Genomic DNA, 288,358 nt, shown 5'->3' on the forward strand with positions numbered 1-288,358 from the left:
CTAAAAAATAAGAAAAACAAAAATGATCATCAATGGATGCATGGATAAATAAAATGTAGTGTATCTATAGTATGAAATTGTATTCATTTATTTATTTTTTAAATTCTCATCTGATCAGCCCCAAAGACAATTTTTTTTTTTCGTTTGCTTAAATTCTTTCATTGGTACATTTTAGGTATACAATACATTTACATTTATCATTGGGTGCTTGTACCTGTACATGATGTGTCTTGGTTCTTATTTTTTCCCCATTACCTGTGTGCCCTTCACCCCCTCCACCCTTCCCTATTTGCATAGACTTTGTTTCCATTTCCTTCTTTTCTCATAATTTTTCCTTTCCCTTCTTTCCTTTCCCTTTCCCCTCCCACTTCCCCTACTCCTTTGGACCTTTTCTTCCTATTTCAAATTGTCAATTATTCATTTTAATCCTTATTTACACTTTCAGTTTCTCATACTAGAGAAACTATTCCGTATTTACACATGTGTGTCCTATTTATTTCACTTAAAAGTATAGCCTCAATATGCATCCATTTAGCTATAAATGTTTCTAGTTTCTTGTTCTTTATGGCTGAGTAGTACTCCATTTTATAAAAAAAACCCCACATCTTCTTTATCCAGTTTCCAGTTGATGGGCACTTGGGCTGCTTCCGAGCTTTAGCTATTACAAACTGTGCCACTATAAACATGGGTGCACATATATCATTGTGGTATGATTCTTTTAATTCTTTTGGGAAGATGCCTAGCAGAAGAAAAGCTGGGTGAAATGGGACCTCTAGTCCTAGTTCTTTGAGGTATCTCCATACTGATTTCCACAGTGGTTGCACCAGTCTGCACTCCCACCAGCAACAGAAAAGGCTTCCTTTCTCCCCACACCCCTACCAGTATTTGTTATTGGTTGATTTCTTGATAGCAGCCTCATATTTATTTTTTAAAAAGAAGTTACACACTGATGCTACAACTTTGAAAACCTTATGCAAATGAAAAAAGCCATCAAAAAGGACAACATTCGGGCTTTATAAAATATCAAGAAGAGGCTAATTTATTGATAGAGAAAGTATTTTGGTGGTTGCCTAGGAAGGGGTTGTGGAGGGACTGTTGATGTACTAATAGGTATGGAGTTGGGGTGATAAAAAGATTCTAATGGTTGTTGTGTGATGGTTGCCCAACTCTGAGCATATACAAGAAATAAGGAATAATTCATTGTTGAATGAATTATACGGTATGTGAATTCAATCTCAATAAGGCTATTAAATTTTTAAAAGATGATGTGCTTAATATATTTAAAATAAAATCTTCCTTCCTTCCTTCCTTCCTTCTCTCCTCCCCTTTCTCCTTCAGTCTAATTTATAAGCCTAGGATAGAATATGTTTAGTACATGAATTAAGGTATAATTATATTGTCAGTTAGATATTAAGAAAAGATAGTAAGCCAAAAGTGGAAAATTCATTTAATTAGAGCAACTACAGACAAAGAAGGAGAATAACTGAAGTTAAGCAAGTCTTTCTAACAACAATTATTCTTTATTTCTTTCCACACACATTTATGGGACATTTATTAAACATTTAAGGCACTGTATTAGGTGCTCTTTTATGATTTCAAAGCAACATATAATTCCATAGTATATACCTGAGACCAAGTTTCAAATGTTTTATAACCAATCTGTCAAAGTCACCTTCTCCTTTTCTTCTAGCAAGTAGTTTACAGTAGCTGACTTTTGTCTATTAAAAATTGCTTAAAAAGATAAAATATTCAATCACACTTGAAAATCTCTTGATATTTATATAAATTCAAACACTGTATTACAAATTTCAAAACTAGCTGTGTGTCTTGAACAAATGTCTAAGTTTGATTGATAGCACCTTTGAGAATCTTAAAGCCACAAGGTATCGCCTGTGGATAAGCCATACTGGTCTTTCCTTGTTGCTCCATCCACCAGCGGGACTTACAGGTCTGCTTTAGCTTTGAAGGCTGGAAGCCTAGCCCAGTGGGGTCCACAGCCAATGTCAGCCCTGTGGCCCGTGGAGATGCTGACTGTTTAGAGTGCAGGGACTTAGGTTTCCCAAATCAAGTCAGAGCCCACCTCTCCTTAAAGCAAACCTAAAGCTTAGTTCAATGTGACTTAAAGGGGTTGTCTGAGGCCCTCCCACAGATCCTGTGAATCTGCAACTCTGGAGGCAGGTCTGACAATACTTAAAAGCCCAGAAAGTTTGCAATGTACTGTCTACAATTGAATTCAGGTCTGATATGGATTTCTAAGATCCTTTTAAAAGTAAAGAGAGCTTGGGTTTTAAAATGCAGGACACTTCTGGGTTAGAAAAAAGTCCTTAGCATGTTCTAGTTTACAGAATTTATTTGAATTAGATTCGGGAAATTAGGCTCCATGGGCAGGAAGAGTAGACTTCAATTCATCTTTAACTTAAGGATCATTCTTTCCATTTCTTATTATAAGTCCACCCAATTATCTTCCTCCTGGAATTAGCAGTGATGTTATAAAATAATACAGGAGAAAGGTACCTATATATATTCCTGGCAGATTTTACTGCTGTGGAACAAAACACATTTAGGCAACATGCAATTTTCCTAGGGAAATAATGCAACTGTAAAACAAAAATTAAAGGCAACAAACTTTAATCAATTAAGCCATTGAAATATATGCATTATTTTAGGCAAAAAGGGTTTTTTCCATTCAGAGACTGAATTTTTCTACCAGTATTCATGATTCTGTTGGAATCTTATTCTTATTTGCTTACTTAACACTGCTTACTGAAAAATTATACTTTGTCAGACAAATATCTGAAATTTTGTTATATAACTTGACCATATATGTGTTTATCCCCTCTTGATTTTGATGATCCACTTTTAATTTAATTGCTTAGCTATGTCTTAGAGATCCTTCCTTTATAAAGGAGGAAGTGGGCTCCACTTAATTCAACAAAACATGTCCTTTAAGGGGAAAGAAAACTTTGAACAATAGATGTCTGTTTCAAAAACCAGTGCCAATGTTCTGAAAGTACTAATTTGTTTTCAACCACACAACAAAGGCTGATTTGCCTCCTGTCCAATTGATTTGATGTTTATTAGAGCTTTAAAAACATATTACATAAATCCTTAGAAATCTTTTGTGAAGATAAATTCAATATTTTTTAAGCAATGATCCTTTGGTCTCATGATTCATGGCATGGAGATGGCTCCCAGCCTTTCTGAGTTAGGGTGAATGTTGATACTTACTTTTCAAGGAGAATACCATGTAAAGGCTTCCTAATCCTGCAGGGATCTCATGTGTTCTCTTTTCCTGACAAAGTGTTATTTACAGATGGGCCTCATTCCATGTAGGGTCATTTTGAATGCAATAATAAGATTTATATACAGATGCTCCATGACTTATGAGGGGGTTACATAAGCTCAATAAACCCCTTATAAGTTGAAAATATCATTAACTGGAAAATGCACTTAATATACCAAACCTATTAAACCTTATCACATAGCCACACAGGATACTGTATTAGTTGTCCCTCTGTGATTGTGTAGCTTTCTGGGGCACAGAGACAGTGACAAACTATGTATGTCTGGCCTGAGAAAAGATACAAGTTCAGAATTGAAAGGATTATTTCTACTGAATGGGCATTGCTTTTGCACCATCATGAAATCAAATCGTAAGTTAAACAATCATATGTCAGGGACTGTGTGTACATAGGTAAGACTCTAATCATTTAAAAACTTTGTTTTACAAGATCTCCTATAGAAAACTTAGGCAACTAAACTAGAACTGTATCAACTCAGGCTCAGTGACTCTTCTTGGAGGTCTGAGTGCCACACGGACCCCCACTTTGGGATTTGTTTCCTAGTCCAATGGTGAGTTGGGTTCTGTCAGTGGGATTTGGTTCTGTCACACTGTCTCCATTCCCTGCCTCCCCTCCTGCACCATTTTCTATGGAATTCTATGTCTTTCAAGGATTCCCTTCAGGGCTGTTAGGTAAGCACTGATTCATGACTGCTGATCCATAAAACTTATGTTTAATATGTTATCTGTCCAAGCAATGAACTAGTATTTCTGCATTATGTTCATATCCTCATTGCTAAGATATCCATATGTTCTCCAGCCTGTATTGACATGCCAGGTGTTACTGTGGTCTACACTCCAAATCTGGAGCCAGAGTGGCAATGTCTAAGGAAGCCTCCATATAGGCAGCCAGGTAGGCATTCTGACTATCATTTTATTAATAACGTTCAAGGCCTATTGTTTGTAGGCTTTGTACCATGATATGCTGTGTATAATAAGTCTCACAGAGACCCATATCCATTCTTAGCTTTTCTACTTTCAAGGCAAGGGAGACCAATGTCTTCTACTTTGTTCTATGAGTTCTCTTATCCTTAGTGATTTTTAGTTGGTTGATTGGTGATCCTTGGGACTTTGATAAGATGCAAAAACTCCACAAGCAGGGTAGAAGCAGACAGCAGCTATTGCTTTCCTGTATACCTCTCTTCCAGAATGAAAGTAACAGTACAAGATTGTGACCACCGACTGCTATGGATGGCTCTTGAGTGTGGACAGGGCAGATAAGGGCCTGGTCTGAGGGGCTACTTTGGGTAATGTTAGATAGAGAAGGATGACCATAGACTATCCCTGTGAAGTTTGGTTCCTGTACGGGCAGGCCACTGTTCAGACAGCTCATCTGGCACAGTTATATGAAAAGAAAGGAGAGCATTGCAGATAGTTGAATGAATGAAAAGCTAAGCTTTTCCTATTTTCAGGAAAAATAAAGTTTGGGTGGTTTTTTTTAAACAATTAGGGAGTTTTAGGTATAGAATCATCCAAGGATAATATATGTACAGATTATATGGCCTTGATTGTGTTAATGAAGCTATTATTCACATAGAAAATGAAAATCATTCCACTTTGGAAGAACATTTTGCTGACAATGTTTTGAGACAGGCAATACATATGATCGGTTATGCAAACATTAAGAGGAGAATCAAGGCCAGTGCATATCTGTACCTCTGAACAGAGGGAGCCAAGCTGGCCTGGCCCCTCAGCATGCATACCACCCGGGACCAGGACCCATTGTTGGGCAGTGGAATGATGCCTGCCACATTGCACATGACGTTGTAGACATCCACAGATCTAATTGGAGCTGCTCTGAAGTTGGATTTGAAATCTGAAAGGGAAAGCCAAACAAAACAAGCTGTCATGGCTGATCACCAGGTACAGAAGTGTTGAATAACAATGTGGAGGAATTACACTCAGTTCCAGGCAACTTTGCGATAACAAAAATCAGCTGTATCAATCAGCTCTTTCCATGGGCATGACTCATCTGGAGATGAGTCTCTTTATAAGCCAAGCCAGCAAATAAAATTTCCTTGTGCCCAACTGGACTCCTTTGTGACAACATAGCATTTCTGCTGGGACAGAAGGACAAGCTGAAGATGTTCCGTTTCTGCAGAGCATTGAAGAGCCAGTGTGGTCAGAGAAGACTGGCTGCCTTACTGGGCTCTCCTGAAGTGGCATGATCATCTAGATCATCTATCTAGCCAGGACTGATAGCCAGATGTTGATTTCTGCTGCAGAGGACCCATGGCAACTCCAGAATGTTTCTCCATTTTCCTGCCATACTGAGAGCACTCTCTATGGAGTGTGAAGCTGTGTAATGTCCTTGGTGCTGATCACTCACCAGCAATGATGGTTTTTGAAATACGTTTGGAAGATCAATTGAACACTTTTTAGGAGCCTTTCAGGGACAGATAAAATGACTTAACCAGGAGAAAAATGAGCAAACTGGTATTGGAGTAAGAGAAGGCTCCTTTAGATCTAAAGAAGAGCATTGTGCCTCTACTCCAAGCCTGCCTCAAACTCAAGCACTAACACAAAGGGTACAAGAAGTGTAAAGGGTACAGCTGGCCATGATAGCATAATCACCATGGGGCACTGAAGGTGACTCTTGAAGCCATTGGAAGTGTTCTAAACAAGTAAATCTCCTCCTCCAGAAGAGGAAATAAGATGCTGAATGCAAAGCACTTGTCCATTTAAAGACTGAATATAATAATAGAGAAGAATATATAAGCAACTTTGCTTTTAGGCACCAAACAAAAGTGTCCAACAAAATATGTAAGGGGTAGATTTGTGTCTATTAATAAAGATTTGTGTCTTTAAATACCTTTAAAGGAAATGGGTAGTTTGTAGTTGCAAAGCCAAGTTTTCTATCTTAGAAAATAATCTATATAATTGCTTTGCAAAAATAATCACACATACTTTATTTAAAAACCAAACAATAACAATAACATATTCCAAAAATAACAACATCAAATTCTACTTCTGGAATTAAAATATGCAAAAATGTTATATACAGAAAACTCTGTCACATAGCATTTTCCATTCAAGATAACTTCCCAAGCAGTGGGGTTTGCTCACTTTGGAAAATTAAAAGTTGTATTTAGTTGTAAAGAGGTGCATTGGCTCTACAGAAAATGGGCAATAGTAATGGTACCTAAGTCATAGTTCCAGACACACGTATTATGCTTAAGAAATGATCATCATTATTATTATTAACATATACAAAATAAATACCAGCTAGGAGAAACTTTGGATTGAAAAATTTCAGCTTATAAATTATTTAGGAAGTTCATCTTTCTTTTGGAGCAGGAATGATAAGGGTCAGACTCACTTCAAAGCAAAAACTAGTTTAAAAACTCTCAAATCTGCCTGGAGGGGAGAATCCAGGGGCTGCTTCAGTGTCAGCCCCTATTCCACATCAAAGCAAGTTATACAATTAGATGACGATGGTGGTTACACTTCCCCATCAGAAGAATCTGCTGCAGCATGAGAAATCAATGGAAAGTTTGTCTCAGTGATATGGGAGCAGCTCTTCTCTCTCTTCCTGAATTGTCATGTGACCTGGATGTGACAATCACACAGCCCATCACATGTGACCATGCCCTTTTCATGTCTGTGGGTGAGAGGGCATGTGAAATTTCTTACCCAGTTTTTCAAACAAGACAAAACAAAACATAACAGAATAAAGCAGAACAAAACAAAACAAAACACTGTATTGAACACTCCATAGGAAAAATTGAGATTGGGCTCTTTTGTCAAAAGCATTAGGAGAGATTCTCATTTTTTGCCTTGAAAGTACAAAATCAAATCTTATGCACATAAACAGGAAGGAGAATGATTTTTTTCACCCTCCAATCTAATTCATGATTTCTTATTCTCTCAGGATGGGACTTTGGCCCAACACAGAGATGATCCAGGTTGGAATGAAAGCTTCTAGACAATGCCTAGTTCAATTTAGGAGGACCCCATTAAGCTCTATAGCCCAAGAGAGCATTTTGAACCTAGACTAGGACTCCTTTTGGGATATTCTCATGGGTCTAATTGTTTTTTCCTTTGGTACCGGGGATTGAACTCTGGTTCTTGTGCTTTCAAGCCAGGTGGTGGAACCACTGAGCTAAATCCCTGGCCCGGATCTAAATTTTTTAGGATGTTAAACAGGTGTCTCCTAAACAGAGAAGTTCTTGCTGTTCCTAGCCACCTTGGGCTGCTGTCAGTGAGCCTTGCTTTCTGGAAACAGCTGAATGAATCACACTCCTGCTGTCTTATCTTGAATGTGGAATTCTCTGGGGCAAGATTAGGTTGTTCAAATTAGAAACTAGGATTAACCAGAGAGGCTGTCTTCAGAATTATTTCCCTTTCTCCTTGCCAGACCAGACTTACTGACTTCCAAGGCTGGTATCTGGGCAGCTGCAACGATGCCCAGTTTCCTCCCTAAGCAAGAACCACACAATTAATCAGGATGGCACAACTTTATCTCCAAGTGCAACGAGATAGCTACTAAAGGGCTTGCTCTTAAATTTTCTTCTGAGTAAACAGTCAGTGTGTAAAGCTGTTTAATCTTTCATGAGAATTGGAGGCAGGAACCTGATGGTTTGTGGGAGGCTCTCAAGGCTATATCTGCCCGGAAGCATTTTGCAATTAGCCCAGTCCATTTTCATCAGGGGTCGCCTTTCTGTCTTTAAAGGACTGAGAGCTTTTAGTGTTAAAGGAACATATGATGGAGCCCTCTGATAATGGAGAAAATGTCCCCACTGAATTGAACTCTAAGTTAATACAGCTTGGGTACTTTGCTCAGAAGTTTCAGTTTGGGGCTGGATTTGGATGTGCTATAAAATATGCCTGAGATTCCTGCTCCCATACACTCCTTCAATACAAAACCATGTTGCATTTATGACCTTACTTTTCTGGGGAAACAGGAGGTGATGCCTTTGACTGAAAGCTCTGCTTAGTGACATTCTCCCATTTCATGACTGTGGAATGGCTTCCACCTAATCTCTAGTTGACTTCAACATAGTCTTCAACACTCCATTCCTAATTTCTCTAGCTTTGGAGCACTGCATGCTGATTTGAGGCTTGGCTGACATGAAGCACATGACAACTTTCCTTTGGTCAATGGCAAAAAGATCAGACATCCTCTTAGGCCAATGCTAGGAACCCAGTTAGTGTCCCACAAATATTTGCCATAAATATGAGGACTTGGGAACTTGGATCACATGTAGTAAATGATTTGGACCAATGTGTCTTAGACTCACCGAAATATCTATGGAGGTTGCAGAAACTGATACCTCATGGTTCTTAATTGCTATTTTGTAGTAAGTAGAGTGAACCAAGGCAGAACAAACGAGATGAGTGAGTTGACATGTCTTTGGTCTTATTCCACTGAAAAGAAGAGCAGAGTCTATGGGTGGATCCCTAACCTATAATTTGAAAGGAAATCATGTACTTTCTTGGTACATTTTTATCAAGATCCGAAAGAAGGCATCTGGAATACAGGTATCAGGATAATTATATTTAATGAAAGAAGATGGGCAGCAGTAAGAATGAAGAGTGGCTCATGAACTAGTCAGCTGATGGTTTATGTCTATTGAACCCTCCTTTTTTGCAAAGAATGGGGGTATTCAGGTGATAATAGGATCTATAGAGTATTTAGTAAACTCTAGTATGAATTTTTAGTACTCTATCAATGAAATCAAATGATCAGATAGACTCTCTCCAGCTCACCTTTCTCCTAGCCCTTTGGCATATAATCTGATCAAGAAAGGCCATGCGAATTTGCTTTTATCCAAGATATCCCTGGTCATTCTGGCCCATTCTCAAAGTCAATCTCAAGGTCATTTCAGAGCCTACCCTTGAGCACATCCTAGCTTCTGGTTGGGCTCTAAACCAAATGAACCCCCCAGGATGGGTGCTCTAGACAGGGAGAAACTATACTAGAGTCAGATCCCTTGAAGCCATCATGTCAACTTTGAGACTCACAGATGTCAGCAACATGGTGTCTGATAAGCTTTCCTGGACATCAGATAGCTGTGAAATAATGCTTTGATGAATTAAGTAAGAAATGAATCACAAACATGTGGAATACATTTTCTTCACTGCACTCAGGATTTAAAATTTACAAGGAAAAGTATTTGGCCACAATTGCCAAACCCAAGAAGCATTTGAAAGGAAGCCAGCAAAAGATGTTTCATGGAGAGCAGCTGGGTTTTCTCAGCTTGGCTCATAAAGAGAATCCATAAAGAAATCACTCTGGCCTTTACTAGGGCGATTAGGCCCTATTAGAGATGCTTCCTTGGGAATGACTAAGGGCATTTGGTCATTTCCTTCCCTACCAGGTCCAAAGGCCAGGAAGATGCCCCTCATATCCATGAGCTCATTGTCATATCCGTGCCATCCACGCTGCCAGCCTTCTCTCTTGCCAGTAGTATTCATCCAAAATGGAAGCATCTCTCGACTCTGAAATCAAGGAAGACAGTGACATTACACTGTGTCTCCCTCCACCATGGTGATGTGAGAGTATTTGGTCCAAGCTGCCACCCAGTGTGGAGATTTCCTCTTCAGCATCCCTGACTGGGCTCATCCAGACTCAGCTGAATCACTTCCTAGTCCAGGTAGCTCAGCTCCTTGGTGGCAGCCTCTTAAAATACTGAAGAGCTCTGGTTAAGAAGGTATTTTCCTACACTGAGCTAAATTTTATCTCATAATTGGTTTTAGAAACACTAAATACAGCATGTTAGAGACATAAGGGATATTAAAGTGTGTCTGTGGTATAATAAAAATATATTTGGTCTTTGTCCCAGGTTTCTATCATAGAGCCTCTAAAACCCTTGGAATTTCCTGAGTGATAGGAATGTCTTTTGTTATTCACAATGAGCCTTTTTCTCCCTTAGGAGAATTTATGCTAAGGAGGTGGGGGACTACAGACACAGGATTGGGAGACTACATAGCTTCAGGGTGGGGCCTAATCATCCCTGAGCAAACCTCCTGATTAAAAGGTTAGAAGTGTCATCTTTGTCCCCCAGCCAGCAGGGAGGGTTAAGGTACTGGAGACTCAGTTCAGTCCCGTGACCAGTGATGTAATCACTGGTGCAGACAAAATGACACCCATATGAACTCCAGAGCAACATGGTTCAGGCAGCTTCCAGACAATGGAAATTCTGTGCGCTTCATCTTCCATACTTTGCTGTCAGCATCTCTGCTATTTGTCTGTTTTCAAGCTGCAACCTTTGTAATAAAACTATAATCACAAGCATAGGAGTTTCTTGAGTCCTGTGATGTATTCTGCTGTTATTGAACCTGAAGTGAAGTCATGAGTACCCTTGACTTTTGTGTCCAAATCAGACATACGTTGTGCTTGGTGTCTAAAGGAGCAGTCTCCCAGGCCTGTGCCCCCAACCTGCTCTTTTAGAGTTATTATTATTATTAGAGTTGGAGCTGAACTGACTTGGGACTCCCAGCTGATGTTGGAGAAGTCTTCTTCTACAACATGATATCTATCCAGTCACCTCATTTCACTAGCAGCCGAAGCCAGGAGGGGCCCCTCGCTACTGTCCCCATGCTCCCCCCACTTATTCAACCATGTGAAGATGACACCAGTGTGCTTATTTAGGCCCTGCAGATTTTCCTTTCCCTCAACCATTCTCCATTTGAGATGGTGTTGTGGCTTGTAGCTAGAAAAGCCTCATGCGGTCATAGCTGAGGCTTTTTCAAAGGTGGCTAGATGTAGAGTATGTGACACTGAGATTGATTCACAGTGCAATGTCAGGATTAAGGGCACAAAGATTAAGGGTGTGAGTGCTACCTGCCATAAGTACCCTGGATAAAACATAAGAGATACAAAGAGCTGTGAGCATCCTTGTTGTTTTGCTACCTTCTGCCTGCCATAAACTGTTTCTCCCCCGCGACGCCACCCTGCCTTGCAGCCAGCCGATTATGGACTGAAGCATCTATGAACTATGAGCTAAATAAACCTTTCCTCCTTTAACTTTAGGTGTGAGTATTTTGTCTCAGCAATGAGAAAAGTAAGACAGATGGGTTCCAGAACTGTCATTCCCTGTTACCTTTAAAAATAAATTTTCTTAGATTGGCTGGCCATGGTGGTACATACCTATAATCCCAGCACTCTGTTAGACTGAGGCAGGAGGATCACAAATTTGAGCCCAGCCTGGTTAATTTAGTAACTTTATGAGATGCTGTCTCAAAATAAAAAATAAAAAGGTCTGGGATGTAGCTCAATGTGAAGGCCCTCTCTGTTCAACTCTAATAGAGCAAAAATAAAATAATAAATTTCTTAGACTACAGATGCTTACTTGTTGGAAAACAAAGCTTTGAGAAGGTTTTGTAAATCCTGAGGAAGCTGTAGCCCGTTGAACACAACCCAACCATTTGTTGCAGTCCAGTGACTCATTCCTGATATTCCAATCATCTTCCTGCTAAGCCCAGTTTAATATGACACATACTCCAAATGTAGGCGGTAGAATTGGCTAGTCCTGATGGGTTAGTGGATTTAAAACAGTGAAACTACCAGCAGTTGCTAGGCTGGCTCACAAGACTAGTAGCAGTACCATGTATTTAGTGAGCAAGACAGTTCACCAGAGCCAAGTGTTGTGCTCATTTAGTTGTCACAAATCTCCATGTGGACAACACTATTTCCCTCTTTTTGTAATTGGCACAGAGAGGATAAGTGATCCTCTTCAAGTCACACAGGTGGGGAGAGTTGGTGAAGGAATTGGAACTCAGATCTGTCTCCTGGTCCTTGTGTCCTTACACCATCAAACAGTGAGAGGTCAATGCAGTGATTCTGTCAGAACTGGACAGTGAGCTGCTCGCCCCTCCCCTGTGTCTTTACCAGCAGAGTATGGCCAGGTGTAAAATACAGAGATGAGATTGGGAATTGATTTGACTGTGAGATTAAATTTCAATTTAAGGCTTTCTAACCCTATGATCCTGGCAAGCTACTTAACCTCTCTGAACTTCAGTTTCTTTGCTGGATAGAGGAATCACAGTACCCATCTCGCAAGGATTTTGGAGGATGACCTTAGTATGTGCTAAGTATGTGCCACACAGTAGTTGCTCAATAAACAGTTGCAGTCTGTTCACCAGATGCCAGGGGCGACAGGGTGAGTGAGGCACTTCGGCTTTGAGGGTTGAACTCTCACTTGCATATTTAGCTGTCATCTCACACTGTACAGCCATCCAGTCTCACCCTGTAAATCACTCCCTAGCATTTCTGCTTTCCAAATTGCCCTATTTCACTGACTCTCTGTTTCCTGAATTTCTATCATTCCTTGTCCCCTCTCCAGCTGGAGCTTGTATTTTTCCATAGGCAGGGCTTATGAACTTATTGCATTTCTAACTTTTCATACTTCTTGTGCTTTATCTGCCTTTGCTGAGAATCGCAACACATCCCAATTTAGCTTTGTCAGCTAATTTAATGTGTTGCTTCTTCCACTCATGGTCTACACAGCAGTGGTGCCTGGCGCAGTAAGTAGAACACTTGTTTTTAACGATCTTACTTACCATGATCCCTGTAGTATGTATGCATCCTATGGAGAGATGAAAGGGGTGAAGACTGACTGCCTTATTAAAAAATTCATCTAAAATTTTAGTCATTTATTTTACAAATAAACACATGCAACAATGAAAACTTCAGCCCTGAAGGAATAGGGGAATCCATCTGATCATAGGTAAACCACACATTTTTCTCAACATTATACATTGCTCCAGCAAAACACTCCTCTTACTTAGTTAAAAAATAATAAACTGGTTATGTTCCAAGGTATGTTTTGTCCAAGTGATCAGACGGGTTAGGTTACTTGCAGAGCCTTAATTTCAAAATGGTACACTGATGATTTTCTTCTTTTCCCTCTCCTGGTGGCTTTTGGCATCTCTGTGTCATATCCCACATTATCTTCCCAAGGCACACATGCAGGGCTGTGCTGGTGGAGAAGTATGTGTCACACAACTCTCAGGCTCCTCCTGGGCATCCCTAGTCTTCAGGCTACTGGCTGAGGAACGGGTCCCACTCAGGCCCTTGGATTGCCATCTAGTGCCACCTAGTGACGTCCTGAGGATCGGGCCAAGGTGAGAAACAAAGGTAGGAGGTGCGTGTGTGTGTGTGTGTGTGTGTGTGTGTGTGTGTGTAGGCAAGAAACACCCCTCCTTCAAAAGCATGTGCTGGAAGGGGGTAGTGGTCTATGAAAAAACAGTGGTGGAAGAGTTAGTGACTTAGAGGATGGTTTGTTCAATTATGCAGATGTGTACTGAACTCAGGGTCTATATTGGGTGCTCTGCTAGGCTTCTAGGGACATGGAGAGGGCAGAGCTCCTGACTCTGAAGAGCTTCTCACTCCTCAGGAAGGGGGCTTGCAGCTCCTGGGCCCCACCTGTAAGAAAGGTTCAAGGCCTAAAGAGGAGTCCCATGGGGAGAATCAGCCAGTGGGATGGGGCTGTGCTGGTGTGTGTGTGCATGTGAGTGTGTATGTTTGTGTGAGTGTGTACTTATGGATATGTGTGCACATATGTGTGTGTATTTATGTGTATGCTTCTAAGACTGTGTATGATTATAAGACTGAGTGTGTGTGTTGGGGTGGAGGGAGGGAGAGGAGGGACCACAACGAGGAGACCACACACAAGGCTCTAATCAAGAGGCTGGCGATGTCCTAAGAGACTTCTCTTAGCTGAAAGCCTGACTCCAAGAAGGCCCTGAGAAGTAAGGAGACCGTGTAGAGCCTCCTGTGGGAAAAGAAAACCAGGAGAAAGCAGCCATCAGAGTGAGGCTGCTGGAGGTCAGAGAGACTAGAATTTCTGCTCTCCTGACCATCTGGGGATATGTCAACCAGGAGACCAACTATCCCAGAGAGCTTCCAGGATGCCAGACCTTGAGTTTTAAAAGCAAGACAGTCCCAGGATAACTAGACAAGTTTTCCACTATGCATTCAACTCTAAGGAATTTAAAGAAAATCCTCACCCAAGGTGACCTGTTCAGTGCTTCCTCGCACCTCCCAGGAGCCTCTCATGCCTGGAGAAGCCAGTGCCTGGCCCTCTTTGATGTGCCACTCAGCCAGTTAGTCATTTCCAATGGGAAAGAACCAGAAATAGATCATTACACAGGGGGGTGCTGTGAGAAATAGCTGAATTGTTTTGCTTTGACTTGGGTTCCTTTATATTGGTTCCTTTATATTGGTTCCTTTATATTGGTGCCTTTATATTGGTGCTCCATTACTAGTGTGCCGTGATAATGCCTACCATGAGCTTGGGATGCCGGGAATGATTATGAGATAAAAGTTTCAAGTTTATCCATGAGTGATGGTGCACATCTGGAAACCTAGCATTCTAGGAGACTGAGGAAGGAGGACTGCACGTTTAAGGGCAACTTAGTGAAACCCTGTCTCAAAACAAAAATTAAAAAAGGACTGAGAATATAGCTCAGTTATAGGTTCTAGACTAGTCTTTGTTTCAATCACCCATAAAAAGTAACATTCACTCCCCCTCCCCAATTCAGAAGCCCAGTAAATCCATCTTTTTAAATACCCCATATTATGGTTCCTTTATGGTGCTAAGCTGGGATGTCTGGGTGAAATGTCAGAGCCTGGGTGGAAAGAGGGTGAAGGTGAAAGGAGGGATGGAAGGACAAGGAGAAGCAGGAAAACACCTGAACGGACTGTATTTGTTACTCTCGGTTTGCACAGGGGCAATATGCTTGCTCTGGCAAACTCTTCAGCATTTACGCTTTTTTTATCACTGTGTTTTTGGAATACATTAGCATGTATATTTCTCACCTGTACCTTCTGATTTCTATTCACTGTAGATCAGAAAATGGTTGTTAAGTGTCAGAGAAAAATACCTCTCAGGTAGCAGAGGATCAGCAGCTGTATGGGCGGCATCAGGCCCCCAGCTCCTGCCCTACATCCTCAAAAGACTTCTCTCCAGGTGGCCGAGGATGTTGAGATCTGTCCCATGTAGATTCCCTCTCTGGCCACAGGGACAGTTGTGGGGCCTTGCCTGGTTCCTCCTACTCAAGCTGGGTGTCTCTTCTCTGCTCTTTGACCCTTAGAGGCCACAATCATGGTTCTCGTCTCAAATCAGGACACTTAGTGCCTATAGGTTCCCAAGCCTAGTTGGGCACAGACTGTCCTGAGCTTGTCCTGGGCCCTAGTCATGCATGTGTCCAGTTTTTCAGTCAGGGTGAGACAGGGTATTTCTTCTTAATAATCTTTCCTTCTTTTTTTTTTGAGACAGGGTCTCACTATATGGTTCAGGCTGGCCTTGGACTCACTATGTAACCAGGCTGACCTTGAACTTGTGGCATTACTCCTTCCTCAGCCTCTTGAGTGCTGCGATTACAAGCATGCACCACCACACCTGGTTTGATAATCTCTTCTTAATAATCTTGTGAAGATAGAGTCCATCTTCAGCTATGGGGTCTTTCACCTGCCACCTACCATGTGTATGCCATGCTGAAGGAGCTTTTGTCCTATTGTGAGGACATGTCCTGTTTTGCTGATTATCATCCTGAGGTCAGAGATTTTATGTTCTGCTCCTTTGTGTGGTTTAGGTGCAGCATGGGGTGTCCCTCCCAGAAAGTCCACAAGGTCTCACTGACTTTAAAATCAGGCACCAAACTGGCTCTGACTCAATAGGCAGAGCTGGGGGAACCAGAGCCCTCTACCAGCTTGTTCCAATTGTGCTCCACTGTGGTTGTTAACCACCTTGGCTGTCTTCTCTCCTTTCAATCACTGCTACAGTATGGATCGAAAGTGCCCCCAAAAGAACATGTGTTAAAGGCTTCATCTCCATCCCATGGTGTTGTTGAGGGTGAAGGAAGCTTTAAAAGGTAGAGCCTTGTTAGGTCACTGGGGGTGAACCCTTGGAGAGGACATTGGGCCTCTGACCATTTCTGTCTCTCTCTTTGCTTCCTGGCCACCATGAGATGAGTAGCCTCCACCACCATGTGTTCCCACATGATGAACTTTGCTGCCACAGGGCCAAAACAACAGGACCAAACACTTATAGACCGAAATTTTGGAAACTGTGAGCTAGTCTTTTTAAAGTTGACTCTCTCAGGTATTTTGTCATAAAACACAAGGTAGCATAATCACTAAGAATATAGGTCTTCCAGAGTAAGGGGTCAGGGACCCAAGTTTTTTACCTTTCTCTCTTGACATTTTTCAACCGATCAGGATGGGGTGAACAAATTTGTAATCTTGTCAGATGGAAATAAAAAAACCATGAAAACCTGTCTAAGATGTGTTGGGGCCTAATACAAATTTAGTCTCCTATATTCTCCCAGGTTAAAACAGGAGTCTCTTACCCCCCAGAAAATAGAATAAACTGACATCATCCCAGACTGAAGAAGGCACCCAATAACGTCCAAGTCAAGGGGGCTTTGATGAAAACACTTGTAAAATGATGACAGTTTGCCTGGCTCAGATGGCTTTGCCATCAGGATTAAGTTGGGTTATGGCTTCTGTTACAAACCACAGATGCTTAGATTTTGCAGCACTGCTCTTTTAAACTGTCCTCCAGAGAAGCTTCCTGTTGGAGGAGCCTTAGAAGCCCCTGGAGAGCTTTATATATATGAACTTTATATATGTGTTGCCACATGCTCTACTCAGAGTTGTCCCTCTAACAGCTTCCCTGTCTCCATCTTCCTAAACCAGAGTTTAAATGCTCAGCCTCAGATCAATGGCCTGACCAATGGCCCCTTGGGATGTACAGCATTATCTTTGACACAGAAAATGGCAGACCCCAAAATCAGCCCAGGCCAATGGAAGGAGAAATGCAGCAAAGTGTCAGGGGGAAGCACTAAGTGTGGGGAAGGGTTTTTTCCTTTTTCTTCTTTCCCAGGATCCCACTTATTGAAGTGCGCCAGGGGAAGAGGGCAGGTATGTGCTCTTGGAGAGCTTACATGGGCAACCCTAATCACCACCGAGGCAAGACACTTTAGCGCTCAACATGGACTTCCTGAAGCTCAAGTAGCTGGGCCTGGACAATGCCACTCTAGCTGCCTCCAGCACTCAGAAGACATGCTTTCCAGATTGTCTTGATTTCCCCAAATATTTTGGGTCCAGGCCTAACTGCCATTCAACCACAGGTTTTAGAATTGATTCTGGCATTTCATGTCTTTGCCAGTTTTCAAAATAAAAAAATAAATCTCCAGAAGCTCAGGCCTGAACTTGCTGCATTTTTTTTTCAACTCAGACAGGAACCCAGAAGATCAACAATGAAACACCATGTTTACTGTCTTTTACCAAGATCTTGCCTCACCTTACTTTTCTGGGCTCAGTGGTGTGAGGTAGATGCTGTCTAGGAGAGGCCACAGGAATCATCCCTAGAAAGCCTTGTGGGAACTGGGGACCGCTGATATGTCCAGCTCGTGGGCTGTAGTGTTGGGCTAATGGGAAGCTAGGAGAATTGCCATTTGTGGTTTCAACATCTTTTTCCTGTTGAAATCTTTCCTAGAGCCACTAATAACTACCTAAAGTTGAAAGCTTGCCTTAATCTTTCTCCCTTGTTTACTTGGTAATTGATTTACAAATGAACCAAGTGAACAGCTGGTCAGTAAGTAACCAAGAATCAGCTGCCTCCATATTTATTTATCTATTCAATCTAACATATACTGACTCTGCCATATATGAGATTCCATGGGGAGAAGCCAAGGTCAAGATGCCCAAGACCATCTCACTAGGAACTTCTGCCACAGGAGGGGAGAGCTCAGGAGCTGACAACAATACAGGACCAGCTGAAGAGACGCTAGGTCTTATGAAAATTTTAAGATGGAGGCAATGAGGGACTCAACTGGGTGTTTCAAGGAAAAGATGGCATTTGATTTGGGTTTTGAAGGACAGGCAGGAGTTGGGAAGGAGAGAGCATCTAGGGATCCTATTACTTGTTAGGCTGACTGAAGTTACGTTGGGAGAACACAATAACCCTCCTAACCATTAAACTTTCCACACTTAAGTCCTGCACAGGGAAACAATATTTTCACAAACATGAACATTTGGGTGCTAGTATGTGCATGTCACTGGTGTTTAGTGATAGAAAAGGAGAGGCCTGGGGATAAGAACAGATAAAGAAGGGAAAGTGGGCCACTGAGTAATTCTAGAGTTTTCTGCAGTGTGTCATAAGCAGAAAAATAATAAAGGACTATGACAGAACTTCTGTTTCTGCTAGTGAAAGAGCTGAGATACCTCCAGATTCCATGGGGTACGGGGTGGGGGTTGTCCATTGACCATTTTGATGAAATTTTGGGGGATCTTCAGAGAACTAGACCAACTGCACTTAATGGTTATATTTGAATTCAAATCCTATCATTCCTAACTTTATAACCTCTAGTCAGGGGATCTAAAACTCTGAGCCTTCATTAACTAAGTAAGAATGAATTTACAGTACCTACAAATGCAGAGATGGTAACTAGGAGGTGTTTAATTCAGGATGGTGATTCTTGTCAATGGTGTTGACTAAAAATTTTTAAATTCCCCTTAATATATTTACTGTCTGTAAATGTAAACTGACTTGCTGCTTGTATATTACTGAAACCTCTCTGTGGCTGGCAAGAGGCAGCCCAGTTTCTAATGACCGGGACACCAAGGAAGAAGATGGAAGAACCTACCATTTCTGATCAAAGGGGTATGAGATAAGATCAGTAGTCCCTATTTAGAAGAAATACAAGAATTTTTGTGGAACTACCATGACTAAAGACCCCATTCTTTACCCCTGTTTTTGAGCTGTGTTTACATCCTGTCCCCAGGCTGGAGAGCACTTTGTCCCGCTGCCCAATCAATACTGACTCTGCAGACTTTGGTTGCAAGGTCACTTTTGTGGAGAAACCTTCTTTTTCCCTCACCTAAACTGAGTTTTTCCCCTTTCTGATGCTCTTTTCAATGGCACCCACTCTTCCTCTAGAGTGCTAAGACATTTTATAATGGCACATTTATTTACTTGTGGGGTTGCTTGCTTATTTGCTATCTGGCTCCTTCACTAGGCTATAAGCATCAGGTAGACAGGGACCATCAGTGGCTCCCCACTGTGGAATTAGAACTCTGTTGCACATTACACATAGTAGATACTCCACAAATATTTTCCAGTTTGATAGACCAATGACTGGGTAGGCACATATCCACCATGGATAAGGAGGGAAGAGTGCACTTGAGTTTGGTGGAAAAGACGTACAGTATCTATTTACTTTCCATTTTGCTATGTTCTCCCTGACTGTCTCATATGCCAAGAATATTAACATCATTGGACTTCTCCTTTAAGGTCCTTGGAGAGCCACAGACACTGTAACAATTCAGTGTGCTCTGCCCACTTCCAGGCACCTGCTGGAGGAGACAAGGCTGGCTGGAAACCCCCTGGAGCCTGAGTGAGGGGCATTGGAGTTGACTATGCAGGTCTCCTATGTTCCTGGGACTAGTGGGATGCTCATTTCCTAGCAGGAAAAAGCAATGAAGAAGCTTTCCAGAGGAAGTGACTGGGTCTTGGGGCATCAGTTAGGAACCCCATTTCCTATCTCTGCAGAAAAGAATTTGGCTGAGGCAGCTGGCTTGGGCTTGACTTCTGTCTGTAGCCTGGTTTTGGTTCCCTGTTGTTGGTAATTGTTGTTGTTTCCTGTTCATGGCTAATCCTCTTCAAACATAAACACCTTCAATTTCTTGCCTTTTCAGAGAGGGAGGCCAGAGGAAGGACTGACAGCTGTTGAAAATCCCACCTGCTTATTAAATTGTGCTGGGACAGAAGTAAACTGAAGTTGCTAGATGGGAAGCTTGCTTTCCTAGGGCAGTGCCTGCAGTCACACTGGATACTGGTGCACTTCCAGGTGACAAATTAAACCTGCTTCCCAGTCTTTATCCTTTTCAGTGACAGCTCTCTCAGTGGCCATAAGAAATGAACGTGGTTAAGTCTTCCTGTTAAAGCAGCTACCTCTGAATCTGCAAAACTTAAATTGGTGACAGCAAGTTGGCATTTATATGAGAATGACATTTTCACCAAAGAAGGAGAATCACACTCATTTATGGGATGGTAGCTGTGGGGAGAAAGGGTGAGGGAAGTAGAACTGGCTCCTACCCAGCATCAATTTGTCTTGACTCAGCTGTTTTCCTGATCATGTCCAAACCAGAATCAGACTCATCTGCCTTTCAAACCCAGACCCAGAGGGATTGCTCTTAGGGCTGAGAGCTTTGCCCTGCTGCAGATATGAAGTACGACCCAGCACAAGATCATCATCACAAGTACTGCGGATGGTATGTAGTTTAGAGAGCAAAACACAATGTTTTTTACGATTTGGGGAAGAATTTTGCAAATAAGAATGTGAGAGATTAATAGCCCTGGCACAGAGCAGGAACAAGGATATAGAATGCAGTTTTCAATTTATTATAGTCAAGAAAGTATGATAAACAATAGAACTGTGCAGAAAAAAATGTCTAAGCCAGTAAGGAAGAATGGGCACTTGCTTTTAGGATTTTTCAGAAAACAAAGAAATAAATCCCCAATGTTATATTAAAGTTGAATCAGAAATTATAAGTTTTACATATGCTGTTTTAAAAGTAAAAAGGCATAAATTCAAGAATAGAACTAAAGGTATAAATTCAAGATATTCAACCTAGGAAACTAAAGTACAAAAAGGAAAGATTAAAAAGGACTTGGGGACAATTATGATTGTCTAGAAAAATATTGTGTTCATATGTTATAGATACCATAAGTTAAATTAATAAAATTGATTGTGCTTTTTTCTCTGGGTTGGCTACTAGGAAGCTCTGAACCACATTTGTGTTCCATTTTATGTTGCGCTATGTTATTTTCCCAATTAACAATATTCACAGTGCAGAGTCATTGAGGAACTAGAACTACTAACCAGGAGGTACTTAATTCAAGATAGCTGTTATTATTCTTATTGTTATTACTGAACATAATTTAAAGAGAAAACACTTTTGATACATTTCTTATGTGCAAAATGTAAAATAACTCCATGTGCAAGTCATCAAAATGTTGAGGAAGGAGTCATTGTGAAATTTCTAATGCTTTGGGCTGGATCAGTGGAGCCTGGCTTTGCAGTACTCATCATTACTAACTCGGGCATGAGATGAGCTTCAGTATTGAGTGGCTTCTCTTATATGAAAAAACAAAAGTATAAATAATTGAAAGAAAAAAGTAAAAGATAGATGATAGGAAATAGGAAGATAGATCTTTTGCAAATAGGAGACCAGGAGATGGAGGGAGGGGTGAGAGAGAGAAGGGGAATTTAAAAAATGAAAGTGTGTTATGTACATGTACCAACTCTCTGCAATGAAGGTGACTATTATGTATTGCAAACATGTAGTCGTTTTTTTCAAATAGTAGAAAGTAAAGTGTATGAGATGCCATGGATAGTCTCTGATCAATGAGTGAATACTGATCTTTCAGAACTAATCTTACTTTGCGCATCTCAATTTCATGATGTCAGCTTCCCCTCCCCTCCCCTCCCCTCCTTTCTCCTTCCCTCTGCTTCTCTCCTCTCCTCTCCTTTTCTTTTTCTTTTGTGGTATTGGGGATGGAGCCCAGGGCCTTTGCACTGAACCACACCCCCAGCCCTTTATTTTTCTTTCTTATTTTTTTGTTTTGAGATAGGGTCTCTAAATTGCCTAGGATGGGCTCAAATTTGCAATCATCTTTCCTCTGGGATTACCACCATGCGAGGTTCTCCCTCTCTCCCTCCCTCCCTCCCTCCCTTCCTTCTTTATTCCCTCCCTTCTTTCCCCCCTTTCTTTCTTTCACTTTACGTTTCACATATCTTTGAAATTACTTCAAGGTTCCCTTTTGAAAATAATTAGATACTTTAAAAGCTGCTTTCCTGATTGTCAGGGGTTGGACAGCCTTCCTTTCTGTCCTGTGGGGTTGGCCCCTTCCTAAGCTATAGAATGAAATAAATATCAGTTCTCACTAACTGATTTACTATCCGTTTTGATTTACTCAGATGAACATATGGGTGCATGCATCACACACAAAAGTAATATAAAACCTGCTATGCACAATCGCCGTGTGGCTTCACCCACAGAAGACAGGAATCTGCCAGGTTCCTGCAGAAGAGGAATGGGAGGAAGGTGTGCAGCGGATGGGTGAGGCGGATTGGCGGGACAGCTGGAAACAGAGCTGAGGCAGAGGGTGCCCCAGCCCCAGCCTGGTCACTGGCCCTTCGGAGAGGCCATGGTGTCTGGATGTGACAGATGGGGCGGCTTTCCTTGCTCTCTCTCACCTCTTCTTTTTGGCCACTCTGTGTCCCAGGGGCCCTGTCTGCCTGACTCCCAGCCTCTGCACCTCTTCTGCCTGTGACTGCAGCTCCCTGGTCTGCCTTTCATTGCAGTTCCAGATCTTAGCACCAAAGCCTACCCACCTCAGAGGTTCCCTAGCTGCACTCTCCACTTTGTTGATGAGACCTAAGTGGAGCTTGCTCATGGGTAAGTTTCTGGGCAGAAGCAGATATGCAGTATGGTCAAGACATTGAAGCATCAGCATTTCTCAGGTCTGTGGGCTTCATCTAAGTCCCTAATTCTGCCTTCACAATTATTATTTCTTTCGTAAAGAGAAATCCTTCTTTATCCAAAGTTCATAATCTGAAGCGCGCCACAAAACATGCTTGTATTCCAAGGTATATAGCTTCTAACCTAAGGTACATATCTTGCTTCCAGATTAAAGTAGGAAACTTACGCAGATAAATGCAAACATTTCCTGCTTTGAGATGTTCTGAGGGGATGTAATGTTTGGAGCTGCAGCAGCCATTTTGTGACTTTAAAAGAACTGGCAAATGAATTGCTATACAGCTGACTCCGGGACTTGCTATCATTAAAACGCTCGATTAAGCTGCCCTGGAACTGCCTATCTCCAGACCACTAGTTAAGTGAGATAGTAGATCTTGAATATTTAAGCCATTGTTTGGTCTATGACTCATATTCAAGAGCATCTTAATCAATACCCCTAGGTCTCCTGTCACTGGTTTTGGTCACTCTGTGGAAAGCTGTTCGTCTCGCTGCACGTGCCACTGCTGAGGTGACTGCGGATGCTTCTAGAGCAGCTTCACCAGCACCTGGCCCACCCTCTTGGAGCAACCCAGGGCCTTTCCTACTGGAGTGGATAGGGCTCTTCACCAGTGGTCCAGCACCTTCATGAGTGGCCTCTGGCTCACCATCCCTTACCTAAGCCTGGTTCCCACCAAAATACCCCAAATCACACTGTATTTTATCATCTCCCTTCCTGCCAGGAATCAACTGTTGGTACAGTTGACTTTAGCTAAACCTGAGAAAGCAAACAACAGATGCACATAATCACACCAGACAGGAGTGGCAACTACCTGTGGTTTAATCCTCATAATCTAGTTACCTTTAAAGATTAAATGTAATTCCACTAGGATATTATGAAATGAACAAAATTCAAACAGCAAGCTTTCTGTTGGACTTGGAAGGCTGGCTTTAGGGAACCGAGTAGGAGAGGGATCTGCCCAGGTGGCCTGAGAGACTCCTGTGTGTTCAATGCGAGACCCTCAGGAAACCATGTTAAGCAGCACTGCAGGAGCCTGAATAATCTCACTCCAGGTGAGCTTTGAGCACAACAACCAAGTGAAGAGAAGCCTTTTGGTTCTAGGAGGTCTCACGGCAGAAGGAGGCACAGTTTGCTGCTGAAGGATTACTACTGGCTCTCTGTCTGGTGGGTTACTTACTAGTCTTAGGTCTTACACACGTTGGCCTCAACCAACTACTCTTATCTGCCACTCTTTTTATTTATTTACTTTTTTGCCCTGTAGTCAGATCTAAGAACAGCTCACCTTGAAACTCACATCTACAATAACCCATGGCCTCTTCAGGAATAGATTCTGGACCTGGCATGAGGACCAATTCCCCTGGAGGGGCCACCTTCTGTGTTGGCTCCAAGTCATAAGATTCAAGGGCCCAGTGAGCTCAGAGTCCAGGCAGACATAGAGGAGGCTGTGGAGTTATCCAGGCCTGAGGCAATTAGGGCTCAGGCCAGAAATGCAAGGTGATCTCCTCTGTAAAATCAAGCTGGCAAACTGAGGACTTGGATCTATGGAGTTCTGTTTGCCAAACATTTCTCTTAGAGGTGAAAGCAAAGTAGAGCCTCTCCTTGCTTTTCATTGCCCTAAAGCAAATACTTTGGTTCACAGTAATTGTTCCGCTTTCAATTGAGCAGGTTCCACTGTAAGTCTAGGTAAATGAGTTAAGGTCCATTTGTTGAAATACAGGGAGTCTGGAGCCATGAAGTCTAAACCGTGACTCTGGGTTTGTGTCTACAAAGCTACCTGATCAAGCCTTTTTGATTTCCTAAAGAAGGAAACAATGCAGTAAATGACACCTAGGTGAAAAATATCTCCTAGGTATAGAAGCTGAATAGTTATTATTTGTCTTTGGACTTTGGAGTTTGTAAAATGAACAAATTGTCAAAGATTTTAAAATTACCTCTGATATGAACCACCCCTCATCTGCCACTAAAGTCAAAGGAGAGACAAATTTCCCTTTCTTGTAATAGAATCTGCTCGGTATGGCTTCTTTCTCGTAGACAGTCATGTGTTCCACTCTGCTCAATTTGTTATAAATCTGCAAAGAAAACCAAGAATGACCAATTTTGCACTCTTTTTAAAAAATGCATATTGAATATTTGCAGGACTTGGGGATAGGGGAGTGTATAAGACTAAGGAATGAAATTACCAAACATCTGATAGATTTGACTATAAAAAAGTGACTTTTGCATAGCTTAGAAAACAAGTTGGCTTTATCCTAAGGCGGAAGATTCACATATCTTCTGACCTGAGAAGTGAACCTCTAGGAACCTCTCACACATATGCACCTGTAGACATACCGAACAGCCCAGATGCCCAGCATCAGTGGAAGGTGTAAAGAAATACTGGAGGGATTCTTCAGTGGAATGCTATACTACAGTGAAGATGAGTGGATCACAAGTATAAAGGCATATGGAAGATCTTAGAGATCTCTGGTGGAGGAAAAGTAAAGTAAATTACTGAAAAATTCAGACAGAACTATTACTATCATATAAAGTTCAAGTAAATACAAAACAAAACAATATATATGGTAAAACTTAAGGAGAATTAAGAAAATTAAAACTTAAAATTTAGGACAGTGTGTTTTTCAGAGATGGCAGAAAAGATTATGGGGTTCTCAAAGGACATGCAGAAGAGGTCACAGATTATGGCAATGTTGTACTTCTTCCCTTTTTAGTGAATATCAGGTGACTGTTACTACATTATCCTTCATACCTCACAAATGTTACAATAATTCTTATGTATATATTCAATAACTAATTAACATATTGCAGAAATGTATTTATGTCAAAGTTTATCTACTGAAATTAAAAATCAAATGAGAAATTGGCCTGCCTTATGTTCAATACCACAAAGGTCAAAGAAAAAGGGCATTCTTTAACTTGACTTAGAGACTATGCCCTACCTCCACGTGAGTCTTAAAAGTACTAGCAATTGTTTATTGACTATATCGTTAATTTTTTGACAAAGATGTAAACTTTGTACATACTTCTCACATTTAGCAGCCACTTAAACATTTACAGCTAAAATGAAAACCAACTGGTTGCAATTGACTTGCTGGCCTTTAGCCAAATCATAGTCTTAGGTAAAACTGAAAATGAAATTGAATTTGTTAAGTTGACTCTGAAAAATAATTTGTCTTTAGATTGTTCAGTAGGACATTTCTCATGAGCCCAATGAGTTAAGATTTCCCTCTTCAGAAAATCCAGAGTTCTTAAGGCAAGTAGGGTGCATTTGCAGGAAGATTTTGGATACACGAAAAGTCTGATGAAAACACAACAGGTCTCGCAAACTGTTGTGTCCTTCATGTGACAAACTGTCACCCAAACAGAGCCCCCTCTTTTGAATAATCTACCAATTGCTGTAGTCTGCCAGCGATGCTTGACTTAAACATCACATTGGAAGAAGCTCTTCCTAGCTTGTGGGCTGCAGGTGCCCAGGCATTCTGGAGATGGCACAACCCTCCGTGCCAAGTTGGAGACGAAGATGGTCTTCCTTGCCAGGAAAACAGAACTTCTCGTGAAGCTGCCAACATGTTCTGATTTCATTTTTAGTTGAGTCCAAGGGGATATTGTGTAAATATTTTCCGCACCTCCACTTTCTGACTATGGAGCCTGAGAAGAAAGAAGTGTCTCCCTGAGGACAGTGGCAAGAACATGGCTCTTATATGACAGCAGCCAGGGGTGGGGTATAGGTTTCTTCTTGGCCCAGAGATAGAACTCGGCCTCCACCAGGGGTCCATCGACAATGACAAGTGTCCATGAGGATGGACGGTGGCCTCTTCCTGGCTCCCCAGTGGTTGGCAACCTCCACCACCCGAAGATTATGCTCCGCTGAGAAAATAAAGTTGCTTCCTGGTCCAGATCTGGGAATGGGCGGAAGTTATAGAGCCTGTATTGGCAGGTGGCGAGGCAGCCTGAAAGCTCAGTAGTAAGGTGCCACTTGTCCCTCCCTACTTCCTTCAGGTGGTTTGTCACATCCTGCCAGTTAAAATCATTGTTTTGCAAGAATGGTAAGTAGAGGCCTAATTATTCCAGGGTGCTGAGTTCCTCCCATCCCACACTGTGAGAACTCAATCGCACCCTCCTGGGGACATTCTCCTTTGTTAGTGGTTGTCATAATAAGTGACACATGCATAGTCTGTGCAGTGGGCCCAGCTCTATTCTTTGTGTTCTACAGGAGCCTGGGGACAGCTGCAATTTGATCACTCCCCTCATATATGGGAAGAAGCAGAGGGGCAGGGGAGGTGTCTTTCCAGTTCCAGCTGATGACAGGGCTAGGATTTGAACACAAGGGCTAAGGCTCCTGAGATAAGTGTCTGGCCTACTGCACAGACGGCCTCAGCTCCCTGCATTCACTCATAACTCTCACATCTCCAGTGCATGCTCGACTTAAAACACCACATGGGAACAAATCAGACTGGCTGCTTCTTTGCAGAGAAAGAACATTCAGAGTCTGCCTCTGATGGTCTCCTTATTTGCCTAACCAGTACTATATTTTGGCTAATAAAATAGCTCTAAAAGGGCTCGATTCTACATGTTGGGCATGTGCTAAGCATTGGTCATCTTTTATCTCATTTGATTTTCATAAATTCAGTATGGTAGCTGAGTGTGGTGGCGCACACCTGTAATCCCAGCACTCTGGGAGGCTGAAGCGAGAGAACTACACAAGTGCATGTCCAGCCTGGGCAATATAGCAATCCTGTCTTAAAATACCAAAGGGCTTGGGAATGTAGCTCAGTGCAAAGGCCCTAAGTTTAATTCCTCGTACTGAAAAAAATTCAGTGGGCATAGATGCCACTACAGAGATGACCAGAGTCGGGGAAAATGAATATCTTGATGAGATCGCTGGATGAATAAATGAGTGGCAAACTAGATGACCTGCCTTTAGAGTCTAAGCTCCTACTATTGCTCTACACAACTACACAGACAGGATAACACAGGCAGTGGAGGCACAAGAGGTATATTTGGCCCCCAGCACCCCATCGAGACATTTCTTACCTCAGCATGTTTCCCGGGGGCTGGCCACAGGCTCACGACAGGCCCTCGGTCCTTTGCTTGCTGCAGGTCACTCAGACTGATGTACTTGTTCAGCTCAATCACTTTGTCCATCCAGAAAATGTCAGTCATTCCGTGATCTGAGAAAATGAGGACGTTCAAGTCATCCTGCAGGCCACGTTCCTATAGGGAAAACAAAGAGGGTCACTACAGCACCTACCAAGAGAGTCTGTCTTATATCAAGGTGTTTTTAAACTACAAATTTTAGAGGAAATCTTTTCTCAATTCTGAATTTAATCATCTACCATCTGCCTTGATGAGACAGTTCAAAATCATGGCAGAAGCCCTTTGGAGAGGGGAAACCTTCCATCCCAATATGAGCAGAAAAATAAGACCAGAACTTTACCTTGGCAAACTACACTCCCTGTTTTTATTTTCTTTTACTTTTTCAACCAACTTGTGTGGTCGTATGATAACTACTGTTTGTTCATATTATAGATGTAAAATATGAAATAGAGTAAAATGAAAACAAAATAACAAAGAAACACAAACTTGCATTTAGTCAGTCACTCAGCCAGTCCTCATGTCTGACTCCCATCTCCAAACAAGCTGGTTAGCAAAGTTGTTAGGATTCTGAAGAACTGGGTCAGCCTGCCAGCTCAGTCAGATAATAATGCCCATGTAGGTCATTTCAATCCCCCTGGCCAGGCTGTGGGACAAGGTGTCTCTTGGTGCCTCTGAGAGTGTTGCATGAACAAGAAACAGCCTTGCACTGGTCTAGTGAGAAGAAAGGTGATGAGGGGAGTAGCAGTCAAGGAGAAACACAAGCGTGACAGGAGAGAATGGCAGGCTAGTTGTCCTTGATTTAAGTCACCTGGATCCACTGTGTCATGTACTTCAGGACAGTGTCCACAGCTCTGAGGGCGTCTTTTCTCTGAGGTGAGGAAGGGCCATAGTGGTGGCCTTCCACATCGATGCGCTCATGGTATATGGCTGCAAGGTCAGCCTGGCCACTTCTGGAGGAAACAGAGTAAGAGAGGCATGGCTGAAGGAGACATGTGATGGATTAGTCCCTTGTGACCTACCAGCCCTCTGTGAAGGCACTGGTATTCCCCCCCAAGCCCTATCCTGTGGACCAGGCAAGACCCTTACCTCAAAATGAACCAGGTGGAAGAATACTGAACCAAGACTTGCTAGTTGTGAGCACCTTGGTGACAAAAGTTGGAGAATATGTCTATTGGTCTGCCCCTGTCCTAGCTATATGGAATTGCTTACCATGTCTCTAATAGTTGGAGGATGTGCTAACAGGCAGAGGACACTTTTTTATATATAAATTTTAATTCATTAAGCTTACTGGTACATTTTAGGTATATAATATGATGACATTCATCATTGGGAATTTCTACCTTTACATTATATATCTTGGTTCTTATTTTTTTCCCCATTCCCTTTCCCTCCTTTCCACCCCTCCACCCCTCCCTATTTATAAAGACTTTGTTTCCTTTTTTTCCTTTTCTTGTATTTATTCTTTTTCCTTCCCCTATCCCTCCCATTATATATAAAGAAATTTAAAACATCAGACCTCCCAAATATAAAGACACAATCCAAAAATGGGCATCTGAAATGAACAAACATTTCTCAGGCAAAGAAGTAGAAACAGCAAATGAACATATGAAAAAATGTTCAACATCACTGGTCATTTGAGAGATGGAGATGAAAACAACACTGAGATTCCACCTCACCCCAGAAAGAATGGCTGCTATCATGAAATCAACCAATAACAAAAGCTGGCAGGGGGTGGGGAGAAAGGAACCCTTCTTCATTATTGGTGGGAGTGCAGACTGGTGCAACCACTGTGGAATAATATGGAGATACTTCAAAAATCCTGGATTAGAGGTCCCATTTGACCCAGCTATTCCCCTGCTGGGTATCTTTCCAAAAGAATAAAAAGAATCAAACCACAGTGATATATGTGCACCCATGTTTATAGCAGCACAGTTTTAATAGCTAAAACTTGGAAACAGCCCAATTGCCCATCAACTGGTGATTGGATAAAGAAGATGTGTTGTTGTTGTTGTTTTTCATAAAATGGAGTACTACCAGCCATAAATAATGAGAAACTAGAAACATTTATAGCTAAATAGATGCACATTGAGGTGGTACTCAAGTGAAAATAAGTAGGACACACATGTATAAATACCAAATAGTTTCTTTGGTGTGAGAAACTGAAGGTGTAAATAAGGATCAAAATGTATGATAGATAATATGAAATAGGAAGACAGAGGACACTTTTTTATAGCTCCACTCTCACCATCTGCTTTCATTGATAGGTCCTAATACCTGGAAAGAGTCATTTAAATAATTACTGTGCAATTATTGCTGGACATTAAGGAAGTCTCTAGATAACACACTAGATTGTGGGTCTAATTGATTGGCAAGACAGGATGCAAATAGATTAATGTTTAGGGTCTGACATCAGCAGACACCCCGGGATGTTTGTTCTATGAGGGACACATGAAAGGTTGGCTCTAGTGTGGATATAGAGTGAATTCTAGTGGTAGCATTGATGGTAGAATCCAAGCTGTTTAACCCTCAGTGCTTGGCTAAGAATGAAAAGCTCATGATATAAATGGGAGGAGGAGGCTTAGGGAATGAGGATAGGGAGAGGAGCACCATATAATGTTCTCTCTGTCTTTCACAGAGAGTCACAATCCTTTCCACTGTGACTTCTCATCCCAAGCTCTGGCTTTGCCCACTCCTTGTTCCCTGATAAAGCACCTGATATAGATCACAATAATAATGATGAAGATGGTGACAATGATGATAATGATGGTAATAAGAACTAAGGAAAAGATGAAACCATGGAAAAGAAATTACAGGTAATTTCTCTGCTTGGACTTTATAAAGGGTAACAATTAACATCCTTGGCAGATTGAATTATTTCTCTTGGAAAAACTGTTTTAGACACACACACACACACACACACACACACACACACTCACAGCATGATTTCTCCTGATATGTTCTCCCCAACATTTGGGACATGAGGAATGAAAGAATGTCTTCAGAGTCTGTGGGGCCTTGAATCCTACCATCCACCAGCAGGAAAATAGCCTCAAAGAAGTTCAGACAGCTTTGTTTGCCAAGCCAGAATTATCCAGTGCCTGGTCCTGCTCTGTTCCAGAGACAATGCCAGCTCCTCCAGGAAGCTTCTGGTGTCCTGAGGTCAGGCTGGATGGCCTTTCTGTGTGTTCCCATGGCACTGTAGGCTCACTTCTGGGCTATGAATTTGCATAGTGTGCTGTAATTGTCCACTTATCTGTCCTCTCTCTGTCTAAACTGAGATTCTTTCACTCTAGAGACAATGACTTATTCTTCATTTAACACATAGTAGGAACCCTAAAACTGGCTGTGAACTATATAATAGCAAGTCCTAGGTACTGATCAAGCACTGATCAAGTGCCATGTGTGGTCTTTTATGTACATTGTCTTCTTCAACCTTCAAAACAATCTTAAAAGAATTCAGAGAGTTCAAGACAGTTGCCAGCATCACAAAGCTAATAATGGCCAGAGCCAGGGTTCAAACCTGGACCCCAGAACACAGCCACCAGTGCTCAGTATTTGACAGCCCACATCACTAGGGAAATGTTCTGCTTAGCCTAAGTGATCTTTTGGAAATGGTTCTTACTATCTGATATGACTCTGACCAACTCCCAGCGAGCTGGGTGTGAGACAGGGCAAAAGCAACTCAATGAAGCTTGGTCGCTTTCACTTCTAGACACATGATGCACTGCATCTATAGGTTGACTATGCCTCCAAAGTCTAGAGCTACAGTGAAAAGGATTTGTATAGGAGAGGATATGCACATTTTGTCCATGAAGAAATAGGCCTAAGAGGGCCTAGAAGTTACAGAAGACCTCATGGATCCCTTAGATGCAGCTAAAACAGGAAATGCAAATCTTCCACTCCAAAGTCAGAACACCTTTAACTCTACCAAACTGCCTTCTAGGGTCTACATCTACTCCCTCACCTAAACCAAGGACCAAACTCCAGAGAATGTTCTGCCTAGCACCTTCCTGCATTTATGGTCACACCTTCTTTAGTGAGGCTGTGAGTTTCTACTGGGCACTCAGAGGTGTATTTTATTAACAGATTTAAGGATGCACTGATTTCAAGTTAAGAGAAATGGTTACTCAAATGTTCTTTTTTCTTTTTAGAGAAAAACAAATTGAGCCCTCATTAATAAGCCCCATTACCACTCTGCTCCACAATGTGGATTAGGTAAAGTTATCATTTACGTGCTTCTCACAAATGATATCATCATTATTCATCCTCACTAATGTGCGAATGACTAATCCAAACTCCCTCTGCATCCATACCCAGTAGAGTACAAAAAGTCACTTTGGGGTCCTTGAAGTGTGTAGGTGCTAGGTAAAAAGTTTGTACGAGAGAATGACATTTTAATCCCTATGCTGAAATTTGTTTGAGGTCCATGTTCATTAGTGTGACAGGGCCAATGGCCCTTCCTCCATCACTGTGTTTGAACAGAATGGAAGCTTCCACAGTATCTGTCCTACAGGTAAGCCTCAGCATTTACTTGTTTTATGTACTTGCATCTTTAGCATTCCAGATGGGCTGACTCACACAGTAAATCATCTGTTTAGATGTCCACACTTTCAGTGAGGGATTATATATGAAGAAAATGCTATTTGATAGAGTGGTGAGCTTATTACAGTGAGGAGTTTTCACAAACAAGGTTTACTGTGGCATTAAAGCTCAATAGAATACTTGTAGTTCTCTTCATTTGCACACTTTGCCTTGATGCTGCAGTCACTGGATGAGTTTCCCCAAGGCTATTTACCATATTCACAAAACTCCATGTGATTGGACAGCTAGCAAGTATCACAATTTACCTGATGGCTTTGTGTCAGGAAGCTGTCAATCCCAGATGCCTGAACACTTGATTTGGGATGCTTGCAATTTTGGGGTTGTACAAATGAAGGTTTCTATGTTAGTTTCCTTGCTGCACTGGGGACCTAAGTCTCTGAGGGCCCTTGCCTGTTTGGAATTTAGCAGATAAATTCTTGTTAGCCAGCTGTTTTCCATATGGATCTGGTCTCCATCACAGGTCATTTGTAACTGATTGGCTTGTTTGTAGCCGATTGGGTGAGGAGAGATGGGAGGAGAGGTTTGCAGCCCTGTTGTTAGCCATTTATAGCTTTAAGGCCAGGAACCAGGCCAGAAAGACATGTGGCCAACATCTCGGTTCCTGAAAGCTGTGAGGGGCTCTTAGCCATGGAGATTTGGGGACATGCAAATCTCCCGTCATTTAAGGATTCTGTCCAGATTTCACTCCAATATAAAAAGTGATTCATAATGTCACATCGTTTACCTGACTAAAGTGGGTTAGAAAGAGAGAAGAATTAGGAAGAGAGAAATGGAGGCAATTTAAAGGAATGGTTAGTTATTGACAATTAAAGAAAACAGTCCAAAACTTAGAAATAAGGCCCCAAAGTGAGTACCCATCTCTTCAATAGTATATTAGAGCACTGTCCATTGAACTTGCTTGAAAATCAGATTTAACTACTGTAAACTCTGTAAACTTAGCTGCTAAGTGGTAGGGAAACTGATAAGATGAAAACTGTTTTTGTTAGAGAAAGCAGTCTCCCAAATTATAGTGTGATTACTCTGTATTATCAAGGATTTCTGCATCGCATACTATCATTGTCCTCCTTTTTCTTCAAGTGCGCACATGCATGTGTGTGTGTGTGTGTGTGTGTGTGTGTGTGTGTGTTTCCCAAGCTCTCCTTCTTTTTTTTTGGTACCGGGGATAGAACTCGGGACCTTGCGCTTGTGAGGCAGGTGGCAGAACCAAGCTCTCCTTCTAACCAGGCTTGTGACCCTCCTGACTCTTCAGTAGTAAATTAATTTAAACCTTGGCATAAATCTTATGCAAAGATATAGTGAGTACATGACTAAGTTTTAATTTTGAAAATTACCTTTTGATGGGGATATTGGAACTGCCCAAACTACAGAACTACATTCTGATTCTGGCTTCTCTTTTCACTAATTAGGTCTTAGATGAATAGCAAAAATATCTCCAAGCCTCAGTTTTCCTACCTGAAAAACCTACCCAATGTCTATACTCAATATTAAACTGTCTGATGTGTGTAAAGATTCTGACATACAACAAAAGAGAAAGAAGGGGAAAGAAATGTTTCTATTTCCCCTTTCCTTCTAGATGTCCCTACATATCACTTTTGTTGAGTGGTGTTCACAGCAAAGAGGAGAACTTGGTCTCTGTGAGCCTGGTCCTGTGTTCCTTTCTTTCTCAATCCCACAGGGAGGAGAGTCTCAGGCCAAGACACTTGAGCTGGCTTCCATGTGGCCTGTGGAGATAACCTCTCATCCATCTATTCATTTATTAATACTGGGAGTCATTGAGGTTCTTGGATCCTGAACCTCCTTTGGATCTGTGTTCAATAGTGTGGAGCTTGACCGGAGATGATAGTTGTGTCCGCCATTTCTGCAGCTCAGTGGTTTCTTGACCAACCCTTTGGTGAGCCTGTATGGTCCACTTAGAAGCCACTGCCTGGCTCCCACCATGTAGCCAGGACTCAGTGAGGTTGCCTCCCCTGCACTTCCTTTACCTACCCCTCAAAACTACTTATGTTATGGCTTATTTCAGCTTTAGTACCATGTACCATTTCTTGCCCACTGAACCATAACTATCCTGCAAGCAGAACCTCCAGGATGCTGGATTAAGTTATGCACATCACAAACTGCTTTCTTTTCTGACAGCAAGGTGGGAGTGTGAACAGGGGTACTTTCTGCTGAGTATTTTTGTGTAGTGGTGGATCATAGAAAGCACTAGTGACAAAGGCTCCATGCAGTGAATGCATAAAAACTTGAACAGACTGCAAAGGCCCCATCTACCTTGCCCCTGCAGGAGCCTCAGGTCCAGGATAGCCCCAAGGTGAACAGGGCCGTGGTTCTCAACTTCTCTCTGTGTCTGATCTTCCAGTGCATTTTAAAAGCCTAGTTGTGGACTGGCTTGAAGGAATTAAAGTTGTTTTTCAGTCACTTCACATGCAGGACAGGCCCCAGGGGTCAGGGTGCTAAACCTGCAAGGAAAGAGGTAGGTCCTGGCTACCCTGCCCACCAGCTTAAAAGAGTCAGGACAAGGTATTTAACCTTCAGAGTCAGGGGTCTGTTCTGTAAAATGGGAAGGACAACACCTAATATGGTGAAGAAGAGAACAGAATGGGTTAATGGAAATAAAGCCCTTTGACCAATGCTGGCAAACGAGTATTAAAAAAAAAAAGTCAATTCTTGTTCCTTCTCCTTTCCTCTATTCTAAATAAGCATCTAAGTTCTAAGATAGCATCTCACAAAATGTGACTGAAGACAATAAGGCTAAGCATAGAAAAGCAATGGCCAGATCAGGTGCAGGCAACAGGTTATCCCCCCCCTGCAGAGGCTGTGTAGCTTTGTGACCTGTGTGGACCTTCTGCTGAAATATCCCTGGGGAGGACTTGATGCTCAAGAGCTTAATGGCATGTGCTGCTTTCTGTCAAAGCCCATCTACCAGGTGTTTCTTGTGGACAAAAACAATTTAGGAGCTGTGCTGACTCAGAGAAACGTATGTGCATGTTCGAATACTTACATTTGAAAATTCAAAGTGTTCTTCAAATTACAACTAGGAATTTGGGATACAGCTGAACAAAAACCAAGAGGTATCCAGGCACGGTGGTGCATACCTGCAAACCCAGCACTCTGGAAGACTGAGGCAAGTTCTATGTCAGCCAGGGCAATTTAGCAATATAGTGAGACCCTATCTCAAAAAATTTTGTTTTGTTTTTTTTTTTGGTACTGGGGATCGAACTCAGGACCTTTTGCTTGCGAGGCAGGCAGCACAACCACTGAGCTAAATCCCCGGCCCTCAAAAAATTTTTAAAAAGAGCTGAGGATACAGCTCAGCTCAAAGGCCATGGGTTCAATCCCAGTAATACAAAACAAACAGAACCCCCCAAAACTCAAGGAGTGAGCCAATAGCCTTCTTGACATGCTTCTCCACTCAAGGCTATATTATACAAAGATATATGCAATTTTGTCTAAACAGCATACCATGAGAATTTTGACTCTTCTGAGCTACATTATTGCCTGCTCAAGCTGTTACTTGCAGAGGTGACTGGATTGTTCTAGACTATACTAGGGCATGGCTATACCATAAAATGATTGCTTTGGCTTGGTTTAGTTCTACTCAGGCCTTCATTGCCCAACGCAAGGGCATTATTCAGATGATGGACTATGTGAATGGCATTTCATGGAGTCAAGGCCAAGTACCTAAGCTACAATATGAATAGTGTTGAGTTGGGCAACTTAGTGCCAAGCCACACCTTGTGGAGGCTTTACCTGGGGCTATTTCTCTATACCTGCAGTTCTTTGTAGCCCTTTCTGTCTATAGGAGATCAATCCCTTTGCTACACACACACACACAAACACACACACCACCACCACCACCAGCAGCAGCACCAGTACCACCAGTACTACTTCCATCACCAAGAAAATCCTCCCTGTCTCCAAGGTAAAGATGATATAATTCCTCATCATTCTATAACTTTGCCATATTGCTTGAAAAAGAAAACAAAAACACAAGAGCAACACTTCTTCAAAGGAAAGAGAGCCCAGAACTTATCCCTCCAGCATTCTGATGTCCCTGAAGACAGGGAAATCTAAATTTCCAGCCAGCGCTGAACTGGGACATTCATGGCCATGCTCTGCTTGTCTACATGTGAATCGCTGGTAAGAGTCCATTCACCTGAAAAGGCAAGATGAATGAGAAAGAGATACACTGCTACACAGGCTGCTGGGTTATTTGATAATCAGAATTATCATATTTGACATGGCAAAGGCTGCAGAGATGGCTAGCACTTTGGTTTTGTTGGAACCAGAATTAGGTAGACATAGAACTATCCCGAAGTTTCAGCTCTGCTCAGCTGCTGTACATACTGTGCTCTTCTGCTTTGCTTCCACAAACTAGATTATAATACAAAATTCCAGATCATTATATGTATGGCTTTTGAGTCCTTGTGGGCAAGAAAAAGAAAGCAGAGTAGATAGGAGGCAGAAGCACAAAACATGTGATTTATAAGTCATGTGAAGAGCATTTATTTAAACGCTATTTCCCCTAGACTCTGCCCCTTCTCTCTCCACAAAAGTATAAAACCTTAAATTTGTTACTTGTCAATCTTTTAAGTATTTTATTTTATTTATTTATTTTTATTTTTTTGTTAAATTCTTTTATTGGTACATTTTAGGTATACAATACAATTACATTTCTCATTGGGAATTGTACCTTTACATAATGCATCTTGGTTCTTATTTTTTCCCCATTCCTAAGCCCTCCCTTCACCCCCTCCACCCTTCCCTATTTACAAACACTTTATTTCCACTTTTTCCATTTCTCAGCATTTTTCCTTTCCCTTCTTTCCTTTCCCCTGCCCCTCCCACTACCCCTACCCCTTTGGACCTTTTCTTCCTATTTTGCATTATTGATAATTCATTCTAATCAATGGTACATTTTAGGTATACAATATAATGACATTCATCATTGGAAATATGAACCTTTACATAATCTCTCTTGGTTCTTATTTTTCACCCTTACCCAGCCCTCCCTTCAACCCCTCCCTTCCTTCCTATTTACAAAGATTTTATTTCTATTTTTCCATTTTCTCATATTAATCCCATTCCCTTCTATCCTTTCCCCTACCCCTCCTACTTCCGCTATTCCTTTAGACATTTTCTTCCTATTTCACAATATCAATTATACATTTCAATTCTTATTTACACCTTTAGTTTTTCACACCAGAGAAACTATTCAGTATTTACACATGTGTGTCCTATTTATTTCACTTAAGAGTATTGCCTCAATGTGCATCCACTTATCTATAAATGTCTCTACTTTCTTATTTTTTATGGCTGAGTAGTACTTCATTTTATTTTTTAAAAACCACATTTTCTTTATCCAGTCTCCAGTTTATGGGCATTTGGGCTGTTTCCAAGTTTTAGCTATCAAAAACTGTGCTGCTATGAACATGGGTGCACATATATCACTGTGGTATGATTCTTTTAAATCTTTGGGGAAGATCCCCAGCAGTGGAATAGCAGGGTTAAATGGGACTTCCAGTCTTAGTACTTTTTTTTTTCTATTAAATTCTTTTATTGGTACATTGTAGGTATACAACACAATTACATTTCTCATTGGACTTGTACCTTTACATAGTACATCTTGGTTCTTATTTTTTCCGCATTCCTAGCCCTCCCTTCACCCCCTCCACCCTTCCCTATTTAAAAAGACTTTATTTCCATTTTTTCCATTTCTCATCATTTTTCCTTTCCCTTCTTTCCTTTCCGTGCCCCTCCCACTACCCCTACCCCTTTGGACCTTTTCTTCCTATTTTGCATTATCAATTATTCATTCTAAACAATGGTACATTTTAGGTATACAATATAATGACATTCATCACTGGAAATTTGCAACTTTACATAGTCTCTCTTGGTTCTTATTTTTCACCCTGGCCCAGCCCTCCCTACAATCCCTCCATTCCTCCCTATTTACAAAGATTTTGTTCCTATTTTTCCATTTTCTCATATGAATCCCATTCCCTTTTGTCCTTTCCCCTAGCCCTCCCACTTCCTTCCCCTTTGCCCCTTTTCTTCCTATTTCACATGACCTATTATACATTTAGTCCTTATTTACACTTTCAGTTTCTCACACCAGAGAAACTAGTTGGTATTTATACATGTGTGTCCTATTTATTTCACTTAAGAGTGTCGCCTCAATGTGCATCCACTTAGCTATAAATGTCTCTAATTTCTCAGTTTTTATGGTTGAGTAGTACTCCATTTTATTAAAAAAACACATTTTCTTTACCCAGTCTCCAGTTGCTGGGCATTTGGGCTGTTTCCAAGCTTTAGCTATTACAAACTGTGCAACTATGAACATGGGTGCACATATATCACTGTGGTATGATTCTTTTAATTCTTTGGGGAAGATCCCCAGCAGTGGAATAGCAGGGTCAAATGGGACTTCCAGTCCTAGTTCTTTGAGGTATCTTCATACTGATTTCCACAGTGCTTGCACCAGTCTACACTCCCACCAGCAGTGGAGCAGTATTCCTCTTTCCCCACAGCCCCATCAGCATTTGTTATTGGTTGATTTCATGATAGCAGCCATTCTTTCTGGAGTGAAGTGGAATCTCAGTGTTGTTTTCATTTGCATCTCTCAAATGAACAGTGATGTTGAATATTTTTTCATGTATTTCTTTGCTACTTCTACTTCTTTGTCTGAGAAATGTCCGTTCATTTCAGATGCCCATTTTTGGATTGGGTCTCTAAATTTGGGAGGTCTAATCTTTTTAAGTTCTTTATAGATTTGAGATAGTAGACCTTTGTCTGAGGAAGAGCAGGTGAAGACTTTTTCCCACATTGTGGGTTGTCTCTTCACCCTGCTGGTGGTTTCTCTTGCTGTGCAGAAGCCCTTTAATGAGAAGAGATCCCACTTGTTGATTGTTTGTGCTAGTTCACGGGCAACTGAGATTTTGTTCATAAAATCTTTTCCTACACCGATGTCTTCAAGGGTTCTACCTAACCTCTGTTACAACTGGTTCAGAGTTTCTATTTTAATATTTAGATCTTTAATCCATTTTGATTTTAGTTTAGTGCATGGTGAGAGATACAGGTCTAGTTTTAATCTTTGGCAAGTTGAAGCCCAATTTTTCCAGCACCATTTATTAAAGAGGCTATCTTTCCTCCAGTGAGGGGGTTTGGCTCCTTTATCGAAGATGAGATGGCTGATCGTGTCTGGAGTTGTTTCTGCGTCTTCTAATCTGTTCCACTGGTCCTCAGGTCTGTTTCTTTGCCAGTACCATGCTGTTTTTATCACAATAGCTTTGTAGTAGAGTTGCAGGTTGGGGATTGTGATACCCCCTCCCATGTCTCTGTTAACTAGAATTGCTTTTGGTATTCTGGGTCTCTTCTTGTTCCAAATGAATTTTTGGATTGTTTTCTTAAAGTCTATGAAGTATACTGCTGGGATCTCAATTGGAATTGCATTAAATCTGTATAGCAGTTTTGGAAGTATGGCCATTTTCACTATATTGATCTTTCCTACCCAGGAGCAGGGGATGTCTGTCCATTTTCTGATATCATCTTCAATCTCTCTTTTCAGAGTGTCAGAGTTTTCAGAGAAGAGGTCTTTGATTTCTTTTGTTAGGTTGATTCCTAGGTATTTCAGTTTTTTGGATGCTATTGTGAAAGGAATTATTTGCTCTATTTCTGTCTCAGTGAGTCTATCATTCGTGTAGAGGAAAGCTATTGATTTTTGTGTGATGACCTTGTAACCAGCTACTTGACTGACTTGGGTTATTAAGTCTAGAAGACTTTTCATGGAGTTCTTGGGGTCTTCTATATACAGTATCATGTCATCTGCAAATAATGACAATTTGACTTCTTCATTACCTATCTTTATTCCTTTTATTTCTTTCTCTTGTCTAACTGCTGTGGCTAATGTTTCCAGAACTATATTGAGCAAGAGTGGTGATAGTGGACATCCTTGTCTTGTTCCTGATTTTAGTGTGAAGGATTTCAGTTTTTGACCATTTAGTATGATATTGGCTGTTGGGTTTTCATAGATGGCTTCTATCAGTTTGAGGTAGAGACCATCTATTCCAATTTTTTGTAGGTTTTTTATCATAAATGCATGTTGGATTTTGTCAAATGCTTTTTCGGCATCTATGGAGATAATCATATGGTTTTTGTCCTTGGCTCTATTGATACAGTGTATTACATTGATTGATTTGCATATATTGAACCATCCCTGCATCCCTGGGATGAATCCCACTTGATCAGGGTATATGATCTTTTGATGATCTTCTGCATTCTGTTTGCCATTATCTTATTAAGGATTTTTGCATCTATGTTCATTAGTGAAATTGGCCTATAGTTCTCCTTTTCGGTTGGGTCTTTCTCTGCTTTGGGGATCAAGGTGATGCTTGCTTCCAGGAATGAATTTGGGAGTATTGCTTCCCTTTCAATTTCATTGAAGAGTTTAAACAGTAGTGGCAGCAGTTCCTCTCTAAATGTCTTGTAGAATTCAGCAGTGAAGCCATCAGGGCCCGGGATTTTCTTAGTTGATAAGTTTTTAATTACATTCTCAATTTCATTGGTTGATATTGGATTGTTCAGAATTTTTAGGTCTTCTGGGTTCAACTTTGGTAATTCATATGTATCTAGGAATCTGTCCATTTCTTCTGTGTTGTCCATCTTATTGGCATATAGGTTCTGGAAGTAGGTCTTGATGATCCTCTGGATTTCTTCTGGGTCTGTTGTAATTTCACCCTTTTCATTCCTAATTGCATGGATTTGGGCCTTTTTTTTCCTTTTTCTGACAAGGTTGGCTAAAGGTTTGTCAATTTTGTTGATTCTTTCGAAGAACCAACTCTTGGCTTCATTGACTTTTTTGGATTGTTCTCTTAGTCTCCATTGCATTGATTTATCGTTTGATCTTTATAATTTCCTCCCTTGTTTGAGCACTGGGGTTGTCCTGTTCTTCTTTTTCTAGAAGCTTGAGGTGCAGCATCAGGTTGTTTAATTGGGTTCATTCTGTTTTCCTAATGTGCGTATTCACTGCTATGAATTTCCCTCGTAAGACTGCTTTCATTGTGTCCCATAGATTCCAATATGTTGTATTGTCATTGTCATTTAATTGAGGGAACTGTCTGATTTCTTCTTTAATTTCCTCTGTGACCCATTGGTTATTCAGAAGTGTGTTGTTCAATTTCCACATGTTTATGAAATTTTTTGAGTTTCTTTTGCTATAGATCTCCAATTTCATCGTACTATGGTCTGACAATATACAGCGGATAACTTCAAATCCTTTGCACTTACTTAAACATGTTCTATGTGTGAGTATATGGTCTACTTTTGAGAATGACTCATGTGCAGCTGAGAAGAATGTGTGTTCTGATTTTGTGGGGTGGAAGACTCTGTAAACATCTGTTAAGTTCCTTTGTTCAAGAGTTCGATTGAGTTCTATTATTTCATTCCTTATTTTTAGTCTAGTTGATCTATCTATTTGTGACAGTGGGGTGTTGAGGTCCCCCACTACAATTGTATTAGTGCATATATGACTTTTCATGTCCATTAGTATTTGTTTTATATAGTTGGGTGCACTAGTGTTTGGTGCATAGATATTTATGATTGTCATCTCTTCCTCTTGGATTGTTCCCTTTACAAGGATGCAGTGTCCTTCTTTGTCTCTCTTAATCAGTGTTGGTTTGAAATCTACTTGATGTGCAAAGAGGATAGCTACTCCTGCTTTTTTTCGGGTTCCCATCACATGGAGAATTGTTTTCCACCCTTTAACTTTCAGTCTATGAGTTTCCTTTTGAATTAAGTGTGTTTCTTTGTATGCAGCATATTGTTGGATTTTGCTTCTTGACCCATTCTGCCAGTCTGTTTCTTTTGATTGGTAAATTGAGACCATTAATGTTCAGGGTTATACTGAAATGTACTGACTTGTCATTCCCTTGACTTTTTCTTTTTGTTGGGTTCTCCCCCTTTCCATTTAATTTCTTGTCATGCCAGATGGGTTCTTTCTGCTTTGCTTCCTGGGGTTGTGATCCTCAGTGTCTGTTCCTAGGATATTGTGTAAAATTTTTTGGAGTGCTGGTTTGGTATTCACGAAGTTCCTAAGGTGCTCTTTGTCATGAAAGTATCTTATTTCTCCATCAATTTTGAAAGATAGTTTTGCAGGGTACATCAATCTGGGTTGGAGGCTGTTTTCTTTTAGGGCTTGGAATATGTCACTCCAAGCTCTTCTTGCCTTGATGGTTTGTGTTGAGAAGTCTGCTGTGATTCTGATGGGCTTTGTGATTTGCTTTTTTTCTCTGTCTGCTTGGAGAACTTTGTTCTTCTGTTGAGTTTCTGGAATCTTAACAATTATATGCCTATGTGTAGATTTTTTTTGATCAAGGCTATTTGGAGTCCTATATGCCTCACTTATCTGTGTGTCAAGCTCTTTCCCCCTGCTTGGGAAGTTTTCTGTCATTATTTCTGTGAAGAGATTTTTTTATGTCATGTGCAGTCTCTCCTGTTTCTTCATTGCCTCCCATCAGTCTTATGTTATTCTTCTTTGCATCATCTAGCAGCTGCTGGATTGATTTCTCATGTTCCCTTATAATTTTGAAGCAATTTTTCTTTTCCTGGTCATTAATTGCAATCTTATCTTCTATATCTGAAATTCTGTCCTCACATTGGCTCATTCTGCTGTGTAGACTTTCAGTGGAGTTTTTCATGTCCTGGAAATCTCTTTGCATCTGTTTTATGGATTCCATTTGTTTCCTATATTGGGATTCCATCATGTTCCTTAGTTCCTCTCTAGATTTATTAATCATGTCTTGCACTAGGAGCACAATTTCTCCTGTTATCTGAGAAATTATTTCTGATTTCATTTTTTCCAGATCCCTTTTTGTTGCCAGTTGAGTGGGTCCAGGTGGTTGAGTATCAGAGTGTTCCATCTCATTTCCCTTTGGGGTTGCTGTAGGTGATCTGAAAGTCTGGTTTTGAGACTTACTTATGTGTTTTCTCATTCTGGGGTTGGTGGGGGTGGTGGCGGGGGGGGGTGCTGTTGGCGCCCGCAAGGATCACCTCCTCTGAGCTGGGAGAGGTGGGTCAGGGCCCAGGAGTGTGGGTAAGTATGGTGGCCCAGAACCCCCTTCCTGTGGGCCGGGAGTGGCAGGACAGAAGGTGGCCCAAAGGTCCTTTCCTCTGGGCTTGGAGCAGCAGGAGGGATGGTGGCCAGGAAGCCCCTTCCTCTGGACCAGGAGCAGTAGGACAGTGGCTTAGAAGCCCCTACCTCTGGGCCGGGAGCGGCGGTAGGGATGGTGGCCCGGAAGACCCTTCCTCTGGGCCAGGAGCAGTGGGAGGGGTTGTGGCCAGGAAGCGCCTTCCTCTCTTTTAAGTATTTTAAAACAAGTTTCTTTCCAACTTGTCAATTATAACATGAATACTTATGTCCCCTAAATGCCCCTCTTGATGGATTTCATGGAAGTAGAATATTTTAAGAATCAGTGAAGGCAGGGGTTTTTTCCTTTACTAGTTCTGCAGTGGTGACTTTAGCTCACCATGATGGTTCTGGACAGAAGGGGGTTGAAAGAATGAGATCCATAACTGGTCATCTCTGTATCTGAGGCAGTCTTAGTGTGGCCAGTTCATGTGTTCAGTGCTAGGGATCTGCACACCCGCTTAATATTCATTAACTCTCACAGAGCACCCTGCTGGAGAATGTGCTCCTTCTTTTGTGAGGATGCAGGTCCTGTCTTGGTCTCTACACTCTGATTACTCAGAATGTTCTGCATTAGAAACCAGTTTAGCAGTCAAGGTGATCTCTAGTCTAGCCCCGGACACTTGAGAGCCACCAGCACCCTTCGTCTTCTGGTTGCTAATTTCTAATGCAGACTTGCAGCTGATCTCCCATCTTGATGACTCCTTTAAGTGATTTCTCATACTGATTTGAGACTGTTCTGACCTGTCTTGTTGGTCAGTTTCACCGACAGACTCCTGTGCCATTTAGAACAGTACTGCGCTACTAATTTCTGCATTTTCAAACCATGCGTCATTGTTTGGCATGGGAGAAAAAAAACGGCTCCATGTTCTGATATACTAATGTGCTTTGTACATTTCCAAGAAGGTAGGAGAAGAAGCAAGATTTCCAACCTTATCTGATTATTGATCCTCCCTTTTTGCCAAATATTTATTGATATCTTTGAGATATAATTTGTTTGCTAAATTATGACTAGGAAAATGCTGGCATTTATATTACTTCTCCCTTATCCAACAACATATAAAAGGAGGTCCCAAACCCCTGGGGATTTTCTTGCTCTTTATTGAACATTCCAGAGTTCCTCACCCAAATTACTTATTCATAATCATTTCCTCCCAGCAGGTAGCAATTCCCATGTTATAGGCTCACCAACTCTTTGAGACATGATTTCACCTATATCAGGCCCTCTTGATTCATTATTGGCCCTGAAACAAGGAAGAACAGTGTGATGGCTAAGAATTTGGGACACTTACTTGAGTGAGTCAAGAGCATCGCTGACTGCATTGGCAAAATTGATATCCGTTGGGACATTTTTATATTCTAGGCAATAAGTAGGTCTGACACCAAGAATCTCAACTTCACAGCCTAAGAGGGAAAAACATGGCAAATAGTTACTCTCTTCAATACTTGATGGAGGGCTATAAGCCTGTTTGAAGAAGCAAACATCATTAGTCAAAATAAAGTTTTTGTACATTTCTTTGAACTAAATTAGCTTATTGCTGATAGGTGATGTTTTTAATTGTAATTTTGCTTAATTGGAGAAAAAGTTCTTAAATGTCATTCCTATGTAACACTGGCATCCCATAACAGAGACTGGTAAAAACTGGGTAGTAGAAATGAAACAAAAATTAATTATGCACAGAATTACCTCAATTAAAACTTTTTTCTTAGAAATTTTTCATAAAGTTTTCTAGTATACCCTTGTCTATTGCAGAAAAAATGTTGGATATATGATTGGTCAGAGAATTACAAAATAAATATTTCATTTTCTTCTGGTATTATAAGACTGTGTTTAGAGGCATTCCACTAGATTAATAAGGAAAAAAATCAGAGTTAATTTCAAGCAAGGATTTTGTTGAGGTTTTTTGTTTTGTTTTGTTTTGTTTTTTGGTACTGGGGATTGAACTCTGCTCCTTGCACGGATCGAACTAGGGTCCTTGAGCTTGCTCAGCAGGCGACAAAATGACTGAGCTCAATTTCCAGCCCTTAAGCAAGGATTTTGAGAGCCATGACCCTGGCTCTCCCAAAACACAGCGAAAGAATCAAAGGCAGTCAGATGGACTCTGCTCAGTTTTTCTTCCCCAGACTCTTGGACAAGCAGAAGTAGTCATCCCGAGGAAGAGACATGACCATATATCAGAACACGGAGCAGGAGAGGGGTGAGTCAGTCTCAGTTTACATTAGCTGAATAAATATTTATTTGGCACCTCCTATGAACTAGTCACTATATTCAGGCATAGTGGAAACAAAAATGAATCAGTCAGGGTCTCCTTCCTGGAACATCCAGAGTCAAGTCTGGTGGAAGAAGGGGGATGGATGCAGAAATGTGAGGGGCATCCCAAGCAAAAACAGCAGCACAAGCAAAAGTTCAGAGAGCTTTTAAACAATCGTGCTTGAGTGAAAAACTGCCAAATCCATGAAATACCAGACAAGGCATGTCAGGAGGTCAGATGTTGCTCTTTCTTGTAGCCCAGGGAAAATGACTTCCCAGTGGAAAGGAGTAAAAGTGGAACAAATCGGGTGTGTGGGAGGAAGAAGGGTCTTGTCAGAAAACACACTGATCTCACTCCTGGATACATCTGCCAGCTGGTTCCAGCTGGTTTAAAAGACAGTAGGGCACCAATCAGGAAAAGTCCCTCAACTGGCGTAGCTTCACAAAATTGGAGCGCTCTGTGGGAGATTCCCCGCCTTATCATGGCTTCATGGAGAACAAGGTCCATCTAGGACAACTGAAATAACTCGAAGGCAGGCAGCTCTCTTCTCAGTGGGGTAGGGCAAATGGGCTATCTGACTCACCAATAAATCTTGCTCATGGCTTCTGGGAAAATATTTATTATTGTAAGAAATGCCAGTGGAATCTTGACTGGTTGTATTATGCTAGGTACCTGTGTTTTATCTATCAAAGGCTAATAGTAAATTTTTATTATTCTTTTAAAACTATTTACTCTGTATCTACCCAGTGCCTAGTATCAGAAATCCAGAAAGATGTCATATCCTTTTTTTAAAATTTTAAGAACTCTGACACCTCTGATACATGGGTGTAGGAGTTTTCAAGTAATGGAATGTTGACCATGATTTTTCAGATTAAGAAATAGCACACCTTTTTGTATTTGCACATTAATACAGTATCAAATCATAAATTCTTTTGTATAATCAACAGGAAGTATGTTTATTAATATTAACAAACATATGTTCTTTCAATCCTTTTATTTGATTATAATGAATTTGAACTCAACACTGGAATAGTAATATAGCTCACCTAAGAAATTCATTCTTGCCTTAAAGTAGTATACAAACTCTTTAATTGATTGATAAGGTATAAAATTGTGTAGGAAAGGTAGAGACAATATGTTGCAAAGTACAGATATTATTACAGTGTAATGGAATATTTATTTTTAAAAAATTATGCAGACATACTTCAGAGACATAGCAGGTTTAGTTCCAGACCACTGCAACAAAGCAAATAGCACAATAAAGCAAGTCACATGAACTTTTTGGCCCCTGGTGCATATAAAAGTAATGTTTACACTCTTCCATAGTCTATTCAGTGTTCAGTGTAGCATAATGTTTAGAAAAGTGCAAACTTTAACTAAAAATATTTTATTGCTGCAAACTGCTACTAGCAATCACGTGAGCTGTTGGAAAGATGGTCCCAATAGACTCACTCAATGTGGGGCTGTCATGAGCTTTCAGTTTCAAAGGAGCACAGTATCTCTGAAGCACAATGAAATAAAGTAAAGCCTGCTTATAATTAATTTTAATTTAATCAAGGACCATGGCAGCATCCTACCAAAGGCTGAAGGCAGAATAGGAGAAACCAGAGAAATCTTTAAAGTGCACAAACTCTTCCCTAAGTGAAAGATAACATTTCATCAAAGATAAGGGAAAGAATATCACAATGGAGAGAAAGATGCCAACTTGTAGCAACTGGTAGATAATGCTGAAGAGAAAAAGAACTCTTTAGTCACCTCAGAAGTTGACAGCATAAATTCTCTCTGTAAAGTACCAAGGGTTCTCCATTGGGAAAATTCTATAACCTGCTATAATGATAATTCTTATCTTTCTTAAAATATAGAGCTAGTGTCAAAGTGAGCATCACTAAATGTTCCAAAAGGCCCAAACCTGGTTCAGATAAAACTGAGATTGATTTAGATGCCACCCCAGAGGACTGATATAGGAAAAGATATGGAATTTTCTAGGAAAAATATCTGATACTATACTCTATTGTTCTTTTTCACATAATGTCTAGCATATAATAAAAAATGATAAAACATCCTAAAAAACAGTGAAATGTGCCCCATAATTAAGAAAAAAATAGTCAACAGAATCTGACCCACAAATATGGGCCAGAAAAGGTAAACATAAAAGAAAAATTTTTAAAGGTTATTGAGTATTTAAAACAAAATTAATATCAATATATGATAGAATTTACAACACATATACAACTAAAATTTATGATAATAGGAAATAATGAAGATGCATGTGGACAAATGAGATGATAATAATTAAGAATTCTAATTGAGCATGGTGGCACACACCTGTAATCCCAGGCTGAGGAGGTAGGATAATGAGTTTGAACCCAACTTAGACAACTTACAGACTTATTTCAAGGTAGAAAATGAATAAATTAAGGATGCATATTGGAATATACAGAGTAACTATTAAGGAAAGAGGCTTCAAAATCTAAAATCAATTGGAGAGGGTAAAATACAAGTGCAGCAGTCAATTAATGGAAAAGAAGACAGAGGAAAAAAAGCAAGCCAAAAAATATGAAGATGATAGGCTTGAGTCCAACTGTATCAATAATTATAACAAAAATAAATTGACTGAAAGCTTTGTTTAAAAGGCATAGATTGTCAAACTGCATTATAAAGTTAAATATGCATCTGCCTTATGAGACATCAATTCCACCATTTAGCATTTACACAAGAGAAATGAAAACGTGTCTACAAAAAGACTTGTGCAAGAATGTTCATAGTAACTTTGGTCATAAGAGCTTCAAATTAGAAACAACCAATAGATCCATAAATAAGGGAATGAGAAAAATTTTGATGTATTCATGTCTGAAATACAATACAATAGTTAAAAATAAACCTTGATCCATGCTATAGGGTTGTATATTTTAAAAATATTACATTGAATAAGAGAAGGCAGACACAAAAGAGTGTATATGGTGGATTCCATTTACATGAAGCCTGAGAATGGACAAACCTAATCTATGACAGTATGAATCAGAAAGCATTTGCCTCTGTGGGTGAGAAGTAATCAATTGGAAGGAAGAATAATGAAGAATATACTTTTTTTGATTTGGGTGGTAGATCCATAGGTGCATGTAATTTTGAGAATGCATCAGACTGTACTCTTTTGACTTTATTATCTGTAAATTGTATCTAAAAATTTTAAAAATAACTTGACTGAATACCTATAATGTATTTAATATGGTATTAAAATGTAAATAATATTAAAATAGTGTTGTACAAAGATTAACAATAATCTGTTATTGATTGAGTACTGTGTACCTGGCACAATACTTGGTGCTTATATATAATCCTTATAAATCCTATAATGTAGCTCATACTACCTCTATTTTACATTTAAGAAACTGACTCAGAGTTGAAAAGATTTTATCGTTGTCATAGGGCAGGCATTGGGAAGAGCCAAGATCTGAATCTAATTAAAATCAAAATGGATCAAAGATCTAAATATTAAAACAAAAACACTAATCCAGCTGGAAGAGAGGTTAGGTAGAACTCTTGAAAACATTGGTGTAGGAAAAGATTTCATGAACAAAACCTCAGTCGCAAGTGAACCAGCACAAAGAATCAACAATTGGGATCTCATCTTGCTAAAAAGCTTCTGCATGGCAAGAGAAACCACCAACAGCATGAAGACACAACCCACAATGTGGGAAAAAATTTTTACCAGCTGTTCCTCCGAGTAAGTTCTACTATCTTGAATCTATAAAGAACTCAAAAATATCAGCCCTCCCAAATTTAAAGACCCAATCCAAAAATGGGCATCTGAAATGAATAGACATTTCTCAGACAAAGAAGTAGAAACAGCAAATAAACATATGAAAAAATGTTCAACATTACTGGTTATTTGAGAGATGCTGATGAAAACAACACTGAAATTCTACCTTCCTCCAGAAAGAATGGCTGCTATCAAGAAATCAACCAATAACAGATGCTGGGGTGGGGGTTGTGGGGAAAGAGGAACCCTGTTCCACTGCTGGTGGGAGTGTAGACTGGTGTAACTACTGTGGAAATCAGTATGGAGATATCTCAAAAATCTATGATTACAGGTCCCATTTGATTCAGCTATTCCTCTGATGAGTATCTTCCCAAAAGAGTTAAAAGAGTCATACCACAGCTATACATGTGCACCCATGTTTATAGCAGCACTGTTTGTAATAGCTAAAACTTGAAAACAGCCCAATTACCCATCAACTGGAGACTGGATAAACAAAATGTGGGGTTTTAAAAAATAAAAAGGAGTACTACTCAGCCATAAAGAGTGAGAAACTAGAGACATTTATAGCTAAATGGATGCATATTGAGGCCATACTCTCAAGTGAAACAAATAGGTATTTACACATGTGTAAATACCAAATAGTTTCTCTGGTGTGAAAAACTGAAAGTGTAAATAAAGATCAAAAGGTATAATAGCTAATGTGAAATAGGAAGAAAAAGTCCAAAGGGGAAAAGGAAAGGGGAGGGGAACGGAAAGAAGGGAATGGAATAGATATGAGAAAAGGCAAAAATGGGAACAAAATGTCTGTAAATTGGGACGGGTGGAGGGGTGGAAGGGAGGGCAGGGAGATGGGGAAAAAAAAAAGAACCAAGAGAGATTATGTAAAGGTACAAATTCCCAATGATGAACGGCATTATATTGTATACCTTAAACGTACCAATAAACTTAATGAATTAAAAAAATTAAAAGATAACAAAAGATTTGAATCTAGCTCTTTCTGACTCTAAAACTACAGGTATTATTTTATTTATTTATTTATTTGTTTGTTTGTTTGTTTTTGCGGAACCAGGGATCGAACTTGGGACCTTGTGCTTGCAAGGCAAGCGCGGTGCCACTGAGCTAAATCTTCAGCCCCTCCAGGTATTATTGTAAAACAACAACAGTTTTTGTTAACTTCAGACATACAAGGGCAGAATTTATGCTTTATATACTATTAATATTCACTCAAGCTTAATGAGAAGTAAGTGAAAATGAGGAACCCAAAATGATACAATGAAGTTTTAAGATAAACAGCAGTTAACAAAGAGTTGGTAAAACAAAGTTTAGCCCAAGTAAAAAAAAGTTGCAGTACTTATGTGAAAGTATTTTATTAAAACAAAAGATGCATACTTAATTTTTTTTTTTTTTTTTTTTTTTTTTTTTTTTGGTACCGGGGATCAAACTCGGGTCCTTGCGCTTGCGCAGCAGGCGGCGAAACCACTGAGCTAAATCCCCGGCCCCGAATACTTAATATTTTAAATTTAAAAATATGAATTCATAGTTCCAGATTATTTCAATATTTAGAGAGAACGCAGGGAAGGAAGGTTAGCATTTTCATTGTTGACAAAAAGAAGGAATGACCAATGTATAATGCTTCCTTCTAGACATCGATTTAAAGGATTTGTATACACAGAAGAAAAATTTTATGCATAGCTACTAAATCACTAACAGAAGAAAGACAAAGCATAAAAATTGATCAAAGGTCAAAGTACATAAGTGTAAAAAGCAAAATACCAAGAAAGTGCTAACACTTAAAACGTAAAAAAGGAGAAAACTAAATTAATTAGTTTCAAAATAAATGTGAATGGTTTCAACGGCTTGGAACACGTACAAATCCACATAACCAGTTACAAATGTGTCTGATTGTCCACACAAAGAAATCTTGAAAATATAAAGTGCAAGATCATAATCTTGGTGGAAGAGTAATAACAGTTAAAATGTGAAGAATAAATAGAGATATAGAGAATTTGAATGGTAGTATCAATAGGTTGTACTCAATAGATGCTGAAAATTTTATCTTATCACAGAATGCATATTTTTTCAAACATAAATATTTAAAAAACTAATCGTATTCCTGCCATAAATGTCAATAACTTCCAAAAATCAGAAATTTTACAGGCCACAATGCATATTATCTGACCACAGGTAATAAAAGTAGGAATTTAATCATAACAGTTAAATAAAAATAAATCCAGACACTTCTAAATTAAAAGGAAAACCTTCAAGTAAATTTTTAAAAATTAATTTTATTAGTACATTTTAAGTATACAATATAATGACATTCATCATTGGAAATTTGCACCTTTACATAATCTCTCCTTGTTCTTATTTTTTCCCCCTTCCCCTGCCCTCCCTTCAATCCCTCCACCCCTCCCTATTTACAAAGACTTTGTTTCCATTTTTTTCACTTTCTCATATTAATTACATTCCCTTCTTTCCTTTCCCTTACTCCTCCCACTTCCCCTTCCCCTTCGCCCCTTTTCCTATTTCACATTATCTATTATGCCTTTTAGTCCTTATTTACACTTTCAGTTTCTCACACTAGAGAAACTATCCAGTATTTACACATGTCCTATTTATTTCACTTAAGAGTATCGCCTCAATGTGCTACCACATGTAAATTGATGTAAAGAGGAAATGAAGACAGGCTAGTTATTAAGAACAGTGAAAATTCTATATTTTAAAACTTCAAGGGATCCATTTTCATTTAGGGGAGGAGAAAATCAGGAATGTTGCCCTCACCACTGTAATTTATTACTGTTACACAGTTTCTTATCAAATAAGAAATGAATTCTGGAAATCAGGAGGCATGCATGAGCGTTCCTCTATAAGAGCAATTGAAATGCTTTGTCTGTAACCATGACAAAATACTCACATTGCTCCTGACCACAGTACAGCAATACACACACAGTGGAAACAAATCTTCACCAAAGTATGAATATGATTTAATGCACTTTAAAACTTTTATTCTAGTCTTTTCCAGGTTTTTAAAATGCTGATTAACAATCCATAAATTTATTTCATGGTACATATGGATCAAGGACTGTGTTTGAAAAACGTCATGACAGCAGTATCCTCTTATCCGTTGGGGATATTCAAGACTCCCAGTGTGTGCCAGCAACATAAACAGTACAGAACAATTTATAAAAGTCATATGCCATTTGAGTCCACGATGCAGTGCATATGATGGTGATCCTGTAAGGTCATATCACCTAGTGGTGCTGCCGCCATGTTGATTTGTATATTACGCTATAATATTCACACGATGAGGAAATTGCCTAACAACACATTTCTCAGGACATATCTCTGTCATTAATCAATGAATGACTGTGTTGTCCTTTTCCATAAAAACAATGACTATAATAAAGTCTAACTTATAAATTATTCCCAGAAATACATTAACAATAACTAAAAATAAAATGAACAATTATAAGATAAACTATGGTGATTTCTGTGAATATAGTCTCTCAAAATATTTCTCTGTACTTTTCCTGTCTCCTTTAAAGGAAAAACTTTAAAGTTTCTCTTTGGCATATATGAATTACAAAGCTACTCTTGTGTTTGGAGGCCATTATTGAGTAAAATAAGAGTTACTTGACTGCAAGCAATGCGATATCACAACATTTGATTTGTTACCAAAATGGCTTCCAAGTGACTGACTCGTGAAAGTGTAGCCAGTGTGGATACACTAGACAAAGAGGTGATTCGTGTCTTGGATGAAACAGAACATGACCGTGCATGATTTTATCGTGCTGCTCAGAAGTGTATGCAATTGAAAACTAATGAATTTTCATTTCTAGAATTTTCCCTTTAATATTTTTAGATGGAAGTTGACTACAAGTAACTAAAATCATGGAAAGTAAACTGCAGGTAAGTGAGGACTACTGTATGCAGTGGATTCTTGGGTAAGTCTCATTCACTGAGACTAAGGTTGTTAGGCAACATTCATTTAATTTTTGTTGTACATATGCCTTGTCTAGCAAGCCACAGGGAGGAACATATCCTAATGAAACAAAGTTTGTAATGCAAAAGAAACAATTTAAACTTTGGTAAGAGAAGTATGGTTAAATTATGGTATGTTCACATAGTGAAATACCATGCAGGCCTTAAAATAATTATGCCATTTGTATTTATTGATATTATAAGTGAAAAAAGACTAAAATGATATGTAAAATAATATGTAATAATAACTTGTAAATATTTAAAGCATACTTAAATTTTTAAAAAGAGAGGAAGTAAATGCAACAAAATGTGAGAAAGGACAAAAACTGGTGGCTAGTTTGGTAGATTTGGAGGGGGGTCCAAACTGAAGTCTTGCTAAACTTCCCGTCTTCCTATCTTATGATTGAAAAAGGGAAAGATTTCTGACTTCCCCAAATTCCCTTGTGGCTAGGAATATCACCCACAATTGACATTGAAATCTGAGAAGCTTAGAGTGAGAATCTTTGCTTCTTCACAGAATATAAAACTGTACTACTACCACTGATTCTCCCTCTTTTTCATTTTGAATGCAGGAGTGAAGACATGATCTCTGGATCTGTGCAGCCACTCTGAGACTCTGAGGCAACAAGCATGAGGATTAAAAAGTCAATATGCTACATTGAAACAAAAGGATTTAAGGGTCTGGATTTTATTTTATTTTTATTGATTAAGGTGATAAATTTTATGTTATGTATTTTTGACCACAATAAAAATAGTAAAAAGTGCAGACAATATTATAACAAGCACCAATGTAGCTATCACCCATATATAATAAATATTAAAATGTTCTGTATGGGGAAAGGTAGGACAGGGCTAATCATTCATACAGCACCAGCCTGTTAAGATTCCAAAAGAAAAATGTCACACATTTCCCTAATATACATAATCTGAAACAGATAAAAAAGATGGTGTGACAGTAGAAAGGAGACCATTATTAGGGAATAAAGGGAATCAAGAGTGATATCTATGGGAGGGTAAAAGGAGTGATGCATATGATCAACATACATTACATTTAGTTATGAAAATGCCATAATGAAGCCCAGTATTTTATAATTTTAATTAATATGCACTAATTAAAAATAATAAACTCAGGTTAGGGTTATTTTTACATTTTCTAATAACTAATGAGGTTGACTCTCTTTACATATGTTACATCTGGATGACCAACTATATAAAACATTAGCTCCAATCTCTTCTATATTTTACTACTGAGTTGACTATTTTATTCATAAGAATTGTTCTGAATTCAAGTATGAACATTTTGTTTGCTGTATCTCTGCCCTCTTTGTGATTTTTTTGCCCTTTTTAATATATTTTCATGATGACAAGCTTCTAATTTTGTTATTTTATTTATCATTTTTCTGTATTATTAGTGGTATTTTTTTCTACTTATGAAATATTTTTTATTCAAAGTAATGAAGATGTTCATCTGTTTTCTTCCAGAAACTTTAGTTTTACATTTTTTCCTTAGATCTACAATAGACCAGGAATTTCATAGAATTAATTTTCATATATAATGTTAGGAGTCAGAATATATATATGTATATGTATATACATATATATGATCATATATTTGTGTGTGCTTCAAGAATCTCTAATGTTTACCTCTATTTTTTATTGTTACATAAATACCATTTTGTCTTAAGTTTTGTATTTTTAAAAGTGGTCCATGTCTAAAGGAGTCAGGCTTTCTATTTTGTTTATCTGACTCATGATAGTTTCTGTTATTCTTGAGCATTCATATTTCCATACATTGTAGAATCAGCCTGTTGGTACACACACACACACACACACGCACACACACACACACACACAATTGTTGGAATTTTGCTTGGGATCATATTAAATTTATGTCAATTTTAAGAAAATTGACATAAAGTATTAAGACTTCTAATTAATAAATGTAACAAATTCTTCCACTTATGTAGGTTGTTTTATATTTCTCTAAATACCATTCTATGTAAAGTTTTTGTATGATTTTTATTAGATTTATTTTTCTATCTTTCATGTTTTCAATTCTATTGTTAAACGTATTAGTTTTTAAATTTCACTTTCTAAATTTTTGTTGCCAGTATGAATAAATAAAAAATTTAAAAGTATTGACCTTGTGTCAAAATAGCTATTACTAATCCTGAAAATGAGTTCTTTGGAAGTTTGTGTAAACATTCATCTGTAAATAATGACAATAATTTTTTCCTTTTGTTTTACTTTTATCCCTGTCCTCATCTCTCCTTTGTCCCAAACTCAATTGGACAGGACCTCTAGGACAATATCGTATAGAAGCAGACATCTTTATCTCATTCCTGAACATGTTACCCCAAACTATGATGCTTGCTGTAAGGTTTTTAGTAATCTTTTTCAGATTAACAATGGAGTTTATTAGTTATCCAAATATATCCTAATAAATGTTTACTAAGAGTTTTCATTATAAGTGTTAAATTTTATCAAATGGTTTTTACGTAACTACTGAGATAATCACATGATTTTTATTCTATGATTTTATGAGTTACATTATAAACCTATATTCTATTCCTATATTCAAATATATTGGCATATATTCTTCTATTTTGAAGGAATCAATTTGCAATTATAGCCTACATTTATTTTATCCAAATTCATGAAAAAGTTTTCCTGTAAATTTACTTTCTTTTAAAGCACAAGCAGAAGGGCCAGGGATTTAGTTCAGTGGTTCCACCACCTGTCGTGCAAGCACAAGGTCCCAAGTTCCATCCCCGGTACCAAAACAAAACAAAACAAAAAAAAGTACAAGCAGAAAATAAGCACGAAAAAATGTTCAACATCACTGGTCATTCAAGAGATGCAGATGAAAACAACACTGAGATTCCACCTCACCCCAGAAAGAATGGCTGCTGTCAAGAAATCAGCCAATAAATGATGGAGGGGGTGTGGGGAGAAAGGAACCCTTCTCCATTGCTAGTGGGAGTGTAGACTGGTGCGACCACTGTGGAAATCAGTACGGAGATACCTCAAAAAACTAGGATTAGAAGTTTCATTTGATCCAGCAATTCCCCTGCTGGTATCTTCCCAAAAGAATTAAAAGAATCATACCACAGCGATATATGTGCACCCATGTTCATAGTGGCACAGTTTGTAATAGCTAAAACTTGGAATCAGCTCAATCGCCCATCAACTGGTGACTGGAAAAAGAAGATGTAGGGGTTTTTTTTATATATAAAATGGAGTACTACTCAGTCATCAAGAGTGAGAAACTAGAGTCATTTATAGCTAAATGGATGCACATTGAGGCCATACTCAAGTGAAACAAATTTACACATGTGTAAATATCAAATAGTTTTTCTGGTGTGAGAAACTGAAAGTGTAAGGATAAAAATGTATAATTGATAATGTGAAATAGGAAGAAAAGGTCTAAAGTGAAAGGGAAAGTGGAAGGGGTAGGGGAAATGAAAGAAGGGAAAGGAAAAATAAAAGAAAAGGAAAAAATGGTAACAGTGTTTGTAAATAGGAAGGGGTGGAGGAATTGAAGGGAAGGCAGGGGAATGGGGAAAAAAATAAAAATCAAGATATATCATGTAAAGGTACGAATTCCCAATGATGAATGTCATCGTATTGTCTACCTAAAATGTACCAATAAATTTAATAAATAAAAAAATTTTTTTAAATAAAAAATTTATTTTCTTTTAATATTTTTTCCATGTATTAGTTTCAAGATTACGGTGACCTCTCTATAGTACTGACTTATTTTTATAAATTCTCTGAAAAATTCATGAAAGATTGGTATTATATTATTTTTTCTTAAATGTTTGAAAACTTTACTTGTAGAAGCATTTAACACTGAGATATTTTTTAAGGGAACATTTTAAAAGATTTAATTTAAAATGAATATAGAAGCATTTCTTCTATTTATTTTTTCTTATTTAACTTTTGTTATTTTTCCCTATTTCACTTAAACTTTCAAATACATTGTTATAACATTTTTCAGTCTTTTTCTGGCTTTTTCATCTCTTGGAATTTATATTGTATCTGCTTTCCCATTTTATTATTAATTATTTTTGTCTACTCCATTTCTTGATGAGCTTTGTAAAGATTTCATCCATTTTATTTGTTTTTTTCAAGGAACAAATGTGGCACTGTCCACTCTTGTTTTTGTATGTTTATGTCTATTTTATTCATTCTGCTTATGTCATTATTATTTCCTTCTTTCTGTTTGAGGCCATTTAGTTTGCTTTGAGATGGAGGATAAGAGCACTCATTTTCAGCCTTTTTTCTTATTTAATATACATGTATATGGCTATTAATTCCCTGTTGAGCATGACTTCAATTTCATCCACTTAACTTACTACATCATGGAAAATATTTTCACTATCAGTCAGTTGAAAATATTTTCTAAATTTCCATAATTCTTCTTCAAACCATGAAGTATTTAAAAGTCTCTAGTTATTTTCAAGCTATATGAGGATTAAAAATAATTTTTAGCTAGGGAAGGTGGCACAAGCCTATAATCCTAGGATTTGTAAGGTTGAGACAGGAGGATTGCAGCAAGATGGCTGCCAGCTTGGGCCACATACTGATTTCATGGCCAGCGTGAATTACATACAGAGACTCTGTCTCAAAAAATTTTTTTAAAATTATTATTGATTATTTTAATTGTATTGTAATCACTGAACACAGTCTTCATGATTTCAAACTTTTAAAATTTATTGACAGACACATTATACTTAATATATGGTCATTTTTTATAAATACTTATGTACATTGGAAAATGTGTATTTATCTATAGTTGAGTGCAATTGCCTAGTGATATCAATTAAGTAAACCTGTAAATTATATTGTGAAAATTCTCTGTGTCCTACTAATATTTATTCTCTAATTCTATCAGTTAAAAGGTATATTAAAAGTCCTTATTATCACTGTAGATTTGCCTATATTTCTATTTAGCTCTGTCAGTTTTTTGCGTCATTTACTTTGACAGCGTATAATTAGAAGCAGTACAATTTAGGATTGTTATATCTTCCTGGAGATTGAACTTTATATCAACATGAAATGTCTTTAATTTAAAAGTATTTTAGATTTAGTGACTGCAGTGTCTGATACTAGTATAGCAGTACCAGCTCTCATTTGCTTAGTGTTTTTATGTTGTATGTTTTTAAAATGGTATTACTTTTAGTATTAAATCTTTATCTTTAATAAGCATCCTATGTCACTTTTTGTCTTTATGCAGTATAATGATAGCTATTTTCAACAAATTCTTTTAAAGTTTTACATAGACTTTAAAAAACTGAATAAATCCTAAGTTTACTGCTGCATAATTCTTTCACAGTAAACTCAGCTCTGTATCCAGTGCTCAGATAAAAAAACAGAACATAAGCTTCACACACAGTCACCTTCCCATGCTTCTCCCTAGTCACTACTCTCTCAAGTATAAACTTTTCTGACATTGCACGTTAGTTTTACTTGCCTTTGAACTTTACCTGAATGTAATCACTCAGATAAGCAGGAATAATTCATAACATATTATAAAAAATATTAGTAAATGTAAAAAATTTAATTTACTATATTAACTGATATTTTGATAAAGACACCATTTAATGTCTACATATTTGATAATTTTTCTCCTTTCTTGATTTCTACTGAATTAAGTAATTATTATTATTATAAATTATTACTATAATGCCATTTCCTTTCCCCTACTAGTTTACCATTTATACATTTGGGTTAGTTTCTTCATTGTAAAGTGCCCAAGAGATTATCAAAATTGAAATATTAGTGAATAATTTTAATATAACTTTTCACAACTATAACTTCCCACAACTATAACTTCCCAGACAATATAAAGATATTTAAATACTTTACTTTTTTTTTTTTTTTTTTGGTACTGGGGAAGGCAAGTATTCTACCACTGAGTTACATCCTCACCCCTTTTTAAAAATTTTGACACTAGGTCTTTCTAAGTTGCCCAGGCTGGCTTCAAACTCCCAATTCTTCTCCCTCAGCCTCCTGAGCAGCTGGGTTTATAAGTGTGCACCACCATGCCTGGCTCAACACTTTAATTTTTGAATGAATTGTACATTTCTCACATCTTCTGTGCTTCAGTTGTCCTGTGTTTTCATTCTCCATAGGTTTTTAATTTATAGGATTATAATTATTATAACTATGTATATCTACATATTTACACCTTGTCTGTTCTTTATTCCTTCATCCATCTCTTAAATTTCATCTGTGACCATTTTCCTTACACCTGAAGAATTTAATATTTCCTTGAGACCTGCTGGCAATGCATCCTCTCAGTATCCAATCATAGAAAAGGTCATGTGCCTTCACTTTTGAAGGATAGTTTTAATAGTTTGGATTTTTAGGTTGATAACTATTTCTTTTTATTACATTGAATATATTCCATTTTCTTCCTGGAGTCTGATATTTCTGTTGGAAAGTCAGCCATCAGTCTTATTATTGCCCCTCTGAACAACTTTCTCTGGCTAATTTTAAGATTTTTCTCACTGTTTCTGATTTTCAGCAGTTCTGAAATTCATACTATTCTTTCCCAGAGTACATAGCACTTTTTAAATCTGTGATTTGATATCACTTTGCTTTGGAAAATTCTTATTCATTATCTCCCAAATACTGTTTCTGTTTTCTTCTGTGGCTTTTTTCACTATGTCCCGTATACTGCTTACATTCTTTTCTGCTTTTTTCATGCTTTTTTTTCTTCTTATCTAAGCTGGCCATCCAGCTACTGACACTAGGCCCCATTTTGTCCTTTTGCTCTGTTTTTTATAGTTCTTTTTAAAGTGCACATCTGTTATATGAATCATCCTTGTGTTTGAGTCTATTTTCTGCTGCATTTCTCTTTACTTTCTTGGCCAGGCCTTGTTTTCTGATATTTTGGTTTTTTAAATTGAATGATATATATATACTGCCATGAAAAACTAGAAATTATTTGGTACTCCATATGTTGTTATCTTCTAGAAAGCATATGCTTTTGTTATCGTGAGTACTCAAGCTATGGACAGCCCACCTCCATCCAGAATGGATTTAATTAGGGATTAAAATGATTCAAAACTCAATTTGGTCTTTAAGAAGCATTCTCTCTTTGTCTATTTCTAGCTCATTTTTTTCCTCAGATGTTGTCCTTTATTGTCTGATTTGAAAGTGTGAGTTGTTTACTGGGTCTCTTCTCCTTGATGGCCCCTGAACTCCGATTTTTGTCCTTTCCTGATCCTATGATTCTGTCAAAAGTGAAGTTCAGTTACTCAGCTGCTCAACTGCTGCTTTTGAGATCAGAATTTGATTGGAGCAGAGAGAGGGTACTGATTTCCAAATACACCTCTTTCTCTAGGTCTTGGTATGCCTCTGATCTATCACACATCTGCATACTTACACACTGCCCAGCAGCCTTTCTAGGTCCCAGACAGAAAAATTATTTCAGAACAACTTTAGCCTGTCATTGTACGAAGTAGAACTCCAAATTTTAATGAGTAATTTTTAAATATAAAAAATTTACAACTTATTAGAAGTGAATTTACCAGCCCTCCCATTCTTTCAAGTCAAGTTCTTGCGATATTGTGAAGGCTGGTCTCCAACTGCTGTGGTCGAGTGATCCTCTTGTCTCAGCCTTCTGAGTAGCTGGGACTATAGGCAAGTGCCATTGTACCTGGTTTAGGAGTACATTTCTTAAGAAAAGGAATAGGGCAGCTTTTTAAAGTTAATTCATATATCCATGGGTAAATTTGACTGATCTCTAACATTAGATAAATTCAGACTCTATTTATTAAATATGTGTTCAGAAAGTTATTCATATAAATAAATAGATGAAAATAAAGTTTGTGCCAATGACATTTAATTCTTTGAATTGCTCCTCTGAATGCCCAAATTTACACAGTGATCTATCATAATTTAAAAATATTTCACTTGACAAGTTAATTAAATTTTTTCTTAAATAATTTCCAAACATTTACACCAATGTTTTGAGCTGTCCATATGTTTGTGCTTGAGGTTTTTGTACACTGTGGTAATGACAGCAGTAATACACCTTTGTGAGATTCTTCATGAATGAGAGCTATCATGTCTTAAATAAAATAAGAAAGGGGTACACTTTCAGTCAGGAAATTCTAGCAATAAATATGAGAGTTGGAGGTCATTAAACTATTCTCTTAAAACTATTCTTGTCCTTCAGTATCCTTAGGAACCCAATCTGAAAATGTCTAAACTAGGAAAGAGGGCAACAGTAGCTCGGTTCTATGTGATGTTCACAAAGCAGTGATGCATAAAGTAGTGCTAGGAGTTGGAGTGGAGAAATGAGACATGACTGACAGTAGTGTAATTTGCTCTCCTTGGATTCCTCTCACAACTGTAGTTCTGTAAGAAGAGAAGAGAGAGAAAGAATCTTCATAGCAGAGCCAATGCAGCTTTTTATTCAGATGATCAAAGAGCTAGACAATAGAGTGAAAGGATCTACCTCAATTCCATCAGAGATGCTCTGAATGCAAGTCCTGCAGATACCGTTAACTTGGATGGAAGCTATGGACTTTCACATGGCCCTGAGAAAGGGCAGAATGAGTATTCAGCTACACAAAGGCTGGGGCAAGTACATCCTGCTCTGACCAAATGTTGCCTTCCAGGTGAAATCTCAAAAGGAAAAACATTTCACCTTATTGCTAATGTAAAATCCAGAATGAATAAATGACTGAAGAAGGTAAGCTAGAAAGAAGTAAATGACAGTGGCAATGTAATATAATATGAAATAAATTGAATTGGTAGTTTTAAAGAGAGCAAAGTTAATTATTCCCAGGTGGGAAATAATTGTTTGGGGGCTTTGTTTTCTTTAGGCTTTATCTGACAGAGATTAGCAGACTGGAGGGAGTCCTATTGTGTGGGTCCCTGAGGTAGCTCTCTAATCAGGAGTCTGTGGGCCTTTTTCCTGGATCCATTAGAGCTGTCTGTGAACATGGGAAGGCATTGCTCAACCTATATGCTGCTGCCTCTGGGCACTTCCATGGCTTCAAAGAGCATGGAATTCGGTCCACTGAGATCATTAGTGGTGGCTCCAAATAAAACTGAGAAGAGCATAGTTTCTGAATCTGCCTCAGGGACCCATGATGAAGTAAACAACAAAGGCAAGCTCCTGGGAGCAAGATTTTGGGTTTGTGCTAACTTTGTGCATATGAATTTGCTTCATGCCATCTTGTTTCCTCATTATTTCCAATTTAGAAGGGAATTATTCTTAATTAGGGTTCATTCTTTAGGACCTGCTCTTATCTGTGTCTCCAGTAAACCATCCTCTGGATATTCTCACCTCATACTGTTTCCTACAACCTAATGACTCTATCCTAAGCAGAAAATACAGAGTTAGAGGAAACTAAAGGACAGCCAAGGGCCACCACTCTACCCATGCACCACTGTACAAAATACAAATTTTAAAGAAATTTCAAAACACTGAACTTCCATCCATCAGAAAATTATTTTAATACACTTATTTTTCATAGTTCACTGCCAAAAACCAAAACATTGACAAAACAAACATGCAAATCTATGATGTCTGTGACATAAAGCATGCCCCTGCAGATGCAGCATCCTTATGTAATTAACAGCTTTCACATCCATACTCAACAGGCTTAAACATCAAACCACATTGTTTCACAGCTGAGAAAACAAAGACCTCAGATGGGAAACATGAACGACCCAAGGTCTCCCTGCCTGCTAGCTCTGGTACTTTTTCACCATGCACACTGTTTTCCTGGCAACTCTCTTCAAAGACTACCAAGTTAAGCCCATAAAAATCACATTTCTGCAAACTCCCTAGAACACAGGTCTAGCCTTCCAAGTATATGATGTGAGACAGGTGTGCAACTGTTAAATACATGTCTCAAGAGAGCTTATTAAAACAGCTAAGCCAATTAACTCTCCTAGAAACACGTAACCTTTTCCAGGAAAATACATTGGAGGCACAGGAGCTTGTGGGAACATGTCCTTAGAGGGAGCATGGCCTTTGATCACAGAGATCCTTTCCCTAGGGTTAGAATGGCCTATGGGGCAAGGAGACCGATGGTGGTGGCCCTTCTCTGATGTAGGGAGGGAAGAAGTGGCCTAGCAGGAACACAGGATGCCCCTGAAGCTTGGCCTTGTGTATAGGAGTGAGAGTAAGCTGAGGAAGACAAATTACATGAGAAGTAGCTCATCCATTAAAGCTGATTCTGAAAACTCAACTGAAATGACCTATTGGGCATTAAAAAAATGACTAACAGGAATCCAAGATCAGAGGGAAATCATGCCTTTACTCATGCTGAGTCTCTGCTTAATGAGGCCAAAGATAAGGTTTTAATCTCAGTATTTGCTAGTGTTAGATCAGGAAAATCTCTGACCTACGGTCAGAAACTGCAGTCCTCCCTAGTGGGATCATGTGAGGAATGGATGACTACTACTGGAATTATGGCTCCTGGAGGCCCTGGACATAGCTAGAAATAGCATCTTCATATCTGAAGCACATGCTTCAAGATCTCAGTCTTGAGAACAATGACTGTGCTCCACACAAAGGGAACATCTTGATTTTCTGCACCACATGGTATTCCTAACCAAAGTCTTCTCTTCAGAGGTGGTTTCCTACTATTTGGATAACAGCAGACTGTGACTACCCAAGATACAAAATGCCCACAAACCTTTTTCTGCAGAGATCACAGGCTGCTGCAACTCTAGCCCCTATTGAGGGATTCCTTCCTATCCTCTCCCATTTGAACGAGTGATCTGCAAGACCTCACACACTACCCTTATCCCAATATCTGATAGGGTCTCCCAGGACTCTCAGGTGGCCCTGAGCTACTCCCAGGAATAGCAGGGCCAGGGAGTAAGTGCTGTGCCTGTGGCCTTGCAAAGGCATCTCTCTGCAGTCCTTGGGTAAGCAGCCAGGAAGCCAGCTCTGCTGGACTAGCCAGTCTAGTGGCCAAGTAGCTGGGGACAAGAAGTCCCACCTCTGCATCCATCTTGTGTACCGTTCACTTTGCCCATTGCCCCTGCCCCCTGATCCCCAAGGCATCAAATAGTCAGACTTGCTCTCCTCTCCTTCGTCACACACTGGCTCCATCTGTCCATCTTTTCCTTGGAAAGCCTATTTCCTGTCCCTTACTAGCCTTCCTGGTCCATGTTAGAATTCTCTTGCAATTTGAAACAGTACTTGGTTTTCACTCTTTAGTTGTGCTACATATGTGCATTTGTGTTCTTGGCATGACCTTGCAGCTTTAGTTTTGACTCAGGGTACCCTCGAGAGACACATTCAGATGGACACAGGATCTATTACTTTATTTAACATGCTCAACAAGCCTGAGAGGTATTCATCATCATTCCTGTTTGACAGGTGACGAAACGAGCATAAAGAGTTTAAGTGACTCTTTCTAGGGCTTACAGCTAGTAAGTGGCTGAAATGATGTAGAACCCAGGTTCTGACTCTTTTATTTAAATTTCTTTGTTTACAGTTCCCCAAGAGCTCCAGTGAAGTGCTGGAAGTGCAATAGTAGGGAGAACAGGAAGAGCAGGAAGGAAAGGGGACAGCTCTCTGCACATGAAGAGCTTGAACAGGACAAAGACTACCACTCTGTTGCATCACAGTGAAATCCCTGAGAAATGCTCAATTAGCAGAGGCTGGTGGTCCCCTACCCATGTACTGTTCTTGCCCCAGGAGGTGTTTGGCACCAACAAAGAATATAGAATAGGCCTAGCAAGAAGCCAGACATTACAGAATGGGTTTAGAGCTGTCCTCAGCCACCAGAAACCAAAGACTTGGGCACTCTCTTCTTTTGAGGACTAATGCAGAGGCATCATCTTTGCTGGAACCCTGCCCTTCTGAATCCATCACCTGTAGGGTGTGCTCTGGGGAGTTGGCCTCACAAACCTGGAAAGCTGATTGGACTTGCCCCAGCAGTACAAAGCCAGAATGGGCCAAACTCAGGTGCCAGCTCAGGGAAGCTTGCATGGGATTTGGAGTCAGGCAACCACAGATGGCCGTCCAGCTTCTTCCTTGCTTCCTGCTTGTGTATTCTCTGAACTTCATTTCCTGAGCTGGAGAGAGGGTGTAGGGAGCAGCCTTTTCCCTGGAGAGCTCTGAAGGACCCTACAGGAAGAGGAGCCTTACTGGAGCACCCTGGGAGCTTGAAGATCAGGCTCCAGTGCCTGTTCTCAGGATGAAGGCCAATGGAGGTGGCAGGGCTGCGTCTCTGAGCTTGGAAGCTCTCCACATCAGCATCTGCTTTGGGTCAGCTGGCCCTCTTGGTGGAAATGAACCTTGACTCCACACAAGCTCATTACCTGGAAAACCAACTGGAATGCCAAAATCAGCCCAAGAAGAGACCACCAGGATCCCTTGATGGTGCTTGACCTTGCAGCACAAAAATTTCTTCCTCACTCGGTTCTACCAAATGCTACAACAGCCTAGTTAGTTGCTCCTTTGGGTTAGTGAGACATTGAGGACTCTTGGAATGGGATATTGTATAGCCAGAGATATTGAGTCACTGGCCCTAGTTGAAATCTCTTGGTCATGTCAGAGGGTGCAGAGGGTGCTGGAGAAGTGAAGGAATGGTATAAATAATAGAACAGAAGAGGGCTCAGAGAGCTACAAGGCTGCATGAGGCCAGGAGGAGGGCCCAGGCCCTCACAAGCTGTGCCAATAAGAGCAGCCTGACAACAGTGGTCCCCTGTTCTGATTTTCTGTTGCCTAAAACCTGGCTTTTTAGACTGTGCACTTTCCTTCCTGCTTCTTTCTTCTTTATCTCCTCTACCTTTCTTTCCTTTGCCTTACTATTCTCTCCCTCCCTGCTTTCTTCCCTTCCTTTCTATCTTTTCCCATTTTTCCTTTTATTTTTTCCTTCAGCACTAAATCAAATGACATATTTTGTTTTCCATTTCTAAGAAGGCACTCTGTTGATTTTAGGATAGGGAATCACAGGAAAAGCTGCAAACAGATGCGCTAAAATCCCAAGGTTGGTCTTCATTGCGCATGTCACACTGGGACTTGATTGCTTTTTACACAGCTGGCCACAGTATTAGGCTCTAAGTTTCCTGGTGGCAGGGATATGGCACATTCAGTCAGTGTCCTGCTGTCTGGAACAAGGGCCACAGAAGAAAATGGTATGAATATATCAATGAGCAGCATAGCTAGATGATCTCAAAGTTTCTTTTTTGGAGAAACATTTTTACCCCTGCCTCTCCAACACCTGGGTCCAAGGCATGGACTGGGAAGCTGAGGCAGGTGAATGCAGTTGGAAATCCTCCTGGAGATGTTCTCTGATGCACACTAGGATATTCCTTATTGTTGACCCATTGAGGCGGCATGATTCACCCACAAATATGTAAAGCGATACACAATTGAGTTAAAATCAATCTGGAACAAAGAAATTTGGAGGAAAATAATTTTATTAATACACTAATTGAATTGAACCAGTCATTTTTTATACACAGTCATTCCTCCATATCTTCCCATTCCAGAACTCCCTAGGGTATGAAATTACATGCTTAAATCCCTTATTCAGGAGGGCTGTATACCTTAAATTATCTTCAGATTACTTATAATACTTCATACTACATAAATGTACATGTTTCAGAGGTTGACTAATATTGTTCAGAATGTTTAAACATTAGTTGAAACAAACTAAATTGCCTTTCTTGCTATAATCAATGCATCTAAGCTCCAAAAAAGTAAGAAAAATATAAACAAGCAAAAGATACACGAACCTTTATAATTCCTCCCAATGGCCAACTCAGAGCTAATGTTCCTCTGCTTCCAAATTGCTTCCCTTTCAGTTTCTCCAATTTCATTGAAAAGCCACCATCCACATACTTCAGTAAGCTAGAAACCAAATGTCATGCCTGTCATTGCCCTTAACCCCAGACCCCATCCATAACCAAGTCCTGCCAATTTTCATTCCTAAGTTTGTGTCCAATTTAGCCATTTCTCACTGCCTCTGTTGCCATCAATCATGCTCATCTCTTCCTGGGTTCACGCAATTTCTTCCTGCCTGGTCAGTCACCCCTTAATCACCCATTCTGATGCCACCATTCCATTCTCCACTTTGCAGACAGAGAGTAGTTTTTTGAGATGCATTATGATACTGTCATTTCCTCCTTGAAACCTTCCAATGACTTCTCATTCTTCTCAGGATAAGAAAATATTCTTCAGCTTAACTCAGAGTGCTTGTCCTTCTTCAGCCTCTCTGCCTCATCCAAATCACATCCATCCTCCCCCTAGAGATGTTTTGTGAAGAAATGGATTTGCCATGATTTGTGAAGATGGAAATTCATCCCTGGATTTCTCTTTCGGACTTTCTAATCAACATAATGGATGCTGCTGAAAAAAAAAAAAAGTAGGAGCTCTTTTGGCCAAGATACCATCTTGCAAAAGAAGAATGGATGTAGTTGGATAGCTATCTAAACTTTCAAAGCTGGAGGAATTGCTCCTGCCACCAGCAGTCTAGAGAGGTAACACCTCTCAATTTCTCTGCAGCAGAAATGGTTGCTGCCTAGAAATCCTGTAGGATGATTTTGAAGATCAATTTTTTTCAAGACAATCTCACACTTGAAAGGTGGATTTGTAATCTTTTCCTGCTGACTCAGGGAAACATCAGTGATGCAGAGCTCGCCAAACTTACTGACAAAGGAAATGATGTAATGTGATATCAACCCTACAGATATCAAATCTTACAGAATTTTGACCCAGGCCTACCTATGCCAGAAAATATTAATTAAAGGAGCTTAGGTTTAATTTTATACTTTAATGAGTTGTTAGCACCTTTACATAGTATAAAATAAAACCAATTAGATATCATAAGTATATATGTGTTACTACATGAAAAATTAACCTGGTAAACCTAATCTTGTACTCTCTTGTATTACATAAGCACAAACTGCAAGTGTAGTATGTGTGGGTGTATTTTTCTGGAAAGGAGATCTGTAAGATTTTTCTTTTTTTTTTTTTGCTTTTTGAGGTGCTAAAGATTGAACCGAGGGCCTCATGCATGTTACACAAGCACTCTGCCACTGAGCTACTTCCCTCAGCCCCCAAACCAAAATCTGTAATTGTAATCAGTTCTCTAGGGAGTTTCTTCATTTATAAGTGTTGAAACCAGCACATTATGTAATAAGGCCTCTTTCAGTTCTAAAATTACATAAATCTTAAAGTCTAATGCCAAATTGGTGATTTTTTTTGGAAAATTTAGTGACTATCCACATCCTTTTTATTTTCATTGTTAAATATCTGCCTGAAAAATATTCCAGTTTTTATCCAGATATTTGGTGTCCTGTGAACAGAGACAATGACTTAGGTATAACATTGACTCACATGATTGTGTGAGGCTCCTGATTTTCCCTGTGTCTGAGGTGTATACATCTAAGGTCAGCCTGAAGGAAGGGTGTCAAGGCCCCACCAAGGCAGGAAAGAGGAAGAATTCATAGATGATCCATAATTTTTAACCAATAGTCAACATCTGCCTCTCACCCAATTGAAATCTCCCTGATTGTAACAACCGAAATGCTAGGGCAGCTGAATTGGACACCTACCTGTTAACTCCCCATGCAGTCCAGTTCTGGAAAGTAAGGGAGGGAAAGTGGGTGGTAATGTGTGTTTCTCTACATAGAAGGTATCTTATTGATCTAAACACTTGCACAGGACAGGAAGAGGTCAGGAGAAAAGCCCAGACCCACACTCAGCACCATTCCAGGGGCATAGGAGTGGTTTGTACTTAAGACTTCCTATTTGGCTGTAGGCTGTAGTTACCACTGCAAAAATGAATGATAAAAGATTTAGAATTGGAATGCCAAGGAGTTTTAACCACAGATTATTAAAAGATGACCATTTTTTATTCTCTTTGGGGGGGGGGCATTTTATGAAACCACTGCCACTATGTAAGTTTGCACTATTGATCCAAGAAGTTTAAATGCTTTCTATACAATAACTTAGCATCCACACCAATTCCTGACTTCTTTGTCAAGAAATCCTTTGCTGCTTTGGTTTTTCTCCAATACGAAGTGAATATTGGAACTTCTTCTTTTGTACCTAATAAAATTCCTTTGACATCAAACTGGAGAGCTCAGGTAGAGGAATAACTTTAGTGAACAATGCACTTTTCGCTTATCCTTTGCAGAACAACACTGGGTCCCAGTCATGCAATTCCTGGCTGATTTAGGGTCTGAGATCATGTCCTGAGTCACATCTCTCCCTGCACTGTTCAGTGGTACCACTGGATGGGAATCTAAAGGGACTGTCGAAAATATTAAATATCACAGGGTTTGAATTGGGGTAGGTTGGACTCTTCACCACTGATCCGTTTTTCAGTCTGAGGCTTTATCTACCTGACAGGAAGATTTGAACTACTGCCATTTCTAAATTGTACTTCTAAATATTGACTTAATGGTGAGACTCAAAGTGTCATAACACAGCTCACTGGAGCAAGGAAAATTTTCCAGGCCTCATCAAGAGGTCTGTACAATGTCTCCGGGGGAGTAAGGATGGATGAGGAATATTGAAGAAGAAAAATAAAATCAAGTAATGTTTGGAAGAAGTGCCGCTGTGCTTCACTTAATGTTGCAGAGAAAAATGAGCACCATGGGGCTGTTGTCAGAGGCTGGAGGTGACGAAGTTGGAGAAAGAAAGAACAGCATTAAACCATTTATCTCTCAACCATTTACTAGGAGGAATGAGAGTTTCCAGGGGACCGCTGGCTGGGCTGGGAAGAAGTAACAACCAACTCTCAAAGACCTGTTACTTGGGTATCCAGATTTGAAGGACCAGACAGTGTCTAAAAAACAAGAAACTTTTCATAAAGACTTCAACACAGCCAGACCTTTACCTAATCTTCATTTAGGTCACTGTGGAAATTCTAGGAAGCTATCACTTTAGCTTTTCTCCTCGTGATTGTTAACACTGCAATTGGTCTTAAGGCATTTTTGTCACTTTACATTAGCTGCTGAACTGTGAATCAAAGGAAGTGATTGGCCCCTTCCTGCCCTTCAGGAGGTGTTTTGGAGGAGCAATGAGATATTTTAAATGCAAATTAGCTTTGAGATTCATTAGATTCTCGGTGATATATAAATTCATGTTCTCCAAGATGAGAGAAAGCATAATGCTCTGTGATACTGCAGAGAGAAGTTTACCACATGGCAACTTTCCCTCTTCAGGAGCCCCCCCCCCCCCCCGTCACAGCATTGGTATCCATGACTGTGCAAAACCACACAGATAACTGATTCTATGTGGATGAGGCATGTGAAGTATTGGGGGTTGTCTGTGGGGGAGGTGCTTTTCAGAGGATGAAGAACTTAAGTTATAAGATATAGCAAGTGAAACTAACCAAGATATTATGGAAGGTAACCCCTGTGGTATTGTGGCAATATTCATTCATCTTGGTAATCCTTTAAAGTGGTTTTGGTTGCTAAAGCAATATTCTTAATCTGTTCCCTCTCCTAAGTCCATACCTATGACCCCTTGTATTTGTTGACAATAATGCTTCTAAGAATGAACTCGAAGTGCAGCAAAATCTTTAGAGTTTAGAACTCATCACAATGGGCTCAATCATGAGTTTGGTTCATCTAGTTAAGTCTCATTAGATTGGTCCAGGCTCTGATTTGCATCCTTAGTCTGACTCTGTGGGAAATTAAGTCTCAATTTGAGATTAAACAGTCCTCCTAAACCTTTTCCTTTCTCAAATGCTTCTTGTATGAGCCTAGATAACTGCTATAGACAGAACTCCAATTGTCTTCAGAATTCCCAGTGTCCCTGCTCAAACTACCTCTGCTAGCAGAGCGAGTCTGTGTCTGTTTTTGTGCTGGGTTTTGACATTGCAGCCTGCTCTGGCCTTCCTGAGCTCACCTACGCATACCTATCACTGTCCTGTGTCCGTTTTCATGGCTCCCATCACAGCCTGGATGTGGGGTGCTTTCTGTGTCTATGCTTCTCTGAGAGCTAGCACACCCTTGGGTGCCCTGAGTAGCTCTCCATGTGGCCACCTATATACAGCCTCGTCCAGACTGCTGCTGAACCCCTCACCGTCCATGGGGACCATCTGTGCTTTAGACTTGCTTACTCATTCTTTTCCCCGTTCTTCCTATCCATGAAGGCCTCCCTTCCCCGTAACCCACCACATTTTCACAATTCCCTCGGCTGTCGCCACCCTCCAATGAAAGCCATTGAGATCCCTTCAGTGTCTTCTTTCCATATCCTACTCGGCCGCTGTTCAATTTATTTTCTCATTTCTTCTAGCTCTTCCCTGATATCTTTGTCCAAAATGGCAACCATCAGTTTTACAACATTAAGGATTAGGAGAAAAGTGCTTTTGACCATGTGCACGGAGAAATCAAATTGTCTACCACCTACTGAATGAGTGAATTCCACCATGGTAAATTGATAATTTTGTTAGCACTGAATCCTCTCATCCTTAATGAAAGATATTAATTACAAGGATGCAAGTATCCCAAGGAGTTCTCACAGTAACCAAAAAGTTTACATGACTATTTCCCTTATTGCAGTAAGTAAAATAATCTCTTTTCTTAATGATAGGATATATAAGAGGAGTCTTGGTACAAAAGGGTCTTCATTTAATGCACAACCAAAAACTTATGAAGTCTTTGAATTCTCTTTTCAATATTGTAGGGGAGTTCCAATATCTACATAAACAATACACCAAATTATTTTGTAAAAATCAACAAACATACTGTAATTGATGTCTGCTATTTATCTAAACTTTTCAAATGAAAAATGCATGATATATGGCAGCAATATTATCAAGTCGAAGCAAACAAAGAATGGCACTGTGCAAAACAAAAATTTAAGACATTTAAGACTTTTCTTAAATCAGGATCCACTTTTGAAATCATGGCATGGCCTTTAAACAAGAGCTCTGCATTGCTTTCCCATGAAGACTCCATAGTGTTTTACATATGGAAGACTGGAGGGTGCTGGAGGTCAACACACTCACCTGGCCAGTAATACATGTAGACCTTCCTTTTGGCCTTGGTCAGAGTGATCCACAGAGGCTCTGATCCATTCCACCAGAGAGGCAACAGGCTATCTCTGTTGACACCGATGTCAAATGACTTATTAGTGGTGGGATCCCACATGTAGTTGCCAATCATCTGATGGACTTCACAATGGCGGCCTGAATTAATGAGAATACAAAACTGTCAGATTATTGTGGGTTTTCTTGGGGTTTTTTTTCCTGAACATAAAAGCAACCCATACTTACTTTGGAAGTATAGAACATCATCAGGATTTTCTTTTGATTTTTCAAATTATAGATTTTTCTTCTTTCCTAGACTGTACTATAAAAACAAACAATCCGAAGAGATGTCCACTAATTGACTAAGGGTGGGGTCACATTCAGAGAAGCCAGCCTGGCAAATGTGAGCTGTTTTAAGTTATAATGAGGATGTTGTTGTGTGTGGAGTTTGGCTCTTTGTTCATGCCTTGACACCTAAATACCAATCAGTATAGAAATCATTGATTTCTGTGAGACTTTGGGTATGTTCTCACCCCAGAGCTCTCTGAACCTCTTCCAAACCCTCCTCCCACAAGCTGATCTTGTGTTTATTCTCTTCTTTCTAGAGTTAAAGGAGTTATTTCTTCAGTGCTGAACAATGATGCAATCTATGACATTTGGAATAGAATGGTGAACAAAATAGATTCAACTTTGAAAAACAAAGCCAGAAAACAACCCTCCTAATGGAGTGTTATATAGAAACAAGGGTTGGTTCTTTTGGGTACAGCTTAGTCCCAGAAGAGAAGCCAGAAATGAAAGATGCAAGTGCTTGGACTCTTTCGAAATATTAGGCTTAAATTATTTATTTTGGAGCAATCTGTTACATCTTTAAAGTAAAAATAACACAAACATTGGCAAGTGCCTCAAAATTTGCTGCAATTTTAGTGAGCGTCACTTGGCACCAGCATGAAACATGCTTCACCAAACTCCCTAACTATGCTTAATCAAAGTGGCTTTTTTTGTTTGTTTTCTGTTTTGTTTCTTTTTGTTTCCCCCTCACCAACACTTTATTTTTAAACAAATACAAAGAGAAAACATAAAATACAATTTAGAAAATTTGGACACCAAAAAGCATAAAAGAAAAACTTTTTATTTCATCACAGAAAGCAAGGCATTCCACAAACCATGCTTTGAGTTTAAAACCCAAAAATCTAAACACAATGGTTTTTACTCAAAACTGTAGGATCTTTTTGATCTTGACTAGAGCTTTATATGTGGACTAATAAAATTTTTTAAAAAACTAAAACATTGAGCAATTTCTCCAATGGTTAAGGAACTTTAATTCACATTTATTAAATGCTCATATATGTACAGTCATATGTACTATACACTGTAACAGGTAGAGAGATTGAAATAGGAATAAATGGTTGCCACCCTGAAGTGGTTTGTAATTTAATACTCAACTGAGTGTTTTATGCAAGAAACAGGTTTCCTAGGGTTAAGGCTCAGAAGGAACCAGGTTGCAGGTGTAACTGGAGAATCATGACCATCTTCACCTACTATGTTACTGGAGATAACTCCGAATATGCACTAACTCATTAAGAAAGGACATACTTCTTATTGGTTCAAATGTATTACCTTATTTTTTACACGAAACTTCAAGAGCCCTCTTATGAGTAAAACTTCTTAATTTTTCCTTTATTCAAAATAATTCCTCCTATATCAAAAACTTCTATCATCCTAATGATGCTTGTTTACCCTTTCACAGGAAAGATAATCATGACAACATCCATTGGGAAATGTCTCCCCTTCATTTTTCCCAGTAGATCGTCTCTATCACCCTCCCAAGTGTGGAGAGCTCATCTCACCTGGAGCTGATGAGCAGAAAAACTGAAAAGAATGCAAAATTGGAAATGAGTGTGAAAGGTATTACTGAAGCTAGGGACCAAAACAGAGCCCTGAAATTAATCTTCAGTAAAGGGCTAGAAAAGGTAGGGACATCAGACACAGGAATAATAGGAAAAGTTACCCAATAGGTAGGATCTCTGCCTTCAAATTTGAACTGTTTAGAACATTTTAGATAAATGAGTGAAACCCAAATATAAGCTGGGGCCTCATGTGATGTAGTTTTCAGAAAATGCTCCATTTAAAGAAGCAGGAAGCAAGCAAAAATAATTGCTAAAGTACTTACATATCTCCCAAACCATACAGTATCATTTGGTACATTTTTCCTCCTCTCTACTCATATTCAGCATTTGAACCCCAAAATGTCCAAACTCTTAACCTTCTTGACTCCCTGCTCTCAAAGTAAAAAATGATACACAGATAGAGACAGAGGCACAGTGAGAACATTTTCCTAGAGAATTTCTATATGGTGGAGCTCTCCCACAAGAAGGTCATCTCAGACCCCTATTCAGAAAGTTGGTTCTTTTGGTGGATTGGCCTTGATTTGAAACAGAAGGGTGTATTCTTCAAAGGCTGAATTGTAGATGTTGTCCCAGTCCCAAGGAGTGTGCCTTTGTTCTGGGAAGAGCTGCCTTTCTGGAAGTCAGCAGGAGGACATATGCTCCTCCTGTCTTCTGCCCTGAATCTTCTCCCTTGACCTTCCTTCCATGCAGATAGTAAGACTTCCAGACTGCATTAGCAGTCTAAGCCTGCTCTTATTCAAGCTGATTTCCTCACCTATCCTCTCTCTTTTGCTCTTTCATTTTTATTGCCTGGGTAAAACTGGTGGCTGAAAGAACAGAACGTAACAAAACAAAACACAATGTTCTCGGTTCTGTAGCCCACAACTGCTCATCTCCGTATTCCTGCCTGACCCATCTCTATTTTTATACATCTGCAAATCTTGACTTTTCTCTGGTTGGCACTTTCCAAAGAGCTTTTACTTCAGTTTGGTTATTTGAACTTTTGCTTGAGACTTTGGTAGAAACTTTCCTGACTTCTGCTCACAGCATAATCTCAGGTGGTATTCAGGGATGAGAAGCAAAGGACAGCTCTGTGGGCTTTAGCTTCTGTGCTTCACTGTGTCAGAGGGCTCATGAAATATCTCTCGATGTAGAACTACTATATGAATGAAACTGAATATGAATTTTCATTTTTTATTTCCTAGAGTCTTATTCAATTGTGTTCTGATGTAATTAATGACCATCTCTAGAATTTTCTTAGCAAGCATGAACAACTCTGAACCACATTATACATTTGCAATAATGGCTGGCCTTCATATCCTGTTTACTCCTTTACTTCATGTACTGTTTGTATAAAAATTCACTCAACATGCCTGCTGTGGTTTGGATAGGGGAAGACCCCCCAAATAGTTATGTGCTCAAAGCTTGGTCTCCAGTGTGGGGGTGTTGGGAGGTGGTGAAACCTTTAAGAAGTCAGGCTTAGTGGGAGGTGATTCAGCCAAGGACACTCCTTTCTTAAAAGGGAATAATGTCGTGTTCACAGAACTAGTTAGTTCTCAAGAAAGCAGGTTATTGTAAAGTATGGCCACCCCATGTTCTTGGTCTCTTTGGCATATGGCCCTTTTCCCTTCTGCTTCTCAGCTATGTTGCGATGTAGATGGGAGTGGTGGAGGCGGTGTTTCTAGGTTACTGATACCATATGTTTGGACCTTCCAGTCACCCAAATCATGAGCCAAATAAACCTCTATTTTATAGGTTATCCAGGCTCAGGTATTTTTTATTATAACACAAAAAGTGCTAATTCAGTACATTTTATCAAATAATGTGTACCTGCTAGGCATATAAAGATAACAAGATACAGTCTCCATCTTAGATTGGCTTGTGGCCTTGTATGGAAAACAATATGGCACCATGTTGAGACAGGTAGGTCTCAGTCAGACTGTACAAGTTCAAATACAAGCACTTCTATTTACTACATGCATATCTCGGACAAATAGCTTAGATCCTCTAAAGCCTCAACTTCCTTATGTGAGCAATTGTTATGATAATAGCTATTGTAAAATATATAAATATACAGTATTCCCTTTGCATGCAGTGTGAGACCATAAAAATGCCCATGCAATCTGAAACCATGTAAAACTATCTTAATAATCAGTGGGAAAAATGAACATTAAAAATGTGGTCAAGGGCCAGGGATTTAGCTCAGTGGTGCCGCTGCCTGCTTCGCAAGTGCAACTTCCCGAGTTCGATCCCCAGTACCAAAAAAATATATGGTCAAAGCTGGGTATGGTGGCACACACCTGTAATCCCAGCACTTGGGAGGCTGAGGCAGAAAGAAGGACTGCTGTGAGTTCAAGGCCAGCCTGGACTACATAGTGAGATCAAGGTGAGCCTCAACTACATAGTGAAAACCTGTCTCAAAAAAACATGGTCAAAATATTAAGAGTTTTCTTACTGTCAGTTACAACTAGTATATAGAGAAATGAAGACACATAATAAAACAATGAAGTACTAGTATATTGTAATTTCAAACAGAGAATTAGAGTTTTATTTCTTAGTCAAAAACTTAGCAAAAATGGCTTGAACAGTGTTTGCTTTCTTCTTCTATAGTATAACACAATACAAATGAACATTGTATGCTTTGGTGAATTGTCACACTCTAAGCTTAGATTAGCTTCCAAAATTTTATCCTTTGTGCAATCAGTGCCATGAAATAAATTCAAGAGTTCCTTTAAAGTGAAGTCTTTTGCTGGTATCACTTCCTCAGGGACATCTTCATCCTTTTTGTCACAACCACTTTTCTCTTCGTTATGTGCCCATGAGAGCTTCACATGCAGAAAGTGTGGTCCCAGTGTGCAGGCATGGAGGTGGCACAAACATTAAGAGATGGGGTCTAGTGGAAGTCAACAAGGTCATGGAGGCTCCATCTGATAAATGGATCAATGCTGCCTCATGGAAGAGGGTCAGGTCTCCTGAGACTGGATTGGTTCTCAAGATAGTACCTTGTTGTGAAGTGACAACACCCCTTGCCTTAGCCCCTTCTGCATGTGGTTATTTCCCTTTCCACTTCTATATCATGTTTTAAAAAAAATTTATCAGTACATATTTGCAGTACATGCATCTTACAATCATCTTAGGGAGTTGGCCCATGTACATAACACAGCATATTTCCTTTTTAATCCCATTCCTTCCCTCCTCCTCTAATTCCCTTATCCCTCTTTTCATTCTCATTGATATTATTAATCTTAGTTCATGTTTATACCATATAATGTCCTCATTCATTGAGGTTATTAGGATCCTGTACCTGGCATATCTTCACTCTACCTATTTCCTCATCCCTCCCTTCACCCCTTACCTTTGGTCCACCGGACCGCTTCCCATCTGAAAGAGATCGATTCCCTTGTCTTGTTCTATCCTTCCTTTATTTTTCTCTATTTAAACTTTGCCTTACTCTGATGAGAGATATCATATGGTATTCAAGTTTGTGTGTTTGGTTTATTTCACTCAACATTATATTTCCCAGGTGCTTCTATTTTCCTACAAATGTCTCCAATTTGTCTCTCTTTATAGCCAAGTAGTATTCCATTATATATAGATACTACATTTTCTTTATCCAATCATCTGTTGATGGGCATACAGCCTGCTTCCAGGATTTTGCTATTATAAACTATGCTGCTATAAACACTGGCTTGCATGTATCACTGTAGTATATCTTAAGCTCTTTAGGGAAGATACTTAGAAGAGGGATACTAGGTTGTAAGGAATTGCTAGTTTTAGTTCTTTGAGAAATCTCCATACTGATTTCCATAATTGTACTAGTTTACATTCCCACCAACAATGCAGAAGGGTTCCTTTTTCACCACAGCCAAGCCACCATTGTTATTTTTTGATTTCTTAATGCTTGCCATTCTTTCTGGGGTAAGATGGACTCTTAGGGTTGTTTCAATTTGCATTTCTCTAATGGCCAGAGATGTTGAACATTTTTTCATATATTTGTTGGCCATTTGTACTTCTTCCTCTATGAAGTATCTGTTCATTTCTCTTGCTTATTTCTTGACTGGATCTTTAATTTTAGGTGGTCTAATTTGTTTGAGTTCTTTATATATTCTAGATATTAGTTCTCTGTCTGAGGAGTAGCCAGAAGAATTTTTCCCCATTCTGTAGATTATCTCTTCACTCTACTAATTGATTCTTTTGGTGTACAGAAGCATTTTAGTCTGATATAATCCCATTTGTTGATTCTTGCTGTTGTTTCTTGTCCAATTGAGGTTCTTTTAGAAAATTCTTTCTTACACCTATGTCTTTCAGTGTTTTACCTATTTTGTCTTCCAGTAGGTTTAATATTTCTGTTTTAACATTTAAATCTTTGATATATTTTTTATCTTCATTTAGTACATGGTGAGAGATACATGGGTCTAGTTTCAATCTTCTGCAAACAGATAGCCAGTTTTCCCAGCACCACTTGTTGAATAGGCTGTCTTTCCTCCAACATATGCTTTTGGCCCCTTTGTCAAACATCAAATAGCTAGCTGGGTGTGTCTGGGAATATTTCTGTGTCCTCTGTTCCGTTCATTTGTCCATGTATATGCTTTTGTACCATGCTGTTTTATCATTATTGGGATGCAGAGAGCAAGGGAAGGGACATGAATTAATGAATATTTCAGGAAATGAATATTTCAACCTTTCACTCTTCTGTCAATAAAGATCTGCCTTCTGAGGTCCTTCACAAGCTGCAGAAGGTGGAGGAAGGCATATAGACAGAGAATAACCAGGACAATGGCTGAGGAAAATCATAAGACATGTTTTCTTTAAAAAAAAAATCTCTCTGGTTACTTGGGTAAGGGGCCTTAACTAAATATCAGAAAGCAGGTAGGCTGAATGTCCCCTGAACTTGGACTTGAGAGATCTTGTGGTACCACACTCATCTCAGAAATGGAGGAGATCTCGAGTGGCCTCCTAGTCTAATTTTTCACCTGTAATTTCAAAGGTTACAGGAGTAACTCTGCATTTTATGTATATGAGGTGTGAAAGGGTTGAATATTTGAGCCAGGCCACAACAGTCACATGTGATGAGTGGGGTGAAAAAGCAAAGAAGGTGAGCTCAACCTTGATTTCCTGTCTTATAATATAATGTACCTTAAGCTTCACTTTCATGATGATAATAGATTTAGTGGTTATGTTTGTACTCTGAAACATAAACATATGTTGATCTCAAGAAAGCTTTCAACATTTTTTCCATTTTATTTATGTCTCCAAACATATATGCAGGAAAAACAACTGCATAGTTGACTATATCACTAAACAATCAGATTTTACAGCCAATGAGGAATTTCTTGATAACAATCATGCATCAATTAATGACAGGAATATGTCTGAGAAATGCATTGCTAGAGGTTTCATCATTGTGTGAATATCAGAGTGTGGTTCAACAAATGAAGTCAGCTATGACATCTCCAGGTGATGTAATCTTATGGAACCAGGATCACTCATGCAATCCATCATTGACAGAAAAATCATTGTGCCATATAGGACTATGTACAGAAGTCTTTTTACCTCCTGGTGTATATTCACTTTCAGAGAGATATTACTCTTTTAAAACCATTCATTTTATTTTTCTGAGGTCTATAAGTGTTTCCATTAGATTACTATGCCTGTGTCTACCAGATATCAAAAACAGCTGGTCAGAAAGGCAAAAATGAGGTGATATTTTAGGCATATAAATTTAGTTAAAATGTGATGATGTAAGTACAGGTCATGAAATGCTAATAAGAATCTTGGGAATAATTCTTTTAAAACACAAACATTTTTGCCTAGAGGCAGCACTCAGGAGAATTCCTAGTCCAGAGTTAAAAGTCACCCTCTGAGTCCACCTGCTGGAAATCTGCCTTTTGAATCATGCATAACAGGCACAGGGAACCTGGCTGTGGACAGTCAGTCCATATCTAGGAGATGGTGGCTACACTGAGGAGGTAGAAGTTGTGCAGTCAGAGCAGTTTGGATAGGGGATTTCCACTCTAGCAACTGAGACAACCCTTAATTTCTCAAAGCCTCACTTTTTATGTCTCCAAAATAAGAATATTAATACTGCCTTGGTTAGATTGCAGTAAGTATTTAAAATAAGGCTGGAATACTAAAGATATCCCAAAGTATCTTTGCCTAGTCTGCATGAGGCCCTTAGTTAGATCCTAGTATTATAAGAAAGAGAAAGGAAGGAAGAAAGGAAGGAAGGGAGGGAGGGAGGGAGGAAGGAAGGAAAGAAGGAAGGGAGGAAGGAAGGTTATTGAAATGTAATGCTTACTGCATTCCAGGTTCTGTTTTAAGTACACCTAGTATGGGTCGAATTCAATACATATGTTCAACTCTTTAACCCAGCACCCCAGAATATGATATTATTTGAAAATTGAATTCTTACAAATGTCAAAAGGAGGTCATTAGAGTCATCTGCAATCTAATGAGTGGTGTTCATATACAAAGGGGATATTTGAACACAACAACAAAAACACAGGCCCGAAAGATGTGAAGAGACAGCAAGAGAAGATAGTCATCTGTAATCTAAGAATACCTGGGAAAACCAAGAGCTAGAAGGATCAAGGGGGATCATCTCTGGACCCTTCAAAGGGAGCATGGCTTTGGTGACATTTGGATTTCTAGATTTTGACCTCCAAAATGCCAAGAGAATAAATTTCTATTGTTCTAAGCCACTCACTTTGTAGTATTTTACTATAGCAGGTCCAGGAAACCAATACAGCATTTAATTCTTAGAATAACCTGGGAGGAAAGTACTATTGTTAGCCCTCCCCCTTTTATAAGTAATGTAACTGAGCCCCAGAGAAGGTAGCTTGCCTTAAGTCTCATACCAGTCCTGTAGTGGAGCCAGGATTCCAACTCAGGTGGCCTGAGGCCAGAGACCCTTCTCCTAACTACTATGTTCCACAGTATATGAGTTGCCACTCAATACAGTTATCTTCATTTATCCAAGGTTTCACTCTCCCCAATTTCAGTTACTCAATGATCAGCTGTAGTCTGACAATATTAAATGGAAAATTCCAGAAATAAACTATCCATATGTTTCAAGTTGCATGCCATTCTTTACACAAGCACTGTGACAACAAGACGGCTACTAAGTCTCAACAGGTGGGCAGTATACACAGCATGGACACACTAGATAGAGAATAATTTATGTTCCCTGACATGGAGCAGGAGAGCCTGAGACTTTGTCACACAACTCAAAGTGGCTTCCTGGAAGTGGATGAAGATTCTATATCACAGGGCCTGCACCATTTGCCTCCCTTCATCTCATCATGTAAAGCACTGTATCATTTCACATCATCACAAGTAGAATAGTGAGTAGAGTACAATAAGATATTTTGAGAGAGATCACATTCATGTAACTTTATTATAATGTTATAACTATTATATTTCATTATTAGTTATTATTGTTAATCTAACTATACCAAGTTTATAAGTTAAACTTTATCATAGGAATATATGGATGAAAAAACATAATATCCATATGTTTAATACCATCAATGGCTATAAGTATCCAATGGTGGTCTTGGAACATATTCCCAATTATGGCTTTTAAATAGATGTTCCTCCAAAGCCTCATGCACTCATAGGTGGTGTTTTAGGAGGTGGCTGGATCTAGGGTGTGTGAATATGCATTATGGGTTCACAAAATCTGGATTAGTCCACTGATTGGATTGGTGTGGCTCCAGGTGTGGCTGAATGGATTTACTAAAGAAAGAAGACCCACCTTGGATGTGAGTGGCACCAGCCAATAGTCTTGTAGCCTGAAAGGAGTAAAGAGGGAAAGGGAGGCTTGCTGCTGCTGCTTGTTGCCTCTTGTCTACCCTGCCATGGACTATTTCTCCTCTGCCATGCCCCTTTGCCATGCCGCCCTGACTATGGATTGAAACCTCTACAAACTCTGAGCTAACATAAACTTTTCCTCTTTAACTTGTAGGTGTCAGGTGTTTTGTCCCAGCAACAAGAAAGTAACTAAGATCTCCCACTTTGCTAATTCCCAGCACTGAATATGCCCTCAATAAAAGGGCAGATGCTATAGCTGCTGTGCTTACTATTCTGTAATCTATAAAGCCTTCACCTTCCCAGACAGGATGAATTCAGGGAAAACATCAGGCCAGGTGGTAAGATATCAGGGATAAGCCTACTCAGGAAACACTGTCCCTGGGCAATCTAGGCTTAAATTAGACTGGGGGGGGGGGGTGATTCATAGTCTTCATTGATACTCTTTAACATAACTCTAGGACAAAGACAATATTTTCTTCATTTTGCATGTGAGCAAACTAAGGCTCAAAATGGCCGAGTGGCTAGTGAGAAGGCAGAGCCCCAGTACAAATCTGGGTCTCTGATTCACCATTAATACCCTTGTGGGCACCATCACCTGTTCAGGTCACACAGTGTCTCCTCCATTCACAGACATTGGTCATTATAATACCAATGGCCTCATGTTTCAGGCCTGACTCTGAGACCCTCAGCAGTATGACCTAATGGAGGTTCCAAGATCTCTACAACAGCAGACATGCTCTTGTCTCTTGCAATCAACTATCACACACAACATTATTTTAAATATCTTCAAAGGAGAGAATACTGTCAGATCCACGATACTAATAAAGGAGATGATAATCCTAGGTTTTCTATCCCTTGGAAAGAATCCAACTGTGGAGAGGCTGCAAATATGCTGAAATCTAGGGTCTCAGGCTAATGATTGCATTTCAGATACTGAATGTATATACATTGCTTCAAACAACATGGTTACAAGGAGTATCTTTATATATCGGATTCAGAGCCAGGAAGCTTACAAATGTTAAATAACACAGACTACTAGACTCCTCTCACTATTTTTCCTTGAGGATTTGGAGAGTTTAAGGATTAGTTAGACACTCTTTAGATTAGTGAACTTTTGAATAACCACCCAAGAGACATGAAGGGATTAACAATCCATTGCTCAAACCATCTAATTTACAAATTGAAATTTGCTTTGCAGATCACCTCTGTTGAGAAATACATTTCATTTTCTTAACTTATTCAAAGACAGATTCAGGTAGGTTAAAGAAGTGGTTTCAAGTGAAATATGCAAGATTAGGTTAAAAGAAAAAGTTCACAATTTGCACATCTTTAAAAGCAACTACTGATGTATGTGCCAGACACAGTCATGATTAGAGTCTGAGTCACAAATATTGCAAGACAGAGATAACAGGCTTTGATTATAGTGTGAAGTGTAGCGACTGCAATGAAAATAGCCCCAAAATGTTAAAAGGGAGATATTTTTTATTAGAGACATCCACTCTCATAATTTTGAGGTCACTGGACTCAAAACATGCACTCTTTTATTTTATTTATTTTTTTATAGTGCCCACTAACTTGTTGCAAATCCATAACAACTAGGATATCGTGAAAGAAAAAAAGTATTTCCCTATGTGAGGACAAAAAATATGTTTTGAAGTTTTGATTTTAAATGCTTTTACTTTTAGAAAACTCTTTTTAATCAAAGCTCAAAGAAGTTTCCAGACAACTTACTCCATCCTCACCTCTGTGCAAAGTTGGAAAACATCTGAGCTAATTATTGCATGGAAAATAAGATTGTTTTTGGAGACATACCATTTTATTGAGTTATTTAGGGACTTTTCAAAGGATGGTAGATCCCTGAAGAAAGATATTTCTTATTTTGAGCACTCCTACTTCCATACATGAAATTCAATCAAAACCTCTCTCCTGAAGCACTCTATCCTCTTGCTATGGTAAAGTTTCCATCTTCCCATCTGCGGAGTTACCTCCTCTCCCCCAGGAACATGGGGTTGGCTGTGATCCTCACACTAATGGAGCTGGTGAAGGGCAGGAATCAGGTTCTATTCCCTACATACTGCCTGGCTGCAGGTGAAGGGGTCCCTCTTTCTCACATCAAAGGCAGAAGGATGTCTCAAGACTTGGACAGGGCAGTAGTGGGACCTCAGAGTTTAACTCAGTAAACAAAAGGTCCTGGATATAAGCCATATTCTCCAGTCAAGCTTTTCAACTTGTATACAATCAGGAATGGCCAATGGATAATATCTAACAAAAGAGTTTAGGCACCAAATTATTACTGTACTAACTATTAATACCAGGAGTTGATAGAGAATGATGAGACCAACTGCTTAAAGTAGGAACTAACAGTCAACTTCAATGGCCCAGTCTGGAGGGAACCAACCAATGAACCAAACTTCCTTTTTCAGTAAGAAGCAAGTAAAAAAACATTTTTCATTCCTTTGTTTTGGTTTATAAACCACAAACATTTAATACTCACAGTTAAGCTGGAGTCAAAACCAAAGGGCAGCAGATTCCCTGACTGGTGAAGGGCTGCTTCCTCAGGGGACAGGCTTCTCACTCAGCCCCAGCCATCAGAAGAGGCAAGAGGTCTGTTTTGAGGAAGGAATCCTATTCATGAGCCCTTCATCCACCCTCATGACCCAATCCCAAAGGTGCTACCTCCTAATACCATCACCTTGGAGGCAAAGACTTGCATGGGGGAGAGGGGCATAAACATTCAGACCATAGCATTTGTCAATTTTTAATGTTGTTGATATTTTTTCTTTATCTTTTTTATTAGTACATGATTGGAGCACATAACATTACATTCCTTGGTACATGTACATAATATATCTTAATTTCTTTTCTTGAAATCCCCCTTTTCTTTCCCTCCCTCCTCCCTCCATACATCTCTTGATCCCTTTTCTTTTTTTTCTTTTATGCTTTTGCAGTACCTAATGTTTACATTCCTTGTATGGAGCTGGTACATGTACATAACACATCTTAATTGCTATTCAAATCCCCTTTCCCTTCCCTCCCTCCCCCCTCTCTCTATCTCTTGATCCCCTTCCCCTTTGAGAAAGATCTAGCTCTCATACTTCCTATTATCTATCTTTTATTTTGGTCTGTATTTATAATTTGGGTTTCTCAAAGAAGAGAAACCATGCAATATTTAATCTTGTACATCTCATTCATTTCACATAACATTATGGTCTTATACCACAAATGATTCAAATTTTTCTTTCTTTGTGGCAGAGTAGTATTCTATTATGTGTAAATAACACATTTTATTTATCTATTCATCTGTTGATGGACATATAAGCCATCTCCAAGATTTAGCTATTATGAATTGTGCTGCTGTAAACATGGGTAGGCATGTTATCACTGTAATATGATGTCCTTAACTCTTTTGAGAAGATACCTAGAAGGAGAATACCTGGGTCAAACAGAATTTCTAGTTTGAGTTTTTTGAGGAATCTTCATACTGATTTCCAAAGTGGTTGTACCAGTTTACATTCCCAACAATGGCACAGAAAGCTTCCTTCTCCACTCCCACCTCTACCACAGCCTCACCAACACTTGTTATTATTTGAATTCTTGATGCTGGCCATTCTTTCTGAAGTAAGATAGGATCTCAGTGTCATTTTGATTTGCATTTAAACATCATAATATCTCACTGTGAGAATGAGTATTTTCTTCTTGTGCATATTTATCAAGGTTGGCATCACCATGACAATGATGGGTCCTGGGCTATTTCTGTCTTCCCAATTCCTCATGAATATTGAGAGTTTTCAATCTAGCACAGGGGAGGAAGCATTATTCAGACATTTGGGGCTGTTTGTGTGGTTCTTCTGGTTAGAAGGATAAATCTGAGAAACTTTTATTGTGTCTTCTTCACAAGCAAAAATCTATTTAGTTTTTAATTATTTAATGTAAGCATGTAATGTTTGCTGCATCCTACACATTTTTTAAAGGAAACTCATTTTTGTCAATGTGGTTGGTTTTGTTTGGCGCTGCTAGGAGGTGTAAGGCAGGTATGATGACATCCTGAGGTCACAGCTTGGGCCAGAAGTGCCCATGAAGAAATGAGACCAGCCTCCAAAGTCTTGAGAGTTAACATTATCACAGATAGTGTCATCACTGTAGCCACCATTTATATTTCTAAATTGATGATTATTAGTGATCAGCTTATAAACAGAGCTGCTTGGCATGAACACTGCACTATGCTTAATGATTTGTGTGTATCATTATCCTTGGGTGCTTCTAGTATATATAAAACATGCTAAGGAATAATTTCCCTCATGGATGAAAGAGTAACACAAATGAGCATTTCATCACTTCGCTAGGTGTGAGAAGCAGTTTTTGATGTATTGGCAGTTGTCCAGTTCAAGCAGTAGGCACAACTAGCAAAGGGAAGCCTTTTAAGTTAAAAATAGAAGCATCAGGTAGTATGCTAAGGGCAGGAATTCAGGACTTATGAGAAGCATGTAGCCTAGCAGAACAAATCTTGGAGCCCAACTAACAAAAGTTCGAATCCTATCCCTGCCACTCACTAGCTATGGGACCTCACACAATTCACTAAGCTTTAGTGAACCTAGGTTTCCCCCTTTGAGAGGGATTTCCCCCCTTTTTGGCAGTGTTGGGGATGGAATCTAGGGCCCCACACTTGGTAGTGAAGTGCTCTACCATTGAGCTACATGCCCAGCCCTGTTTCTTCATTTGAAAAATGGATATCATGCCTCCTGGCAGAGTGGAATGATTTCAGGTAGGTAAAACCTTAGTGTGGTGCCTGGGGGCATTGTAAACCTTGGGTGAATGAATACTAACAGCTACATCTCCTTTAAAGGACAACCATTTTAAAGAGTATGCATTTTTGTAATGGCTTTTCATGAGGTTAGGCATATTATTTCTTACATGGTATTTACACAGCATCTTCGAAGGCAAAATCTCAAATTCCCTTGGAGGAAAATAAAAGAAGCAATACTATACATCTGCTTTACTCATGACTAGGGAAGCTGGAAGGATTGCAAGAGAGCTCAGGATACACTCAGAAGAAATTGACCAGGCGCAGGCCGGGCCTCTGGGTGGATGAGAACGCACCCTCTTTTCACTTGGAAAATGCCTGGCCTGCCACTGCCCTCTACTGGAGGTTAGAAAAATCTCCTATTCTCAGCCTCTTCCAGGATCCTGAGGCTCGCGGTGCACCAATCCTGTGTTTCATCTTTGCATCTTCCGTTTTGAAGACTCCAGAATTCATAGGATTCTTTAAGCTGCTTGTGAAGACGCTAAAAATGCCATGAATATAGACAGAGGTAGAGCCATGCAGCCAACCACACACACCAGGGCGGTCGCTCTTAGTCACTGCAACAAATTCAACCACTGCACTTGAGAAATAAGGCCCCACGGCATTGTCCAGACGTTATTGCTTTGTGTCGCCTATATTCCACATTCTCATTTTCCTACTCCACTCTCACCCCATCCTCGTCTTGTTTCCCTTTCTTTTTTTAGGACTTTTGCATTTTATTCGGTATTTATTAACCTTGACCCCAGCCCTTTTCCCCCTTCCTTGTCTTCATTTTTCTTTCTGTTAAGATCAATGACCTTTTTGAACCCCAATTTGTAACAGTCATTGCAGTGAACATTTAACTTATGGTACCCCTTTGTTCTTCTAGGAGCAATTACTGCTCCTCCGAGAAATTCCTATTCCCCTCAACACGCGACCCACCCGGGAGGTTGACCAGACTTCTCAGGCTACAGAGCGGGGGGAAAGGTGGGTATCCATCCCAAACTGAGCCAGAGAGGGCACCCAACCCTGTCCAGAGTGACGATTATTCCAGGATTCTGGCTGAACTTTTAGACTCAGCTTAAAAATTCTCTATTATGGAAATTTTCAAATGGAGCAAGGGACAGAAATCCCAGCCCAGCCCTGAATCTGTGTCCCTTGTGGTGGGAGAATCAATTCCTTTTGGTGGTCAAGATGGAAAGAAACAACCCTAGTATGCAGGCCTGTGCCCTGGAAAAACAAACGTGGCTATACCAGGGGCAAGCAAGACAGTAGGAAGGGGGCAGCAGAGAGAGGATGAGGAGGGCTTGGGGCGGGGTGAAGCCTTCAGGTCTGCTCACCCTTCACCCTCAGGTCCTTCTTGCGGTTCTGTTGACCAGAGCCACCAGAGCCTCCTCTCATCTCAAAGTAAAGGTGCTGGATTTCTATCTTGTCCTGGGTTCATCTATCTGCACAAAACAGTGACCATTTCTGGTGGTGGTGGCCTCTTCCTTCTGAGCTCACAGCACTCAGGCTGTGCCCTGGCTGTTGAGAGGTCAGTGCCAACCACTGGGGACCAAGGTGCTGGGCCCCAGATGTGCATGGCTTCTGAGCACCAGACCTTAGCAGTCTGGCTTTGCTCCATCCTTCAAGGTCCACTCCCTCGTGGCAAATCTCACACAATCTGCATTAAAAATGCTGACAACTTAAGTTTACTCCTCCTAAAGAACTCAGCGCAGCTTTAAAAGTCTCTATTATGGAGATTTTCAAGTGTACAAAAAGAGAAGGATAAACAACAACAAACACCATTCTGCCCTGGTTTTATAAGTCTTTCTCTCCACACTGGGACATTTTTAAAGCAAATCCCATGTAGCTACTAAATAATACATGCTTCTTACCTTTCTCCAATACTGAAAGTCATTGCAAAAAAACCAACCACACTATTGTTACCACACTCAACTCTAAGATGTACCATAATTCCTTAACCTCACAGAATACTCGTCCATATTCAGATTTCCCTGATTCTCTTAACAATGCCTGTATATGAAACATTTAAACTACTGGGGAAAAATATAGAGGAAACACTTGAAGTCACAGGTGCAGGGAAACACTTTCTAACAGGACTCCTAAAACACAAGAAATAAAAACAAGAATCACCAACTATGCCAAATTAAAAAGCTTCTGCACAGGAAAGGATACAATTAACTGACTGAAAGGACAATCAACTGAATGGGAGAAAATTTTTGCTAGTCATTCTTCTGATAGTGGAGTAATATCTAGTATTTATAAAGACTTTAAAAAAAATTAATTATAAAACAATGAACCCAATAAAGAGTGGGAAAATGAGCAAAATACTTCTCAAAAGACAAATATTCAAATGGCCAAAAAAGCATATGAAACAATTTTCAACATCTCTAACCATCAGACAAATGCAAATTAAAACTGCATTGAGATTGTCTTACAGCTTATAACAGCTATCATCAAGAACACAAAAAACAATGAAAGCTGGTCAGGAAAAAGGAACCCTACTATATTATTGTCAGGAATGTAAGCTAGTAAAATCATTATAGAAATCAGTGTGGAGATTCCTCAAAAGACTAAGCATAGAAATATCATGATTTGATCCAGCTATACCACTCCCAGGCATATTCCCAATAGAACTACAGACTGCATGCTATAATGATAGATGCATACCCATGTTTATAGAAGCACAACTCACAATAGCTAAGCTGTGGAATACCCATCAAGAGATGAATAAAGAAAACGTGGCATATGTATACAATGTTACTCAACCATAAGGAATAATGAAATCATGTCATTTGCAGGAAAATGGATGGTACTAGAAACCATAGTGTTAAGTGAAATTAGCAACACAGAAAGTTAAATATTGCATGTTTTCTCTTATATGAGAAATCAAATAAATAAATGAGAGAAGACAGGAAACCAGGATGCAGACACTGGGAGATGGGGAAGGGGTTGGGGGCAGTAGGTGGGACTGAAATAATTAAGATATAGTAAATGCATGTATCAACTTCCCCAAATAAACCTTGTCATCATGTAATATTGTCAGGTACAAGTAAAATATAATAAAATAAAAATGCCTCTGTGCACTTTGAATCAGCTAATAAACGAAACCCAAATGTTGTATTTGGTTATGTCCCTTAATCTCCTTTAACATATCATGCTTCTCCTTCAGTTGAGTAATTTATTATTTATTCTCTTGTATTAATTGAGAAAAGGGGGTCATCTGTCCTGAAAATCTCCCACATTCTAGATTTGGCTAATTACATCACTGTAGTGCCATTCACATGTTTCTTATTCTCACTGCTGTACTAGCTTAATATAGAGGACTGAGTATCTGATCTAGATGATCAGGTTTGATCCTCTAGTCAAGAATCCATTGGAGGTGATGCTGGCTGCTCACGCTCACATCACATCATGTGTCTTGTAATGTCCATTAATATGGATCAGTGGGGGCGCACCCTGGCAACAATCCACTGGACAGCCCCCCCCGCCGCCACTCCTCTGTATAGCCACCTGGTTCCACACTACAAAGACGTAGAGGACACCAGACCACCAGACCACCAAACCACGGTACTGACTCCCGTTGCTCCTGGCCCAAGGGTAGGGGCTTCTGAGCCGCCACCCCACTGCTCCTGGACCAGAGGAAGGGGCTTCCCAGCCACAATCCCTCCCGCTGCTCCCAGCCCACAGGAAAGGGCTTTTGGGCTACCATCCCTACCACTGCTCCCGACCCCTGTCCCACCTCTCCCAGCTCAGAGGAGGTAACCCATGCAGGCACCAACAGCCCCCCCCCAGTCAAAATGAGAAAACATGTAAATAAGTCTCAAAACCAGACTTCCAGATCACCTACAGAAACCCCAAAGGGAAATGAGATGGAACACTCTGATACTCAACCACCTGGACCCACTGAACTGGCGACAAAAGGGGATCGGGAAAAAATGAAATCAGAAATAATTTCTCAGATAACAGGAGAAATTGTGCCCCTAGTGCAAGACATGATTAATAAATCTAGAGAGGAGCTCAGGAACATGATGGAATCCCAACATAGGAAACAAATGGAATCCATAAAACAAATGCAAATAGATTTCCAGGACATGAAAAACTCCACTGAAAGTCTACACAGCAGAATCAGCCAATGTGAGGACAGAATTTCAGATATAAAAGATAAGATTGCAATTAGTGACCAGGAAAAGAAAAATTGCTTCAAAATTATGAGGGAACATGAGAAATCGATCCAGCAGCTGCTAGATGATGCAAAGAAGAATAACATAAGACTGATTGGAGGCAATGAAGAAACAGGAGAGAGTGCAGATGACATAAAAAATCTCTTCACAGAAATAATGGCAGAAAACTTCCCAAGCAGGGGAAAAGAGTTTGGCATACAGATAAGTGAGGCATATAGGACTCCAAATACACTTGATCAAAAAAAAATCTACATATAGGCATATAATTGTTAAGATTCCAGAAACTCAACAGAAGAACAAAGTTCTCCAAGCAGTCAGAGAAAACAAACAAATCACATACAGAGGAAAGCCCATCAGAATCACAGCAGACTTCTCAACACAAACCATCAAGGCAAGAAGAGCTCGGAGTGATATATTCCAAGCCCTAAAAGAAAACAGCCTCCAACCCAGATTGATGTACCCTGCAAAACTATCTTTCAAAATGGGTGGAGAAATAAGATACTTTCGTGACAAAGAGCACCTTAGGAAATTAATGAATACCAAACCAGCACTCCAAACAATTTTACACAATATCCTAGGAACAGACATTGAGGATCACAACCCCAGGAAGCAAAGCAGAATGAACCCATTTGGCATGACAGGAAATTAAATGTAAAGGGGGAGAACCCAACAAAGAGAAAAAGTCATGGCAATGACAAGTCAATACATTTCAGTTATAACCATCAATGTTAATGGTCTCAATTCACCAATCAAAAGAAACAGACTGGCAGAATGGGTCAAGAAGCAAAATCCAACAATATGCTGCATACAAGAAACACACTTAATTCAAAAGGAAACTCATAGACTGAAAGTTAAAGGATGGAAAACAATACTCCATGCAACAGGAACCCGAAAAAAAGCAGGAGTAGCTATCCTCTTGGCAGATCAAGTAGATTTCAAACCAACACTGATTAAGAGAGATGAAGAAGGACACTACATCCTTGTAAAGGGAACAATCCAAGAGGAAGAGATGACAATCATAAATATCTATGCACCAAACACTAGTGCGCCCAACTATATAAAACAAATACTAATAGACATGAAAAGTCATATATGCACTAATACAATTGTAGTGGGGGACCACAACACCCCACTGTCACAAATAGATAGATCAACTAGACTAAAAATAAGGAATGAAATACTAGAACTCAATTGAACTCTGGAACAAATGAACTTAAAAGAGGTTTACAGAGTCTTCCACCCCACAAAATCAGAATACACATTCTTCTCAGCTGCACATGGGTCATTTTCCAAAATAGACCACATACTCACACATAGAACATGTTTAAGTAAGTGCAAAGGAATTGAAGTTATCCCCTGTATATTATCAGATCATAGTGCGATGAAATTGGAGATCCATAGCAAAAGAAAATCAAAAAATTTCATAAACATGTGGAAATTGAGCAACACACTTCTGAATAATCAATGGATCACAGAGGAAATTAAAGAAGAAATCAGACAGTTCTTTCAATTAAATGACAATGACAATACAACACATCGGAAACTATGGGACACAATGAAAGCAGTCTTACGAGGGAAATTCAAAGTGGTGAACACGCATATTAGGAAAACAGAATGAGCCCAATTAAACAACCTGATGCTGCACCTCAAGCTTCTAGAAAAAGAAGAACAGGACAACCCCAGAGCTCATACAAGGGAGGAAATTATAAAGATCAGAGGAGAAATCAATGCAACGGAGACTAAGACAATGATACAAAAAAATCAATGAAGCCAAGAGTTGATTCTTTGAAAAAATCAAGAAAATTGACAAACCTTTAGCCAACCTTGTCAGAAAAAGGAAAGAAAAGGCCCAAATCCATGTAATTAGGAATGAAAAGGGTGAAATTACAACAAACCCAGCAGAAATCCAGAGGATCATCAAGACCTACTTCCAGAACCTATACACCAATAAGATGGACAACACAGAAGAAATGGACAGATTCCTAGATACATATGAATTACCAAAGGTGAACGAAGAAGACCTAAAAATTCTGGACAACCCAATATCAACCAATGAAATTGAAAATGTAATTAAAAACTTATCAACTAAGAAAATCCCGGGCCCTGATGGCCTCACTGCTGAATTCTACAAGACATTTAGAGAGGAACTGCTGCCACTACTGTTTAAACTCTTCAATGAAATTGAAAGGGAAGCAATACTCCCAAATTCATTCCTGGAAGCAAGCATCACCTTGATCCCCAAAGCAGAGAAAGACCCAACTGAAAAGGAGAACTATAGGCCAATCTCACTAATGAACATAGATGCAAAAATCCTTAATAAGATAATGGCAAACAGAATGCAGAAGATCATCAAGAAGATCATAAACCCTGATCAAGTGGGATTCATCCCAGGGATGCAGGGATGGTTCAACATACACAAATCAATCAATGTAATACACTCTATCAATAGAGCCAAGGACAAAAACCATATGATTATTTCCGTAGACACAGAAAAGCATTTGACAAAATCCAACATGCATTTATGATAAAAACCCTACAAAAAATTGGAATAGATGGTCTCTACCTCAAACTGATAGAAGCCATCTATGAAAAACCAACAGCCAATATCATACTAAATGGTCAAACATTGAAATCCTTCACACTAAAATCAGGAACAAGACAAGGATGTCCACTATCACCACTCTTGTTCAATATAGTTCTGGAAACATTAGCCACAGCAATTAGACAAGAGAAAGAAATAAAAGAAATAAAGATAGGAAAGGAAGAAGTCAAATTGTCATTATTTGCAGATGACATGATACTCTATATGGAAGACCCCAAGAATTCCACCAAAAGTCTTCTAGACTTAATAACCAAATTCAGTCAAGTAGCTGGTTACAAGGTCAACACACAAAAATCAATAGCTTTCCTCTACACAAATGACAGACTCACTGAGAGAGAAATAGGGCAAATAATTCCTTTCACAATAGCATCCAAAAAACTGAAATACCTAGGAATCATCCTAACAAAAGAAATCAAAGACCTCTTCTCTGAAAACTATGGCACTCTGAAAAGAGAGATTGAAGATGATATCAGAAAATGGACAGACATCCCCTGCTCCTGGGTAGGAAGGATTAATATAGTGAAAATGGCCATACTTCCAAAACTGCTATATAGATTTAAGGCAATTGCAATTGAGATCCCAGCAACATACTTCATGGACCTTGAGAAAACAATCCAAACATTCATTTGGAACAAGAAGAGACCCAGAATACCAAAAGCAATTCTAGGTAACAGAGACATGGGAGGGGGTATCACAATCCCCAACCTGCAACTATACTACAAAGCTATTGTGATAAAAACAGCATGGTACTGGCAAAGAAACAGACCTGAGGACCAGTGGGACAGATTAGAAGATGCAGAAACAATGCCAGACACACTCAGCCATCTCATCTTCGATAAAGGAGCCAAACCCCCTCACTGGAGGAAAGATAGCCTCTTTAATAAATGGTGCTGGAAAAACTGGGCTTCAACTTGCCAAAGATTAAAACTAGACCTATATCTCTCACCATGCACTAAACTAAAATCAAAATGGATTACAGATCTAATTATTAAAATAGAAAGTCTGAACCAGTTGGAACAGAGGTTAGGTAGAACCCTTGAAGACATCGGTGTAGGAAAAGATTTTATGAACAAAATCTCAGTTGCCCGTGAACTAGCACAAACAATCAACAAGTGGGATCTCTTCTCATTAAAGGGCTTCTGCACAGCAAGAGAAACCACCAGCAGTGTGAAGAGACAACCCACAATGTGGGAAAAATTCTTCACCTGCTCTTCCTCAGACAAAGGTCTACTATCTTGAATCTATAAAGAACTTGAAAAGATCAGACCTCCCAAATTTAAAGACCCAATCCAAAAATGGGCATCTGAAATGAACAGACATTTCTCAGACAAAGAAGTAGAAATAGCAAATAAATACATGAAAAAATGTTCAACATCACTGGTCATTCGAGAGATGCAAATGAAAACAATGCTGAGATTCCACTTCATTCCAGAAAGAATGGCTGCTATCATGAAATCAAGCAATAACAAATGCTGGTGGGGCTGTGGGGAAAGAGGAACTCTGTTCCACTGCTGGTGGGAGTGTAGACTGGTGCAACCACTGTGGAAATCAGTATGGAGATACCTCAAAGAACTAGGACTGGAAGTCCCATTTGACCCTGCTATTCCACTGCTGGGGATCTTCCCCCCAAAATTAAAAGAATCATACCACAGTGATATATGTGTGCCCATGTTCATAGCAGCACAGTTTGTAATAACTAAAACATGGAAACAGCCCAAATGCCCATCAACTGGAGACTGGATAAAGAAAATATGGGTTTTTCTCATAAAATGGAGTACTACTCAGCCATAATAAATGAGAAATTAGAGACATTTATAGCTAAGTGGATGCACATTGAGGTGATACTCTTAAGTGAAATAAATAGGACACACGTGTATAAATACCGAATAGTTTCTCTGGTGTGAGAAACTGAAAGTGTAAATAAGGACTAAAATGTATAATAGGTAATGTGAAATAGGAAGAAAAGGGGCAAAGGGGTAGGAAGTGGGAGGGCTAGGAGAAAGGATAGAAAGGAATGTGATTAATATGAGAAAATGGAAAAATAGGAACAAAATCTTTGTAAATCGGGAGGACTGGAGGAGTTGAAGGGAGGGTTGGGCAAGGGTGAAAAATAAGAACCAAGAGAGACTATGTAAAGGTGCAAATTTCCAATGATGAATGTCATTATATTGTACACCTAAAATGTACCATTGATTAGAATGAATAATTGATAATGAAAAATAGGAAGAAAAGGTCCAAAGGGGTAGGGATAGTGGAAGGGTCAGGGGAACGGAAAGAAGGGAAAGGAAAAACGCTGAGAAATGGAAAAAATGGAAATAAAGTCTTTGTAAATAGGGAAGGGTGGAGGGGGTGAAGGGAGGGCTAGGAATGGGGAAAAAATAAGAACCAAGATGCACTATGTAAAGGTACAATTCCCAATGAGAAATGTAATTGCGTTGTATACCTACAATGTACCAATAAAAGAATTTAATAAAGTGAAAAAAACTATGGATCAGTGGGTTCAGATGATGTCTGCCCAATCCATCTATTACACAATTTCCCACTCACCTTCATCTAATGTTGTAGCAACTAATGATGATCATCACCTACGTCTCTTCCTTCTGTAAGGGTCACAAAATCTTTCCCTTCCTAAATGAAATTTTTCTTTGGTAACAGGCAGGATTTGGGGGGTTTCTATTTGGAGTTTGCATCTTACTCTGAAGTGGGAGGGTGCCTCAGTTGTGTGTTGCTGTGTAAGAGACAATCTCAAACCTTAAGGGGCTTAAAGTAGTAGTAGTCATTTATTTGGCTCACAAAACTGCAAGGAAGGCAGGTGTTGGGAGCCAAACTCTTCTCTGCTAAATGTGGCATCAACAGGGGCAGTTCAAAGGCTCGTGGAGCCTGAGGGCTGGAAGAAGGTGCAAGTCATTTATCTGGCTGTTGGTAAGGACCTTAGCTGGGCTATCAGCTGCTACCCCTACACATGGTCTCTCCACATGGCTGTGTGGCTTCCTTGCTGCACAGCAGCTGTGTTCTAAAAGTAAGTGGCATGAGAGAACAAGGAGGGAAAACTTGGCATTTCTGTGATCTAGATCCAGAAGTCACATAATCTCACTTCTACTGCATCCATTGGTCCAAGCTGTCACAGACATCCATTAGGGGGCACGCCACTTGATGGGTGACTGTTAATGTCACACTGTAAAAAGATCACTTAGGATGGGATTTGTTGTGGGATCTTTCCTTGGAAAGTACAATCTGCCCCATTGAGAAAAATTCATTAAGGGGTACAAGTTAAAATCACTTATACCACAACTGACATATATTTATCATACTTTCATCATTTAAAAAAGAAGATATTCTGACACTATAGCTGCATTTTAGTTTCAGTTCTTGCATTGGTAGGGTAAGTAGATATATTGGTACAGTTATTTAAAGATTTATATGATTGTATAACTTGTTAGTTGAAAATATTGCTTTTTTATGTACTGTTTCAGATGCTGGGGTGGAGCGAAGACCAAGACAGACAGAATCCCTGCCCCCATGTTGCTAGCAGAGAAGAGAGTTAATAACCTTGTGAACTAGTATTAAAGACAAGGGCAGGAAGTTGTAAGAAGATGATGAAACAGCATAATGGAGAGTCCGGGCAGAAAGGGCTGCTTTGGCTCCAGGGGCCTGGGAACATCTCTCTGAGGAGATGAGGTGGCAGTGAGGTACAGCACAAATAATGACAAAGAGACAGCCATACTGAGCCCCAGTGGGTCAAGAATGCTTTTAGAAAGAAGAGGTTAGGAGCTTAGGGTGCCTGCAAGACAGGAAGGCGAGCAGTCTGGCAGAGGGCAAGAACAAGGGAAATGATGTTGGAGAGACAGGTAGGGCCTGATACTATCATGTGGATTTAGATTTTATTCTATGTGAGGTATTGAGGAATTTTTCTTCTACTAAAAGACTTCTAGGGACTTTGGGAATTGTGGGTGTTTGAAGGGGAAACTTCTTGTTTCTAGCCCTTATGAGAGAAATTCAGCCAAGAGCTCCATCCTGGAGCACCTCCATTCTCTCATAAGTGATGAAATTTCCATTTCCCTTCATCCACTGAACTCCCTGCCTCTCCTCTGGTGACATCAGGTTGGCTGCTCTCCTTACACTAGTGGGCATGATGACTTCAACATAAACAGGCTCCCACCTCTCCCACACCATCTGAAAGATAATCTGCCATTTGTGTAGAGGATGAAACAGTATGATGCCAGGGAAGCGGGAAGCAGGAAGACTGGTGAAAAGGTCAGGTGGCTCGGACCAAGGGCAAGCAGTGGGCACTGTGAGAAGGGGCTGAACCCACATTTGTAACTACGTTTGTTCCATCTTCTCCATTTGAGTTTAAGGCCCTAGAGTGATTCACCCTTCCAGTCCTACTGCCCACAGAAGGCCTATACACAGTAATGACTCTAAGAGATTTCATGTGATCAAAATGGTTAAAGTAGAAACTAATCAATCTCACGTTTCAAACTATGAAGTCAAAACCAAGAATGATGGCCAAGAAAGTGGTGAAATTGGCACTCATGTCTTGCTACAGGAAGTGTGTGTAAGCATGGCTTTTGTTGGAAGAGCAGCCCAGTAATGTTTATCAGGGATCATAAAAGTGTTCACTAAACCCTTGGATCCAGTAATTCTACCTCTAGAAGACCAATTAAAGAAGAAAAAAATCAAAGGTGGGATTTATAAACACGGACATTCAACACAATGATAGAAATAGTCTGAACAGAAAACCAATAGCAATGACCAACTAAATTGTGCTCATCTATCCTGGACATAAGTGATACAGGTTTCCAATCCTCTTAAGGTAGTTAATGCACAAGTGTTTGGGACAAAAGATTGAATTATTCTAAGAAGGAAATGCGGTCATTATCTGTATTGTGTGTAGTTTTATTGTACACATAGTGAGTGCTTAGTATTTTACTCTAGGACTTTAGCCATTCTCCCAAAGGAGACAAGAGGCTAAATCTGAAGAGTTTGAAAGTGTCTAAGAAAATAGAAAGTAGTTTTCCTACTTAGATACTAGCAAGTCAGTGTGGGAAATCTTATTCCCCAAGGACAGAATCAAAGTTGAAAAAGGTCTTAGACACATTAGGATTTTAAACACTCACCTATTTCTGGAGTATTTATGATTCTCAAGGCACAGTGTAAGACATGAAAAGCATAGGGTTAGGAGGACATCATCCCAGCCTTTCAGGATTTTACAGCATACTATTGTGCATAAAGGTGTATGTGGAAAATACCTAAAGAAGAGTACAAAGGAGTGAGGGCTTGCACTGGTGATCTACCTAAAGAGGACACTTAGTAGTTTGGCCAGGGGACTCTGCAGATTATAATTTTCATAACCCTGAAGAAAAGAGATGTGAGAGGCTAAAACTTTAGGGAAAATTTAACTCAGTTATAAATTAGGACAATTTAGACAAGAAAGAGAAATATTAAATGAATCCACTCTACTGAATAGTTAAAGAGAAGCTCTTGGAAGAAGCTCTAAATACAACTTTTGAAATAAGACAGGGTACAAATTAAACTACTGTAATCAACTCCAAAATAACAGATGAGATCTTAGTGCTTCAATCCTATGCCAACCTAATGAAATATGCAAGGTCCTATGTGCCTATAATATACCTAATAATAACAAATGATAACCGTGTAAGAACAGCAACTTCTGCTGTGTGCCAAGCACTGTGCTTAGTGATTCCCTGAATGACCACATTAGCCTCTGAAGCATATATATTTTACATATTAGAGAACAAAGCCCCAGGTGAGAAGAGGAGCAAAGGGGATGAAAAACAGAATTGAACGTATTATATATATGTACTAACTTCTCAAGGGGAATGTACTCGTTATGTACTGCAAACTTGCACTAATAAAAATATGAAATTGAAAAAAAGAGTAAATGGCATGGCTGGGGGTGTTTTTCAGTGATAGAGCACCTGCCAACCATTTAGGAGGCTCTGGGTTTGATCACCATAAAATAAAAAAGTAAAAATAAAAAAGAGTAAATGGCAGAAAAGACTTCACTTCAGGTCACCATTGCAAGGGGTGCGTTTTGTCACACCATTGGGAAGAAGCAAACTATTACTAGAATGGGAATCTATAAGTTATCAACCTGCGGGTCAGAAATTAGGCAGTCTCTCTAAATAAAAAGTTTACCTATGACTGGAGATTTTGAGATGAGTTCTTGTTCTGAAATTCTGAGAAAGTAGAGATCCTCTTACAATCAAGAGGTCATCTTATGAGAAAGGATCCAAGGAGTAGAAGACCTTGGCCAAATCTTTTATAAACCATTTCACCACAATAACATCTTGTCCCTCCAGTGACGTTGGGTCAGATGTCCACAAAAGTGGCAGGTGTATGTGGGGGTAAGGGTAAAAGAAGAGAAAGGTGCTGGACAAAAATAGTCAGTACAAAACAATTTTATAAGATTATAAATTTTATAAGCCTCATGGCATTCTTATCTCTATTGAACAGAGTCTTAGATTCATTCAGTATTCCAAGGGCACAGGGTAGTTAGAAAGTGGTAGAACTAGAGATCTGACTCCAATGTTCTGACTCCAGAAGCAGCAGCTTAGGCCAATAGATCAAGGCCTCTCCAAGCATTATCTTCACCATCACAGCTAACAGGTTTCAAAGACCAAGTCTACACCAAACAGAATACAAGGTATATTTCCAGCATTATTTGTCTGGTTCCCACACCAAGCCTCTGCAGTAAACACTATCATTATCTTCTTTCTTTAATAGATGAGCAGAGGGAAGCTTAGAGAATTGAAATGACCCACTTGGGGTCATTACAGGAGCACAGGCCATTCTGTTGCGGAGTAGAGCTTTTGAGCACAGTGCAATACTGCCTTTCTATGGGGACACAGTGAACACATCTCCCTCTTCACTGAACTGCAGGAGGGGAAGATGTCTTAGTTATTTTTCTCATTGCTGGGACAAAATACACAATACCCCAAGTTTAAAGTAGAAAGTTTTATTTTAGCTCTTAGTTTGTAGAGGATTCAATTCATAGTCATCTGGCTTCAAGGCAGGCTTGCCTGGCAGAAAGGCATGGCAGAGAAGAAACATTCCATGTCAGGGAATGCTGAAAAAAACCAATCAGCCTGCCTCCCATCCTACCCTTTATATTCCATCCAGGCTGTACTGGTTGGTGCCACTCACACCCAGGGTGGGGCTTCCTATTATCCACACCCAGAACTATGCTAAACCAATTTAATTATCTCACACCCTTAGTTCAATTCAAACCCCCTAAATCCAGTCACTTCCAAAAGGCTTCATCTATGAGCACATGAGGCTTTGGGGGCCATCTAGGTACAAGCTATAGCAGAAGACTTTGCCAAGGACCAGAGCTCTAGGTAGCACTAGAATGGGGCCACTGAGCTCTAAGTAATAGATGTTGTAACCCTGGGCACTCTTGGGCTGGAGCAGTCTATAGAGAAATCTGTTTAAGTAGAACCTTCTTCAAGGTGACATTTAATCATGAAAATTAACATAGGGCTGTGAAAACATCAAAGCATGAGATAAAACTATCAGCAGAATCTTTTTGTTGTACAGACCCTGAAAGTTGTCACCACAGAGGAGACATATGAGTCTGATCACAGTGGTAAACAACCCAATATTCTACAGTGTGCTGGTTTTTTTTTTTTTTTGGCAGTATGTAAAAAGTGGTTTTATTATAGGGATAGCAGTGTTGGTTCAACATTGGAAGATCCACCCCCAAAAGTCATCAACAGAGGAAAGGAAAAAGCCATATGATCCTGTCCCTAGTTGGAGAAAAAGTATTGGACTAAATTCCACAGCTGTTCATGGTAAAAGCTATCAGGAGACTAGAAGTAGAACAGAACCTTCTCAACAGATTAAAGACATGTACTCCATACTTTCAGCGAAAACACCTTATATGAATGGAGGCGATACAATGCTTTCTTCTTAAGGTGGGGAACAAGGGCAGATAGCTTACTCTTTATCTGTCCATTAAACTTTGAAACATAGGCCCAAACCAAAATAGTCTGGCAATAAAATGACACAATTAGGTTAGGATTGGCAAGGTAGAAGCAAAATCTTTATATGTAGATGAAATGATCATCTACAGAGAAAATACTAAGAAATCTCTAGGAGCCCCTAGAACTTGTATTTGAATTTAGCAGGATTATAAAACACAAGGTATATACAAAAATTCAAGTCTATGTATACTTGCTGTAAATGGAGAATTGGATATTGAAATTTAAAAGTTATGTAGGAGTACAAAGGACCCAGAAAAGTAAAAAGAAAAAGAAAAAAAAAGTGTTGGAAGACATTTAGTGCCTAATTTTAAGACTTCCTCTAAAGCTACAGTAATCAAGGCAGTGTTGGTGTAAGGAAAGACATGTAGATCATTGGAATAAAACGGAGAATCTAGAAATAGAACCACACATATATGGTCCACTGAGTTTTGAAAAATTATTTAACATTAACAGTTTATAGAATATAAACTCAATTCAAGAGCAGAGGAAAAGATAGTGTTTTCAGCAAATGGCACTAGAACACCTGGTATCCATATATAAAAAATTAACCTCAACCCTTTGTTTCCATACATAAAAATAACTTGAAAGGATCTATGGACCTAAATATGAAAGCCTAAAAGTATAAAACTTTAAGAAGAAATTATAAGGGAAAATGTTTATGAATTTAGGGTAGCCAAGAACTACCTAGAATACAAAAAATATGATGTATAAAAGAGAAAAATTGATAAATGAGATTCCATAAAAATTTAGAACTTTAAATGACATCATTAAAATGAAAAGTAGTCCTTAAACAGACCATATTTACCATGCATATAACCTATGACCAGAATATATAAAGAATTCTTAGAGCTCATTCATAGACAACCCAATTAAAATGTAGACATAAGAAGATGATAAATAGCCAGTATAGCACAAGGAATGGTGTGCAATTCTAGAATCAGAAAAATACTAATCAATACAATAATAAGATTGAATTATACACTCATTAGGGAGATGAAGTCAAAAGTTTTAAAAGCCTTGTCATGACTTTTTCTTTTTCTTGGATTCTCCCGCTTTGTGTTTAATTTGTCACGCCCAATGGATTCATTCTGCTGGGTTTCCTGGGGTTGTGATCTTCAATGTCTGTTCCTAGGGTATTGTCTAAAATTTTTTGGAGTGCCGGTTTGATATTCATGAAGTTCCTGAGGTGCTCTTTATCATGAAAGTATCTTATTTCTCCATCAATTTTGAAAGACAGTTTTGCAGGGTACATCAATCTGGGTTGGAGGCAGTTTTCCTTTAGGGCTTGAAATACATCAGTCCAAGCTCTTCTTGCCTTGAGGGTTTGCATTGAGAAGTCTGCTGTGATTCTGATGGGCTTTCCTTTGTATGTGACTTGTTTCTTTTCTCTCACTGCTTGTAGAATTTTATTCCTCTGTTGGATTTCTGGAATCCTAACTATTATATGCCTATGTGTAGATTTTTTTTTATTAAGGCTAGCTGGAGTCCTATATGCCTCCCTTATCTGTATGCCGAGTTCTTTTCACCTCCTTGGGAAGTTTTCTGCCATCACTTCTGTGAAGAGATTTTTTAAGTCATCTGCACTCTCTCCTGTTTCTTCATTGCCTCCAATCAGTCTTATGTTATTCTTCTTTGCATCCTCTAGCAGCTGCTGGATTAATTTCTCATGTTCCCTCATAATTTTGAAGCAATTTTTCTTTTCCTGGTCACTAATTGCAATCTTATCTTCTCTATGTGAAATTCTATCCTCAAATTGGTTCATTCTGCTGTGCAGACTTTTTTGATGGAGTTTTTAATCTCTTGGAAATCTGTTTGCATCTGTTTTATGGATTCCATTTGTTTCCTATGTTGGGATTCCATCATATTCCTCAGATCCTCTTTTTTTTATCTGTGTCCTCTCTAGATTTATTAATCATGTCTTGCACCATGAGCAAAATCTTTGCTGTTATCTGAGTAATTATTTCTAATTTGATTTTTCCCAGATCCTCTTTTGTTGCCAGTTGAGAGAGTCCAGGTGGTTGAGTATCAGAGTGTTCCATCTCATTTCCCTTTGGGGTTGCTGTAGGTGATCCAGAAGTCTGTTTTTGAGGCTTGTTTATGTGTCTTCTCATTTCCATGGAAGGGGGGTGCTTCTGGCACCCATGCAGCTCACCTTCTCTGCGCTAGGAGCTTCAGCAGGGGAGCTTCCTTCCGGGTGCTGGGACTAGCTGAGCTTCACTGCCCTGGGAGCCTGGGATGGAGGCGGGGAGCTTCCTTCCAGGTGCTGGGACCGGCTCACCTTCTTGGCCCTAGGAGCCTGGGATGGCAGCGGGGGAGCTTCCGTCCGGGTGCTGGGACCAGCTGATCTTCTCTGCCCTAGGAGCCTGGGAGTGAACAGTTTTGTTAATGTCATCTGCACTCTCTCCTATTTCCTCATTGACTCCAATCAGTCTTATGTTAATCAGTCTTATGTTCTTCTTTGCATTGTCTAGCAGCTGCTGGATTGATTTGTCATGTTCCCTTATAATTTTGAAGCAATTTTTCTTTTCCTCGTCACTAATTGCAATCTTATCTTCTATATCTGAAATTCTATCCTCACGTTGGTTCATTCTACTGTGTAGACTTTTGATGGAGTTTTTAATCTCCTGGAAATCTGTTTGCATCTGCATGATGGATTCCATTTGTTTCTTATGTTGGGATTCCATCATGCTCCTCAAATCCTCTGATTTTTTATCTGTGTCCTCTCTAGATTTATTAATCATGTCTTGCACTATGAGCACAATCTTTGCTGTTATCTGAGAAATTATTTCTGATTTCATTTTTCCCAGATCCTCTTTTGTTGCCAGTTCAGAGAGTCCAGGTGGTTGAGTATCAGATTATTTCATCTCGTTTCCCTTTGGGGTTGCTGTAGGTGATCCAGAAGTCTGTTTTTGAGACTTGTTTATGTGTCTTCTCATTTCCACAGGGGCAGGGTGCTTCTGGCACCCACACGGCTCACCTTCTCTGCCCTAGGAGTATGGAATGGCAGTGGGGGAGCCTCCTCCCAGGTGCTGGGACTGGCTCACCTTCTCTGACCCTACAGTGTGCTATTGCTGAGCTATGATGTTCAGTTGCTTAGGTACATTAAATGCATTTTTTACTTGAGATACTTTCACTATATGATGGGTAGAACAAGGTGTAACCCCAGCTTGGGGATATAGCTCAGCAGCAGAGGATGTGCTTTGTATGCACAAGGCCTTTAGTTCAATCCCCAATACCACAGGAAGAAAGAAAGAAAGAAAGAAAGAAAGAAAGAAAGAAAGAAAGAAAGAAAGAAAGAAAGAAAGAAAGAAAGAAAGAAAGAAAGAAAAAGAGAAAGAGAAAGAAAGATAGAAAGAAGTGACTCCATCATAACTTATGGAGCATCGGTGTGTGAGTCATTAGATAATTAAAATAGCATATAAAAAAGCAAGTTAAATTGTATATAAGTTCATCAAACTCTAATGACAACACAGGGCATCAGTTTCTTTAGAGTATATAACTGGGAGTAGAATTAATGGGTCATTGGTAGAGTTTTCCTGGGATAATCCAAGTTTACACTTTTCTAAAATGAAAGTTATATCACACCCTTGTCAACTGAAACCCTTCCAAAGGTTTCCCTTGCACTCAGAATAAGATCCAAAGTCTGCTCTATAAGCTACAGGGACCTGCTCTGGCCTCTTCTTAGTTCAAATCCTTTGAGAAGCAGACACCAACACAAGGTGCAGCATAGAAAAAGTTATTTCACCTGTTGCAGATAAAAATAAGGAAATAAGAGTAGGCAGTAAAATCTTTGTGAACATCTAACATTTGTGAAAGAGGATGGAGAAAGAAGGGGATGGGTAGAAAGAGCTTATGTAATTGCAAGGAAATTTTGGTCAGATGGAAGGGGGTACTCAAGCAAAGTCACTCATTTGAGGAATGGGCTGCACTAGAACCTTCCTTATTCAGTCACTGGCCAGTTTCATCCTGGGAGAAGGGAGGCCTTGAAATCTCTGTGATAGACTGAGGGAGTCAGCCACCTAGTACTGTCAATGTGCCCTGCCCCCTGAAGCAGGAGATCTGGACACCTCATTGTCATTATCACCACACCACTTTTAACCTATAAACTGCATCTTTCACTCTCTCCAATATTCTTTTTTTCTGCAGTTATACTAGTTCTAGGCTGTTCCTACAACATCCCATGCACGTGCTGGCCTCAGAAGCTTTTCCTTTGGTGTTTGTTGGGGACCAGGCTATGTGAGGAATTATTGGAGGCCAAATTTTGTGACATATGCCCCACAGTCCCAAGGCTGATATAACCTGCCTTGGGAAACAGAAAAGCATATGAAAAGCTGTGTGCTTTCTGGCTGCATGGAGAATGCTCATAATCACAGTATTCCCATGGCAAGATAACATCTGCTGAGGACAACGTAAATCGTACTAGTTCCTTATTAACTTGGGCAGGCATCTGGGTATAGGGAAGAACTTGTTCCCTTTCACACACTCCCCCTGTAAGAATTTAATCTGTTCCCTATTTTTCAAAATATCTTTTCAACCAATATTGTTCCTTGAATGATGTATCACCCCTTCCCCCTATGCTTCTTGCTGGTTAATAAAAGTGGGTCAACCATGGGGATTTTTGAGTCTGTCCATTAGAGGCACACTTCTACCAGTCCCCTTGCATCTTTTTTTTTTTTGCACTTTATTAAATTCTTTTATTGGTACATTGTAGGTATACAACACAATTACATTTCTCATTGGGAATTGTACCTTTACATAATGCATCTTGGTTCTTATTTTTTCCCCATTCCTAGCCCTCCCTTCATGCCCTCCACCCTTCCCTATTTACAAAGACTTTATTTCCATTTTTCCCATTTCTCAGCATTTTTCCTTTCCGTTCTTTTCTTTCCCCTGCCCCTCCCACTACCCCTACCCCTTTGGACCTTTTCTTCCTATTTTTCATTATCGATTATTCATTCTAATCATCAGTACATTTTAGGTATACAATATAGTGACATTCATCATTGAAAATTTGCACCTTTACATAGTCTCTCTTGGTTCTTATTTTTCACCCTTGCCCAGCCCTCCCTTCAACCCCTCCATTCCTCCCTATTTACAGAGATTTTGTTCCTATTTTTCCATTTTCTCATATTAATCCCACTCCCTTCTATCCTTTCCCCTAGCCCTCCCACTTCCCTCTCCTTTGCCCTTTTTCTTCCTATTTCACATTACCTATTATACATTTAGTCCTTATTTACACTTTCAGTTTCTCATACCAGAGAAACTATTCGGTATTTATACATGTGTGTCCTATTTATTTCACTTAAGAGTATCGCCTCAATGTGCATCCACTTACCTATAAATGTCTCTATTTCTCATTTTTTATGGCTGAGTATTACTCCATTTTATAAAAAACCACACTTTCTTGAGTATTGTCCTGTCTCTCTTTATTCCCTGCCATTCCACCTTCACAGGTATCCGAGGGTCTGAACAGCCCCTTGCAGCTCAATTGGGTTGGCAAGCTTTTCTCTCAGATATCTACAAAGCCAGGTCCTTTACTTTTTCAGGTTTCTACTCAAAGTCCATTTTATCAGGAAGGTACTTACAGCAGATGACATGTTTCATTACTCTTTATGACTGAACATTCAGATATATATATAAGTGGTAGAGCTGGGTCAAATGGTATTTCTGTTTAATCTTTGGACCAATCTCCATTCTAATTTTGATAGTGGGTGTATTATTTTACATTCCCAAACTAGAAACCATTATGTTAAGTAAATTTGGTCAGAGTCAGAAAATTAAATATCACATGATTCCTCTTATATGAGAAACCTAAAAAATACATAACTAACAAATAAATAATTAAACTGAAGGAGAGAGAAGAGGAAATCAGGAAGTAGGCTTATGGGGCCAGGGAAATAGACAAATGGGAAGGGGAGAAAAGAGAGATGAGGATAAGGGGATTTAAATTGATTAAGATATGGGCTGGGGATTTAGCTCAGTGGTTTCACCACCTGCTGCACAAGTGCAAGGATCCAAGTTCAATCCCCGGTACCAAAAAAAAAAAAAGATGCATAAATTGATTAAGATATGTTAAGTGAACATATCAACTTCCCCAAATAAACCCCATCACCAGGTAATTTTAACATACATTGATAAAATTTTTTTAGAGAAAAGTATTTCCAGACCACCTTATATAAAGTTCTCTGGCCATTCTCAATGCCCTTAACCTTCTCCAACTTTCTCTATAAAATATATTACCACCTGACATTGTATTTATTTATTTGTCTGTAGCATTTCACTAGAACACATTTCATGAAGGTAGAAACTTTGCCCTGCTTTGATGGTGTGTCTTTTCATGGCCTGGAGGCATGTGTTTCCTGGCCCATAGAAGGTAACAGATACTTTTGAATAAATGAGTGATGAACATCTATTATATCCACACAGCAAACATTCTGAAAATATTGTTTAATGAATGAATGAATGAGCCAGGACTTGTCCCAGAGCTGGGGTACAGCACTGAACAATATAAGGTTCCTTCTTTTATGAAGCATACATTCTTCCATAAAAATAAGATTGATAGTGGATGCTAGAGTCAAACTAGGTCATTCATGGAAGCAGAGGTATCTTGTTACAAGCCCTTTCCTCTAACTCTCAAGGAGTATGCTCCTACAGAAGACCATCTAGGAAAGAATGTGGCATGGCAATGGGTTAAGCAAACCCAGTAGTCTTTTGTTTTTATTCTTGGGTTTATGTTTCAATTCTAGGAGTTAAGTCTTGGTTTACATTGTGTTTTAAGGCTTTCCTAGTGGTGTCTCCTTAAGAAAATATTATCTGAGGTTGGCTTCTGTGGGGGTAAATTGCAAGACTTAGAAAGCAAACATGTTCTTAAAATATCAGCCCAATTCTATTTAACAAAATCAAACATTGTCCTAGGCTTCTTTGCTCCAAGCAAAGAAGGTAATTTCTTCACCAACTGCCTTTTCATAGCTCCCTCCCCCATTCTTACCTACAGTTCTGGGAACCTGTGTGCTGCTTGTATTATGGGCACACACACAAACTGAAGGTTCCAGTCTGGAGCTGCCTCACTGTTCTGCCACTCTGTGTTTGAGTGCCCTCCCTGGGTCCGTGGGTAGGTGTCTCACATGAGATAAAGCAAGTTTGGAAGAAGCCACAGGTAAACTGGGTGGCATTTGCCCTTGAGGTCTGAAACTTTAGGAACAATTTAACTTGAAGGAGAAACAATTCTGATGAGCAATGATTCAGGAAAATGTACTGCTGATTAAATGAAGGAAGATTATTTCAAAATAAAGATCTCATAAACTCACAAATATGAAATTAGTTGTTAATCCCCTGGGCCCATGGATACAGCTATTTTTGTATTTCATTTGTGTCTCTGTGTGATAGAAGAGGAAGTACTTTCCACACAAAAGTCAAACTCTGGCCTTATTAACACTTAGACTTGAGCCAGAATAGATATAGAAAGATTGCTAGGAAGCAAAATGATAGATAAGGTGATTAAGTAAGCAAATGTATTTGTCGTTCCTTTAAAATTTAATTTCCTCAACTTTCCATCTGTGACCCACCAAGGTAGCCACTCAGTCTCAGGCTGTCAGGCTGCTTCAGGGCAGAGACTTGGAACTGAGAAGCTCTGCTTGCTGAGCAAGAAAGGCTGAGCGGGGGCAGGGGACTGGAGTTGATATAATAAATAGTTCCTCATGCTTGCACTGGGGGATTCTTCTCTCAGCAGCCCTCCCTTCACTGCCATGACTCTAAGTGAGAGTTACTATATTGCAAACTGGAGAGGGATGGAGTCCAATAGGTATTTCCCAAAAAGAATTAAACTTTGTTCCTCAGGGAAATTGGTAGTGAATGATGTGATTTTAAACATAGAAATTTCTGGCCTAGGATTCAAATCCCTCAATCTTACCTCAAGTGAGGATATTTTTTCCCCCCTTTTAAAATTGTAACTTTGAATCTTAAGGAGAAGGATATGCATAAAAAACGAAATTCATACTTTGAACAGTAAATGTACAGATATGAGACTCCATAGGCTGCACTAAGCTGAGGTTGTGGTCTAGTCTGGTAGCAAAACCAGTTAAGAGAGCACAGGATTAAATAGCAACTGGAACAAAGGTCAGAAGGAAGAAAAAAATCAAGAGCTATCAAAAGAGCAGATGATAAAGAGGGTCTTTTAGCAGCATTTGAATTTATTCCTTGGAGTCTTTGATTCCTTCATTTTTCTAGAAAAAAAATCCAAAATGACTTTGTTTGAGGAAACAAAGTTTAGATATCTCCATAGCCCAGACCAGAACCTGTGTCTTTTTTCACATGAAGATCTCCAAGAGACAGGGAAGAGGCAACCAGTCCAAAGCCATGATTGGCATGTGACAGTGGCTAGAAAGGGAGCTCCTGTGAGGGAATGAATGGTTGAATTTGGCAAAGCACTGTGAGAATATAAAATATGGCCAAGTGAAATGAAAGATAATCTTGCTTTGGCAAAAGCATTACCTTTTTATTTCATGTTATTAAAAATTTCATATTCTCCTGCTGACCACGAAAAACATCTGGAAATGGAAGCTAAGTTAAAATAGGATAACTTCTACCTCACACCAAATTGCCTGAGGGAGCTGCTATTTCTGAAGACTATTCCAGACTCTTGGTTATAATTTGCTTAAGCTCCCAAAGCTAAAATCTCTTGGGGAATGTGAAGAAGTTGTTTTAAACCACCAGAGCTCCGGACCACTCACCAATCTGCAATTTCCTGAAAAGGTGAACTGTAAGACTTTATTTGGTGCCACCTGGCCTCTTACAATATTTGACAGAGTTTGTAAAATTGTTAATTATAACCATTCCTGTTTTGTAATCCTAAAAGCTGTCGTGGGTTGGGTGAGGACTGGCATTGGGGAGAAGAGGGCAGAGAGAACAGTAGAGTCACATCTGAGGTGACATTTACTGTTTTCATTTGGATCTTTCATCTGCTTTAAGACAAAATTATCATCACTGATAGATTAGCAGTAAGAATTTTCTTTCTGTTAGGGGTAAAAATGGGATGGGAAAAGAATAGCTGCAAAGGAAACTGGCTATTTAGGACAAAGCAGTCACAAGCAATTTAGAACAAAAGCACAAAGGCATGTATTGAGTTCCTACAGAGTGTCAACATGAGACAGGTTGAGTAGGATGTAGGGAGTCAGACCCTGCCCTCACTGAGACCGCCACACTGCCCCAGGTGCCCATGATCAAGTGCAATTAAAACCAGCTATTCCAGAGCTACATCATGGTGGCCTGGTCACTATCTCAGATGTGGCTTATCAAAAGAGGCCCGTTTCAAACATTTTTCACAACTGTGTACCCTTGACCATCAGAGATAAGTAGCTAAGTGTCTGAGGTTGAATCTTCTCTTTTATACTCAACCCAGAAGCGCTTATTGTTCACATTGTTCATTGAGATGCACAATGGAGGATTTACAAAACAGTTACCCATGAAGTTGCTTACTCTGCAGGGAGCCTGGAAAGGCAATGACTCATGCACTGTGGGTGTCTCTGTGTGCGGGGATATGTCCACTAAATACTGCAGCTACCAGACCTCTGTCTAAGGGATAGATGCTCAAATGGTTACACGGGGTGGTGGTGTTCTGAAACCACTTCCTTGGAAACAGGAAAGAAAAGGTAGCCTGGTGTCATGGGAGAAGCACAGGATTTTGTGCTCACAGTTCTTCTATTTATGAGCTCTGTGATCTTGATGAGTAATTTACTACCTCAAAGCCATGGTTTCTTCCTCTGTAAAATAAGAATAATTAAAGAAAAAAAAAAGAATAATTGTGACTATCTTACAGGGTTTTATGAGGATTGCATCTATGCAAATTATATTTGCATAGCACTGAAAATGGCACAAAATAAATTATACATTTGGGAAACGTGTATTCTGCTCCCTCCTTGACCAAATCTAGCTTCTTATAAAAAGGGACATAATATGAGAGCTGCAGAAATATAGGCCATCCATTGTTTTCTCAGATTCTGACTCTACCAACTGGAAACAGTGTGGAACAACTGAAAGTGTTAAAGGGTGTGATAGGGTTCTCTGCTCTGATCCTGATGTACTCACTTTCTAGCTAAGTGACCTCAAACAAGGTACTTAACCTTTTTAGAGTTAAGTTCTCCTATCTGCCAAATGTTCTTACATAAGTCCCAAGATGATTATATAGATCAGTTGGAAGTATCATTATTAGAAAAGAAGTAATTGTCTGTGAGTATGGTGATGTACATCTGTAATCCCAGCACATGGAGGACTAAGGCAGGAGGATCTCCATGAGTTCAAGGCCAGTCTGGGATACATAGTGACTTCAAGGCAAGCCTTAACTATGTAGCAAGACCCTGTCTCCAGAAAAAGTGTCTTCATTTGCAGAAAATATGATATTGTGTATCCTTCTATGCAGAAAATCCTAGGAAATCCAATTAAATACTATGAGAATTACTTTAAAAAATCATCAAGGTAGCAAGATACACTATCAATACTAAAATATCAGTTATATTTTATATAACTATGGAAAATGAAACTAGGAAATAATTCCATTCAACACATCAAAAAGAAAATATTTAGAAATGTTTAACAAAAGAAGTACAAGACTGGCACACTGAGAACTACAAAACACTGTTGATGAATACTAAATCAAAATACATGGAAAGACATCCCATGTTCATGGATCAGAAGATTTAATATTATTAATATGTTAGTACTCCTCTAACTGATCTACACATTCGACACAATCCCCATCAAATTTCCCATTGATACTTTTACATATATTGATATAATCATCTTACTTTTCATACAAAAATACAAGTGACTCAGAATAGCTGAAATAATCTTTAAAAAGAACAAAATTGGAGGACTTACACATTCCAATTTCAAAACTTACCATAAAACTATAGTATTTAAGGCAATTGATCAATGTGTATCAATGTGTATCAATGGAATAAAATTGGAAACCCAATAACAAAGTCTAACATTTATGTTTAGTTGAGTTTTAACAAGTATTTCAAAAACATTTAGTGGGAAAAGAATAGCTTCTCCAACAATGATGCTGGGGCAATACCCACACTGTATACAAAAAATAACTCAAAGTGAGTCACAAATCTAAATGCAGATAAAAGCATAAAACTGTTAGAAGAAAACATAGAAATAAACACTCATGATGTTGGGTCAGGCAATTATTTCTTAGTTATAACAGAAAAAGTACAAATGGTAATAGAAAATTGATAAATAGAACTTCATTAACATTAAATGTTTTTGTACAAGACACTCCATCAAAAAATTTAAAATACAAATCACAGTATGAGTTGCAAATCATATATCTCATAAAGAACTTATATCCAGAATATAGAAAGATTAGGATACATGTGAGTAAAGACTGAATAGTTTCTCTGGTGTGAGAAACTGAAAGTGTAAATGAGGACCAAAATATATAATTGATAATGTGAAATAGGAAGAAAAGATCCAAAGGGGAAGAAGTAGGAAGCGGGGTATAGGGGAAAGGAAAGAAGGGAAAGGAAAAAATATGAGAAAAGAAGGAAAAAATGGAAACAAAGTTTTTTATATATAGGCAGGGGTGGAGGGGTGAAAGGGAGGGAAGAGGAATGGAGAAAAAACAAGAACCAAGATATATCATGTACAGGTACAAATTCCCAATGATGAATGTGATCATAATGTATGCCTAAAATGTACTAATAAAGTTAATTAATTTAAAAAAATAATTTTTATAGCTAAAAATGAAGAGCTTAATTTTAAAAGTAACTAAAATGATTTGAATCACATTGCTCTAAAGACATTATAAAATATCCAAAAAGCACAGGAAAAGATGCCTAACATCATTAGTCATTAGGGAAATGAAAAATCAAAACCACAATGAGCCACTTTTTCTCCACTTGAATGGTTATAATAAAAAAAGAAAATCAAAGTTTGTTGAGGATTTAGAGAAATCAGTACCCTCATACATTGTTGGTGAGAATATAAAATGGTGCAGCTATTTTGAAAAAAATGTTTAGTAATTTCTCAAAGTGTTAAATTACCATATGGCCCAGCAATCCTACTCTTGGGCATCTACCCAGGAGAACTGACAATATGTCCACACAAAGACTTGTACCCAAATGCTCACAACAGCATTATTCACAGCAACCAAAAATAAGAAAAACACAAATGTTTAACAATTGGTGAAAAGATAAATAAAATGTAGTCTATTCATACAATGGAATACTTCTGGGAAATAAAAAGGAATAACATATTGATACCATTTATATGAAATGTCCAACAAAGGTAAATCTATTGAGATAGGATTTGTGGTTGCTTAAGGCTGGGATGGGGATGGAGAGTTACTGCAGGACAAAGCATTTGTTCTTTGGAATATGGAAATATCCTAAAATTATATTGTGGGAATGGTTGCAAATCTCTGTAAGTATACTAAAATCATTGCACTGTACAATTTAAAGTAGATGAATTTTGTTGAATGTCAATTATATCTCAAAAGTTTAAAAGGTCAATTGGGGTCACAACTACATAGACCCATGTATAGTACTCAATTGGCATATTGATAACTAAGTCAGATCCTCCAGATTCCCAGTTGTACAGGAAAATATCAACCCCCCAATCCTTCTAATACAGAATTTACCTCTGTACTGGTCTTTGTTTCCAGTTCCCTAGTGATCTCTCCAACCTTGATGTTAAGTACATATTCTCAGACCTAATTACTGTTTGGTTATTTTATTTAATTTCTCTATTTGATAGTAGTGACCTTCTACTTGAACTTTGTCTTTCCTTACTATTTTGACCCTGCTCACATCCTAAATTTCATTTTAGGTCTTTGCAAAAATGGTCTTAGATAGAGCTGTACTTCTTCCTTGTTTCCTGAGGTATCACTTCTTCTATATCATATTTCCTAAATGTAAGCAAGGTTTCTGGTTCCATCTTGCCCCCTTTCATTTCTCTTGCAGTAATCTTCCCAAAAAGACTCATCTACTCACATAACTTTCCACTACTGTAAGGATGATTGTTAGATTGATATTTCCAAGTCTTCATGACCAAAAGTGTAAGAATATGAACTACTGATTTAGACATCATTTGAAATATTTTATTGAAATAGTAGCTAGTATGTTTTCTCCTTTCATATTTTCCATGTTCATGGGGCAAGGACTTATCCACCCTTTTTATTGGAGAAGTCAAAGTTTCTGGAACAGCCAATATTGCATTCCTTCCTGAGCTCATTTGAGCACACTGTGATGATATCACTGAAGGAGAGAAGAGTAAGGGATATGGCTTTGAGAGAAACCAGGTAAGGAAGAATGCAAGTCAAGCTGTATCATTTTCAGGATCTAGTACGAAATGAAGATTGGGGTCTCTTATCTATAAAGTATTATGAATTTCCAAATGGTGGCAGCAGACCATTAAACCAAATGCAGCACCCTTATAAGCACAGAGCTCTGTATGACTGTACAAGTCACATATTCATGAAGCTGGCCCTAATAGAAAGTTTTCTTCCCAGACCAGGGAGAAGTAAATATCAGTTGACCAGTCCAATAAAAGTGGAAAACAATGCATTGTTTGGTGGCACAACTCCACAGAGGAGGACTGATGTCTGTAAAATGCAATGTGGGAGGCACAAGGTTTCCAGGTCAAAGCCATAAAGCCTGGATTTGGGGAACACATGACCACCAGTATGGACCAATTACAAGGACCACTGCCCCAGGTCTTTCAAATTGCATAACCCAAGGACCTTTGCATAACCCTAGGACAGGAAGAGAAGTCACCTTACCCAATCCAGTAGAGAATGAACTTGAATTTCCACTAAGACCACTGGGGTGAGAATCGGAGTCAGATTCGGGTTTATTTTTTTATTGTGGTATACAGACACAACAGAAAAAGTCCCGTTTTCACCATGAAGTGAATAATTCAATGGCATTTGCATAGTCACATTGTTGTGTGACAACCACCACTGTCCGCCTCTAGAAATTTTATTATTCCAAACTGAAAACTCCAGATTCACTAAACACTATTTTTTACCCATCCCTCACTTCCCGATAACAAGCATTCTTCTTTTGGTTTCTGAATTCGACTCTTCTTGGTAACTTTATATAGTGTTTGACACAAAGCATCTGACTTGTTTCATGTAACCTCTTCAAGGATCATCCATAGATTTCCATTTACTTAAAAAATATACAGAAGTATAATATTTCTCACACACCCAGGTTAGTGAATTTGGATCCACTTTACGTAGACATTAATTGATTAATCTGATCCTGAAATGTTTTTCTTTCTAATCCTCCCAATCCAATTGGTCCTTCCAACTCTCGCCCTAAAAGGCCTGTCAAATTCTTGACCTTAGGTTCATTCTGAAACTGAGACCTGACTTACAGACTATCATTCTCATCCTAGACTTGAGTGGCCTCCTCTGATCCTTATACCTAAACTTCTCAAAACATGCAGAGCAATAGCCTTAAAGTTTGGTCCCAAACTCTCCTCATCATTCCTGTCTCTGACCCTTGGCCTGTGTTTTGTCATCCATTTATTTGTAAGGCCCTTCCTCCAAGGCCAAATCTTTCAGGCTGTACTCAAATAACTACCTTATCAGCAAACACCTCTCTTCACACACTCACAGAAGTGATCTCATCTTCCCTTGTATCTTTTCTAGTCTGTCTTATGATTTTATTTATTTCAACACATATTTAATTGCTTCAAATTAATTGCAAGCTTTCTCAAAACAGAGGCCATGTCCTGGTCATCCTGAGAACAGCACTTCTTACATGTAGATGGTAGATAAATCCTTGAATAAATAATATTCATGCATATATGTATTACATATGACAACACTATAGGATGGTGCAATTACCAGCATCTGTGGCTCAGACAAAAAGTGGAAAATTGCTAGATGGATAAAAATAAGATTTCAAGGCATTATCCAGCTCTGAAATGTTGCTAGCTACCATTCAAAGCCTTTTTGGAACAAGAGCATCTTATTTTTCCACGGAAGAGCAAGGTAGGTGGAGGAAAGCTGGAGTTTGGGTTGGAGTTGGGGAAGAGGGTAAAAGGAGACCTTACAAAGGTAAGTAATATCAGCAAAAGGAAGGGCTGAGTGTTATCAGGGCGGCCTCCAATATAAACAGGAGAGTGAAAAGACAGAGAAGAGAGGTAATGCTTTAAAGACCCATTCTGCTGAGGTTTCACAACTGACCACAAGGACCCTGATGACCTCTTGTTTGAAGGTTAGGATGACCACTGAGGGAAGCTCCTGAGGTGCATTTTCAAGATATCCACATAGCTGGCTATCAGTTTGAAAGCAGTCCAAGAGGTAGTTGGGAATTGGGAAAATAAAATCACATATGATTTCATTTGATATTTTTAGCTTTAAGCTAAATGTTATAATACATGTTGACACAAGCTAAGAGTAAATTCTTTGGGACATGCTTGTTGTTGTTGTTGTTGTTGTACTGGGGACTTTGCACTGAGATGCATCTGCACCCCATTTTATTTTTTATTTTGAGACAGAATCTTACCAAGTCATTAAGTTGCCCAGGCAAAGCTTAAACTTGTGAACTTCCTGGCTAAGCCTACCAGAGTAATCCAGATTTTCCTATCTGGTCCATCAGAACTTGTGAGATTTTGGAAGGACCTAAAGTAATTAAATCCTGTCTTCAGTTATTATCCATGTCATGAGGAAGTACGAAGGATGGCTCACTCCAAAAACCATACATAACCTTCTACGTGGCTCTACTTCCCAAATCTTTAATATCTTTGATGAAATCTACACACACACACCCACACCCCCCCACCCCACACACACGCATACACAGTTTTGAATTTCATCTTCATTTTGGCTTGCACATTGTGAGAAATGCTCATATGAATGGGAAAACAAACAAGAGCAGCCCATGGGAGCCTAGCCATGAAAAAGTAGAGAGTTTACAGAGCAAAGATGAGAACTTAGGCAAAGAAGGAAACCTGAGAAAAACAAGCTGGAGGTGCTGGGAAGGAATGTCTGGGCTTCCGTGATTGATTAGAGGGAGGTCAGACACTGGCCCCAACTCAGAGATCTGTACTTGACGAAGTCCTATCCTGGGCTATCTCTTAGACCTGAAGTCTCAGACCTTGGTATTCTGTTCTGCTCCATGAGACAAATGTAGCAGCATTTCTAAAGTGTTATACTTTTTAACTTTGTAATTCCAAATGTCTTTGAGGGAAATCTGAACTGGGATAGAGTGGATTTAGTTACATATTCCCAATCTCATTCATGTAGTTTTAGTGTTATATTTTCCTCAAATACATGCTAAAATGAGCTATGAAAGTCACACACAGGAATGTACAGAGAAGGGTATCATGGTTTGGGACAAGGCCAGCTGGCTTAACCACAAAAGAATGGACTAGATTGGGAGTAACTGGAGAATAAAATTGGATCCACTCACAAAGCCCAGAAAAAAACAGGGATAACCTAGAGTGCTGAAAAGTCCAGGATGACAGGTTGAACATGCCAATGGTGTTGCTTTTGGCACTGGGGGTGAGAAGGATGTCCAGTGTGAAGATGAGTGAAGATAACCTGGCCTATGAATATGAACCGGAAGAATGCAGAATTCAAGGAGATCAAATTACATATATGACTACACTAGGCAGGCTGTTAGAAAACCGTGAAACAGCCAACAAATGAGATTCAGCAGTAAAACTCTATAGAGTTAAAAAGAAAGAGAGATAATGAACACCACGGTGTCAGATACACATCTAGTTATTGGTGCTGAGGCAGCTAGAAAAGTCCAATAAACATAAATCAAATGTCTCTTCTGCGCAAGCACTGGATCCATGGTTATTGCCTGCCCTCTACTGATGCCCTGGACAGAGTGTAGACCAACAGCAGGGTAAATTGTTATATGGACTGGCCTGGCCTGCAGGTGTAGCTTAAGCAACCCACCTCTGGGTTGGAAGTCCTTCAGAGCCTGCAGAGAGCCTCATAGACTGTCATTAGTCCTGCTCTTCCATGGGACAATGGTGGCTCCCATGAAGTGGCTGGTGTTCAAAGGATAATAGTGAGTCTCCTGGGTCCTGGCTGGTTGCTCTTCACTGGCCTGCAGTATAATCTAAGAAACATCAAACCAAACTACCAAACTTTGCCTTATGTACACTAAGTTGGGAAAAATCTTTTTTTAAAAGATTTGTAATGTGAATATACTTCATTGAATCACAAATGGATATCTTAATGTTGAATTAAAATTTCTGCTTATATAACTAGAAATGAGCATGTTCTGCTAGATATAGGTACATTTTTGTTTCATATTTCAAATAGATAAATAGTTTTAAAAGATAGGAAACAAGACATCTTTGTCTTTCATCTAAGCAGCTGCCACTTCAATAGGTAACCACAATTACTACTAGTTCCTTATGTATTTTTAAAGATATATTTTCTCTTCAATTGGCAAAAGTCTTTTGCTGGTCCTTGATGTCCCTTGATGTTAGTGTCAGGGGCTTCTTAGTGGCTCCTCCCACATAGTAGAGACTGGCTGGACAGAGGGAGGGAGAGAGAGTCTGCCTCACACCATGGAGCATATGTGACCAAGACTGAAGAATATGTGTGAAAAGTTTTAAATTAACTGATCATGTACACACAGAACACACTGCTAAGTGGCTTGGCAGATTTCCCCAACAGCTACTGGATCCAAGAATGTAGACCTGCTGTCTCCTCTGAGGTCCTCATCCCTTCACATGTTCCAACTTCAATGTCACATCTTCCCTCTTTGGCTGGCTCAGTGATGGGATGTCTTACAGACCAACTACTTTACAAACTGATGACCAGAGAGGGAAGGAGGATACCTAAGTTCACATAGTCAAGTTAGGTGAACCTGAAGGAATTATCCTTTAGCATGTTTTCGTAAGTCTGGGCTACACAATAGTGATTAGAAAGGGATAGAGAGCAAGCTCAAGGGTAGGACTATGGCCTGCTAATGAGCAACTGAAGAATACAGTATTTAAGGTTTTCTCCCGAACACCTACGTTTGTTTAAGGGTTTTGCATTCAACCATGAAAGCAGAATGCTTTCTCAAGTCCACCTGTGAAAGTCAAATCATTATACAGAGAATTTTTCAGGGAAAGCCAGACATGATGTAGAGTCAGTGGGCAAATTTATTTGGTACGTGTGCAGACTCTGGAGGAAGAGACCAAGGCCCAGGACCCCTCTAGGAAAATTCTGTGGATATCTCACCACTATAGCTACAGATGTGGGGACTTCCAGCTGCTCCTTCCAACCCTCCTCAGGCCGGAGTTCTTGTTAGAGACTATAGCGTCCAGTGGGACTACCTGAAGACAACATTCTTCAAATGTATAAAATGAGCCAAAGTAGAGTTGCTGTGATTATAAGGGTACAGGGAGCCCCTTCTATTATTTTTGCCCCTGTTTCTATTGTGACCCCCTGAGAATGTCCTTGGAACCTCACTATTACATCCCCAATACCTAGAACATCCCCAGAGTATATTTGGCACACACTAATGCACAATTAACTCCAGAGTTCTACCCACCCAATCCTCTCATTTTAAGTAAAAAGAACCCAGGGGTTAAGAAAACAGTGTGATTTATCCAAAGTTCCAGCTGACTGTGGCAGTCAGAAAAAGGCTGATCCCTGACTCCCATTCCTGGGCCCTCTTTGGTCCACCAGTACCTTACATCAGATCCTTTGGTTGTGTATGCCGAGGTGACTAGACAAGGCAGCTCACAATGGAAGGCAACTGACCTACGGACCAGGTCCACCCGTTCATGGTCCACAGCACACAGGTTTGGGTCCTCTGCTGCAGACATTTGCATACATTCACAGTGACCCCACGGAGACTGCATCACTCAGACTGAGCAACCACAGAAGCACTTCCTCTGGAAGACAGTCAGGGGGAATTACTTCTTCCAGGAGCAAACTACATGCAGGATTCCAGACTAAAAGTTCATTTATGAATTCAGCCTGGGCAGTCCTTTGTCTCAAGAGATCTGCCTACGCACCATTCCAAGACCTGTCTGTTGTATCTGTTTCCTAGTTATCAAAAAAATAGGAGCTGGTTAAGGTCAAGCAAAGTATCCAGCAAGAGCCAAATGCTACACACAGGATCCACAGGAGTCCCAGACCTGGCCCAGTCCCTGCCTGGTTAGACTGGGACACAATGGCCCTATTCACAGAGGGGTACTCTGAAACATGAGTAGGTGTTGTTTAAAGAGGCTTTGAAAGAAACATTAACGTGCTGAGTCAGCCTCCCTCCAAATTAATTTTAAATAACTTGAACCCATTTTTGGTGTTGCATTCATAAATTAGCTGGCCCCGAGAGCAGCATGGTCCAACCACACTCCAAAGGAGGCATGTGGTCCTAGCAATCAACACTGGGCTTGGAGGAAGCAAGAGGACCATGAGATGGGCTACGGTTTGTAGACCACAAGGGCTCCATGTGGATGAACCTTCTGAAAAAGGGTTTGCTGTTATTCTAATCAAAAGCTTTCACCACATTCTAACGCTTTACCCACGACCCTCACCACTCCCTCCTTCAGGGAACCACTTTCTAGCAGCAGAATGCCATATAATAAGAGCTCCTGCTCATCACTGAGAGAGCCAAGAGAAACATACTTTTTAAAAAGTGGCATTTTAGTATAAAGAGGCCTGTTGATGGGAGCTTAAATAATGATGTGCCGGGAGACATTATTTTTGTAAATACTTGCAACACATCTTTTTCTCAGGGCATGAGCTGGGTAGAGCTCTTTATGGCTTCTGTTGCCTGACACCTTATCCACCCAGACTCCTTCTTCAGGAAGTTTTGTCAGGGTTTAATACAGAGACGGTGGTTTTAAGTGGGAATGTGGAAGGTTGTTGTTAGGTGTCCCTGGGAAGTAAATAACAAAATTTGGACAAAAATTCTTGCAAATGAGAAAACATGTTTTAATCATGCAGCTGTGAGAAATATTTTCTATTTGCTGGGTGGCAAGGAAAGCATCGACACTCAAGGGTCAATTTCTCTCCTTCATGGTTGTGCTATATGTTTCTAGAACTCTCCTTTAATACATTATCTCTGATCTTCTAAAGGGCTAACTCGCAGTAAATATTGGACTCCATTTGAAATATTATCTGATGAGAATTTACTTCCCAAATAAATCTCACTAAAATAAACAGCCCTTCAAACTTTCCAATCTCTGCTAATAGGAGCTCCTTTATTTGGACTTCTGAATGTCTCTCAGCCTTTAATTTTCCTTTTAACTCTTTCATAGTAAAGCCTCGGCCAATCCACAAGTCCTACCTCAAGGATGCTCTTCAAATTCAACTCTTGTCCTTTACAAAGAATAAATGCTGAAATGTTTGAAATTGAAAAGGAGGGAAGGAGGAGCTTTTTGGACTATCTTTGGTTTAGCTTTCAAAGCCTTCTATTAATTGTATGTGTTTTTACCCTTCCTTTTTTTTTCTTCATAAATTCACTTATCTGTTGCCCTCTGTCATAGTTACTTTTCTCATTGAGACAAAATAGTCAAAACCCAAAGTTAAAGGAGGAAAGTTTGTTTAGCTCACAATTTGCAGTGGTTTCAGTCCGCTAGCCACACAGCAAGATGGCATGGCAGATAGGCATTGCAGAGGAGAAATAGTTCATGGGAGACAGAAGGTAACAAAGCAACAAGGGATCACCACAGCTCTTTATATCCAGGCTACTTAGAGCAGATAGTACTCACACCCTTAAGCCTAGTACCCTTGATCCTAGCATTGCACGATGAATCAATCCCAGCATCACACACTCTTGATCCAGCCACCTCTGAAAAAGCCCCCACCTATGACTGCAAGAGCCTTTGGGGGTACATCTAGACAGAAGCCATAGCATCCTCCAACCCTGACACAAATGGTAAATGGGTTTTAAATTTTTCCTCTATCTTGTTAGTGTTCACCTCTCTCACTTTGCTTGTGCTATGCCCCTCCTATCATCACAGTCTTTATATAGATTCCTTTTCTTTCAGTATTTGGCCCAAAATACATCTCTTACTAAAACCGTTCCACTCATCTTGCAGTATGTAATCGTAGACCCACTTTCTCCAGGGAGATAGTCAAGTCCCTTATACCTCCCAGTAACACCTCTTTCTCTCAGTTGCAGACACTTGTCTCTCAGCCATTCATTTAAATTACACACTGCTCAGCTTTGGAGCACCTCTTCTCTTGGTCTATTGTATTCCTATTCTACCCTTAAATTATTTTTTTATATTTGGAGTATTTTTAAAAATCTTTTTCTCCTCATCTAACCTTTTGGATGACAATAAACCCTCAAGTTTATCATACAATGTAACTAATACCAATGTAGTATTTGTGACACATAGAATTAAAATTAAAAGTTATTCCTGCTCCCCTGCATGGGAGGATCCTGGATCCCTGAACTATTGCCGCTCAGCTTAGCAATGTGTAATGCGAGCGAGCATAACTTGTACTACCTCTGAGCAGAAGTTTTAAGCCCTGTGACATTGTTTTTGTCATTTTTCATTTTACTTCTTCGTATAGGAGCAGTATGTCTCATTTAGAAGCTCCCCTTTTTTTTTTCAGCCTGGGTCCCAGAATGGAGAGGAAAAGGGGCAGAGTTAAGTACCAAAGTCCAGAACACGAGTGAGAAGTAAGTTATTAAAAGTCTCAAGTATAGTTTGGAAGTTCTTTTTACTGCCACATAAGTTAGTCTAACCTTACTGATACCATGTGCAATATGTAGTTTTAATAATGGTAACCTTACACATATAATTTGTCATTCTGTCCTCATAGCAAGCTATTAGGGAAGTTTTACTTCTTTCATTTTACTAATGAAAATATTAAAACTAAAAAGATGCTATTCAAATTCTGAAAATCAAAAAGTGACAAAATAGATGAAATTAGACCTTCTATAGCAGATCCACAACACTTTACACTATACCATGTGTTATGGGTTGAATTTAAAAGACATGTTCAAGTTCTAGCCCTCAGTACCTGCAACTGTGGTAGGAAATGGTACAAATGTGATACCACATTTGGAAATGTGGTGTTTACAGATATACTCCAGTTAAGAAGAGGTTATTAGAGTAGATCCTAATTTAATATGGTTGCTGTCATTAAAAGGAGAAAAGAGACACAGAGAGAGGCACACAGGGAGAGCACCTTGGGACATGAAGGCAAAGCTACATCTATAAGCCAAAGAATATCAAGGATTAGCAGCAACATTAGAAACTAAGAGAAAAGCGTGAACACATTTTCCCCAGGCCTTCAGGGTAAACATGTCCCTGCTAACACCTTGGTTTTGTACTTCTACCCTTCAGAGCTATGAGAATAAATTTCTGTTGTTATAAGCCACCCAATCTGTAGTAATTTGTTATGACAACCCTAGGAATTTAAAATACCTTAACTTCCTTGATTTCAAGGCAAGAATCACCAGAGACTCACAGTTAGTAGGCTTAAGGACCCAAGTGGCCTATCTGAAAATTCTTCATTCTTTCATGGCCAGCCTAGTGTCTTTAACACTAGTTAATTAACCTTGTCTGGTTAATTTCCTGAGGCCTATCATAACAAAGTACCACAGACTGTGTAGCTCAGACCAAGAAAATGTGTATAGTCACAGTTCTGGAAGCTGGTAGTCTGAGACCAAGGTTTCGGTGGCATTGGTTCCTTGGGCCTCGTTGCTTGGCTTGCAGATGTTCATCTGCTCTGAGTATCTTCACGTGGTCTTGCTGCTGGGCCTGTTTCAGTTCTAATTTCCTCTTCTGATAAAGATACCAGAGATATTGGTATAAGCCCTAGGCTGATGACCTCATTTTATATTAATTATCCAGTTAAAAACCCTAGCTCCTAACATAATCACCTTTTGAGATATGAGAGTTAGGACTTTGCAACATGAATTTCAAGATGGATACAAGTCAGCCCATAACATCCTCTCATGTTCTTAAGGAGCTTCTCATGATGCCTGCCGACCTAGACTGGCCATATAAGTATTGTAGGATGGATCTTGAGAACCCAAAAATGCCCTGAAGACCAGTCCCACCCCTATGTCTGACAGCCAGGACCACAGAAAGCTGTATCTCTGAGGTCCCTGAGATGATCCTGGATTCTTTGCCTTGCTCATTGCTTTACTGTTGTCTTTGCTTTGTCAGCTTCAGCAATCTTGACTGCAATTAAGTTCTCCCTTGGGTTATGCCAACTACTACTACTCTAGTTAAATTTTCTACCCTTATCCTGTCCTCTTTGATCCCTCAATTCTCATGGTAACTCTTCCTCCAACCCTCTTGCTGCCTCCAACCTTATCATCAAAACTTAAAATTAAAAGATATATTTTGAAAATAATAGGATTATTGGACATAAATGATAATCAGCTCACCTGAATGACTCTCAATTACTTTCATATGAGTAAAGTATAATTTTTGTTTTTTATAGCCTCATTCTTAGTTTAGAAATACCTAAAAGTAAACTGGAGTGATCATCAACTTCCCTGAAACTTTGAATTTTGGATCATCATTATAATGCTCCTTCAACACATTTTATTTGGAGAAGATAGAAATAAATAAACAGTTGGTGCTGTGATGAAAATAAGGAGAGAAAGAGACATAGAAAATGAGGAGTGGTGGTAGGCAATGTTAGTTATGGTGACTGGGAAAGACATATCTGTGCTACAGGGATTTAGGGAAGAGATCTGAAAAGAGAAAAGCAAATCTTGAGTCTCTCTAGGAGAGAAGCATCTGGCTAGAAGAAGCAAGGGAACCAACTGTTCTGAGATGGGCACATGCCGGGCCAGTGGGACACCAGAGTGATGAATGTAAGGCAGCCAGGAAAGACCATTTTGAATGAGTCAGGATGAAGTTGGGACAGCCCAGTTGGCCAGTTCTGCAAAGGCTCAGGATTTTACTTGGAGGGAAGACAGGGTCTCCTGGAGGGTTTGAATGAACAGATATGTGTTTTACAAGAACTGCTCTGGCTCCTCCTTGGAGAAGAGATGACAGAGTGCAGAGGGTTGAGAGTTAAGGAGCAGGGAAGATGTGCCAGGCAGCCATGGGGGTGCAGTGGGGCGTTTCATCCAGGTGGGAGCATTGGAGGAGGGGGTGTGTAGACTTTGGGATGGACCTGATAGTGCAGCTGACTCTGGCTGTGAGAGGACAGTCAGAAAGGTGAAAAGGAAACAGGTGAGAGTAGGAGAAGGAGAGAGAAAAGGGTCCTGGCACCCCGGTGGGCTGTCACGAAGAAGGAACAATGCTGTGGCAAATGCTGGTCCTGGGCAATGAAGTCAGGGTGAAGGATGAACTCTGAACCACTAAGAGGCCACCAGTGGATGGATTTGGTACAATAGATAATGGGAAGAGAAGACGAGGGTACCAAAAAGGTAGATCTTTTATTTGAGGAGATATCTAAACCTAAGGAGCAACATGTAGGCTGTATGTCCCAGGTCAGTGCTGATCTAGGGGAACAGAGCAGAGAGAGAGGCTGTGTTCATCTTCCCTGGTGCCACGGGTGCGGAGAGGCTTGTGTGTGCCTCCTCTCAACAGCCTGAATTCTTCAGAAGACTGAGGATGTGGGCTTTTTTCAAAATACAATTGTTGCTGTACTCTCTGCATTGATTTCTTTTGGCCCAAAGAATGGCTATTTTAATTTAAATCAGATATTTTCTTAAAAGGGGGAAGAAGCATGCCTTACCTTCAAGTCTACTGCTGCAGAGTGTGGGGCTCTTGATATCTGGTAAGAATTTGCATACACATAATTTCTAGGAACATGATAGGAAATGCACTGGCACAGATAGTAATTTTGAGCAGTTAATATCCTGGCTTTTACTTTGATGGAGGATTAATAAAGCACTATTATTCAGGCTCTCTGTGCCTGGGAAGGTCCTGGGGAGACTCTGATCTGGACCTCAGGTCATCGTGCACAGCCTCCGGGCCAGCCCAAGACTCAGGCTCAGAGCCCTGCACTAAGGCTGCAAGAGAATCAGGCCTTTGATGCCTATCTTCCAATCTCAGTTCTGTCACTGAGATTCTGAGGCATCTAGGACAAATCCCCCAACCTCCCTGGACTTTATTTGCTAGTTTTTAAATGTTGAAATGATAATACACTGCATACCAAATGTATTTCCTCATATGTTTGTGTGTTAGTGGATTGTTCACAGTAAAAATATAATTCTGGACTAGCTTCCCTGCTACTCAGGACATTTCTGGGCCACTTTCTCCAACTTCCTAACCAGAAGTATTCAAGAATTACAAACAAAATGTTCCCAACTGTCTTAGGAAAACAACACTAAATTATGATGCCTCAAAACATAAGCAGACTTTTCTCTTACTTTGGGAAATCTTTGACCTAATTGACAAATCATGGCTTTCCTCCATTGATTTTATGTTAAACTTCACTAAATCAAATGTGAATTTACCTCCAAAGAGAGAATAATTTTACAAGAAGCCTCACAGTGAGATAAACTTAAAGCATTCCAATAGCATTTAAACTGCAGTCGCCTTTTAACTAACATTAAGTTGACCCACATGCAACTCTTCAGAAAGAGATCTTACACGTAAAGTCAGATCTAATGGTCTATATGGTGCTTGTGGCTGTTTCTCCTAGGTAAAAGCCACTTTCAAAATATTTTCCTCTCCACTGTCTTCTGTCATGCATCGGGAAACTACTCTAATCCTTTGTGCTTGATTTTCTTGGGCTGTCATAATAAGTACCATAGACTGAATGGCATTTATTTTTTCACAGTTCTGGAAGTTAGAAGGTCAAGATCAAGGTATTGACAGGTTTGGTTTCTTCTGAGGCCTCTCACCTTGACTTGCAAAGGGCCTCCTTCTGGCTAAGCAGTAACATGGCCTTTATTCTATGCATGCATATTTCTGGTGTCTTCCTTTTCCCATAAGAATACCAACCATATTGGAAGAGTGTCCCACTCTAATGGCTCCATTTTACCGTAATCACCTTTTAAATAGCTTATCTCCAAATACAATTACATTCTAAGGCACTGGGGACTGGAATGCCACCTTGAATTTGGGCAAAGAGTGAGGCACAATTCAGCTCACAACATCTTGTCATTCATTTTAGAATATTAATAGATTATCAATGCTTTAAGTATCTCTCTTCAACTTGAGTGAAAGATACCTCTATAAAAGGGCTTAAGATTCAACATCCTCAGCAATAAATTGCTTGATTGGTTTTCTTGATCACTATTGGAATTTTATTGACATTTATCCTACTGCAAATGTATTTGGAGGGAAAAAAATAATCAACCACTGTGGCTCCATGCAGATATTGAGCTAGATGACTTCTGAGTTTCCTTACAAATATTACTCTTGGTTTTCCATCACTATCTATGCAATTTTCCTGGGAAATTTTTCTCTAAGGAATTTTAGTCATTTGTTTAATTTCTATGTGAAAGCCTCCCAAGAGTGATAGTATATGTTTTGTTACTATAGTGAAATATCTGAGTCTGTGTAACTTTATAAAGAAAAGGAGTTAATTTAGCTCATAGTTCTGAAAATGTCAGATTGGGAAACTCCATTGGTTTGGTCTCTGGTGACTGCAGATAGCGTCATGGTGAGGGCACACATAGGGGGCAGAAATCCTATCCTGAAACAGGAAGCCAGAGCACATTCAGGAGTCAGGCCCAGGCTTTTATAACACCTCCCTCTGGCAAGTGCTCACAGAGCCCAGAAGAGCTACCTCAGTCCCTTCTGAGGGCAGGTCCCCCAGTGACCTAAAGACCTCTCACTAAGCCTTACCTCTTACAGTTCCACAATATTTCCCAACACCACCACACTAAGCACCAACCTTTAATGCATGAAGGCTTGGGGAGCAAACCACAGAACAGGGCCAGTCCTAACTCTCTAAGTTCCCCATCATTGATTACTTTCATGTTTGCATGAAGCAGTACCTGACATCCTGGCCTGGTTAGAACCTGGCAGTTCATTTCATTTTATTTTATAGCTAAGGAAACAGAGGTCCAGGAAACCACAATCTTCCCTATAAGGACTCTAAGTAAGTTCTCCTGACGTTAAGGCCAGCATTGTTTTCCTAATAACCCCTCATTCTACATTATGCAAAGAGAGGAACACCAAGGACTTTCTGTCTTATGCACAACAATTCGTGTAATGAAGTAAAATCATAGCCTCTTTTGTGAATTCCGAGGAACCCTAAAACAGAGCATCTTTTGGTACCAAAAAGATCTAGCATAACAATTTTGTTGAGTCATAAAGTGCTCAAATGCTTAATCCATATGTTTAAATATAATCCCCAATGGATATATTTTTCTTTATATGAAAAGGAAGAGTTTTCTTCAACAACAGGTAGAAAAATACATATGGTTATATTTAGAAAAATAGACTAAATTTATCCCTGAGTCAATTATAGGACAATGCAGGTGATATCAACTTCATGGCCTGCCATCTCCTCGCCTGCAAATTCTCCCCCAAAGCTGTGAGTTTTCTCAACAGGTACAAGATAAATCATACTCAAACATGTTTGTTCATAAACATGAGGCTTGCTAGAATATCCTATGTACAGTATTTTTCTAGAAGAAATGGAAAAGTTAACTTATATCCCAAGCTGAATTTCAAGTTAGATAATATATTTTTCCATCTGAAAATAAATAAGCATAACATGTTTGGAGATTTTGTGACCTCCTCAGGCCAGTCTTAGTTCGAAAGAGAGGGTAAGGTCTTTGCACTCTCCCACCATCAAAAGGGTTCTTCTGTCCTAAACAGACAAGCAAAAACACCCAGAGGCTGAAAAGAAGGTGTGTCTCAGCGTGACAGAGGCTTTATGCAAATTACTCTTTGTGCCAAATCAGGAAAGTGGGTCTGACAAACAAAAGGACATGTCACTGGCTTGGTTTCTCTGTGGAGCTTGTAATGGTCCCTTTTTGCTTACTGAAGTCTGGCTTCCTAAAATGGATTTTGTTCATTTTCCATTGCAATTGAGAAAGCTGCACGTGGCAGTTTATGAATTGTGTCTCCCAGCAAAGCTGTGAAAGACAACTGGAGAGGGGGTAGTCTGCATGTGTGAAACTCCCAGCACAGAACTAAAGTCAGGCTGGGACATACAATAACAGCTATGTGTGACCCAGCAGCCTGCAAACTGCTTCCCCACAAGGGCAGAAGTGTGCCAAGTGAGGACGAGAGAGTCTTTTGTTAATTCTCTTTATCTTAGAGACTGGTTATTTGTTTGCTGGGGGAAATAAAAAACAAATAAATAAATTTCTTGCTTGTGTACAGTCTGATATTTTTTCTCTCCATGTCTTCATTTCTGTTTCTCCAAAGCATCTCTTTTCTTTAATTTGGGTATCAGCTTCTAGCATTTTTATGTACAGTATACATATATATAGTACCCACACGTGAAGTCAGAGATTGCAGACTTCTCATTCCTCTCTTTTAATGTAATTTATTGAGTTCTCAGTGTGCTCAGAGTGCAGAGTTAAGAATATCCATATTTTTGGACTCCTTTGACTTTGCTGTTCTGCAGAGATCTGTAATGAGTTACCAGAGTTCTCATCCCCTTTCTGTTAACATAATTTACAAGAGTTCTCCCTGGACTCAGAGCACATAGTTAAGTCCTGCATAACCAGAGATAACAGTGCATGCTTAAAAGCCTGCCTGGGCAGTTTGCTAAATTCTAAGAGCCTCTTGCTGGCCCTCACAAAAGTTAGCTGAAAGACAGACCAGATGCTGAGGATCCAACTAAGTGAGCAGAAAAAAGGTACACAACCTATTGTACACATAGAGGTTAGGCTTGTGGAATCATATTTGGAGTTCTAGCAATTCCAAAAGAAAGTCATCTTTAGGCAAATCCACTTACCCAAACTCAGTCTGAGTTAACTGGAGTTTTGTTTTGGGGAGTTCTGGTTTTGTCTACTTGCTTGCTTACTATAGATGCTGGAAGTTAAAACCACTGCTGGAATCTGAACTACACAATTATTTTCATCTTTGTTCATTTTACCTGGCTCAAAAAGACAAGAGAGAAAAGGAGCATGGAAGAGTGATCTAACACCTCCTCCAAGTAGGCCAGGAACAAGACTCCAATCTGGGGAATCCCATGGGTAACTTGCACAGTCACCACATCAATAAACCAGCCAACAAACATAACTCTAGGAAGACAGGTGACTGTGAAGCAAAGGGACAAAAGAAATTTGGCACAGGCACATGGAGACCTGTCCATTTTTTGCACTTGAATTTAGAAAATTCAATTATATTTAGAAAATTTAGAGTTGGCTAGAATATTTTTATTCGTAAAACAAATAGCTACTTTAAAAAATCACCAAATATCATGTACTGATATAGCTTTCTCTTGTCCACATTGAAAATCCAAAATAGGTCCTTGCGATAACTTTGGGGTACAACACCACAATAAAAAAAAAATCTTAGCCAAGAACACAGACTCTTGTGCATCTTTTATATCTCAAGGGTCTAAGAAAACCTGCACATTTAAATAAGATTCACATTTAAATAAGATTAGCCAGGAGTTAATATACTCTGCTGGACTAAGACCTCCCCTCCCCTCCAAGAAGAGGACACAGAATACTCACCAGTCATTAGGGTGTAGTAATTGGGATATGAGAGACTAGGAAAGTCTGGAGTCAAGTAATCCACTTTTACTCCTCTGCTTACAATCTCTTTGAAACCAGACAATGATTCCAGAGCCTCATCACTGATGTAGTCTGAACGAAAACCATCCAAGAGAAACACCAGGAGCTTCCGGTGTGTAGAGGCTGGCTGAGCCAGGATGAGCACAGGGACCAGCAGAAGAGCCCCGATCTTTGCTGCCATGCTATCAGGAGCCTGCCAGAGCCTGGCTGGCACAGCTGTCCCCTTGCAAAGAGTGAGGATGGAGGATCTGTAGCTATTCTCTCTTCTAGGGGCTGGACCTTGAGCTGCTGGCTTTCCTGAGCCAAGTTCACTTTCAGAATTTAAAGGAACAGCATCCCCTTTTAAGAACACCTCTGCTCACCCTTTACTATAAAGACCAGAGACCTACTGCTTCTGGATAACCAGAGCTCCCAAACAACCCATACCTAACACTAGGGGAGAGAATACAACCTATATTATTTTTGGTGAATGTTCCTGAAATACAAACACTCACAGAGAGGTGGAATGTAGAAGATGGCAAAGTCAACACAAACTTTGCTGTCATGCTAACCAAAGGGAGGAGCCAGGGAAAAGGCAATCTTTTAATTTGTCATCCTCCCACATCTCTGCCTGATTTAAACTTTCTGACTTCTTCACTTATAATTTAGTAACCCAAAGTTGTTATTTTAGTATGTGAACAACAGACAATGAATTTAGGTGGACCTATTTGTAAACTTTACAGCAATGCCTCTAAAGAAATACCATCTGAAGACAAAGTATTTGTCTAAGTCTCAGACATTTATTTGTTCTTTGTATGCATGTATATTATTTTATTATTTTATTTTTTCAAATAACAAATAACTTTTGGTGACTAACTTCATCATAGGAGGAGCTGTTTTAGAGATGAGGCATAGAACCAGAGAGAAGTTTCCAAAGTTGGGAAGTAGGGAGTCATTTCTGGTAGGTTGATCTGAGGCAACATAGCCCAGAAAATAAAATTGAGATAAGGAGCTTGAGGTTGGGAATTCAAAATGTAAAAGAAGAGCTAGAGATAACCAAGTAAGCTTCCAGACAGAAAGGAATAGGCAGGGGAAGGAATCAGAGGCTACTGGGGCTCAGTGGCGAGGAGGTCAGTGAAGGGCATCCAGGCACAGGTAGATGAGGACACAGGCTTAGCACTAAGTTCTCAGATTCTGGGGACTCCATAGAGTGATTCTTTCATCTAGTGTAAAATTAAATGAGATGATTCATGTAAAGGCAGATAAACTATGCATGGTCATAGCAAGTACCTCACAAAGTTAGACATTATTAATATTACTTACACTAATGCTTAGATCCTGATGGAACCTGCAAGGCTTCAGGCACAGCTTTCCAGGATTCAGCAGACTTACACACTAGCCATTCTCCTTTGGATCAATCTAAAGTGCTTCTCCCACCACTGCCCACTGCTCAAGCCTTTCTACCTTCTTTTGTTCTATTGTGTTTAAAGTCTAGTCTTCCCATGGCACCATGCCACTTTCTAAATCATTCTGCAAAAATGGAAACACATTGACAAATTACCATTCTCATCTCAGGTAGCTTGATAAAGGATCTGATTTCATTTTTCTAATAAAAAGTAATGCTTTTTACAATTTCAAGTGTAATGAAATTTTTTTCTCATTAAAAAAAATTTTTAAATGAAGTTTACTCTTAATATCTGTTAGTTTGAAAACAATGTTATTCTTACTTATTTGAGCTATATGCTTTTATTATTTGTCTAAACAGGAAAAAGAAGGGAAGAAAAAGGAAAGAAGAAAGGACAGGAATGGAAAGGGTGAAAAAGAAAGGAAAGGAGAAAGAAAAGAAAAAGAGAGTAGAGAAAAGTAAAGAGGGAAGGGGAAGGGAAAGGAATGGAAAAGAAAAATTTGCTGGAGAATTGATAGGCTGCATAGGCTCCAAACATTACACACATTAAAAGAAAAATTTCTTGACATGGTGAGACATAAGGAAGCAGGAGACTCAGGTACATTTTGTGCTCTGTCAGTTTCACAGCATTCAAAGTTTTCTGGACCCTTATCCAGGAGCTATAATAACAAAGAATGGCCTTATGATCTGCCTTTGGGGTGACCCTGGCTGGGCTATCTTTAAGAGCAGACAGGAACTTCAAATCTTAAAGATGAACATAATGGAACATGTACTTTTCTCTGTCCCTAGCATGGGTACATTCAAATGCCCCACACAGCTATTGAGGATGGAAGCTCTGAACAAATTTGTTTCAAATCACTGTTCATAGGCCACCCTTCTACATCCAAGGCTCTGTGGATATTGCTGTGATGTATCTGAGGTGAGGGCATTGCTTATGTAATCTGTATTGTTTTATGGTGATATTTATGATCGTTTACTGGGGGTTGTTGAGACCCTCTGATACCTGTCAGGGGGAAACGATAGGGAATAGAGAGAGACTAAGACAATATCCAAGATGCAAGGGTACCAGGAGAAGTTTGCCTCTAGCGGACAGACTTGACAATCTCTCCAGTGGACCCACTTTTATTAGCCAGCAAGAAGCAAAGGGAGAAGGGGTCACGCATCATTCATGGAACAAGATTGATTGAAAAGACATTTTGAAAAACAGTGAACAGATTAAACTCTTACAAGGGGAATCAGGGTCTTCCCTATGCCCAGATGCCTGCCCCAGTTAATAAGGAACTAGCATTCTTTACATTGTCCTCAGCAGATGTTATCTTGCCATGGGAGTGCTGTGATTATGAGCTTTCTTCACACAGCCATAGAGCACATAGCTTTCCAAATGATTTTCTGTTTCCCAAGGCAGGTCACATTGGTCACAGGACTTTAGGGTGTAGTCACAAATTTGGCCCCCCATAATTCTTTAAATGACCTGGTTCCCAACAATCATATTGTTTTATGATATAGTTAGACAGTTTTTCTAATGTGTTAGATCAACAAATTATTGTTAAATAAGCATCTTTAATATACATAGTTATATATGAAGTAAATATATATTTCTATATTAATATATTTCTATATATTAATATATATTAATATATTTCTATATATTAATATATATTAATATATATTAATATATATTAATATATATTAATATATAGAAATATATATATTCAAACCAAGTAAATCCCAGGGTGGCATATGTCATATTCTTATGCCTTCAGAACTAGAAACATTTGGAAATAAAAGCTAAAAGGCTATAGGTAAAAACAGCAAATCAAACTGTTTAATATTCATTGCTCAAGGCCTTGTGTTCTGTTGTACCCCACAGGCTCATGTGTTGAAGGTTTGCTTCTCAGCTAGTGATGCTATTGGAAGGTGGTGAAAACATTAAGAGCCAGGGCCTAGTTGGAGAAAACAAGTCATAGGGTGTTGGTGGTCTCTCTAGAGGGAGACCTGGAACCCCGGAAAGCACTGACTTTTAAAGAAAGAAAAGGAGACAGCCTGGGGGATGAACAGCAGTTTAATTCCTCTGGCACTATGTGACAATCACAAAGGAAAGAAGCAAGGCTTTTATACATGTAGGAAAGCAGCTTAGTTATTCTGGCTATCATCTTTCTGATTTTAACCTCTGGTGACAAATGACTTTAAGTGACTCATAAAAGCTACAGGCGAATTCACAAGTCCCCTGTTTCCGTTCACCAATCCCGTACATCAGAGAGCACACCGCAGCCCTCTTATCAGATAGTATCAAAAGAGCAGGAGGACTTTAGCCAAAATCAAGCCCACCGGCCCACCACAAACACCACAGATGTGCATAGTGAGTCCTATCTCTCTTACCACCTGTAGAGTCATTGGGTTGCGGTCCTCTGATCCCAGAAAATGGTAAATAAGAAAACTAGGAAAACCTGTTTTTCTCCTATGAGACTTTCACAATGTCTCTTAAAGTTTTCTGGAATTCTTTTAACAAACAGACTTGTGGAATTTCCCAGAAATGACTTAATTTTCTTAGTTAACAAACTTCTTGTGATCTATTCTTACAACTAGGTAGCTGAATTCTACCATTTCCTACAATTGGGGAAGATCCTTGAAGGATATATTGAGGCCTCAGCCTTTTTCTCTCTCTTTCTGCTTCCTGGCCCCCATGATGTGAGCAGCTTTCTCCACCACATACTCCTAGCATGATGTTCTGCCTCACCATGGACCTAACTTTAACTGACATGATGGCTATTTTTATCATAATGAACTGAAAGATCACAACTATAATCACGCTTGTCAGGCTCTCAGAGACCTATGGCATTGACTAGATGGTAACAGTGTTCCTAGAAAAGAACATGTGGGATTCCCACTAACTCTTACTTGCTCTACGTAAATGGAAGAGTTCTAGGTGTAATGAACAGAGGTCTAGTTTAAATCAACAATGGCTTGGCCTTTCCAACAATTTCAAGACTTGAATCTGTATACACTAAGAATCTTTGAATGGCTATGTCCTTGAGTAAGGACAAAGAATTTGTCACATGTCAAAAATGTATACTATTTATCTTTCTCCCAGTCTTTTCCCCAGCTCATGTATCAGAATTACTATGCATTAGGAAATGGAAAATAATCAAAATTTTGGGGATTCTAGCTAGAATCTACATTAATTTTTAGACATGTACAATATCACCATGGTCTACTAGTCATAGTTGGGGATTATAGAGTCCAGGTTATCAATGAAACTTTAGCCCAAGGCCATCTCACAGTGGGATCACTGGGTCACCAAGTCCTTCTGGAGGACATTTCTCTAGTCAGGAATGCATAATTGGAACAGGTATTCACCAACTGACAGTAACCGTATATTGGACTGGAGGTAAAGGAAGGCAAAAAGAAGACAAGCCAATAAAATAAAAGTTACAAATAATAGAGAAAAGTAATAAAACACAGAAGATAAACATTGGAAAGAAAATAAAACTATTTGGTATTGGGTGTGTGCAAGAAGAAAATGACTAAGACAGTTATGGAGACTAGAAATCCACAATCAAAGAGTTAGCAGGGTTGGTTCCTTCCAGAGGCTCTTGGGAGAAACAATTACATCGCACTCTCTTAGCTTGTGCTGGCTGCTGGCAACCCAGTGTTCCTTGGCTTGTAGCTACATGACACCAAGCTCTGCCTCCATCTTTACCTCACCTTCTCCTCCATGTATTGTGTTTTCTCCTCTTCTGTGCCTCCCTTTGTCTTTCTTTAAAGACACCTGTCAGGGTGTCTCAAAATCCTTAAGTTAATTATATCTCCAAAGTCCCTTTTGCCAAATAAGGCAATTTTCACTGGCTCCAGGGTGTGTACATATCTTTAGAGGGTGAGGGGAAACACCATTTAAGCCACTGCATTGCCACTCTTCTGCCCCAAACCTCCTAACAACCACCAATTATGTTCAGATTGTTAATGAAAATGTTTTCTGTGGCCAATCAGCCCATACTGTTTTGCCTTCCACCACCTCTGACTTCTTTTATTACTAATCTCAATTGTGGATATATCCCCACCATACTTTTTTGTTGATAATATATCATACTGGTCATTCTCTGTCTCAGGACCTTTGTACTATCTATTTCATTTGCCTAGGTACACTCTTCTCCCTGACATTCTCATGGTTCCTGCTATAGTTTGAATGTGTCCCCTAAAGTTCATGGGTTGGAAACTTAACTCCAAGTGCAGCACTGCTGGGAGATGGGAGCCTAATAAAAGGCGATTCAGTTAGGAGTAGTCCATTCTTGTGAATGGATTAATGTCACTACCAGGAGAATGGGTTAGTTATTGTAAAAGTAGCTTTGTTATAAAGCAAATTCACCCATCTTGCACCCTTGCTATCATGTTCTCTTGCCCTTCTGCTTTCTGTCATGGGAAGACGCAACCTTTACCAGATGCTGGTGTCATTCTTGTGGACTTCTCAGCCACCAGAACTGCGAGTCACATAAACTTCTATTGTTTATCAATTATCTGGTCTCAGGTACTCAGTTATAGCAAAACAAAATGAACTAAGACAGTTCCTTCACATCAAGTCTTTGCTTATTTGCATCTTCTCAATAATACTTAATCTGTCCAGTTTATCTAAAATTGCAACCATTCACCCTAAAAATACTTTTTATGTTCATTATGTATAATAAGTTTTATCACTTTCTGACATATTATATAGTTTATTTCTTTATATGTTTACTTTTTATAGTCTATCTGGCCCTACCTCTGGCTGTAGTGTTAGCTCAGTGAAGTTAGAGATCTTTGTTTTTTTTCACTGACATATTGCAAGAGCCTTGGATATTATAGGTTTCCATAAATATTTGTTGGAAAAATTAGTCTACCAAGATAATTAGGATTTCTTGTACCCAAAGGAGAAAAGTAAAGTATGGTAGAATGACCAATTTATTCTGATTTTCTTGGGAGTTTTTTTGTTATAGCATTGAATATTGTACACCCCAGGAAATCCTTCAGTTCCAGACACAGCAGGATGATTATATGCATGAAGTTTGGAGGGAAGTTGGGTGATCATCAGAAGTGGCTTTCTGTTCAATCATGCTCAACTAGAAAGCATGAAAGATGAAGAACTGATAGAAGGCTAGCACAAGCCTCCCCTTGGTACAAAGGAATATCAAGCCATGAAGAAAAATGTTCAAAGCTTCCAGAGATAAAAAGAAAAACAGGATATATATCCAAGAGTTAAACTGGCCTTAGCCTTTTCCACAGTAACACTAGCCTCAAAGAGTTAGAGGAATGGTATTTTAAAGTATCAGAAGAAAGTAAGTTTGGACATAAAACTATGTGTCCAGCAAATTGTCATTCCAATCTGAGGACCTGATGAAAATATCCCCAGGCCCTTTCAAACCTCACTCTCTGTCTCTCTGTCTCTCTGTCTCTGTCTCTCTCTCTCTCTCTCTCTCTCACACACACACACACACACACACACACACACACATGGAGAGAGAGACATACACGCACACTGAAAATTTTCTTATAAGATGCACTCTAAAAAGAAGGGGAAACAGCCTAAGGGTTGCTTCAAATAATATGATCAATGGAAAAGAGGAGAAAAAGAGATGCCTAACAGCCTAGTACAGCAACACTGGATCCCATGGGGCCAACCCCTCAACAAAGCCAGATTCAGTGGTGTAGGACTAAAGACTGGCTGAAGGCCAAGACTCCAACACAAGGGAAAGGTCTACTTAAAATCTCCACTTCTGTAACCACTTCCACCATTGGACAAGACTCTAGGTATCAACAATTGGGAAAATTCTTCTTCCTATAACTAAGGCCTACAGCACTGTTCAGGGCAGTACCTGGTGTGTCCCCAGAAAATGATGGATCTCTTCATCCAACAACAGAAAGAGCCCATTTTTCTTGCCAGTTCCCTTCCAGCCAGAAATCACAGGAGGCAGAAGTGCACCTGAGAAAAATATGCCCATTTTCAGCTGCTACTTTCCCTCTTCCAGTCTCCCAGCCCAGATATTGGAGGGCTTTCCCATTCAGGCCCCATTGTTGCACACTATGTCCCTGAGCACTTCTTGGAGAGGGTGATGCGGGGCCTTTTCAGTATAGCTCCTGCATAAGGAGCCAGGAAATCACTGTACATTTTCCAGCACAGCAAATCACCTTTACACCCTGAGGAAGGTGAGACTTCTAGATACCCAAATGACCACTCTTCTCTCCTTACCTCTTGCTAGGATTCAGCCTCAAACTTTTGTTAAGTGATAAAGTAATTCCAGCATTGAGCATAAATTGCCTTCCAAAAACAAAGGTGATTTATTGAGTAGGTATTTTCCATTATGCAAAAACAAAGAAAAACTTCCATTATTGAAATCATGTATAGATACTCGTTGGCTTATGGTAGAGTTACATTTCAATAAACCCAGCATAACATGAAGTATTAAAAGTTGAAAATGCATTTAGTATGCTTAGCATAATGAACATTAGGGCTTAGTAACACAGTACACTGCATAGTATTGTTATTTATACTCATGCTCATGTGACTGACTCAGAGCTGTGGCTCTCTGCTGATGCCCAGAATCAGATACTGTACAGCTCATCACTAGCCTAGGAAAAGTTCAAAGTCCAGTTTCTAATGAATGTGTATCAAATGTGCACCCTCAGAAAGCCGTAAGTTGAATCATTGTTAAGTCAGGGGCCATCTGTACCTATGGTATACATCTTTAAGTTTCATCATTTGATTTTACTCAAAACCCAGGCTTGAGAACTACTGCTTGTAATAACTGGCAACAATGGCGAAGTCTAAACAAGATCATGTCACATCAAATTTGCATTTTAAAAAAACAGGCACTAGAAGAAATATGAAGGCAATAGTAGAGCTAGTAGAGGTGAGAATAAGAGTATCCATCTTCTTTAGCACTGAGAACTTTAAATGCACTAATCAATTCATCTAGATATTTTTATAATTCCGTAAGGTAGTTGATGTATTTCCAGAGTGATGGGCTGAGAGTAGTGTTTTTGTTGTTGGGAATGAGCTCCTTTCAACCATACCCAAATTTATGCTGGTGAGGTGACTTTCAGAGGCTAGATGAGGAGGAGAACTTGCTATTGAGTTCATTTTTGGTGGTCAGTGATTTATTTAATGATGCCTAGATACTGAAACTGTCAAAATAATCCTCAAAAATAGAGTTCAGAGAGTTTCCAGTGTTGAAGCACCTGGCAGTGATGGAGGATGGTGAACAAAAAAGAGGGCATGGATCTTTACACGCCTTCCCTTTCCCTTGTTTTATTCACTTTTTCCCTTTGGCTGTTCTTGAACTGTATACTTCATAATAAACTAGTGTTAATGAATGAAGTATTTCTGAGTTTGATAAGCCAATATAGTAAATTATTGAGCCCAAGGAGGGGGTCATGGGAACCCTTGAATTATATAGTCAGTCATAAGTACAAGAGGTAATCTGAAGTGAGGGCAGTCTTGCAAGACTAAGCCCTTAACTTGGGATGCTTGTTCTAACTCCAGACACTCAATTGGTTTCTAAGAGAATTGGAGAGAGAAGGCATGGTGGCGCACACCTGTAATCCCAGCACTTGGGAGGCTGAGGCAGGAGAAAATCTGTGCAAGTTCAAGGCCAGCCTGGGCAGCATAATGAGTCCAAGGTCAGCCTGGACTACATAGTGAGACCCTGTCTCAAAGAAACGAGAGAGAAAGAGAGAGAGAGAGAGAGAGAACATGAACTGGAGGATTGCTTAGCATGGAGAAAAAAATACCACACCTTTGGTATCAGAAGTTTGAGTGCAGAAGCTGTTTTACCTTTTGCCTAACTACAGATAGCCTGAAGTGTCAGAGCTGAAATTCAAACCCAGATCTCTTAAAGCTTGGATTTGGAGGGAGAGGGCATATGTTCATTATTCAAAACTTGGAAGGATCACAGCCTGTCTCAAAGAAAAAATAACACACCCTAAATTTCTTTATCTTTATTAAATTGAGGGGAAGAGATAGAAAAATCACTATTGGAACTCTACAAAACTATCTGTTGTGGGCAGCATTTACCGCTGGATGCTTAAATTTTTGAGAGAACAGCATATCAAAGAGACATAGGAACCAAGCTGAAAGAGCTCTAAATGACCAATGCTGAAACAATTTAGACCATGCAGTAAATACTGCAATAGTGGAATATAACTCAGAATATAAAATGAATATACAAGTCCATGCTGGTTTAAATAAATAAACACACAAATAGGGGAGAATTGACAGATCTTCTTTTCAAAGAATTCCAAACAATATTTGTAGATGCTCCCTGCCTTGGGAGCAGGAGCTCACCTACCCATCAATGATGAGTAGACTGAAGGACCTGCTGCCAAAGAGTAGGGAAGAAAAGAGAGAAACAGAAAATCTGCATTGGAGAAACCTGGGAAATGTGATGTTCACCAAATGATGAAGGTTAATATCACCTGAGACCTCATGCAGATGTCATTTACCTCCTCAGGTACTGAGATGAGAATAGTGCTTTACTCAGTGACACTCTTTTAAAAACTTCAAAACCTCAGACTAATCATGGGAACACATCAATCAAAATCAGATTGGGCATTTACCTGGCAAGTATCCCTCCAGATTGTCAGTATCATGACAAATGAGGGAAAAATCAAGAAACTGTCCGAGGGACAGACAGCCAGGGATGGACGGGTGAGGAGTGGAATTGCTTGGAGCCTTCTGAGTTTCATTCAGGGCCTTCCAGCCAAGGCCAGACCTGTGAGGAGCAGAACCCCCGCCAGGCCTCCTGGTTGTGCATGTACCTGGATCCACACCCCAGAGGCACAGGAGGGCATAAAGGTCATTGTATTGAGCTCCAGAAGATAGAGTAGAAGCAAACAGAAACAGGGCCTCTCTCAGGCTCCTTGATGAAAATTGAAGCCCATGGGAAAAATGAAGAGAATCTCTCCATTAAAGGCACACTAGACCACCATAGTTGGTAAGTTGGAGGGATCACCACCTCCCATCAGAACCTGGACTATCTTCAGGGGAAGGGCAGCTGGAACTTTCAGTAGACCCGTGCAGAGTTTAACACTGAAAGAGGTCAGGGAGCACAACTTGGGCCTTGCAGCCAGAAATCAGCCTGAATCTCAGGGGTCTGCTGCTGGCTTGCTGAGTCTAATTGACTTAAACCTGCACATTGTGGCCAACATTGTCTATTGTGACAGCAAAGACATACTTTGAAGGAGACCCTTCATTTTTATTTTTTATATGTTATTTTCAATTTTTTTCTCTCATTTTTAATTTTTATGTTTTTTCTACTCTTTTGAAATTTTTTTCTTCTTTTTTTTTCTTTTCTTTCTCTCTTTCACTCTCTCACTCTCTCACTCTCCCACATTGTTCTTCATCTTCCTTTTTGTTACTGTTCTTGCCCTAATTCAGATTTCTTCTTTCCTTTTCTTTTCTTCTCATTTTTTCCTTCTCTTGATTGTCATTAGTTTCAAAGGAAAGTGAATACAGTTTCTAGCTTCCCTATTGCTGATAGGTTGTTCTGTTCTTGTCTTTGTTCTTTCATTCTGTCTTTTCCTGTTATCTTCAACAGTTCCGCAGAGTTTGCACAATCTTCCTGTGTCCTCTGGCCTCACTTCTAATCTTTCCTTTTCCCTCTACCTATCCCTTCCTCCTCAACTCCTTCTAAATCCCCATTCTGAAGGGTAAAGTTGTTATATTGAAGAGCCTATTCACTATAAACATATTTTTGGCTGGTCCTCAATTTTGATTTAATTCACATGGTTAAAGGTGATAGATTAATAACTACCACAAATTGTTATTTTCTAAGCTATACTTTATATTATTGCTGATTGTATCACTTGAGCTAAGGTGTTGTGATTGATCTAATCAGTTAACCTTCTGGTATAATGAAAATGAGATTGCCCCAGCATCATTAGAGACTCAAAACCTTAAGACCAGCTATATCTGGAAGACACCTCTGAGAAGCAATCATTCCATAAGGATTCTAAATACAACCAACAAAGATATCTACAATAACCAATATCAAAGTATCAACCCAGGAGCTAAACCAAAGACAGTACCAGAAACAAAAATAGACATGAGAAGACATTTAAGCAAGGCTCAATCCCAGACTTCCAGCTCACCAAAGGCAAACTCTGGGGGAAATGACATGGAAAAGTCTGATAATCAACCACTTGGACACCCTGAACTGATAGCATGGGAAGTAACAAAACAGATGAATGAGGCTCTATAAAAATTCAAAACATAAATAATTTCCCAGATAACTACAGAGATGGTGAGCAGAATGAAAGACATGATTAGAGACACTAGAACAGAAAGAGATAAAAAAAAATAGATAAGTTCAGGACCATGATGGAAGCCATGAATGCCCAGCAATGGAAAGAAATAGAAATCATGAACACCCAACATAGGAAAGAAATGGAATCCATGAAACAGATTCAAACAGATATCCAGGTGATTAAAAACTCTATTGAGAGTATACACAGCAGACTGAGCCAATCTGAAGATAGAATATCAGATATAGAAGACACAATGGTGGTCAGTGACCATGAAAAGAGAGATCTCTTAAAACTAGTAAGGGACCATGAGAAATCAATCCAACAGACCCTAGATGATGCAAAGAAGAATAATATAAGACTGATAGGAGTCCATAAAAAGCAGGAGAAAGTACAAATGACATAAAAAAACTGTTCACAGAATTAATGACAGAAAACTTCCCAACAGAGCAAAAGAATTTGACATACAGATAAGTGAGGCATATAGGACTCCAACTATCCATGATTAAAAAAATCTATACCTAGATATATAATAATCAAGATCCCAGAAACCCAACAGAAGAACAAAATACTACAAGCAGTTACAGAAACGAAACAAATCACATGCAAAGGAAAGCCCATCAGAATCACAGCAGACTTTTCAACAAACCCTCAAATCAAGGAAAGCCTAGGGTGAGGTATTTCAAGCCCTAAAAGAAAACAACCTCCAACCTAGACCAATGTATCCTGAAAAACTATCTTTCAAAATTGATGGGGAAATAAGATACTTCCATGACAAAGAAAACCAGAGAAACTTCATGAATACCAAACCAGCACTCCAAACAATTCTAAAAAAATCCTAGAAAAAGACAATGAAGGTCACAACTCCATGAGGCCCAACAGAGCAAATCTATCAGGAAAGGCAAGAAATTAAAAGGAGAGGGAAAAAAAATAAAAAAGACCCAACAACAGGAAAATAACATGACAATGATAACTCAATATATATCACTTATAACCATCAATGTTAATGGCCTCAACTCACCAATCAAAAGAAACAGACTGGCAGAATGGATTAAGAAGCAAAATCCTGGGGCTGGGGATCTAGCTCAGTGGTTTCGCCACCTGCTTCACAAGTGGAAGGACCCGAATTCGATCCCTGGTACCAAAAAAAAAAAAAAGAAATTAAAAAAAGAAGCAAAATCCAACAATATGCTGTATACAAGAAACACACCTAGTTCAGAAAGAAACTCATAGACTGAAAGTAAAAGGATGGAAAACCATTCTCCATGTGACAGGAACCCAGAAAAAAGCAGGGATAGCTATCTTATTTATAGACAAAGTAAATTTCAAATCAAAAGTAATTAAGAGAGACAAAGAAGGTCACTACATCCTTGTAAAGGGAACAATCCAAGAGGAAGAGATGAAAATCATAAATATATATGCACCAAATACTAATGCCCCCAACTTTACAAAACAAATATTAATGGAAAACAAATATTAATGAAAAACCACACAAGCACTAATACAATTGTAGTGGGGGACCTTGATACCTCACTGTCACAGACAGATCCTCTACACAAAAAATCAGCAATGAAATACTAAAACTGAACCAAGCTTTTGAACAAATGGACTCAATAGATGTGTACAGAGTGTTCCACCCCACAAAGTCAGAATATACATTCTTTGCAGCTGCACATGGGTCATTCTCCAAAATAAACCACATACTAGTTCATAGAACATGTTTAAGTAAATGCAAAGGAAGTGAAGTTATCCCATGTATATTATCAGACCATAATGCAACTAAACTGGAGTTCAATACCATAAGAAACTGCAAGAAATTCACAAACACATGGAAATTGAATAACACTCTCCTGAACAACCAATGGGTCACAGAGGAAATTAAAGAAGAAATTACACAGTTTTTGCAATTAAATGATAATGGCAGTATAACATACAGGAATCTATGGGACACAATGAAAGCAGTTCTATGAGGGAAATTCATAGCAGTGAATACCCACACTAGGAAAACAGAGTGACCTCAAATAAACAACCTAATGCTGAATCTTAAGCTCCTAGAAAAAGAACAAGACAAACCCAAATCTCATACAAGAGAGGAAATTATAAAGATCAGAGCAGAAATCAATGCAATGGAGCCTAAGAGAATGATACAAAAAAATCAACAAATCAAAAAGTTGGTTTTTCAAAAGAATAAATAAAATTGATAAATCCTTAGCCAACCTTATCAAGAAAAGGAAAAAAAAGGCTCACATCCATGCAATTAAGAATGAAAAAGGTGAAGTCACAACAGATCCAGGAGAAATCCAGAGAATCATCAATACCCATTTTAAAAACCTGTACTCCAATAAAATGGCAAACACAGAAGAAATGGACAGATTTCTAGATATATATGAACTACCAAAGTTGAATGAAGAAGATATAAAAATCCTAAACACCCCAGTTACAATCAGTGAAATTGAAAACATAATTAAAAATTTACCAACAAAGAAAAGCCCAGGTCCTGATGGCTCCGGTGCTGAATTCTACAAAATATTTAGAGAAGAATTATTGCCACTACTCTTTAAAGTTTTCAGTGAAATTGAAAGGGAAGCAATATTTCCAGATTCATTCCTGGAAGCAAACGTTACTTTGATTCCAAAACCAGAGAAAGACCCAAACAAAAAAGAGAACTACAGCTGTGTGGGAAATTGTAGAATTTAGCTATCTAGTTGTAAGAATTGATCACAAGAAGTTTCTTAACTGCGAAAATTAAGAAGTCATTTCTGGGAATTTCCACAAGTCTGTTTGTTAAAAGAACTCCAGGAAACTTTAAGAGAAGTTGTAAAAGTTTTACAGCAGAAAAACAGGTTTTCCTAGTTTTCTTAGTAACCATTGTCTGGGGTCAGAGGACTTTGACCCAATGACTCTACAGGTGGTGAGAGAGATACCACTCATTATGTACATCTGTGATGTTTGCGGTGGGTTGGTGGGCTTGATTTCTGCTGAAGTCGCCCTGCTTTCTTGATACCATCTGATAAGAAGAGGGCTGCGGTGTGCTGTTTGATGTACAGGATTGGTGAACAAAAATGAGAGACTTGTAAATTCGCCTGTAGCTTTTATGAGTCACTTAAAGTCACTTGTTAACTCCAGAGGTTAAAACCACAAAGACAATAGCCAGAATAACTGAGCTGCTTTCCTACATGTATAAAAGCCTTACTTCTTTCCTTTGTGATTGTTGAACAGTGTCAGAGGAATAAACTGCTGTTCATCCCCCAGGCTGTCTCCTTTTCTTTCTTTAAAGGTTGGTGCTCTCCAGGGTCTCAGCTCTCCCTTTAGAGAGACCACCCACACAGCCCAATCTCCCTAATGAACATAGATGCAAAAATCCTCAATAAGATACTGGCAAACAGAATACAGAGGGTGAGCAGATTATACACCCAGACCAAGACAGATTTATCTCAGGGATGCAAGGATGGTTCAACATACATAAATCAATAAATGTAATGCAATATATTAACAGAGTCAAGGACAAAAACCATATCATCATCTCAATAGATGCAGAAAAGCATTTGATAGCATTTGACACCCATTCATGATTTTAAAAAGGACTCTGCAGAAAATTAGAATACAGGGTTTTTATCTCAACTTGATAAAGGCTATTTATGAAAAACCAACAGCTAATATCATACTAAAGGGTCGATAAAACCAAAAACCTTCACACTAAAATCAGGAACAAGACAGGGATGTCCACTATCACAACTCTTGTTCGATATAGTTTTGGAAATGTTAGCCACAGCAATTAGACAAGAGAAAGAAACAAAAAAGAATAAAGATAGAAAAGGAAGAAGTTAAACTGTCATTATTTGCTGATGATATGATACTCTGCATTGAAGACCCAAAACACTCCACCAAAAGACTTCTAGACTTAGTTGACAGATACAGTAGAGTAGCTGGATACAAGGTAAACACTCAAAAATCAATAGCCTTCTTGTAGACAAATAACAGACTCACTGAGAGAGAAATGAGGGAAACAATCCCTTTCATAATACCATCCAAAATAATGAAATATCTAGGAATAAATCTATCAAAGGAAGCAAAAGACCTCTACATTGAGAACTACAACATTCTGGAAAAAAGAGATTGAAGAGGATATAAGAAAATGGATAGACTTGCCTTGTTCCTGGGTAGGAAGAACCAATATAGTGAAAATGGCCATACTTCCAAAACTACTATACAAATTCAACACAATCCTGATTGAAATCCCAACAGTATATTTCACAGAGCTAGAGAAAATAATCCAAAAATTCATTTGGAACCAAAAGAGACCTAGAGTAACAAAAGCAATTCTAGGCAACAGAGACATGGCAGGGGGTATCACAATCCCCAACTTGAAACTATACTACAAAGCTACTGTTATAAAAACAGCATGGTACTATCAAAGAAGTAGACCTGAGGATCAGCAGAATAGATTAGAAGATGCAGAAACAACTCCAGACATACTCAGCTGCCTCATCTTTGACAAAGGAGCCAACCACCCTCATTGGAGGAAAGAGAGCCTCTTTAATAAGTGGTGTTGGAAAAACTGGATTTCAACCTGTCAAAGATTAAAACTAGGCCCATATCTATCACCATGCACTAAAATAAAATCTAAGTGGATTAAAGATCTAAATATTAAAAAAGAAACACTAAACTTGCTGAAAGATAAGTTAGGTAGAACTCTTGAAGACATTGGCATAGGAAAAAACTTTATGAACAAATCCTCAGTAGCACAAGAACTAGCACAAAGAATCAACGACTTGGATTTCATCTTATTAAAAATCTTCTTCACTGCAAGAGAAACCACCAACAAAGCTAAGAGACAAACTACAATGTGGGAAAATTTTTTTTACCAGCTGTTCCTCAGACAAAGGTCTACTATCTAGAATACATGAAGAACTCAAAAAATCAGACTCCCCCCCCCAAATTTAAAGACCCAATTCAAAAATTGGCATCTGAAATGAACAGACATTTCTCAAAGAAGTAAAAGCAACAAATAAACGTATGAAAAAATGTTCAACATCACTGGTCATTTGAGAGATGACGATGAAAACAATGCTGAGATTCCACCTCACCCCAGTAAGAATGGCTATCAAGAAATCAACCAATAACAAATACTGGTGAGGTTGTGGTGAGAAAGGAACCCTTCTTCACTGTTGGTGGGAGTGTAGAGTGGTGCAACCACTGTGGAAATAAATATGGAGATACCTCAAACAACTAGGATTAGAAGTCTCATTTGACCCAGCTATCCCTTTTCTGGGTATCTTCCCAAAAGAATTAAAAGAATCATACCACAGTGATATATGCTCACCCATGTTTATAGTGGCAGTTTGTAACAACTAAAACTTGGAAACAGCCCAATTGCCCATCAACTGGAAACTGGATAAAGATGTGGTTTTTGTATAAAATGGAGTACTACTCACCCATTAAGAATGAGAAACTAGAGACACTTATAGCTAAATGGATGCACATTGAGGCCATACTCTTAAGTGAAATTAATAGGTCACACATGTGTAAATACCAAATAGTTTCTCTGGTGTGAAAAACTAAAAGTGTAAATAAGGATCAAAATGTATAATTGATATTGTGAAATAGAAAGAACAGGTCTAAAGGAGTGGGGAAAGTGGAAGGGGTAGGGGAAAGAAAAGAGGAGAAAAGAAAAAATACACGAAAAGGAAAAAAATGCAAACAATGTCTTTGTAAATAGGGAAGGTTGGAGAGGATGAAGGGAGGGCAGGGAAATGGGGAAAAAATAAGAACCAAGATGTATCATGTAAAGATGCAAGCTCTCAATGATGAATGTAACTGTACTGTCTACCTAAAATGTACCAATAAACCTAATGGAAAAAAAAAAGAAACTGTCCCCACTCAGGAGCAATTGGGGTAACATGGCAAGACCTTGTTCTTCACAGGCTCAGGAGTGCAATATGCAATCCTGGATGAGACCCTGGGGGTGGATAAGGATAAATTAGTAAATCCATATCAAGTCTGAAGTTAATAGTGCTCTGTCAATGTTATTTTCTTAATTTTGGTAACCATGTTATAGCTGTATATGATTTTAACATTAGGGGGAGTTGATTGATGAGTTTATAAGAACAATTCACATAATTTTTGCAAATTTTCCATAAGTCTAAAACTTTTTCAAAACAAAAAGTTAAAAAGATTAAATTAAAACTAGAAGCCTGGTCATTAGTAACGGGCAACTTGAGAAGATATGTGCTTTTGAAAATACAAAGCAACAGAGCCACCACTCCCCTGCATTTAGAAGATATGAAAGAAGATTATTTAGAGCATGTCCATCCCTAAGAATTAAATTTATGTTATGTGTAAATACCAAACAGTTTCTCTGGTGTGAGAAGCTGAAAGTGAAAATAAGGACTAAAAGGTATAATAGATAATGTAAAATAGGAAGAAAAAGGGCAAAGGGGAAGGGGAAGTGGGAGGGGTAGGGGAAAGGAAAGAAAGGAATGGAATTAATATGAGAAAATGAAAAAAAGGAAGCAAAGTCTTTGCAAATAGGGAGGGATGGAGGGGTTGAAGGGAGGGCAGCAGAAGGGGAAAAAAGTAAGAACCAAGAGAGTATGTAAAGGTGCAAATTTCCAATGATGAATGTCATTATATTGTGTACCTAAAATGTACCAATAAAAGGATATACAAAAAAAATTAATGTTTACCTTGCATCTTATGGTAGTAAAGTTTCTAAGTGTCTTACTGTCACAGGCAGAGATTTTCTATAATATCAAAATATTTTTGGTTGTTCCAGTGACAAATAGCTTACAATTCTTAACTAGAAACAAACAAACCTAGGTTTGTTCAAGAAAACCATGGACATTATAGACAGCAATTCATTAAATATGTAAGTGGTAGGAGATGGATCTTTCTCAGATGGCAAGGGGATCATGAGAAGGAGGGAGGGAAGAAAGGGAGGAAAAAAGCATAATAAATGTGTTAAACTGGGCATGGTGGCACATTCCTGTAATCCCAGCACTCAGGAGGGTGAGGCAGGAGAATAGCCACAAGTTTGAGGTCAGTCTAGGCTACATGGTGAGTTCAAGGCCAGCCTGAACTGCAGAGTAAGACCCTGTCTCAAAAGAAAAAAAAGAATTAAGATGTGTTTTGTACATGTACCAACTCCCCACAAGGAATGTAATCATTATGTACGGCAAACACTTACTAAAAATAAAAACAAAATGAAAAATAAAAACAGAAAATTTTATAAAAGATATAAGCTATGTTTTTCACAGGAGCTTGGTCATATTCACCCACCTTGGGAAGATGAATCATTAACCTTGTTTGATGTCTGACACTGAAGTAGTTCTAATTTACTCAGCCTGTACAGAGGGACTATAGATTTTCTCAGAAATAGTGACTTGTAGGTATTCCATCTTTTAAAAGTAAATTTAAAATTAAAATATAGTATTCATAATATAGTATTTAAACCATAGTTCAGTTTATCAATTCTTCTTAGGAACTGGGAGGAGACATACACAAAAAATGTGACACAAAGAATTTATATCCAGATTACCTAATGAACTCCCAGAAATTAGTAAGAAAAAAAATGAGAGAAAGGTCATGGGATATGAATAGCCAAGTAACAAATAAGAAAGCATGAATAGACATAAAAGTTATGAAAATATGTTCAATCGTATTGTAAATCAAGGAAAATGAAATGCAAACAACAAGAACAAAAATTTGGCTTAGCCATCAGATTGACAAAGAAGCTCTCACATGATTCTGGTGTGAGTGTGAATGAGTATAGACCTTTTGAAGAGCAATGTGGCCTTCTCTAGTGAACTTGAAGATGCATTTACCTCTTGCCCAAGTGTCCACTCCTGGGTACTTACCTAGAGAAACATTGCAGTCTACACTCAGCATTACAGAGGTTTTAATCACTGTTTCTGACACTTACTCATGGTTTAACCTGGTCAAGTTAACTACCTCTGTGTTTCAGGTTCCTTGTCTATAAAATAAGGATAATAATAAACCTTAATATGTGTTATGTACCAACTCCCCATGATGAATGTAATCATTATATGCTGCAAACATGTACTAATAAAAATTAAATTTTTAATTAAAAATAATACTAGCTCATAAGGTTACTTTGAATATTGATATGCCCCTAGGGTTGATTTATGTAACCAAGCCCCCATACATAAGGGGTCAGACACCACACCAGAAACTGTATAAATGATCAACACCACACACTGGCTAAGAGGAGAAGGCTGCTAATCAAACATCCCCAATGTCTCAGGTCCCAGCCACCTGTCCCAACAATAAAGGAGATCAACACCTTTAAACACTTATATCTATGGTATTTCAGGACTCTAGTGCACCACACTGTGCTCCAGAGAGCTGTGTATCTGTTTGTACAGGAAGACATACACATGAATATTTATTGTAGCATGTTCATAATAGAAAAAAGTAGAAACAATCCAAATGTCAAGAATATTAATAAGTGACATAATTACTTATACAATGGAATGTTATATAACTATTCAAAATAGTGAGTTAGACCTAAATGTCTAGTTCTCAGATAGATCTCAAGAACAATGTGGAATAAAATAAACAAGTTGATGAATACAGAGTATAAAATATGCATAGATAAACATGCAGCATAACACTCTCTAAGGTAATAATACAAAGACTATGGAAATTAAAAATACCAAAATCAGGACAGAGGTCTGCCATGGAAAGTAAAAATGCCAAAATAAGGACAGGGGGCTGCACCTTTGTATGTAATGATCTACTTATTTAAAAAAAATACCTATAGTGTATATATGAGACAAGATGTTATAATTCCACAAGCCTGATAATTGATTCATATTTGTTATTTATATTATGCTTTCTGATTTTCTGTAGGCCAGAAACATGTTATGATTTTTAAAAAATCACCAGGTTGTGATGATTAATTGAACATATGGGTGGTAAGGGAGAGGGAAGAGTCTTGGATAACACCCAAGGTTCTGCCTTAGATGACAGAGTTGTACTATTTGTCAATATCTGGACTGTAGGAGAATTACCATCTTTAAGCAATCACCTCATCATATAAATCAGAAAAAGGAGGAAGTTAACCTAATTTAAACCATGATCCAAGGTAACAAAGGAACTTTATCTTCAAAACTAGGAAAATGATCTCAGAACAGCAGTCAAGAATGAGCAATTCCAAATTCTGACTCAAATGCTCTTGCACAAATGATCTAATTCACTTTCTTTATGTCTGCTGGATAAATAGAAATCATCATGTATGCAGAGGGAAATAAGATTGATTATTTAATAATTACAAAAGAGTTGAAATGTAAAAACTCCTTTAAAATAAATAGAAACTGTTCAGTGTTTTTAAAGAAAACTGGAAAACATAATTTGTAAAAAGCGTATGTTTGAGTTTATATTTAAAATGTGAAATATGAAGGGAAATGTAGTTTTAAGTGTAAACTTAAAACACCTTGACAAAAAATTACTATGTCTTAGTTGCTGCTAAGAGGAGGAAAGAACTACTTTAAAAGAAGGGACTAAGTTCAACAAAGTATGTAATTATAAATATGGATGAGATCATAGAAATAACTCAGTCCAGATCTCTACATTTTCCAGAGGAGAAAGGAGAGTTTCAGATACATGTAGGTAAAGGAACTTGCCTGAGAAAATGTAAAGGTTGGACTTTACAACTATGACTATCTTTATGTTACTTATGAGGATGTTAATTCAGCCTCTCCAGGACCTGGAATCCAGACACCTGGAAAATAACAACTTAGTGAAGAGAAACAAGGAAAGCCCCAGAAAGAGACAATAGGAAAGCTAGACATCACAGAGAAGCTGAAGGCAATGTAGAGAAGAGGATGAAACAGTCCGAAAGATAACCTCAACTCCTGGGGAGAGGGCAGCTGTCTCAGCAAACACAAGTGTTATCAACATTTGTTTTCTCCTTGACAACATTTTTTCTCTGAATGGTCCTGGGGATAAAGCTTCCAGAGGAAAGTTGGATACTAAGAAGACCCTCAAATATTACATTAAGTAGGTTGAAGAGAAGTGTAAACACCAAAACAGAACCAAATCCAGTAACACACCTCAGGGAGACAGAATCTTATAAAAGAGATCTACACAGTGAGTTTTTCTACCCAACTGATCTTCAACCTGCAGCACAGAAACAATAAAAATATGAGAAAACAAGGCTATAAGTTTATAGAGTTATAATAACACAGGATATAAATGATCACTTTGGTAAAGAAGTAGAAATTATGAAGAGAAACCAAGCAGAAACTTGGGAAATGAAAAATTCAATGGAAGGAATCGGTAGCAGATTTGACAAATGAAAAATTCAATGAAAGAAATAGGTAATAGATGGGTAGCAGATTTGACCAATGTGAGGACAGATTATCAGAACTTGAAGACAATAGATCACATACTCAATGACATCCTAAAAATAATATGCCATAGAAGCTGGGTCCAACAGCTGCTAAATGATGAAAAAAAGTCCTCTGAATTACAGTATAAAAGAAAAATTAGAAGATGACTCAAAAGATAGAAAAAAATGTATACACTGAAATTATAGCAGAAAAGTTTCCATATCTAGGGAAATAATTTAAAATTCAAGTACAAGAGGCATGTAGAACCCCTAATAACCAAAAGCAGAAAAGAAACTCACACAACACATCATAATCAAAATTACAGAAATTCAACAAGAAAAGAAAATATTTAAGTCTGTTAGACAAAAACAGTAAGTAACCTATAAAAGGCATATCAGAATAACAGCAAGGTTTTCTGTACAAGTCCAAAAAGCCAAGAGAGCTTGAATCAAGTTTTTCAAGTTCTAAAAGAAACAAGTGTCAACCCAGACTTCATTTTTTGCAAAATTACCCTTCAAAATTGACAGAAGTAAAGACTTTCTACGACACAATAACCCTAAAGATATACATGACCACTAAATCAGTATTGCAGAAAAATTTTAATGGAATCCTAGACAGAGACCAGGAAGCCTCCAGAACCAAAAATCCCAAAGAAAAGTATGCATCTAACTGGGAGAATAGTTAAATAAAAGGAAAAATAATGGAATTAGCATGAAAACATAATCGAATAACAGGATTCAGTAAATAATAACTATTCAGTAAATAATAATAACTCTCAATGTCAATGATCTTAACTTCCTAACCAAAAACACAGACTGACAACATCAAAAAACAAAACTGAACATGTGTTGCCTCAAGAGACATACTTCATCCAAAAGAAAACACATAGACTGATAATGAAAGGATGAAAAATGATACCACATGTAATTAGATCCCCAAAGCAATCAGGAAGAGGAGTAGCTATCTTATTTAAAGATATGGTAGATTTTATGCCAAAATTGATCAATAGAAACAAAGATGACCACTATAGGCTGGTAAAGGGAACAGTTCACCAGGAAGAAATAACAACTGTAAATATGTATGTAATAAATGTTGGCATACCCAGCTTCATAAAACAAAAACTATCAGACATAAAAAGACAGATAGATACCAATACAATTATAACAAGGGACTTCAATACCCCACTCTCACAAATCAACAAAGAATCAGAGTTAAACCACATCATTGAAGAAATGGATTTAACATATATCTACACAGTATTTCAGCCAACAAAAACAGAATACATATTTTTTCTTACTAGCATGTGAAACATTTTCCAAAATAGACCATGTCTTAGGCCTAAGGCATACTTAAATAAATACAAAAACATTGAAATGATCCTCCATATGCTATCAAATCATAAAGGAATAAAAGTAGAAATCAACAGCAAAAGAAATGACAGACACTGTGCAAACACATGAAGATTAAATAACACATTGAATAATCAGTGGATCCCAGAAGAAATCAAGGAAGAAATTTAAGTTCCTAGAATCAAATGACAATGGAAGCACAATATACCAAACCCTATGAAGCACAATGAAAGCAGTTCTAAGAAAAAAGTTTATAGCTGTGAATGCAAATATTAAAGGAATAGAACAATCCCAAATAAATGACCTAAAGATGCATCTCAAGGTCCTAGAAAATTCAGACAAATCCAAATCCAAGACTAGTAGAAGAAAAGGAACTATAAAAATCAGAGGAGAAATTAATGAAATTGAGAATAAAAAATACAAAAGATCAGAGAATTGGTTCTTTGAAAGCATAATCAAGATTGTTAAACCCATAGCCAAACTTACAAAAAGAAGGAAAAAGAAACCCCACCCATATCCATGCAATTAGAAATGATAAATCACAATGGACATCACAGAAATCCAGATGATTATAAGAAACTATTTCAAAAATTTATATTCCCAAATATTGGGGAGTCTAGAAGAGATAGAGAAATTCTTAGGCACATATGAATTGCCAAAATTGCACACAAAGATATAAAAACCATGAATTGATTGACATAAGGCAATGAAATAGAGGCAGTAATAAAAACCCTAACAACATAGAAAAGCCCAGGACCTGGTAGATTCACTGAAGACTTCTACCAGAACTACAGAGAATCATCCTCAAGCCAGCATAACCTGATCATTGCTGTGGACAAATGGCTTTTGTGTGTGTTTACCTTTATGCAAGTTCCTGAATAGAAGTTTTCACTATAGTGATCCTTTCCTACTCTGTAATGGTGTAATGGAAGAAAGTGGGGAGGTAGACAGTTCATTTTTTGGTTAATAAATTATTAGACCACAAAAAGCCCCAGTTAGACCTGTTGAAATGATTACACACTTCCCAGAGTTCTTGAACTTTAAGCTGATATGATCTGGGACTGTTTCTCTTGGGGAAGTAATACATTTATTCTCCATGTGAAAAAAGAACTACATGAAAATATTTGTGACCAGAAAGGTTGACCATGGAGGGAATTATTAAACTGTCTCTTGATTCTGTTTTCCCCTTTATCTGAGTTTTAGCTGAGTGCATTGCCTCTTAGCTAGAGATCCTATTTCTCAGTCTATCTTGCAGGCAAGAGAGGCCATATAATTGTATTTGGAATAGTAGAGTAAGTTACATCTCCTTAAAAGCAAAATTATTTTCACTATACTTCCTCTTCCCTCTTTCCAATGGGATGGAAAGTAGGAGCAACAGGAACAGCCACTTTAAATCCAGATGTGGAAGCTGTTCAGCAGAGTGTCTCACTCGCTTGGATTCCTGTGTTTTACAGAGCAAGACTATGCTCCCATTCTCAAACTACCTCTTAACTTTGAAAGTTTACACAAGAGAGAGAAAATGTATTATTTATTTAAGTGTACTGTAGCTTGAATGTTCCCATCCAAATACACACTGAAATTTAAACCCCATTGGGAATAACTAAAAAGTGAGAATAGGTGAGACCTTTAAAAAGTGATTAGGGACCGAGGTCCCGAATTGCGTGGAACACACCAAATCAGCCTGCTGCAGACAGGCAGGTCTGCTCACTCCCTACTGAGGTCCAGCCCTGTGGAACACACAGAATCAGCCCACACCCTGGCAACAATCCACTGGACTTGCATCTGCACGCCTCTGTACAGCCACCTGGTTCCACACTGCAAAGACACAGAGGACACTGGACCACAAGACCACGGTACTGAGTCCCACTGCTCCCAGCCCGGAGGTAGGGGCTTCCTGGCCACCATCCCTCCTGCTGCTCCCAGCCCACAGGAAAGGGTTTTTGGGCCACCATCCCTACCGCTGCTCCTGGCCCCTGTCCCATCTCTCCCAGCTCAGAGGAGGTAATCTGTGCAGGTGCCAACAGCCCCCACCCCAGTTGAAATGAGAAAACATGTAAATAAGTCTCAAAACCAGACTTCCAGATCACCTACAGCAACCCCAAAGGGAAATGAGATGGAACACTCTGATACTCAACCACCTGGACCCACTCAACTGGCAACAAAAGGGGATCTGGAAAAATGAAATCAGAAATAATTTCTCAGATAACAGGAGAAATTGTGCCCCTAGTGCAAGACATGATTAATAAATCTAAGGAGGAGCTCAGGAACATGATGGAATCCCAACACAGGAAACAAATGGAATCCATAAAACAGATGCAAATAGATTTCCAGGACATGAAAAACTCCACTGAAAGTCTACATAGAAGAATGAGCCAATGTGAGGACAGAATTTCAGATATAAAAGATAAGATTGCAATTAATGACCAGGAAAAGAAAAATTGCTTCAAAATTATAAGGGAACATGAGAAATCGATCCAGCAGCTGCTAGATGATGCAAAGAAGAATAACATAAGACTGATTGGAGGCAATGAAGAAACAGGAGAGAGTGCAGATGACATAAAAAATCTCTTCACAGAAATAATGGCAGAAAACTTCCCAAGCAGGGGAAAAGAGCTTGACATACAGATAAGTGAGGCATATAGGACTCCAAATACACTTGATCAAAAAATATCTACACATAGGCATATAATTGTTAAGATTCCAGAAACTCAACAGAAGAACAAAATTCTCCAAGCAGTCAGAGAAAAGAAACAAATCACATACAAAGGAAAGCCCATCAGAATCACAGCAGACTTCTCAACACAAACCATCAAGGCAAGAAGAGCTTGGAGTGACATATTCCAAGCCCTAAAAGAAAACAGCCTCCAACCCAGATTGATATACCCTGCAAAACTATCTTTCAAAATGGATGGAGAAATAAGAAACTTTCATGACAAAGAGCACCTTAGGAACTTTGTGAATACCAAACCAGCACTCCAAAGAATTTTACACAACATCCTAGGAACAAACATTGAGGATCACAGCCTCAGGAAGCAAAGCAGAATGAACCCATCTGGCACGAGAAGAAATTAAATGTAAAGGGGGAGAACCCAACAAAAAGAAAAACTCATGGCAATGACAAGTCAATACATTTCAGTTATAACCATCAATGTTAATGGTCTCAATTCACCAATCAAAAGAAATAGACTGGCAGAATGGGTCAAGAAGCAAAATCCAACAATATGCTGCATACAAGAAACACACTTAATTCAAAAGGAAACTCATAGACTGAAAGTTAAAGGGTGGAAAACAATACTCCATGCAACAGGAACCCGAAAAAAAGCAGGAGTAGCTATCTTCTTGGCAGATCAAGTAGATTTCAAACCAACACTGATTAAGAGAGACAAAGAAGGACACTATATCCTTGTAAAGGGAACAATCCAAGAGGAAGAGATGACAATCATAAATATCTATGCACCAAACACTAGTGTGCCCAACTATATAAAACAAATACTAACAGACATGAAAAGTCATATATGCACTAATACAATTGTGGTGGGGGACCTCAACATCCCACTGTCACAAATAGATAGATCAACTAGACAAAAAATAAGGAATGAAATACTAGAATTCAATTGAACTCTTGAACAAATAAACTTAAAAGAGGTTTACAGAGTCTTCCACCCCACAAAATCAGAATACACATTCTTCTCAGCTGCACCTGGGTCATTCTCCAAAATAGACCACATACTCACACATAGAACATGTTTAAGTAAGTGCAAAGGAATTGAAGTTATCCCCTGTATATTATCAGACCATAGTGCGATGAAATTGGAGATCCATAGCAAAAGAAACTCAAAAAATTTCATAAACATGTGAATATTGAACAACACACTTCTGAATAACCAATGGGTCCCAGAGGAAATTAAAGAAGAAATCAGACAGTTCCTTCAATTAAATGACAATGACAATACAACATATCGGAATCTATGGGACACAATGAAAGCAGTCTTACGAGGGAAATTCAAAGTGGTGAACACGCATATTAGGAAAACAGAATGAGCCCAATTAAACAACCTGATGCTGCACCTCAAGCTTCTAGAAAAAGAAGAACAGGACAACCCCAGAGCTCATACAAGGGAGGAAATTATAAAGATGAGAGGAGAAATCAATGCAATGGAGGCTAAGAGAACGATACAAAAAATCAATGAAGCCAAGAGTTGGTTCTTCCAAAGAATCAACAAAATTGACAAACCCTCAGCCAACCTTGTCAGAAAAAGGAAATAAAAGGTGCAAATCTATGCAATTAGGAATGAAAAGGATGAAATTACAAAGACTCAGCAGAAATCCAGAGGGTCATTCATACCTACTTCCAGAACCTATATGCCAATAAGATGGACAACACAGAAGAAATGGACAGATTCCTAGATACATATGAATTACCAAAGGTGAATGAAGAAGACCTAAAAATTCTGAACAACCCAATATCAACCAATGAAACTGAAAACGTAATTAAAAACTTATCAACTAAGAAAATCCCGGGCCCTGATGGCTTCACTGCTGAATTCTACAAGACATTTAGAGAGGAACTGCTGCCACTATTGTTTAAACTCTTCAATGAAATTGAAAGGGAAGCAATACTTCCAAATTCATTCCTGGAAGCAAGCATCACCTTGATCCCCAAAGCAGAGAAAGACCCAACTGAAAAGAAGAACTATAGGCCAATCTCACTAATGAACATAGATGCAGAAATCCTTAATAAGATAATGGCAAACAGAATGCAGAAGATCATCAAGAAGATCATAAACCCTGATCAAGTGGGATTCATCCCAGGGATGTAGACATGGTTCAATATACGCAAATCAATCAATGTAATACACTATATCAATAGAGCCCAGGACAAAAACCATATGATTATCTCCATAGATGCAGAAAAAGCATTTGACAAAATCCAACATGCATTTATGATAAAAACCCTACAAAAAATTGGAATAGATGGTCTCTACCTCAAACTGATAGAAGCCATCTATGAAAAACCAACAGCCAATATCATACTAAATGGTCAAAACCTGAAATCCTTCACACTAAAATCAGGAACAAGACAAGGATGTCCACTGTCACCACTCTTGTTCAATATAGTTTTGGAAACATTAGCCACAGCAATTAGACAAGAGAAAGAAATAAAAGGAATAAAGATAGGAAAGGAAGAAGTCAAATTGTCATTATTTGCAGATGACATGATACTCTATATAGAAGACCCCAAGAACTCCACCAAAAGTCTTCTAGACTTAATAACCAAATTCAGTCAAGTAGCTGGTTACAAGGTCAACACACAAAAATCAATAGCTTTCCTCTACACAAATGACAGACTCACTGAGAGAGAAATAGGGCAAATAATTCCTTTCACAATAACATCCAAAAAACTGAAATACCTAGGAATCAACCTAACCAAAGAAATCAAAGACCTCTTCTCTGAAAACTCTGACACTCTGAAAAGAGAGATTGAAGATGATATCAGAAAATGGACAGATATCCCCTGCTCCTGGGTAGGAAGGATCAATATAGTGAAAATGGCCATACTTCCAAAACTGCTATATACATTCAGTGCAATTCCAATTGAGATCCCAGCAGCATACTTCATAGACTTTAAGAAAACAATCCAAAAATTCATTTGGAACAAGAAGAGACCCAGAATACCAAAAGCAATTCTAGGTAACAGAGACATGGGAGGGGGTATCACAATCCCCAACCCACAACTCTACTACAAAGCTACTGTGATAAAAACAGCATGGTACTGGCAAAGAAACAGACTTGAGGACCAGTGGAACAGATTAGAAGATGCAGAAACAACGCCAGACACACTCAGCCATCTCATCTTCAATAAAGGAGCCAAACCCCCTCACTGGAGGAAAGATAGCCTCTTTAATAAATGGTGCTGGAAAAATTGGGCTTCAACTTGCCAAAGATTAAAACTAGACCTATATCTCTCATCATGCACTAAACTAAAATCAAAATGGATTAACGATCTAAATATTAAAATAGAAACTCTGAACCAGTTGGAACAGAGGTTAGGTAGAATCCTTGAAGACATCAGTGTAGGAAAAGATTTTATGAACAAAACCTCAGTTGCCCGTGAACTAGCACAAACAATCAACGAGTGGAATCTCTTCTCATTAAAAGGCTTCTGCACAGCAAGAGAAACCACCAGCAGTGTGAAGAGACAACCCACAATGTGGGAAAAATTCTTCACCTGCTCTTCCTCAGACAAAGGTCTACTATCTCAAATCTATAAAGAACTTAAAAAGATCAGACCTCCCAAATTTAAAGACCCAATCCAAAAATGGGCATCTGAAATGAACAGACATTTCTCAGACAAAGAAGTAGAAATAGCAAAGAAATACATGAAAAAAATATTCAACATCACTGGTCATTCAAGAGATGCAAATGAAAACAACACTGAGATTCTACTTCACTCCAGAAAGAATGGCTGCTATCATGAAATCCACCAATAACAAATGCTGGTGGGGCTGTGGGGAAAGAGGAACCCTGCTCCACTGCTGGTAGGAGTGTAGACTGTTGCAACCACTGTGGAAATCAGTATGGAGATACCTCAAAGAACTAGGACTGGAAGTCCCATTTGACCCAGGTATTCCACTGCTGGGGATCTTCCCCAAAGAATTAAAAGAATCACACCACAGTGATATATGTGCTCCTATGTTCATAGCAGCACAATTTGTAATAGCTAAAACTTGGAAACAGCCCAAATGCCCATCAACTGGAGACTGGATAAAGAAAATGTTTTTTTTTTTTTTATAAAATGGAGTAGTACTCAGCCATAAAAAATGAGAAATTAGAGACATTTATAGCTAAGTGGATGCACATTGAGGCGATACTCTTAAGTGAAATAAATAGGACACACATGTACAAAAACCGAATAGTTTCTGTCCTGTGAGAAACTGAAAGTGTAAATAAGGACTAAAATGTATAATAGGTAATGTGAAATAGGAAGAAAAGGGGCAAAGGGGAAGGCAGTGGGAGGGCTAGGGGAAAGGATAGAAGGGAATGGGATTCATATGAGAAAATGGAAAAATAGGAAAAAAATCTCTGTAAATAGGAAGGAATGGAGGGGTTGAAGGGAGGGCTGGGCAAGGGTGAAAAATAAGAACCAAGAGAGACTATGTAAAGGTGCAAATTTCCAATGATGAATGTCATTATATTGAATACCTAAAGTGTACCAATGATTAGAATGAATAATTGATAATGCAAAATAGGAAGAAAAGGTCCAAAGGGGTAGGGGTAGTGGGAGGGGCAGGGGAAAGGAAAGAAGGGAAAGGAAAAATGCTGAGAAATGGAAAAAATGGAAATAAAGTCTTTGTAAATAGGGAAGGGTGGAGGGGGTGAAGGGAGGGCTAGGAATGGGGAAAAAATAAGAACCAAGATGTACTATGTAAAGGTACAATTCCCAATGAGAAATGTAATTGTGTTGTATACCTACAATGTACCAATAAAAGAATTTAATTTAAAAAAATGGTTAGGTTGTGAGCATTCTGCCCTCATAAATGGAATAATCCACTTATGAATTAATGTAGAATGGGTTTTCTTTTCCTTTTTCTTTTTTTTGTGCTGGGGACAGAACTCAGGACCTTGCACTTGTGAGACAGGCGGCAGCACCACTGAGCTAAATCCCTAGCCCCTATAATGGGTTTTCTTTCAGACTGGGTCTGTTCCAGTTTACCAAATAATTAGAGTCCATGAAAAGATTTCAATCAGAAATCTAGGAGATTAAAAATTATACTAAAAGTATGGGCAGCAGGATGGACCAATGTGAGGACAGAATTTCAGAAATAGAAGACAATGACTTCTTCAGAGACGAACTACTCAAAGACACCTTAAAAACAAGAGAAAATAATATATTGAGTCTCTAACTGCTAATATTAAGAATAACTGGAATAAGTGAAAAATCAGAAGACAACACAAATGTCATAAAAAAAAATCCTGTTCACAGAAATAATGGCAAAACCTCCCCAAATGTAGGGAAAGAAGTAAACATACAGATAAAAAAGGCATGTAGGACACCAAATAGCCATGACCAAAAAAGAACTCCACATTACGTTATACTCAAAATTCCAGAAGTCTATCACAGAGATACAATCTGAAAAGCTATTAGAGAAAGACAACAAATCACATGCAAGATAAACCCATTAGTATCACAACAGACTTCTCTATACAAATCTTAACATCCCGGAGGGCTTGGAGTGAAGTGTTTCAAGCCTTAAAAGATAACAACTTCCAAATCCAATTTATATATCCTACAAAACTATCCTTTAAAGCTGATGGAGAATTAAAATACAGTATTTCCATGACCATGAATACCTCAAGAAATTTATGACCACCAAACCAGCATTACAAAAATTTCTCAAGAATATTTTAGAAAGAGACATTTAAGCCAAGAATGTCAGTAAGTCAAAAAGAATCAACACACCTGGCAGGATCAACAAAAGGGGAAAAAATGATGAAATTAGCAACAGGAAAATAGTGCAATGATAGGAACAAATCAATGCCTCTCAGTAATAACTCTCATTGTGAATGGTCTCAACTCCCCACTCAAAAGACATAGATTGACAGAATGAATCAGTAAAGAAAACCCACAATTTGCAGCATACAAGTAACATTTAATTCAAAAAGATACTTGCAGATTAAAAATCAAAGGATGGAAAATAATATTCCATGCAACAGACACTCAGAAAAAAGCAGGAGTTACTATCCTAATTTCGGACAAAGTAGATCTCAGGCTAAAACTGATCAGAAGAGACAAAGAACTTCACTACATACAAGTTAAGGGAACAGTTCAACAAGTAGAGTTAACAATTATAAAAACATACACACCAAATACAGGGGCACCTAACTCCATAAAACAAATATGAAAAATCAGATAACACCAATCTCCCCAAAAGAGTTAAAGACACCGTAAATAATGTATGCATACCCACATTTATAGCAGCACAATTCATAATAGTTAAATCTTGGAAACAACCTATATGTCCATCAAAAGATGAATGGATTAAAATGTAGTATTTATACACAATGGAGTATTATTTTGCCATAAAGAAGGATAAACTTGAGCCATTTATAGGAAAATGGATGCACTTTTGAGACCATAATGTTAAATGAAGTAACTCAGACCCACAAGTTTAAATATTGCACAGTTTCTCTTATGAAGAACTCAATATATAAATATATATATATACACACACATCAGAATAAAAGACAAATAATGGAAGAGAAAGAAAAAAACGTTATTGTAACCCAGAGCAGACAATGTATCTAAAAGTGTTCCTAAATGTACCGTGACTTTGTACTACAATTGTCTTACATGTTTTATGTGTTCGTTGTCCTTAGTCTGGTTTTCAGTCTTTATATATGATAATTAGCTTTATAAGGTTTTATAAGATAAAGAAATAAATCTGATGCTGGAAAGATAAAAGAATGGTGGAGGGAGTGGGAAAGAAAAGAATTGAAATGTGTTATGTACATGTACCAATTCCTTACAGTGAATGTAATCATTATGTACTGCCAACACATATTAATAGAAGTTTTAAAAAAAGGGTCTGTTTATAAAGAGCCCATGTGGCTTTGTCTCTTGCATGTACCTCTCTTGCCATGTGATCCTCTACACTGACTTGGGACTCTGCAGATGGTCCCCATTATCAATGAGGACCTCACTATATACAGCTAATGATTTTGAACTTCCCAGCCTTCAGAACCATAGCCAAATAACCTCTTTTTGCTATACATTACTCTATGGTGTTCAGTCATAGCAGTAGAAAGTAAATAGACAAAGCCATTCTATGTTGGCATCTTTTTGGAATAAAAAAGAAATGTGCCTCATACATAGGCACAATTTCCATATATTCATTTTTATTGCAAAAAGAGTACACATTTATTTGAAATGGCATTTTGATCTTTGCTTATTTTTATGTATATCTATTCTGTTTTTCATTTCCAAAATATGAATAAAAATAATAGATCTCACTTCTTTGAGGTGTATCATTAATGTACAGTCATAGTTTGAGGGAATTTTACTTCTATGAAACATAAACAATATGACATATTCCAATTAATAACAATGATTTTTTGTGTGTGCCAATGATTCCAGGTATAAATCAGACTTTCTGCAAGAGTGCAAGAGAGAGAGAGGAAGAAAGGTATGTTCACTATCTAATAAACCTTCCCGTGTTTAAGGTGTAACATATATACCATTCCTGGTGAACCCTGCCTGTAGTCACTGTACTCTTAAATTGGCTATTTGGCAACTGTGGCTAATTTTTCTCTATAGAGCCTCATTGGGCTCAAATGATTACCATGTTAGACATTTTATTTTTTTAATTAATTTTATTGGTACATTTTAGGTATACAATATAATGACATTCACCACTGGAAATTTGTACCTTTACATAATATATCTTGGTTCTTATTTTTTCCCCATTCCTCTGTCCTCCCTTCAACCCCTCCACCCCTCCCTATTTAAAAAGACTTTGCTTCCATTTTTTCATCTTCTCATATTAATTCCATTCCCTTCTTTCCTTTCCCCTACCCCTCCAACTTCCCCTTCCCCTTTGCACCTTTTCTTCCTATTCCACATTATCTATTATACCTTTTGACCCTTTTTTACACTTTCAGCTTCTCACACCAGAGTTTGGTATTTATGCATGTGTGTACTATTTATTTCACTTAAGAGTATTGCCTTAGTGTGCATCAATTTATGTCTCTAATTTCTCATTATTTATGGCTGAGTAGTACTCCATTTTATTTTTTAAAAAACACTACATCTTCTTTCCCCAGTCTCCAGCTGATGGGCAATTGAGCTGTTTTCAAGTTTTAGCTATTACAAACTGTGCTGTTATGAACATGGGTGTGCATATATATCACTGTGGTATGACTCTTTGGGGAAGATACTCAGCAAGGGAATAGCTAGGTCAAATGGGACATCTAATCCTAGTTCTTTGAGGTATCTCCACACTTGATTTCCACAGTGGTTGCACAAGTCTACACTCCCACCAACAGTGGAGAAGGGTTCCTTTTTCCATACAACCCCACCAGCATTTGTTATTGGTTGATTTCATGACATTAGACATTTTGATTCATAGGAAGGAAACTCTTTACTACAGAATTTGCATATTTTAAACTAGAAGATTTCAGGAACAAATCCCGCATCAGGGAACCCAGAAATTTAACAGAGAAAACACACCCTTTTCCGAACTTCAGAACACCATTAATCAGATGACATGCAGTTGTAATGGGGCTTCTCTGTTAAGTAATTGTCATTGTTTTAGACCCTATGGGACAGCACTTGTGGAATCTTTGGGAATCTATGTTTTTGTATAATAGCAGTTCTGACAATTTATTGGCTTTCCTTTGCACAAAGTTAGCCATCAAGGAGAAAAAGAAGAGTCTTTTAAATGTTTTTTAAATGTTATGGTGTCAATGGCTAGGTTTTTAAGACCCTGGCTTTGATTACCGGGGTGACTCTAGAAGAGTGAGCCACGAAGAGGATGGTGAAAGCTGTTCAGGTTTGTTTGTTTGCATGGGAGATGTGGGCAGAAATTATCCCCTTCATTGTCAACCCATTAGGTCAGCCTTGGATACCATTTTTAAACATAAGCAGCATTTTCTTCTAATTATACCCAAAACGTGAAACAAACATGAAAAAGAGCCTCAGTTTTTTAAAGAGTTGTCTCCCTCTAGTGGCGAAAGGACAGAACTGTGCAAGGAGGCTGACGTCGCAAGACATAGAATCTTTGCATTTTTTGTGGGTGTTATATGAATGATCATTGAGTATGGGAATATAATTATAGAATATATTTTGTGCCTCCATCAATATAAATCTTAGAGTGACAATATCATTTCAAAGGGTTTCTATGAGAATTGGTTATCATAAATGAGATCAACAAAAGAGTGTTGAAATGCTAGTAAATTACTGGATTTGGCATAATAAGAAGTAAAATGACTAATGATGATGTGTCATAGTCCTTCAACATCACTCCTCCCAAATGGCTTAAACCCGGAACTTTTGAATCTTTACAACTTGAGACTATAATTGTCAAAGGTGTGCTATATGGACTCCTCCTCATAAACTGGAGGTGCTCTGTGGGAAGGCAGAATAGTGGCCTCTCAAAGATGTTCACATCCCAATCCTTGGAGCCCATGTTTAAGGTGGATTCCATGGGAAGTGGAATTAAGGTAGCAGATGAACCAAAGCTGTCAGAAAAACTGTACGGGATCCTCAATGTGTACCCAGTGAAATCACAAAGTTTCCATAATATACGGAAGAGGGAAGTAGAAGAGGAGGTCAGAATAATGTGCCACGCAAAGAATCAGAAGAACTTGAACCACTGCTGCTGATTTGATGCAAGAGAAAGAGGGTAGGAGCCAAGAATTCAGGCAGGCTCTAGAGGCTGAACAAACAAAGGAAATGATGAGTTCTCTCTAGAACCCTCAGAAATTAATGCAGCCCTACCAACACTTTGACTTCAACCCCAGGAGACCCATTTTAGACTTCTGACATCTAGAGCTACACAATTTTAAAAATATATGTGTGTTGTTAAGAGCCACTTTACTTGCAATAGTCTGTTAAAGCAACACTAGGACATTATTTTATGTCTTACTTATGCGATGCTGGACAAAATGCAAAATCCTGAAAGGGCTTCAATTTATTCTTACTAGTCAGAAGTGACATAACAGCATTTTACATGCCATGAGCTTGAAAAACTTAAATATGACCATGATTTAAGATCATAGACCTCCATGGTGTAGTTCTTCAGCACTGCTCTCCCAGTTGTGATGGGATGGTTCAGCGGCTCTCCATCTCCATAAGGCTAAGCAGGCAGTAAGTATATGAACATGATAATGCTTTCCTTCCCTTATGGAATAGGGAAGTTGGATTTTAAATTTTCCAACTTTACATTCTATGAATTTGTGTATTTGTAGCTTATCAATTGATGAAACAACAGTCACAATATTATATCTTCCTCTACATCTATTCAGTGATGAATGTACTAGATAGCTTTTTGTCACTGTGACAAAATATCTGAGAATAACAACTTAAAGAAGGAAAAGTTTATTTTGGTTCACAGTTTCAGAGGTTCAGTCTATGTTCATCTGGCAGAAACATCATGGAGGAAGGATGCAGCAGAGGAAAGCGGCTGTCTCATGGCAGCCTGGAAGCCCAGTGTTGGAGGTGCCATGCTGGCTGGCTTCTTTGTCCTTCCATTTCTGTTCCATCTGGGATCCTGGCCTGTTAGGTAGTGCTGACCATTTCCAGAGTAGGCCTCCTCCTCTCAGTTTGCTGTCCCATGTGCCAATTTTTTTCTGGAAAGGCCTTCGCATACACATTCACAAGTATGCTTTACTATTTCCTATGTGTTTCTTAACCAAGTTAAGTTTATAATTTAGATTAACCATCACAATTGGCTTCTTTAAAATAAAACCCAACACTTCTTCATCTTGCAGCATGGCATGTGAAAACCCTGAAAAGCTGGATAATGACGAGAAGAAACCTGACGCCAAGAAGGCTAATGCTGGTCACAGAGCTCAGAAAGGCAACTTTAATGCCAAAGAACCCAATAAGGCTCAGCCCCTCTGCAGCTGAAAACCACCCCTGGCAAAGGAATTGGCAGGCATTCCAAATCTCCTTGCATTCCAGATCTCCTTGCATTCCAGAAAGGTGATATACAAAGGGAAGTGCTTGGTAGCTAAATCCAAAGTTAACATGAAAACGAAGAAAAAAAGTTCTTTTTTTTTAGTCACAAAACCAGTGGGTTATAGCGAGAATAATGGACTAGGTGCCCACAAAATGCCCAGGTATCTTCCAACTGAAGATTTGTCTTGAAAGTTGTTGAGGGCAAACACACTTATTGGTCAGCATGTAAGAAAATGTGAGCAGGCATCATGAGCCATTCTGTTAACATTCACTGCATGCCACAGAGGTGAGTGTGGCTTCCCTAAAGCAGCTGAGCACAGACTGGACCTCTGGTCCTCAATTAAGTTCCTATAAAGAAAACTACCAGAAATTTGTCATTGTCCTCGCCACCAAAATTGGTAAAAATTCCCCCACATCTCATTGATGCTTAATTCAAGAATAAGCTACATGAATCAGATTCCAGGAAGGTGAGGCCTCCAACAGAAATACATGAGCTCACCGAATGGTACAAGATTGATCAGTGTCTAGTCCACTTTGTGTTACCATTAAAGAATACCTGGAAAAAATAAAAGTACCTGTGACTGGGAAATTTATAAAGAAAAGAAATGAATTGGCTCACAGTCTGGAAGCTGGGAAGTCCAACACCAAGGTGCCAGCCACTGGCAAGGGCTTTCTGGGATCATCACGTGGTGGAAGGCACAAGGGCAAGAGAGGCGAGAGGGGGCTGATTCATCCTTTATAATGGCACCAACCACACCCAGGATTGTGGCATTCTCAAGGTCTAGCCAGCTCTCAAAGATCCCACCTATTAATACTGTTACAATAGCACTTATACCTCATCATGAGTTTAGGAGGGGACAATCATTCCAACAATAGCAATTGGAAAGCTGTGGACTTGCAACTTAGGCCAAAAATCCAGTTGTTCCTCAGCTCTAGAGCTACCTGTGTTCTGTGTTCTCTCTCACAAATGCAGTTTTTCCTCACAAATTGAGGTTCTAAATTTCTTGTAAAGAACTTCTGTCTCACACACACACACACACACACGCGCGCGCGCGCGCAACCTGCTGCTCCTAGCAGAAAGCTTTTGCACTGAGCTGGATGGGATTTCAACCCCTGCTGCTATGAGAGGTGGAAGGACAGGAGACAGAACATGTGGTTCCTACCCTTCAGGCTTCTCTTCCTTTCAGCTTCTCCTCCTCCAGCTGAGGGTCAGCCACCCCAGGCTCCTGAGTTTACAGCAGCTGAGAAAGTGGGAGCAAAAGTGTCCCACAACACTGACAGCTCTGGGGAGCAAAGGCCCTAATTCGGGGGCTTAAGCTTCAGGCTGCTGCTCACAGAATCCTCAGGCTTTGCCTTCCAAGTACCGCAACATCATACCTCTGACTTTCTTAACTGGGCCTCAGTGAATGGGAGGCTTGGACTCACAAAGCATGATACTGTTTTTCATTAAACCAAAGACTTAAAATTATAACCACTGTGCTGATTTAGGGTTTCTTGAGAGTGTTATGTTTCCATACTGCATTACAATAACCTTCATTCTCCAAATTGGACTATTTTGCATATGTGTCACCCTGATATGGTACATGAGACTCTATCTGGTGCTCCTGCACAATTTGTAGGGGGATCACTTCCCTTTGCTTTGGCTGAGCCATTTTTGGAGGGCTGTACCATCTAAATTGTAACTGTGCCTGCTTAGTCAGGAAATATCTTTTTCCAGTCTAATTTCAGTCTTGAAAACAGTGTGGAAAAGTTTACTCATGAGTTTGATTCAACCGCATCTTTTCTCTATGGAAACCCACACTGCTACATAAACTCAATTTTATATTCCTGCCACCCAGTCTACCTTTCACCAGCAATTTTAAAGTAGATTTTCACTTTCTCTAGGTATGAAGGTGGAATAGCTTTGTGGAATATGGAATATCCATATACAAGGAACTCACAAAACCAAATCCAAAACAGTCATTGTATAGGATGTGATCTCTGAACATGGAGGCTCATGCAATTCAAACACAAACTTGGTGAATTCTTCAAGAAGGATCAAGTGCACCAAAAAAGAGCATGTTTACAGCCATGTGATGAAGAGGAGTCTGTACAATCCTCTATAGTAGAGCACTCCTTAGCTGAGTGCTGCGATTGACCACCAGTATCTGTTACAGAGTTGGAGGAGGCAGCAGAGGCTCGGGGTATTCTTGAATCATACACTGTGTGCCTACTTCAGAGCACAGCAGTGTATTCAGCTGGTTATTTACATGGACTCCTAGGAGCTCAGATCTAGGGATCAAGCAAGGTCACAGCTATGGTTTGAATGTGTCCCCCGAAAGTTCATGTGTTGCTAACTTTCTATGTTAATGGTGTTTGTAGGTGGGATTTGGAGAAATAATTAGGATTAGATGAGGTCATAAAGTTGGGGCCCCATGACAGCAACAGTGGCTTTAAAAGAAATGGAACAGAGACCTAAGGTAGAATGTTCTCTCTGTCTTGCCATGAGATTCCCTTCACCATGTTTTGATGCACCAAGATGGCTTTCACCAGATGCCAACATCTTGACATTGGACTTCCCAGCCTATAGAAGTATGAGCTAAATAAAAGTCTATTTTTTATAGATTACCCAGTGTGTCATATTCAGTTATAGCAACTGAAAATGAACTAAGACTGTATGAGTCAGCTTTCCAACACTATGACAAAATATCTGGAATAACTAATTTAATAAAGAGGAAAGATTTGTTTAGATTCACAGTTTTGGAGGTTTCAGTCAATGAGCGATGGTTGACTACTTTTGGCCTGTGGCGAGGCAGTACCTAATGTAGAGGAGTGTGAGTAGCGCAAAGTGACTTACCTCATGGTGGCCAGGAAACAAGGAGGAAGAAGAAAGCATAGCATTCCAATATCCTCTCACTAGTGTGCTCCAGATGGACTAACCTACTGCCAGTAGGCCCCAACTCCTAATGATCCTACTTCCCAATAGCACCACAGACTGGAGACCAAGCCATAAACATGCAGGACTTTGGGTGACATTTAAGACCTGAACTATAGCAAAGACAGACACAGACATCACTTCTGGTCAATCTAGAGCACAATGGCTTTCTAGAGCCAGGCTCCTTGGAGCATAGGCAATGGGGTCTCTCTTTTTTTTTTTTTTCAACTGAATCAAGCTATGTATTTCTCTTGAGCATTGGATATAAACCATTAAGAGTTAGCACTACAGGATACAAAATCACCATTGAAAACTCAGTAGCTTTTCTCTACACCAATAATGAGCCTGCTGAGAAGGAAATCAGAAAAAAAAACTCCATTCACAATAGTTTCCAAAAAAATAAAAATACCTAGGAGTCAGCCCAAAGAAGCAAAAGGCTTCTACAGTGAAAATTATAGAATCCTGAAGAAAAAATTGAAAAAATACACTAGAAGATAGAAAGACTTCCTATTTTCATAGATTAGCAGAATTCATATTTTAAGTGGCTATATTACCAAAAGTGAGCTACAGATTCAATCCAATCCCCATCAAAATCCTAATAACATTCTTCACAGAACTAGAACAAAAAATCCTAAAATTCACAAGAAATACAGAAGACTCAGAATACCCAAAGCGATTCTGAGCAAAAAGAGTGAGGCTGAAGATATCACAATACTTGATTTCAAATTATACTACAAAGTCATGGAAACAACAGCATTCTGACACAAAAATAAACACATAGACAAGTGGAATAGAATTGAGAACACAGAAACAAACACATGTGATTATAGCCATATGATTCTGGATAAAGGAGCCAAAAACATAGATTGGGGGAAAAAACAGCCTAACAAATGGTGCTGGGAAAGCTGGATAAGCATATGCAAAAGATTGAAACTAGGTTTCTATCTCTCACCCTGTTCAAATATCAGTTCAAAGACCTAGGCATAAAACCTAAAACTTTGAAACTGCTGGAAGAAAATATTGGGAGCCATAGACACAGGCAAAGACTTTCTGAAAGAACTCCAATGGCACAAGAAATAACAAATGGAGATACAAAAAATTAAAAAGTTGTTGCATAGGAAAAGAAACTACCAATAGAGTGAGGAGTTAGCTTACAGCATGGGAGAAAATCCTTTCTAGCTACTCTTCAGACAGAGCATTAATATATAGAAAATATAGAGTTCAAAACTTACACATAAAAAAATTAAATAGCACAATTCATAAACAAGTAACTGAACTTAACAGACACATACCTAAAGAAGTACAAATGTACAATAAGCATATGGGAAAAAAATGTTCAACATCTTTAGTCATTAGGAAAATTCAAATCGAAACTACTTTGAGATTCCATTTCACCCCAGTCAGAATGGCTATCATTAAGAATACAAAAAAAAAAAAAAAAAACAACCAATAAATACTGGCAACGGAGCAGGGGAAAGAATCCTTCTACATGGCTGGTGGAAGTGTAAATGAGAACAACCGCTACAGAAATCAATATGGTGGTTCTTCAAAAAATGAAAATGAAAACTACCATAGGACCCAGCTATCCTACTCCTTATTATGTACCCAAAGGAATTACAGTACTATAGTGATACCTCATATCCATGTTTATTGCAGAACAATTCACAATACTCAAGATATGGAACCAGCCTAGGTGCCCTTCAATCCCTAGATAAAGAAAATGTGGATATACACACAATGGTGGATTACTTAGCCATAAAGATTAATGAAATTCCATCACTTTCAGGAAAACTGAGGATGGAACTGGAGATCCTTGTGTTGAGCAAAATAAGCCAGGCTCACAAAGACAAGTATCACAGGCTTCTCCTAATTTGTGAATCTAAAAATGATGACACAAAAGTAGCAAGGTGTAGTTCTAATTCAGCAATGATTCATCCTATGTAGTTGCATTCTAATCTGTTAGTCTTAAATTTATTGTCATTAAATCAGTTATGTGATTTGTCTCTTATCCTTGTAAAAGCTGTATGTCCTGAACAGAAACCTCTCTCAGCCTCAGCATTGCTTACTGTGATGTCCTATCTTGTATAGTCAAAGGAATTAGAGCACTGTTTCATTATGCATTGCTTTATAATAACTGGAGCAAGAGTGCTGAAAATTTACCAATCAACTCATTGCTCATTACCATCATGAGCCTGGCCAACTACGGGCTATGGGAGTGCCCTAATTCTGGCAATAAGTATTTATGGCCACTCTACTTTTCAGAATAATTTTCTCTGCATAGCTGCAGGGGCATTGTGTCCTTAAGGAACTGGACAAGTGTGGGGGGCGCAGCTCTGCATCCTGCCTTGACTTGGAATCTGTGTCAATTGCACTCTGTGACTTAATCAGCTCCTGGCTGGTGAACAGAGAGGGACACTGCAGACCAACTTAGGGGACGTGAGACAAGCTGTGGGCTAAGTGGACTCATGCAATTTTCTAAGTGCCACAATTTCCCTACTTCTTACAAGCCAGGAGAAGTTCTTCACCATGTCCACAAACTGGGTGCCGAGCCTTTAACACACTGATCTTTGTGGGACACTTATCCAAACTACAGCATGCCACATTAAACCTCCTCCTCAAAGCTAAAGATTTAAGGAGTTTCCAGCTTTTTTCTAACAAAATAGCAACTTGGGTGAATATCTATGTATAGTCATCTTTGCCCACAATTTTCCTTTCTGACTGAAAATGCAAGAAAGGGGTAGGTCGTTTTCAAAGCTCTTGATATTGCCGAACTACCCACATAAGAATCAACCTCTTTGTGCCTCATCAGCTTCACCTTTGCTTCAGTTGAGCATAATTTTTTTAAAAAACTCTCTGTTAATTTGACAGGCTAATGCAGTCCCTCATCGTGCTTGAAACATTTTAAGGGTTGCATTTCCTATCCTTTGGGGACCTCTTCCAAGAAGCTTCCACCAGTAACACCTGCCATCCTATGGATGCCGAGGAGAGGATGTGGGTCCCCTCCCCACAGGGACCCTGGAGCTGTACAAGCGGGCTTAGATTTTCTTCTCTAGCGGCCTCAGGACAGCCACACGACTTGCTGGCATGCCAGGCAGGTGGAGCTTTTGAAAAACATGCAGGCCTAGGATAAAGACTCCCTCCTGTGCACCGCCCAATACTCTAGAACTACAGCATCTCCAGCAGTCTGTAGTACCCTACAAAGGGAGCAAAAGTGAGTCGACTTGCACAAACACACAATAACAATACAAAAGGGTTCCTGATAAAGGAGATGGTAGAGGCTGAAATCTAACTTAAGTACATGGGCAGTAAATAAAAGCAGAAAGAAAACAATTTGAGAAAGTTGCCTTCTTGAAACTGCAGTTCTTAAAATTCAAATTTTAGAAGTCGTCAAGTGAAAAGCCACTGGGTGGAGCTCTCATTTCAAAATACAGTATAGTCTTTATCCCTCAACCCTTTACCTGCTTTCAGCTGAAATGGCCTTAAACTTTACCAACAGGCTGATTGCAAGCATTTGCTCGTCAAGTCCACTGGCTCTGATCCAGATTTTGTGTTAATCCATAGTCTACAGGTTGTACTGCCACCATGAGCTAAAGCTTTCCTTTAGTCCCTAGGTTATTGCCTTCAAAGTAAATGACTGAGATCCCCTGTAGTGTGTGTGTGTGTGTGTGTGTGTGCGTATGTGTGTGTGTGTGAGAATTTCCATTACAGCCACAACAGTTGCAAAATATTTACCTCTGCAATAGAGATAAGTTTAATTATCTTTTAAAAACATTGAAATATATAATATATTTAATATAAATACATAAAATAGAAAACTCACTTAATATATTTATATGTGGCTATATATTTGCATATATTTGATATATAAATATTACATTCATATATTATATAGTCTATATATAACTGAATATAAATATATCACATGCTTATAAATACCATAATTGCATATACTATATATTTTAAATTCTGATGTTGAATATTGTACATGCTTTATAACCCCACTTACATATAAAATGCCTACTAAGTATATTCTATTTACGTTTATATGTACTCTATTAAATATATGATTTACATATTAAAATATTTTAAATTTATATTTTAAAGTGTCCCTATTGCTGAGTAATATATACATGGTTCTTTAATTCCTCTGGTTCTGTTTTGCCCATAATATTAAAAAACCTTATAAAAACATAATACCCTTTTTTGTAACAAATTCATGGAACTTTATGTTTTTTCTAGGCCATATCTGTTCATATGTAGTTGACAGTAGAAAAGAAAGGGGGGGTTAAATTTAAAGAAAAATAGACAGTAGTTGTGTTTTTTTTCCTAGCTTAATAGGACAGAAAGTACAGAGGAAGTGTTCATTGTAGCTAAGAGGAAGAAATACTTTACAGTCTCAACCAAATATGGTAATATAAAATTCCTCTTTAATTTCCTTTAATATATATTCCTAAATCCCAGATGATTAAGAAAAAAACATACATTGAATGGTCATTATGTTCTTTTGAAGAAAACCAGCTCAATGTCTCATATAAAAATAATGGTCCTGCTGCTCCCAGCCCAGAGGAAGGGGCTTCTGAGCTGCCATCCCACCACTCCCAGCTTAGAGGAAGGGGATTCCAGGCCACTGTCCATCCCACCATTCCTGGCCCAGAGGAAGGGTCTTCTGAGCCACTGTCCCACTGCTTTCTGCCCAGAGGAAGGGGCTTTCAGGCCACTGTCTGTCCTGCCACTCCCAGCTCAGAGGAAGGGGCTTCCAGGTCCCCAGCCATCCCACCGCTCACAGCCCAAAGAAAGGGGCTTCTGAGCTGCTGTCCCACCACTCCCAGCTCAGAAGAGGTGAGCCACACGGGTGCCAATAACACCCACCTCTTGGGTCAAAATGAGAAGACATATAAATAAGTCTCAAAACCAGACTTCCAGATCACCTACAGCAACCCCAAAGGGAAATGAGATGGAACACTCTGATACTCAACCACCTGGACTCCCTGAACTGGCAAGAAAAGAGGATCTGGAAAAAGTGAAATCAGAAATAATTTCTCAGATAACAGCAGAGATTATGCTCATAGTGCAAGACATGATTTTAAAATCTAGAGAGGAGCTGAGGAACATGATGGAATCCCAACATAGGAAACAAATGGAATCCATGAAACAGATCCAAATAGATTTCCAGGAGATGAAAAACTCTATTGAAAGTCTACACAGCAGAATGAGCCAATGTGAGGACAGAATTTCAGATATAGAAGATAAGATTGCAATTAGTAACCAGGAAAAGAAAAATTGCTTCAAAATTATAAGGGACTTAATGTCTTCTAGATCTTAATATTGTAATTTAAAAAATGTATAGCTGATATTGTGTAACAGGAAGAAAAAGTCTAAAAGAGCAGGGGAATTGGGAGGGGTAGGGGAAGGGATAAAAGGGAAAGGAAAAAATATGAGAAGAGGAAAAAAATGGAAACAAGGTCTTTGCAAATTGGGAAGGGTGGAGGGGTTGAAGGGAGGGCAAGGGAAGGGGAAAAAAAAAAAGAACCAAGAGACTCATGTAATGGTACAAGATCGCAATGATGAATATAACTGTATTTTATACCTAAAATGCACCAATAATGTTAATGGGGAAAAAAAAATTGTAAGGGACCATGAGAAATCAAGCCAGCAGCTGCTAGATGATGCAAAGAAGAATAACATATGACTGATTGGAGGCAATGAAGAAACAGGAGAGAGTGCAGATGACATAAAAAAACTGTTCACAGAAGTAATGGCAGAATACTTCCCAAGCAGGGAAAAAGAACTTGACATACAGGTAAGTGAGGCATGTAGGACTCCAAATACACTTGATCAAAAAATATCTACACATAGGCATATAATAGTTAAGATTCCAGAAACTCAACAGAAGAACAAAGTTCTACAAGCAGTTAGAGAAAAGAAACAAATCACATGCAAAGGAAAGCCCATCAGAATCACAGCACACTTCTCAACACAAACCATCAAGGCAAGAAGAGCTTGCAGTGACATATTCCAAGCCCTAAAGGAAAACAGCCTCCAACCCAGATTGATGTACCCTGCAAAACTATCTTTCAAAATTGATGAAAAACAAGATACTTTCATGACAAAGAGCACCTTAGGAACTTCATGAATACCAAACCAGCACTCCAAAGAATTTTGCACAATATCCTAGGAACAGACATTGAGGATCACAACCCCAGGAAGCAAAGCAGAATGAACCCATCTGGCATGACAAGAAATTAAATGTAAATGGGGAGAACCCAACAAAAAGAAAAAGTCATGACAATGATAAGTCAATATGTTTCAGTTATAACCATCAATGTTAATGGTCTCAATTCACCAATCAAAAGAAATAGACTGGCACAATGGGTCAAGAAGCAAAATCCAACAATATGCTGCATACAAGAAACATACTTAATTCAAAATAAAACTCATAGACTGAAAGTTAAAGGGTGGAAAACAATACTCCATGCAACAGAAACCCGAAAAAAAAGCAGGAGTAGCTATCCTCTTTGCAGATCAAGCAGATTTCAAACCAACGCTGATTAAGAGAGATGAAGAAGGACACTACATCCTTGTAAAGGGAACAATCCAAGAGGAAGAGATGACAATCATAAATATCTATGCAACAAACACTAGTGCATCCAACTATATAAAACAAATGCTAATAGACATGAAAAGTCATATATGCACTAATACAGTTGTGGTGGGGGACCACAATACCCCACTGTCACAAATAGATAGATCAACTAGACTAAAAATAAGGAATGAAATACTAGAACTCAATTGAACTCTGGAACAAATGAACTTAACAGATGTTTACAGAGTCTTCCACCCCACAAAATCAGAATACACATTCTCCTCAGCTGTGCATGGGTCATTCTCCAAAATAGACCACATACTCACACATAGAACATGTTTAAGTAAGTGCAAAGGAATTAAAGTTATCCCCTGTATATTATCAGACCATAGTGCAATGAAATTGGAGATTCATAGCAAAAGAAACTCAAAAAATTTCATAAACATGTGAATATTGAATAACACACTTCTGAATAACCAATGGATCCCAGAGGAAATTAAAGAAGAAATCAGACAGTTCTTTCAATTAAATGACAATGACAATGCAACATATCAGAATCTATGGGACACAATGAAAGCAGTCTTACGAGGGAAATTCATAGCAGTGATTACACATATTAGGAAAACAGAATGAGCCCAATTAAACAACCTGATGCTGCACCTCAAGCTTCTAGAAAAAGAAGAACAGGACAACCCCAGAGCTCATACAAGGGAGGAAATTATAAAGATGAGAGGAGAAATCAATGCAATGGAAACTAAGAGAACAATACAAAGAAATCAATGAAGCCAAGAGTTGGTTCTTCAAAAGAATCAACAAAATTGACAGACCCTTAGCCAAACTTATCAGAAAAAGGAAAGAAAAGGCCCAAATCCATGCAATTAGGAATGAAAAGGGTGAAATTACAACAAACCCAGAAGAAATCCAGAGGATCATCAATATCTACTTCCAGAACCTATACATCAATAAGATGGACAACACAGAAGAAATGGACAGATTCCTAGATACATATGAATTACCAAAGGTGAATGAAGAAGACCTAAAAATTCTACACAACTCAGTATCAACCAATGAAATTGAAAACATAATTAAAAACTTACCAACTAAGAAAATCCCAGGTCCTGATGGTTTCACTGCTGAATTCTCCAAGACATTTAGAGAGGAACTGCTGTCACTACTGTTTAAACTGTTCAATGAAATTGAAAGGGAAGCAATACTCCCAAATTCATTCCTGGAAGCAAGCATCACCTTGATCCCCAAAGCAGAGAAAGACCCAACTGAAAAGGAGAACTATAGACCAATCTCACTAATGAACACAGATGCAAAAATCCTTAATAAGATACTGGCAGATAGAATGCAGAAGATCATCAAGGAGATCATAAACCCTGATCAAGTGGGATTCATTCCAGGGATGCAGAGATGGTTCAATATATGCAAATCAATCAATGTAATACACTACATCAATAGAGCCAAGGACAAAAACCATATGATTATTTCCATAGATGCAGAAAAGGCATTTGACAAAATCCAACATGCATTTATGATAAAAACCCTACAAAAAAATGGAATAGATGGTCTCTACCTCAAACTGATAGAAGCCATCTATGAAAAATCAACAGCCAGTATCATACTAAATGGTCAAAAACTGAAATCTTTCACACTAAAATCAGGAACAAGACAAGGATGTCCACTATCACCACACTTGTTCAATATAGTTTTGGAAACATTAGCCATGGCAATTAGGCAAGAGAAAGAAATAAAAGGAATAAAGATAGGAAATGAAGAAGTCAAATTGTCATTATTTGCAGATGACATGATACTTTATATAGAAGACCCCAAAAACTCCACCAAAAGTCTTCTCAACTTAATAAGCAAATTCAGCAAATTATCTGGATACAATGTCAACACACAAACATCAATAGCTTTCCTCTACACGAATAACAGACTCACTGAGAGAGAAATAGGGCGAACAATTCCTTTCACGATAGCATCCAAATACCTGAAATACCTAGAAATCAACCTAACGAAACAAATCAAAGACTTCTTCTCTGAAAACTCTGGCACTCTGAAAGAGAGATTGAAGATGATGTCAGAAAATAGACAGACATCCCCTGCTCCTGGGTAGGAAGGATCAATATAGTAAAAATGGCCATACTTCCAAAACTGCTATATACATTCAGTGCAATTCCAACTGAGATCCCAGCAGTATAATTCACGGACCTTGAGAAAACAATCCAAAAATTCATTTGGAACAAGAAGAGACCCAGAATAGCAAAAGCAATTCTAGGTAACAGAGACATGGCAGGGGACATCACAATCCCCAACTTGAAACTATACTACAAAGCTGTGATAAAAATAGCATGGTACTGGCAAAGAAACAGACCTGAGGACCAGTGGAACAGATTAGAAGATGCAGAAACAACTCCAGACACACTCAGCCATCTCATCTTCGATAAAGCAACCAAACACCCTCACTGGAGGAAATGTAGCCTCTTTAATAGATGGTGCTGGAAAAATTGACTTTCAACTTGCCAAAGATTAAAACTAGACCTATACCTCTCACTGTGCACTAAATTAAAATTGAAATGAATTAAACATCTAAATAGGGCTGGTTATTTAGCTTAGTGGTTCCACCGCCTGCCTCGCAAGCTAAGGACCGGAGTTCAATCCCTGGTACAAAAAAAAAAAAATCTAAATATTAAAATAGAAGTGCTGAACCAGCTGGAACAGAGGTTAGGTAGAACCCTTGAAGACATTGCTGTAGGAAAAGATTTGATGAACAAAACCTCAGTTGCCCGTGAACTAGCACAATCAACAAGTGGGATTTCTTTTCATTCAAAAGCTTCTGCACAGCAAGAGAAACCACCAGCAGTGTGAAGAGACAACCCACAATGTGGGAAAAAATCTTCACCTGCTCTTCCTCAGACAAAGGTCTACTAGCTCCAATCCATAAAGAACTTAAAAAGATCAGACCTCCCAAATTTAAAGACCCAATCCAAAAATGGGCATCTGAAATGAATAGACATTTCTCAGACAAAGAAGTAGAAATAGCAAAGAAATACATGAAAAAATGTTCAACATTAGTGGTCATTAGAGAGATGCCAATGAAAACAATGGTGAGATTCCACCTCATTCCATAAAGAATGGCTGCTATCATGAAATCAACCAATAACAAATGCTGGCGGGGCTGTGGGGAAAGAGGAACCCTGCTCCACTGCTGGTGTGAGTGTAGACTGGTGCAAGCACTGTGGAAATCAGTATGGAGATACCTCAAAGAACTAGGACTGGAAGTCCCATTTGACCCAGCTATTCCCCTGCTTGGTATCTTCCCCAAAGAATTAAAAGAATCATACCACAGTGAGATATGTGCACCCATGTTCATAGCAGCACAATTTGTAATAGCTAAAACTTGGAAACAGCCCCAATGCCCATCATCTGGAGACTGGATAAAGAAAATGTGGTTTTTAAATAAAATGGAGTACTACTCAGCCATAAAAAATGAGAAATTAGAGACATTTATAGCTAAATGGATGCACATTGAGGTGATACTCTTAAGTGAAATAAATAGGACACACATGTATAAATACCAACTAGTTTCTCTGGTGTGAGAAACTGAAAGTGTAAATAAGGACTAAAAGGTATAATAGATAGTGTGAAACAGGAAGAAAAGGGGCACAGGGGAAGGGGAAGTGGGAGGGGTAGGGAAAAGGAAAGAAGGGAATGGAATTAATATGAGAAAATGGAGAAATGGAAACAAAGTCTTTGTAAATAGGGAGGGATGGAGGGGTTGAAGGGAGGGCAGGGGGAGGGTGAAAAATAAGAACCAGGAGAGGCTATGTAAAGATGCAAACGTCCAATGATGAATGTCATTATATTGTATACCTAAAATGTGCCAATGATTAGAATGAATAATTGATAATGCAAAATAGGAAGAAAAGGTCCAAAGGGGTAGGGGTAATGGGAGGGGCAGGGCAAAGGAAAGAAGAGAAAGGAAAAATGATAAGAAATTGAAAAAATGGAAATAAAGTCTTTGTAAATAGGGAAGGGTGGAGGGGGTGAAGGGAGAGCTAGGAATGGGAAAAAAATAAGAACCAAGATGCATTATGTAAAGGTACAAGTTCTCAATGAGAAATGTAAATGTGTTGTATACCTGAAATGTACCAATAAAAGAATTTTTTTAAAAATAGTGAAATTTTTATTTTTAATGAGATCTGACCAGTAACCCAAAAATGCAACTTTTTTAGCCTCCAGAAAAAAACCAAAACAAAAGTTCACACCCTTATCAAAACCAAGCTCAGTGGAAAACTGAATGGAAAATAGAGAATGAAGCTGTACTGCCTACATGCTAAGGCGAACTGGTTAGAGGCAAAGTTGCCAACAGGCTTGGCCAGGTTTTACCTCAGGAAACTGAGACCACTTAAAAAAGTTGAAAGAAAATTCTTACTTCTAGTCTACTCTCTCATTCCAGGACCAAGAAACTGAATTCTGAAACATCCCAAAGATCACACTGGAGTTAACTACTTGAGTCATCTGATTCTGTATTGGAATATTCACCCCTCATCCTATTCCCCTTTTAATCTGGCTTCATCCAAGAAAGAAATGGGGGTGGGGGAGGGAGATGACCAGACAAAAGAACCAAGAAACCCCACTTGTACAGAAAGTGGAAGAAACTGGATGTAGCTATTACATTTTAGGAAAAACAGTCCCTACAAGGAACATTCTCCAATGAAGAGTTATGGGGGAAATAAATGTATTTAGCAGTATGTTAGAAATTTAAGTTTCATGCCCTCCTAGTCTCAAAAAAGTGTATAAAAGAACCAATTAGAACCATAGGTCAATGTCAGAAATTGGAAACGGGCCTCAGAACTGACCAGCCACCCTGTGGGAAGAGGAGGCTCTCGGGATAGGATCCCTCAGCAGAAGACAGGGCCGCAGACAAACAGCTGCCCTGTTTCTTAACAAATACTTCACTTAAGGATGAATAAGTAAGGGCACAAAACTCTATGGGGAGAGCTAATTTTAGAAAAGCAACAGAAAATAGAAAAAGGAATTCATAGCTGGGTCCAGTGGCATGAGTCTGTACTCCCAGCTACCCTGGAGTCTAAGCCAGGAGGATCTTGAGTCCAAGAACAGCCAGGACAGCTTAGAAAGACCTTATCTCAAAATAAAATTGAAAGCCAAAAAGGGCTGAGGGTGTAGCTCAGTGATTAAGTTCTTGCCTAGTGTGAGGCCCTGGGTTCAATCTCCAGTACTACAAGAAAAAAAGAAAGGAAGGAAAGGAAGGAGGGAGGGAGGAAGGAAGAGGGAGTTCATCTAGATGATGAAAAGAATCAGACTTGTAAAAATAACCTACAGCAGAAGCTAGATGATGCAGGAAACCAGAATCCTCTACTGGGTATAAAAAGATATGGTCTCTATTAAACAGGAGCCAAAAAACAGAAAGACTAAAGTGAGATGAAAATGAAGTGATATACCCTGAAAAAAGAGATGGAAGAGGATATCAGAAAATGGAAAGACACCCTCTGTTCCTGGGTATGAAGAACCAATATAGTGAAAATGGCCACTTTCAAAACTGCTATACAGATTCAAGGCAGTCCCAATTGAAATCCCAACAGCATATTTCATAGAACTAGAGAAAACAATCCAAAAATTCATTTGGAACCAGAAGAGACCTAGAATAGCAAAAGCAATTCTAAGTAACAGAGACATGTCAGGGGTTATCACAATCCCCAACTTGAAACTATACTGCAAAGCAGTGCGATAAAAACAAAACAAACAAAAAAAAAAAACCATGGTACTGGCAAAGAAACAGACCCAAGGATCAGTGAATGGAACAGATTAGAAGATGCAGAAACAATTCCAGACATACTCCGCTACCTCATCTTTGACAAAGGAGCCAACTATCCTCACTGGAGGAAAGATAGTCTTTTTAATAAATGGTGTTGGAAAAACTGGATTTCAGCTTGCCAAAGATTAAAACTAGACTCCTATCTTTCACCATGCACTAAACTAAAATTGAGGTGGATTAAAGATCTAAATATTAAAACAGAAACACTAAACTTGCTGAAATATAAGTTAGGTAGAACTCTTGAAGACATTGGCATAGGAAAAGACTTTATGAACAAATCCTCAGTAGCACGGGAACTAGCACAAAATATCAACAACTGGGATCTCTTCTTATTAGAAAGCTTCTGTATGGCAAGAAAAACCACCAACAGAGCTAAGAGACAACCTACAATATGGGAAAAAAATTTTACCAGCTGTTCCTCAGACAAAGGTCTACTACCTAGAATACATAAAGAACTCAAAAAAGTCAGACCTCCCCAAATATAAAGACCCAATTCAAAAACGGGCATCTGAAATGAACAGACATTTCTCAGACAAAGAAGCAAAAGCAGCAAATAAACATATGAAAAAACGTTCAACATCAATGGTCATTCAAGAGAGGCAGATGAAAACAACCCTGAGATTCCACCTCACTCCAGAAAGAATGGCCGCTATCAAGAAATTAACCAACAATAAATGCTGCCAGGGTTGTGGAGAGAAAGGAACCCTTCTTCATTGTTGGTGGGAGTGCAGACTGATTCAATCACTGTGGAAATCAACATGGAGATACCTCAAACAACTAGGATTAGCAGTCCCATTTGACCCAGCTATTCCTCTGCTGGGTATCTTCCCAAAAGAATTAAAAGAGTCATACCACACTGATATGTGCTCACCCATGTTTATAGAGGCACAGTTTGTAATAACAAAAACTTGGAAATAGCCCAAGTGCCCATCAACTGGAGACTGGATAAAGATGTGGGTTTTTAAAATAAAATGGAGTACTACTCAGCCATAAAGAATGAGAAACTAGAGACATTTATAGCTAAGTGGATGCACATTGAGGCCATACTCTTAAATGAAATAAGTAGGACACACATGTGTAAATACCAAATAGTTTAGTTTCTCTGGTGTGAAAAACTGAAAGTGTAAATAAGGATCAAAATATATAATTGATAATTGAAATAGGAAGAAAAGTTCTAAAGGAGTAGGGGAAGTGGGAGGGGGAGGGGAAAGGAAAGAAGGAAAAAGAAAAAATATGAGAAAATGAAAACAAAGTCTTTGTAAATAGGGAAGGGTGGAGGGGGTGAAGGGAAGGCAGGGGAATGGGGAAAAAATAAGAACCAAGATACATCACATAAAGGTACAAGATCCCAATGATGAATGTAACTGTACTGTATACCTAAAATGTACCAATAAACTTAATGGGGGGAAAAAAAGAAAGTTAAGTGATATGAATATGATTAACGAATGATTTCAGCAAATATTATGAACCATTATAACCTGTCGTGGTGGTGTGTGCCTGTCATCCCAGCACTGCTAAAGCTGAGGCAGGAGGATCACAAGTTTGAAGTCAGCTTGTGCAAAGGCCTGGACTACATACTGAGACACTGTCTCAAAAACAACAAAACAGACAGGTCCCAGACTAGGAGTGGAGAGCACAGGGACATGCTGAACAGACATGATGGCACTTGTGATGTAGCTTACATATTGTGGGTTCATACCCAATACAGTAACAAATGAATAATTTATTAAGAAAACGAACAAGGGGCTGATATAAGGAACAGCAGGTGACCCCAACGTACCACAATCCCTTGGGGATGGGTTCTGAGAGCTGCTGTGGGTACCAGAATCCACAGATGTTCTAGTCACTTGTACAAAATGGGGCAGCGTTTGTGTGTAACCTCTGCATATGCTCTTGTGTACTTAAATCACCTCTAGATTACTCATAATGTCTAATGCAATGCAAATGTTATGAAAACGGTTATTGTATTGCATTATTTAGGAAACAACAAACAGGAAAACCATCTACACATGCTCAGTATGCATGCAAAGTTTTTTCCAATATATTTGATCCATAGTTTGTCAAATTCATGGGTGTGGATCTCACAGATCTGGCGGGCCGACTGTATTAGATGAAGTAGTCAGGGAAGGCTTCTGTGAAGGGACATTATTTGATCTGAGCTCACTGTGGAAAGAGCCAATAAAGAACATTACTGGCAAAGGAAGCATTGTGCTTCAAGGTGAAAGAGTTCTTTGTGTTTGAAGAATCAAAAACAGATCAGCATGGCTAGTAAACAATATAAGATGATTTAGAGACATAAGCAGCAGTCAGTTCATGTAGAACCTTTAGAGCCAAAGTACTCTGGGTTTAAGCACAAAAGGAAGCCATGGAGCATGCATCCATGAGTGACAATGTGCCTATCTGTAAATGTATGTATACATATATGTGTATGTGACCATATGTTTACATACATGTTGCATCCATTTGCATGTATTTAAATGTGTGCCTATACACACATTAGTACTCTACTCTGTAGGAAACAGACCAGAAGGGACAATGGAGCAAACAAAAGGACAGAAAGATGATGGTGGCACCTGGAACTGAATTTCAGTAATAGCAGTAAAAATGGAGACAAATGGATAGTTTAGAGAAATTTTGAGAGGTAGAAACAACTGTTTACTGGTAATGGAAGGCACAAGAGACCACAAGGTGTTACGTATGATGTGGGTTTCGGGCTTGAATAACATGGCAGGTGGATATCAAAAGATAATAAGAAAGTCTGAAAATGCAATAGCAAAATTAAGAGTGCCTTGCAGGTAGTGAAGGGCAGAACTGAAGAAGGAGAAATAAAATATATGTCGAAGCAACCTGGGATTCTCCCCCAGATCGTGAAGAAAAGTGCAGAGATGAAAATCATGGGAAAGAAAATGACAGAGTTTACAGAACTATTTTATGGATAATATTGGTATTTCTGAAGAAGAAACCAGACAACTGAACCAAAAAAATAGACATGTAAGAACAATTTCCTCTCGAATGACCAGTGATGATGAACATTTATTCATATTTTTATTTGCTATTTCTACTTCTTTGTCTGAGAAATGTCTGTTCATTTCAGATGCCTATTTTTGGATTTAGTCTTTAAATTTGGGAGGTCTGATGTCTTTAAGTTCTTTATAGATTCTAGATAGCAGACAGTTGGTGAAAATTTTTTCCCACATTGTGGGTTGTCTCTTCATACTCTTGGTTTCTCTTGAGAAACTGAAAGTGTAAATAAGGACTAAAAGGTAAAATTGATAATGTGAAATAGGAAGAAAAGGTGCAAAGGGAAGGGGAAATGGGAGGAGTAGGGGAAAGGAAAGAAGGGAATGGAATTTTCATGAGAAAAAGAAAAAATGGAAACGAAGTCTTTGTAGATAGAGAGGGGTGGAGGGGTTGAAGGGAGGGCAGGGGAATGGGGAAAAAATATGAACCAAGATGAATTATGTAAAGGTGTAAATTGCTGATGATGACTGCCATTATATTGTATACCTTAAATGTACCAATATAATTAATTTTTTAAAAGAACAATTTCCTGATATGGACGACACCTAAGTCTAAAAAATAAAACACCCTCTACCAAGAGAAATTAATTAGAGCTCAAAACATGGCTATTTCATTCTGAAACACTGAATATTTCCACAATACATAATCAAATTTTTTTAAATTAAAGAAAAATGCAAAATCAGTGTGACTTTTTTTACATATCAGCAGTTCGGTAAGAGACAGAAGTCACTGAAACTACATGCATATCTAAAGTTTTGAGGCATAACAATTATGACTCAAAAATCCTACAGTGAGCCAAAATTGTTACTCATGTGAGAAAACAGTGAAAAGATATTTTCATCTCTGCAAGGGCTAAGAAAATATACTATCCATATTTCCTTACTTCTATTGAACAAGAGGTGACTCATGTTTTAATCAAAAGAAGTCACTAATAATTTTAATTTAACTACATAAATAAGTCAAAAGAATGTTAAGTATACTTTCAAAATAGAAAGAAAATGAAATATGTGTAATAATTGAAAGAAAAGTTACACACTGAAAAAGTGCACTATGATAAATTTGTATCTAAAAACTTGAATATCTACAAAAATTGAAAATAAGAGTGAAATTTTTCATAGCAAGTAAAAATACTCCATCCTACTCCTTTTGCACAAATGCAGACTTGCTATGAAGAAATTAACCAAGTTGATGTGTTAGAGAATAGCAAAGAACCAACTTAGATAAGGAGCATGGGGAGATCGCTTGAAGAATCAGTTTCTTGACTCTGCAGATGGAGCTGAGATTCTCAGAAGAGACAGAACATTTATATGATGATCACAAAGTATCTCATTATGTTTAGAGTGGACTCGATTGGAATCACATAATACAACTGGAACTCATAACCAATACATCTGTATTACCTGATTATTCCTTAATTCAGCCAAAATGACTTCCATTTACATGTTGTTGTTGTAGAACATTGTTCACTTAAAGCTATAAACAATATACAAAAAACTATAAACAATATACAATATCCAGTTAGATCAAGGGTGGACAAATTTTTTCTGAAAAGGTCAGATAATAGATATTATCCACTTCCAACCTTGCCAGTGTAGTATGAAAGCAAGCAATACATAAGCAATTGGGCACATCTGTGTTCCAATAAATCTTTATTTCAAAGGCCACTGGATCTGGCCAGTGGGCCATACTTTGCCAACCACTGATTTCAGTAATTCTTCCAAACTAGTCTTCTCAGTATGTGGAATTTGTTTACCTAATAATCATGATCCCTTCCCTGCCTTAGTCACTTTCCTGATCACACCCTGATCCATGATCACAGCAAGATCAAAACCCATCACCTGTCCATAACCTCAACTGCACCTTCCCCACTCTTGCAAATGGTGATTTTTTACCTTTCCCATTTACTCCTTCTAGAACCCTAAATCATATAATCATTTAACTCTCTTTCCTTCTATCCAGTAATCCTGCCATTTCTATGCTGTCTTTCATTCCACCTGATGTCTTTTCATCCTTTGTACCTCCTCCGTAGCCCTTAATCTCCTGAGAGATCATAACAATCCCTCTCTTTCATAAATTTTGGATGCCCTTGTCCTCCTTGCTTCATCACTCCCCAGACAAAACTATAACTCCAATTCACTCCATAATCACTCTGCAAATGAATGGGCCTGGGGGAAATCCCAAGGCTGTGATGCTTAAGCTCACTTTAATTCATGACCAAAAGTCTCAAGTGAGACCTTTTCATACCATTTCCTTAATTGAGCCCATTTCCCACTCTGACATCAAAACTTTTCTTTCCAGATCAGCAGCCTCTCCTTCACCATGTCTTCAAGGCTCTTATGAACTTTATTATTTCAATACAAAATTAGAAACTACTGGAATAAAACTTCCACAAACACATGCTGATCAGCCTTGTCACTAAGCTACTGCTTCACTTGTGCACTAAACCCCATGACCTCTTACCTACTCCACTCCAGCAAATCCTCACACTATCTTCAGAGTTTCTACTGGATTATCATAAGCATTCAGACAGCTACCATTTCTCCCACCATCCATCCACCCATCCATCCATCCATCCTTCTGTCATTCTGAGGAACTTAGGACAGTGGATGACATAAGATAGCAGATCAGATAAAGTGGTTGTCTTCAGCTGGTGGGTAGAAGGAGAACACGGGTTCAAACTATGGGGTAGACCCAATGGAGCAAGGATCACCTGGAACTACCCCACCCCCATTCCTCTAAAATTCCAGGCAGGTTCTGAAAGAATGGGAAGTCAAATTGGTTTCAGCTAAATTTAATAGGTGAAAAGCTTAGTCTGGTTTCCAATATCCTGGAGCTCATAACCTGGGCCAAGTCAACCTGTGAGAAAGAATTAGATGCTTGTCAGAGACACATTTGTTTGGCAGTTCATCCACATCTAAGTTTTTGAATTTTGTTTCCTTTTTCCTTCTTGTTCATTGAATAATCTTTATTTTTAAAAGTCTCAGTTGTCTTAGCTGAAATCAGTGGGAAAGTTTACTTTTCTTTTTCAATTTCAGTGCTGAGATGGCTCAAATGCTACAAGCATCCCATGAGACTAGGCCTGGCAGCTGCTGGATTTGGAAGAACCTGGGGCACACCCAGGTGGGAAGCATGGTGAGAATGCAAGTGGGGACAGGGGTGGGGCATGGCAGGACACCTGCAAGAGCAGCCACTTGGGTTGAGCTACTTCCCTGCAGTCTTGGCTTTCCACACCAGAAGGGGGAGGGACTCTCCATTCCCCACCAGAATTCCAGGAACCAATATACATGTTGGGAGAAATGAAACAGGAACCTACTTGGTGCCCTGTGCAAAGCATAAAGTCTTCTTGAAGGTCAGAGGCTACATCTGGCTGGTGGGAAAGTCAAAAGGGGGGCAAGTTAACCTTTGTCATGTGTGCCCATGCCCTGCCTAGAAACTTTGAATATGCTATGTCCACAGACTCCAGACTTCATATGAACTTGAGCATCTTACAGTGGCAACCCACCCAGGCCTGCCCTGGAAATATCTATGCGTCATACTTCCCTAGACCCTCAACCCTTCCTCTGGTAGTCCCATTTTCCATATACCAGGCTTGCTTTCTATACTTGCCACCATACTCTGATAAATTCACCACAGACTCAAATGAGGTCCCTACTACCCTTTGTTTGTGTAAAATATTTGAGTTTTTGTAGATATGCCTAGTCTTAGAATGAAAATCAAAGGCTGAGGACTTCTGGATCATTTCCTCAGTAGATGTGTACCAGTGAATTTTAGTCAAGCCACACAGAGGCTTTGGAACTCTCACATATGAATGACACAAAAATCACAGAAATATGCTTTCAGTTTCAGGTCTGGCTGGCTCTCAGGGGCCAGTAACCATGGTAACCACCAGAAGTACCCTGAAGATGTGTGATGAATCCTCTAGGTCTGAGGTGGGCTTCTCCACCTCTGCTCTTCCCTTTCTGCTTTCTCATTTCTTTTCTTTTCCCTCCTCTCTTCCTCTTTTTCTTCATTCCTTCCTGTACCCCATACTCTGGAAGTATTTCTGAAAGAAAAGCACATATCTATGTTCCCCACAATGTCAATCCCATGAATCAGGCAGGAATTCTTCTGTTTTGTTCTCTGCAGTTCTTAGGACAGTCCCAAGCACACAGTGGGAGATGTTTGAATGAGTGAATTAATAAATGAATGAGGAGGCTAACTGCCTCATAAAGAGTCACTATCATGGCATTTCCAGTGCCTACCTAGGGTTACAGGTCAAAATCCACCTGATCTCCTGGCCTCACATGGAGATCAACAATTAGGAATTATTTCCTGGAACCTCACCCCTCCTTCAACAATAATCATCCACTGAGATAAAATAAAACATTCCTTTGTGAACCTTTATTTTGGGGGTACTATTCACTTTTCAGTCACTGCTGGTAAAGACCAACATTGTGTCTCCCAGGACCCTGTGGGCTCCAAGGAGACCTTAGGGCCCATGCAGCTTCCTTCAATGATTTCCAGACAGTTTGCACATATGGGCAGGAAGGCCAGGACTTGTACAGTTATGTTCCCTCTGGCACCACACCTGTTCAGACCATGTAAAGGGTTCAGCAGAAATGCCACCATCCAGCTCCATCTGTGGCTGTCACAGAGACAGGCGTAATAATGTATGCCTGTCGTGAATAGAGTCACAGTGAATTCATACAGTGTCAGAACCAGGGTTCCAGCCCCAAAGCCTGGCTGTTTCCACAGCTTCTCTGAGTTGACCTGCCTCTCCCCTCTCTGAGAAGCCCTGGTCAGGGCTAAAATTGGGCCCCTACTCTCCCAAGCTCTCCCCCAACAGGCAGAATTAATCACGTGGGCCAGGTACCGAGCACATTGCAGCCCTGAATACCTGTTTAGTGAGCCTGGCCACAGAATCAAAGGGAGCCCACAGGAAGGACCACTTTTGAAGATGCTCAACATAAAGGAAAACACCTCAGGCCAGTGACTAGGGGTCCTTCCTTGACCCAACTTGAGTCGGGCTTCCCTGAGCTTCTTCTCAACTAGGCCTCAATCTTGACCCAAGAAAATTTGAACATACCCTACCATAGCTTCTAACAGCCCAAGACTGCATTTCTGGGATTAGCCCTCTTAAAATGCCTTCACCCTCCTCCCTGTCATTCTCTCTTTAAAGTGCTGTTATCCCTGAACAAACTGAAATTGAGTTCAGTCCATGCTTGGACTCTATTACTTATGAGTTAGTATGCTACTGATTAAAATCTGTCCTTACCATTTTAAAGTCTGGTTTTGTTTCTTCTTTTGACACCAGCCATTCTCAGTACTACACTACCCACTCACCTTGCTGGTGCCCCCACTGACCCAATTCAAACACCTGTCACAGCAGATGCTGTCTCCACTTACCCTCACCCTCCTGGCTTCTGCTCTTCTATATCCCTCTCTTTTTTCCCTACTTCCTGTTTCCAAGAAGAAAAGTAGAAGTAGCCTAAGTTGGACATTTGGCCCAGATAGGTGTTCTAGGTCACCAAAATAGCTCACAAATGAGTTTACTAAGGGATTTGGGAAAGCAAAAACTTTCAGAGCTTAAGCCTGAAAGGAAATGATAGTGGGACATCTTGGCACTGTGCCCTGTGTCACCAGGCCGCGGCAGTTTGGGGCAGCTTCTACAGGGGTCAGTGCCCATAACTGGAAAAGAAAACTCTTGTCATGGACCAAGCAGAGCTGCTGGGGTATCAGTCATCTTTGCAGAGGAATAATTCCTTAGGGTTGACTGCTCTCCAGGCTTTGCTGTCAGCTCCTCAAAACCACCACAAGTTTCATTTGCAGCTGTCAGGGTGTCAACTGGGAGTTTCCATGGGAATTGGGAAGTGTCCAGATAACTTCATGTTTCCTCCCAAGCTGTGCCCAAGACCTGATGTATCAGCTGCTTTAAAGGTTTCAGAACAAAAGTCATGTATCTTAGGTTTTGTTATGCAATTATTTTTAATCAGTAAAGACTGTGGTGAAGGGATAGCCCAACATCTGAGTCAGGTTCTTCCTTGGGCAAGTACAAAGTCTAAAGTGCTGAGTCTCCAGACTAAAAGATGGTCATCTGTAATGTGTGATGATTGGAATTATGACATCAAACATACTTTCTGCTCTAAAATAATACTTAATCATCCCACATTTTTGTAATGTCCTAGCATTATGCCAGGCAAATAGCTGATGCATAAGAACTGCTTTATGGAGAGATTACATATGGGTGCTGGGGAATTCTGGGACTTTTTTTCCATTTTATGACCCATCTTTGTGTGATAATATATCCAAAAACACATCAAACCATCTCCAAAATAAGAGGATATGCGCCATGGATATATTCTATTCCCCCACAGCAGCCTAAGCACATGAGAATACTTCCATGTTACAGATGAGAAAACTGACACTCAAAGTGCTAGATTCAGACCTAGGCCTGCCTTTTCCCAAATCCTACAGTGCTGCCACTCCCGGGCTGACTCATTACCTTGATCTTTCCTCCTACAAGGTGCCAGGAGCACCGACCATGGGGTTATGAGAACAAGACCTGGTTGTCTCAAATTTCAGGAAGAGCTTAATGGTGGGAATGGGACTTGACATGCAGCTAATGGGAAAAGCTAGAAAAGGGGGCATAAATGTAGAACCAGTAAGAGGACAGCGTCAGCCTCGTGTCAACATCCATGCTGTTTTTTCTCTTTGCTGCTGTTTCTATGAAGGGACCATTCACGGTACTTTCCAGCAACTGTTTTAGACTCTTGTTTTGATGAGCTGCAGCAGTTGCAGTTATGTGGGCCGTGGGGGCCCCGTCTTCTCACTTTTCTTTCCTTCCTTCCTTGTCTTGAGCTCAAGGGCAAAAAGACCAGTAAAAGAGCCAAAGACTGTGGCAAGACTGGGAAATACCAGGCCCTGTGTTACACATGTGTGTAGTTGGCACTCAAGGCCTCCTGCCCTTTGACAAAATAGGTCTGAGTGCTTTGGGAGAAAGGCAGATATCTATCATCATCATGGCATCTTTGTTCAACATTGACTATTGAGTTGGATTTGTGTGTCTATCTGCGGTAAAGTGGTCAACTTGAAAATAGATCGCTGTTGAGAGATTTTTCTCAATTTTTTTATAGATTAAAACCCAATTAGATGACCCAAGTCACACATTCAGATCAATTTTCCACATAGAGCAGTAAATCCTCCAATTTATCACTGACAACTGAGCCATGGTGTAGGCCATTGATAGGATGTTGTAACTGGAGGAAACAAGAAGACTACAGCCTGCTTGTCTGAGAGATTGCCGGATGAAGGGAAGCAAAGAGAGACTAAGGAGGACAAACTCTGGGATTTGATTTACTGCCTTTGTCAGGACCAGCCTTTGAGCAGGAAGAGAGGGGCTTAGATACCCCCAGATCAACAAGGGGAGCCTGGGAACCTCAGAGTTGGCAGTCAGGGGAAGAGGAAGCCCAAAGAAGCCCAGCTGTCAGCTCATCAGCATTTCCACACTGGCACAAGGTGAGGGCTTAGAGATGAGAAGGGCAAGTCAGTGAGAGATGAACTGAAGGCAGGGATGCTGGATGCCCAGAACCTGCATGTGGAACACTGGAACCCCAATCGTTTCCGTGTGCCACAAAAAGGGGATACAGTCATGCTGAACACACCATCAGCCAGTGAAGATCTCACGTGGCTTCAGAAAAGCCTTGGTGAATCTAGACATCAAGATCAGAAAAAAAAAAAAAAAAAAAAAACTGGGGGAGGGCTCCTTAGGCTCCAGTGGGAGCTGCAGCTTGTGATCCCAAAAGGTCAGATGAGGCCAGCAGCACCTCAGGAGATAACAGTACAGGAAGTTGCCCAACTCAGTCACTCTGTGGCACAGACTGGAGTATAAACACAGGACACAAAATGGACCTAGTTGGTTCTTCTTCCATGAGGTTGCCAAAGCCACACCCATCCTCTATGATCAGGTCGAACATTTCACGCCTGTTTCCTAGCACTATTATTAATAGTGCTTTCTCTCTCACACATTCTTTTTGCCCTGGATTAATCTGACAGGAGTGGTTGTAAAGGGAATGAATGCTAGAGAAGCCAGGCTTGGTGGTGCTCACCTCTCATCCCAAGCATTCAAGAGGCGAAAGGAGGAGGAGGATTGTTTGAGCCCAGGAGTTCAAGGCCAGTCAGGGCAACCTAGTGAGACTCACCTCAAAAATAAACAAACAAAAAATTATAGAATAAAATGTATATTGTGATTCCATGTAAAAATTAGAAAACTCACCTGTTTTTAAGATTCTGCTATATTTGTACATCCACAGAGAACATGTTTGGAAAGATCTTGCTAATGGTATTTACCTGGGGGTAGATGTGGACTTGGAAAGAATTGCAAGTCTCATTTTTATATTCATTGTTTGCTAAACTAGGCACATGTTTTTCAAATTTCAAAAACAATGTTTCCACTTTAGAGGGTGAATTACAATGACCACTCAGTGCAGAATACAGGCGTCATCTCTCAAAGAGGAGCCCGAAGGCAATGAAATCTGAGAGCTTGCATGTTACTGCTGCAGAGACTGAGCACTTGCCTTAACCTTGGAACAGTTTATATTATTGCACACAGGCTATTTACCAGATCATACTAAACATAGTTTAGTTTGTTTTTCCTATGACCCAGTGGGTGTAGGCTCACGAGGAAAAGCCGAACAGTAAGAGAGAAGCAAAGTAAACATTCTCCGTGCCCATCTGGGGAGAATGTGAGGAGTTCTGTGACCACACTACAGTTGACTTCTGACTACTGATTTTGAAAGACTGGTTACTCACTTCTTCCAGTGGCCAGAAATTACCCTAACCTCTTGCCAGAGCATGGCCTGCTTTATTTCTCATTGCAAGGTTTCACTTTTGCTCTCCACTCAGGGCTATAACCAGTGAAGCAAGAGCTTCACAGCCAAAGTGAGAGAAGCTGAGCATCCCTGTGTTGCATAGAGCCATGGGTAGGGGCTTGTCCCTTCCAGTCTGGAAGGCCCGGTTAGGCTGCAGGCTGTTGGAACCTGATTAGACAGACTCCTTTTCTTTCTTTCTCTTTCTTTCTTTCTTTCTTTCTTTCTTTCTTTCTTTCTTTCTTTCTTTCTTTCTTTCTTTCTTTTTCTTTCTTTCTTTCTCTTTCTTTTTCTTTCTTTCTTTCCTTCTTTCTTTCTCTTTCTTTCTTTCTTCCTTTCTTTCCTTTCTCTCTTTCTCTTTCTTTCTTTCCTTCTTTCTTTTTTGTGAGAACAATAGCCTTCATTTTAAAAAGATAGAAGAAAAAAGGAAAGAAAGAAGGAAGAGAAAAGCTGTGTGTTTCTTTTTTTAAATAAAACTAGAAGGATAATTGCAATTCTGTGCAATCCCCTCAGAACCAGGACTACAAGACAAAGTTGCAGCCAGGGAAGGTCTCATGTGTGCTGCTCCAGCCACTGGTCCAGCTTTTGGCCTGGCATTAAGTGACACTGTCAGCTCAGTGTTGCAGCTGGGCCTCAGCATGTACAAGAGAACACATTGTCCAGGTCTTGGGATGCAGGGAAGCCAGCTTCTCACACACTCTAGGAGTCAGCATTATTCACAGTTCACTGGTGTGCTTAGCCAGAGGGCAGCATACTCCTCCACAGCGTGCCTCCAGGCATGGAGCCCCCTGTTTGGGGTGACACATCCTTCTGGCATCTCCAGCAGGCTGAACACCACAGGTCACTGATCTGACTTAGCCATGCTGTTCATGGGAACATTACTCATGGACAAGCTCAGCAAGGAGCTGGGGTTTCTAAGGCAAGAAGGAGGAAAAGATGTTCTCAAAATAGCAGAGCTGCTGTACACTGGTCATGGAAATGTCAGCGTCCCAGAATAGTTTTCTGTCTCTCCATTCCCATCAAGATGGCCCAAGGCCAGTCTCTGCTTGTCAGCTTCTCAGTGTTCTCCAAGCCCCTGTAGAACACGTAGAAAAGGCCCAGGCACTTGGCCAGATCAGCCTGCAACTTTCCCTCAATCTCTCTGAACCAAAGCTTATCCCGACCATTCTTCTAACAGTCTTCTACTAGTCCAGTCATTCCCATGTTCTGAAAACCACCCCCAGTTTTTGTCTGCTGAAAAAGCAGGAGGAAAATAGACAATCCCCAGAGGCCGTCTCCTAGAGACACAGGAAGAATCTGGGCAGCCAATCTTGCTGAACCAGCCAGTCTCTCCACTGAACTCAGTGGCTGGATGAATGTTGTCATTTGCTAAGTGTGCCATGATATGAGAAATACAGGAAAGCACTCATGAAATCTTGTTGTGTTACTACTGGTATGATCCTTAGGGTTTTAATAGATGTGTGCATTCGACAGCTTTTCATTGTTGTGATAAAATCCCTGAGAGAATCAATTTAAAGGATATGGTATTTATTTTGGCTCAGAGTTTCACAGGTTTAGTTCATTGTCACTTGGTTCTGATACTTCTGGACCCCTGGTGAGGCAGAACATCATGGCAGGGGGAATGTGGTGGAGCAAAGTGGCTCACCTCATGGTGGACAGGAAGCCACTAGGGCAAGAGGAGAGGCAAGGGGCAAATATACCTTCAAAGGTATTGGACCTTCCTCCAACAAAGCCCCACCTCCTACAGTGCCTATTACCTCCCAGTAATGTCATCAGCTGGGGACCACACTTTCAGCATATGATCTTTTGGGGGGCATTTTAGAACCAAACCTTAGCAGCATGCTATTGCACCCAAATAAAGAGCAATCTGATTCATGTTTTCATGATTTCATGGCAGCAGGAAGACCCCAGAATCTTCTTTCTCTGACTGCTAGTGGCCCACAAACCTAAGAATGAGGAGAGGAAGGGTCTGTAGATGTTGGTGATTGGGGAACCCTTTCAATAACTGACTCTTCTCAAGTGCTCTACATTCCTCTCTCCAGAAGTGAGATGTGCCTGTCACTTAAATTTTAGTATCAGGATAAGGGAAGTGAAATTAGTCCTTGTGGAGAATCAAAAAATATTTGCTACATATGTGCTATACACCAGCCTAGCCTCGCACTCCAACTTTGTGTCTACTCTTTGATATGCCATGTTCCATCAACTGCAAGGCACACATTTCTCTGCATACAACTTGGCATATCTGAAATTGAGGGCATTTTAAAATTAGCAGACTTTTATAATCATTACTTAATCATGATGTACATGATTCCAAGTAGCAGTCATGATGCAGTCGTCTTTGTCCCCCAAATGCTTAAAATAAAAGTGCCAACAGCACAACTTACTGTGACTTGAAAGAAAGCCCTAGAAATAAAAGTATAACACACTTTTAAGTTATAGGAGCCAAATGGTTGTGAGAAGAAGGTAGGGGAAGTGGTGAACTAGAAGTGTTCCCCAACATTTCTGTAAGAGGAGACAAGAGTTGGCTGATTTTACATATTTGTAAAGTCCAGCTGAGAGCTAGAACCAATGCTTTTGGATTTCTACTGATTATCTTCAAAATATTGTATCAGCATTGTTTTTTGATGGCTATGTCAATGAAAGATCCTAAATTTGAGAATAAGTCAAAGGAATGGAAGCATATCCCTTTAATATCATGTATTTATATCATTGTCTGGCGGAATGTACATTCATTTGATTTGTTATCTACTTATAGGTAAAGGTCTAAATTTTGTGAAGTTACATGTAAACTTACAGATTTTTGTCTGGTAAATGCAAACAATTTTTGTTTAACAGAAAAGATAACTCCAAAGGTATGTCTTATTGCCCTGTAGGACATTAACCAGTTTTATTTATAACCTAAACTTATTCCAAAATAATTTTTCAATTCCCATATATCCCTTGTTCCCTTAATTCTCCTCTGGGCTAGATTTACCATTCTGCTGGTTCTGCATGCATGCGTGTGTGTGTGTGTGTGTGTGTGTGTGTGTGTGTGTGTGTGTGTATCTGTGTGTTATTTGTAGGATTTCCTCTCAACCCTCCTTTCATGATCTTATTTTCCTTTCAGCCCATTTAAATGCTTGGTGTGAGTATTGCTCAAAAATACAAACATACTCTCAGGATCAGGCTACAAGTTAAGTAAATCCATTGACAAATCACCCAGAACAGCTTTTAAATATGCATGCAGTCTTTATCACAGACACAAAGTGCATTCTTGTTCAGATCTCTGAAGCTGGTTCCACCAGTTTCTCTGGGCTGAGAGGGCCAACACTGAGAGAGCATCTGCCTTCCAGCCCCACCTGCCCTTCCTGGGCTTCCTTCCCAGGCTATTTATTGTAAAACAACCCCGGGACTTTACATTGTCCATCCTCTGCATGATGAGCAAACACTAGGTGCAGCAGTAAGAGCATGAGGAGAAATGGTGTTTAAACCCAGTTGGGGGAAAAGAATGATAAGGGAGAGGAGTTCTACTCATGGCACACAGGTTCTGAAATCTTTCTAAACTTTTGACTTTTTATTATTCCTTTTCTTTATCTGACTTTTTATTATTCCTTTTCTTTATCTGGGTTTACCAATTGTACTCTTCCCCTGCCCTTTATCTTATTGAACTTCCCAGTCCCCACCATGTGGAAATATGGAAGGGCAAAAATCTACCCAAGTTCCAGTGCTATTGGAGGTGGAAAATAACTGCTATTGAAGTTAAAAATAAGCAGCAGAAATCTCAGCCCTCCCTCCCCCTTTTTCTCATCTACTCTCTTTTTCTACTCTCCTTCATTTGTCTCTGTTTCTTTTCCATAATGTTAAATCTCTTCCATTAAGGGGTTTCTTTGTGACTAATTCTACCACTTAATTTTCTAACATTCACTCTTGACTTTCAAGGGGGCATTCACCATTTTGTGTGACATTTCTTATGATTCAATGGACATAAGGCAATTTCTTGATAAGTCCAAGGTAAGAGTATCAACAACCTAACCTTGCTCTCAGAAGGTGGTATGGGCCTCTGTGTTCCACAGAGGAAATGAAGAATTGAGCCTGGAATGGACATGTCTTTTCAACAAACCAGAGGTGTCCTGCACAGGTATGGGATGTATTCTCTAGTCTGGAGAGAGGCAGGAGGCCACAGTTCTTGGCCTGATCAAGTCTGCCCAAGTAGTGAGACAGAGGGAACCAGAATTTCTCCTGGTTACTGACATCCAATGAAGGATCATATTCCCTGGGAACGGCTGAGCCAACTGCAATTTGAACCTAAAATTACAACTCCAGAAGGATCCAGAACAAGTAGGGTGAAGACAAGATGGACTGTCAGCAGCATTTGTGACAGTACAGTCTGCCACTACTGTAGGGGTATATGTTATCACTGTGACAAAAACATGTGAAATAATCAACTTAAAAGAGGAAAACTTTATTTTGGCTTATGGTTTCAGAAGTTTCAGTTCATGGTTGCTTGATCCCATTGTTTTGGACCTGTGGTAAGGTGATGAGGCAGCACATCATGGCAGAAATGTATGACAGAGGAGATCTGCTCAGCTTACGCCAAATGAGAAATGGGCTGGGGGTTGGGGTCCCATTACCCTCTTCATGGTCCCACCTCCAATGGCCTAACTTCTTCCCACTAGGTCCCATCTAAAGGCTCCATCACTTCCCAGTAGTGCCACAGACCGACAGCCAAGCTATTAGAACATGACCTTCAGATGACACTTAAAATCCAAAAGCTAACAAGATAGAAATGGGATTGATCCCTTTCTTGCCCATTTTTAGGGTCACCACTGAGACTTAATGAAAGGCAGGTTAACAAGAGAAAATCATAATGAATTTATCAATGTGAATAAGAAAGGGAGTCTTACGAAACATAAAGCTCAAAGGAGTGGCTCTATGGTTAATGTTTAAATAACTTCATAAGGAGATGGAAGGGGGAAGCTCAAGGCAATTTTAGAAGGATAGTAAATGATTTTTTAGGGGACAGAATGAGCCTGGAGATCAGACAACAATGGCCTGGCATAAAATTCCTCTGACTCTAGATATGATGTTTGATTTTCAGCCTCTTCCTTTGTAATGAGTTTAATCTTCCTTGTTTATGAAATTTCAGTAAAACTGAAGGCAATAGTGTTCTTTTTGTTGGATTCATTATTTGGGCAGATGAAGGAACTTTAGAGAAATCCCTTCCCTGTGTTTGCAGCTCCTCGGGGGCTCTCAGTTGAAAGTCCAAAGTGGCATATGTTGGGTATATTTTTATGAGTCTCAACACCTCAGTTCTTGACGCAGCTGCCAGGCTTTCTTTTTATGCAGTTGTTCTGGCCCTCACTTATTCCATCATCTCAATACTGATGATTATTTCCATCATCAATGTTGTTGACTTTAATACTAACTCTTTAAAAGACTTTTGACTACAATGTTTGAATTTTGGAACTTGATAGTTCTACTGTGGGCTGGTAGGTTGATGTGTGAATAATAATGTACACATTATTTGGTAACCTGCTTTATTTCCTTTCACAATTGCAAATATTTCCTCTCTGTTATTTAGTAGACTTCTAAATATTATTTTGATGATTTCATGATCATCTATCATGAGATCTCCCATAATTAATTCTAAATTTTCACTACACCAAATATCTTTATAAGTACTAGTGTAGAAAAATCTTTGCAATCATTTAAAAAATATTTAATTACAAGTATTGTAAACAATCGTATGTTTTTCATTAAAAAATAATACTTAGCCAGGCATGGTGGCAACACACCTGCAATCCCAGATATTCAAGAGGCTGTCAGGAGAATCACAAGTTCAAAGCCAGCCTGAGAAACTTATCGAGATTCTGTTTCAAAATAAAAAATAAAAAGAGCTGGAGATGTGGCTCAGTGACAGAGCACCTCTGGGTTCAATCCTCAGTACTAAAAATAATATTTAAAAGATAATAGATAAGACTGAAGTCCTCAGTGACCACTTTCAATCTAGTTGCTGCCACTGTCATGGAGATAATGACCATTACTGGATAATGTATATCTTTTTTAATGTATGTATATACATTTCAAGTAGTTAAATAAAATATATATGCTAAATAGTTTGATTTATGATGCTTGAAGTGGTACACAGATGTTAACATGGTACACCTCCACTTGGCAGAATACCTTGGAGAAGTTTCCATGACAACACATGAAATCTGCATTATTTTAGGTAACTACTGAAGAGGATTCCATACTCAAGACAAACCACAATTTCTTCAGCTACTTCTCTATTGCTGGATACTTAGGCTGCTTTAATTTTGCTAACAAAATGATAATGCTGCATCATATCTTCTCCTTGTGCAAATGTTTCTCTGGGGAGTCTCACAGAAATGGAACTGTTGAGTGATAAAGGAGACAGTTTTTATTTTAATAGCTACTGCCAAACTGCTCACCAAAGTGACCACAGTAGTAGTCCTATGAGAGAACAAACAAAAGTATGTGTGTCTCCACAACCTCACCCATACTTTACATGATCAAAATTTTGATTTTCGCCACTCTGATTGAAAAACAGTATCTTATGTTATTTGCATTTCCTTTGTCTAAGTGCTCAGTAAGACCTGGATAGTTGGGAGAATAATTCCTCACAGTGTATTGCCATGGATGGGGCCCCTGGAAAAACCCATTTTGTGGACTAAAGCCCCTCAAACAAATATAACTTTATACAAGATTGTCCTTCTGTGGTCTCTGAGTTAGTCAGCTTTCCATCTCAGTGGCAAAGTACCTGAGAAAATCAATTTAACAGAGGAAAAGTTTACTTTGGCTCCTGGTTTCAGCCCATAGGTGACATAGGTGACTTGCTCTGTTGCTTTTGGGCTGTGGTGAGGCTGCACCACATGGTGCAGAGCACATGATGGGGCAAAGCTGCTCAACTCGTGGTGGCTAGGAGTTGAGAGAGAGAGAAAGAGAGAGAGAGAGAGAAAGAGAGAGAGAGAAAGAGAGAGAGAGAAAGAGAGAGAGAAAAAGAGAGAGAGAGAGAGAGAGAGGGCCCCACCTTCTAAAAGCTCCACCATCTCTCTGTAGCACTATCACCTGGGGACCAAGCCTTTAACACATGGACGTTTAAGATCCAAGTCATAATGCTCTCCATATTGATCCCTAATTTATAAAGCTGGCTGATATAGTATCATAATAAAGTAGCAGATTTTCAATGTTTGAGTGTGATGAGACTCTAGCTGCTACTACTAAAAGGTCAGTAGATGAATTATGCCAGGTCACTATAGGACCCAAATGCCTGGCCACTCTCCACAGAAGCCAAGATTGTACCTATATACAGAAAGCAACAAGTCTTGGAGACCTGCAAATGGCCCAGGGACTACCATAGTGTCTCACTAGCAGAAACGGGCTGTGCACATCCCTCCTCTTCTTTTGGCCAAGGATCCACTCTCTTTCTTCCTATTAGAGAAGTTTGCTTTGGTTTTACTAATCTTCTGGGGGTCTGTATTTTCTAGGTAAAATCTTACTCAGAGAAGAATAAAGAACCTATCCTTGCTTGACCTCCAGAACTAGAAAGCTGATTGGTAATAGAATAAGTACACACAATGGAAAGTGTGTGTACTAAGCTTTAGGTGAATTATCAAGGTGTTTTGCAGCAAATACTCCAACCTGGAATTAGTCACAGTGAGTCCAAGTGCCAGCTTCACCCTTATTGCTATGCAGTTTTGACATAAAACTCAACTTTCTAAATTTCAACTTTCTCATCTGAAAGGTGACAGTCATATTAGTACCTACGTATAAGGCAGTTATGAAAATTAACTAAATTAGTCAACCTCTGGATACAGGCACAACAAATAGTTTATCCATAAAATAAATATGAGTATTTCTCCACCTGTTCTCATAATAGAAATACATCTCTGTGTGGATTACACTTTCCAAAGTAGTTGAAAGGGGCACATTAAATTACAAAACTTTATCCTGAAATACTACAGTTATAAAGAAGTATGGTAAAGTTCCAAGGACTTTTCTTATTTTTCTTGGATATGACATCATGTTTATTCAAAAATATCAGTCCATTTGAGGAGTCTAGCAACCATGGATTATCTAACAACGGTTACTATGGCTGCAAGGAGGGAGAAGAAAACAGCTTCCCAGCAGTGTTTACTGAAGAAAAGAGTCAATAGTTCCTGTAGTTAAATAATGACTGTTGGATATTTGCAGATTATAAGACAGGAACAATAGCAAAGTGAGTAGAAAAACATCGCTATGCCCTTTCCAAGGAAATTAGAGTGTAGCTCAGAACACTGAGAGAAGCGAACCATGATCTTAGTATTTCCCCATGGTAAAATATAGCAAAAGTCTCCTTTGCTCCACATGGTAGGTGATTTTCTGTCATAAGTTTCACTATATTCTGTACTTGTATTTATGTTCTCAGCACGGGAAGGATAGCTTTCTCATGAAATGAAGATGAATGATTCAATTTGGATTCTCTTTTGTTTGTTGTTTTTTGATACAGGGTCTTGCTGTGTAGTGCAGGCTGACTTTGAACTCACTTTGTAGCCCAGGCTGGCCTTGAACTCACAGCTAGCCTCTCACCTCAGCTTCCCAAGTGCTAGAATTACAGGTGTGTGATACCATGCCTGAAAGATTTCTGGATTCTTGCAAAAATGGTGAAAATGAACAAGAATTCATTAAGTCACTGATGCCTCCCCAAGTTGCAGAGGGTTGCTTTCACTGATAGGTGGTTGTGATTTATAAAACAGGAATACCAATATTTATTTGGGAAGAAATCTTCATTCAGCAGATTTGACTTTGAATTCTATCTCTAACCCTTTGAGATTGTGTGACAACTATTAGCTATTTAGTATCTCAGAGGAGGCGAAAACTGCTTCATATTTCTCATCTAAACTGAATAAAATACTTATTGAATATTATACTTACAAGACTGTTATAAGGTTTAGAGATAACATTCAGAAGTGGTGGGCCAAGGATTTAGCTCAGTGGTTCCACCGCCTGCCTTGAAAGCGCAAGGACCCAAGTTCAATCCCTGGTACAAAAAAAAAAAAAAAAAGAAGTGGTTAGCACAGGATGTGGAATGTTGCTGACTTCTAGACTTTTGTGGTAGCTGAATAATGCCCCATGCCCAAAGATGTCCATGTTGTTCAAATCATGCTTTTTAATTTTCTGTATTTTCCGACATTCTGACATTTAAAGCCTTACTGATTCTGGGAAGATATCCTTCCTAGGGATGCTAATTCCTACAAGTAGTAAAGGACCAACCTGCAGATATGCTTCTCATATGCAAACCAGCCAATCCAAAACCCATATCCTGACCTGCTCCTTTCATCTAGCACATGGAAAGCCATGTTCTCCCGGCCCTAAGTACCAAACAATTAGTTAGCTCTGATGCTCTAGAGTCCACTGAAATACTTAAACTAGCCAATATTAAGTTTGTTTACCCTGCCTTACTTTTCTCCCACAGAAATCCCAACAAATGCTCTTGGGCATGTTTTCTTCCCAGTTGCTCTGCCTCTTGACAGAGTCCAGTGCTTCTCCATTTGTCCCCCATGCCATGGCATGACCCCATCTCTTGGGAACTGTGAGTGACAATCTTTTGAAAAGCAGTTGTCTGATGAACTGTTGCTCTTACCATAGTAGAATAACAATAAAATCTACTGTGCTAGCCCATCAATAAGGAGGAAAATCAAATGGAGAAGGATATGAAATCTTAGGGGAAAGAATGAAATTTGAGATATATTGAGGGGAAAGTTAGCCTTGAGGATAAATCTAAGGAAATAAATATGTGATTAGAGTCTTGCAATCTAATATCTGATATCACTGAAGCCAGAAATTGTTTGGAATTCAGACTTTTTCAGCTTTTAGAAATTATACTGTCTGTTGTGTATTTGCAAACTGCATATATTATATAACTTCCTGAGGAGGATATTGGAAACATCTTGAATTCAAATGTTATAGTTTTTGAAGCAGCAAAATATATGAATATTCACACTAATGTTTTTACTGGCTAAAAAAGCTTTTTATCAATTCAGCTTATGTCTTTCCACCAAATGTGTTCGTTGAAAATTTATTTTTTAAACACACGCACACACACACACACACTTCAGGTAAGGAATTATGGGCCTATATTAGGATTTCCAGTAGAAGAAAAGTATGTCTACAGAGGAAAGATAATGATTAAAGAAATATAAAGTATGTCTTGCTTAAAGAAAGGCTGCATCTACAGTTTGAAAAAGTTTAATACATTCCAACCAGTGATGGTCATAACCTAGTTTTTAAAAATTCTGATAGCATATATGTGTGTATGTATGTTTTCCATTTGTATATATATGTATATGCATATATATATATATACAAATGGAAAACATTTTGAACACATTATATACAAATGGAAAAATTAGCTGACATTTGACGTCTCTTCTACAACACTAAGAATCACAAAGAATACTAGAAAACAGAGAAAGCTAAAAGAAAGGACAACACTAAGCCAAAATTTTATACACAGCCAAGATATCATTCCATTACAATGATGAAGGCAGTCCAGCTAGGCAAGGACTCAGAGGCTAGAACACATAGAGATGGAGCCTAGGTAACAGCTGGGAAATTACCTTTTGTCTACTTATGAACAAGTTGAAGTAACAGGAACCAGGTTTACTCTTCTGCCTATAACAACTTAAAAAACTGGACAAAGTGTATACAGCGGTGGTTTTTAGGTATTGAACATCAAGCATCAAATGTCCCGGGCTCATGCTCCCAGACAGAGGTAAGTCATGTGACTGACCCAGCTCACTGCCAGGAGGGTTTATCTAAAGCATGACATAGGAAGGTGGAATCCTAGCTGAGCCCTGCAGGTTGCATGCCTTTAGCTACTTTGTGAGGCAGAGCATTAGAGAAAAGAAAACTACATGGACAGCAACAAAGATCTGCAGAGGGTTGGCCTTAAGGCCAGGTAAAAGCTGACTAGAGTGTGCCTCTGAAGAAACAGCTCTGTCCCTACTGGCGTTTTGCTCAGCTTCTATGTTATCTATCACCCGTAGCTCTAATTAATCCCTGCCCTACCCATCTCCTAGGGCTGATATGAGGCTAACACCAAATGTGAGTTAAGAAAACCTGTTTTCCAAGGCTTTGGGGAGAGTCCACGGCATTGCACAGGCCAATCAGCCTGCACCATCACCTTCTCCAGCCAGCACCCAGGATAGCCTGGTGACTGGCCAATGGAGTGTGCAGGTGCCCATGCCACAAGGAGGCATCCATTCTCAGGATTGTACAGTCCCTTAAACTACACCCAGACCTGCTTCTCATCTCACCTAGCCACACTGCCCTAGACCCCTCTCAGGCAGTCTCCTGGATGCTCTGTGGGAGGTGAAACCCAGCACTGGCTTCTGAGACTCTTTGCTCTTGTCATTGCTCTCCTCCCTCCTCATAAACCATTGTTTATATTCACATAATGGACTTTATAACCTGGTGCCAAGAAACAAATGCCCTTCCCCATTTTCCATCCCCCAAGGTGGCCCACAGACAGCGTCACAGGTGGCTTTTACAATCCTTGTACAACTGGGTGTTGTTCCATCCTTGGTCATATCCCCTAAGCAATAGCAACAGTCATGACAATGACAATAAAAAACTTTGAGTTCTATGTTTACACCAAAAACCTCCAAAGAATGTACAAACCCAGATTGGGTGTGGACACTGCCTCTCAGGGTCTTCAAGCAGAGACCTGCAGGAACATCCTGCCAGCCTTGGCTCAAGGCAGAAGAACCCAAACCCAAACCATTCATCAGCTTTCTCTGCCCAGCCACCCTATCACCCTTGATAACTTTCTTCTCGGCCCTCCCCAGGGGATAGGGACATCTGGCTTTCATGTTCCTTTGTCCCCTATGCATGCTGAGTGGAGCTGCCACTACTCAGTATTACTGAATTGTTTCCAAGCTTGTTTTTCTTACAATACTGTGAGTCTCTTGAAGGCTGACAGTATATTACTCCATTGCTTTAAGCCCTTCAATGATTCTTCCCTTCCTCTAGGACAAAGGTCAATTTTCCCCCTAAGGACACCAAAAGGGCCCCTCACCCTGCCTCATCCTAAACCAGACTCCTTTTCCTTCCAGCTTCACTTCTCCTGATACCACACTCATCCTATGCTCTGATCATACTAAGGTTCTTTAAGCTTCTCAAAGGAACCATATTCTCTTTTGCCTTAGAGTTTCTTCTCATGATATTTCCTCTGCTGTGAGCATTCCTTTCCACCCCTTCCCTTCCTGTCCCTTGAGTAATTCCAACTTGTCCCTTCTTAAGTCTCACTGTTCACAGGAAGTCTTACCTGCTCAGCATGTCAAGACTGGATGTTGGACAAGCCGGTGAGCACAAGCCATTCTGGGTCTGGCCACCCTCATCCTGCATTGTTTCCACCTCCAACTACATCGAAATCCCTGTCCTGGTCATTTTGTGCATGGTATTTTATTTCCCAAAATTCATCGCTAAAGTCCTACCTAGAATGTGACCTTATGTGTAGATAAGTGTTTTTACAGACCTAATCAAGTTAAAATGAAGTCACTAGGGTAGCCTCTACTTCAATCTAACTGGTGTTCTTCTAAAAAGGAAAAATTTAGGGACAGTCACCTACACACGGAGAAGTTTCATCAAAATGAAGGCAGAGATTGGAGTGATGCTTCCACAAGCCAAGGGCACCAAAGATTGCCAACAACCACCAGAAACTGGCAGAAGGCATAGAGTAGATTCTCCCTCACACCCTCAGAGAGGAAGCAACCCCACTGGCAGGTTGCTGTGCGACTTCCAGCCACCCAAACTCTGAGTCAATAAATGCCTGCTGCTCAGTTTGTGATGCTTTGTTACCCTTGGAAACTAATACAGGCAACAATCACTTTTATTTTTGTATTTTTGTGGCTGCATGTACAGAGCTTAGCACACTGTTGAAGTGTGCCTGTTGAAGGCACAAAATATGAATTCAATCCATATGTATTTTAGAAATTTGTACTCCAAGAAACAAAGAGACATGGTTCCCACACCAGAGGATCTCAGAACTTAATGACAACACAGAGAAGATGTTCACAGTGTGCACTTAATGCCAAGGCAGAGACGTGGAGTGTCAGGACATCGGTGGCACACCCCTAACTCAGACCAGGTGGTCCTTGCTGGGCAGTCATCCCAGAAATCTCCCAAAGCCTGAACCTTAAAGTACAAGTTAGGCAGAAAAGAGAATTTAAATAAACAAAGAGAACTGGCTATTTGCAGAGCTGAGTAACCTCCTATAGAGATAAGCTGGAACCTACTAGCGATGGGTCTCCTATAACCTTCTGAGTCTGGGAACCAACAAGGAATCTACAAAATGTACAACATGTATAATCAGGTTTAGGTTCTAGAAATTTCTCCCTGGCAAAGTGAGGCTAGATTATAAGGGGTATGACTCACTGCCAGGAAATTTTTTCCTACCAGCCCTTGACCTCAAGGGCAGACCACTGCCCTAGAGCTGGATAAAACCCTAGAGCTGGGTCTGCTGGATAACCTTTACACAGGATAGAGGAATTTCCCACACACCAAGTCCCATTTTGACCTTTTAATGGGCAGTGATATCTCTTGAGCAGATGTGTTGTACTATTTTCAAGTCCTAGCCACCCTCAACCTCCTATAATCTACCTCTAATTCTTGGAATTTGGGGAAAATCATGTTTGTCATTATTCCTCAAAACTGCCAGCTCAAAGTATGTACAGTAGACCCTCAAGTTATAACTGGCTTAACCTATAAGCAACTTGAGTTATGACTGGAATTTTAGTTCTGACTTATGACCAAGGTCTGAATGCCAACCACTTGTGCTTCCAGATGGTCTCTTTAAAGAGTTCTAGAAGGAACATTACAGCATCCTTTCCTGTATGGGGTTAACTGAGAAATCCTGGGCCAATGCCTCTCTAGGGACACTGAGATCTTCCTGTGTACAGGAGAGAGGCTTTGAAGCTGTGTAGAGGAGCCTGAGCCTTCTATTGATCAATTTGAGTTACAACCTGTCCTTGGAAACTAATTGAGTTCCTAAGTCACTGTAGTTCTATGACACTGAACGGAAAGCTGAGGACATCTGTGCCATATTTCTTTTCCAATTCATATTTCTCTGCTCTGTTAAATCTAAAGAATGCAAAGCTATTAGATCACCAGAGAAAATCAAAGGGAAGATGAGATCCCAGAGTACAGAGGCTGCCCCAGACAAAACCTTTCTCAAAGAGATGGGGCAGAGGAAGGGCTCCTCCATTCCCAGTGTCCCCTTCTCTGCAGGAGACACATTGTGAGTCTTCTCACAAACAACATCTATTTTGGTTCTGATCTCTTGGTCTCATTTTATCACTTCTCAGAGGATATGTGGTTACCCTGAATGCTGTGGTCAAGATAGGAAGGAAAAGCAAGCAAACATAATTCATTCTACAGGACAGGTAAACATAACTCAGTCTGCAGGACAGAAGATAGACCACACTCACCAGGCCAGCAAAATGCCTGGCTACCTCTGCATCTGCTGCTGAGGGAGCTTCTGCATCCTGAAACAATTCCAGAGTCACCAGCTGCCCCCATGGAGTCCAGTTAGATGAGTGTGTCATGGCACTGCAGGTGCTTATAGTAGTCATTTGTCCCCACAGACCCCAATATCAGAGGACTCATTTGCTGATCTTTAGCTGATGACAGGTGCTGGGGTTGACATTTGCATGAGCACCAGTACACACCTTGATGGGTCATCCTTCAGAGGCACAGCTGCAGAACTGGTGGGTCATCATAGAGCAGGCTACCATGAATGGGACAGGACTAGAAGCTGATTGTATGGAATTTCCCTGCTGTTCTGGGGGCGGGGATTCATGGGCTATTCATTTAACTTCTGTTAAACCTTCTGTCAGTTTTACTACTGATGCAACAGGGAGGAAATGAGCATCCTGTTTTGCTCAAGGAGATGCTGCATTTCAGCACTGGGAGGTGTTTGCCCCAGGCCTAGAGGGGCACTTCTCAGGTATGAGGGCAGGCAGTTTATGGGCAGTGGCCCACCCAGCCAACCCAGCCAGTGCTGGGTCAGTTTTGCACAAAAACTGGTGAAGTCTCACCCCTGCCCACCTACTACACATTGAGGGATTAAGCAATCCATGTATTCAAAGCCCTGGGAGATTCAGAGTTGGGGCTGTATGGGAAAATTTCATTACCCTTGACTGAGATGAATTTGTAGGACAGAGTACAGAGTATTGAGTCAAAAGATTTTCACCTCCAATGTAATAAATAGCTATTAAGCTCCTACTGTGTGCTGGTACTGTGCAGGACATCTAAACATGTGACAGCAGCTACTCTGGGCATGTGTGTGTGTGTGTGTGTGTGTGTGTGTGTGGTGGTGGTAACTGTAGAACACAAATGCAAAAGACAGCACCACCACACCAGATTTTGCATTCTAAGCTGTGGATTTGAGTCTTGGTCCTACTTCTTGTTAGCTGTTTGCTTGAGTTTCTTTAAGGCAGAAAAGTGACCATAAACTTTCCCAATATCACAGCACTTGGAGAAGATTAAAGGAAAATAGTATGTAAAAAGTTAAAAAAATAAATGTTCAAATGAGAAGGAGAACAAGGGAGACGGTAGGAGCAAAGAATGAACAAGAGAAAAAGAGAAGGAAAAATTGAAACAAAGCTTTTGTAAATAAAAGGGTGAACAGGGGTTGAAGGGCAGGAAAGGAAATGGGAAAAAAAGAAGAACCAAGATACATCATGTACAGGTACAAATTCCCTAGGATGAATATTATCATCATATATGTCTAAAATGTACCAATAAAATTCTTTTTAAATACACTATAAAGAGGGAAGTGGCACCATATAAGAGTGAACCCTTGCTTGGACTGTGGACTTTGGGTGATGACAATGGGTTAATTTAGGGTCCATCTCTTATAAAAAGTTGCCTGGATGTCGATGGTGGGGGAGGCTGTGTGTATATAGAAGCAAGAGATTTATGGGAACTTCCTGTACTTCCTGCTCAATTTTGCTGTAAACCTAAAATTGTTCTAAAAGTATTTATTTAAAAGAAAAAATTAAAATGCATAACCTGTTTAATAAAATTAAAACTATTAAAAAATGGGGCTGGGGATTTAGTTCACTAGTTCCGCAACCTGCCTCGAAAATGCAAGGTCCTGACTTTGATCACTGGTACCAAAAAAAAAAAAAACTATTAAAAAGAAGAAAATGCAAAATCAGTATAGATATGGTTTAATTTAATTGATATTAAGGCTTTGGTAGAAAGGTACAAGCAAAATGATATGAATTTGAAGCCCAGTAAAATCACAACTCATTAGAAATACTTGCAGTAACTAGAGAGGAGGATAAAAGGCACATTTCCCAAAGAACTGGACCTGGCACAGTCTGCACAATGGGTGTCATGAACCCTATGAAGATACTTGGGTAAGGTAGGAATAACAGGTGCCTTAGCACACCAACCCTCCCTTTGTCAACTACCCTGAAGCAGGACAACAAAAGGATAGCCCACACCTGAGGCCAAAGCCCGAGCACTCACACAGCTTCCCCTGAATCAGTCCATGGCATCTCTATTTCTGCCTGCATTGGTAGGAATATGTCTCCTAGGGCTGCTGCAGCAAAGTATCACAACTTGGGGGGCTAAAAATAATAGAAAAGTGTTCCATCCCAGTTCTGGAAACTAGAAGTCCAAAATCAAAGTGTTGGCAGAGCTATGCTCCCTCCAAACACATGAGGGGAGGATCATTCCTTACTGACTCCAATTTCCAGCAGCTCCAGGAGCTCTTTGGCTTGTGGCTGTGTCCCTCCAATCTGCCTGTCTTCACACGGCCATCTTCCCTCTCCTTGTCTTCACGTGGCATTCTTTGCTGTGTGTGTCTGTGTCCAAATTGTCCTGTTCCTACAAGGACACCAGTCAAAGTGTTAAAAACCCACCTTAATGACCTCATCTCATTTTGATTACATCTGCAAAGATCCCATTTCCAAATAAGGTCACAATCATGTACATACTGGATTGATTTACCTGTGACAACAAACTAGCATGCTCCATTCCTGCCTCATCCCCAAGTACTATAGAGGAAGACCCTGGATTTAGAGTCCTGAGACTTAGAGTTGTATCCCAGCTCTCTGGCTTAGTAACTGTATGACCTTGGGCAAGTTACTTAAACTTTTCCTTTTCTTGTTGTTGTTGGTACCGAGGATCGAACTTGGGACCTTGCGAGGCAAGCAGTGGAACCACTGAGCTAAATCCCTGGCCCTTACTTAATCTTTTTGAGCCGTAGATTCTATGTCTGTATAATAGTGATCATAATGCCTACAATACCTTCTCCCCAAGATTACTGTATTAATGAATCACTTTATAAACTCTAAACTTCCAAATATTTATCATCTCTTTAATTATTTTATTTTCATCCAGACCAATATTTATTATTATCGTTTTAATCACAGGACCCAGTTTTCACTACTTGTGGCTGCAGAAAAGGGGCTAGATTCCATCAACATTTTAATTGCAATCAGTTACCCAATCAGGAAATTAAACCCCTTTCAGGTATTTCTGCAATTCCCTGGACTGTGTCATGTGTGTTCAGGACTAGATTCCTGGTCAACCTCAGCATGGGGCTCTCCTTTCCTGCCCTGAGCCATGTGCCTGGGTTCTCAGCTGTTCATATTTAGAGCTGACCACTGAGCTGGTGTCTTTATATCACCTGACTCGGGACTCCAGACAGGAGCATACACTTTCTTCTTTGCACTCTGCTCTACTTCATTCCCCTCCACACTCTGCCGAAAACAGGCTTCAATGAATATTTTTAATTTTATTTTTTTATTAGTACATATTTGTCATACATATTAATCACATTCATCATAGGGAATTTGGACCTATACATAATATATCTTAATTCTTCTCCTCCCCATTCTCCTGCTCTTCCTTCAACCCTTCTTCCCCTCTTCATTTATAACAGCTTTGTTTCCATTTTTTCCTTCCATTCTTTCTTTCTTTTTTCATCCATCCCTCCCCCCTCCCTTGTTCTGCTTCCCATTTGAGCATGGTCTTCCTACTTCCCAATGTGTATCCTCCATTATGCTCTTTATATGCCCTTTGGGTTTCTCACACAAGAGAAACAATTTGATGTTTAAACTTGTGTGTCTGATTTATTTCACTTAAGATTATAGTCTTGAGTTGCATCCGTTTTCCTATAAAAGACTCAAATTTATCCTTCTTTATGGCAGAGGAGTACTCCATTGTATATAAATAACACATTTTCTTTATCCATTCATCTTTTGATTGGCATATGAGCTGTTTCCAAGATTTAGCAATTATAAATTGGGTTGCTATAAATGTGAGTATGTGTGTATCACTGTATGATGCATTTAACTCTTTGAGGAAGATAACTAGGAGGAGAACAGTTGGATCAAATGGAATCTCTAGTTTAAGTTTTTTGAGGAATCTCCACTCTGATTTCCATAGTAGTTGGGGGTAAAACTTTTAATAAGGCTTTGCAGAGTTTGGGAAAGGGGTCTTGCTGGATGTGGTGCCACACACCTATAATCCCAGTACTGGGGAGGCTGAGACAGGAGGATCACTCTGAGTTCAAGGCCAGCCTGAACTGCATAGCAAGACCCTGTCTCAAAATGGGGGGTGGGTCTCAAAGATGGTGGTCTTAGAACACTCATGGGGCTGCTCATGGACAGACCATGCTGGCCCCACATGGGAGCACAGAACATCCTGTATCCAGGCCAACCTGCCAGAGACTCAGAAAGAGCAGGAGTTTCTTTTAACAGAAATGTAAACCCTACCTCTTATTCCTAATTTCTTCTCCTCTGACCAGCCACTCCCCAGAAGTATTTCAAGTGGGAATATTCACTCCACATCAGGGAAGTTCCCAGAGGCCTGTGGCCTTACTTCCTAACTCTCTCCTCAAAATTCTATCTGAAGGCTGTAAATCAGGCACAGACTCCTGTCGTTTGGGTCATGCAATCTAGAAAAATGTGAGTTGATGCCAGTGTCCCACTTGACATATATTTTGCATAAAAAGGCAAGATTTCCATGATCTTTTGGAAAATACGAAGACATAACAATATCCAGCTACATATCCTCATGTCAGTACTCAGTCTGAGCTCAGAAGCAGTGCTTTCCTCTAAGTAGAGCCATGTTACCCAGCTCATCCACTCTCTATTTGTCATTTATATTAATTGCTTGGTTCCTGCAATCATTTGAGTTGGTGGGATCATAGTGTACTCAGAGACCCCTACTGTTGCAGTCCACTGAGAGCCAGGGCAATCCAGTTCTGGTGACATTCTCTCCTCCAGCACGGAGTAACAAGGCCTTCCTACAGAACCCTGTTCTTAACCTTCCAGCTCTTAAGAATGATGGCTCAATAAAAGAATTTAAGGGGAAAAAAAAGAATGATTGCTCAAAGAGAAATACAGCCCCCAAACACAAGGAACAAACAGATGAAGACTCGCCCTACAGTAGCATGCAGCATCACTTGCTCTATATCCCTATGGACCCTAGAATCATTTCTTCCTCCTTTGTGCCACCTTCAAGCAGTGCCACCAAAACAGCAGCAAAGACAAGACCCTGGCACATTTGTACACAATTTCCATCTGGTTGATGGTGAGGTTTCAGTCAAATGAAAACAGTCTGCCCAAAAGGAAAATTTAAATTTAATCTCTTTTAGGAAACTCCTGCTTATATATTTTAAGGAGTCAATTTTCTAGAAATATTCCCATAAAATTTATTCTCTAAAAGGCTTTATGACTTAGGCACCAATTAACATCATGCCATATATTCTGGTGTTTGGATAGACTCCAAATACTAAGACTTCAGACCCAGACAATCATATACTAAATGATAATGGGAGGGGTGGGGAACTTCCATAAGATCAGAACCATGGACACATCCTGGACATGAAAGAAGCAGATAAAATTTAACTTCTCTTCACACAGATGCATAGAATATCTCCCTTATTTGAACAACAAACAGATGCCAGCTTTGGGAAATCTGTCCCCTCCGTTGCTGGGAAGGGCAAGTGGCCTCTTTCTAGCTTCCTGACCCCTGAGGTCTATTGACCTTGCTTGAGGTATTTGGAGAGGAATCCCTCTCTCACTTAACATTCTGGCCCAAGGATGGGCAAACTACTCTTTTTCTAACACCTTCCTCTCCCCACCGCCTCCCCCAGTCTATGTTGCCACTCTACAAGCTGACATACCACTGAAATATTTAACTGAAATATTCCTAATGTTATGGGATAGTAAAATGATCACATGGAGAATTCTGAATTTTCCTAGATGTGAAAGTTTTCAGATTTAAAATGGAGTCACCTGTGTCAAACTCTAACAAATGGAGCCGGGGAAGGCCATGAAGGGAAGGTTCTCATGCCTAATAACAAGAACTATCATAAAGACAAAGAACAGCACAAGGACAGATAACCACTTAGGCAGGAACACTTGCATGACACGCTGTCTCATAAGCCTAGTTGAACAAAAGAGCATGCTATGACTTTAAGACTAATTTTACCTCTCCACTGGCCAATCAATTCACCAGTACTTGCTGGTGCCAATGAGCTTTCTTTCAAAACATCTTAGGAAGATTTCTCTCACTGTAATAAAATTCCTCCATCCCAATCTTACTATTATCCCCAAAGTGACAACTTTTTGTATAGAGATTTGTCTCTATATTTTTGTTTCATTTTGATTTAGAAAATACAACCTTCTAATTTTTAGTGCAGCATTCTTAGACTATCTCCAGGCCTCTGGAGTCTTACTTAACCTCCCACCATCTTGAACTCCTTTTAAGCATTGTTCAACTCCTCAAATTCCAGCCACAAGAAGTAAAGCTCAGAAGAAACCACAGCCTGGCTGTGACCCACCTTCTGAATTCTAGTTTCCTGTCTGAGGACATGCCACTTAGTATAGTTCACAACAGCAAAGCCCATCCATGGAGAAGAGGACTAAGCCTGCACATATAGACCAAAACCTTAATGTTCAACCCACAACCAGCTACTTACAGAGAATAACTGAACTTAGCTATTTGTACTGGACTTGAATGCCAGCACCCCCCACCATGTTGAGTTGCAAGTGCAAATTCTGCCCACATGAATGTGCATGTCTAAGCTCAGGTGAACAGAGGTCTGAAAAGGCTACTGGCTTCTTAACACCTAAAGGACTTTCATCAGCTAACTCAACTATACTTTGCAAAGCCCTTGCCCTCCTCCTTCTCAAAGCCATGCTGCCCAGCATCAGTGGACTACTCAGAGGAGAAGGAAGGAGGCAGGATTGATGGGGTGAAGATATGGGCTCAGATTCCTTCTCCATAACTTAAATTTCTGATCACTTTCATCACTTGTCTGGACTACCTAACCCATGGGAGGAATCAAATGACCTAACAGTGGTAAAAATGCCCTATTGAAAATGTTCACACAAAGTTAGTTACTAACTGGTGTAGAGAACGCATTGTGTTTCTGTGAGATGACTGACAGTGAAGACTTACTCATGAGTTGAGGATCCTTCCAGACTGTTCCATCTATACCTCTGTAGTATGACTGCCAATGCTGATTAATGTTTCCAAGATTAAAAGCCTTTTTCTTAGGATGGTTAGTGAATAAGGACAGTGGATGAATCAGTAATATCTGTTTGGAGGCATGTTAGAGAATCATGAATAAATACAACAAAAATGAATCAAATTTTCATTATTAATAATTAAATAATTCCCTATAATAAAGCGTTAAATTGTTGATAATAGTCATTGATTTTATTTTACCAATAAAAATTATTGCAAACTTATTAATTATTAGATTATTGATTTTTATTTGCCATTTTAATTAACCAGTCAATGAATAAATGATGAAGTGAATTGAGGGAGACTATCACAACAGGTAGAAAAAAACAAAGTGGTAGGAGAGAAAGAGCTCTGTTCATGTTATTGGCCTCCAGAGAGCTATAGTATATATTCAGGAACTGGAAAAAACTATACATTCTCTTCTACATTATGCTAGCACACAACACACGTGTATTTACAGCTTCAAGTCATTCTACTTGATATTCAAATAATAAATTTTGTGTAGGTTTTTTATTTTTAAAAGATCAAATGCTCACAAAATATAATCAACTGCAAACATTTCACCATATAAACATTTTCTCATCACAAAAAATTGAGGCCATAGTGTGCTTTCCTACAGTACAGGGAAAAAGTTAAAATCCCAGGCATGAGGAAAATTAACTTAATCTGGAAATTTAGGGTAGAGAATGATTTTTATGTGGTTCTTGTGCCAATCAAAGGAAAACCATCCATGTGTTCTCAATGAACAGCCTCACAGTAATATCTACCAACCACATCCTCTTCAACAGAAAGGAATAGCTACCTTTTCATTTGTTGGGAAAATGTTTTTATTTGCTCTCAGTGACAATTTTCTCACACTAAAAGTCAGATCAATAAATGAATACAAAAACAGAACATGGTATATTCATGCAATGAAACATTATTGTTCCATTAAAATGAATGGAATTTTGACACCATGCTGCCATAGAGATGAACCTTGCTGAGTAAAAGAAACCAGACACAAAAGGACAAATGCTGTCTTATTCTACTTCTAGGGAGGAGGCAGCTGGAATGGCAAATTCACAGAGACAGAAAGTAATACAAAGATTTGAAGAGATGAGGGGAGAGGGAGTTACTACTTAATGGATACAGAATCTCTGTTTGGAATGCTGAAATGTTTTGGAACTACATGGTGGCATGTAGTTGGTGGCACAACATTCTGAATATAAGTAAAGCTACTGTATTGTAAACTTTTGGTTTCAATGATAAATTTTATTCTCCTCCCCTTAAGTAGCTTATATCCTTATAAAAGAGATAAATAGTAATGGAAATAATGTGTACTAATGCCCAACAAGTAATGCTACAGACTCAAGCTTCTTGAGTATGAAGGATACCAGAATATGCCACCTCACAATACACTGCTCTGGCATGAGGGGTATTTTGTGCCAAAACCAATTAGTCCTTTGCCCTCCATTATTCTGTATAAAAACAGGAGGCAAATTTCCATTTGTGTTTCCTTTTTTTTTCTTCATTATGGCATATGACCAGTACAGACCAACACAGACCAGTAGGTCTCATATTGGCATAATTATACATGCATATGACATGCTTTGATCATTCTGCCTCCTCCCCTGTGCTGCCCTTCTCCTGAGCCCCTTTTCCTTCTCTGTTTTTCTTCTACTTTCATGACATCTTTTTCTGTTTGACTTTTTTTCTTAGATTTCTCAAATGAGAGAAATCACGTGATATTTGATTTTCTGAGTCTGACTTATTTTATGTAGCATGACGGTTTATAGTCACATCCATTTTCTTGCAAGCAGTATGATTTTATTTTTTAATGGCTGAATAATATTCCATTATGTCTATGTGCCACATTTTTTAATCCATTCATCTGTTGATGGGCACCTAGGCTGTATCCATCGCTTAGCTATTATAAATTGCACTGAAATAAACATGAATATACAGATATCTCTATGATGTGCTGACTTTAATTCTTTCAGGGACACACCAAGGAGTGATATAGCTGGATCAAATGGTAGTGTTATTTTTAGTTTTTTGAGGAGCCTCCATATTATTAATTTCCATAATTGACACACTAATTTATATTCCCACAGTATAGAGAAGTTCCCTTTTCTCCCACATCCTCATCAGCATTTACAGTATTGCTTTCTGTGTTCTTGACGATAGTAGCCATTTTCATGAGATAGAATCTCAATGTAGTTTTTATTTGCATTTCCCTGATGGCTAAGAATGTTAAAGATTTTTACATGTACTTATTGGCCAGTTGTATTTCTTCTTTTGAGAAGTATCTGTTCAATTCATTTGCTCATTCAGTGATTGTGCTTTTTTTTTTCTTGTTTTGTTTGGCTTTGGTGTCAAATTTTGAGTTCCTTATATATTCTGGGTACTAATCCTCTGTCTGAAGTGCAGCTATCAAAGATTTTTTCTCTTATTCTGTAGACTGCAGAGACTACTCTTAACCTATGTTGACAATTACCTGCAAAGAAAGCCCAGAGTAAATAGCCCATTAACTATGTATTTTCTCCTCTTACTTTCCCATAATTTACCTCCCTACCCAAGAAGCTCAAAACCTCTTGTCCTTTGTCTAGCCTACTATAGTACATAAACCCCAATTCTGCCTCCTTGAATCGCATTTCTTTGTGAACTCCAGCACTTACAAACATTATTACATAAGTTTTGTCTCTTAATCTGAGGGGTTTGCTTTTTAGTTTTTTATTTTTAATTTTATTTGGTTTGGTTTGGTTTTTGTCAGTTTAATTTGTAGGAGGGTACGGGTGAAAAGTTCATCCTCATCTACAGGTATAAGAACAAATGGAGATCTTACTCCATCCTCTGAGGCTTCGCTGAAATGAGCTGACAGATTAATAAAACATTAATGATGGCAGACTAATAAGGGAAAAGCCATACACTTTAGTAATGTGCACAAATACTGGAGTGTTAGCATCAGCTTCTAATGACAGATGTTTGAAAGTTTTATACTTCTTCATAAAGGAGAGGGAATGAAGGGGCATAGGCAATTTTAGAAGAATAATAAATGTTTATTAGAGAGAATAAATGGACTTGGGAGGCCGTAATTTCCTTGTGAATTATTCTTTCTGAAATTTGATTGAGCCTGAGAGACAGTATCTTGTGATGAAGATCATTCAGGGTGGTCACTTTCCTCAGTCAGCTGTTACAGATAATGAGATTTGGGGTGGGGGTGGAAAGCAGTTGTGTTCTCCTTTGCTGTAGGACAGATAAGGGAATGCCAGAGAGAGCCTCTCCCTGTGTTTGTGGGGAGAAACAAGCCAAGGGTACAGGGACCTTGATTCTAAGACAGCTTTTATGGCTTCTCTGAATGTGAAAGCACCAGGCCTTGAGATACTGTTTGTCTGAACCCCAGTACAGGTGTTATTTGTTTTTTTAAAGAACCTCTTACAATTAAGGCATAGCATATTGTAAATCAATCATTCCAATCTCCAACCTGAAACCTATTTTTCTCCTCCTCCTAAATTCAAGGCATATTGACTAGAGAAAATAAAGACAAAGATATTTAGTAAGGTGACACTGGCAGCCAGTTGAATAATATAGCTGAAAAAGTCCATTCAAGAGTGAAATGAATTTTGATTCCCGGTACCAAAAGAAAAATAAAAGTGAAATGAATAATAATTATAGGTGGATTATCACCACTTTTCTGTTTTTGGTAGATGTTGTAATGTATTGAATAAAAAGAATGTGGCTTAAACTCTGAGGAGTTTCTTTCAAATCCCAGTTCTATTCCATAGGAGCTATTGGCATTGGGAAAGTTATTTATTCTCTGAGCTACAGTATGCTCCTCCATAAAATTCAGTTACTGGCACATAATAGGAACACAGCAGATGCTGGAGTTATTGAATAAGTGGATAAATGAATGGCTGACAGTCATTGAATTGAAAATTATTGACCAAACCCAGACTTAGCAGATTCAAAACAAAAACAATGGAATTGACAGAAAGCTATGTTTTAATGAGATGACAGTGAAAATGGAGAAAGGGGGTTGATTCAGGAAAAGTGGAAAGAGCTTCAGAAATAACAGCAGCTTCCCTACCCTGAGGGTGTGGCCTTGTTAAAGTACTTAAGCCTCCACACTTTCCCAGTCTCATGTTTAGTGAATCTTGAAATGATTAAGAGAGGAAACCCATGCTTCTGTGAACCAGAGTAAGCCTAATTCAATAACATTCAGGGTGATCAAGACAAAGCAGAATAGATGCTTTTGATGTCAGAACCTTGCTGTTTTAACCTTAAAATGGTCCTGGGTGGATCCATTAGACAAGATGTTCTATCAGACTTAAATTCAGCCATGTGGACTGCAGCGAATGCACAACTTGCTGTTTGCTGTCACCTGTGTGCCCACCTCTGCATCCATACTCATGGGGATTTTCTAGACTCCAGGTTTCCAGTTAATCTAATGAACAAGAAGATATCATGAAAGTTGAGAAAATACGTATTCTTTGTGTGTTTTTCTTATATAGGTCCTAGTGTACTAAGAATCCAAACACAAATGCTGCCCGAGTACCAATTAGGTGTTGAATCAAAGTAGAATGTGTTTTCTGATTTCTGTCTTAGAGTACAGGGAAGGGGACTTTACCTCCCATCCAAATCTTTCCCCATTCCTCTCTAAATCCCTCATCCCAGACCAACTGTCTCATCCTCAGTACTGAGAGGACTTTCTTGAGTCATAACAGTAACCTCCAGACTGTCTGCAAATATAAAAGGACACTATGTAATATTAGCACTATTTTATTTTAATGTGATTTAAAAAGGAATGTCATTTATTTGACAAAAATTTACCACTTCCTTATAATTTGCTGTTAGGGCTGGGGATTTAGCTCAGTGGTTTCGCCACCTGCTACACAAGAAGAAGGACCCAAGTTCAATCCCCAGTACCAAAAAAAAAAAAAAAAAACCAAACAAAATATTGCTGTTGATTCTTCAAAAGCCATAGATAACACAAGGTGTGTAGTCTCAAGAGTTTTATAATCTGCTTGGGAACTCAAAACTAAAAATTAAATAAGAGATATACATAGAGTACACCTATAGTACTGATTTTAAAATAAGGTGAAAAGCACTGATACTTATCGAATATCTACTATTGAGACAGGAAGGCAGGGCATGGCTAAAACTGGCTGGGAAAGGAGGAGTGATAAGATCCTAGAACACATGCACAGAACAGTTTCCAAAGGCCTGCACGTGGACTGTTTAGGAGAACTCAAGCAGGTTTTCAATAGGATGCCTAGACCTGACATCATCCTGAGGAGTGGGTGATACATAAAGGACAGTCCAAGTTGAGTTTTTGCCACTGTGTTCTCACTTGCACGGTAGCCTACCCTCACGCTATAGGGTATACTTCTTTTCCTACTTTTGCTTGGCTTAAACTCACTCTGAAGAACCTGTTTCTTTTCTTACTTTTAATAAAACTTTGTTACCATTTGAGCTTGCCTTGACCAAGTCTTTGCTTAGGAGAGTAAGGTCCTAGAAACCACCTCCACAAGGAGACTACAGCACCCCAAAACCTGGTAACACTGTGTTTCAGAAACTGGTATAGATACTTTCATCTATTCCCCCTGATTGAACTGTCATGTGACGTGGGGGATACTATTTACATTTCACAAAGCAAAATACTCTAGGCCCCTAATGGCTAAATAATGATGACGTTTAGGACTTGCTTTCCTTTGTGACAGTGGATCTTTTAAGCTGAAGGAATTTGAGAGACAGAATTTCACGGTCTCTGTAACCTTTTCCTGCTTTCCTGCCCCAAAGCAGATCATAAAACCCAGGAAGTGGCCCAGGGATTTAGCTCAGTTGTTCCACCGCCTGCCCTGCAAGCACAAGGACCCAAGTTTGATCCCTGGTACCAAAAAAAAAAAAAGCCAAGAAGAATCTTCTGACCTTCCACTAAAGCAGAATATAAAACCCTCATGTGAGAACTGACCCTGCTTTACTCAGAGAAAAAGAACATTTTTACCTCTGAAGATGAAGAATCACAGAGAAGATGCTGAGCCAATAGGCCTTGTTAAGTTTTTCTCCAGTTTATTAGATCATTCCCTTTGTCAATCATATTTCTCCATAGCTGTCTATTTTTCACCAAACTTACTATAAAAAATGACTCAAGTTTAACTATTTCTTTGGGTCTTCATTTCCTTATGAAAACCCCAAGTCATGCAAAAGTTGTTTTCAGGAAAACTAAAAATGGCAGAGGATTTATTCATCTGAGAAGTGTTTATTCATCTCAGACGCCTATTTTTGTATTGGGTCTTTAAATTTTTATTATGTTGATTACTCCTACTCTTGATCAAGGGATGTCTTTCCATTTTCTGATATCCTTTTTGATCTCCTTTTTAAAAATACTGTAGTTTTCGATGTAAAGATTTTTTTTACTTCTTTTGTTAGATTGATTCCTAAATACTTCATTTTTTTAATGCTATTGTGAAAGATGTGGTTTCCCTAATTTCTCTCTCAATAAATTCGTTATTTGTGTACAGGAATGCTATTGATTTCTGAGTGTTGACTTGGTATCCAGCTATGTGACTGAATTTGGTTATTAAATCAAGAAACCTTTTGGTGGAGTTTTTGAGGTTTTTCTATGTAGAGTATCATGTCATCTGCAAATAATGATAGTTGACCTTCTTCCTTTCCTATCTTTATTGCTTTTATTTTTTTCTCTTTTCTAATTGCTCCCAACATCACTGGTCATTTGAGAGATACAAATTAAAACAACATTGAGATTTCATCTCACTTGAGAAAAAGAGGCTATTATCAAGAAATCAACCAATAACAAATGCTGGTGGGGATATGGAGAAAAAAGAACCCTTCTCCACTGTTGATGGGAATGTACAGTACACTGGTGCAACCACTGTGGAAATCAGTGTGGAGATTCCTCAAAAAGCTAAAACTAGAGGTTCCATTTGACCCAGATATCCCCCTTCTCAGTATATTCCCAGAAGAATTAAAGGTATCACACCTCAGTGATATATGCACACTCATGTTCATAGCAGCACAGTTTGTAATAGGTAAATCTTGGAAACAACCCAAATGCCCATCAACTGACAGGTGGATAAAGAAAATGTGGGGGTTTTTATACAATGGAGTACTATTTAGCCGTAAAGAATGATAAACTTGAGACATTTATAGCTAAATGAATGCACCTGGAGACCATACTCTTAAGTGAAATAAATCAGACACAGATGTGTAAATATCACCTCATTTCTCTGGTATGAAAAAATTAAGTATAAAAAAGGACCAAAATACATAATAGATAATGTGAAATAGGAAGAAAAAATTTAAATGGGAATGGACACTAGGGGAGAAGGATCAGAAAAGGAAGAAAGGGAAAAGGGAAAAATGAGAAAAGAAAGATAAAATGGAAACAAAGCTTTTGTAAATAAGGAGAGGAAGAAGGGAAGGGAGAAGAGTGGGAAAAATAAGAATTAAGATATATTATGTACAGGTACAAATACCATATGATGATTGTGATCATTATGTATATCTAAATTGTACCAATAAATTTAATTTTTAAAAAAAGATGGCAGAGGAAAGTTTGGCACACTATCACAGCCTCTCTGAGACCCAGAAGGGAGATACTGCACTGGAAAAACAAAAACTTAGTGAAGAGAAAACTAAAAGCTCTGGGAATCAAGAAAGAGCCAACATGAAAACTAGAAATCACAAAGAAACAGGTGAAACTGAAGCCAATGCAGAGAAAAGAGGAAAACAGCCTGGAACACAAATTCCAGCTCCCAAGGATGAAGTTCTGCAAACACGAGGGAAGGCCAGAGAGTGTCAGCAGTCCAGTGAAGAAATAATGGACCAAACTGGCAGCACTAGCCACAGGAAAAGCCCATAATTATTGTAATCTGCAAATACAGTGTAGGGTTTTATTCTGAAAGAGACTCATTATGCATGGCAGGCTAGAGTTGGAGAAGAAATCAACCACAGAACCTATCATATTTGGGAGTGATATAATCAGGAGTCATTTGGGGAAAAGGTAAATTGTCTAAGACTGAGCTATACCAGGAATCAGAAGTCACACAACTGCATTATAGGGTTTCTGGGGTCACTCGAGCACAATGTGATTGAGAAACGGCCACAAGCAACGGTCCCGAAGGGGTGGGTTAGTCATATATCCTCTGAGAAATTTAAGCAGTGACAAGCTCAGGCCAAAAAGGACACAGGGCTTTTCCCTCTGTGGTTAGAAATCAAGCTGGCACTGTATGGCTTTCTGAGGGAGCTGGGTCTAAAACAGCTGACATTAAGTCCAGCAGACTATTTGATTCCCCCTTCATGACCTATCTCCAGCATGAAGCTCAGTGGTCTATTTGCTTTATCCATTTGCCAATGTGATCAGGGATAATCCACGGTGTGAACACTTGCCACATCCAGGGTGTATGGACAGAAGGGACTCCAGAGCAAGGGGTAGGGACACTTCACAAGTGCATAGGCTATAAAGGTAGGCAGAAATAGCAGGAACTTTGGATGCACAGGAGGGCACAAACACCAAGAGACACTAGAATGAATACAGCCCTAAAGCAAACACCGTACCATTGATTGACTTCACCCAATGAGAAAGCAAGGCAGTACTGAGTATATACACAGGAGAGAGAGAATACTAAAACCTATTAGAGAAAAACATCAAGTAACTTATATAAAGGCAAGCCTATTAAAATAATAGCAAATTTCTTAGCACAAACCCTAAAGTCCAAGAGAGCTTGAAAGTGAAGTTTTCCAAGCCCTGATAGAAAACAACTGGCAATCCAAACTTCTATATGCTGCAAAATTATCCTTCAAAATTTATGGAGTTAAGACTTTCCATAACGAAGAACCCCTGCAGAAAATACTCAGTTGAGGGACACCGTAGCAACGTCGCCAGTTGGGCGGAACTCGCCGAATCAGCCCACTGCAGACAGGCAGGTCTGCAGACCCCGTAGCAATGTTGTGAGTCGCGTGGAACACACCGAATCAGACCGCAACCCGGCAGCAATCCACTGGACACTCCCCCACCCCGCTCCTTTGTACAGCCACCTGGTTCCACACTACAAAGACTCAGAAGACACAGGACCACCAGACCACTGTACTGGGTAAGTTGGAGTCATCTTCACCTCCTATCAGGACCGGGACTATCTTCAGGGGAAGGGCAGCTGGAATCTGCAATACAACTCTACAGAGTTCATCCCTATGGGAGGACACAGAGCTCAACTTGGGACTTGCAGCCAGGAATCTGCCTGAATCTCATGGGTCTGCGACTAGCTTGCTGAGACTCATTGACTTATATCTGCACACTGCAACCCACATTGTCTATTGTGACAGCAAAGACATACCCTGAAAGAGGCCCTTCATCTTCATGGTTATTTTTTATTCCCAAAATTAGTTTTATTATTTTGGTTTTTTTCTCTTTTCTTTTCTTTTGCTCCTCTTATCTTTAATTTTTTCCCTACTCTTTGCAAATATTTGTGTTTCTCTCCTTTTTTTTCTTTTCTTCTTTTTTTTCTTTTTCCTTTCTCTCTCTCTTATACTCACTCTCTTGCTCTCCCACATTGTTCATCTTCCCTTTTTGTCCCTGTTTTGGTCCTTATTCGGAGTTCTTCTTTATTTTCCTATTATTCTCTTTTTCCTTCTCACCTGTGTCCTCTGACGACACTGCCAACCTTCCCCTATCCTTCTTCCCATCTATCCCTCCCTCCCCAACCCCTTCTAACTCCCCATCCCAAAGGGTAAAGTTGTTATATTGAAGAGTTTATTCACTATATGTAGGGTTGGTCCTCCATCTTGATTTAATTCACACAGCTAAAGCTGATAGATTAATAACTACCACAAATTGTCATTCTTTAAAAGGTATTTGATGCTATGGTGTTGCTGATTGTATGACTTGGGTTAAGGTGTCATCTAAACAGTTTTCCTTCCTGGTATAATGAAAATGAGATAGCCTCAGAGTCATTATAGACTCAAAACCTAAAGACCAGCTATATCTGGTAGACACCTCTGAGAAGCAATCATTCCATAAGGGTTCTAAATAGATCAACAAAGATACTTACAATAAACAACTTCATAATATCAACCCAGGAACTAAACCAGGGACAGTACCAAAAACAAAAATGAGAAGGCATTTAAGCAAGTCATAAACCCAGACTTCCACCCTACAAAAGGCAATTTCTGGGGGAAATGAGGTGCAAAAGTCTGATAATCAACCACCTGGAGAGCCTGAACTGATAGCACAGGAAGTAACAAAACAGATGAATGAGGCTCTAGAAAAATTTAAAGCAGAAATAATCTCCCAGATATCCACAGAGATGGTGAGCAGAGTGAAAGACATGATTAGAGGATCTAGAAGAGAAAGAGAAAAAAAATAGATGCGCGCAGAAACATGCTGGAAGCCATGAATGCCCAGCATAAGAAAGAAATGGAAACCATGAAACAGATTCAAACAGATATTCAGGAGATTGAAAACTCCATTGAAAGTATCCACAGCAGATTAAGGGAATCTGAAGATAGAATATCAGATATAGAAGACAGGATCGTGGTTAGAGACCATGAAAATAGAGATTTGTTAAAAATAATAAGGGACCACGAGAAATCAATCCGACAACTGCTAGACGATGCAAAGAAGAATAACATAACACTGATAGGAGTCCTTGAAAAAACAAGAGAAAGCACAACTGACATAAAAAAACTGTTCACAGAAGTAATAGTGGAAAACTTCCCAGACAGAGGTAGAGAATTGGACATACAGATAAGTGAGGCATATAGAACTCCAAGTAGCCATGATCAAAAAAAAGAAAGTCTACACCCAAACATATAATAGTCAAGATCCCAGAAACCCAACAGAAAAAAAAATCCTACAAGCAGTTAGAGAAAAGAAACAAATCACCTATAAAGGAAAGCCCATCAAAATCAGAGCAGACTTCTCAACACAAACCCTCAAATCAAGGAGAGCATTTTAGTAAAGTATTTCAAGCCCTAAAAGAAAATAACTTCCAACCTAGACTGTTGTATCCTGCAAAATTATCTTTCAAAATTGATGGGGAAATTAGATACTTCCACGACAAAGAACAACTGAGAAATTTCATGAACACCAAACCAGCACTACAGCAATTCTAAACAATATCCCAGAAAAAATTGATGAAGGTCACAACTCCATGAGGCCCAACAGAAGGAAGCCACCAGGCAAGGTAAGACACTAAAGGGAAAGGGGGGAAAAATAAGAAATAAAAAAGCCAACAAAAGTAAAACATCATGACAAGTATAAGTCAATATCTATAGGTTATAACCACCAATGTTAATGGCCTCAATTCACCAACCAAAAGAAATAGACTGGCAGAATGGATTAAAAAGGAAAATGCAACAATATGCTGTATACAAGAAACACACCTAATTCAAAAAGAAACTCATACACTGAAAGTAAAGGATGGAAAACAGTTCTCCACAGGAACCCAGAAGAAGGCAGGGGTAGTAATCTTATTTGCAGACAAAGTAGATTTCAAACCAAAACTAATTAAGAGAGACAAAGATGGTCACTACAACCTTGTGAAGGGAACAACCCAAGAGGAAGAGATGACAATCCTAAATATATATGCACCAAATACAAATGCCCCCATCTATACAAAACAAATATTAATAGACATGATAAACCAAATAAACATTAACACAATTGTAGTGGGGGACCTCAATACCCCACTATCACAAAGAGACAGATCATCTAGAAAAAAAGTTAACAAGGAAATTCTAGAACTGAACCAAGCTATTGAACAAATGGACTTAATAGATGTTTATAGAGTGTTCCACCCCACAAAATCAGAATACACATTCTTTTCAGCTGCACACAGGTCATTCTCCAGAATAGACCACATGCTAGCTCATAGGACATATCTAAATAAATGTAAAAGAATTGAAGTTACCCCTTGTATATTATCAGGCCATAGTGCAATAAAATTGGAGATCAATAACATAAGAAACCGCAAAACCCCAAGAAACACATGGAAACTGAATAACACCCTCTTGAACAACCAATGGGTCAGAGAAGTAATTAAAGAAGAAATTAAACAGTTTCTACAAGTAAATGATAATGCCAGTACAACCAACATACTGGAATCTATGGGACACAGTGAAAGTAGTTCTATGTGGGAAATTCATAGCAGTGAATGCCCATATTAGGAAAACAGAGAAAACTCAGATAAATAACCTAATGCAGAACCTCAAGCTCCTAGAAAAAGAAGAGCATAATGAATCCAAAGCTCATACAAGAGAGGTAATTATAAAGATTAGGGCAGAAATCAATGCAATGGAGACTAAGAGAACAATACAAAAAATCAATGAATCAGATTTGGTTTTTTGAAAGAATAAATAAAATCAATAAACCTTTAGCCAACCTTATAAAAAAAAGGAAAGAGCAGGCACAAATACATGCAATTAAGAATGAAAAGGGAGAAGTCACAACAGATTCAACAGAAATCCAAGGATCATCAATACCTACTTTGAGAACCTCTACTCCAATAAAATGGTAAACACAGAAGAAATGGGCAGATTCTTACATACCTACAAATTGCCAAAGTTAAATGAAGAAGATATAGAAATTCTAAACACCCCAATTACAAAGAGTGAAATTGAAAATGTAACAAAATATTTACCAATAAAGAAAAGCCCAGGTCCAGATGGCCTTGCTGCTGAATTTTGCAAGACATTTAAAGAAGAACTATTGCCATTACTCTTTAAACTCATCAAGGAAATTGAAAGGGAAGCAATACTTCCAATTTCATTCCTGGAAGCAAGTGTTACTTTGATTCCAAAACCAGGGAAACACCCAACCAAAAAGGAGAACTACAGGCCAATCTCCCTAATGAACACAGTTGCAAAAATCCTCAACAAGATACTGGCAAACAGAATACAGAGGGTCATCAAGAAGATCATACACTCTGACCAAGTTGGATTTATCCCAGGGATGCAAGGATGGTTCAACATCTGTAAATCAATAAATGTAATACACCATATTAACAAAGTCAAGGACAAAAAACATATGATCATCTCAATAGATGCACAAAAGGCATTTGACAAAATCCAACACCCATTCATGATAAAAACCCTACAGAAAATTGGAATAGAAGGTCTTTATCTCAACCTGATTAAGGCTATCTATGAAAAACCAACAGCTAACATCATACTAAATGGTCAAAAACTGAAAACTTTCATGCTAAAATCAGGAACAAGACAAGGATGCCCACTATCACCACTCCTGTTCAACATGGTTCTTGAAACATTAGCCACAGCAATTAGAAAAGAAAAAGAAATAAAAGGAATAAAGATAGGAAAGGAAGAAGTTAAACTGTCATTATTTGCTGATGATATGATACTTGACATAGAACACCTAAAAAACTTGGCCAAAAGACTTCTAGACTTAATTGACAGATTCAGTGGAGTAGCCGGATACAGGGTCAATACCCAAAAGATAATAGTTTTCTTGTACACAAATAACAGACTCACTGAGAGAGAAATTCAGGAAACAATTCCTTTTACAACTGCATCCAAAAAAATGAAATATCTAGGAATCATTCTAACAAAGGAAGCAAAAGACCTCTACACTGAAAACTACAGCACTCTGAAAAAGGAGATCAAGGAGGATATAAGAAAATGGAAAGATATCCCTTGTTCCTGGGTAGAAGGACCAATATAGTGAAAACAGCCATACTTCCAAAATTGCTATATAGATTCAATGCAATCCCAATTGAAATCCCAGCAGCATACTTCATGGACTTTGAGAAAACAATCCTGAAATTAATTTGAACCAGAAGAGACCCAGAATAGCAAAGCAATTCTAGGCAACAGAGACATGGCAGGGGGTATTACAATCCCCAACTTGAAACTATACTGAAAGCTACTGTGATAGAAACAGCATGGTACTGGCAATGAAACAGACCTGAGAACCAGTGGAACACATTAGAAGATGCAGAAACAACTCCAGACATACTCAGCCATCTCAACTTTGACAAAGGAGCCAACCACTCTCATTGCAGGAAAGATAGCCTATTTAATAAATGATGTTGGAAAAACTGGATTTCAACCTGCCAAAGATTAAAACTAGACCCATATCTATCACTATGCACTAAACTAAGATTGAAGTGGGTTAAAGATCTAAATATTAGAACAGAAACACTAAAGTTGCTGGAAGATAAGTTAGGGAGAACTCTTGAAGACATTGGCGTAGGAAAAGACTCTATAAACAAAACCTCAGTAGCACAGAAACTAGCACAAAGAATCAACAACTGGGATCTCATCTTATTAAAAAGCTTCTGCACTGCAAGAGAAACCACCAACAGAGCTAAGAGACAACCTACAATTTGGGGAAAAAAATTTGGCAGCTGTTCCTCAGACAAAGAACTACTATCTAGAATATATAAAGAACTGAAAAAAATCAGACCCTCCCAAATTCAAAAACCCAATTCAAAAGTGAGCATCTGAAATGAACAGACATTTCTCAGATAAAGAAGTAAAAGAAGCAAATAAACATATGGAAAAATGTGCAACATCATGGGTCATTTGAGAGATGCAGATGAAAACAACACTGAGATTCCACCTCACCCCACAAAGAATGGCTGCTATCAAGAAACCAACCAATAACAAATGCTGACTTGGGGTTGTGGGGAGAAAGGAACACTTCTCCATTGTTGGTGAGTGTAGAATGGTGCAACCACTGTGAAAATCAGTATGGAGATACCTCAAAAAACTAGGACTAGAGGTTCCATTTGACCCAGCTATTCCACTGCTGGGTATCTTCCCCAAAGAATTAAAACAATCATACCACAGCAATATATGTGCACCCATGTTTATAGCAGCACAGTTTGTAATAGCTAAAGCTTGGAAACAGCCCAAGTGCCCATTAACTGGAAACTGTATAAAGAAAATGTGTTTTTTTAAATAAAATGTAGTACTACTCAGACATAAAGAACGACAAACTAGAGACATTTATAGCTAAATGGATGCATATTGAGGCCATACTCTTAAGTTAAATAAATAGGACATAAATGTGTAAATACCAAATAGTTTCTTTAGTGTGAGAAACTGAAAGTGTAAATAAGGATTAAAATGATTAAAATGAATAATTGATAATGTGAAATAGGAAGAAAAGGTCCAAAGGGGTAGGGGAAGTGGGAGGGGTAGGGGAGAGGAAAGAAGGGAAAAGAAAAATTATGAGAAAAGGAAAAAATGGAAACAAAGTCTTTATAAACAGGGAAGGGAGCCCAGAGACTGAGGAAAAAATAAGAACCAAGATACATCATGTACAGGTACAAGCACCCAATGATAAATGTAAACATACTGTATACCTAAAATGTACCAATAAAATAACTTAAGCAAAAAAAGAGAGAAAAGAACAGATAGACACCAATACAATCATAATGGAGAACTTCCGTACAACCCTCTCTAAAAATAGGTCATCTAGACCAAAATAAATGAAGAAAGAATTATCAGAGTCAAACCACAACATCGAACAAATGGACTTAACAGATATTTTTAGTGTTTCACCAAACAACAACAGAAAACACCTTTTTATTTTTTTAGCAGTACACAGAACTTTTTCCAAAATAGATCATATCTTAGGTCATAAAACATGCTTGAATAAATATTAAAGAATTTAAATAATCCCTTACACACTATCAGATCATAGCAGAATGAAACTAGAAATCAATAGAAACTATGCAAAAACTTGGAGATTAAGTAATATGTTATTGAATAATCAAAAGATCATATAAGAAATTTAAAAGTTCCTAGAATCAAATGATAACACAAGCACAACATATCAAAACCTGTGGGACACATTGAAAGCAGTTCTAAGGGGGAAGTTTATAGCTGTGAATGTCCACATTAAAAGAATGTAGCAGTCAAGCATGGTGGTGGATGCCTGTAATCCCACCACTCAGGAGGCTGAGATAGGAGGATTGCCAAAAGTTCAAGGCCAGAGTGGGCTACATGGAGACCCTGTCTCACAAAAAGAATGTAGTGATCCTAGATGAATAATCTAATGGTTACATCTCAAAGTTCTAGTAAAACAAGAACAATTCAAATTCAAAACCAGCAGAGGAAAAGAAATTATAAAGATCAGTAAAAATTAATGAAATTGAGACTAAAAAATATACAAAAGTTCAACAAATCAAAGAGCTGGTTCTTTGAAAGGATAAACAAGATTTATAAAGCCTTAACTAAACATACAAAAGAAGAAAAGCTTCTATCATTGCAATTAAAAATGGAAAAGGTGAAATCACAACTGATGTTGCGGAAATCCAGAAGATTATTAGGAACTATTTTGAAAACTTACATTCCAAAAAATTGGAGAACCTAGAAAAAGTAGTGAAATTCCTAGACACCTATGAATTACCAAAATGGAACCAAGAAGATATAGAACTCTGAACAGACCATAACCAGGTAATAAAATAGAGGCAGTAATAAAAACCTTAGCAATTAATAATAGCCCAGGACTTAATGGATTCACATAGAATTCTACCAAAAATTCAGAACTTCAGGGAAGAGCTAATACCAATACTCCTCAAAATCTGTGAAATTGAAAGGGAAGGAACAGGCCATAGTCATTCCTAGGAGCTGGTATCATTCTGGTACCAAAACAGAACAAGGACTTAACAAAAAAGAAAAAAAGGGCCAGGGATTTATCTCAGTGCTTCTGCCACCTGCCTCACAAGCACATGGTCCTGAGTTTGATTCCTGGTACAAAAAAAAAAGAGGTAAAAAAGAAAAAAGAACCTAAAGGACAATCTTCTTAACAAACATAGATGCAAAAATTGTCAACAATATACTGGCAGACAGAATGCATCAAATCACTACAGAGGTGATGCATCAAGATCAAGTTGACTTTGTCCCAGGAATGCAAGGATGGTTTAACATACATAAATCAAGAAATACAGTATATGATAGAAGCAGTAGTAAGGAGAGAAATCACATCATCATCTCAATTGAAACAGAAAAAGCCCTTGCAAATTTCTAACATCCATTAACGATTTTTAAAAAAACCTTGACAAAAATAGTTATAGAAGGACCTTATCTCAACTGATAAAAGCCATATATGACAAACCACTGCCAACATCATATTAAATGGAAGAAAACTGAAAGCATTGCTTCTAAAATGAAGAATAAGATGAGGGTAGCTGCTGTTACCTCTCCTGTTCAATATAGTACTCAAAAATTTAGCTAGAACAATCAAGTAAGGGAAAGAAATAAAAGGGATTTGTGTAGGAAAGAAAGAAGTTAAACTATCCTTATTCACAGATGACATGATTATTTACAAGCAAGATCCAGTAAAATGTACCATAAGACTCTTAGAACTAATAATCAAATTCAGCAAAGTAGCAGGATACAAAACCAAAACACAAAAACCAATAGCATTCCTATACACCAACAATAAACTGACCAAGAAAGAAATGAGGAAAACAATCCCATTCACAGTAGCTTCAAAAAATAAAATACCTAGGAATTAACAGAACCAAGAAAGTAAAAGATCTCTATAATGAAAAGTACAGTATTCTGAAAAAAGAGATCAAAGAGTGCATCAGAAAATAGAAAGATACCCCCTATTCCTGTATAAGTGGAAAAAAGATTGTCAAAACATTCATATTACCAAAAATGTTATACAAATTTAGTGTAATTCTAATTAAAATTCCAACATCATTCTTCACAGAAATAGAAAAAATAATCCTAAAATATATATATGGAACCATAAGAGACCTAGAATAGCCAAGGCAATCCTGAGCAACAAGAGAAAAGCAAGAGGCATCACAATCTCAGATTTGAAATTTTATTACAAAACTACAGTGATAAAAACAGTATGATCCTATCACAAGAACTGATATGTTGATCAATGGAACAAAATTGAGGATGCAGAAACAACCCCATGCACCTTCATCTGTCTGATCTTTAACAAAGGGGCCAAAGTATACACCAAAGAAAAGACAGCCTCTTTGACAAAAGGTCTTGGGGAAACTGTCTGTCCACATGCAGAAGAGTGAATCTAGATTCATATCTCTCATACCGCACTAAAATTGAATCAAAATAGAGCAAGGATATAAATATAAACAGAAATAATCTGCTGGAAGAAAAGCTTAGCAAAGCTCTTGAAGTTATAGATATAGGCAAGGACTTTCTGGACAGAACCCCAATTGTACAAGAAATAACACAAAAAATTAACAAATGGGACTATATCAATTTTTAAAGCTTCTGTACAGCAAACAAACTACATATTGAAAAGGCAACCTACAAAATAGGGCAAAAAAACTTGCTGCTACTATTCAAATAGAAAACTAATACCTAAAATATATAAAAAGCTCCAGCCAGTTCTGGTGGCACATGCCTGTAATTCCAACACTGGGGAGGCTGATGCAGGAGGATTGCCTTGAGTTCCAGACCAGTCTCAACTACATAGTGAATTCAAGGCTAGCCTAGACTATAAAGCAAGATCCTGTCTCAAAACCAAACCAAACCAAACCAAACAAACAAAAGAACTAAAAAAGAATAGACCCCCCAAAAAACAAGACACAATAAAAATAAACAATTTAAATGAATAGACAATTTCCAAAAGAAGAACTACAAGTAGCCAATGGATATATGAGAAAGTGCTTGGCATTTTTGACCATTAGAGAAAGGCAAGTCAAAACAACACTGAGATTCCATTTCACTTTAGAAAGATTGGCTACTGTCACTGATTGAAAAAACAACAATAGCTGGCAAGGTTGTCAGGGGTGGGAAAAAGAACTCTTCTACATTGTTGGTGGAAACCACTGTAGTACAACCACTATGGAATCTGTATGGAGATCCCTCAGAAAACTAAAAATAGAAATTCCACAACTCAGCAATACCTCTTCTGGGTATCTTCACAAAACAGTTAAAGAGATCATATTACAATGATACATGCATACCTGTGTTTATAGTAGCACAACTCATAATAGCTAAATCTTGGTAGCAACCTATATGCCCATCAAAGAGATGAATGAATAAAGAAAATATCATGTAGATACACAATGGAGTATTACTTGAACATAAAAAAAGATATGTTTGAATCATTTGTAGAACAATGGATGCACCTTGAGACCATACTACTAAATAAAATAAATCAGACACCAAAGGTTAAATGTTGCATGGTTTCTCTTATGATAAACTCAAAGTATGAAAAAGAGCAAAATAAAAGACAGTTTATAGGAAACAAGGGAATAGACTTTATGGTGATAAGAAGGGAATCTGGAGATGGGTGTAGACAGGAGGAGTGGATTGAAAGGGGAAGTAAAAAGGATCAAAATGTGATATGTCTATGTACCAGTACCCCACAATAAATGTATTCTTTTATGGTGATCATACTAATAAAAAAGGAAGAGAAAATTTTGTATTCAATAAATTTGTATACTTTTCTCTTCTTAATCTGCCCCCATACCCATCCTCCAGTCTTTCAAAAAGAGGTAACTGTCCTCCTCTGGAAACATTTATTTTTCTATTAACAAAGAGCAAAAGTCCTTTCTGAAAACTTTATTGCCATCTAGTAATTTGGAATCATTTAGCACATGACAGTTTTGTGACAGTATGTTTATGTTGGTTTTGTTTTCAGAGAGTGGTCATAAAGCTTAGTGCATGGTCAACAGTGGAAAAAAAGTTCAACCAGTTTTTTTATCATGACTTTTCATTGTAGTAGCATGGCACTGCCATTGTTCTCTGTGGCTGTAGAGTGGATACTTACCCATTACACATATACACATTCATGGCTATGCATGAGTGCACATCAGAAAAACAAAAGCTTCACAATGACAAGTGAATGCAGACAGTCACTTGGCTACTCATAAAATCATGCCAGAATGTTGTCCAAATTCACTCATCCCTAATAATGTCTTGGCTCACAACTGACCATTGTGTTAACAATATGATTACACAGGAAATATTGCCTTTTTAGAGTCTGGAATTTAAATGAGTCTGAGGAATTCTAATGGTCTTATTGCTTTTATTCCTAGTGTTCCCAAGAGGAGTCTCAGAGCATAAACAGCAAGGAGTAGGCATTTTCTAACTTGCAAAACAAAAGTTGACCGACACAAAACTATAGAGTTGCTCAATACTCTTCGTGGTGTTAGGAGCATAGAAGCAGCACACCACACTGTGTGGTGGCACTTAAAGATATTAAAAGAACAAACAAACAAAAAATAATTTCCTGGATGAAAAAGAAAATTGAAGTGGAGCGAGTTTTCTGTACTTTTTTAAATTAAAAAGAACATGTTGGGCTCAAGTAGTACAAAGACAGAATTTGTAGCCTTAGAGAATTTTGTTTGGCTACAATATTTTGGTATTGTTGTTTTGAGACAGGGTCTGGCTACATGATCCAGGCTGCCCTTGAACTCACTTATGTAGCCTAGGATCCTTAAGAGCTTGTTTGCAGGTTCTAGCAGGAAAGTGCAGCTATGTGAATACCCTTGACTGAGGAAACAGTCCTCCTCTATTCCGGGAGTGGGGGGTAGTGTCCTCTTCAACCCAGTGCAACCCAGTGTCCCTTTAGGAGGGACACACATGAAGCAGTGAGGGAGGAAAGGGACACCTGCCTAGCGAGCCAGATCACCTGAATCAACCCTGGCAATCAATGGGGTGACAGATGTCACAGCCAGCTCACCCTCACTTCCATGCTTCCTGTGCCCCTTCTGCATTATCCTCCCGAGTGCTGGGATTACAGGCGTGTGCCACCATGCCTGGCTGTGCTACAATATTATAACATTCAAAAGCCAAAGCTTACTTAGCCACACATATTAAAATATGAACACAAACAAGCACACTTTGAAAATGGCTCCTGAAGTGCATTCTTTTAATTGATCTCTACCTCAATACCATATAGTTAAGTGTTCTAAGTCCTTTTAATAAAAGAACTGAGGTATCTTGGTGTGGTAGCAACATGCAGAAATACAAGGGGTCATATAAATGTAGTAAAAAATACTTCCACTACAATAAGAGTCTTTAACAGTGGACTCATGCTTTATTCAAGCCTCATGATTTCTGAAAACCTCCCTAAATGAAGAGAGACACGAATACTTCCCATCTGACTTTTGTGGCCTGTAATAGAGGTGGGTGAAGGCTATAGGTCTCTTTTCCTCAGTTTCATTAAGGTAGTGTGTTACAAGGAAAGCAGTTCTCAGACTGAATCTGGCCATCAAATAAACAGTTAGAAGTCAATAGGCTCAACAAAGCTGTTCAGCCAGTTCTGTAAACTCTATGAAGAACTGGTTCTCTGTTGTTTTGGCACTATGACAAATGCCTTGCATAACAATCACTTAAATAGATATGACAGTATTCAAACACCAAGATTTAACTGAATCTTCCTTCAGAGGTGGGTGCAATAACCCTTCTGTAATTTGTTGATACAGGTCCTGTTTCAAATTCTAAAACAGAGACTGCATTTGGCAGGGGTTACATTCTTCCTTAGGCTTCCTAGATAATAATATCTTGTTTATACAAGGGCAGTCCTTCCAATGAACCTACATATTTTGAACACTTCTGATTTCACCAATGAAAATTATTTTTCAAATTCATTATGCTAAATAACAAATCTATTGGTATTTACTAGTGACCAAGACAGGGGAAGTGTTCACAGCTTCTTCTAGAGGAGGAATTCCTAAGAGTCTTTTCAATTTCAACAATCCCCTGGATTATGCACTCAGTCCTAAATAGTATCTTGTTTTTCGAAATTAATGAATTGCACCTGGGTGTTGGTTAAAATCCCAGAGATAGATATCACATCCCCTACAACACAGAAATTTTTTAAAAGTTTATTACAGATAATATGACATTTTTATTATGATCTTTTAACATTTCTAGCCCGAGCCCATGCTGGGGATCTACTCCTATATCTGAGCTCTAGTTTTAAAAAGACTTTCCTTCTGTGCTGTCTCCATAGTCTGGAGTCTTGGCAGAATCTGTCCACTGTCAGATACACATTAAGGTTCCCTTTTCTTACCTGTGCTTTAGATCAAATGTATGGGTCAGATGATGATAACCAGGATGAGAGCTTACTTCTTTCACAGGCTCATAAATGAAAGTTAGTTAAGTGTCTTAGTCTTTTTTCTGTTGCTATAACTAAACACTATAGCCTGGGTAATATATAAAGAATGGAGATTTAATAGCTCTTGGTTCTGGAAGGTGGGAAGTCCAAGAGTATAGTGCTACGTCATAAAATGTCAGAGAGTGTCACATACCAAGACAAAGGAAGTGTACTATCTTCGGTCTCTCTTCTGCTTCCTAACAAGCTATTAATGCCACCCATCATGGGGAACCCACTATCATGACCCATCTAATACTAAGTACCTGCTCAAGCCTTCCTGCCCCACCCCCCATCCAAATACCATTAATGTGATTTTGAAGATTGAGTTTCCAACACATGAAATTTTGGAGGGCACATCCAACCCATAGGATTAAAAGTTGCTTTTGTTTTTTAATATCAAGCAATCAGTTAAGACTCCAACATTTCCTCTCCAGAACTCTTGAATTTGCTAATGCTTTTATATTTTGCTATGAGAGGCCCATAATGTCATCCTTACTAATATCATCCAAAATACCATAGGGGGAAAGGGGCTTTGACATTCTCCCTGCACTGGCCAAACTTTTAGACTAACTCTTCTGTGCTTTTCTTTCACCTAGTCCTCATCCATAGAGCTCAGCTTGCCTAGTGGATATGTAACAACTGTTAAGTCAATTTATGGAGAATCTTCCACTTCCAACCTTGATCACTCTGGTCTGCCTTCAACAAGAATCCAAGTCAGGTTGGCAAGAATGCTCTTCCACTTGATTATTTTTGTATTAATTACTATGCTTAAAAATTTTCCACCCAAAGATACCCCCATCTCCTTATTGTGTCCTTGGTCATAAATCTCCAGTGTCCTTACTACAGCATTTAAAGTTGTACCTCATCTCTCTTACTTCAATAATTTTGACACTTATCAAAATAGTTTTGAAAAAAATCTTCCTTACCATTTTAACAACTGTCAGAATAATTTCTCTAACAATATAGTCCCATGAAATGGACAGGATCAGTCACTGGCTCCTCACTCTGGCCAATAGGCCTCTGAAAGAGGACCCTTAGTGGACACCTTTGAAGATTTTGTCTTTGCTCTTGGCTGATGGATGGGGGAGCCCAACACCTGAGCCAGTGCTCCTCCGATAACAGATGAGAAGCTGAAATGTTCAAGGAACTGATAACCCAAGATCAAGCAGAACAACAACTAATTACAAAGAACTGAAGGAATTAAAGTACTGTGATCTTTTACAGCTTTATGTTTGGAATATTGTTAGTTCTTTAGTGTAGTATGTTATGGTTAGAAGGAAACCTTTTTTCTTTTACCTTAAGAGAAACCTGTAATACATATTATTTAATGAATTATATCTGCAGACAAAAATGAAACCTTGATATTTTTGTACCTGCCTGATACTTCTAGATTCAAAAACTATTATTGAGTATTCTTCTTTCCTTGCCAATATAATTATTTACTCTTTACATGTGTTGGACAAGAATTTGTCCTCCTTTAAACAGGATGCAATTTGGCAAATTGGTTATATAGTCAGGTTTTGGCTGAATTTGAGAATGGTGCATAAAATCAGATATAAACGGTGTTAAGGAACTAAGGTTGGCTATATTCTCTAAAATGCTTATGAAGCCCTCTTGGGAAATGTAGCCTCATACCTGACTTACAGGATTCTCAGACCTACTGGGATGTCAGTAAAGTCACTTCCCAACAGGCCCAGAAACATTAGAATATTTTGGAGACCCCATGAAGAGAGGAATTCTCCCAAATCTGTATTACAGGTGAAGTCTAGTAATGAGTTCTTGCCTTGGCTTCCTAGCCTTGAGAGACTTCAAAAGTCTAATCTGAGATTTCTTATGAAAAGTTCTAGTAAAGCAAACTTAGAAAGGCCTATATGGACAATTGCCATTCTTCCTTCATGTAATACTCAAGCCAAATATAATGAGATAAAACATATTTTGTAAACATGAACACTCTTACTTTGGTTAACTTGGATCAAAAAGGGAGATTTTTTAAAAAGGGAGATAAGATTTTTATGTTTCAGTAGAAAACTGTAGCATCCCTTGTGGGTTATGACTCTGGTCCTATTTATTATCTTTGAGGTTTTGTTTGGAACTTTATTATTTATCTCTAAGTTGAACTAGATTCTGAGATCTTATGCAGTTTGTCATTCCTCACCAAATTTTTAATTCATTTACTTCCCTTACTATCTGACAACTCTCCAAACCCTAACCCTTAACACTTTAACAAGTGTCAGAATAAGTTTTCTTTTAACATCTTCCATATCCCTCCAGGATGTAGTAACACAGACTGGATTTGCTCTCCTGCCTGGAAAAAAATCCAAAAGAGTAAAATATATTAAATAATAATTTAAAAATACTATGTGTCAGTCAGTGAAAGATGATAATACCTGAGAAATGGAAACAAATGATAGAGTTCCTACCATATTCCATGCTTACTACCTTGAAAGTGTCTTGAGGTTAAGATCTAGGAAGAGGGGACCCAAGTAGATGCTAATGAGGAGACAGCTGAGTCAGGAAAACCAAAACAATGACAGCTTATAAACAGTTACCAGAGGGGAGAGATTTTCATGCATAGAGTTCTAGAGTTCTGCAGAGGGGCACCCTTAACTATTCTTCTGAATATTAATTTTTGCATGCATTAACGAAAACTATCTAAAGCCAAAAGAGCCACTAGAAAGGATTAGTGGGAACAATATCTTGTATTCACACAGCTATAAATAGTACCTAGTCTCACCAGATTTAAGACACCATGAGATTAATGAAGCAATGGATAGATTAATGCAGAGTAGTGTCTCAACTCAGCAGAAAGGAATAATTAAGTCTAGGCTGAGCATTGTTCTACCCCACCTGAAAAATCTTAAAAGCAAGCCTTTAAGTATTAAGTATTCCCAAGTAACTTAACTGTATCCCAGAACAAAGCTCAAGAATGTTTATAGGATTGCAAAAATATCCAGGATCCAACAAGATAAAATTCACAGTGGCTGGCATTAAGTAAAATATTATTCATCATGTCATTGTGAAAAGAAACAGGCAAATATGAACCATAGTTAAAAAGAATAATCAGGGGGCCAGGGATTTAGCTCAGCAGCACAGCACCTAGCTGGCAAACTCGAGGTCCTGAGTTTCATCCCCCATACCAAAAAAAAAAGAATAATCAATGAATTCAAATTGAATCAGACACATGGACATGGTTGAATACACACAAAGACTTAAAAACAGTTATTGTATCTGTATCCCATAAATTTAAAAGGTAAAGAGACATAGGAGATTTAGAAAAAAACCCAAATCATCTAGAGATTAAAAACTATACTATTGAGATTTTTTTAAATGGTATGGAATTAACAGCAGATTAAACATTGAAGAAAGAACAAAACTAAAAATAGCAGGTTAGACATTGCAGAAAGATAAAAACAGAAAGAAAACTGCCACAATGCAGAGCATAATCAAATTTTGGAAAAGTAGTGATAAAAATTTAAAAGCACAGAAAAAAGATATTATAAATAGGTGTACAATAATGAGGATTATATCAAATTTCTTATCAGAACTATGCAAGAAAAAAGATAAGTCATAAAGACCTTCACATAAATAAATCATCAGACCAAGATGGCCTCAATGATAATTTCTTTAAAACATTTAAAAAAAATACAGGTTGAATATTGCTTATCCCAGATGGTTGGGATGAGAAGCATATGAAATTTCAGATTTTGGAATATTTGCATATACATAATGGATACCTTGAGGAAGGGACTCAAGTCTAAATAGGAAATTCAGTGGTATGACTTACACACATAGCCTGAAAGTGATATTATATATTTTAGTATACATTTGGTACATTTATTGGCTACAACCCATCACATGAGGTCAGGTGTGAAATTTTCCTCCTATAGTAGCAGTATGATGCTCAAAAAATTTTAGATTTGGAAGCATTTCTGATTTTTACTTTTTTGAATTAAGGATACTCAACTATACTACCAGTTTTACATAAATGTGCCCAAAAACTTGAATAAGAAGAAATAGTTTCCACTTTATTCATTTAAACTAATATTACATTGACATCAAAACCAAAACTGGGGCCAGGAATTTTGCTCAGTGTCATCACACTTGCCTCACAAATGCAAGGACCTGAGTTTGATCCCCAGTACTGAAAAAAAAATTACAAGAAAAAAATTAATAGATCAGTATTCCCCATGAACATAAATGTGAATATTCTAAACAAAATTTTAGAAAATCATATCCATTATATAATAAGTATAATATACTACAACCAAGTAGGATTTCAATAATTTAAAGTTGATTTAACATTTAGCATTCAATCAATGTAACTCAACTAAAAAAGAAAACTACAGGGCCAGGGATTTAGCTCAGTGGTTCCACCACCTGCCTCCCAAGCAGAAGGTCCCAAGTTCGATCCCTGGTACCAAAAAAATAGAAAACTACAGGCCAAAGTCATGAATGAACAAAGATGCAAAAATCTTCAATGAGATACTGACAAACAATGCAAAAAATCATTACAAAAATCATACATCATGCCAAATATACTTCATCCTAGAAATGCAAGGATGGTTCAACACATTCAAATCAATAAATGTAACACATCACATCAACAGAAGCAAGAACAAAAATCACATGACCATCTTAATAGAAATAGAGAAAGCCTTTGACAAAATCCAATATCCATTTATGTTAAAATATCCCTGAGGAAAATAAATATAGAAGAACTTTATCTGAATCTGATAAACACCATTTATGACAAACCTATTCCCATAATCATATTAAACAGGGGCAAACTGAAAGCTTTTTCTCTAAAATCAGAAGTAAGACAAGGAAGTCCACTATCACAACTCTTAGTCAATGTAGTACATACTCAAAACTTTAGCCAAAGCAATGAGGCAAGAAAAGTAATAAAAGCTATATGTAAGGCAGAATCCAAACTATCTTTATATGCAGGCAATGTGACCCCTTACACAGAAGACCCAAAAAATTTCACCAAAAGATACCTAGAATTAATAAACAAATTCAGCAGTGTAGCAGGAGACAAAATCAACACACAAAAATCAATAGCATTTCTGTATACCAATGATGAACCCACTGAAAAAGAAATTAGGAAAACAATAGCATTTACAGTAGCTTCAAGAAAAAACAAATACTTAGGAATCAACCTAACAAAAGAAATGAAAGACCTCTATAATGAAAACTACAGTACTCTGAAAAAAGAGTTCAAAAAGGATACCAGAAAATGGAAAGATAGCCCATGTTCTTGGATAGGCAGAATTAATATTGTCAAAATAGACATATTTTCAAAACTAATATAAAGATGTAATACAATTCAAATCAAAATACCAATGGCATTCTTCATAGAATTAGAGAAAACAGTCTTAAAACTCATATGGAAGCAGAAGATATCCAGAAATGAAAACAAAGTGGGAGGCATCACAATCCCAGATTGCAAGTTATATTACTAAACTACAAAGCAGGGCATGGTTGTACATACCTGTTATCCCAGCAATGAGGAAACTGAGTCAGGAGGATAACTTCATGGCTACCCTGGGCCACATAATGAGTTCAAGGCCATCCTGAACTACATAGTGAGACTCTGTCTCAAACAAAACAACAAAACAAAAATTTAAAAAGACAAAGCTACAGTGACAAAAACAGCATGATATTGGACAAACAATAGCACTGAGTGGTGTGTGTCTGACTCTGGTTTCTTGTTTCCCTCAAATGCTGCCCCCTTTTAATTCTTGTATTTGTCTAGGCTTTGTGGGACTTTACTTAGTCTCTGAATTAGTGATTGCTAGGTGGCTTGGTTTGTGTAAACATAATGTGTCCATCTTTCCCCCATGTTCTTTTGAAGTTTTATTATTTATAAAATTCTTTTTGTATTGAAAGAAAAATAACCAAAGCATCTTTGACAGAAAGTTCTGCACCAGATTAAAGGTTCTGAAAAATAAGTGTGTGGGCATCTTCCTGAAGTGGGAATTCTGAGATATCTATTATTTTGTGTTCCCCTTTCCTTAAGTTCCTATTTGGGGCAAAATCTACCCTAAAACTTGACTCCTACCTTCTTCTCTCTCATAAACAAAATAAAACAAAACAAACCCTTATACACCCACACACATACATATTTAATTCTTGGAGTGTCTTTACAACTCTTAAGTGACTTATGCAGAAATCCTGAAGGAAAAATGAGCTTCTACCCCTTGTTCTGAAATTCCTGAGTCAAGACTGTAATTTGAAGCCAGGCGTGGTGTTGCACACCTGTAATCCCAGCACTTGGGAGGTAGAGGCAGGAGGATCGCCACAAGTTTGAGGCCACCCTGGGCCATAGAGTGAGTTCAAGACTAGCCTGAACTATATGGTTCAACCCCGTCTCAAAAAAAAAAAAATTCTGTTATTTGATGCAATTCATGCCAAATACAACATTGCTGTTTGGATGGGTCAAAAAACCTACTCAATCTGTAATTTGAGAGAGAAGCAAATGGGGGCCTTCTGTGTAGAAAGTGGGGTGAGGGGACTGAGAAAGGGAATACAAATGCATGTTCTAGTGACTCAGGAACTTTTATGCAGGTGCAAGAAACTTACATCAAGACTGTTTAATAGGAGATGGACCAATATGACTGCATATTTACTGCTAGAAGCTAAAGCTTTATGTTAAATCTTGAATTTATGAGGAGAAATGGAGGGGGAGAGTGGGAAGGTATGTAGCTATCTGTTCTTCCCTGAGCCCTTCCCCTCATTCCTGAACAGCCTGAGTCCACTCAGACTTTGGAGACCCCATCACTGGGTGTTTATTTGACAGTTGATTTTTCTGTACCCAGTTACTTACTTTCTTTCCTTTTTTCTAATCATTTTTGTAACACACACGCTGACTCTTAACTTCTTGCTTCCCTGAGAAAACGCAATGAAGGAAAAGATTTATTGGTAGTAAATAAGTAAATTCATTCATTCCAGAGACAGAGCATCAGACTGGACCAAATTGAGTAATGTGCTGGCCCTTTGATGAGGAGAGATGAGCATCTTATTAACAAGTACAACAAAAGGGATTAGGGCAGCTATTGACAAATAAAGACAAAATGGATGTTGACACAAAGAAATGATAAATCACCACTTTATTAGCAATATGATCACAAAGTACTATAAATGTTTAAATTTTTAAAATGTATTACAGTAGCCCCTGCTGCCATCCCAATCTCCTAGGGCAGAGAAGGTGAGCCGGTCCCAGCATCCAGAAGGAAGCTCCCTCGCTGCCATCCCATGCTTCTAGGGCAGAGAAGCTGAGCCACGTGGGTGCCAGAAGCACCGCCCCCCCCACCCCGTGGAAATGAGAAGACATGTAAACAAGCCTCAAAAACAGACTTCTGGATCAACTACAGCAAGACCAAGGGGAAATGAGATGGAACAATCTGATACTCAACCACCTGGACTCTCTGAACTGGCAACAAAAGAGGATCTGGGAAAAATGAAATCAGAAATAATTTCTCAGATAACAGCAAAGATTGTGCTCATAGTGCAAGACATGATTAATAAATCTAGAGAGGACACAGATAAAAAAATAGAGGATCTGAGGAACATGATGGAATCCCAACATAGGAAACAAATGGAATCCATAAAACAGATGCAAATAGATTTCCAGGAGATTAAAAACTCCATCGAAAGTCTGCACAGCAGAATGAACCAATGTGAGGATAGAATTTCAGATATAGAAGAAAAGATTGCAATTAGTGACCAGGAAAAGAAAAATTGCTTTAAAATTGTAAGGGATCACGAGAAATCAATCCAGCAACTGCTGGACGATGCAAAGAAGAATAACATAAGACTGATTGGAGTCGATGAAGAAAGAGGAGAGAGTGAAAATGACATAAAAAAACTGTACACAGAAGTGATGGCAGAAAACTTCCCAAGGAGGGGAAAAGAATTTGACATACAGATAAATGAGGCATATAGGACTCCAGCTAGCCTTGATCAAAAAAATCTACACATAGGCATTTAATAGTTAGGATTCCAGAAATCCAACAGAAGAACAAAATGCTACAAGCAGTGAGAGAAAAGAAACAAGTCACATACAAAGGAAAGCCCATCAGAATCACAGCAGACTTCTCAATGCAAACCCTCAAGGCAAGAAGAGCTTGGACTGATGTATTTCAAGCTCTAAAGGAAAACAGCTCCCAACCCAGATTGATGTACCCTGCAAAACTATCTTTCAAAATTGATGGAGAAATAAGATACTTTCATGATAAGAGAGCACCTCAGGAACTTCATGAATATCAAACCAGCACTCCAAAAAATTTTAGACAATACCCTAGGAAAAGACAATGAGGATCACAACCCCAGGAAACCCAGCAGAGTGAATCCATTGGGCATGACAAATTAAACGCAAAGGGGGAGAATCCAACAAAAAGAAAAAGTCATGACAAGGCTTTTAAAACTTTTGACTTCATCTCCCTAATGAGTGTATAATTCAATCTTGTTATTGTACTGATTAGTGTTTTTCTGATTCTAGAGTTGCACACCTTTCCCTGTGCTATACTGGCTATTTATCATCTTCTTATGTCTACTTTTTAATTGGGTTGTCTATTAATGAGCTGTAAGAGTTCTTTATATATTCTGGTCATAGATTATATGCATTGTAAATATGGTCTGTTTAAGAACTACTTTTCATTTTAATGATATCATTTAAAGTTCTAAATTTTGATGGAACCTCATTTATCAATTTTTTTCTTTTATACATCATGTCTTTTGTATCCAAGGTAGTTCTTGCCTACCCTAAATTCATAAACATTTTCCCTTATAATTTCTTCTTAAAGTTTTATAATTTTATGCTTTCATATTTAGGTTTATAGATCCCTTCAAGTTATTTTTATGTATGGAAATAAAGGGTTGAGGTTAATTTTTTATATACAGATACCAGATGTTCTACTGCCATTTGCTGAAGACACTATCTCTTCCTCGGCTCTTGAATCGAGTTTATATTCTATAAAATGCTAATGTTAAATAATCTCTCAAAGCTCAGTGGACCATATATGTGTGGTTCTATTTCTAGATTCTCTTTTATTCCAATGATCTATATGGATCTATATGGATCATTTCCTTACACCAACACTGCCTTGATTACTGTAGCTTTAGAAGAAGTCTTAAAATTAGTTACTAAACGTCTTCCAACACTTTTTTTTTAACTTTTTTAGGTCCTTTGTACTCCTACATAACTTTTAAATTTCAATATCCAATTCTTCATTTATAGCAAGTATACATAGACCTGAATTTTTATATGTACCTTGTGTTTTATAATCCTGCTAAATTCAAATACAAGTTCTAGGGGCTCCTAGAGATTTCTTAGTATTTTCTCTGTAGATGATCATTTCATCTACATATAAAGATTTTGCTTCTACCTTGCCAATCCTAACCTAATTGTGTCATTTTATTGCCAGACTATTTTCGTGGGGCCTAGGTTTCAAAGTTTAATGGACAGCTAAAGAGTAAGCATATCTGCCCTTGTTCCCCACCTTAAGGAGAAAGCATTGTATCTTCCCTATTCATATAAGGTGTTCTCGCTGGAAGAGCCATTCTAACAAATGAGACATGGTCATACCTCAGGAGAAAAACCTATTCCTAAAGAAAAAATACGAGAGAAGGAAAAAATGGAAACAAAGTCTTTATAAATAGACTTTGGAGGGTGTGAAGGGAGGGCAGGGGAATGGGGAAAAAATAAGAATCAAGATACATCATATAAAGATACAAGATCCCAATGATGAATGTAATTGTATTGTATACCTAAAATGTACCAATAAACTTAATGGAAAATAAAGTTTATTTTGGTTCATAAAAAACAAAAAAAATCTATTCCTATCTCAGAATTGGTTTTACAGGTAAAATTAGATTACATTGAGCAGAAATGGTAATTGTAATGGTGAAAAGTGAAGGGAAACTTGTTTTGAAAGTGAATGTCCCATGAATTTTTATGGAACTTTAATTCTACCTTTATACCTGACTATGTCACTCAATGGAATTCCTCCTACAGCAATACCAGATACATGAAGCAGAAGCAGAAATGGTAGATGGTCCAGGGAGAGAGTTCAAAGAATACAATCATATGTGAGGATTTCATGGGGTATCGGAGTTGCCATATTTCAAAGAAGTTTAAGCATATAAACCAACATTTATTGAGTTCCTACTATGTGACAGGCCTGTTCTATCACTTTCATTTTAATCCTGACAACCTTATGGCATTACCTCCTATTTAAAAACAGAAACACAGGATCTCACATCTGCTATACAACATAGCAGGATTCAAAACTTTGTCTACTACACCCACATGCCAATATAGGTGAATCCCTGTGACTAGCCCCTCCTACGGCAAGCATGCTGTTTGAACATGGTGTGTAGAAGCAGAGAGAAGATCCCTAGGAGCTGGGATTACAATGCACTTGTCACCACTGTTTTTACTTCAGGGCCTCTTCATTGTTAGTGTGTCTTAGAAGTTAGAGAGGCCTGAACTACTTTCACTTTTTTTTTCAGAATATAAGTTTAAATTTTTGTTCTCAGTCAAATATTTCTATAGGGGGGCCCTACTACTGCCATTCTTCCTGCCTGTACCCCAATTTCCAGGGCTGGCTGCCTAGAACAAGCTCTTTACATCACACATGTCCCTTCCCCATGAAGTTGGAAGTACAGCGAGGCAGGACCCAGGCCTAGTCTTTAGCTGGTATTCCTAGAGACTTACTTCATCTCTGTGCAGCCAGATGGTGGTCTGCAATTGTCTTCTGGCCAACTGAGAAAGCATACTAACCTTTCTTTTTTTAATCTCCAATGTATTAAGAAAAGTGTGATCTCTGAAGTCAGTTTCATGGGTTCACACTGGAATATTTTGAGCAACTTCAAAGCATCAAGAAGCTGGTGATATCAAACAAAATATAAAAATTAAACTAAATATCTGACCATTTTCTAAAATCTTTCTTTGAAACAGTGACATGAGACAGTGTTTTCTGCCTGTCATGTCTTCACTCTCCACATCCTGCTCTCCTCCTCTGACAAAGATGATAAAAAGGGAAATCTTGTACTGTTTGGAAATTGCTGGGTAAAATCTTCTATCTCAACCATTTGTCCTTTTAACCTATTTCTCTGAAAGAGCTTAGTGGTCAAAGCATTAATCATTTAAGCCAAATGGAAATGAAAGGGGAGAGAGCAAGGAGAGAATGGTCATTTTATTTAAGATCATAAAATAAGGTTTTTAAAGCAAATATTACCTAAAGACATATGTCTTTAAACACCATTTTGTGAAAACCCATTATCGAGAAGCAGCTAACGCCAAGTGATTTCCACCTGATGGAGAATTTGGTGCAGGTTTGGGTATTTTTGTGTACAATACCTTTTAAACAAGCAATCAGAAAAGGAATAATGGTGTTGTTGCAATTCCTCCATTTTACAACGGGTACATACAGATCATCAGGAAGTCTGAAATAACACATCCCTAGTGATGATTTCTTAGGAAATTTTAAAAACAGATTGTTTTGTAACTCTCAGTGAACTCCACACACTTTTTCAAAATGTCTCTTTCTCATCTTCAATTTTAGTTCCTCTTTCAAAAGCAAATGCTGCACAAATAACCTTATCCCACAGGTCTGGAGTCTCCAGAGCCAAAGAAGTAGAGAAGGGTGGCAAGTGCACAGTGCTTATCTTTGGATCCAAGAGCCCATGTGACTTCTTAGTGATGTCATATTTCTATTTACTCAACAATCTATACAGAAACTTAGGAAGCATCTCTTGTAGAGTAACACCAACAATCCTTCCTTCATTGTATGCATTTTCTGCAACATACAGAAAGGAAATAACTTAAAAATAAAATTCACACATAAGTGTTTGGGCAATATTTAAATCTTAATAACCTGAAATCTCAGATGCCCATATTGAGTTTTACTCAGTGTCATTGCCAGTCATATGAACATTCAGTCACTCAGACCATCTGAGAAACTATACAACATTAACCCCCGTTAGCCCTTCCCTTAGGGCAGAGCTGACCCAGCAAAGCCTGGCATTGCCCTCTGCTAGGAAATATTCAACCCAAGCTTGAATGTGGGTTTAAGCCTCACCCCATTCCTATATGCTGCTGCCGAAAAAAAAAATGAGTCTGATAAGGTTTCTAGTGTCCTTGGAGCTCCCCCAGCTCTATTCACCTCCTGGACATTAATTATAAATGATAATTCTGATCATTGGGTCAAAGAACCTTTCATCAAAGTCTCTGCAGCCACAAAATGAACTAAGCAAAGGCTTCCTCTGGAGCTTGCCTCACTTGATAGAAATGCCAGGGCACAGTCTGGCAAATGCTCAGAACCTAGAGCAGCCAGGAGGGGGCACTGATTTTCCTTCATGGAAAAAAAAGTACATCCTACACTCTAAATGAACAAACTTCTCCAGACTTTCAGAAAAAAAAATCTTCCAACTTCTGATATGCATATTTATTATACTTTTTAGATCATTTCCTGGTAGTAGCCGGAAGTTGCACTGATGACTGACGCCTTTTATAATTCTCCAACTGGCCCCCATGCTTCCCAAAGCCAATTCCAGAAAATAGGGGTCTGTGACACAAAGATCAGTGTGAGGGCAATAGCAGGACCACCTGGCATCCAGGAGATGGGAAATCGCTAAAGAGATCTGTCTCTTAAGAGTCCTGTGCTTCATTGAGTAAACTGTTTTTCTGAATGTAGACTGCAAACAATCACTCCACACAAACAAAATGAAACCAGACCTAGATAAGTAATGCTCCAAAAATTATTACTTTATTCACATTAGTAGACTGTCCCTTCCCAGCCAGCCTCCCCACCCCCAGTTACAATGAATTGGGTATTTATTTGCTGACCATAATTCTTTGCATTCTGGTTTCACAGTTCTCCCTCTCTCAGTGTTAGAAGCTGCAAAGTTGAATAAAAACCTTATCTTTTGGCAACAATTGTTAAGAAAATATATAAGCCCTTTTTTTTCCTCTCTCCCTGCCCACCAACTGTACTGTATGTATTGTGTCAGCTTCCCAGGATTTTCTCTACAACATTGTCTTTGAAAAGGGGACACATAGAAAAATAGGTTTGCTAATTCAATGGGATGTTTGGAGTTCAGTGGATTATGGGGATTGTGGCATTAATTGAAGGCCAAGGTCCATTGTACTTTCATACCACTCCTTTAGAACACAAAGGCCACTGTCATTCTCACCACACCAGTTTACAGTCTGATACCTCAGCAGGTTAGGTGTAGCAGAACAATGATTTGCTGATCTGACTAGGAAGAAGTATTTGCACCTGCAAGCACTCCTTCATGGAGCAGCAGCTAAAAATGCAAAGAAAATTTACTTTCATAATTCTTTACTTTTCTTGCTTTGAACAACCTCTCCATTTAAACCAAGTTTAATTGCTCCTCTTTTAAAGCCTTCTAAAGAACTCATAATTGCCCTTGGTAGAGTTCCTTAATATATAAATTTAAATCCAATTTACTTATATATTCAGTTTGGTCAGCACTTACTAATCCATAGTGTATAACTTATTCTTCATTATTATTTCTTAAATTAGTGAGAGATAAAAATTATACATGCTTGTTTGATTTCTAGTCTTTTTCTGAATCATTTTGTAGTGGTAATAGAGTAAGTTCCAGCTTTTATAATACTACCTTCCCATATCTCCTAGGAAAATTGTCATGAATGCTGCTGATATCTTTCTTATTATGCAGAAGTGAAGGGACTTCCCATTCTCTGGGTAAGAACCATATTTATAAGTCTCTCAACACCCATCCTTCTTTGTTCCAGGTTACGTGGCTATAGTTTCTATGATTGATTTTGTGATTTTCCTTTGACCCTCTTGAGATATTTTGCTTTGATTTGGTTTGGTGTTTAGTCTTTTGAGATGGAGTCTCAGAGTCTCTGTAGTTCAGGCTGGCTTTGAACTCACTATGTAGCACAGGCTGGCCACTAACTCATGCATAACCTTCCTGCCTCAGTCTCCTGAGTGCTGGCATAACAGTCATGAACCACCATGCCCAGCCCTCTTGAGGATTTGTTTCTCCACCAACATGGCATGCTGTGCCAGGTATGATCTAGCCTGGACTCCAAGCAATCACTGAGTCTGTTTCTGTGTGAACAGAAAACAGCAGGAGAAAGCCTGAAGATGTTGTAATGAATGGATGGCACTTTTGGATCAAGAGTCCAAGGTCAACCCTGAGTCCAGGAAGAAGAGTTTAATAGGACAGGTGCAACAAATGGCAAGGACAGAAACACAGCACCAAACATCATCTGGTGTACAGAGTGGAGGGGGCTTAAGGACCACACACAGGGATTTGCAGTTGCCATCAACACATACACAAGGCTCCCTCCTGCCAGGAGTATCATCTTATAAATGCAAAGAGTGGATTTGAGGGGAGAAAGAGAAAAAAACACTCAGAGAAGCTGGGGAAGGAGAAGGGAATGAGAAGAGGAAGAAAGGAAAAAGAGAAGGGAGAAGAAAGAATTAACTGCACAGGAAACCAATTGGCTATGGAGGATGAGGAATAGAGGTGGTTTTAAAATGATCTGAGGTTGAGAAATGGTTATAAATTCTTCACACATATTAATATACAGAAAGCCACAGCTTAGCCACACATGCTGGGAGAGCAGGCGTGGGCTAAGTGCACCCTGCCCTGTCTGGCTCACTCTGCCCAATTGTGACCAGGAGACCAAACTGGTGAGGATCCCCCCATCAGCATGCCCACCAGCCCCCAGCTTAGCCATGCAGGCACCTGCAACACCAGCTGCCCCCTTCCCCCCGGCTCTTGGCTGTACAGCTACTTGGATCCAAACAACAGAGGCACAGAGGGGCATAAAGGCCATTCTCCTGAGCTTCTGAAGTGAACAATAGAGAGAGGGCCTCTCTCAAGCCCCCTGATGAAAACTGATGTCCACCAGGAAAAGTGAAGAGAATCTCTGCAATAGAGGCACACCAGACCACTGTTCTTGGTAAGTTGGAGGTATCATCACCTCCCATCAGAACCTGGACTATCTTCAGGGGAAGGGCAGCTGGAACCTGCAGCAGAACCTTGCAGAGTTCAACATTGCAGGAAGACAGGGAGCTCAACTTAGGACTTGCAGCCAGAAGTCTGCCTATATCTCATGAGTTTGTGACTGGATTACTGAGACTCATTGACTTATAACTGCACACTGCTGCTCACGTTGTCTATTGTGATAGCAGAGACATACCCTGAAGGAGGTATTTTTTTATCTTTTATTTGTTATTTTCAAAATTACCACTATTTTTTGCTCTTATTTTTAATTGCTTTTCTTCTTTGCTACTATATTAAAATTTTTATTTTTCTCTTTTTTCTTTCAGTTTTCTTTTCTTTCTCTCTCGCTCTGCCTCACTCCCTTGCTGTCACACATTGTTCTCCATCTCCCTTTGTGTTCTTGTTCTGTTTCTAATTCATATTTCTTCTTTATATTTCTTTCCTTCTCTTTCCTTCTCTTGCCTGTGCCCTCCAGCCTCAATCCTAACCTTCCCCTGTCCTTCTACTTACCTATTCCTCCCTCCCCAATGCCTTCTAATTCCCCATCCCCAAGGGTAAAGTTCCTATATTGAAGTTTATTCACTATAAACATATGTTGGGTTGGTCCTTGATTTAATTCACATAGTTAAAGGTGATAGATGAATAACTACCACAAACTGTCATTTTCTAAGAGGTACTTGATGCTATTGTGTTATTGATTGTATCACTTGGGCTAAGGTGTTGTGATTTATCTAATCAGTTGTCCTTCCTGGTATAATGAAAATGAGACAGCCTCAGAGCCATTAGAGACTCAAAACTTAAAGACAAGCTATATCTGGAAGACACCTTTGAGAAGCAACCATTCCACAAGTGTTCTAAATACATCCACAAAGATACTTAAAATAAACAACTTCAATGTATCAACCTAGGAACTAAACCAAGGACAGTACCAAAAACAAAAATGAGAAGACATTTAAGTAAGGCACAAACTCAGACTTCCCACACACACACACAAAAGGCAAATTCTGGGGTAAACGAGGTGGAAAAGTCTGATATATCAATCAACCACCTGCACACCCTGAACTGATAGCACAGGAAGTAACAAAACAGATGAATGAGGCTCTAGAAAAATTCAAAACAGAAATAATTTCCCAGATAACTAAAGAGATGGTGAGCAGAGTGAAAGACATGATTAGAGGCTCTAGAACAGAAACAGATAGAAAAAAGATGAGCTCAAAAACAGGCTGGAAGCCATGAATGCCCAGCATAAAGGAATGGAAACCATGATCACCCAACATAAGAAAGAAATGGAATCCATGAAACAGATTCAAACAGATATTCAGGAGATTGAAAACTCCATTGAAAGCATGCAGAGCAGCTTAAGGGAATCTGAAGATAGAATTTCAGATATAGAAGACAGGATTGTGGTTAAGGACCATGAAAACAGAGATCTCTTCAAAATAGTAAGGGACCACTAGAAATCAGTCCAGCAGCTGCAGGAAGATGCAAAGAAGAATAACATAAGACTGACAGGAGTCCATGATAAAACAGGAGAAAGTACGAGTGACATAAAAAAAAACTTCACAGAAGTAATAGTAGAAAACCTCCCAGACAGAGGTGGAGAATTGGACAGACAGATAAATGAGGCATATAGAACTCCACCTAGCCACGATAAAAAAAATCTACACCTAGACGTATAATAGTCAAGATCCCAGAAACCCAACAGAAGAACAAAATCCTACAAGCAGTTAGAGAAAAAGAAACAAATCATGTACAAAGGAAAGCCCATCAAAATCATGGAAGACTTCTCAAGACAAACCCTCAAATCAAGGAGAGCCTGGGGTGAAGTATTTCAAGTCCTAAAAGAAAATAACTTCCAACCTAGGCTGTTGTATCCTGCAAAATTATCTTTCAAAATCGATAGGGAAATTAGATACTTCCATGACAAAGAACATGTGAGAAATTTCATGAACACCAAACCAGCACTCCAAACAATTCTAAGCAATGTCCTAGAAAAAGACAATGAAGGTCACAACTCCATGAGGCCCAACAGACTGAAGCCACCAGGCAAGGTAAGAAAGTAAAAGGAAAGGGGGTAAAAATAAGAAATAAAACAGCTAACAACAGCAAAACATCATGACAAGGATGAGTCAATATCTATCAATTTTAACTCTCAATATTAATGGCCTCAATTCACCAATCAAAAGAAATAGACTGACAGAATGGATTAAGAAGCAAAATCCAGCAATATGCTGTATACAAGAAACACACCTACCTCAAAAAAGAAATTCATAGACTGACAGTAAAAGGATGGAAAACAATTCTCCATGTGACAATAGCCAGAAAAAAGCAGGGGTAGGAATCTTATTTGCAGATAAAGTATATTTCAAACCAAAACTAAGACAGACAAAGATGGTTGCTATATCCCTGTGAAGGGAACATCCAAGAGGAAGAGATGACAATCCTAAATATATATATACACCAAATATGAATGCCCCCAAATATACAAAACAAACAGACATGAAAAATCAAATAGGCACTAATAAAATTGTAGTAGGGGACTTCAATACCCCACTATCACAAATAGATATCATCTAGACAAAAAATTAACAATGAAATTGTAGAACTGAACCAAGCTATTGAACAAATGGACTAATAGATGTTTACAGAGTGTTCCACCACACAAAATCAGAATACACATTCTTTTCAGCTGCACATGGGTCATTCTCCAAAATAGACCACATGCTAGCTCATAGGACATGTCTAAGTAAATGTAAAAGAACTGATGTTACCCCCTGTATATTATCAGACCATAGTGCAATAATATTGGAGGTCAATAACATAAGAAACAGTAAAACTAACGCAAACAAATGGAAATTGAATAAAACCCTCCTGAACAACCAATGGGTTACAAAGGAAATTAAAGAAGCAATTACACAGTTTCTAAAAATAAATGACAATGCCAGTACAAGATACAGGAATCTATGGGACACAATGAAAGCAGTTATATGTGAGAAATTCATAACAGTGAATGCTCATGTTAGGAAAACAGAGAGAGCTCAAATAAACAACCTAATGCAGATCCTCAAGCTCCTAGAAGAAGAAGAGCATAACAAACCCAAAGCTCATACAAGAGAGCAAATTATAAAGATCAGAGTAGAAATCAATACAATGGAGACTAAGAGAACTATACAAAAAATTAATGAATCAAAGGGTTAGTTTTTCAAAAGAATAAATAAAATCAATAAAGCATTAGCCAACCTTATCAAAAAAAGGAAAGAAAAGGCTCAGATCCATGCAGTTAAGAATGAAAAAGGTGAAGTCACAACAGATCCAGCAGAAATCCAGAGGATCATCAATACCTACTTTGAGAACATGTACTCTAATAAAGTGGAAAACACAGAAGAAATAGACAGATTACTAGATACATACAAATTGCCAGAGTTAAATGAAGAAGATATAGAAATTCTAAACACCCCAATTACAATGAGTGAAATTGAAAATGTAATAAAAAATTTACCAACAAAGAAAAGCCCAGGATGGCTTCACTGCTGAATTTTACAAGACATTTAAAGAAGAACTATTGCCATTACACTTTAAACTCTTCAGTGAAACTGAAAGGGAAGCAATACTTCCAAATTCATCCCTGGAAGCAAGTGTTATTTTGATTCCAAAACCAGGGAAACACCCAACCAAAAAAAAGAACTACAGGCCAATCTCCCTAATGAACATAGTTGCAAAAATCCTCAACAAGATACTGGCAAACAGAATACAGAGGGTCATCAAGAAGATCATAGACCTTGACCAAGACAGATTTGTTCCCAAGGATGCAAGGATGGTTCAACATCTGTAAATCAATAAATGTAATACACCATATTAACAGAGTCAAGGACAAAAAACATATGATCATCTCAATAGATGCACAAAAGGCATTTGACAAAATCCAACACCCATTCATGATAAAAACCCTACAAAAAATTGGAATAGAAGGTCTTTATCTCAACCTGATTAAGGCTATCTATGAAAAACCAACAGCCAACATCATACTAAATGGTCAAAAACTGAAAACTTTCATGCTAAAATCAGGAACAAGACAAGGATTCCCACTATCACCACTGTTCAATATAGTTCTTGAAACATTAGCCACAGCAATTAGAAAAGAGAAAGAAATAAAAGGAATAAAGATAGGAAAGGAAGAAGTTAAACTGTCATTATTTGCTGATGATATGATACTTGACATAGAAGATCCAAAAAACTCTGCCAAAAGACTTCTAGACTTAATCAATAGATTCAGTAGAATAGCTAGATATAAGGTCAACACTCAGAAAACAATAGCCTTCTTGTACACAAATAGCAGACTCACTGAGAGAGATATTCTGGAAACACTTCCTTTTACAACTGCATCCAAAAAGATTAAATATCTAGGAATCAACCTCACAAAAAGCAAAAGACCTCTACACTGCAAATTACAGCATTCTGTAAAAGGAGATCGAGGAAGATATAAGAAAATGGAAAGATATCCATTGTATCTGGGTAGGAAGAACCAATATAGTGAAAATGGCCATACTTCCAAAACTACTATATAGATTCAATGCAATGCCAATTGAAATTCCAATAATATACTTCACAGAACTAGAGAAAACAATCCAAAAATTCCTTTGGAAGCAGAAGAGACCTAGAATTGCAAAAGCAATTCTAGGCAACAGAGACATGGCTGGGGGCATCACAATCCCCAACTTGAAACTATACTACAAAGCCACTGTGATAAATACAGCATGGTACTGGCAAAGAAATAGACCCGTGGATTAGTGGAATAGATTAGAAGATGCAGAAACAACTTCAGACATACTCAGCCACCTCATCTTTGACAAAGGAGCCAACCCCATTCATTGGAGGAAAGATAGCCTGTTTAATAAATGGTGTTGGAAAACCTGGATGTCAACCTGCCAAAGATTAAAACTAGACTCATATCTATCAGCATGCACTAAACTAAGATCAAAGTGGATTAAAGATCCAAATATTAAAACAGAAACACTAAAGTTGCTGGAAGATAAGTTAGATAGAACACTCAAAGACATTGGCATAGGAAGAGACTATGAACAAAACCTCAGTAGCATGGGAACCAGCACAAAGAATCAACAACTGGGATCTCATCCTATTAAAAAGCTTCTGCACTGCAAGAGAAACCACCCACAGAGCTAAGAGACAACCTACAATGTGGAAAAAAAATTTTAGCAGCTGTACCTCAGACAAAGGTCTACTATCTAGAATACATAAAGAATTGAAAAAAATCAGACCCCCCCCCAACTCAAAGACTCAATTCAAAAATGGGCATCCAAAATGAACAGACATTTCTCAGACAAAGAAGTAAAAGCAGCAAATAAATATATGAAAAAATGTTCACCATCACTGGTTATTCGAGAGATACAGATGAAAACAACACTGAGATTCCACCTCACTCCAGAAAGAATGGCTGCTATCAAGAAATCAACCAATAACAAATGCTGTCGGGGGTATGGGGAGAAAGGGACCCTTCTCCATTGTTGGTGGAAGTGCAGACTGGTGCAACCACTGTGGAAATCAGTATGGAGATACCTCAAAGAACTAGGGCTAGAGGTCCCATTTGACCCAGCTATTCCCCTGCTGGGTATCTTCCCCAAAGATGTAAAAGAATCATACCACAGTGATATATGTGCACCCATGTTTATAGTGGCACAGTTTGTGACAGCTAAAGCTTGGAAACAGCCCAAGTGCCCATCAACTGGAAGCTGGATAAAGAAGATGTGGGTTTTTAATAAAATGTATTACTACTCAGACTTAAAGAATGACAAACTAGGGACAAACTATAGCTAAATGGATGCATATTGAGGGCATACTCTTAAGTGAAATAAATAGGACACACATGTGTAAATACTGAGTAGTTTCTCTAGTGTGAGAAACTGAAAGTGTAAATAAGGATTAAAATGATTAAAATGAATAATTGATAATTTGAAATATTAAAAGGTCCAAAGGTGTAGGGGTGGTGGCCAGGGAAGGGGAAAGGAAAGAAGGGAAAGGAAAAATTATGAGAAAAAAAAAATTGAAATGAAATCTATGTAAATAGGGAAGGGTGGAGGGGGTGAAGGGCGCACATGTAATGGGGAAAAATATAAGAACCAAGATACATCATGTACAGGTACAAGCACCCAATGATAAATGTAAACTTATTGTATACTTAAAATGTACCAATAAAAGAATTTTAAAAATATATACAGAATGCCCCCAGTATCTGTGGTGCTGGGGGATAAATTTGAACACATGCCTATGTTAAAGTGCCCTGCTGATATGGCTTTTTCTCTTTCAATGTCTTGTGATGGGCAGGAGCATAGGAGTCATTTAAGTCTGCATCTTTAAGACCAGCTTTTCTATATTTTTATTTCCTCCCAGAGAACCATTGTCACAAAAATACAGTAGGCTACTTGGAAGGGGAATTTTAGGGATGAAGGGCTTGAAGGTTAAGTGAGGAAGCTGCAGTGTGTAGAGGTGTGATCCTGGAAATGACACCACCTTTTTGAAAGAAGCTTCTAAATGCCTTCAGCATGAGCACTGCGGCCCTGTGTGTGCAAGTTCTGCTGCCTCTGGCCATCAGAATAGTACCAGCCAGTGGTGCCTGGGCCAAACACAACCCACCAGCTCCCTAAGGCCCCACCCCCCATGTAAGATGGGGCTGTCACATTTCCTTTGTCCACCAGGAAGGGATTCCTGCACAGTCTTATTCATTCTCAAGGATCAGCTCTCTGCCAATGTCAGCAGGACATCCCGCACTGTTAGCAGGTAGCTCCTTCTAAAAGTGGCTTGCCAAATAAATGTTACTGGATTGGACACAGGAGATGAAATAGGGAATATTATATCTCCCAACTTGTTAGATGTCTGATACACTGAGCTCGTCTTCTTAAAAGCTGAAGAATGTGAACCAGGGATTTAGCTCAGTGGTTTCACCACCTGCTGCACAAGCTTAAGGACCCAAGTTCGATCCCTGGTACCAAACAAACAAACAAACAAAAACTGAAGAATGAAGTCTAGGAACAACAGAGGTTAAGAGTAGGAAAATATTGCTGGGGATTTAGCTTAGTGGCACCTCACCTGCCTCTCAAGAGCAAGGTCCTGAGTTTGATCCCCAGTACCAAAAAAAAAGGAAAAAGGAAAAAAGAGTAGGAAAATATTTACTGAGAGGATAGCTCCTGAGAGGCAGGAGGGAACCTGAATAGGTAGCTGGGGATTCCACTTTACGGGGAAGTTTTACAGAGCAAAATCCACATAGGTACAGCATAGGTTAGAGCTATGATCATCCAATAAGGTTACAAGTATAGTTGCTTAGGTAATAGTGATCCAATGGGGAAGCAAGCCATACAGCAAGAGTACATGGAAAAAACAAAGAATCTCTTGGGTACATATGGATCTAGAGATCTTGGTCACCCACTAGGTGACTTATGCCTGTCTAGACTTTACCAGATCAGGTGTTATCACTTATCTCATCCCCTAGGGAAGTATGTAGCCCTGGTCCTTTTGTCATTATCTTGAGGCCTGGCCTCCAGCTGATGTGTCTTCACCACAATTGTAGTGTGTTTTTACTTTTTGTCCTGACTCTTTCAAGGGCTCAGCCCTGTTTGACTGCCTATTCTATTTCTATCTAACTTAGCTGTGTATAATAGGTTCAGGGTCACTCACCTGTCCTTCTGGAGTTAGATTTCATATTTATTCTCATTGTCAACAAAACAAGCAAAAAGCAGTGGCAAAGTTTATTTGGAAAAGTAAAGTGAACAGTGAGGAAGAAACTGGGTGTGTAGAATAAGCTTGGGCCATGTATAAGGGGGAAAAGCAAGGTAAGAATGCACCCTGGAGGACACAGGGCAGGTTACAGTGAGGAAAACCATGATAGCAAGCTCTTCTTTCTGTGTCCTTTTTTACTGTCTAAATCTCAAAGAAACCCACAAGAACTTCTACAAATGGGTCCTGAGAGGCCATGCTGGGATCCTACTCCTCAGACTGACATCAGCCCATCCTATTGAAAACCTGCTCAAGTTCTCACATGAAATCTATGTGCAGGGATTCGGGACTGTCCTGTAAATGTGTTCTGGGATCTTGTAACTGATAGGTCTCATCTACTTCCCCAACCAGCTTTGCCACACCATAATCTCCTATGTCATTTCCCCTTGAGAGGTATAAATCCCCATAATTCTTTATGAGGTTCTGAGGGAGTGGAAGTCTCTGTTTTCTAGCTTCTTCAAGCTGGAAGGGGCTGTAGACTATACCTACTGGAGATTATGTGCTCTCTAAATATCTTGGGGTGCTGTGGCTCAACTGGCTGGGTTGAATAAAGAAAAACCTGTCAGAACACAATAAGAAAAGAGTTAATGACTTCGCTATGACAAATGGGCTTCACTCTTAGCCCAAATATGAGGAGCATGTCAGATTTCCATGCTTCCTGTAGTTGCACTGGAGTCTTGCTATTTGACGAGAAATATCAAAAGTCTTCCAGAGGCTCACAGGAGTAGTTATTCTTTTGAGTGATCTTGTTCTTCAGATAGTTCAGGTGGGGCTGGCTTTAGTGTAGAAAGATGCAATCATCTCTGCCACCTTTACTCCAGTGGGTATGGTAAGGATCACTGGGAAGGGGCCCTTCCATTTTGGATTTTACTGGTCTGCAGGTGTTCATTCTCTCCAATTTTTTATGAGCACTTGGTCTCTAGTCTAAACAGTAGGTGGTTCCTCTGGGCCAGGAGCTGGCAGGATTCTGTTCACATACATTTCAATTGCCTGCTGTATTTGGCCCAGATTAATGATATATTGTAAGACCCTTGTAGTCTCTGGGTCTACTATCATCCCATATATTGGGCTGGGGATTTAGCTCAGTGGTTCTGCCACCTGCCTCACAAGAGCAAGGTCCCAAGTTCGATCCCTGGTACCAAAAAATATATATATTCCATGCTATCATCCCATATAACATCTCAAATGGGCTCAAACTTACTCCACTTTGGGGCATGTTACAAATCCTCATGAATGCTATTGAAAGCAATTGGAGGACTCAGATAACTCTTGGAAAAGTTTTGCCAGAGCTTGCTTTAGGGTCTGGTTGACTTTTTACCTTTCCAGAAGATTGAGACCGCCAGGAGGAATGCAGGTGGTACTTTATTCCCAAAGTCCTTGCCACCCCCTAAGATATTTGGGAGTTAAAAGAAGGTCCATTGTCACTCTGAGGTGACTAGGGTGGTCCAAATCTGGGGATGATTGATGGGCTTCAATTCAGCCTGTAAAGGTATCAATTAGGACCAATATTTGTTTAAATCCTCCACATGGTGGAATATGGGTAAAGTCTAATTGCCTGTCCTCCCCAGTGTATATCCCTCTCCTCTACACAGGTACTAATAAAGGAGGTAGTTTGGGCTTGCCCAGGTTATTGTAGCCACAGAGTAACTAAGCTTTACAGACCTGTCAGGTGGTTGCCACTAGTTCTAGTCCAGTGAAAACTTGATTGACTGTTTCCAATGTAGCACCTCTTCCTATATGGAAAGAATCATGAAGTATTTTTATACCCTTCCACTGTGTCCTTTGAGGAAGGACCATTTTGTTTTCTAAATACCACCAGAGTCCCCTTTTGATTCCCCCTTGTCCTGAGGCCTATTTATTTTCTTAGGGAGTATAGACTGGTTTTAATGGTTCTTCCAGAACTGAGAATAAGGTTAGAGTCTTAAGGGGCTGTAAGGCTGCCCTTTTTGCTTCATTGTCAGCCTTTTGATTTCCCAAAGAGAGTTCAGGCATGTCTTTTTGGTGCCCTTTACAATGCATGACTGGGACCTGCCTGGGAAGATGGACTGCCTCTCAGAGTTGTAGAATTTCCTGCCTGTGCTTTATAGATGGAATGCTACTTCCATCAGTTAAACATACTACCTCAGGGTTTTAGAAGGGTAGGCCACTAAAGTACTGCCTGCTTGGATAGGTCTGGGAGATCGCTTGTTCACAAGAATAGATAACTTCTGGCCTATAGGCATCAAAGAAGCAGGGTTAATAGTAGTGCAAGTGTTTATAATAACCTCAAACTTCTCTAAGAGCATAGCCTGATACTTAGTGAACTAGTCCCATGTTAACCATGAGTAACCTTTTGTCTCCATAAGGCTCTGACTTGATGAGAAATCAGGACTTCTAGTCTCTCTCCTAAAGTCAACTTTGGAGTTTCTTCTGTTAGTATACCTCCCAAAAAACTCTGATCAGGGCTCCTCTTGACCTCAACTATGACAATAGATCCAGAGAAGGGTGTTCTAGAGAAGTAAATCAAAACAGAATGAAGTAATTGAATTGGCTCACCCACAATGTCCAAGATTACCCAGGGTCCCTCAGAGAGATGGTGATGTCCATGATCAGGGGTATTGCATGTTTCCCTAGACCTCTTCAGTCATCAGAGCAGGATAATAAGGGTTCTGGCTGTCCTAGCCCCTCTGTGCAAGTAGAGACAGTCAAACTTCCAATGCCATGGGTCAGGTGCATTGGCTGCCTCACACTCAGAGCAGGGCCCAGCAGCAGCTGGGTGAAGTCACATTCCCATTTGCAGTCTTCTTGCATTTGAAACAGGATCCTCAATTTATTGGCCTGGGGACTATAAGGAGACTATATACTATAAGGAGAAGGTGGAAAAGACCTCCCAGTATCATCAAACAGATCAGAAAGATCTATGTCCTCCTGAGAGACTCATAAGAGTCTCAGGATGGGGTCATCCAAAATATCATTCTCCTCCTCAGGAGTTATTCTAAACACTATAGTTACTGAGCATTCCCTTTGATAGAGAATCACAAAGCCTATACAACAGGGATCTCTTTCCACCTTTTGTGTTTTAAGCAGAAACTCTGTAACTGGAGAATAGTTTCATAGTCCAATACCCATCTCTTGCCACTTCCCAGTTCTTGTTAGACCTAAACCATATTGCAAAAGTAGAAAAACTGTTCCTGTTTTGGATTGTCAGGATCAAATCTTTCCCAGTCATAAAGAATAGAGCATAGTGGTGAAGTTGGTGAAATTCTCATGGTGGTAAGGTCCAAGAGGATTCCCACTGGCTTGGCTTGGGGCTGGTAGAGTGAAGGAGACAACTAGGTTTTGACTCCTTAAGGTGATGTCCCATGCAGAAGTGGGAGACCTGAGAGTTCCAAAAAGCATCCCTTGGAAACCCTAACAGATTAGATAGACATCTCTGTCCAAGTGTTGCCAGCATCACTAAGGACAGAAGAAATCCCCTTGAGGGATTTGTCTCATTTGGACCTATTAACTCATTAAGGAGAAGGAGGCAAAGACACTTGTTGGCCTTAGTAGTCCTTTAACTCCCATGAAGTAAGAGTAGAACTTCCCCAAGCAAAGTTCCCTTAGCCAATTATTGAATCCTTTGATGGTCCAACTTGCATTTCAAATCCCTTGATGACTCTAATTGTATTCTGAGCCCCTAGATGCCTCAGCTGGTATTTCAAGTCCCTTGATGAATCTAACTAACCAGAATGGAGCCAGTTGGGAAAACTGTGTCTTGCATTTACTCCAATAGTTTAAAAAAAAACACTAAGAACAGAGATGGCTCTGCTTCTGTATATTTACAGTCTCTTTAATTGACTTTTAATCACTGTCTATTTTTTCATCGGCATAGGGTTTTAACTTATCTGCACTTAAACAAAAAAATCCAGCAAGCAAGCTATAGTCTGAGGTGAGATCTGAGACAGGGAGGAAGTGAGTCAGCTAAAACCAGATTGAACAGGCCCTCCTGGCTATTGCTTCACACAAGGAAAAAGCCTTGGGCATTTCCTTTTTAAATGGACAAATATTTCTTTTCTATGTGGGGAAGAGCCACTGTGCCAGTTAAAATAACTTAAAAAGAAAAGAGGTTCCTCCGACTTTTCTTCAAAATCAGAGGTTTAGTTCATAAGGCTAGTTTAAAAAAAAAGAAAAAAGTGATGGGAGTTGACATAAACACACATCCAGCCCCATGACTCCACAAAGCTCTAAGCCTATTTATTGGTGTCACACACCCAGGATGAAGCATCCTTAATCTCACCCTTAATCCCAGCATCATATAAACTGAGGAAGAAACACCCAAGGTGGGACACCCTTAATCCTAGCATCACACCAAAGCATAAACCAAGAAAAAGAACTTACAAAACTGGAGTAAGCAGAGACCAGGTTAATTTTTTTTTAAAAAAGAGTATCAAACAAATGCAACACAAACAAACAAACAAAAAAAAGCCATTTACAAAATTGGGGTAAGCAGAGCCTAGGTTAATTTCCAAAATGAGTAGCAAAGTAGAACAAACAAATGCATGGACAATAAAGACCCACAGAGTGAGTACAAACAACTAGAAAGAAAAATAGAAGCCTACATTCCCTTCCTCATCACCACAGCTGGGCCAGGAAGCCCCTCCCTGTGCAGAAGAGTCCCCCAATTCCTGGATTAGGGGAGTGAGTGAGTGAATGAAAGAGAAAAGAAAAAACCCTTGTGGAGAGAAACAGAAATTGTGCTCAACATGGGCCTTACCTTGCTCTCCAGTTCCTGAGTTTTATTCCTGGATGTATATGCCAAAATGTTATCAGAATATCCTGACTTTTGATTCTCCTGGCTAGCTCAACAAAATGTTATTGGGTAGCTCCTTCTAAATGTGGTTCACCAAATAAATGTTGCCAGGTTTTGGGTTGCTCACCTCTCTTTCTGGAGTTAGATTCCAGGTTTGTCTCATCTTGAACAAAGAATTGAACAAAATGAGCAAGAAGCAAATTTATTTGAAAAAGTAAAATGAAGAGTGAGGGAGAAACTGGCTATACAGGGTGAGCTTGGGCCAAGTGAAAGAAGAAAAAGCAAGATAACAGTATACCCTGGAGGATACAGAGCAAGTTATAGTGAGGAAAGCCATGATAACAAGCTCTTCTTGGCATATGTGTACTTTTATACCATCCAAATCTCAAGAAAAACCAAAAGAACTTCTGCAAACAGGTGATGAAAGGCAGTTCTGGGATCCTGTGCCTCAGGCTGACATCAGGTCTAGGCCATCCTATTGAAAAACCTCCTCAAGTCCTCATAAAAAGTCCATGTACAGAGCTTTCTGCACATGTGTTCTGAGATCTTGTAATTGATAGGTCATGCCTACTTCCCCAGCCAGCTTCACCACACCCTGATCTGTTTCACTACCACTCTCAACCTGTTTGAGCTAACAGTCTTCATTGTTTCTACCAATTATAGTCTCAAAATTCCCAAGTAGGTTAATGTCTTGAAGTAATGAACAGCTAAGCTTTTCAGAATTACTGTAAATAGAAAACTATGCCATTTTATGAAAACTTTAAGAAAAAAATTGGAGCAACCTGTAGAAGTGTCTTCTATTAGCACAAGTAGGAGCTAGTTCTATGACTCTGATGATGAAGGTGCACTTTCTATTCTGCTACAGTTGTCAGTGAAGATGAAGAGTCTGCAAAGATGCTTCCCCTAGTGTATAAAAAGAAATGATGGACCAAGTGTGAGACCTGAGTGACTCCATTTTAAAATTTTGGCCCCATTTTAGAGTAAGGTGGCCTGGACATAAATTCTAGTTCCAAGAAAAACCACAAGATGCACTTTGGCCACCTGCCTGTGATAATGTTCAGCAGTCCCCTAGCAACTAGCCTAGCAACAGCTAATCGGTAGCTGCCTCAATGTCCCAGATGCTCTTCTCGATGGCCTGCAACAGCTAATCAGTAGTTACCCCAATACCCCAGTATCCCAGATGTTCTTTTCGATGACTTGAGCAGCCGTTTGCAGTTCAGCGCGCAAGGCCCAACCAATTAGGTTTAAACTTTCAAAACTTGCTAAATGCTAGCCAATTGTGTGATTTGCGTGTGATTTGAAACCCCGCGCCTTTTTGAAACCCCGCGCCTTGCTGTAACCTCTATAAAAACCCCTGGTGTTTTAGAGTCGGGGCTCTCAACCCTGACCCGCTGCTTCGGTGTCAGATGAGAGTCCCTGCTCGAGCTTGAATAAACGACCCTCGTGTGTTTGCATCGGAATCGGCTCCTTGGTGGTCTTTGGGGACCTCGCGATCTGGGCACAACACAAGCAGTCTACATGAGGGTTGAATTTTTAATCTTAATGAAGCAGGTCACTACCACAAATAGCTGCCTTTAAGAACATTCCATTCTCAAGAAGAAAGCAAGAGTCCAAGGTATAAAGCTGCAAAGAATAGACTGAAGCAGAGGTGATGCCAGTGGATCGTTCACTGTACTAGTATTTTTATCAGTACTGGTACTGTTTTTGTTATTTCCTTGGCTATAAATTTCATAAATTTTGAGTGCTCTGCACCAAACACTATTTTCCTATATGCCCAGTTATTTTTCATGGTGAAATTTGAAAGGGGAGAGTGGATGGATATATAACAGGACAATAGAGATTTCAGTATTTGGCAATTTCTGCCTTCTTTATCCCTGACATATTTTTTCTAGGTTCTTATCGTATTTAACTTAGCTGTTTGTATTAGCTTTCTAACACTACTGTGACAAATTATCACAAGTGCAGAGGCTTAAAACAACACAACCTTGTTATCCCACAGTCTAAAAGTTAGAAATCCTCAGTAGGTCTTAACTCAACTAAAATCAAGGTGGAGGCAGGACTGTATTCTTTCCTGCCTTTTCCAGATTTTAGAGGATGCTTTCACTCTTTTGTCTTTTTCCATATTCCAAATCCAACGATGATGAGTCAGGTCTTTTTTGCATTGCATAACTTTGACTCTTTTACCTACCACTTTCACTTATCCTCTCCTCTCAGATTTTTAATTTAAACACATAGGCAAAATCTCTTTTGTCATGTTAAGTAACATAATTGATAGGTTCCTGAGGATTGAGATGTGAACATTTTAGGAGAGTCATTTTTATTCTCCCTACCACCCTGTTGTTATTTACTTCAGTGTATATTCATGCCTTGACACCCCAAACAGATTAGAAGCTTATTTGTTGAAGAGGAGGGGACTGGCTTTTTTTCTTTCTAGTCTCCAGAGCAAATGTCCAATTCAGATACCCAGAATGTATCCTCAATGAACTATCCTTCCTGCCTTGATGTGAATCACACAAAGGTCTATTTCTAGGTTACAGACTATGTTTATCCAACCATCAATTCTTATCATTTTGTTGATACAAACATAATTCAATAATTTCCAGAGTTTTAGTAAATTTGCCTTGAAAATGTTCAAGAAGACAGATCAATATGTGGAATACAGAGTTTTTTATACATGAATAACACATATGCATTTGTCAGCTTTCTGTTGCTAGGACAAAATACCTGACATACACAACTTGAAGAACAGCTTTATTTTGGCACATAGTTTCAGAGAATCAGAGCCATGGTCAGCTGGTTCCAAGGCAACAATATCGTGGCAGAGGAAATGTGCTCAACTCATGGCATCTGAAAAGCAAAGAACAGGGAAAGAGCCAGAGAGAGGAAGGGACTGGAGACAGGATATACCCTTCAAAGGCATACCCCCAGTGATCTACTTCCCACCTCCTAACAGCATAATGGGCTATGAATCCAGCAATGGATTAATACACTGATGAGGTTAGCATCCCATGATATAATCACCTTCCAAAAGTCCCACTGAACACAGAAGGTTTTGGGAAATACCCTAGGTCAAACTATACCAAGTAAAAACAAAAATAGTGCAATTCTGTATTACATATAGTTTTTTTTTTACAAGTATGCTTTAAACTTCATTTCTCTTTAATTAAGACATGGGGGTGGATTAGGCTTAACACAAAGTAACACTTCTTTTGGCAAAATAGCAACCAAACCCAGAGCACTGAGGAGGTGAGCCACTCGGGCCACCATACCACTGCCCAAGAGCACTCAGGAGGTGAGCCACGTGGGTGCCAGCAAACACACACACATACACACAGCTGTGCTGAGTCATTACCTGGACCCACACTGCAGAGTTGCAGGGTTCATAAAGGACATTGTTCTGAGCTTGAGAACATAGAGTAGAAGTGAATGACTGAGAGGGCCTCTCTGAGGCCCTTTGATGAAAATTAAAGCCCACTGGAAAAGTGAAGAAAATCTCTACAATAAAGGCACTCCAGACCACCTCAGTTGGGGGACCAGTGGTGTGGACCAGAGCAGTGCAGATGCAAGCAGATCCCAGGCAGAGCTCGATCCTGACCCGAAAGGTGGGGGCACACTGGCCCAAGACAAGGGCCTGTCTGGAAAACAGCTGCACAGGTACACAAGCAACAGCCAGAGGTTTTCCCCAATATCATCAGTAAGTCCATGAGACCCTAGCCAAAAGCTTGCTCACACAGCAGGAATTGGGTTGCACAGTCTGCAGCAAAAGACCCTCCCAGACAACAGCTACATAGGGGACCCAGGGAGAGGCATGCCTAGATACCATCCCAAGTGTGCACAGACCCCAGCCAGAAGCCCACCCAGACAACAAGTCAGCTCAGGGATCCAGAAGGCCACCACTCTGAACCCAGGAATTAGTGTACTGGTGAGCAGTAGAGAAAAGGCAGCTCTGTGGCTTGCTAGGAATTGAAGATCACTGGGTGAGCAAAAAGTTACCTCAACAAAGGCACAGCACACTGCATCTGTTGAAATGAGAAGAAATATAAACAAGCCTCAAAACCAGACTTCCAGATCACCTAAGGCAACCCCAAAGGGAAATGCAATGGAACAATCTGATACTCAACTACCTGGACTCCCTGAACTGGCAACTAAAGAGGATTGGGAAAAAAAAAATGAAATTAGTAATAATTTCTCAGATAACAGCAGAGATTGTGCCCATAGTGCAAGACATGATTAATAAATCTAGAGCAGACACAGATTAAAAAAAAAAAAACAGAGGAGCTGAGGAACATGATAGAATCCCAACATAGGAAAAAAATGGAATCAATAAAACAGATGCAAACAGATTTCCAGGAGATTAAAAATTCAATTGAAAGTCTACACAGCAGAATGAGCCAATGTGAGGACAGAATTTCAGATATAGAAGATAAGATTGCAATTAGTGACCAGGAAAAGAAAAATTTCTTTAAAATAGTAAGGGACCAGGAGAAATCAATCCAGCAGCTGCTAGATGATACAAAGAAGAATAACATAAGACTGATCAGAGTCAATGAAGAAACAGGAGAAATGCAGATGACATAAAAAAACCGTTCATAGAAGTGATGGCAGAAAACTTCCCAAGCAGGTGAAAAGAACTTGACATACAGATAAGTGAGGCATACAGGACTCCAACTAGTCGTGATAAAAAATTTGTTCTCTCCAGGGATTTAGCTCAGTGGTTTCGCAACCTGCTGTGCAAGCGCAAGGACCTGAGTTCGATCCCCAGCACCAAAAAAAAAAAATTTGTTCTCCGCTCTCCATGCTGTACAATGAATATTCACCATATGTAACTGTGCATATCAACAACAGGGTCTGGGATGTAGCTCAAGGTTCTGAGTTCAAACCCCAGTACCAGAGAAAAAAACGACATATAATCTTTGGCCACACCCACTCCTTTTCAGTCATGTACTAGATAAGCTGCAAAGCCACACATGGTGTTTTGGATCCTTGTAAGTCTTCATAACATTATTAATACAATATCCATGTCTCTTAATCTCACATATTTGCTTCTTTATAGTCACCAAAGCAGTGAGGTTTCCCTTGTCTCTCTCCAGAGATGTTATAAAAGCAGCATTGATTCAGAAAATGACCAACTGGTCACAAAAATAACCTTTTGCCAAGCCACAGAAAATTTTAGATAGTAGTTATGGCCAAGCATATACTCCAGTGAAATATTTTTATATGTGTCCATGAAGTCTATAAACAAGACAGAGCATTTTGTGTTGGAGATCACAGCAAAGAGAAGCACATTCCCTTACTGTCCTTATTAAAATAATGACTTCATTTATTGGAGTATTTAATATTGGCAGGCATTATGCTGAATTCTTTACACACATTGTCTTAGTCAATCCTCACATTGACCCTACAAAGACTATAATATTATTTCCATTTTACAGGAGAAAACAATAACAAACTTAGAGTCAGATTAAGTAAGCACATACCAAATGACAGCAAGACAGCTTGAGCCCAGCTTTGTCTGACCACCTTTAAACCCCATGCACAGACCAGCCTGGGCTACATAGTGAGCTCAAGGCCGCCCTGAACTACATAGCAAGAACTTGTCTAAAAAAAAAAAAATACCATCCCTCTTCCTCTGTACCACACTACTTAGAGATCTCAGCACTGTTTGCAAAAAATGTTGGCTGGAGGGAAATCCTGGGATAGAGTAGGAAACCTGTCCAGTGCTATATGGCAGGGTAGCTGTTGTACAGTTATAAGGAAGGGAACACAGTGTTCTGAAATTGCACAAGGCCTGTAAACATAACAAATGGACTCGCCCAGAATTAGTGCTAATCCCTTGCTTGAGGTTGATTTCAGAAAAAGCCTTTTGTGTAGTATTTGTCTAAGTAGGGTGGCCTCCAAAATACTAAAAGTGCTGACAGCAATGACTGCTTCCATAGCTTGCAATTGTTAATAAAAGTAATTTTATAAGCTTGATAGAAAGGTCTTGGTCCATAATAGACCCCAATACCATCCACTTAAGACTCAAAACTTAAAAGAGATAGGTAAAAGACAGGGTCTCTTTCACTTCTCTGAATAATGGGGCTGGTGTTTTCCAGCATAATTATACAATTGCCCACCTGAGACGTGGTAGGACTTCAGCATCATTTTAAAATTCCTATTCCTGTGAGGCATCTGAGGAATCCAGGGAGTAGCAAAAGAATTATATTCATGTATATATTGCATGCAGGAGATGTTGCCTATTTACTTATATACTCAGGTTTTTCTTAAGCCACACTGTGTACATGCCCAAATTCCCAAAGTCAAATATCTACTATATGAAGTAGTACATAATTTCATTGATTCTAAAGCTATTTTTTGAGCACCAAGAATTTGCCCATAATCTTCCAATTATCTGAGGATTCTTAGGTCTGATTATTGAGTCCCTTTACATCTTTCATGATTTAGAAAGCTTTTATCTTTCCAGATATAAAGATACTACTATGAAAAGATACAAATGTAAAAATATCTATCTCAGTTTGAAGATCCTTTATCCATTTGGTCATACTGATTTCTTCCTTGCTCCCTGTATCAGTCAGTGCTTCCTAGAGAAACAGATTTTATACAAGATATACAAATGGCTGTCCACAGAGTCAGGTGTGGAGGAGTGCAAAAGGTCTGTCTATGCACTGGGGATCCAAAGGATCTAGTTGAAGGCCTCGAGATCACTATAGTGTCCCATGTGAGTCCAAATCAGGAGGCTAAAGAGTCTGCACTGGAAGCCAAGAGATGACGTCCAAGGTGAAGGTGAAAATTGGGGCTCCTCTGAAGAAACAGAAGCAAGCCTTCTTTGTTTCCTTTTTATACAATTCTGGTGATGACTCTCCTTAGGGTGGGTCTTCCACACCCAAAACTATGCTGGGCCAATTTAGTTGGGTGTTTCTTACTCAAATTGATACAACCAATTTATCATAATCCAACCCTTGTCAACTTGACAACCAGATGTATTTCTTTAAACTATAGTCTCCAGATGTAAGAACAAGTTCATAATTATGCCTAACATATTATAACCATCCAACATACAAAGGAAAATGCACTAATTCCCTCCCAAAATAGAAGGCAAGTTTTTTGGTGGTAATCCTTATGCCTAACATTTCATAATGTGAACATTATAACATAGGTTTAACAATATTTAATTACATTAGAAGCATATTAGGAGAGAACTATTAAAATTACTATCTTAATTTCTGTAGCTGTTCAGGGGGCCATAGCTGATATTTAGAACTACCTTCTTCTACTACTCATCCTGTATTCTCTTAGCTGCCAGCAAGCACTTCAGCGGGTCTTGATTCTTTCCCTGGTAGGGTGACTCATATCTTCATTCCTGAAGGTTATAGATAATTTGTCATTCTGCCAGGATTGGGTCATTGTAGTTTCCCATTGACTTTAATAACAGGGCATGGTAATACTAGGAGGTACCCTACGGGATCTCCTGCACTCCTTATATTCTTTCCTTCCTCCATTGTAGAGTAGTAGTCCAATTTCCCCTTGACAGTATGGGTCAATCACCCCTACCAACACTGAGACTCCCTTTTTAGCTTTGTTATGGCTTGTGTCTAGATATATCCCCGAAGCTTCATGGAGTCATAGGTGGGGCATCTTCAGAGATGGTCAGATCTAGAGTATATGATGCTGGGATTAAGGGTGTGTGGTTACTAAATTAGTCCACTGATTGCTTTGACATAGCTCTGAGTGTGAATAATGGGAAGGCCCACCCTGGGTGTGAGTGCTACCCATCTTAAGTGGATATAATATAAAGGACAGAAAGAGGATTGCTGTGACCACTTGCCACTTGCTACTTCACTGCTTTGCTGCCTTCTGCCTGCCATGAACTAACTGTTTCTCCTCTGTGATGCCCCTCTGCCATGCCACCCTGCTCTAGAGCCAGACAACTATAAACTGAAACCTCTACAAATTGTGAGCTAAATAAACTTTTCTTCCTTTAAATTTGGGTGTTAGGCATTTTGTTTTAGCAATGAGAGAAAAGTTACTAAAACAAGCTTGTTTCTTCAGAGGCATAAAAAGACCAAAATGACCAGGGGGTATCTTAGCTTCCAGTTCAATGGTACCATTGTTATGCTTCCTGGTACAAGCCTTCCTCCCTCTCGAACTAAGACTTATAAACCAGCAGAGGATAAAGTCATAAAAACAGGAAGCAAAACTTGCTAGTGGATCACTGGAAGTAACGGTGAGTGGTACCATTCCCACTTCCACTCCTTGATTCCTGGACCAATGAATCCTGGCTGTGGGAGACACAGTACCATATAGTGGATGCTGATTTAAAGCATTTATAGCTTTTTTAAAAACCTTGCCCCAGGCCTGAAAGCTACTGCCACCTAGTTGGCACTGTAACTGCATCTTCAAGAGATCATTCCACCTTTCTATCAATCTAGCCACTTCTGGATAGTGAAAAAAATAGTAAGACCAGTGAACTCCATGATCTTGAGCCCACTGCCTCACTTCTTTGGCCATAAAATGTGTCCCTTTGTCAGAAGCAATGATGTGTGGAATTCCATGATGGTGGATAAGGCATTCTGTGAGTCCACGGATGGTAGTTTTGGTAAAAGCATTACATGCAGGGAAGGCAAATCCATATCCAGAATAAGTGTTTATGCCAGTAAGGAAAAGTGTAGTCCTTTCCATGATGGAAGTGCTCTAATATAATCAACCTGCCACCAGGGAGCAAGCATTCTGACACCCTGGGGAATGGTGTCATATCAGGGACTTGGTGTTGGTCTCTGTTGCTGGCATATTGGGCATTCAGCAGTGGCTGTGTCCAGATCAGCCTTGGTGAGTGGGAGTTTATGTTTCTGAGCCCATGCATAATCTTCATCCCTGCCACCATGGCCACTTTGCTCATGAGTCCATTGGGCCATGACAGGGGTAGCTGAAGTAAAAGGTTGACCACTATCTACAGAACAAGTCATCTTAACCCCTTGATTGTTAAAGTCCTGGTCTGTGGAGGTCACTTTTAATGAGCATTTACAAGGAATAAAAATATTTTTACATCCTTTGCCCATATGGAGAGATCTATCATATACCTCTTCCCCAGATATCTCTGTCACTAATCTTCCAGTTTTCTCAAAGTTCCTGACCATCTGGTCAGACCATTAGCTACAGCCCATGAATCAGTTTACAGTCATACATCTGGCCATTCATCTTTCCAGGAAAAATGTGCACTGCCCAAAGTTCTGGTCACTGTGAAGATTTCCCTTCACCACTGTCCTTCAGGGATGTCCTGGAAAGGGGCTGTAATGCTGTAGCTGCCCACTTGTGGGTAGTACCTGTATAAAATACAGAACCATCCGTAAACCAGGCCCTAGCCTTCTCTTCCTCTGATAGCTGATTATATGGTATACGCCATGAGGCCATAGGTGCATGCTTGGAAACAGAAGGCAATATTGCAAGAATAGGAGATATGGACATCTGGGCAACTTCTTCATGTAACTTACTTATACCTGCTGGGCCTGCTTTGGTTCAATCATCTATGTACCATTTCCACTTAATGATAGACTATTCCTATGCATGTCCAAACTTATGACTCAGTAAATCAGAGAATACCAAGCTCATAATAGGCAACTCAGATTACATGGTAACCTTGTGTCCCATGGTCAAGTGTTCAGTTTCCACTAAACCCAGTAGCAGGTCAAGGGGAGAATAGTTGTCTACAGATGATGGCAGTGCCTTGCTCCAAAATCCAAAAGGTCTCTGCTGCAATTCACCTATGGGTGCCTGCCAGAGACTCCAAAGGGCATATCTACTTGCCACTGACCTTCAAGTATGATTGGATCTGCTGGATCACATGGCCCCCATGGTAGAGGAGCCTGATCAGCAACTTGGACCTGTTCCAGAGCCTTTTCTTATTCTGGGCCCCACTTAAAATTAGCAGCTTTCTGAGTCACTTGATAAATGGGCCAGAGTAAAGCACCTAAGTGAGTGATACATTGCCTCAAAATTCAAATGGGCCCACTAGGCTTGTACATCTTTTTAGGGTGTGGGAGGAATCAGACATAACAACTTCTCTGTTACCTTAGAAGGAATATCTCTACATGCCTCACACCACTGTACTCTTAGAAACTTCAGTGAGGTAGAAGGACCTTGAATTTTAGTTGGATTTATTTCCCATCCTCTGTCTCTCTCAAATGATTTACTAACAAATCCAGAATAGTTGCTACCTCCTGCTCAATCAGAATAACATCATCAGCATAACAACATCAGGTATCACAACAGACCAGTGTGATACCTTGTGGGAGAGCAAGACAATCAAGATCCCTGCCAACTAAGTTGTGACACAGGGCTAGAGGGTTATTATAACCCTGAGGCAGGACAGTGAAGGTGTATTGCTGCCCTTGCCAGCTGAAAGCAAATTGTTTCTAATGGGCCTTATGGATAGATATTTAGAAGAAGGCATTTGCAAATCAGTAGTTGCATTCCAAGTACCAGGAGATGTGTTCATCTGCTCAAGCAAGGAAATCACATCTGGTATAGTAGCTGCAATTTGAGTCATCACTTGATTCAGTTTAGAGTAATCTACCATCATTCTCCAAGACCCACCTGTCTTCTGCACAGGCCAAATGGGAGAATTAAATGGAGATGTGGTGGGGACCACTACCCCTGCATTCTTTAAGACCTTGGTAGTGGCACTAGTCTCTGCAATAGCTCTAGGGATGGAATACTATTTTTGGTTTACTATTTTACCAGGCAAAGGCAACTCTAATGGCTTTCATTTCCCTTTCCAACCATAATAGCCCTCACATTACAAGTTAAGGAGGAAGTGGGAGGGGTAAGGGAAAAGAAAGGGAATGGAATTAATATGAGAAAAAGAAAAAATGGAAACAAAGTCTTTGTAGATAGGGAGGGATGGGGGGGTTGAAGGGAGGGCAGGGGAGTGGGAAAAAATCAAGAACCAAGATGAATTATGTAAATGTGCAAAATTCCAATGATGAATGTCATATATTGTATATGTTAAATGTATCAATAAAATTAATTTTAAAACAAACAAGTTAAGGAGCCAATGTGAAGATCTTTATCAAGTACTAAATATATCTATCCCAATTACACATTCTGGAACAGGGAAAATGACTATAGGACAGATTTGAGGGTATATTGGACCTACTGTGTGTCAGCTCTTTGCTAAAACTGTTGATTACCTGATCTTGATAGGTACCTACTCTTATTGGAGGACCACAGTGATGTTTTGGATCCCTAGAATCAGTGTGAGTGCAGAACCAGTGTCCAGTAGCCCCTAAAATGTCTAATCATTTCCCTTCCCTCAATGTACAGTCACTTGAGCAAAAGACCACAGGTTCCTTTGGGGAAGGATGAGAGAAAGATTGACTGTATAAATTTTTGGTGTACCAGGGTCCTTCCCCAAGGGGACCTGGCCTCCTCTTCATTCAAAGGGTTCTGTGTCTGTAAAGTGGCTCAAATTTGGGAACTGGTTGAAGGGCCATGATTCCCTGTTACTACAATTTGAAGTAGATTTCTGTTCATGTGCCCTTAAAATTTTTGATTATATAAATCTAGTAAAAATTTTGTAAGCTTCCCATCTATTTCACTTTTGGGAACACTGTGGCTGATCTACCAACACCATAGGTCTGCACATGTCAGACCATTCTGATTATTGTTCTGCCTCTGTTGTCCATTATGGTAAGTACCTGCACCCTGCCTTTGGCAGTTAAGTGCTGCCACTTGACCTCTGCCACTCTAGGATCCAATCAAACACACTGCCTTTAAGTTTCCCAATTGAGTAACCATGGTCCCCACTGTAAGGTCAGGCATACAGATAAGAACAGTGACAGGGCTCTTTAGGGATGCTGATGCTACCCTCATGAATCGGTTTCTCAAGGTGTTACTGAAGGCTTATCCCAGTGTGCCAAATTAGGTTTGACATGAAAAATCCACTCCAGCATTCTCATTTCCCTGAGCCACTGAATCCCCTCATCAACACTAAATCATGGATTATCAGACATCTCTAACTCAATCAAAGTGGGCCATCTTTTGATCCACATTTCGGCCAACCAGCCAAGTAAACTCCTGACACCTTTCTTTACTCTATGAGCTACAACATTAAATTCAGAATCCCTGCTTAATGAGTCCATATCAACAAACTTGGCCCGATCCAGGTGTATTTTTGCCTTTTATCTTGGTATCTACTTATCGCCCCCTCATTCCAAAGCAATGAGTAAGGAAAGAGTTCCTTTTTATCCAAAATTTTGTTGTGTTTTTTTTTTTTTGTACCAGGGATCGAACTCGGGTTCTTGTGCTTGGAAGGCAGGTGGCAGAACCACTGAGCTAAATCCCTGGTCCTGTATTTTGTATTTTTACAGATATTATTCAATATCTGTAAAATCCACTGCTATATTTGTTCATCAGGCCTCTGCTTATGAGAGTTAGAAAACTCAAGAAGTTCTTTGGGAGAATAGAGGACCTCCTCATGGGTCACACTATGTACCTCACCCCTGGGAGCCTCTGAGATCTGATCCCATTATAAGCCTAGAGGCAAAAGTGGGTGGTGAGGGTGGGTCCTGAGGTCGGCATTATCATGCTTGGTCAACACAGGATCAGTTTCCTCAGGTATAATAGGAGAGGCCAACACGTTTTATACACATCTGGAGTTGGGAATTTGATGGGGGGGTGTTGAGATAGGTTCTCCCTGTGTACTTCAGGCTAGATTTGAACTCACTATGTAATCCAGGCTGGCCTCAAACTTGTGGCAATCTTCCTGCCTCAGCCTCCTGAATTCTGGGATTACAGGCATGTGACACCATGCCTGGCTGAATCTTTGAACTCATTATTTTCCTTTATTAATTTGTCCTCACAGTCAAAAGACTTTACATTTCCTATGGATGTTTTGAACTCATTGTTTTCCTTCACTAGTTGTCCAGAGATGCAAAGACCAACCAGCCGGCATTATATTTCCTACTCTGCCAAAAATATTCAAAACTTTCAGGTATGGAGTCACTAAATTCCTCACATCTCACAAGTGGTGAATTAGGATAATCAAATGGATCTACACTGAGTATTACTTTAAACAGTTCACACCAAGGACTATCAGTATTCCCCACAGTATTAGGAGGAAACATGGCATCTTTAGGTCTCATCAAATTAGAGAAAAACACCAAGGCCATTAAAGAATTTCCTCTTTATGATTCTGTTTCTCTAGAGCCACTCCCAGTACCCAAATCTGTATCAGTCAGTGCTTACTTAGAGAAATGGATTTAATATAAGATATACAAATACATAAGAATTTACAAGATTGGCCTATGATGGCTTCCCACAGAGTCAGGTGTGGAACAGCGCAAAAGGTCTGTCTGTGCACTGGAGATCTGAAGGATCCAGTCAAAGGCCTGGAGCTCAGTGTAGTGTCCCATGCAAGTCCCTACCAGGAGGCTGAAGGGTCTGGAAGGTTGAAGAGTATATTAGAAGCCAGGAGACAACATCCAAAGTGAAGGTGAAAACTAGAACTTCTCTGAAGAAACAGAAATAAACTTTCCTTCTTCATTTTCCTTTTATACCATTTTGGTGACAATCCTCCCTATGGTGAGTCTTCCACACCCACAGCTATGCTGAGCCAATTTAGTTGGGCATTTCTTGCTCAACTTGACATGACCAGTTAACTATCACACTCCTAAAATCTTTGGAGCATTATGGCAGCATTTCAAGAGTAAGGAGTTTATGTAGTGCAATGCTATCCTTTTTAGTTTCCTTTGTCCTTCCCACTGATACTCACAGCCTTGATGTCTTCCAGTGCTTACATGAGAGTGTAACAAAAATCACAGGGAAAGTTACATTAGATGCAAGGGCTGAGATCCTTGGCCTCTTCCTCATTCACCTGACTTCGTAGCAGAAGGGGCTAAGGTAAGCTGGCATCATTTTGCCCATTCTCAGGATCTTGAATAGCCTTAATATAGGTCAACACCATCCTTCAATTCCAGTAAGATTTTGATTACACCATAGACTTGAAAATTTCACCACCAATCCTGTTCTCTGGTTATTTCTGAAAATGTTAAATAAAACTAACTTCTTTTATTCTCAATTCTCAGAAGAACATACTGTCAATATTTCTTTGTCATGGATAAATGGATTAAAGATAGGAAAGAAATATTAACTCTCTTTTTCTAAAACCCAGGATAACTGTTTTCTTAACTGGCTTCTTTAGTGTCGAAGAACCACAGCCTACGTCTCCTATTTTATCTTGGTACCTACTTATTGCCCCCTCATTCCAAAACAATGAGTAAGGAAAGAATTCCTTTTTACCCAAACACGTCATGCACGCCTGTAATCCCAGCACTTGGGAGGTTAAGGCAGGAGGATCATCACAAATTCAATGCCAGCCTGGGCTACATAGCTGTGTGTTCAAAATAAACCTGAATTACATAGAAAGATCTTGTCTTTTATTTTTAAAAATCTCTTTCTAAGGAGGATGGCCTCACTCCATATTGAAACTCACTCATGTTTTAAGCATTGAAAGACCAAAGCCTGGCATAAACTTTCTGCCTTGACCAATAGCTTGAAAAGAGCGTGGATAAGAAAGCAGAACAGCCTCTTCCCAGATCAAGTCTTTGTATGGGAAAGTAGAGAAAGAACTAATAGAAATTCCAAATAGATTTGGATAAATTGAAGAAGAGACAGACAGAACTAGATTTAGAATTTATGGGATCCAAAAGCCTATATAATTTGGAGTGCCCTCTTTAAGAAAACAAACATTAGAGGCCGGGGATTTAGCTTCGTGGTTTCACCGCCTGCTGCGCAAGCGCAAGGACCGGAGTTCGATCCCCAGTACCAAAAAAAAAGAAAACAAACATAAGATTATAAATATAAAATTCAGTATGAATGCTAACATTTAGAATGGGAAAAATATAACAAGGCACACATTTTTTTAAATTGGCAAAAAACACAAAAATCAGTAAGTCTAAACTTTAAGATTGTTTCATTAGTTAAATGTTTAAAACACCTCTTTCATACTTTTTTCATACATGTATGAGTTACCTATATTACAATATTATTATTTAATGGAGAGAATAGAAATATAATGTAGTTTTCTCTCTAGAACTACTCAAAATTTTTTTTATTATTGTGAAGTCTGGAAAAATTTCTTTCAGTTTCACAAGTTTGTTATCAGTAGTGTCACATAAACATTGGGACTATTTTCATGTTTGGTGAAATGTCTCTGTTCTTTCCTTCACACGGGATGTGTTATAGACATTATTTGCAGTACTATTATAGAGATGTGTCTAAAAAATACAGAAATTCTGGAAACTAAAAAATAAATAAGATGAATTTATATATTCTCCATTACCAAGGTTGTTCTTAAGTGGGAAGAACTACACTTTTGAACAGTCTTCATTGAGAACCAAATCCTCTACAGTACTTATTTTGATGGATAGAAGAACTTTTTATAGCCTGGCCTGTGGCTGTACATATTTAAAACACTGTTTTGCCTGGTGTAGTGGTGCACGTCTCTAATCCCAGCACTTGGGAAGCTGAGACAGGAGGATCAATGCGAGCCTGAACTACACAGCAAGACCTTTTCTCACAAAATAAAACAAACAAAACCCAAAACACTGCTTTTCTTCCATTCCCCCGCCCTTCTAATGCTGGTGCAAATTGTCATGTGCTCTCTGACTCTGCATATTTTATGTCTTGACCCTGGGTAAATCAGATCTGCAGCTTCAGGGAGGATTCCTGGAAGTCATTCTTCCTCGGGATGGTTATTCATAACTCAACTGCATGTGAAATTATAGGGAAACCACATAAATATATCCCATTTAACCCAAATTAAATATATCTCCAACACAAACTCCATTAAACCAAATACAAAACACTCACTGGGGCCGCTCCCAACACCAACACTGAAAACAGAAACATAGAGGAAGTCAGAGTAGAAAGAGTCAGCCGGTTTTAACTTACTAAGTATCTTGTTTTGCAAATTTTATGAACAAATGACCATTGGAACACATTCACAGGTCCCTCCTGGGATTTTAGAAGCCCAAGTAAGTCAAAGAGCCTATCATTTAAGCAACAATAGCATCATGAAAAAATTCCCCTACACGCCCACCCCCCACCCCCCCCACCCCCCCACACCCCCCACACCAGCAGAAGACAGAGATTGGTGGTAGGTAATTCACCTCTCTCTTTACTGATAGGCACTAAGTGAGTCCCCGCTCCCTGAGCTGACGGGCTTACCTACCACCTAAAAAACAGAAAAAGGAGGAAGAGAACCATAAAATTCACTTTACCCAAATGAGGCTGAGTTTAATCTCTAATCTGTTATGTGAATGGAAACTTAACTAATCAAATTGAGTTGCAGAAAAAGAAAGCACTTTTTCCTTTGATATTTGTAACCTGTTCTGGATGGTTGAAAGTCCTTCCCTAAAATTTATGGCTACCAGGAAACTCAGAATGTGACCTTACTTGAAAGCAGGATCATCGCTGTTATGATTTGGTTATGATATGTTCCTCAAAAGGCTCCTTGTGTTGAAGGCCTGGTTGTTGAGGGGTTTGGGGGAAGTGATTGGATCAGAAAGGCTCGAGAGAAACAAATGGAGTAATCCACAGATGAGATCATAATTTGATGACAATATTGAGACATGGTGGAAACAGGAGATGGGGCCTAGTTGAACGGAATGAGTCATGTTGGTATGGCCTTAGGGACTATATGCGGTCTCCAGCCCAGCCCCTTTTCCCTTCTCCACCTTTCCTTTCCCTTTCTTTCCCTTCCCTTCCCCTTCCCCTTTTCCCCCCTCTTCTCTTCCTTTCTTGTCCTCCTTCCTCTCTCTCTCCCCCTCCCACCATTTGCTTATTTGTTTCTCTGTCTGTTCTTTGGAAACAGTCTTTCTAACTTGCCCAAGCTAACCTGATTTTAAACCCATGGTCTTTTTGTCCATCCTCCTTAGTAGCTGGGATTATAGGCCTGTGCCACCATGCCCAGCTCAATCTGAACATTTTGAAAGGACAGGAAGCTTCAGAACCCAGTCACTGTAAAACAAGATACAGTCCTGTTTGTTCCACTCAGTCTCATGCTGCCACAGGGCTGAGTTGCTCTAGAAAGTCTAAGACATGGGACAGCAGCTGTTACTACCCATGACAGTCACCTTGGAACACCTGAATCCTCCTGACCTCCCATCTGCCTGACCCAGCTAGTCCCCCTGGTTAAGGAGCTGGGCATGGGAAGTTTTCTTAGGGAGGTAAGAGAACCAAAAACAGGAGGGAGAGCACAGAAATTTGAAAGCCCTAGGCTCCATTATGGGTGAATCTAAATTAGAGACAAACTTGGACTGCTTGGCCTAATTTCTAATTTCTTGATTTCATGAACAATGCAGTAATGGAGAAGTGGTTTGGGGGTTTTATTGGTAGGGTTGGCCAGAAACTTCTGGTTTAATCTGTAAGTTCCAGGAGCCCCAGTTTTGAGCTCCATATTTTCAGTTAGATTTCTTCTCCCCATTTAGCCAGGCACCACAAACAAAGTTCTATTCATGACATTTGTTCTTGGTTCCTGGCCAAATGGAGAGAACTGAAATCAATGCCTGTCAACAAGGATGGGTCAGCAGTAGCTGTGCACAAAGATCAATGCATCAGGATTTTATAAAAAGTCTTGGATAAAAGGAACTTCCACTAACAATTAGAAAAATAGAGCAGAGCCACTCTGGGAAAATACAGAAAAAACTAGGCAGAGTCTAAGCACAAATCTCTACAAGTGGCCTAATCATCAGGAAGGTCAGACAAAGATCACTGTGGGTCAGAAGAAACTTGAGCCAGATTCTAGACACTGAGTACGTGAAGGGAGACCAGGGAAGGGAAACATTCCAAGCAGGTGGAATGGCATGAGCGGAAGCTTGGACGAAGCAGAGTTCATAGTCCAAGAATGTTTCTGTCATGAATAGGGACCACCAGTAAGTGATATTGGGTGAGTTGATTGGGAACAGAAGAGTGTACGTTTCATCATGTTAGGCAGGAGAAAGTCTCCTCTGTCTTTGTGAATGTAATTGACACAGATCAATTAAAAGGAATATAAATCTTATTACTATTTTTATATGCATGATAGTTCACAGAAAAGAAATGAAAACAAAAATGGTTAGTTGGGGACTTATACACAGTTTAACAAAGAAAAGGAGATTTGGCTTCAAAGAATAATTAACTGTGGGGAAAAGCTAGGAAGTATATGAGGAAAACCAATAAAAGATAAAGGTTATTTTAGTTTTTTGGGGTTTTTTTTTGGTTTTTTGAAACACAGTCTTGGTATATAATTCAAGCTGGTCTTGAACTGGTGGTAGTCCATCCTCCTGCCTCAACTTCCCAGCTGCTGAGATTACAGGAATGTGCCACCATGCCCAACTAAAAGTTATGCTATTTTATTTATTTATTTGTTGTGTTGCTTTGTTTTTTGAGACAAGGTCTCACTATGTAGTTAAGGCTGGCCTTGAACTCACTAGGCAGCTCAGGCTGGCCTTGAAGTCATGGGGATCTTCCTGCCTCATCCTCCCAAGTACTGAGAATTTAGGAATGCATCACCATACCCAGGTAAAGGTTATTTTAATAAGGCTTGTTTGTGCAAACTAATCGCAGTGCTGACTCTTGACTCTATCTCTGGCTGAGTTGTTGTTCTCCTGTTATGGGATCAGAAGTTACCATCAATAAGGGAGTTTTGTTATTTGTAATAGCTAAAACTTGGAAACAGCCCAAATACCCATCAACTGGAGACTGGATAAAGAAAATGTGGTTTTTTAATAAAATGGAGTACTACTCAGTCATAAAAAATGAGAAATTAGAGATATTTATAGCTAAATGGATGCACATTGAGGGCATACTCTTAGGTGAAATAAATAGGACACACATGTGTAAATACCAAATAGCTTCTCTAGTGTGAGAAGCAAAGTGTAAATAAGAACTAAAAAGTATAATAGTGTGAAATAGGAAGAAAAGGGGCAAAGGGGAAGGGGAAGTGGGAGGGGTAGGGGAAAGGAAAGAAGGGAATGGAATTAATAGGAGAAAATGGAAAAATGGAAACAAAGTCTTTGTAAATAGGGAGGCATGGAGGGGTTGAAGGGAGGGTGGGGAAAGGGGGAAAAATAAGAACCATGAGAGATTATGTAAAGGTGCAAATTTCCAATGATGAATGTCATTATATTGTATATCTAAAATGTACCAATGATTAAAATGAATAATTGATAATGTGAAATAGGAAGAAAAGGTCCAAAGGGGTAGGGGAAGTGGGAGGGGCAGGGGAAAGGAGAGAAGGGAAAGGAAAAATTATGAGAAAGGAAAAAAATGGAAACAAAGTCTCTGTAAATATGGAAGGGTGGAGGGGTGAAGGGAGTGCAGAGAATGGGGAAAAAATAAGAACCAAGATGCATCATGTAAAGGTACAAGTTCCCAACGAGAAATGTAAATGTATTGTATACCTAAAATGTACCAATAAAAGAATTTTTTTAAAAAGGGAGGGGGGGGGTTGTTCCTTGATTTGAGGCAGAGGCAAGAGAGTAGAGAATTGTTCCTGCATTTACTGATTGTTAATTGTTTTCAGACCAAAATAATTCTCGTGCCGAAGTGGCATATTTTGGGGTGGCACTTTCTGGATCTCTTCAGTATGTAGGTCAGTATTTGCTGAAATGTCCTCAGTGGAATTCTAGCCTTGTAAACTTTACTTGACCTTGGGAAAAGCGCTCCCAGCTGTGTACCTATTAGGGGTCTCACACTGTGCATTAATATAGTGACGACTTCGGCAGTCCTATAGTAAAGAAATCCACTTAAATTGTTTTAAAGCTCTATTAAACATACAAAGATCCACATCATCAGTAATTAAAGAGGTGCAAATTAGAAACACAACACACCTATTAGAACAGCTAACGTTGAAAAGAAAAAGGAACTGGTAATGCTGAGTGCTAATGAGGAACTCTCAGACACTGCAAGTTGAGTGCAGAATGGGGCCAGAACTTTGGAAAAATGTTTGGAAGTCTTTTTAGATAAAATTAAAGCTCTATTAAGCTGGGTGTGGTGGCACATGCCTGTAATCCCAGCACTTGGGAGGCTGAGGCAGGAGGATCCTCATGAGTTTGAGACAAGCCCGGGGTACATAGTGAGTTCAAGGCCAGCCTGAACTACACAGTAAGACCCTGTCTCAAAACAAACCAAAAACAAACCAAAACAAAAAAACTCTATTGTCTTAGTCACTTGGAGCTGCTGTAACAAAATATCATAGACTGTGTAGCATAAAGAACAGAACAGAGATTGATTTCTGACTCTGAAAGCTGGACATTAAAGCAGGGCGAAGGTGTGCTTTCTATGGTGAGGGCCTCTTCCCAGCTACAGGTGGCCACCTTCTTGTGTCTTTAGTCCAGAACATACACCTAACCATGAATGCAGCAATCTCACTCTCAGATATTTACCCAAAGAAATGAAAACTTATGCTTACACAAAAAGGAAAACAAATGCTTAAAATAAGGTGATCCCAGTGGCCCGTGCCGATAGTCTCAGCTACTTGGGAGGCTGAGGCAGAAGAATTGTAAGCTTGAGGCCAGACTTATGCAGCATAATGAAACCATTTCTTTAAAAAAAAGTTTAAAACATTTTATTGATTATCACCTCAAATTAGAAACAACCCAAAATGACCTTCAATTGGTGAATGGATGAACAAATTGTGATATATCTATACAATGGAGTACTATTCAGCCATAAAAACATGAACTAATGAAACATATAACAACATGGATGAATGGCATGAGCTTTAAGGAAAGAAAGTCAGATTAAAAAGGCTACATGTTGTGTAATTCCATTCAAGTGACATCATGGAATAGGCAAAACTTAGGAGAACAGAAAGCCAGTAAGTGGATGCCAATCTGGAAGTAGGGGAGGGGTGACTGCCAGGTTTGGGGTGAGCAGTCTTTGAGAGGAAGGAAATGTTCTACATTGTGACTAAGGTGGTGGTTACATGTTGTGCTTCTGCAACTCAGAATCTAATATGTTTAAAAGGTTACTTTTATTGCATTTAAATATATGCCAATCATGTAAAAAAAGAATAAAAGAAAAAATGACAGAGAGAGTAGATGTCAAATAAGTTAAAACAGAAAACACCTATGTCCCGTGGAACTATTTTCACATGGAGCATAGTTTGTAATTGGTGTTTGAAATTACAGCTTAGGCATTCACACAACCACACCAGTTTCCATCATTTATTCATTTGTTTCATAAATATTTAGCAAGTATTTGCCATACACATGGTTCTAGACGCTGGGGTATATAAAGGCAAATACAAATTATAAACAGTAGTGCAATTCTCCATGTGGAAAATAAGGAAAGAGACTTTCCTCCTTTTTTCTTTCAGAATTGCTTTCCCTGTCCTTTTCCAATGTATTTAAATTTTTTAATTGCTAAATAAGCCGCTTTACAGTCTCACAATTCAAGATATT

The 288,358-nt window shown here is 39.1% G+C and overlaps 1 protein-coding gene across 2 annotated transcripts; it reads right to left on the reverse strand.

The window, feature by feature from the left end:
- Positions 1 to 414: 414 nt before the first annotated feature.
- Enpp6 (ectonucleotide pyrophosphatase/phosphodiesterase 6) lies at positions 415 to 131,775 on the reverse strand. 2 transcript variants are annotated; one of them, XM_004852991.3, is made up of 8 exons: positions 131,456 to 131,775; positions 72,664 to 72,843; positions 45,001 to 45,112; positions 28,736 to 28,877; positions 27,865 to 28,044; positions 24,765 to 24,902; positions 9,658 to 9,781; positions 417 to 5,156 (listed from the first exon to the last, which is right to left on the reverse strand). In XM_004852991.3, exons 1-8 carry the CDS (start codon positions 131,694 to 131,696, stop codon positions 4,951 to 4,953), a joined length of 1,323 nt encoding a protein of 440 aa, XP_004853048.1. In that variant the 5' UTR covers positions 131,697 to 131,775; the 3' UTR covers positions 417 to 4,950. The 2 variants fall into 2 exon arrangements, with proteins under 2 accessions (XP_087073187.1, XP_004853048.1); XM_087217061.1 differs by lacking the exon at positions 24,765 to 24,902 and having other exon boundaries at positions 415 to 5,156; positions 131,456 to 131,772.
- Between the last annotated feature and the right edge of the window lie 156,583 nt (positions 131,776 to 288,358).

Source organism: Heterocephalus glaber, unplaced genomic scaffold (assembly GCF_053883595.1).
Source record: "Heterocephalus glaber isolate CG9 unplaced genomic scaffold, H.glaber_assembly_v1.0 deba00001461, whole genome shotgun sequence".
Lineage (NCBI taxonomy): Eukaryota > Metazoa > Chordata > Mammalia > Rodentia > Bathyergidae > Heterocephalus > Heterocephalus glaber.

Excerpts from the sequence above, each read along its gene's own strand:
- Enpp6 (XM_004852991.3), bottom strand. The coding sequence starts at position 131,696 with ATGGCAGCAAAGATCGGGGCTCTTCTGCTGGTCCCTGTGCTCATCCTG. Across the intron at positions 28,878-45,000 it reads GATGCTCTTGACTCACTCAA|AAGTGGCCAGGCTGACCTTG; the intron begins GTAAGTGTCCCA and ends TGTTTCCTCCAG. Across the intron at positions 5,157-9,657 it reads CTTCCTGGCCTTTGGACCTG|ATTTCAAATCCAACTTCAGA; the intron begins GTAGGGAAGGAA and ends TTTCCCTTTCAG.